Raw genomic sequence first — 265,623 nt, 5'->3', positions numbered from 1 at the left:
ATATTACCTTATCCTTTAATGTTTATAATTTTTATTTTTAATTGAATAATACAAAAATTTAGAGTTGTTGTTTTATTGATAAACACATTATCTATATTATAATCTAGTACGAACTAAAATTAAATATATAATATATTTATATATTATTGCATTGTATAATATGTCAATATATCTGCACATAAATTTTGATTGTTATATATATCTATGTATGTTCATTCATAACTTGCATACTTTTTTCGCCAATTTTGATAACAAAACATCAAGGTCACTTCAATATGTATACTGTGCCGTCGCCGTTGGATACCGATTATACCTTTTTTATAACCATTTATTTATCGTTACTTGTCATATGCGTAGGTACCAGGTAAATTAGAAACAAGGTTGATTTATTTCAAATGTTTTATGAGGGTCATAATAGATTCAATTAATATCTTCTAATACCCTACATCATAAAATTGAACGAATTCTCCTAAATCCTTTATAAAAATAAGACAAAACGGTACTATTTATTCATACGGCTATTATTTCAAGTAATAAGTCACATTCACACATCGTAATGTAAATATATTTTGCATTTATGCATATTAATAGAAAGAAATTGACGGATATACTTCATAGATAATGATTCATCAAGAAAATTCAACCCCATATTTCAAAGAAAATCTTTGATAATAAATTTGTTGACTTTCTGATTTTTATTATTTTTAAGTTAATTTATTGACTGTTTTTTTAAGTTTTGTTTATGATTTTAGTTACATATTATATATTTCATATCATTTAATGAATGTCTAGTTGTAAAAACTTCTATTTTTAAAATAAGAATTACATTTTCTATTTGTATATTATTGCTAAGCAGATGATTTGTTTTAATATTGATCTACGTATATACATCAAAGGAGTAGTTCCTAAATTCTAAATTATTAAACTTTATATGTTATAATGGGAATTAGTATTATAGTACGCGATAACACACTTAAAGATATATAGTTGCTAATTTATGGTATGAAAAATCATATTATTAACAATTTATATTAAAATTTTTAAATTTTAAAATAATATTGTTTAAGAATAACTAAGAAACAATACTCTCCTGAACACCGGATTTTGATTAAGATGCATCAACCTTTTAAATTAACTATTTAATTATAGGTTTTGTAAATCATTCATAATTAAACTAATAACGTATACAATTAATAAGTATTAATATATTATACAACCATTGAGTATCTATATTAGTATAATGTATAATTTCTACAAGCTATATTGTATGCCAAATAATTATGCTAAATGTTAAGAAATTACAAATGCAAATAATAATAAATATTGAGGTGTACCAGCTACGTTTAAGTACCTAAAGATTTCATGGTTTATTTATATATTTTTCCAGATTAAAATAATTAATTGAAAAAGCTAACATAAAACATTATACACTGTATACGAATAAAAAAAATATAGTTATTTCATTCGTGTCGTACTACATACAAAATAAAATTAATGAGCAACGAGTGCATAAAACATAATTTTGTTAAATTCGTTTTAATTATAAAAACAAATAGTAAGCTTGGATTGCATTATCGTGTAGAGCAAAATATATAATTTACAAGCACATATTATTTTAAATTATTGAATTGTCAAAATGTTTTATATTCAATGCATTATAAAGTCATAACATACAAATTAATATATCATATATATATATTTATAATTATGGTAATTGATTAAACCTTGTAGGTAAAAATCGATTAGTTAAATAAATTAAATTAATTAAACGAATCGTTTTATGTATTCCATTTTAAAGACTTACAATTTGCACTAGTTTACAGTTCTATATAACATTATAACTTTTAAAAATTCTATTGTTTACTTACATATTATATTATATATTTTTGAAAATACATTTTTATCAAATGTGTAACGTATCGAATAATTCGTATATGTTACCTAAAAAAAACAGTGATTCAGTAGTTATAAGATAATGACTATGTCAAACCTCAGATTAAAAATTCTTAGTATCTTAATTATTATGACGCATAACGGTTTGTGAATCATCCAATCGCATCACGATTTATATGGTTAGTTCCTGTAGGTAATAAAAAGTAAGTCTATCTAACATAAGATTAAACTTGAACCCATCCGGATGTCAAAGTAACTGTTCATTTAATATTCCAAACAAAGAGTTATAAAATGAAAGTAAATGTATGAATTGTGACGATAATGATTGTATTAGGTCATTTTGCAAGGTCGATATTTAGTTTTTATGTTACACTTTTTATATGAATCTATGTATTGCAAACAACATGCTAAGTTTGGTGTCAATATTTATTAATTATCGTCATTTTTCAATAACTGTTTTAAATATTATCGTAACTCGTAAGTTAAATATTGATTCTGAAATAGTACGATGACATAGATAGGTACCTAAATAAGATGATTTTACTTCATTAATATAATTTTATATTAGCTTAATTTACTTGGTAATTTATCAAGTATGATTATCATACATTTTTATCATTTAATTTTGTATATTATGTATATCATATTTTGATTTAAGGGATTTTAAAGTAGGTATACCCATATTTTTTAATATTAAGATTTTGTTTGTCATGTTAGAAATGTTTTTTTTGACGATATCAACTTTTTTAATAATAAAAACAGCCATTTTTATTGTAGATCCTTGAATGCATAATTTTTTTGAAAGTGTTGATGATTAATTGAACGTAATATGAGCAATTTGTATGGTATACAACTTTATATGCTGATTGCTAAAGATTGCTTTTAAGCTTTTTGAAAATATTTTTGAGAATTATTAGAATAAATTTTCAAAGATGATGATTGTATAGATACTTTAATGAGATAAATATGTATCAACTATATCTGAAAATTGCCTTTTAATTATTTTATTAAAAATATTAAAAATACCTTATTACCTACTTGAAATTATTTTATTAAATAGGTACCTTATATTATTATGTTGATTAATTTTTCGTATTGTTTATTTATGCCCCTTGAACCTAGACAATATAATAATATTTGATAGATAATAATTATATTATTAAAATATACTAAAGGAATATTATCATAATTATATTTTATAGCTATAGTTATTATATACAAATATATATAATTATTGATCACCATAAAATACCCTGCTCTAATTACATATTATTCTATAGGTACCTACTGGCTACTACTTAAAAATAAATTATCTTATCCTGTCGATAATGCGTATAAACAAACCATTACAATTAAACACCTATCTATATTGTAATAAAGCCTGTAGATAATATGAATAGACTAATAAATCCCCGTAATTTTATTTTTTTACATTTCTACTTAGCACAACTCACAAGTGATACCGCGGGTATTAGTGCTTTAATTCAATAACTAAATCACGTTTAAGAATATTAAAAGCTAATACCAATACCTATTTATAGAATTATTATTTACATAAATCTAAAAATTATGCGATATGAATTATCGAGTTCAATGTAATATATAACTTAACATTCTTATTATTTCCTTTATTTACAATGAAAACTGTATGAATAAATTAAATGATGAGGTATTAAATATAATATATATATATTTATATGTATACCTATTACTTATATATTAAACTTACAGTATACCTAATGATTTATTTTTTAATAAATCTATAAAGGTATTCACATGTTTTGTTTTTATAAAAAAAGTTTATTAACCTTCATTTTCGTTTAGACTTAAGATAATAGTATGTCTTGGCAAGGTCAAGGTATTACGAGTTTCTTAAAAATACACCTTCCTAGTTTTATATAAAACTTTTTTTTTTATGTAATAGTATTTTATAATTTCTTGCATATCTTGTATGTAATATCAATAAGAATTTATTTTCTATATCTAAATTTTATTTGTATACTACTTATATACAACACGATGATATAAATTTAAACATATTCAATTAATCACAGCTTAAATACTTATATACATATTATAAATATACGTATTATACTAATTATAAGTTAATAACATTATCAATGTAAGTAATACTACACGTCTAAACACAACTATTTATTATTATTATTAAATTATTATATATTATTTTAATATTTACATTTTATGAAAATATTATAATATACACATAACTTAAATTATTGTTATTCAAATCACATTTGGAGAATCATTTTTGAAATTAGTAATAATTAATATTTACCTATTGCAATTTATTATTTTGATTTGAATACACAAAATAAATATATTATATAATCAACTGGAATGTTTTGCTAAGGTACAAGAATGCAAATTTGATCTGTTAACGAATGTTTTTTTAAAGTTATCGAAGGCTAACGCCAATATATTAATATATGCCAGTTTAATCACGGAAATATTAGAATATGCATTCTGCATAGTGAATAAATACAATATGTATTTAATTGAAAAGACAATCTTTTACATTACTGAATACAACCAATTTCGATCGAAATAAAAATCTTCAGTACCTATTGTTCAGCGAAGACCTAACCTAACTTAAGATATTGTCATAACAATACTTACGTTTAAATATTATGGGGGTGCTAATTTTATGAACACTTATCTTTCAATGAACACAATACACAGCCAAGTTATGTATATAATTACATATTTTTCACAAATTCTTTTATTAATTCTGATTAAGATAGGTTCCACTCTGATTTATTAAAGAAGATAATAAAGTATCAATGGTGGTAAATAAAAAAAAATAACAGAGATCATTATAATACTAATGCATTGTGAAGTTCAGGAAAATTAATAAATTGTTAGGCTTTCTAAAAAATATTGATAAAATATTTATAAAATCAAAAAGAGAATAGATATCAAAATCTTTCAAGTAAAGAATCATCAAAAATACAACTTAAATTGCTTTTAACTGCCACCATAAAAAACTAAAGAGCAAAGTAATAATAAATTGATTTATAACACACACTTAACTTTTTTTTTTCATGGGCTATTAATAATTAATAAAGAAGGAAAAAAACTATCCTACTTAGTGGTATTACATTGTCAATTAAGTAAATAATATTCATAAAACGTAATTATTAACTTGTTATTTATTTATTTATAAATATAACTTTAGCATCAGATGCTAATTCTTATTTTTATAACACAATACTGCTAAACCTGAATTTAGCGATGTGAAACGAATGCCCACTCTGAGTCACTACAACCTGTTAGCGCATAATTTTTCGAGTTATGGTAACAGTTTTCTCGAAAAAACTCAAGTGTCATAATCAGAGAATACTTATCGTCCTGTCTTATTTATTTAGTTGATAATGCAATATATTTTACAATAATGTTCGATGTGTATTGTTATAAATATTTATCAAGAATATAAATACTCACCTTCTCTTTGATTCATAAAATATATATTAATGTTCAAAATTTTAATTCTAATATAGGTAACTATTTTATAAACATTAAATCATAAAAACATTTTAAACTATACTCAAAATACTTTAACATTTAAAATATTTAATTAAATAATTACTTTTTTATTAACATGCCAAAAACAAAGGTTATAAATTAAATTATATAGGTGGCTAGATATATTTAGTAATAATAGGGGATCCCATATTTCCGGATCAAATTAAAAGTGCCGGATTTTCGCTAAATATGACACATTTATATTGTGTTAGGATTACCTTGTACCTAATGCATGAAATCAAATTTAAATCACTATATTACATTACTACCTACTAATAATAAATTAGTCGTCCAAATAGTTAATGAACTTACTATAGACAGATAAAAGTATAGTTTATATTATAAAATTACACACAACATTATTTTAGAAAATAACAAAAAAATAATACATAATATTAAATCTAGAAATGTAAATCTGATCCTGCGTATAATATGGTGTAATACAGAGATTCCCAAGCGTACCACCCATGTACTCGTGTATTCGTGTATTACGCATTAGTTACGTATCACTTAAGACTAAAAAATGAACTATTCAATATTTTTAAACATTTATAGGTATCAAAAGGACAAGAAACATGATAATAAATAATACTTGCAGAAAATATAAAATTCAATAAAATATTATATTAGATTTCCTGTGTTCTTACAAACATTATTAACAAATAAAAATACAAATTCGAATTATTTTCCATGTATTCGTGTAGTTTCCCACGTTACTACCATGTGGACTTTTACGTACCATAATTGAGAATATCTGGTGTAGTATAATAATATTATAATATTTTTCACATACAATTTATTTTTATTTATAGTTAAGTATTTTTATATAAGCTTAAATATAGGTTATGGACAAATAATATCAAACGCAATGTGTATGTGTGGATTGTAGGCTGTAACTTACTGACATTAATGAATAATAAATCGATGAAATAAAAAAAAAACGCTTACGTAGGTATGTGATTAAAATACCTTGTACTAAAATATTTAGCATGATTTATAATTATAACTATATCAACAATTTTTGTTATTTAATACTATGATATATTTTAGAATAAGTTATAAATAAAAACAATCGATATCTTTTTATGTATTTATACATGTACACTACCCATATTTTTTAAAATAGTAAATTATGCAATTCACAAGGGATATAAGGTACTTGTATCTATTATTCTTTTAAAGGTCAACTGCTCACTTTTTTACTCTTCTGACGCTTTTATAGTAAATTTTATAGTAAATTCTTATATTTTTATAGTCTCTCTAACTTTTCAAAATTACATGAAACTTTTATATTTTCAAATGGCAACATTTATAATATATAAATGTTTATACACATTTTAAATCATCGAAAATATTATACATGTTATTACTCAATATTAATATACTATCTTAAATATTAAATTAATGTGTAGAAAATATGATTTATTAATTATGTTTATTTTTTGAAGTTTTAATTAAGATATGTTTTAAATGAGTAATTTAATTTAAAAATAGATAAAAATAATTACGCATCCTTCTTTATTTTTCTTCTACAAATAACAAATAAATATATGTGTTGTGTATACATTCATATGACGTATACCTACGTATCAGTTTACACGCATACTAATTATAACAAATTAACAATTAAAATTTGTGTAGTATTATATGACGTATGAGATCTCTTAATAACATGCATCTGTATTAAAATGTAAGCTTATATAATAATTTATTCTTAAGCGACGAACTTTTTTTTTTACTTTTTTACGTATTGTTATTGTTGTATTGTTGTATCTATAGGTGAGTACATCTTGTTTACGTAAAAACTGTTTGTAATTAGGTGTATCATCAAAATACTATACGTATATGGTACATGTAAATAAATTATATGTAGGTATAGTTGACGTTTACACAGTCAAGGTGCCGGTAAAACTATTAACCTTTATTAGAAGAAAACATCTGATAATAATATGAGAGATTAAGAAAATCCCACTTATAAACCATAAATTAAAACTTAATATCAGTAATAACCGTAGACGGGTTAGATAAAAACGTTCTGTACGAATGAAGAACCGATTTCATTTAAATCACATATGTGAATTGTTATGTTAAAGTTAAACGTAACTGTAGTCAATATATTATTTTTCGTTGTTTTTAAAGGCTGTTAAACGCTTAATACTTAATTGTGTCTTTACAATCGTGTTATTAGTAAAAAAAAAATTTTGTTAAAAGTCTCAAATAAATGTAAACTTTATTTTCTAAATAACTCAACTACACCAATAGTTTGACGTGAAACTTTCTACAGAGAAAACGGAATATTATTCCATACGTTTATTACAACGAAGTTTTAATCGAGTTTAAAATCTAGAAAAACTATGGTATTTCAAGTAGGTGTCAACTCGTTACACAAATTTAATATTTTAGCTTCTAATATATTTTTGTATTTTAATTATTTATTTATTATAGTGATATGTAATTTGTTTCTATTAACATTAAAAAAGCTTATTTACTTAAATTTCGCGCTTATTATCCATATGTTTGCATTTTTATATAAATCTTAATCAATTTTGGGATAACTGATATTGGCTAAGAATCGTTTTTTGAATATCATGATGGTCATATTATGTGGTGTAATAGTAAAATATTATTATATTAGAATTAGTAGACATTTACCATTATATTAATATGTCTTTACTATATATTATTGTTCGTTTGTATGTACATTACTGTACACTATTTACTTGCTCTGTGTAAAGAAGAATGTTTCATTTTATACGTATGTAGTTCATTATTTCCTTGTGGAGTATTAAATAATAGAGTTTCACGCAATAATCTGCAATAAAATATTAAGCATATAAATTGTTTAGCGAATCGCCTTGTACTTGTATTATGTAGGTAGATACTTATATGGAAAGCTTATATCAAAAACAATTAAAATATGGGTAATATAATACATAATATCTACTTTGTATGGGTACTCAATATTATAGGTATATCTATTTTATCACTACTTTATCGTTTATATACCTATGTAATATTATAAAACGTAAAATTTTAATTTATGAAATTAATTAGGTAGTAAATTATATAAATATTATGGACTGATTGCAATCGTTAGTTTTCGTTATACAAAAATATCGCTGAATATTTTAATGATACATTCGTGAAATGAGTTTTAAATAATAGTTACTATACATTCACGCTGGTTTTTGTTGTGTGTATATTGTTAGGAAGTGATACTAATAGTGCGTGAAGCGCTACGCGTTTAGTGAACCATGAAGGTGTCTGCAGGCTACAGCAAACGGCTGCTGCTGTATCAGTGACGATTGACAAAAGGAAAGCAAATCAAAAAAAGAAGAAATCGCTTTTTTTTGTAAAAAAAAAATAAAAATTTGGTTCATTCACCTTAGGTTTTCACGTAGGTACTTACTGTTTTCGTGAACCGTTCAACTTTTATATTGAAACAATTTTTTTTTTTTGCCAACATCATGTAGGTATCTAACACAATGCATCATTGTAATATTTACATGTATACTATATACACTATATATTATATTATACAGTTATTTTCACTGGTGATTAACGAGTAACTCAATAATATTATATTTGTGAAAAAACAAAGTACATATCTTTATAATAATATAAAAATTGTTTACCTATACCTACACTCATGAAATGTTCGTTTTTATTAAAACAATCAGTCGACCGGATAATATGATTTAAACACGACGAGTCTAAAGTTTAAACAAAGGCACTAAAGTTAAATATTGACTAAAGAGTGTTAATAATACTGTTTTTTGAGTCTGCATAACAATACATGTAAAATTCGTACAATTTTTTAATGCAATGTTATATTTATGCTTGAACGTACTTATATACATTAAAAAACTCGATCGCGAAATCTACGTCACGATTATCACACATGTGACACACCCACTACACACCAGGCATATAATATTTGTATAGAACGCGCGACGAGTAGGTACATAATAAATTGATATTTTTTGGGCAAAAAAAAAACGAACTAAACGGAAATTAACGCGATCTGTCGACCGAAAAACGAGTATTACAGCCTATATCGCCGGACTATAACAGTAATGTATGCGTAGGAATCAACGATTATCATAATTTATATATGTATACACTGCGTGTTTTTGAAAATGTTCGAAACGGCATGGCGTTTAGTTTGTGTGATTCGTGCTACATCCGTGTTTTCGTATTATTGTTTCAGCAGCAGCTGCCGCAGCAACAACTGCCGCCGGCTCGATAGCGGACGGACGGAATAATATTATTATCATCGAAAAATAACCAAATACGATTTACTGGAAACACGACTACTGCGGCAACAACGGACGGCGATTGCGGCGCGCGAGCGGCGGTGCCGGTTGACGGCGACGAGACAACGACACGATCGCCCGGACAGCACACCCGGAAATGGCGCTGATCGTCCCGGAAGAATCGCAACGGCCGTACCGGTTCGGCATGACGCTGGTGTGCATCGGCGCCCTGTTCAACTGGCTCGGCCTGGCCGATCATCACACGAAACCCGTGCCGGCCGTCCGGTACATCGGCGTCGGTCTGGTCGCTTCGGGCGCAGTGCTCATATGCATGGCCATGTGCTTTTGGATGAACAGCGTGCGCGACGACGAAGACGACGTGAGTATTACTTTATATTTTTCTTCATAATATATAGGTATATATTTATATTAGATAGATGTAATTTTAGTGCACACGAGGCCATAATAAGTATTGAGTAGATTTTTTTTCGATTTTTTTTTTTTCGAAAATCCGCTCTCTTAATAATATATCATATGAGTATTGAGTACGTTTAGTTTTGCAATGCTCACAGACAACCGTATGCGCTATATTGTTTAAAAAACTGTTCACAACTAAATTCTAAACCATACGATTTACAAAATCGTTATTTAATAGCGATCCCGTAAATAGCACATATTTTGGTCGTGGACTGAACTGTTAAGGCAAAACGGTTAGATGACAATCATAAAATAATAATATTATGATAGGTACATTTATATAGAAAAAATAACGAATTTTATAAATAATAATAGTACATTAGTATCTACCTATCTACTATAATATGATTTTAATCTCACATCACGTTTTTCATTTTGTGACACAAGAAAATCCAACCCCGTTATTTATTATTTTCGAGTTGCTAATACGTCATAATAAAAACTTAAATTTAGTTCAGAACAAAAAAGTTCTAACTAAGTAAAAATGTTACCTATATCTTTAAAATGTTTTGGTTCTTAGCTAAAATTGTCAACGTTAAGTTGCTTAGAGCAAAAAATGAATTTAAGACTTAACGTAGAATTACTTTATTAGTTTTTATACCTGACAATAACTTTGAAAGTAAAAAATGAAAGTTTGAAGTTTAATTTTTGGTTTTAGATTTTTAATTAACCTGAATAATTTAATATTTTGAGATAATAACTTTTGATCCGAGGTCTCGAAAGTTTAATAATACTATAATTAAATAGGTGAATAATTTAGTCATATAAAAGATCTTAAATTGGTTTCAAACAACGTGTATAACACCAAACGGTTTCTATCACTTTACAATGATTAGATCAAAATTTAAGTTACTATAAAAACTAAGCGTGAACGTGAGTATAAAGAAGAAAGTAAAGAGAATAAGAACGCTGAACGATATAGTGAGAACGCTCAAATGTTGCAGTTTTAGCTCTTAAGTAAAATTAAAAATAAAAAATTACTATTATTACAATTTGCAAACACTCTAAAGATTTTGGGTCATGCTGTAAAATCTACAATTTTCTTTTATATAAAAAGTTTAATCTTTTATACTTAAGTACGTTGGAGAATTGTTCTTAGAAAACAATATCTAAACTGTTTACTTTTATATTTTTAGTAATTCAATTATTTTCTATAGTTCCTATATGAAATTTATAATAATAGAACTGTTGTGTTAAAGTATATTTGAAAAATGCTCATTAAAATAATTTATTTTATGTCCGGATAGATAAAAAACTTGATTTTTGTATGAAGTACTCTATTCTTAGTACTTTTGGTGACCTCGTAATAACTAATAAGCAATTTCGCTTTGAGTTGTTCAAAACGGGTTTGTATTACTATCGACTATCGTTTTAAATTTAAAAGCGATGATTATGATGATTATTATTCAATACATTAGTAATAGGTGCGTAATACTGCGTATAGTCAAATATAATACATTGTCTACTTTATGATTAATTAATTTATGAATTGCATTCTTAGTGGTTTCATCGAACCACTCGTGTAACTGAACTGCTATTATAGCCTATAAATGATCATAGTATAGATTCCAATCAAATTGTACGTTATGTCTATATTTCCAATTGTTGCAACAATTTAAAAAAAAATTCTATGTCTGTATACAATATATATATCCTGACATTATTATATCTGTGAATTTAGCATTCGGTTTTTGACCTTTTATTTTAGTCACAATATTTTTAAAAGACAATCCCAATTTCGTTCACACAAATACAGAATCCTAACAAGTATACAATCTCTAATAATTCATATGCACATAATTTATGAGTGATTGAACTCACTATACGAAACATTTACCACCCTAAAAAGTACTGTTATATCTACCGTTGTGTAACTTCCGTCGTCATTATAAAAGCACCGTTTCGTTATGATCGAAAACTATAAAATCAACGTGAGATATTTCTCTGTTTAATAATTTTTTTTGCCTTAAGTGGGCAGGTGATGATCATAATTTATCACGTGGATAACTCCCTCGCTTATATTCTGGACTATGGTTCTGACAACAAAATCCGATTTTTAATGATTATAATAACATTGCGTAACGCGTTGCTGCTAGTGACATCCAACATTGTGTTATTGTTGGTCAAAGTCGTTTAATGATATTTATTTTGAAAAACTTTTAACAGCCGGTCATCAAGAGAAGGGAGGGCTTCAGGATATCATCGTAAATGATCGTTATTCCACTTCACAAATATAATGTCGTTATATATACTGCAGGCAGTGTGTGTAATGAGTAATGACCACTGACCGGTAATGAATATTATCACCCAAGTAACCTTCAAATTAAAAATAATCTTAATTCCCTGCGAGATAGTAAAGTTTCGTTAACCGGAGAACGATTATTGCATTTTATATCATTTCTCGTTGCGATACGCAAAAATACATTATATTATTGTGTATTTTACCCACGTCCCACGATATCTGATAAATATTATGACAATTATCATACAACCCTATAATTTACAATTCAACACAGCACTAATAATTAGTGACTACGCGTAAGCATTACTGCTGAACCCATAGATATTTTTAAGTTATACCTAAGTATAGGTGGACAGCTTATGATATAATGTGTAGGAAATTACTAACGCGTTTGAACGGTTTAAGCGATACAATTTTTTGATCGGGAACAATATTTTTTATACAATTACCATTAGATACCTAAACGTGAATACCTCGTATGATAATCATTATTGTTATAATGTTCAATGCTCCCGTAAATTCGTTCGATGACCTACGCTTGTAATATTATTAAGATTCGAATATTAGCATAGATGTGCCCTCATTGCACTGCCCACACAAGTTGACGTGTCTATTGTTCTGCACGAGCCATGTGTATTATAATAAACCTTCTAGATCAACTAGGTATAGTAGAGTTATTTTGCTCCTATAATTTCTTTGTCTTTTAAAAAATATTCAAAACATTTTTTAAATTAAAAAATTCGAATTTAATGCTCCTGTTGATCGTTGTTCAGCGATAAATATTATTATTCCATAAAGCATACTTTCTTAGTTGTATAAAATATATAATGTAATTTTGTTTCAAAGTTTAATCACATTTTTGAAATTTAATTATTCTCATTTTTTTTTTTAATAACTCAATTCAACCCACCGTTAATGAACCCATATTAATTAGTTTGAAGATAAATTAAAAACAGATTTTCGTTAGTTTAAACTTTAAAATAAAAGACGAAATCAGCGGTAATCATTTTTTAAATAAAGTCCAAGTTAAATAATAATACAGATACATTATAAGCATGACAGTTATAGGCACTATAACAAAATCAACAAAATTGTTTGTACAAGTCTATATAATATTATAGACAACGTACCTACCTAAATAAAAAAATAATTTATTGGGATATCAAAACTGGAAGCGTGATAAAAGTTATCGGACAGACGCAATAATTATTTAAGCGTTGTATGTTATGTGGTACATTAATTCTTAATAATTGAATATGAATATAATTGACTAAAAATATTGTTTATAATGTATTTGTGACAAATATTATTGTAGAACAATTTAGTTTTTATAATATGTAACTTTAATAATGTTGACTGTAGCCCGGAGGACAACGAGAGATAGTAGACACTTGGAAAAACATAATAAAATATCATTCGTAATGGTCATGCTATAAAAAGAATTAATAACAGTTGTTATTGTCGATATTGTATCAAATAAATTTAATAAAAATATCTTCAATCGTTCGTTGACCGTATGACGCAATCATATTTTATTAACACCTCTTGTCCTTAACACTGACTTTGAAATTTGAATACTATTCGTTAGTACGTATATTGTGAGTTATATTATAATTCGATATTATTTTTTTTTTTCAACGAAATGAAATAAATAATTTGATTTTCACATTTTATGACACACTATATAACTGACTAGTTTTCTTGGTCGACATTTACTAATAACAATAATATTTTAATAGGTAAAATCGAATAATCAAAGAAATTTCATACACCTATGAAGTTGGATTATTGGTTTATACCTACGCAAAACGCTTTCGGGGTAGTTGATATTGTATATTTGTATGTGCCATCTTATATTCAAATTTCAAATACTCCACTCAACACCAATAAATAATAATTATTGATGTTAGTAGTGAAATCAGATATTATTTTTAGCTATTTTCAGCTATATTATATACTTGAAAAATAATGATATTATATTTATAACACTTAACATTTTTTTATTAAGACATTTATTTTTGAATTAAGTTCGTATCACTTAATAAACAACAAGTTAGAATTATTACATGCTAGGACACAGTTTGTAACGTCGTCTTCCTATATTTTTTTTTATATTTTAAGAAGTATATTAGGTACCTTATAAGGTAATATTTCTAATTTTAATATGTAAAACCGATCAAGTTTCGTTATGCTATTTAATTTTTTATTACTTTTGCCGGTCAAATTATCCTAGAACGAGTCAATATAATTTGTTTTGAAACGTATTAAAAAAAAAAACGTATATATTGCTTCACTGCGTTTAGGTGTATACTGTTGTAGACAGTATACAAATATACTGAATAGTTGGGGCACAATGAGATATTGGAATAAATAATAACGATAACAATGTAATTCGTACACACTTTTACTGACCTAAAAACGTTTCTCTTCCTTGATTTATGACCCATTAATTATTATTAAATATATAACTACCAACTCACTAGTTATAATTATAGACACCCTATTATATTATATTATAATATGTTTCAGATGGGACATAATATAGTTTTTACTCTCAAGTTCAGATTAACATTTAAAAATTTAAAATAATATAACAAACAACTTACGAGTGTATCATAACGTATACAAAACAACACATCCCTATGATATAACATTATAATTAAAGTTGAACTGCTACTGCACTCGTTATGTGCAATAATAGAGAAAAATTATAACTACTATTATAATATTGTAGTAAAATAATAACAATTATAAAAACCGTCACGTGATCAGATGATATGTGCAACATCTGCACCTAATACGCATACATACATACCTATAGACTATGTAATTAATTTATTAAAGTGCAATAATTAATTACCAACAATTGCAGTAGTAGCGTAAGTATTATATTTTGCAGATCGTTGCAATATAATATAATTTTATCGACGCGTCCAGCCGTATAGTTTAACCAGCTACTACATAGATATACAGTGCAGTATAGCTGTACAGCTACTGCGCTATAATAATAATTAAAATCGTGTAGGTAGTCGAAGCGTGTTTCGCGTTGATTTCAAAATAGTGTTTTCGACATTTCCTGGTGCGCAAATAAAACGAATAGCCGTCAAACCTGCGAATATCCTGCAAATGAGCGAAACGAATAGTACATATACCATATTATACCCGCTATATATGATGGCACATTATTTCTGTATGTATAATATATACGAAACGATATTATATATTATACATTGTAATTCGCGATCCGTGGCTATAAGGATACTGTAGACGATAATATATATTTTATTATTGTTATACGATATGGTACGTTACATTATTCTTGGCACATTTTCAACGACGTCGTCGTGAATAACCACGAAACTAATTTTTATACGTGTGTCGCGAGGCGTGTGCGTTTGCGATGCCTCTCATATATACAGGACGACGATCGAGTGTCCCATACCTGTAATAACAATAATACATATATTATGCGGCTTGCCGTACGACGTTGTTCAATTTGTATATATTCTACGTTTTACAGCTTGCACCGATGTATTATTATAAGTCTTGACAATGTCATCGTTGTTGCACGCTTCGCGCGGGCAGGTGACGTCGTTTCGAAAATATAAATATAATTTACATTATCTCGGTCGAGTGATACGCACGTGTCAATGTAAGTACGGTAGTGCCGGGTATCGGTGACCGTGTGGCGTGGCTTGGCGTTTAATACGTGTACCTATTATATAGATTTATCAAGTGTATATTATGTTACACAAGTGCTTCTAGGTGGTTTTAATAAGAGAAGGATAAATCTAAATGACGAGGGCGCGGCGGCGTTGGTATACTGTAACACAATAATATTGTGTATTTTTTTTTTATTTCCGTTCGCTGGTATTAACGTACCTATAGCTAATCGATAGTATGCGGGAAATGATTCAATAATAATAAATTATAATACCAGCGAGCTGTATACAAGCACAATAGTGTGGCCTACAGGAAATCCTAATCAATATACAGATAATATATAGAGTATTCTAGCGAGCGACAAATAAGTATCATTTGGCTGGTAACATGCAATATTTACCTAAGATTATATGCGTCTTGTTGAAAACAATAAAATCCATTGTTTCGTTTGAACTCGGCTCAGCAAAAGTTGTAACTAGTAGCTCAACAATAGCACTAATTTTTATGATTTTTTTATTTTTTTGATGAGGGGGTGGTGAAGGTTACGATACTATCAATGAGTAAAACGCTAAAGCAATGCCGATGGTGGGATTTATAAATATGATTATTGGAGAGTAATTACCAATGTCTAGTATTATAATAATATATACCTACTGTTAGTATAGCACTATATATTATAAAATAATTACATTGTGGCTATAATATCATATTATAATTTATAGCACATCGATGATCGATCGATTCTGTATCTAGGTTGTAATTGGAAACTGATGATAAAAACGTTTTTTTTTTTTTTCGTTCTAAGTAAATTCAAACCATTTACCTATTTTTTATTCATTTTAAATCGATGTTATAGGTTCGAGTTCGAAGATTAAAAGCCGATAATAACGTACATTTATAACGTTTTATAGACATTAAGTAATTCACATGTTGTACAATTATGTAGATCGATCTGAAAAAGAAACGAACCGCATAATAGTCATACACCCTATTATAATATATTAATGTTTAACATAAAACTCAGTTTATGGAACAGGAAACAATATAAATTAGTTTTAGATCGTAGGTATACGTATTTTTCAACGAATAATTAGATACTCGGGTTATTCGTAAGTATATATATATATGGTTATAAAGAAAAAACAAAACGTTTTAAATCGTTAAGAATCGCCAGATTGACCGACACGAACAAGGCTAATGCACTCGCAGATCTGTACGCGGGTGGGTGTGTGTGTGCGTGTATTTGTGTGCATAATGTATAATATACACACGCACGCACACACTCATAACGTCAGGCTACGAAAAGTCTTTCTCCTGCAGAAAGACCTTCGTTCAAGGCAATTTGGCAACTGTTACCGGGCGAGACGAAAACGTGTTGTGTTACCGCATCGTCGAGCGTGACGTCAATATAAACTACCTAGGTATATAAAGTACCTATTTTTTTTTTTGCCTTTTCGAACAATAATATTTCGCTAATAAGGCCGAACCTCCCGAGAGGATACCTACCACCGACACGTCTTTTACTTAAAGCCTTTGTCGTCAGTCTAGTTTTTCTGTATCGATATTCCTGCAGAACCTATTATATTGGGCTTTATTACATTTTAATCTAATTATATACAAATCACGTTGTTTGAAAGTTTTTCTATTTCATATAATACGAATGGGAAGAAATCCTTAAACTTTTTTGCTTAAATTAAATATCAAAATCTTAGAATACAAGAACGCGGTACTATGAAACCGGATAAATGTGCTTATAGAAATTGTACGTACCTATACTTAATCTTATAACTTGTACGCTTTATAAAGTTTGAACGATTGTAAATAATAAGCTATTGGTTAAATATTTTACACTTAAATACAGACATATCTATATATATTTAATACATACAATTTACACGTTATACCAAATTGTTTTCAGTAAAATTATAATTGTAACATACTAGAGAATATAAATAAAACATGATATGTTAAGTTTAAAAACTAAAAAGTATTCTTTAAGCTTGGGACCTAACACAATTGTATTTAGAAGATATACAGTCTATACCTCTACAGTTACAATTTAAATATATTATACGATTTATAGAGAAAAACGTGATACATTTTGAACCTATTGATGTCACTTTCCAGTTTCTACATAAAATATTTAAATAAAAGTTTTTATAGTTTTTATTGTGTTAAATAAATTAAAAATTTATATAATCTATAAAATATATATTACAATAAATCAATTTGATAAAAGTGGATATAATATATTATATGGTAATTAAAATAACATGAACTAACATAATTAGAGACAATATCCATAAAAATGTAGGGTATATAACTTACAATTTTACAAACATTTTTTTTTCTAAAACACTAATAATAATTATAGGATTTATATTTAGGACGAGAATAATATGAACTATAGTGTCTAGTTTACAAAACTCTGTTTTTGTCTACACATTAACACAACCGTCGCTTATGAGCTAGTATTACATGCAACTATGCAAAGTATATTATAACGAGCGTATATAAGTTTACTATCATTTAAATATATGCATATTATGTATATATGTGGTTTATTTTCGAAGAAATATTATCCGGAAGTAACTATACATATCCATGAGATAGTTTTGACCACATTAATTACTATGATAACTTTACATTTTCCCCTGCGGGGTTTTTTAAATTAGCATATTTAATATAAACGTAAATGCGTGTATCATGACGTCGTTCCATATAAACTTGCATTGATACACATTGAAATCAGTGGCGTAGCCAGCGGGTAGGCCTGGTAGGCCCAGGCCTACCCACTTTTCTTCAAAAATAAATGTTTTTTATTTAATAAAAATATTCATCGATAATCTTTATTACATCAAAATATCGGGCCTACCCAAGAAAAAATGTCTAGCTACGCCACTGAATTTGAAATCAAATCTGTAAGAATGTACTTATATTATATGTACATTATTAAGAGTCAATAAATCGATAAAGTTGTCTATATATTTTATTTTTCACATATTATTTATTAAAGCTTAAAAATATACAAATACTTACATATTTTGTACTTCAATCGTGAATCTATATAACCTCGAGAGGATCGCCTATGGTACAAGTTAAAAATAAATTAATATCATCGTTATAGACTTGGATTATCAGTCCTTATTATTTGAAATCTCATGTTGATTATATTTTGCGTGGTTGGAAACATAATAATACGCACTGCAACTGCATATGCGTAGGAAGATACTATAGATAGTAGAAATATAGAATAATTATAGACCACGTTTCAAAAATCGATTTTGCTTTACTATAAGTCTAGATTATTTTTATTATTTATCGTCTCATTCCAAGTTCAGTGTAAATGTAGTACAGTTCAACCCACGGGTGTTTTTAGTTTTTGGCTCAGGGTTATTATTTGGTATAAATATACCATATTACATACTCTGCGCTACATTAATCTAAACTTTGAAATATACTAATAAGTTAAAATTAATTAACTAGTCGTTTAAAATTTGATTTTACATAATAGGTATCAACGTTTCAGGAAATTCGGTGTATGAAATTAAAACAGAGAGATAACTATAGTGCTTATAATATTATAATATTACTGTGTGTGTAATGCCTATTGTCAATCTTTTAGGTTTGTTAGTACCTATCTGAATTGTTATTTTTTTCAAGTATTATATATTATATAGTACGATCATAGAAGTATTCGTGAATTCAACCTTTACTGTTTTACTGAAATTATATCAACGTCATACGACAATTGTTAGACTTTTTGTGTGAAGATGTGAACGTAAAATATTTTTAAAACAGCCAGTGAAAATTGGGCAGACATAAATTTGACACACTTTCAAAATAATGTATTGATATTGTGTACTCCAGAGTATATAGCTTGATATACAATAATAAATAATAATGAACTACCGTACAATACACGCGTTACTGTTTTGGCAATAATATTAAAATATTTTATTGAAAAAATATTCGTCATTAAAATAACGAAAAAATAATGCACCTATATTTTTACTGACACGTTTATGACTAGTTTTTTTTTAGGTATCCAATGAATACGTTACCTACCTTTATAACATTAGGTTAAAAAAGTACTATTTATAGATTTTTAACGTGGGTATTATAATAAGTATATGGTACAATTGATATTATATTTGTACATGTGGCAAAAATAAGTAAATTTATTATTATCGATTATTTTCAATCTTGATTGTATAGGTATACCATTTTAAACATTAAACATTTATGAACAAAAACAAATTAAATATAAACCACATATTCGAGGGCATCTGACGCGCATATCTCTAAATAATTATTCGAGTAATTATTCTACAACTTTCAAATTTTTTTGAAAAAATGCAAATAATAATCGGTAAATTCAGCGTTATAATATAAAAATTAAATAAATTAAAACTAAACTATATAATATTACACATTGTATAATATATATATTGTAAATTATGATATATATGAATTTAATTTTATGTTTTAAGCACAAAATAGTCTTCATATATGTATATTTTATTGGTACAAGTCGAATATTGTACTTTACCTACATTGATATAGTAGCTGTCTTGATAGCATCAAAATCATTTCCCATTCGTATTTTATCGATCTGTCTGTGCATGAACATGTTTTTTCCGCCACGCGATTACACGCATAACCTTAAGATAACAAAACCTTGGTGCAACATCCTCTTAAGGACCTACACTCGAAAAAAATAACTGAAATTACACTAAATGTAGCAATACCTTCTCTCGACCGTATTATTGTGTAAATACATACAATTATATATAATAATACATACATAAGGCTATATTAATAATAGTATAATAATAATAATAATAATAATATAAAATATTAATTTAATATGACTTATTCACTTTTACGACATTTTTATTATTATAAATTCACCTGTCATAATAATTGTCTGTATGACATAATAACTCCATAATGTTCCAAAAATATACACAAGCCTATTAAGTATTAAATTCTCATTGATTTTGAATATAATAATATATATAGGTAATTAGTTATATTAGTTATATTAAACTTAAGCATAATGTCGTCAACTAATATATATTGTAGTCATTGACATCATAATTTGAATGTATTATTTATACTGCAGTCTGTAGGTTTGCTGTCATAATTCAAAAAAAAAATCATGCATCTATATATTTTTTTTTATTTCAACGAGAACGCTACATCATAACATCTAAATCTCCGTCTTATAAGCGCATAAAATGCAAATTGTACATTCTGTAGAATCCATTTAACTTTTCAACTCACTTAAATTTAACATAATTATAGTGAATTTACTTATAATCAAATTTAATAGTTGAAATCTAGTGTAGGATGACCATATTTCCAAAAAAAAAAAAAAAAAAAACAGAACACTTTTTTGCAATGAGTAAAATATAGGTACATTGATTGTCAAAACATGAAATAATATACAATATTTATGTAATATATGTATTATAAATACTACGAAAAACGGGACAATCCTGTTTAAAACAGGACGTATGGTCACCCTAATCTAGTGAACGTCACAGGTTTTTTTCATATTTTAATTTTAACGCGAGATATCAACATTTTAAAATGCACAAACAATTTAAAATTTTTTCACAATACAAAATTTCAAACCATGGGTTTTACGTAAAATCCTCGACTATGTATATTATTACTATACGATGGTTGCACCGACTGCTGCAGCAGTACGAGTGAACGGCATATTATTTAATTTTATACTCGCAGAATTCAACCAATTTTAACACGTATAGTTCAAGGCAAGGCTCGTCCGATTACTATTTTCGACTTCCGTAGAGATCAACGCATTAAAGTGTTCTACAACTTACAAATATAGGTGTGCCCCATCAACGGAGTAAGCGAACTGGCGTCAATTATTTATAATCGCAAACCGAAATAGGTATATTATCTATCTATTGTATCCATTCAATACACGTGCATATAGTCGTAGTATAGTTCAAAAAATTACGTACATTTTTTAGTAAACACAAACATACAGTACGTCAAACTATGATTTTCGTCGCGATAAATTTGTGTGGCGTAACATAATGTTTAATAATATTATTATTATTAAAAATTAATTGACCACTGTGTATTTTTAACACCATTTGCGTTTTGTAGAAGATATTAGATAAAAAAAATAAACAATTCTTAGCGCTTATATACGCAATAAATATATATTTTCATTATTATTGAATATATTTTTACACCTCTCAAGTTCATCGAAATGATCTTGAAAACAGCAGTTAATACTCGTCGAAGCAATGTTATGTCACAATTTTTTTACTAACGAGTATAAACATCATTATGTGCGTATAGTGACTGCAGAAGAAACAGCTTTTATTTTTTGTATGACGTATACTGTTATATTACGTATTAATAATAATAATAGTAATAATAAAACAATGAGACTATAGTTGTTTTATAATAATATGTTTAGATAAACCTTGGTGTTTGTATACGGAATTATTTCAGATTTGACAGTTTTTTTTTTGTTTTTTTTTTTATGACAAACATAGCTGGCATTAATAATAATTATAATTATTATAAATATAAGATGCTATAATTGCTAAATTAAATTTCTTAAAGATAGACAATATACAGTAACATACGTAAAACTTTATAATGATTTAGCTTTCAATTAAAAAAAAAAAAAAAAAAAAAAAACGATAAACGAAAAACGCTTATTGGATTAACATTTCGAAAATTATTATTTAAAAAAAATATTTTAAGTAAAAGTTGTATTATTATCTATTTATATAGTTAGGCAGTTTACATAACGAAAAAATCAACATGGCTAATTGGCTCAGTTTTGGATACGCACTACCAGCTAAAAGAATTATAGCCCACAGCTCAGTATTAAAAACGTTATATAATGAGTATGCTATGTATAGTCTTTTCATTTATCTATAAAAATACTCATAATATGAATACAGTATTGTACCAATTAATAGATATGAAATAATACAAAAATATTAATTCTAAATTAAATGTAATGTACCTATATAAATAATTTACTTTCATATTACCATTGCTGATTGTAAATATATCGAATTGACACCTGTTATTCTCAGTACCAATTTATTTACACTTTTAATCACGTAATCTTATATATCTATATTTTATATTTCAGTTTCTAATTTCTCTAAAGATAGTTAAAAAAAATAAAAAAAAACAAAAAATTATACCCATGCAACGACGGTTGTTTGCACTTAACACCTCCAAATAGTTAATTTTCTAGTCACGGTATTGATCAATAAGGTTCAATCTACTATAAATATAATATTTAATGACTATACTATACATAATATACATAAACTTATATTAATTTATTTATAAAGGTTGTTATAATTAAAATTAACATAACCCTACCATGTCGTGTAATATATACCAAAATAATTATATACCTATAGCTACATGATACGTTCTATTAAAATATTCTAAATCGTTGGCCTGATTTTTAATTGTAAAAAAATTAATATATTTTTTTTTATTAGCTTCAGTACAAAACTATTCAGCTCGATAATTTCATAATTTACTAAACTAAACATAATAACATTAAATTAAGCCAACAATAAGACAGAGAAAGCAAAATTGCTATGTATTAACAAAACCGGCTTCCAAAATAAAATTAATTATTTTGTTGATGACAATTTCAGAATTAGTGTTAAGAATGAAGGAAAAGTTGAGACTTAGAGAGGTATATTTAAGGCACTAAGGAAATTGAAATCAATTTTCCATTATTATATGATGAAAATAGAAAAAAACCTTACAAAAAATTATGTTCGGTCAAATGAATTCAACTTGCAATTACAGCTATAATAAGTCTAAGTGTACCTATCAATAATTTTGTCGTTTTTAACAGTACAAAACTACACCTATGATACATATATTATATCTATATTATTATATATTGATTCAGATGTTGTGGCAGTTTTATGTTTTTAAAACACTTAAGCGATTTGTGATTGCTAATGAATAATATGATATACAGAGTGATTTACTTAACATACTCGCTCCTATATTTCTTTAAATAATTTATTTATTTAAATTCAGTTTTCAGATTTTTTTTTTTTAAAGATGGATATCACCTAGAACGGTTTTTTTCAAAAAGGTACTAAACATTTTTATACAACTTTAGACAAACCCTATTTTTTTCAAATAAGAATCATCCTCTTTTACAGTAAATTATAAAGCAGTTGGCTTTTTTGAAAATTCTGAATTCTAATAGGTATACTATCTAAATGGAAATTTGTTCTAAAAGGTTTTGAACTTTTGAATTATTTAACTTTGTGTACTATAAGTCCACGATAATATAGGTTTGGAAGATATTAGAGCCTAATTAATATCAATAATTTATTAACATTTTATAATTCGTAACATTTTCTGAATCTTATATGTACTAGATTAAATATTGCATTTATTTTATATTTTTGTAAAACTATTTTCAAGATTTGTTATCTATAGTATAAGTATACATTTAATGAGTAATAACTTGGGAGTTATTGGGTTAATTTTTGAATGTGTAGGATCCATCAACATTTAATAAATAAATCTATATTCTGTATCAGTCACCTGTAATCAGGGCCGTATTTATGCTTAGGCCCTTGAGGCCCGGGCCTAGGGTGGCAAATTTTGTAATAAATGGAAAAAAAACATATAAATGTTTACTAAATTTTTTTTCTTGAAGTAGAGGCGGCATATTTAAAAGGGCGGTACCTGTTCTAAATCTGGAACTACCTGTAATCAGTGTTGGTAAAAAAAATACGATTAACCAACGGTTTAAATGTATATTATACTTCAATTAAAATTAACCAGATCTATGTGGTAAATCGCATAGTGTAATGAAAATAGAGTATATTTTATAATTTATCAAAATAAAGCTAAGCAAAACTATAATCCTACTAATTAGTTGTATTCGCCATAATCAAATATTATTCTAATTTATTTTAACAATAATAATATAATAATAGGTGCATTGTTTTAATCATATTTTATACAGTCAATAGACTGTTAACGAATGCAATGCAAGTAGGCATTTATCAATTTGTTATGGGCCGATTTCTCATAGGTTTTTACTTTTTTATCCGCATTTATAATAACACTGCTCGTGACAGATCCTCCGCGAGAAAGTCACTCCCGTAAAAAAATATATTCTTAATTCTATAAAATATATAAGTAAGGATAGCCATCACATTATCATATTATCTAAATTAACGGTTTTTCTTTTTTTCCACAGGAGTCGATCGACCACATTCACGTGATATCACTGGACCCGCCGGTGCGACTGGACGAGAAGCCGCCTGATTACGCTTCGGTGGTGGACTTGCCGCCGCCCAGTTACGACGACGCGATCAAGTTGGACCCTCAGCGACTGATGGACAGGGGCCACCGGACGGCTGCGACGGACACGTGCTCCGTGACGGTAGTGCCGCCGGACGAGTGCGACAAGACGTCGTCGGGCAACAACGAGTCGGCCGACAACGCCTCGTCGCAGCCGACCGCCAAGTTGGCGCAGGCCATCCGGAAGAGCATACGCGACATACGCAAGCAACTGACGAACACGGTGGGCGACGGTGCAGATGTCGAACAACAACAACAGCAACAGCAACAGAGCGGTTCCGCGGTCCATCGAAGCGACCCGGTCGTCCCGACCGCTCTCCGCAAGCCGACGGACGGTCGGATCGCGACCTCCAACGCGCCGCCGAGGGCCGACTAGCGCGCGATATCGTGTCTCGTCGGCTCCGTCGCGGACGCGTTTTCTCTCACAAGACTGAAATCACAAAACATTAATATTATAATAATAATATATTGTAATTTTTAAACTTTAGGTATAATATATTATTAATATTATTATTTTGTCGTCGCAGTCGGTTTGCGCGCGATTCGCGTTCTTCGCGATCGTCCGGCGCTGCTGCTGCCCCTTTACCTATACTATACACTCAACACAATAATATTTTATGATATACTATTTTATAAATACGACGCGTGCGATACGATATTAATATTATTATTGTCAAAAATGTTACGTAGAGTACCTTAGCTATCCATCACGATAATACCGTTGTATAAATTGTCGCTTTGCAAGCTGTACCGATAATAAATGTATTATATGTGTATATTATATTGGCAAGTCGTCGGCCGAAAACGATGAGTGGTAAAGCCTACGAAAAAGTCGATTGCCGTTTTATAAAAAAATTGTGCATTGTATAATAATATATTAAATATTACGTATATAGGCGCGTATTAATTGTTCCCGTCGACTAGTACAAAATACATTTATGTTAATATACACGTATGTATACATATATATAATATATATATATATATATTATAGAAATAATAAAAAAAAAAATGTTCGAGCGTTCACGCCACATACTGCAATTCGTGTTGAGACGGTGCGCCAACCATCTGTTTATTAATATTAATTCACCTCTCCTATATCCATTGTACCTATACACGTAGGTACCTGTTTTGTAATAACATAATAAACTGTAATATTATAAAATTATGATGTTTTGCATAACATACATGCCTCTATTCGTCAGAACCTCGGAGGTCGGACCGTGTCACTACAGAGTTTATATTTGTATAATATGTATACTCACGACCGCACGAGCACGATTTGCATACCGCACGTTTACCCCGTTTTTGACTATTTTACGGACCTATATCACACATGAATGCATTTTTAACGATTTTAAATTATAATAATATTGTATTGCTCATACCTTACTAAATTATACTTGCTAAATTAAAAAAAAAAAAAAATCAGAATCATTTTTCATTGTTAACGTACCGTTAGTAATTATTATTATATACTTTTTTCAACCGTTTTTGATTGTACCCGGCGGTATTTAGGTCACAGATTACCATGATAAATTTGAAATCGTTTTTTACACTCGGTTTTTAAACGTTATTAAATAATAATTATATGTAACTGTAATAAAATACAATTTTAAAATAGAGTTGTATCATTTATGTACGGTAAATATGTATTAAATAACTATAAATTACAATGAATACACGGTACCAATGTACAAGTAATACAAAAGATACATTTTTATTTACAAAAATATTTGTTCAACAATTTAAAATAATAATGACTAAATTTGTACATACAAGTAATAAAAATATAAAATTATGTTATTGGACAAAGTAAATAAATGGTTTTGTGAATTTTATACTCGTCAGATATTGCTGAGGGTAAATAACACATTAAACTAATAAATATTTGTTATAAATAATATTATGAATATTTAATAACATTTTTCAATTTTATTACATGTCTGAATAATAAATCATAAAAATAATTAGATCACGTTTAATACGTGATGACTTAGTATAACTTTTAAGTTTAAAGTTTAATTAATAAATATTATGCTCAACAACCATGTTGTGTATATTATCATCGAATAACAATATGATTAAAATAAAGTAGTTTTTTCTTTTAAAATATAGCTTTTAATGTAAGAGAAAAATCAGTACAAAACATAAATGTATTATTTATAATAATCTATACACTATAAAAATAAACATTCTCACCTAACCTTGGATATATCCTACCCATGATAAGTATAGTTTGATCTTGACATTTAAAATAATATTATACTGCAGCCAAAATTATCACAATTATCTATACACCCAACAATGCAGTAGTTACCATTGTTGTTTGTAACTAAAATTATGGACTTCTTAATAATTGCACATTATATTATGTTTATGAACATTTTAGTCTATGAGATTTTAATTCGTTGATAAGATTATGCTTCTAACTTAATAGTAAATACATATAAAAAGTTATTGTGGACTGAGATAAAAATAAAATATTTTACATTACCATGCAATTGCCAAAAGAAAAATAGAACAATGTTTTATATCTAGATTAAAGAATAGAAAATATATTTGACCAAGACGGTCTAAATATAATAGGTTAGTTACATTCAGACATATTATAACAATTATATAAAGTTTTTGGTATTACAAATAATTTAATCTGATCCCAACAAAATTAAACACAACCATCTGAGTGCAATTCTGAGTATTTTAAAAATAAATAAACAATTTCACAGGGATAATGAAAAAGATGTTGAACTAGGAGTTGCTCCTGAAGATTGACTGCTGTCTTCTCTGTCATCACTCGAGTTAATGTGCTAAATAATAAAACAACCGTAACTTAGTAAACTGATTATTTATATTAGTCCTTAAAAAAAAATATATTATTTGTTCAAAATGATAATCTAACAGGATAAATACAGGTAATTATTAAAAAGTATTTATTTAATATCTTACTTCATGGAGTGTCATTAAAGCATCCAATGTATCTGGGAATACTGGCCTCACAGAATTAATTTCCATAGGTGTTAAATGGTTTAAAGAAGCTTGAACACGACCTTCTTTAACGAAGAGATCAACAGAAGATCTTAATTTTGCTATCCTTAAATCCCATAAGTCCTTAAAAAAATTAATTAATGTAATTAATATTTTATATTAATAACTGTAATAATATTATATTGTTATAACATACAATTATTCTAAAAAAGGTATTTAATAGATTCAAATATGATATTAGTCAAGAAAATAATAATAAGGAACTACCTACATTATAATCCAAATATATAACTGAAATTATTATTTAGTATTTAATGTATAAAAATAAAATTTTAATTTTTCTTTTAAAATGTTATAAAATGGCGATGGTTACTTTTGTGGTTTGGCAATCACACAAAATCTAGATAAATTCATATTTCAAAAATTATATTGCCAGAAAATGTTAGCAAAAATCATTATTAAATGTTTCTAATTACTGTGTGATAAGTGATCACTCTCTGCTAGCTCCAGTTACAATTAATTGTAGGAAAGCTTGAATTTTAAATCACTGAGGGTGAAAATAATCCATAAAAAAAGAGAGATATCCTTAATACTTCCTAACATACATTTGATATAAATAGTAAACTAATTGGTAAACTTTAAATTACTAAAATTCTAGTTTTTATTCTATTATGACAATGTGGTTTTTAAAAATCAACATTATTAACTAGGTTTAAACCACAATTGTATGAATACAATTATGCCAAGAAACATAATAGTTGGTAAGTTAACTGGCTATAGCTATTATATCTAATCTGTTATATCTTTTGATATCTTAAATATCATTTTTCAATAAAAATATCATAAATCTGAATACAACACTACTTAAAATGTATACAATATGAAATAAAAAGAATTAAATTCTAAGTTTTCAAAGACATATAGATATAACCTATAGGCTATAACCTAATATGTTATTATTTAAGTACCATGGGTATATTAACTCACTTTAACTGCAGTTTTTATATCGTTCCCCTGTGGAATATCTTCACTGGCAACAGTCAACAACATTTGTGTGATTTCCAAGTAATAATTTGTGGGTAGTTGTGTAAAAAACCTGAAAATCGAAGATTATTAGAAGATACAATACAATTGATACGAATGGTGATCATTGTACTTTGATGCTTTCTCTTCTTCAAGTCTTTCTTGTAGCTTATCGACGGTCATCCAGTCAGGAGCTAGGATACGACACGTCTTTTTTTGTCGCAGATTTAGTGCCACCCAGATGGGAACGTTTAACGGCAAACCAGCTCGAAACGGGCCATAAGAGCCGCATATCAGATGTACGTGGCTGGCATGATTGAACGTCGGCACGATTTGAATAATCTCGTTTTCGGCCAGGAACTCGATTTCAGCGGGGTGCATCATATTGGCAAACGTCTATGAGTTTAAAATGTTACAAAATCGAAAATCAAACTGAAATTGTATTTTATTTTTTTTAAAACAAATCACCAAAAAAGTGTTTTTAACATTTAAACAATAAAAACAATATAAATTATTATTTTGTGATAGTGAAGTTTTGGTAATTGGCGGGAATATAAATGGACATAACCTCAGAATAACAACAGCTGTTTGCCGTCATTTGGAATCTGTCGTCAGAACTCGAACGTTAAAAACGCGTTTTCTTTGAATACATTTGTAATGAACGATATTTGTTGTTGGCCAACTACTCTTGTCTTGTTTTCAAGTTTTAATTTGGAAATAAAGTCATAAATATTATTGTTTTTAAAATTTAAAAAATGTATTTCCTATCAACACTATCAATGGATCTTCCAAAGCGCTTATCACGCTTATCACTTTCGGGAGATCTGACCCCATCACAAAACACCACCTAGGACAAACTGTTGTATTAATTGCTTCTACTAAACTAAAGCAAATACTTTATATCAATTTAAACTTTTAAAGTAATTAAGTAAAGTTTGAAAAAACTATAACTTCATTACTGATTCAAAACAAGAAAACTCTGGGCTATTGAATAACATATTTTTCTTGTCGCAGTTGTCAGATTGTATGAAGTGAGTATTTTATAACATTTATTTATCAAATTATTATGTTTTATTAAGATCTTATGAATTAAAAAAATCTTATTTTATATTATATATTATTAAATTTCTAATTTGTTGGGCCTACGTAGGTAAAGGTTTTTGAGCAATGTTTTTAAGTAGCTGATATTTACAGTCTGTAAGTAATAAAAATAAATTAAATTAAAAGATTCTCTTAGTAAAAATACATTTTATATTGGAAGTAAGTGCCTTAGTAAATACAATTATTTATTTATGTTATTTTATAATGGTCTAGGAATCCAAATTAACTTAAATTTAATGTTTATATTTAATGTGGTTAGATTTTCACTAGTCAACATTAAAACCAAGAGAATAGATTAATGAATTAAATACTTATGTTTTTAATTGCTGTTTACTAATACAGTTATAAAATTAGATTAATACTTTGAACTTAAATCTTTTATTTTTTCAGTGATAAGAAGAAAAACTAGATAACTGAGTGAAAATGCATCATCTATTGAAATATATATTTGTCTCAAGCCAATGTTGCTGTAAAATGTATTTACCTCAATGCAGAATGTGTTTTCCTACTGTACTTTCAAATAATAAATCATTTTTATCGGTACGAATGTATAAAAACCATAGGATTATGACCAATGTTTATTTTGCGGATGATCGATTTTCAAAACGCCACAATAAGTTGAAAAATGCCATTCGAGATAAGCAGATTATTTTACAACAAACTAAGCAAAAATTTCAAAATAAAGGTAAATTTATACTGGATGACATTAAGGAAACAAAATCAAAGGTACGGGATACTATAAAGGAGAATGTTTGGACAATACCTAATATGCTATGTATGACCAGAATAGTCTTAAGTCCTTACTTAGGTTATCTTATTGTCAATGGAAACTTTGAGTATGCCCTCAGTTTTGTGGCCATAGCAAGCATAACAGACTTAATTGATGGGTGGATTGCTAGAAATTTTAAAGGTCAGAAATCGAAATTGGGTAGTTTTTTGGATCCAATGGCTGACAAAGTGCTTGTGGGTACTATGTTTTTCACATTGACTTATATAGATTTAATCCCAATTTATCTTACTGGTATAATTATATTAAGGGATCTGGTTTTGATTGGTGCTGCTTTTCAAATTCATTATATGTCAATACCAAAACCCAGAACATTAAGTAAATTATTTGATGTTACTAATACCAATGTTCAATTAGCACCCATGTTCATAAGTAAGGTAAATACCACAGTTCAATTAGTCATGGTTTGTGCTACTATAGCAGCTCCGGTGTTTGATTATGTTGATCATCCTGCACTCCAAGCATTGTGGTGGTTAACAACTTCTACTACAGTTTCATCAGCAATAAGTTATATAGTGCATAGAAAAAAGACTTATAAAATATGTAATAACCTAAAAAGATAATTTTCATTTACCTATCCTTGATAAATACTTAACAATGTCTTTGACAAAAAATGTTTTAATTTTAATGAATTTAAGTTTTACAAATTGTTCTAAATGTATATATTTATCATGTATAAGTGTTGAATAGAATTTATAAAATATTATATGTACGATGAATTCCAAAAATATATATTTGTGTTCAAATTGATTAGTTAGAATATTAAGTTCAATACCATCCTTACAAAATACAATATGTAAAAGTTATGATAAGTTAAATTCTTTTACTGACAAATCATTCATATTATTTTAATTTTAGTTAAAAATATTATTTATTTAATAAATCAAACTTATTAAGTTTAAATAATCATTTTTGATGTACATTGTCTATATTTTGTCCTATAAATTATAAATACCTGTATTTTATATATATATTGTTATTTTGATGTTAGTATTGTATTATTAGTATATTTTTAAGACTGATTTAGTAATATTTTAATGAATGTTATTCTTATATGAGCTTAATATTATTAGAATAATATTCATTTTTATATCAGAAGAGTATTAGTTTTTAATTAGTAAATTGTATAAAGATACAAGTGAAATAAAAACTATAGTGCCCATTAATTTCAAAATAACAGTCTATATAAGTGACTTAATGCATGTGTCTGTACAGTAGTATTTGGTATGTATATAAAAATACAATTTGTTTTTAATTTTATTAAAAGTATAATATATATTATTAAATTAATAATGTTTATCAGAATTACTATTTAATCAAACCTGTTAAGATTAAAAATTACGATTCATATTTAAATTGATTCCTACATGAGCTCCATAAAGGAAATCTTTGACACTTGCCATAAATAATAATAATGTTATATGTTATATAAAGTATATAGGCATTTATAATTTCCAAATTATAATTTTTTTTTTTTTTTATGTTATATTATACATACTATATTGAAAGCAATGAACAATGTGATAAACAGCTAAACTAATTTAAAATATTGGAATAGTAAATATTACGAATTATGTATTTCAATTTTTAATGACCAAGGGTAGCACTAAATAGTTATAATTAGGAGTTGTGACCAAGTGCCCTATCTAAAAAACAAGAACGCTTTATCCTTACCTTTTCAAACTGAAAATTAAAAAAATCATTACATGTAATAGTTATAATTTTATTTTACAAAAAAAAACTTAAGTTTTTTATTCTGTTATAAGTTATAACTTAATGAATTAAGATTATAAATTAAAAGAAGCAGGTTCACTTTTAAGTCATTGAATTTGAACTTTTATTTTATAATTGTATTGTATTTATTCAGTTATTCAGCAAAACCTTACTTTACTTAGAATTTATTTGTATCTGAATCTGATTATAGAGAGTAAATTCTGTTATACCTGTATTGTATTTGTATTGTATACAAATAATTACCTACTTGAACTATTTTTGTAAAAAAACATTACCTTTGTAATATAATAATCAATATTATTATTAGATATTTTTTATTATAAGTCAATACGACAATACCAACATGTTTATGTAGGTACCGTAAAACAATGTGAATATACAAATTTATTATAGATTCTAACTATACATAAATAGCTTAAAATGAATTTAAATATTTTGAAAATTGCAATATGTAAGTATACTAAATAACAATATTATGTGATGGTAAAAAGTTTCAAGTCCTTAAAAATAATTTTATTTGATTTACAATTTACAACAAAATATTTAAAACAGTTGGGTTAGACTTAGAATTTATTAAAGGTATTGTCTTCACGGTATAATTGTTCTAGACCTAAGGCTTGAACTTTTCTGTGAGTAGACTGCGACAAATGATAGAAGCACCCAGGGATAATAACTACTCGGTTAAATATTTTATGAACAGCTTTAATTACAATCTTTTCAAAATCAAGATAGATATACTTTGGATCAAGATTAAGATTTTCCTCTGCACACTTTTCAACTAATGTTCTAAGTGCTAATTTATAGGTTTCTGATGTTTTCCTTTGTAATAGACTATTGCAGTTATAAATATACCATCTACCTACCTCTACACTTATAACATACAATTGCAAAAATAATTTTGATGCTAGTGAGAAATTACCATCTGAATACCAAGTACTGGATTTTGATACAGTGCCAAAAATCAAAATTTTTTGTTCAGAATCAATACCATTGTCAAAATTAAAAAATGGTCATACTCAAAATGACCTGTTGTGCACCACTCATCTGTTAAACGTACATATTAAATTTTAAATACAATATTAATATTAATAATTTATATATATTAATTTAGGTACCTACGCACCATTAATGACCAAATTATCCAGACTAGTTGGTTCAATTGGATTTAATTTAGAATGTTGATTTCACAATGTTCTTTTAACATTGTATAATGTCTTCCACCAGCATCTTTGCTCTAATGTCATCGTCCAACTTAGAAATTATTTCAGCATAAACTTCAAGCGATTTAGATAAACCAGCTTTTGTCTGCTCTTTAATAACACATAAATCTTTTTCCATATTTACCTTGCCATTATCTCCAAAATGGTTATGATTGGATTTTGATACAGGGTCTTCTCTTTGAAGATTGGTGTAAAATTCTCCTGTACATTTCATTGCGGACTTCTTCCAACACCTACAAGTTATCTTGGATTTACCAATATGCTTTACAACATAGGTATATAAAGCCTTAAGCCGTTGTAGCATAACTTATCACATCCTTTATTTGATTTTATAATATCCATAGTAAGTACAAACATGTATAAAAAAATATAAAACAAACCGTTAACTTTTAATTTATACTGTATTGAGGTAATTATTTATTTGAGTAAGACATGTAAGTACTACTACAACAGTTAACAACCAAGTGTTGTATTTTTAAGTGGAATTGATGTATCTATTAATAGCCTATAGGTACAAAATAGCTGTCTATAAATTTCAATTTTATTACCTAACTAACATTTTGATTGGTTTAAGAAAAGTATGGTTTACTATTAGCACAGAATAGAATAACCTTAGGTAGGTAGGTAATTTATAGTTTATACTGATTTAAAAGATATTAGCAATATGAATTAAATTAAATGTCACAATGCTTATCAAAGGTTGGGTAATAAAATTGAAATTTATTGACAGGGTATAATATTATTGTGTAAAATATAGATACCTACATTGTATTGTTAACTATTAGTTATTACACATAGAAATCTCGTGTTGAATTAACAATAAAATGTGTCAATAGGTATTAAACATATTTGAGTGTAGAAATCCAGCTGGAGTAAGCTTATTGGTGTTGAAATACTATTACCTACCTATCAAAAAGTTAAACACATTTCAGCAAAATCAACACTTATTAGGGGTTAATAATTAATAATCATTTACTTGGATTAATTTAACTCATTTATTAATTTAAGACAAAAATTAAAATATGGTGTCAAAACGATAACAATCAATAGTTAATACAACAGGATTTTAACATTATATAGATACCTATTTTAAGTTTTAACTAATTTCTAATACTAAAAAGTATGTATATAAGTATAATTTAATAAAATATGTAGGTAGGTACCTATGTATTTTATTACAATGCATATCGTTTAAAATATGTATCTATAAATAAATGTAAATATAATATGTGAACAAATTAATACATTTATTTATATTTATATTTAATTTTTTTGGAATTTTTTTTCGGGGTGTGTTTTTGTTTGGGGGGGAGGGGGTATCCGTATATTCCATATTACATAATGGAATAGATATAAGATAGATAGGTAAAAAAGAAAGGATTGCAATAAGTTTAAGCTTAAGTTGATAAAAAGATACAGAGAATAGATAATTATGAAATAAAAATAATACCTAAATGATTATTAGTATAGTATTGTTAGATCAGTAGAGTATAAAAATTAATTTTCAGAAATATTAACTTTATGTCTATGTCACTATGTTTGTATAATAGCTACAATAATTCCTCCTATCTGTGGAGTCATTGTATATGAAACGAAAAATTGACTCCCGTGTAGTTCCTTTGTTATACCGGAAATTGAAAAAAATTGCTTCTAATAATAGAAGAATAATCTTGTCACGATAATTCATAACATACATTATCGCCTATAATTATTATAGTTTATTTATGCACAATATTAATGCGTTGTGTTAATTTTATATTTAAAATAACAATTAATATAATATAATATGTATTATATACCTATGAGATATTAAGATGAATATTGTGTTCATCATATTATTATATTATATCAATAAAATAAAAATATACCGATAATATTACTAATTTTTTGTCGTCATTGAAAAATGTATGTGTTGAATATTCAACTGAACTTGTTTAGGTGACCCAAATAGAATAAAGTACAAATTATACATGACTTGAAACCTTAAATAATAATATAATGTTTAGCAGACGGCGGTGCACCTGTTGATAATAAACACGGGCACATTGTACATATAGGTACTAACTATTAATGCAAAAAGCCAAAAAGTAAGTGTAGTGTGTACCTAGTTTAAATGGTAATTACTAATGATTTTTTTTCGTATTAAATTACAATGAAAAGTTTATAGGTAATTCTACTTACTTTAATTTTTTAATATTTATACTCGATTAGATTTATAGGTACCAATAATATCCGAATAGCCAGATATTTTTATTTATAATTAATCATTTAGGAATACCAATTATAATTTTTTTTTCGTAAAGATAATATAATATATTTTATGTAAAACACAGTTTAAACATACACGAGTTGAGTTAATTTTTATTATTACTCATTACTCTTACATTCATAAAATCGCTCGTAGCGTACATAAAAAAAAAAAAAAATCACAAAATTATTGAGCGATATTATAATAAAACAATAATTATTTACAATTTTTTAGTACTTACATTTGTGTTTGACACAATTAACTAATCTTAAATAATATCTATTAAAAATAAATTAGTCTGGACAGTTTTATATTTTTTTTCATTAGTAAGTATAATAATAAAGTAAAACACAAAATGTATTAATGGCACCTGTTTGGTTGCCGATGCCTTAGTGTAATATTATATTATTACGATATTATTATTAACTATGCATAATAATAATAATAATAATACAATGATAGATATGTTAAAAACAATTAGATACAAAAAATAAAATATACGTTTAATTATATTAACGATTATGATCATAGACCTTACAACTGTGATCTTGATCTACGATTATGTCATAATATTATTATATTATTTATAGGTATACCTAGGTACTAGGTGTATTATAGAGCTAATAACAAAATATTATATTAGGTATCAACCAGTAGCAACAATAATATTGTATATTATATTTTATTATCGATTCGTTATTTTCTCGTATAAATTATAATATTTTTATTTTAGTTATTAATAGTAATAATATATAAGTATATTATTATATTGTATATATACGTCATAGTATTATATTATATTATAATATTATAATAACGATCGACTACGTGTCGACGACGATAGCAATAATAATAATAAACGGCTGACTTATCGTATTATCGTTATACAGTAAAACCTCCCAAATAACACAGACATCCCCGAATAGCGGACGTTTTTTTTTGGGGGGGGGATCAACACCTGGAAACCGCAAATCGTTCTGAAGTACGGACAAAACCTGCCGACAGTGTCCGGTATTAAGAGGTTTCACCGTATCGCTTTGAAATAAATCAGTTCCTGCCGTTCCTGACTTCGATCACCACGCCGCCACCGATGCCGTTATTGTACCCGTTGATGGCGTCGCCGCCGTTGTACCGACTCTTGGTCACCGTCTTGGTCTCGGTCGACTCGATGGTCTCCACCCGGCCGTCCCTGGGCACCTTTTTCTTGGTGAAGTTCTGCACCGTGTTGGTGACGCTCGGCCGGTACGGGTCGTCCGACTTGGACGTGATCCTCACCGTCTCGGTGTAATCGTCCTTGCTGCCGCGGCGCGTCACGCTCCGATTGGTCACCTCGCCGCCGCTGCCGTGCCTGATGGTCGGCGACGACGAGTGGCCGCTGCTCGAGTACGGCCTGTCCATCTTCACGGGCGAATACCGCCGGCCAGTGGTGGTGCTGGTGGTCGTGTCCTCCTGGTGGCTGAGCGTCTTGTACAGCTCGGGCGCGTGGTCCAGCAGGCCCTTCATGAAGATCTTCTTCTTCGGATCGTCCCGCCGGTACGCGGTGCTCGCGCCGCCGCCGCCCCCGTTGCTCAGCTCTCCCGGGCTGGCCCAGCTGCCCGACAGCGATCTGTACCCGTCGTCCGCGCCCACCGACAGGTCCTTGGTGCTCCTGCTCAACATGCTCACGATGTTCGGGCTCTTGAGCGGCGGCGGCGACTCTTCAAGCCGGTGCAGCGTGCTGATCGACCGGCGCGTCTGGTGTCCCGGGTCCGGTTGAACGTTGAAGCTTTGGCTCCGGAGCAGCGACGGTTTCGAGAACGTCCGCTGCGGCTTGGTCGGCCCGTTGGCGAACGATACGTTGATCATGCTCCCGGAGTTGGCTGCCGATCGGTTCGTAACTCCGCCGTAATCGTTCTCCCGGGACGCGTGCACCTGCGATAGTAACGAGACCGATATAATATTATAATATTAACCGTGTTTTATAGTGATACCGTAGGTAAGTATATGTGTTATGATAGTTAGATATTTTTAAACGGCTTATAGACATACTGATCGGTGGATAAACCAGCTATGTCCGGGTGTCCAAGAACATAACCTCATCGTTTTTAACTGTTTTTAATTGTCGTCTTTTTTTTTTTTTAGTTTTCACTAAAACGACGACATATAATTTTTAATTCATAATTCAAAAACAAAATATTTTTGACACATAAAAATCAAATTTTGGCCGAATATAGTTTGTTATTAGTATTTAAAGTTTAGATTTCATAAGAGTTGTACAGAAAAATGTTTGTCCACCATATACTCTTCACATATACAAATTTAAAATACTTATACTTATTACACCGACAGGTTAGTACATCGACAGTTTTAACTATCACATAATGTGATAAATATTAGCCGTAGGTAGGTAGATAATAGGTACAGTGTAAGTGTATACTAATATTATATTCAATATCAGCTCAAAATCGACTTCCTATACGTATGAATCAAAATCGCTTATATAAGTTATATAGGTAGAGAATAATAAAAATATCCGATCGCACAGTTCGGTTTGTTTAAATGATTTTAATAATTTTGTTTACCTGCTTTTTTATTTTGCTCTCCGTTCGGAGTTTTCTTGGCAGCGTTTGAGCTCTATCCGATACGCTACTGTTGTAATCGTCGGATAACAAACGTCCTGTAGACTTGCTAAACCGACCCAATGTAGTACTGGTCGTGTTCACTGGTATAGTCCTGTAACATTTATTATTTAGTCTATTTGAATCTATATGTATTATTGTATAAATATATAATATATATATTTATATATATCTGTATCGTATAACAATTAAATATTAATATGATCATGATATCATAATATAACACTACGCTATTGATATAATTTTGGATTGCGTCTTAAATGAATAATGATCATTTTAATATTATATTAACGATGCACAATATCATAATACTAATAACAATTAAAAAAAAAAATAAATAAAAATGCGGTGCTGTTAAGCAATGAAATATATAATATAAAAGTAGAATAGTACCTACCTACCTAATAATAATTTATGATAATCAGTTGAAAAGTATGTAAATAATTCACATTAATTTAATAATATTCATTTGGTTTTTATTTTATGTTATTAAACTATTTCTGTTTTCCAAAAATAAATGATTAAGTATTCAAATATAAGTAGTTTAAAAATAAATAACACAAAATACATTTTTTTTGAAAATAAATAATTATGTAAATTACCAGCTAAAATATTTTGATGAAATTTAATACTAATGTATAATATTATCCGTGTAAAAAACCATTTACTTGGTAATTTTTAAATACGAATAATATTACCTACAATTGTTTTTTGTTTATCTTATTCTAGTTAGGTAGTATATAAATAATTAGGTTTGAATATTTGGTAATAAATTGCACTATCTAGTCAAGTTATTGTGACATTATCGTAGGAAATAGGAGGTAGTAGAATATTTCCTGATTTGGATTTTTAACATGGGCGTTTTCTGCGTGATGTTGCCTATTCATTGCAATATATCGTGGAAAACAAACGTAAACAAGTCAAAACTAGACGATGTATGTCATCAGGTAGGTTTATGTTTAAAACAGGACGTAGGTGTGTTACAATGTGGTGTTTCAAATTAATTGCATTTTTTTCTCGTAAATAATTGGTCCCTACGTAAATAAAGTGCCGTGCCTCGACCTTGAAATCACCGAAAACGGAGTATCAACTAGCCATAGTGCGTAAAAGTGTCGTGTAATATATTTCGAAATTAATTAAACGACCAAACTGCGTATGACACTACTAATTATATGATCTAAGTAGTTACTGTACTGTGTCTTATATACCTATTTTAACAATTAAAACACTTGGCCTTTGCCAATTTTGATATATTATAATAAAGTATCCGAATTCAAGGTTGATTTTAACAATATAGCTTGAGGATAACCATCCTATTATTAAATTGTTTAATACACGTAATCCTATATCCTAAAATCATGACTAATATTTTATTATTTTATTATAATTCGGAAATTATTAGAACTATAATATAGTACCTGTGGACTCCGAGTAGTATATATTTATTGACCTAGACAATCTTGAATTCAAAACTAACAAGCTAGAGATTCAATTTTGTGAGTAAAATAATAATAATAATACTTTCAGTTTAAATGACTGTAAGTATTAGATTAGGTATGATATTAATTAATTATTAAAAAGTTCCAATTCCGAATGAAAACTTTTTTCAATTTTAAGAAATTTAAAAATTCTATTGAAAGTTATAAAAGGCATATGGTATTAAATATTAATTATTTGTACTGAAATACAATGTGTTATATAAATTTAAAATTTTTAGCCAATAATTTGTTTTCTCATTTAAAAACTACGAATGTCGAATAAATCTACTTATATTAGCGATAGTAGCGTATTTTGCATAATAATAAAACAAATATAGGCTAAAATAGCGTAAAGCAATTATAAATATATTAATTAAATATTCCTGATTGGCATTAGGTCTAGTTTTATAAAATAACTAACTGAAAAATGATAAGCACAAATATGTTATAGATACCTTTGTTTAGATTGTCGGACTACACCACGAATTTTCTGAGATGGAACATTAATCTCAAACGATTAGACGCAACATTAATAAAAAAAATATACTTGAAATCTAAATTTTATTTTTAATCGATTTGCTTTTTATATGCATAATATTATCTAGTAGGTTTAGCACGCAATTTAATTTGGTATGTGGTAAACTCGTTAGTGTAACCAATATTGAGTGTGTTTGTTTTAAAAACTTCCGTGTATTTGAGTGAAATCATCTGCTGCCTACGTAAAAATCTATAAGTATTCTGTGGCGTGTCTCCCTCACTAGGAAAAATTGCAGCTACAGTTCACTTTCATTCACACACGCAAATAATATAATAATAACATAACGACATCGGACATGAGACACGCCTCGTGCGAAATCAGTTTGTAGCAATTAATATATATACTTTATTTTTAAAAATAAAAACAGGTTTCGCCTTTTTAAGATATTAGCACACGGCACTGATGATGAAGTTCGTGTGCGTTTATCAATTTTCGCCAGCCTCTTTGTGGATACAAAAAAAAAACAGGCTAATAATCATGTTGGCGTTTTAATATTTATAGGAGTGTTCCATTATATGCTAATAATGTTATACACGGTTGATTGTTACGATACGACATGTATAGCCATCATTTTTTGCCATATTGTGATTCTGAATCGTATAAACAACAATGGAAACGATCGCGGATTATTATCATTATTAGAATTAATGTCATTATAGCGAAATAATATCGATCGAAAACTTTAAATTGACATACAAAAATAGTTAACTTGCATAGTAACAAGTTTGCCATATGAATAAATAAATGGTAACGAGAAACTTACTCGTAGGAAGACTCAAAGGTATAAAGATATTGTATTATAATACGTACTGCGTAGCGCACAACTATATTTAGGTAAACGAAGTAAAATAAGTATATTATATTATTTTATCTTTATTTTATTGTAAATTAGGATAAAAAAATTAATTTGAGCCACCTATTATTTTAATATAACACAAATAATTAATATTTACTATTAATATTAACTAGGTCCAATATACATTAAAATATTATATTAAAAATTATCATTATGACGCGGTTTGAGCAAAAATAAATTTTATTCTATAATAAAAATTGGAAATGTACATTTTACATTTATAAATAATTAGTAATACAACATAATATTATACTTGCTAAGTACCTATAGTTAAATAATTTAACTACTAAGTATAAAATATTTCTTGAAATGTAATACAAATTACACTTTTTTAGAAAGGTTACACATAAATAGGTACTAGGTATTAGATCTTTTAATTAATAACTTTTTTTTTTTTACAACAGTTAGATAAATTAGATAAATATTTTAGTAATTTGAGATCAAATAAACAGCTAGTATTTTACAAACTAAATAACTAAAACGAAAAGTAAAGAACATATTTAACGCGAAAAAATATGGTAATTTTGTTACGTTTAGTACATCCTCGTTAGGATTAACTTATTCGACTAGGTTATATTATTATATATTATAAAAATAGTTTTTAAAAGATCAGCGGCCGAATTAAATTTCTAATAACTATTGCTATAGAAAATTGTAATCGATGGCTTGAAAAATCGAAGACAGAAGTTAAAATTATTATAAGTTATTTAAAATTAAAAAAAAATCGACAAAAATCTCTGGAATTTCGTATCGTGCTAACCGGGTTAATTTAGAAGAAATAACAGGCTATTAGGAGGCACGCGGGTTAGAAACCTACACTGCGGGATCCTGTGACGCTCAGGTAAATAATTATAAGGATAATAATGTGGCAGGGATTTAATAATATTACCTCTGGACGTAATGAGTGCTGTGGTGATGATGTTGCGGGGAGTCGTAAGTGCCGCTGCTGCCGTTCTTCTTGTGTGGTCTGCGCTTGCCGCCGTCGTATTCCCTCTCGCGGCCGTAAATACTGCCGCCAAAAGGGTCCTCGCCCAAGTAGTACCTGTGCACTCCGTTGCTAGTCCTGCCGCCGCCGCCGTTCATCACAGGCGATGATCCTCTGATGTCCTGACTGCGGTGCTCGTTGTACCGGTGAACGTCGTCGTCGTCGTCGTAGTCGTCTTCGTCGTAATCGTCGTCGCGAACCTTGCTACTGCTGCGGTTGTGGTTGGCCGTCCGTCCGGCTCGGTGTCGGTCCAACGTCTGCGTGCTGCCGAACAATCGCTGGTGGCGGTCGGCGACTGGTCTGACGCCGCCGTCGTAACTCCTGTAGGTGTTCTCGCCGTCGTAACCGTAGTCGCCGTCGTCGCCGCTGTCGGCGTGCCGTCGCTCGGCCGATTCCGGTTTCTTACGGTTTTTATTCTTCCGATCGGCGTCCGACTTGCTGCCGTGCCCGCCGCCCGTGAACTTGCCCACCAGCCGCCGGAACGATTCGCCGAACGACTTCTTCCGCTCCTGTTTGCCGTTTCCGCCGTTTTCGGGCGCCGGTCGCGCGTCCGCCGCAAACCTCGTCTTCTGGTACACCTTTTTCGATCGTCCGCCCGCCGTCGACGACCCGTTGCTGGCCCGCCGTTCGGGTTCCGGCGAATAGTCTGGTTTCGGTTCTGGCGCCACTGCGGCCGTCGATTTGCTATTGCGGTGGCTGTCCGCCGATCGCCGCCGGCGTTGGTCCCACGACCGGTACGGGTCCGACGGCACCGGCGATTCGGTCGAGTCGTGACGTCTGTCGACAGTAGCCGAGGTCTGCAGAAATATACAAAATAATATGTTATGCGACCGTTTTGTTAATAGAATAACGAAAAAAAAAATTAACTTCGCCGTTCAACGCAATAATCATCATGGTGGTTGTTATATTACCATCACACGATTTTTATTATTTTTATTATTATAATTATACGACGTTTTAAGAGTGAAAAGATCTTTGATCTTGTCTGCAAAGTTTGAGCCCCATCATTCCCTATCATCCCGTCTCGCAGACGAATATCACGCTCGTCATAATATATTTAATAATCGTCGTGTGGTATAGCTGTTACAGGTGTACAATTAAATAACCGTAATCGTAGTTAGGCGTACTGTTTTGATGGACACGACGTTATTTCATATGGAATATTTTTTATATTTTTTAAGCGGAATTAATACGCTATATTATAATTTATAATTTAGATGAGCCGGTACAAAACAGTTTATTTTCGTTAAAGTATATTCAAAACATAATCTTTACGAGAGTTTGATACGAGTTTTGTATTAAATATAATATCGTTGACTATTAAAATATATCATTCACACTGAATTTAATACATATGATATACTAAAGTGCACGTTCAAAAAATGCTTGTTAAAAATATATCTACTGTAATTACCTAATTAGTTAATAGTTTTTTAGATTAGTTAAATTGCAATTACATTATAAGAAAATCATTTTTCACCTATTATCATAGATTTTTTTAATTGTTCAACTTATTTATAATATACATTATGATTTTGTTTTCTGCTATCACTAATATATTATTATAAAATATAAATGAACAATTTTAATTTTAATCTTCATCCTATAAAATCTCCGAAGAATATAATTACGGGATATTTTTATAAGCCTGTTTATTTTTTATTTTAAATTATTATAGTTGTTACTTATTGTATGTACCTACTATTATTCATATAATAGTACATAATTAATAAATATAACTTTTTTTATAAATTATATCTTATTTGATTGTCGGTTTTGGACATGAATATAATATTTTAATTAAATATGATATTCAATTTATTAAATTTACATTAAAAATAGGCAGTGTGACATGTACTAATAAATATAACTTTAAATAATTGTATTAATTTAATTACAGTACTATGTTTATTTTAAAATATATAAACTATTTTCTACTATAATAACATGAAATAATTTTAAAAATCATAAGAAACAAAAATATAATTTATCAATTTATGCACTTAATATCATACTATATTATACTATATTATATCATTTATATCCAATAATGACATTTTAAATTTAAAACTTATGGATTATTATAATTTAAAATGAAAATCTTATGAAATTAGTTTTCGGTCTATATATTTAAGAATGCACTTCTACAATAATAGTTACTTTACAATAATAATTAATATCCAATAATAAATATATTTTTTATAAACTATAAACTGTTAAATTTAAGTTGCGTCCCGGTAAAAGACCCTGATAACAACATACACAAGTTGCAGCCCGTTTTTCTGTCATTTATACATTAATTGAGTTCGGACGGAAAACCCGTTATTAATTTTTACTTTTATTTTACTATAGTCTACAACTATAGAGACGAACAATGAACAAGTGTTAGTTCATCTCTATTTGTAGACAGTATTTTCAAAAATTGCTCAAAATTATTTTATCAACTATTCACTATTCGTGGTGTAATAAATAAATAATGATTATACCTTACTTTTTTTATTTTTTACTGAAATCAACTAATTTTAATTTTAAATTAAAAATTCTGATACATTTCAACATTTAGTAGACAAATGTAAAAAAAATGACACGCGATTCAACACTTTTAGAATGTAAGTCGATTTTGAAAAGGCTATATCTACATGCTGCTTTAAATACCATCTAGCCTTCTATTCAAGCAAAGAGATGTAAATTTAACCAAGACAAAGTTGGCATGGAAAAACTCTTTTTTGGACTTCCTTTCTTAAATCCACAAAATGTTTAAAGGTGTTTTATAAAGCCATTATGTTTATACAACCACAAAAATTTGAGTATTAGAATACACAGATTATAATATAGTGTGTTAGAATCATATATAAAAAATGATTATGACTTTACATCAGAAATATGGATAGAATTATCAACATTAGACATGATAAGTAATTGAGAATCATTCTATAGAAAATTAAATAATTAATTTAATTCTCCTCATTCAACATTTTTTAATTTTATAGATATTTTAAAATATATAGGTACAACATGATACTTGTATATATCATTACGAAGTCAGGGATCACAAAATAGAATAACGATTAAAAAAGGACATACTAAAAAAATATAAATATGCAATTTAAATAATAATGAACAATTAATATAAAATTTAAAAACTAATATCTTTAATTGTGCCAATATGATAACAGTAATGTTGACAGTCTTAAATCTGATAATATGAGAAGGAAAATATTGGTTGTGAATTTGTAACATATTAAATTTTAATATAAAATAATAATTTTACTGGGACATAATTTATACCAAAAAGTTACATTGGCATATAACTTACAGTTACCCCTACAAACTAATCATTCATACGTTGTTTTAAACGAGATAATTAAATTTTGTGAAAACTGATTTATCTTACACATGTTATAATTTTAGCAAAGTAGCTAAATACAAAATAAATGTGACAAGTAACTATTTAATTATAAAACATGCATCATATTCGAGTACGTCACATTAAACGAATAAAAATATAATACATTTTTATAATTCAATTATATTAATTGTACTGGTTTTTTAAAAGTTTGTTAAATTAAAAAGTTAGTCACAAAACTAATCAGATTTTTTTACAAATAAAGAGTATTAACGATAATTAATAACACTTTCTTATACAATAATTATATGTATACACTATACCTAATATTTAATATTATATTTTAAAATTATTGATTATTAAAGTTATAATTAATATTATTCTTTAATAGGATTTAAATTTTAAATTTATAATTCAAATTATCAACATTAAATGAATTGATTTAGTGGTGAATCAATGATGGGCAGGTATCTAGGTATATTTTATACTTTAGGGTGTAGTTCATGTTGTAGTATTTTTTACTTTAGATAAATATCTTCACGGTTGTTATTGGCTTCCATATCGAATTTCAATCGATGAGTGCATTCTTGAAATATTTATAGGTACCTTAAATTTAGGGTTGACCATGATAAAGTGGCTAACAATACATTTTATTAAGTATTTGGTATTCTTACAATGTTTAAGATATATAAATAGCAATTGGAGTTCTAGACATTGTCTAAAAGTTATTTAATATTTTTAAAATTAGTAGGTAGGTTAATATAAATAATAAAATATTAATAATTTAACTTTTGTGTGTATTATCTACGTCCTATTGCACATGTCATTTTTTGTTTATTTAATTTATCATATTATAGTATACATAGGTAATATACGTATTAATATAAAATATAAATTATTATTTAGTTTAAGTCAATACTAAAAATGACGAATAAATAAATTGTGAATGATTTACGGATGTCTCACCTGAGCATATCCGTTGTGATGCGATTGTTTAAAACCATTTATCGCATTACGTCCAGACAACTTATCTTTTGTCATTTCATATCCCTGGACCCTTTGTTGGACTGAATTGAACAATGGAGATGACTCTAATTCGTTAACAGTGTTTTTAATAATTTCGGTTTTCTGTTCTCTTTTTCTCCTGATTGGTGGTCTTATAGGAGTAGATTCATTATTTTTCCACTCAGACACTCCTTTGAAGTATCCATTTGCTGGCGTTTCTGTTGATTTCATAGTTACATTTATGAAACTATTGGACGTGGTCTTTTGATGTCCTCGATCATCTTCTTCTTCTTCTGATAAGTTTCCTGTAGATGACCTGGTTGATTCGCTACCGAAATGATGCTCTAGCCATTTAGCTGTTTCCACCTATAGAAAACAAAATTAATTATTCAATAATTATAATTGTGTATAAAAGTAAATATATATTATCACTGTCTACAATACTAACTTTTCTAGTTCGTTCTTCTTCATCGAAGTCCGCAAGCGTTTTCCCGGCAACCGGATGCTGTTGTCTATCACGCATCTTGCGTATTCTTTCCGATAAGCTCTCCCAGCCTGCCAATTCACCCGCATTTGCCATCATCTGTAGTTGGTTGACGTCGCCAAGTCGATCTCCTTCTTCATTGATCGCTTCGTAACGCATTTGTTCTCCAATCTTTTCACCATCCGCTAAATACTCAACCAACTCCTGATCTTTAGTCTTGGCGTATCGATGTGAACTTTCACGCAACGACTCTTGTAGTGCTGAGGGCGGCAAAGGAACACTGTCTGGTTCATCAACACCGTTTACCTACAAGAAAATCATTCATTATTATATAACCTCAATTGCAGATTATAAAATTATTTAAAATATTAAACATTATTATTTATTATTAAAATGCAGACATTTGTGTCAAATGCAATTCTAATACACTTATTATTTGGAAGAAGTCCAAAATATAAAATCGTTTTCTAAAATATGTGTCCATGGAGAATATAGAAAGAGGTTCCAATAAACGAAATTATTTATAATATTAATTTGAAAAAGTAAAATCACATGATTGTACTGCGTACAAATTAGTGAAGTATTGATTAATTTAATAATAAAAATATATTAAAGTAAGTAAATGATAGAACTCATTTATCAACATAAGAATTATTTCAGTAGACAATTTTTTAATTTAATTTAAACTTTAAGTTTACTACGCTTTAGAATGGATGCAGTGTATTTAATAATTTAAACTTAAAATACCTCTTCGTGTTCGGTGGTTTTTGATGTTTCTGTAATGATTTTACCATCTTTTTGAACTTCTCTTGTATGTCTAGTATCTTCTGTATCTGTTACTTTCTTGTTTTTGGTACTCTGATGCACTACTCTGGGTCCAGTGCTGTTTACGTGAACCAATTTGTGATTGGCTTCTTCGAGAGCTTCACGGATGTCTCGTTTACTTTGTACTGCTTCTTGATAGGCCTATACAAACAAATAAAAAAAGTTGGTATAAGTATTTTTGAAATCATAATGATCTTTTTTCTAAATATTTAAAAATAACTTTTATTATTAAGGGTAGTTATGTTATCACATTATTATTGAAAATGTTTATAGTAAAATAATTAATGTTCTTTTGAAATATACTTGAAAACAATTTTTTAAACACAATACCACTAAAATATTTCTCATATAAAATAAATTACGATAAATTAACCTTTCAAGTATAATTTGTGTCTATATAATAATTATATATTATAAATACATAAATACATAATAATAAATAAATCTAGTAATATGTCAAAATATACTTGACAATCCTTAAATTAGGTTACTCAGTTCCACTATATACATAGTTTAATGATGTAGACACGAGTGGTAAGTTACACAATATAATATATAATTATTATATATATATATAATACACATATATATAGCTTGTAGGTAATAGGCATACACAGGTACCTACATCGTAGAAAACATCATGTACAACTATTCCCTTGTTAACTGTTCGTTTATAACTCTAGAATATTTATGACTACGAAGGTCACTGCCACGTCATATGAAGGACGTTAAAATGAACAATAATGTACATAATATATAATTCCAATAAGCCCCATTACAATAATAATAATAATAATAATATTGAGGTTGGATTGCGTTTTGAGTAAGCATGTGGTATGTGCGGTAGACGTTGGAAGCACTCTTTCTCGTATTAATCAATGCCAGACATTATGTTTCTCAGTTGTAGTGCACAATGGACTGTAGAAAAATTAATGATGTTAATAAAATCTATTGGCTCGGGGGTAGATTGACGGTATTGTAGATGGGTATACAAGCCACTCTGGCCAATGCATAATATATATTTATTTATATATTAATAAAGTATGTTTTTAAAAATGATAATACGATTCGGCACTTGTATGACTGTATAATAGTATACAATACATATGCGTACAATGCATATTTAATACGATCATAATTTTCCGTTTTATTGTTATTCAATTAACATTCTCGAATGAATTCACGTAAGGTTTATGTCAAAGAACGCGTGTGACTATATGGTTACGCACCATGCGTATATACCTACAACTAATTATCTACCATTTTCATAGTATATAGGTAACTTCTGCAGCAGTCGATTGATGTATGTATATATAATATTCTAGTTCGTTGATCTACTCGAGCAACATCAGATTCATCTGTTCACGGTAATACTGCGGTTGAAACCCCAACACTTTCACTATATACGGGCGGATTCCTTCGAATCAATCATGGCCACGTGATTGACCTTTACCGTTCTACACGGTTTGGTAAAATAGTAAAATAGTTTAATGCATCGTCGTTTACGACCAAAACGTGATCACAAAGTCCAGTACACAATATTATATTATATTATACGTCATACGAATGGAGTTTATCGGCTGCCCATAGGTATATTGCAGCAGACTCGGCTCTATAATATTATACGAATGTATTATTATGATATAGTAAAATGTGTCCGTGTCGAATTCCACGGCGACTGAAATGTATCGCGCACTAGCCTGTACACGAAAAACGGCGCAAAATATAATCTTTAACGGCGTATTTTTCCATTGTCACGACAGCCATAGGCGTCATATTATATACAGAGACGGAGACACACACAATACCATAATGACAGACGACTGGAACACATCACCGTTAAGGTGTCATCCTATTAGGACACGCGCTATTATAAAGTACCTATGTTTTTTTGAAAGGCACTTAACATAGAAATTTAGTTATTAAGGTTTCGTTTTATTTAAATTATAGTACAGTCAACTGTTGATTTACCATTAATAAATGATAATACGTATTTTTCTCGTCGAGTTTAACGCCCATGTTGGGTTTATATTAACATATTATATTTTTCAAATTACGCTTTTATTTTTTACCATAATACATTATATATTGTAAGGTATTCGCTTCTCCTCGTGTATTTATTATTTCTTTTTATGATATTATTATACTGCATGGGGTTCAAAACGATATCCTATACGGTTATGCGATTATGTACATTACGTAAATTAATAATTTTGAAAATATATTTGTTTTTTTTTTCTATGTAAGTATGTATTTTTTATATTTTTTCCCCGTATTATGATAAATACGATGATGTTGTGGAGTGAAATGCTGCGTTTTTATTGTTTTTAGATATTGCAAATGTAATGTTATCCCAAATTATACGATAATAGTCACTTTCAACTTAATTATGTATGTATGTATTGTATTGTAATATATGTATAGTTATACAGTTATATCTACTATTAAGAAATCAGTGAAAACTGTTTGGCAAAGGGACCTCTAAAAAACAACAATGATTTATGAATATACGACCAAACGCTAATCGTTTTTGGAATACGTGCTGTGGTCAGCACTCAGCGCCTACTTTCAGTCATCATGTAGTTGTAATAATAACTGGTACGTTTTTGTATAGGTTGTAACATCTTTTACGAAAACTTATACCAATATAATTATTATTATCAATAGAAATTTATTTAGTTTCGCCAAGTGTTTCTATACACTTTCAAAACCTTATGACTTCAATGTTTGCAGAAAAAACTCTGCATACAATTAAACGTTACTTATAAATTATAATATTTTATATTATCGAAAAACTGGCAACCTTGGTAACGTTTTCCATCTCGCGTGTATATTCGTATCCTCGGGGTCCAAATTCCTTCTTAAGTCCGGTCACGGAATATGGATATTCTGTTCGTGGTTTTATCTTTGGTCATAGTAACCGATATCAAAGGATATTTATCATTATGCAGTATAGACACATCGAAAAAAGATTATATTATATTTAATTATATTCATGAGGCGTTTACAATATTCTTCTCGGTACTTTCATAAAAACTTCGTACTATAGCATCCGTAACCTACCGAAACATCTGGAATTATCGTGTGATATAGTGTATATTATATTCTTACGGCAAAATACGAAATAGCTCTATAGACATAGATTAGATGATATTACCTACCTAAATATTCTGATATATATATATATATTATAAACATCTTATTTATACATAGTAGCACTTATATTTTATATACCATATCAATATATAAACATTATGATCCGACATTGGACTTATATAATATGCATAGTGATTATATAGATTGTGGTTCCGTTTCGGTTACATGCACCGGCAAGAAGAGATATAAAAAATGAAATTCGTAAAAAACAAAATCATTTATTGTACGCACATAATAATATAATATTATAATAATAAGAATTTATTATGGATATTGGTATACAATATGTATTTTTAGAAGATATATTTTGTCATATATATATTTATTTTTTTTATTGTGCCATCAGTCATCACTATTCAAAACATCATTGAATTAGATATTTAAACGATTTAAATACAATAATATAGTTTATAATATGCAGTAATATTATACATCAGAATAATAACAATATTATCAGTTCAATTTTGTCTATTTGAAATGTATATACAATTTAGAACTGAGACAAAATCCATTTTAATATCTAACTACATTTAAAATATCTAAAAATCTAAGACATCTTAAAATACCACAATATTACTTATTTTATACGTAATTCTATACCTCAGTCGTAGGCCGCAGCTATATGAACTATACTTCGAGGTAATAATAATAGTAATAAATGAATGTATTTACGATAACAGTGTGAAAACGAACTTATATCGACAGAGAGTTGACACCATGTTATATACACCGGTCAGATTCCATTATTTACAAATCCCAGACAACTAGAAGTCGTTGGACCCGTCGATGCTGCAGAGACTTGAACGCACGCCTACGCGGTGACGATATTATATGTGATAAATAATGACTATACCACGGTCTGCAAAAGGGTTAGCTAAATTTTTCACGTGAAATATTATCTCAAAACGTACACACGCATAAACAATTTATGCAGTACATTAAATTGTACAACGTGAGCAATATTTTTTCTTTCTATTACCTACTTATTTTTAAAAACTGACTAAGATTTATTTAAACGTTTTAATGTCCTAATTTTTGTTGTTTACAGCATGTCTCCGAAAAATTTTCTCTATATACGAGTATAAGTATAAACATAATTTGGTGGATTATAATTATTAGATTTATACGTTTGTTTGAAAGACAATCAATCATCAACCTAAGTACCTGCCTTCAAGTGGAAACAACATAATGTACGGAATATTATATTACCTTTATATTATAGCAAACAATTTGTATTGTGTAAGCACTAAGCAATGTTTAAAAAAGTATGTTAATTGAATCTATAATTAAAATGATTTCTTTTTGTACTCAAAAATGTCGGTCTTACAATGAATTTATTTACTACCGTGAATAATAATTTACATTTATATAATATTAACATATGACTCTATAGTCGCATGCTGTATTCAAATCATTAGTCAAATACAATGCTGTGTACAATACACGAACCGCAGGCGAGCGACTAATAGAATTTTGTCGTCAAAATTTCGAAATCTAACCCCTCTCCCCGCACAAAAATTGATTTCGTATCGATCGCGTTACTTCTGTACGAATGCATATACATATAATATTATATATTGTAGGTACTTATATTTATATCTGAGGATATATCAAGGCCGTGTCGTGAACTTTAGGTCGTTTTTATATGATGATTAAATGATTTTCGTTCTCGCCAATCATCGACAGATCGATATTTATTAAATAGAGGTACCTATATATTGCATATTAAGAACAAGTTCGAAAATTCCACACTTACCGTTATGCGTTGTTATAATATATTATACTATTATAGTATATATTGTGTACACAACGCGACGCGATGTACACGGCCCACGCGCCGATTGTCTTGAGCGGACAACGGTGTTGCTGCAACGACGACGACCCCGACGTATTGTGCCTTTACTATGGTATAATATTATGCCTGTTTGCAGAATCCGGCACGTCTCTCCGGGGCTCGGGCCGAACCGTGGTAGGTAATATTAAATTAATATAATATTATTATAATATTTTATGATAAATGATGGTGCACCACTAGGTTGTCGACGGACGTCCGATAGTAAGCGGATAAAATAACGCGATGTCTGACGAAAACGCGCACGACCGTATCTCACCGACGGACACCCATCCTGTTCACCGGAATTACACGGACTGGACTGGACGCGTTATAATGTATTTAATATAACATATACGCTCCGTCTGGCGCACGCACGCTCGCCCGTGTGGTAGTAGTACACCGGTTATTATTATTATACGAGCCGATCGATCGGCCGCCGACTCTCGGTTTTTTTTTTTTTTTACTCCTTCGTCGCGCGTACACACACTACACGTATAATATATATATAATATAAGTGTATTATTATTATTATATTCCTTCCCTCCGCCCGTCGTCGATGCACATAGTGGTGTGCTTGCCGCGGTCGCTGTCACCGCCGCCGCCGAGTCCGTCGGGTTTTCTAATATTTCAGTTTTCTCTGCCGTTCACTCCCTCCTCTTTGGGTCACCAAGAATTCCGTACAGTCCGGCAGACAATGCAGAGACGGAGACGTGATTACACGCGCCAATGTTATTATATTATATTATTATTTATGTATATATTGTATTATTTTATACCTATATATATATATATAGATACCGTACCGACGGCGTGCGTCCATAATGTATGTTACATAATATACGAATTTAGTATACTCATATTAGACATAGTGATCGATTTTTTTTTAATTTTTACTTTTTGTTCTGAAGTTTATATACCTATGTTTTTTTTTTTTTTTTAATTGTATTATTATTATTTTTTATTAAACCGACACCAAAATAATTTTTTTATATATACGTATCTAGGTATATGATAATGGGAATATCACCCAATCGTTTAGAAACCGAACTACGAGTTGCACAGGTCGATTCGCTTCAAAGGCCACATTTTATTAGGAATATTATGATATTATACATAATTATTTTGTGGAGACATCATAAATCATAATCATATAACTCAATTACTCGATGATTATCTTATGCTCGGCTACTTTTTTTTTATATATACTTGCATGTGTTTTTAAAATAACGTTTTTTTTTTATATTCATGAAAAATATCATCACCATATTTATGATGAAAAATAATATTTTTTATTAATTTTCATTTAAATCTTAGTTAACAGAATATTTGTATTCAAACATTTCTTTATATATAGTTTCAAACTTATTATAAAATAATATACATAAAGTATTACTTTGATATTTTAAATAGGTAGCTAATATACCTACCGATATTGAAATTATTTTTATTGAAACTCAATTAAAGTTGAAAGTAAAATTTAGTACGATATTATAAAATGAATAGTATAAATTGATATAAATACAAAGTGTTTGCAGAGTTATCGACACATATAAAATTGGGAATATGTTGTTAATAATGAATAATGATTATAAATTATAATAATTAAGTAGATAATTTATCATTTCTTAAAATTATATTTGTATATTTATACTTGTCATTATGTTTAATGAACCCATTTTATAATACATTTCTAAGAACTGAAAAATAACAATGTATCAACGGATTTTGTTTTAATGTGTTATTGTATTTCTTTTAAAACCAAAACATATTCTGACAGCGTTTAATGCTAATAATTAATTTTAACATTATTTTGAACATAATTACCTACTTTACGTATCTGTCTATAATATTGCTTAATCGTTATTAGTATAGTTAATCTTTATACTAGAGTAAATAATAATACAGTTTATGTAATATAAGAGTTTAGAATTTCTATAAATCACTTTAACAGCTGATGTTGAATTTTTAAAAACAAAGACGCATATGTACAATATATTGGAGGAAGATTGCATAGTTAATGTATATGTTATATAGCTTAACCTTTTTTAACATTTCCCGAAAGCACTCATTACGTATTTATGTACTAAATAAATACCTGGTGAAATGTTGTTGCAATATTATACACGATTTTGCACGAATACACATTTTTAAACTAACTAAAAATTATGTTATAAGTTATAACTAATATTTATTTTTATTTTTTTCAAGGCTATGCATGCACAATGTATAAAACCGATTTTCGGTGAAATTGCACGCATGCATTTGTTAAGTGATAAGACACGCGAGTAGAATCGTAACACAGCTATAATACCCGCAGTCATATATTATTTCCCTGTTTTGAGTGCTGTCCGACGAGTAATAAACCACAGACCAAGTGCAGTGGCTCACCTTGGGAAGCGCAGAAAATAAAAATTGTAAGAAAAATACATATTATACATAGGTACTGCCTGCAATGGGTGTGGTGTCTCCAGGTGACGGGAATTATACCACTGCTGTTATTTAGAAGTTTAGCTAAACACATATTTCGAGCGCGCATAGTTGTTTTTAACAACAATAAAAAAAATTATAAACAGGTTTTCCGTACTTTATATTATGTACGTAACTGTTCAAATATAAAAGCCCGAGAATCAGTTAATTCGCTGTGTAAACACGAAATTCCAATTTTACGTCGACTGTTTCAGGTCGTGAACGCCGCTGGTAGAAAGCAAATGGGTATAATACAAAAAAAACCCGGTTTTCACGACACCAATATATGAGATACAGGCTACATAAAAAAAAAAAATACAGTACGCACGAGTCAAAAGACAAACGGTAACGGTTTACATATTAGCAAAAGTCATAAATTGACTTGACTCTTGCGCGTAGTGAAATTCCTGCAGTAGGTGCAATTAAAGTATACATAGATAGGAGCAACGAGCAAATTATTAGGTTAGTCAATTATTTATGGCTGCATGTAATATGCATGCGCAGTTCCTACTGCATAATATTTCTTAAAGGAGAAATATACGCCGAATGCACGTTAAAATAATAATGAATTATGAAATTATAATTACGTGCATTTTGTCTGAACAAACGATATTAAAACGATTTTATCCAACCATACAAACTACACTGTATAATATACTCGATATCAATCAATTTGAAACATATAAAACATGGTTTAATTGCACGTTCCAAATATTTTTAATAATATACACTCAACCAGTAATAACTAATAACCATATTAAATTAAAGAATTAAATACGCGTTGTCTAGATCATTCAGACATTGATATATTAAATCCTATTAAAGAATTCGAATACCTGCTAGAAAAGCATTGTAAAACCCGAATTGGATTTTAATTCGAAACAAATGGTCCAGACCAAAAAAAAAAAACTGTGGGACGGCTTTTAATTTTATATTATATACTTGTGTCTTGTATAATAGCAGTATATACCTATAATTTCTTAATGAGTTTGACAAGTTGATGATAATGTGTATATCCATATACCTCCTGATTTATATTATGTGAACAATTATAATAGCAACGGTCACGAAAATCTGATACTTTGCGCGTAAACCCATTATAAAATAGTAAACACGTGTACTTACTGATATACATATATATATATATACCACGAGCTACAGATAATGTTATGCGCGCATGATCGTACACGTGTTAAGGAAGTCCGTGCGACATGTTTAAAGAAAAACCGCATTAAGTAGATCTCAAAGAAATGATAAAAAAAATAAAATAAAAATATATTTTTGCAATCGCGTAGGTAGCCTATCGTACACAACGAACACACAAGGGGTAGGGGTTAAAGAAATTGTTTCAAAAACCGGTTTCATTTTGAGCTCTTAACGAGCCGCACTTTATGCGTATGCGCTGGATGAAACTAAATTGCGCCGTACACTCCTCAGGGCGTATACACAATATAGGAGGTGCATATACTATACGGCTCCAGCGAACTTGTAAATCCGAAATGAAAAAAATGTGGGTACCGGCAGGCACTGTGGGTCCACCTATAGAACAGAGATACGATCGAAGCAGAAGTATCTCTTTAACCATAGCATATTATGTAGACACGCGCGTAGATAATAATATTATGGTTTTGTATAGATAGAGAAAAATCACAAATAATGGAAATGTTGCGTAACAACGAAGTGTACATTGTATGTACGCTCAATACAATGATAGTTATTATTATGATTGTTGTGGTCGAGTTGAGCATTCGTTGCTAACTGTAGATATCTATCGGTAGGTGTCGCATTTGACCGCTGGTTATTATTAATCGAACTATATTAATAATAATAATCGTCAATTATTTAACTACGTCACATATACACAGAACACACGCATAATGTATATTGTATACATATATATAGCATATACTGAAAGAGAAAAAAATTGTTTCAAGTAATATTGCATCATATTTGTGGAGTTAATACGATTCTGCAATATCGTATCACACCGACCTGGATAAGCTCGTTAAAATATGTGTAAAAATTTAAAAGGTTTCTAGACATTTTTTTTCTACGATTTAACTGACATATTATAGTATTTTTTTCATTACTAATTAACCTATATCGATAGATGCGATAATACTGTATTATAATATAGCTATGTATGTTGATCGTCGCTATAATATTGTACAGAATGATTTGCCAAACATGCTCTCCCCCATGATTTCCTTTGATAATGAATTATTTAAATTTTGAGTTTTGGAGTATTTTTAAATATAGGCAGTAGGTAGATGCTTAAAATCATATTTTCAATATTATAGATTTTTATACTATTTAGGAGTGTTGCATATGTATTTTTTTAAATAGAATCCAACTTTTTTCCAATACGAAATCAGATTATATTTTTTAATATTTTGATAAACTAAATTCAAAATGTGTACAATTTATTAATTTCCATAGTACTAGAATATTATTATACGCTAAGAATCTTCAAAAATACAGAACGGATGTACCTAATATTGAATATTATAAATTTTTAGAATATAGAACAATTTTTACAAATTATAAAATGTTAATAAATGTTAATACACATATTACTAAAATATTCAAATTATATTTTAATTTTTTTTCATCTAAATTCATAATCAAGGGCTTCTTATTATCCTAAGAACACAAAGTTAGATAACTCAAAAACTAATTTTAGAATTCCAATTTAGAATTTTAATTCACCAACATTTTCTAAAAAGATTAATTTTCTAAACTATTATTTACTAGAAAAAAGACAATTCGCATCCAAAAAAAATAGGGTACTTTTTTATTTTAAAATATCGTGGTTACCTATTCTTAAAATGTCCAAAATTTAAAAAAATTGAATAAATTCATTATTAAGGGAAAGGAGTTAGCATATTTGGTGAATCACCCTGTACATAGATTGGTAGTGCCTATCTCCTGTTTTGTATAATGACATTACTGTACGAATAATGTGTGGTTGATGATGAATATTATGCAACACTCAAACACATATTATATCCACAACACTATATTATATATATACGCGATATCACTGCGACATTAGAATAAATACGATCATCGAAGTATATAGAGCGTAACGTATATAATACATGCATATTATAGCGCCAGTCACGTATATGTTATAGATCAGAACTTATAACATCGCAAACCTTAAACAATATATTATGTAGGCAATCACTGCAGGACGTTCACAGGATATGCGTCGCGATGTCAATGCATGATACAGCGCTTAATGGACGGTTTTGAAAGAACTTATTGCGTTTGAACACCTATATAATAATAATATACTCGTATGTATACACCCTGCTCGTCATAATAATAAGTAATAATTTGTGTACACGCAATTCTTCATAATGGTTAAATTATTAAATATTATATAAATAACGATTATACATATATATAACTATATAAGTATTATAATGAAAATTTTAAACGATTTTCAAGTATAATAAATCTGATGGATTTAATAGTTTCCGGTAATCATCATACACTATGTTTTGTATTTCAATTAATTCACGACATTTCAATTTAAAAACATATTTGTAAGCACGTACTCATAAATACACCACACAGATTTAGTGTTAGATGTACAATAAATCTCAGTAGATTTTTAAGTTTTTAAGCTAGCATCATACTTTTATATACTTAAAAATTACATTGGTATGCATCTATGTTGTGGCTTAAAGTTACATAAATAGTGATATATTCGACTGTGGGCGAATGAATATGTTAATGATGAAATTGTATAGATATATTGTTTACAAACCTTATCGCTGATATTTCCTAGGTGAACCACATCCTCTGTTTCTACAAGTTCTTCTTTTTCTTCTCGACTCTTGATTTTTTTCTCTCGAACTTCTTTCAGCAATGATGGGTTACCTTCCAATGAAGATATTCTCACGACAACTTCTTTGGTATTTTCTCCGTCACCTTCGTCACCCAATTGACGATGCTGAATAAAATAGTTACATATTTTAATTAGATCAACATCGGTGTTTATAATAATAAAAATAATTTCATATGATTAAATTTAAGTTATTTTTCCAGAGATTATCGTTTAATTAACCGTTTAAAATGGTTCTCCGATTTGTTCATTTATATGATATTATTAAAGTAAAGACAACGGTCAGCAAATAATGTGATAAACTACTGTAAACGGCGTTAGTGTATAATAAATAACAATATTATATTATGATATCGTAATTTAAAGGCGTGCGTTAAAATCGAAATCGAAATGTGTTGTCAAAAATTATATTATTCCGATCACGTATCAATTGTGAATTCCGTAATAGTCACCATATGACATTCACCTTCAGACTAGCTCGATTTCTTGCAGGATCATCGCTCTTAAGGAATGCAATATTGGTATTACAGCGATTTCAAACGTGACAGAAAGAATGGATGAATTAATAATTATAATGTAATAATGAATAGGTAAAAGCCGGCTCGAGATAGCGGCCAAAAACAATAGGACCGTTCGCTGAACCCTACTATATGTTGTGTAGAAATTGATTTTTCTTTGACTCGATTTGAATGTTTGTATACCAACCCAGTACCTATATATATACCTACCAACCACTGTATACGGTTACTGTACTCTTACGTCAATTATTATTAATTTGGTACACGATAACTACACATGTGTATATAATAGTGTATGTGTGTGAATGAACGCGCACATAATATTATGTATTATATATTATTTTTGATAATATCTACCTTTCACTGTATATACCGAGAACGAATATAATTATTCTGATCTAATTTAACTTGTTTTGTGTGATGTTCCGATATGATATCCGCGTGAAAAAGACCAATCATAATTCTCATTATACTATTATACGCTAAGAAATCGTAATTATATTACCTCGTATAAGGAGACCATAGATATAATATACAGGTATATAGAATAATAAGCGAATACAAACGAATTTGTGTTTTACGAGACTGGTTTGAAATGTCTTTCAATTCCATACACATATATATATTGTACGCAATTTTTTTTTTAATAAGAATCGATGTATCGTTACCAGTCCACTCGTACAGAGTAAGTTGGTATCGTGTAAGTCGTGTGCAGAGATTACCGATATAGCCGACAAGCTTTATTAAATGAGAATGTTGAATAACGTGTATACATTGCGAGAAATTTAAATATTTTAAAATGGTTTTTATTTGTTCTGTGATTATCTGTAGTTAATTTTAATCTCGGAGAATGTAGGAAACAGTATTCTAAATCGGCGGTATTCAAATTTATCAATTTGTGCGTTAAGAACGCATGTTAATTAAAATTACTTCGGTTTGTTGATGTTCCTGTTTTTCTGTATCTTCAGTCGTATTAGTCGTAACTATTGGCCCAGAGTCTTCGACGATTTTACCGTCTTCCAACACAACTTGTCTTTTAACTCTGGTTTCGATTTGTTTTTTGGTAGTCAATTCAACTTTTTTCTTAGTCACCCATTCTTCTGAAATTGTGAAAAAAACACAAAATGAATAACACATATATAAAACAAACATAATGGTCAATGGACTGAAAACACAGAGCGCACGGAGCATATTATACTATGTAGGTATATATAATAATATTATATATAATTATATAGGTCGAGCAGTGCTGCAGCAGACGCGGAAACGGAGACATTTACAATTGCCCACACATTTGTATAAATAATATATATAAATATATTATATAGGTATAATATAATACATAAACGAATTGCACTTTCTTTGGCAAATTACATATCGTCGTGTATTTCTCGGTTTGGAAACATTGTATCCTACAGTCTACACATACACACATATTTATATATATATATATTATACGCAATAGTATATAGTGAGCATATACACACACACTCGAACTATAATATAAGCTAGACTAGGACCCTATTAATCTGTCAACCGGTATAGTTATGAAATTTTATTAATGAGCATATATACGCTGCTGTGGAACAAGCGAGAAATATATTAGGGACAAACGTTTTTTTTCTTCTTTTGTGTACACACCATTTTATACACTTCGAATGACTATCAATCAAAATTGAAAGACATATTATTAAAAGATTTGATCTACCACCTGATTTTGTGTACACGTAAAATTGTCACAATTTAAAATGGTGTCAAAATACTGCGGTCAAAAACATATGGCAAAAAATTACATTGAAATCTTAAATCTCTTTGCTCTTATATTTATGTACATGATTTCACATTCCCGACTCATAATAGTTATTATTATTTTAATTTATAAAATGTATTCAATTGAGTAATAAGTAATTGCGTATTTGTTAAATATGCAACAAATATAATAAAAGGGCAAAAAGTGCAATTATTTTTTGTATAGTACATTTGTTTAAGTTTGATTTTAATATTTTTATTATTTTCTATGATGACCTTCAGTAGACATTTTAAGTACGTTTTCTATTGTCTGAAAACTATTAATAACCATTGTTTTAAGTACGCAAATTGTTTATATCTCACGGAGGATGTCAAGTGTACCTATAATATATAATATAAAATAAAGTAAATATATATTATACGTTAAACTGAGAGTATGTATATATATATATACATACTCTATATATATACATATATATATATATATATATATAGTATCTAATTCGAAAGGGGAATGGTGGTTTTTTTCTCATCAATATAAATTTAAGGGTGTTGTATACATTTTCGCATTTGATAGGTATAATGAATAATATTTTATTATAATTTCTTGCAATGAATAAAACATTCACACGTAGCCACCAGTCACGTAAGTAATATATAATAATAATTATTATTATTATCGTTATTGTTTTTTTTGGTACTCATTGGATAACAAACGTTTTGCCTTCATATAGGTATAGAGGCCTTAAAAATATAAAAATTTAACAATACCCCGGAGAAAGTACATAATGCTGTTCAAAAAAATACTGCAGACGAACCGATGTTAGAGATGCTTCCGCATGGGATACATTGTGGTAATACGAGTATGCTAATTTTAAGCTATAATAGTGTATGTAATGTCAAAACAGTACATTTAAACGATAATAATAAACAACTGTTATATATATTTTCTATAAACAAACTTTGTGTTATCTATTTACTAGGTTGGTTAAATTTTTGTTGACTAAGCATACATAAAATAGCGTGTGATTTTTTTTTCTTTTTGTAAACTGGCAGAAGTAAAAACTATAAAAATTATAATAATACATAGTGTAACATAGAATTATTTCATAAGACCTATTAATTTTTCGAGTCAGTTATGTAATATTGTCTTGATCTAAACAATGTATTTTATTATTATTATTAATACTAAAGAATAAACCAGAAAAAAAATTTAAAAAACTAACTCTAGGTAAATTAGACTATATTTTGCTATGTCAAATTACTCTCTCTCGAAAAAAAAAAATTCGATAACTTTTGTTAGTTAATCACATGTAACCGGTTATAATCATTATAATCCTAATATGGTATGTGTTATATATTTATAGTTCATAGTTACGTCAATGAAATGCAATTTTCAGCGTGGACGGGTAATAAATAATTATCGATTTAAATATTAAATAATAATTATTATGTTTTATTAAAAAAAAAAAATCTGAATAGGTATTATACATTGAACTAAATAGTATTAATACTAATGTTGAAATAATTTCATACAAATTTCGAGTTTTTATTTAAGGTTTAGTCTAAACCAATTCATTAGTTTTCGTTAAATGTTCACCAATACAAATACTTATTTTAAATTAAAAATATGTCTTTTTTTATTTTTAAAAATGTAAGCTTTAGACTTTTTAGTTTATAATACTTAAATACTGTTAGGGTATTATATGCATTTACATCGTTTATTTTATGTTATTTGTAGTCGTTGCTAGTTAGTTGGTGGTTACTGTTTACAATAGTATAAGTGTATATAAGTCATATTTTACAAAAGAGTTAATTGCACACTATGTAATGATTGCAAAACACAAATAAAAACAGATTTTAATCCATCTATTGTGTTTTATGTACGTCACGAGTATTTAGCTAACGTGCGAGAAACAGCACCTTGACGATTTGTATTGTTATTCTCGTTACTCTCAATACGTTATTCCTAATAATTTTATTTTTCCTCTCATTTTTAAGCTATACTAATCAATGACTCATGAATGATGTTTATTCAAACTTTTTCTATTTTTAATTTAATTTATATTCCCATGTAAAACTCGCACATTATAATATAATCATGTAAAATATATTGTAGTAAGTAAATTAAAAAATTCAATAAAATATATCATAGATTTATGTAGGTTTATCTTTCGTTTTACAGTATAATAATAATTGTCACGGTACGCTGATCATCTTATTCCAAGCCACTGGCGTTTAATCTCCATGAAACCACCAACACCCAGTTTAGTAACTAGCGTTAGGTCAGTGAGATTTGACACCCATATCAATTATTGGCTAATCGTATTTTATTTTTTAATTGCATGTTTATTCGCCTGGGGAAAAAATTGAATTTGTTTGAGTTTCACTTAACTTCCTACAAATTTTTTGTTTTTTTTTTCGGATCGAACAAATTCAACAATTTAGTTAACTACGTATTATTGTCGAAGATTAGGTTACAGATAATATTATTATTTTAATAATAAAATTGGTGTTCTAAAGATAGGTATTTAGTAATATTTTTTTCAATGTGTAAAAATACTATACACTTAATTTTTAATATATTTATAAAATATAAGATGTAAATAGCTCTGAGTAATATCATTGATTTTTAATATTTTAATACATTACTTCTGTAATGAGCATGAAAATGATTTATATTTTTAAAACAATTTATTTTGTATGACGGAATTAATAGTTAAATCAAATTTACCAATTAAAATTATTTAATTTTAAAATTTAATTAGTATTTTTGGTGACTTATCAACTTGTATGAATGTATAGAATACCTATGCTTTTAGTTATAATTTCTACTAAATTGTAAGTATAAGTAAATTTTATTAACGATAGTTACTTCACCTAAGTATACTTGAATATATTAAGATAAAATATAAATAGATTTTACAGTTATATTTGTAAATTTTATTACTGTTTAATGTTTTGTAATAAATTAATAAATATTAATCTCTTATAATACATTTAAGCGTCAGAAAAGTTATTCTCGATGAACAGCGTAATTGTATTATATATAAATAAGTTAAATGTTTTATTTTACTTCGTCATACATACATTTAAAATTATCCATTTAAATACTACTATGGTTTGAATGGACTTTTATATTATTTTAGGGATAACATTTATGTCGAATTTAGGTTCATTATTTTATCGAATTCAGTAACAATTATACGTCATACTGGACGTTGTATAGTTTTATGAGTTCATTTTATTACAATATTTTTTGTGAGTTCAACGATACTTTTATGTGAAGGTATCGTAAATAACTATGGTTAAAAATTACCATATTCATGGTAGTATAAATGTATAATCGTATAGATTTTGGGATCGTATTTCGCGTTTTCTCTTGTTTTCAAAATGTTTATTATTCATCTCGTGTCACGGATGTGCAAAGAACATTATTATTATTTCGAAAATCGTTTATCGATGATGTACTGACGCCAACATAATGAATTCGTGTACGTGAAACGATTTCTAAAGTCCAATGAGTTTGCGTCAGACACGCAATATTGAACTGGTTGAAAATATTTTTATTTGATTTAAGGCATGTTAGTGGTGCATTTACTATTCACCTGTATATTGTGATCTGTATATATATGCTAACACAATCGATCAAAACGTGTGGTTGAAGCTGCTCATTTGACGGGTATGCAAATTTAAAAACAAACATTTTTGCACTAATGACACTAACATTCTTTACGGGGCAAAAACTTGAATAATTGACCACAGCATTTAGATTTATTGACGTTCTATTTATTGCTATTTGTAATGGTCAATTGTGGCCAGTTTTGTAAATTATTTATATGCACGTGTAGCCTTGTATAATATAAGAAACGCACTTATATTAACGAGTTCAACGTTAATTATGTTCACGGTTAAACGCTGCAGATGTTACTACTATCTAGTACCTACGTGTCTTAATTGAATTTTTTAAAAAAAATAAAAATAAGTAGAAAATGTGAACATCATTACTCTCATGTCTCGATAATTACTATGTGTTATATTTATGTTTTTAAGATTTGAAATACGCATCGAAATAAACTTTTTGTGACCAATATTAGTTTGATATAGCAGAGTGTAATAAAACTCGTAAGTGCACAAGTCTTATAGTATATAATACTATAATATATTATATTATACCGTATATACTTCATTTTGCATTGAATCTAGCGTGGGATTGATTTTTATTTTTTATGCATAAAGAATAAAGAAATTAAAAAATGTTTCTAAGCACTTCACGAATCACCATCTATTTCAACAAACAGAGTAGGCATATTTATTTTTAATGCAAAATAATATGATAATATTTAATTTTAATGATGCACGCGCTACGTATAGTTGTACTCGTCACTCGAGCTATATAAATAATTTTATAGGAAATATTTATTCGATCGTATTTTGCTGAAATGTATCATAATATAATCAAAATAATGCACTTGTCGTCTCATTAAGTAAAATTATAATGTGTAACTGTATTTCCGGAGTACGGTTAAGAGATTTAAATGCCAATACGGTAATAGTTCAGAGTTTTAGGGTGGTGTGGGCCAAGGGCTGACGGAGATTTTTAATAGAGACTGACTCACGTGAACGGTTTTCCGTAAGTTTATGATGACGCCAAAATTTATTTATAAATATTATTATATACTTAGTATGGGCATAAATATATATTATAACTGTGCTCTTAATATGCTATTGTGTACAGACAATATGATATGGGCATGGTGTACGTATATAAATATATTAAATAATATTATTACAAAATTAATTACAATGAATATAAAGAACAAAAAACTTAATAATAATATAATCATATCGGTCTTACCTTCTTTGGTGGTGGCAATCAGATTGTCCGGATCGACCTGCGAAAAACAATACGACGAGTTATCAGACGACACGAACGATATGGACGTGGTCGAGGTGGACCTATCACCGGGGCTCTTGGCCGGGTCGACAACTCCGCCGTACCTCCCAGCACCATTATCGGGGGGCGACGTCGGTGCAGGCACGATAAGTATGACTACCATTCGAAAGACGACGTACAGACAATATTATAGACAATACGACGACGTTATGATGGGCTGTATTTGTATCGGATTGGACCAACGCCGATTTACCCGCAATAATCCACGATGTCACAACGGTCGTAAGAGCACATCGCGTGGGAGGTATGCGCACAATAAACGATTATTATATTATTATCGCATTATTTATGTCATATAATAATAATTCTGTATAGGACGCTTATGGAGACATAAAAAATACAAATAAACAACGAGAAGACGATATATTTTGACCGCCGCGTGTGTGTCACGCCGCACGCACACCGACCGACGCGGACGACGACAGTGAGGGGTCGGACGCGATTATTTTGCCGCCAACGCGCGAGCGACGAGTAAGCCGACGGACGGACAGACTGCGCAGAGTACCGTGGCCGCATGCATCCTCCTCTACCGCGCGCGCTTACATCCGACGCGAGCGCTCGCGCACTTCCACTTTCTACCTATACACATGGCTACACGTGCGTGCGTACGCCACGGCGCTCATTCACTTTTTGCCGGCTGCGAATGGACTGTTACGATTTCGTAGGGTTTTTTTTTTTTAATTCTTATTAGGCCGAGTTTTTGTTTTCGTTTTACGGAAACGCGTGTCGATGAAAAAAAAAAATAGAAACAAAAACGAGTGTCGGCTCTCGACTACGCAATCAACACACTATTTTCACACCGCTCGCGATCGCTTCCTATAAGTAATATAACATTATAGTTACTTGATCTCAATTTACGTAATTTTGTTTTTCCGTGTTTCCTGAGAGCAACGGTTTCGAGGTCAAATCGGTTTTTTTTTTTTAATCGTTTTTAATCAAGATATTGTATATAGGCTATACAGGACGATTCGCTAATCTCGATCACCCCGTGTCTTTTTTAATAACAAATTAATTCAAATTCTAATGTTTAGAATCGTTAAGTATACAATAGGTATATACTTGAGGACTGTATATATATAATATAATATAATATATTCAATTATTAAGATTTGTATGTCATTTAAAGATTGTCCAGTAACGGTACAAATTTATTTTTTTCGAAAATTTTAATGTACTTAGGTATATCCAAATAAAAATTCGAATGACTAATTTCTGAGTTATTAAATACATATATTAACAATAATAACACTTAAAAATAGATTTACAAAGTTATAAAGTATAGATAAATTAATATCCATTAATTACTAAAAAATTTAAATCACCATTTCTCATATATTAAAAACCAATAAATGTAAATCTTTTATACATACAATTAAATAGCTGAAACAATTAAATCGAATTTCAGTTAAATACGTCACTATTTTCAAAATTTATCTGATTAAGAATTTAAAGTGAAATAATGATGATTCTTATTTGAAAAAAATAAATTACATTGATGATTACAAGATACTCATTAGATGGTGTTAACATCTAAGTATTTAAAAATATAGTCCTTACGTATATTTAAATATTCCAAAAATCAGAAATCGGATAAATAAATTATTTAAGAAATAAATGGGGGTGAGCATATTTAGTAAATCGTCCTATATACACGCCACAATATCGACACTATATATTATAATAAATAATCGTATATTGTAGGCATTATATTATACTGACTGCTACCACATATATGCATACTCAACCGGAAACTCGGGATTCTGGTATACTAAACACCGCGCGGTGTTCGCAGACTTATAAATTATAATATATTATAAGTCTTTGGCGGTATCTGACCTGTTGATCGAAAAACGAGTCACCGTGCGCGTAAAGGTCGACGCTGGTCCAACTGCGACACGTCTATGCTGTTTTAAATTCTATAATGTCTATCTATAATAATAATAATCATACTATAATATGTGTCACATATGCAAATAGGAAATTTTTCAAAAATCCAATATTACCTATATACGCATGGCATTACATTCACCCTAGTCTATAAACAGATTTAAAAAAAACCTACACAACATAATAAATATAAGTAATATACTTATATATACATATATTTAGAGAGTTTACATTTACGATCTTAATTTCGAATTATAAAATAAGCACTGGGCATCTTACTAAACGTTCGGAAAATTAATTGTAATTCCATCACATTCACAAAAAAAAATCATTATATTTAATTATCTCATAGTTAATTATTTATTTATTTATTTATTTATTATTAATGAACGGACTGGAGCCCAATAGTACAGTACAATATTTTAACAAAAATATAAAAAAATATTAACAAAAAATGAACAAAGGTAAAAATTTTAAATATATAATTATAATCTAAAAGTACCTATTGGGCATTTTAAAATTTTTTTATACTATTATAATATGTTCTGTTTTGTATTAGCTATGTCTTATTATAATAAGAATGTTAGTTTAAATATACCTGGTTTAATAATATTATACCAAAGAATAATTTCACAGTTGTTAAAATGACAAAAAATGAAAAGATTTAAAAATCATAATCTATTTAAATATTTTTTTGATTTTACGATAGTATTTTCTTTTAGTTTATAATTTTAAATACAATATAAAATTATATTATAGCAATGAAAATATAAGTTACTGAAATGTTTAGTTACGATTAACTTTATAATTTATATTAATTATTACCTATACTATGTTTTCACGTTGTAAACTTTAACAGCTCTTAGATTTTTTTAAAAAAAAAAAAAAAAAGTTTAATGAAATTAAAAAATTAAAAAAACTGCACCCAGAACGCTTTCGAGAGAAAAATTCATCATTTACGCCCGTCCCAATGGCTCGCCCGAAACAGCAGTGGTCTGTCAAACGCTTAGGTATGTATGTTCGTTTTTTGTTTAATTAACTTGTACAGTTGAACGACTATAATAATTATTGTCATTAAAATATGGATATAGAGGTACCCAGTTATTTTTGTAAGAATTTACGCGACGTGCTATATTATACGGGTTTTATTGCTATACGTATGATACGGTAAATTATGTTAATTAAGTACCTATACAATATAATATGCACAATGGTGTTTAATGCTGTTAATGTGTTAAATAAAATACATTAATGCGTGTGCAACAGTCATGAGACTTTGATGTTATGGGTACTGGGTACCTATACGTACTTTAAACAATATAAATATTGAGACATATGATAAACTAATATTAGAAAATACTCAGTATGTTAGGTACCTCTACATAATATTAGATACGCGTGGAATGTAATAAAAAAATAAAAATATGGGCTAAATAATAAAATATTTGCTGTGTTACAAACGTGAATAATATTTTGAACAACTAGAAAGTGTACAAACAATAAGCCAATGTACTTATACGGGTTAAGCATTTTGACATATTATCTTGGAGAATGTTATGACACTACACGTACAACATGTATTTATAATGTATATAAGGTGAAAATGACATATTATTCAAATTATGACCTAATAATACTTTATAGGGATTCTATATTTTGTCACAAGTCATAAATTTCATATCATCTGAAATTTGCTTATAGAAATCTTATGACATTAATTTTAGTTAAAATATTTTTGAAATTGTTCAGGGTATATATTTTATACATTCCGAATAGTCTCCATTATTTTTAAATTAATATTGAAATTAAGTTAAATTAAAAATACAATTAAAATATTTAATACGTTGATGGTGAATAATATAGAATAAACTAAAATACATCTATTATATTATGTTAAATACATTTAATGTACTATTACTTATATAAAGTTATAAAATACAAATTAAAGAAAGGCAGACGCGTGAATCATTGATTCATTTATTTATTCATTTATTATTGATTACCTACTCTATCATTATAATATTATATTAATGGTCCGCGTTTTCATTAATAAATGAAGATTGAGGATGTATAATTTATCAATCAAAAAATTAACTGTAATAAACATTTCAAACTAATTTATTTTAAATTCTAAGTATAGTACTTAATGGGAGTTTTAATCTTTCGAAAGGTATGGTCTCGCATATCGTGCCTGCGGTTAAAATACTGCTGTTTAGATCGAACAACATACTTCACCTTTTTTTATATGTATATGTTTAAAACACAGATTGGGTTAGGTTATGTAACTAGGCAGTTATAGGTATATAAAATATTATAAACTCTCGACATCTATTATTATCGTCATCGTCACCGTCGTACAGTATAGACTGATTATGCGTGTGACTTACCAGTTCCAAGTTTTCCGGAGGTTTGGCTTCGTATCTTCTCACGGACAAGGCTTTCCTGTCGCCGTCGGCAGATGTTCTAAAACCGACGGTCCTGCTCGTCACTTCAGTCATCTGAAACATTCGACGGTTTAATTTAGCCCTGTATCATCACTATATTTTTTACTATGTAATTGTCAAGCTATCATAGTTTATACTATAGTGGCTTTTAAAATAAAAAAAAAAAAAAATCATCACTATATAATATTTATATATACTTATACATATATACATATTATTATATTATTATATTATATACTACTCGTATATATAATACGAGTAGTGAACCATACGCGGCGGGAGGGGAGTGAATATATATATAAAAAAATGTTCCGGGCCGTTAATGCCGGAACGATGTTTGTCCTCATGTAAATACTAACAAAAATAATAACTCTTCTTGTCCTAGGCACGTGGGTCATACAACGTGCAAGTTAATCCGTTATTATATTCTGGGTGACAAAAGTGAAATAGTGTAATAGATATTAAGATATTAAGTAGGTATTTATAATAATTACCTACATGCCACACGCGAACAAATATAATAAACTAACTGCATAATATTTGTTAGTACAAGGTAACTACAGTGCCTACTATACTAATATTACTTTTAGGTATTTTAAGTAAATGTTGCTTATTTATATTTTATATACCTATTACCTATAGCATTCTAACAAAGGTCATTTCGGTTAACTGACCCGTGGTGACACGGTGATGTTTAGAATGATGAAGATTTTCGGCGAAAAGTGATAACACCTGTAGACATAATCTGACAGAAAATTAAAATTTTTAATTACAAATTATAATACGAGCAGATCACATCGATTAGATTGATAAATTGGTAAATAATAACGAACACCAAAATAAGTTCGTACCAATTTAGTGAAGTTCCTAATACTGCAAATATTTATTAAAATATTTCTACGAAGTACGATTGATCCCATATTATTGTTTTTATGATTTTGATTTTCGTGAAAATATTTTATATTTGAACGTGTAAGTCAGCTGTAACAACCAATGAGAGAATGCTGTCAATATCTTTAAAATATTATTTAGTAAGACTCAAAATATCTATGTTAAATCTCTAATAGTTATTGTACAAGTATAGGACGAATAATATAAATTTTCGTATTAGGTTATTTTTTTTTTTAATAATACTATTATTATATAATCAAGATTAAAACATAAATTAAAACCCGATAGGACGTTAATGAAGTAATCGCATCACGAGGTCCATGCAATGTATACTATACGAGCAACAATTTTTCTTAATAAAAAAAATAATTGCAAACGACGACATTAAGACCGTTTTAAAGTGCGGGTAGTTAGGTACAACATTGTAACGTTTAGCAAAATGATGTTCAACGTTTGGCAGCGAGCAACCGTAATACACTCGCTTAAAAGGTAATTATCAAATGGTAGTCGAAGGGTAATAATTACAGTTGATGCTCTGTTCACGTGCGAACGAGTAGTGTTTTTTTTCTTTACACAAGTTTTTTTCTTCGACACAATGAGATTAAACGTATAATTATTATTATTATTATTACGGTGCGTACAATAATTATATATACCCATGGCACGCAATTTCTTTTCATAAACGTATTTTTTCAATGCGTATTAAGGAAGTTTAGTTTCAACGTTATAATACATGATAACATTACACTATAACATTTTAAATTTATTTAATTTATTACGAAATAACTTTCGGCGGAGTTTTAAATAAGTACCTAACTCAGTTTTATGGAGACTCATTAATATATAAGTATCGGTATGCACAGAGTAGAAATTATAGTTTGAAGTGAAATAATGTCTATAAATCATTTAAAGTTAATAATTATTCAATTTTCAGTAGACTACTTAAACATTGTTTATCACTCGAAATTTCCGCAGTATCTCGGAAGAAATAATGTATCAAGTTACTTATGTTTTTTGGTTAATTTAAAATTTAAATTATTTTCGCGATCACTTACTATTAATAATACAATTAATTTTCAGTGTTTTTACCGGCATACAATTTATATTTTATTATTCAAAATGTGTATCAACTAACAACGGCGTAATGACTAGGCAATATATGTACATTGTACATTTTTATTTTAAAATAATATGTTAAAATAGTTGTACTATATTAATGCATTTATTAAGTATCTTTTAAAACAGTTATAACTTATAACAAATGAATGTATCACCAAATAATAAAATCTAAAATATATATATCTTAATTATTAATACTTTGACATTCGATAAGTAAGTATAAAAAGTACGTCTTTTACGTACACATTTATAAATATAATTATTAATTATATACTTATATACACTTTATAAAATTACAAATGGTTGTTTTTATTTTGTTATACACTTATATTATACTAATATAAATAGATTCACAATTATTTCATGTCTTTATAAAAAGCCAATAAAATTAAATTAGAATGAACCAAACATTCTTTTTATGAACTTATAATGCAAAGAAGAAAAAAAGTTTGTCTCGTTTTTCTGATTAATATATATATATACATTAATATTCCTAACATAAAGCTGTTGAAAAATAATAAATCGCTCAAAATATTAAACATATAATTCTACTTTAAGCTCAATATAATATCATAGCTCATTACTAGTAATTTAACTTTTGCAGTTCGATGTTTAAGGTGTTAGTTGAAGAATTTTTATTTTTGATGTCATTATTATTTGTAGGTAATTACAATTAAAATATAACACTGTTATTTTTTCAAACTAAAAAATAATGGTGTTTAACATTTACGGCTTAGTCTCATCGTATTGTTTGTATTTATGTATTTTATGATAACAAAATATATTTTCCAATATTGTAATAATGCAATTTTACAAATGTGTCGTGTGTGAAAACTGTTATAAAAAAATATTATTACAATAGTTTTGCTTATTGAATTTTTGAATTACGTTACCATAACACATAAATCATATACGAAGGACACACATTCGATGACAGATGTATTGTTATACGCTTGAGGTCAGCGGCACAAGACAAAGAATATATTTGTATTTTCTGCGAGACAAATGAGGTATTAATTTTGGGAAACGGGTGCAATTTCTTATTTGTGTTCCAATGACTATTTTCTGTCTTTTTAATAACGAATGTTATTAAAAACAAATCAAAGTGCACAGAAATATAAGCAACATGACCTCTTGGGGTCATCCTTCGACCACACACGTATAAAATCACGTCTTCGATTTCATTATAAAATAGTTGAATCCTTTTTTTCTATTCTGTAATTAAACTCTAATAGATACAAGTATTTGTAAGAATAACATTTTAACAATGATAATTGCCATTTTATTATCTATAGAAAAATAAAACACAGAAATTACTTAATTTCCAAGTATTATAACAGCTGTAGAAACAGTCAGTAATTGAGGTTTCTATGGGTACTATTTATATAATACCCAAAATGTTAAGATTATTAAAGAATGAAATGTTTGCTTTGTTCTTCACTAATCAATAGGCACTTAATGAACTATTTAAAAATAATGTTTAATTTTAATATAAGCCAAGTAGTATACAATAATAACTATGTAGGTGTCAATTTTCCTGGTAACGACGTGGGAATAAAAATAATTGGTTTGATAAAATTAACAAGTACCTAAATAATAAGTACATCATTCTATTATAATTTATTATATTATAAATCTCAAAAACAATATACTTTAATTTTGTTATTATCAAATATATATCACTTCAGTTCAAAACTATATACTATGTAATGCAATAAAAATAATACATTTTTTTAACAACTTGCACCTTTTGTAGTATAATATTAAAATACCATATAATATTATATAGTATGGTATGTTACAAAAAATGTACAAAAGTTTTCATAGATATAAATGCTAGTCTATACTTTAAATTTTTTAATTTTAATGTAAAATAACTAATATTGTGTACCATTAATACAATATTTTATTTTGTATTTTAGATTATTAATTAAATTACCAATTAGAAATGTATTTTTTGTGCTAGAAATATTACTACGTTCAACGGAATATTCACAATTTAATATTTAAATGAATAAAGCTTATTTTAATCAAAACACTTCAAAGTCGAAATTCGTAAACCCATAATGTACACACACATATTATTTAACATAAAATTTATTTTATTATGATATTTAATAGTAGATTTTAATCGATAAGTTATAACAATAATATGAATATTCAGTACGGAAGGTAAGTATATCACAATTTAAAAGTTAATTCTATAATTATTTTTATGTATGTGATTCTTACATAAAAACCAAAAAGTTCAATTGAAATATGAAATAAGAAGAAAAATAGTTAATGTCAAAAATAAATGAATACAAACATACGTAATAAATAATTAAACCATCAGATATAATAATATTTCATATATTATAACAAGTATAAAAAGTAAAAACGAATGACCATAAAGTAAAGATATTCAACCTATATTTTTGAAACAGCTATAATATATAATAAAATTTGTCTTATAAGCTATAACACGCGTAATTCTAATTTATTATCATGCCAACGTGATATAAGATATTTTTATTTTTTTTATTTGAGAGATTAAATAATCTCAAGTCGTAAATAATACTGTTATATAAGAAAAATAATAATTTAGTATTTACATAGATTTTTAATATGAGTAATATATACAAATATATAAATTATATAATTGTGCGCGCGTGTTTTTATCATTAATTTGTTTGTGTTTAATGCCTATAATACTAAAGCGAGGGATTTGACATACCGACAGACTTTTATTGTCGCAGAGGATTAACCCCATGCCGAGTTATCTGTAGTTTCCAACAATCATATTTCTTCCGGCTGTGATCGCGCAGACTATACATAATTATAGGTATGTATACGAGGGCAACACACAAAGCGATAATAATAGGTAATAGGTCTCATATTATATTATCTTCTTTGAGACGACGTTCTTTTAGTGAATAACGATTTCGACCGTTTTGAAATATTTTATAAGGTAATACATTTTTTTAAAAAATAAAAAAAAAATTACACATGCATTATAATATAATACAACTATAGTTTATAATGTATAATATTCATTTTAAAGCAATGAATACAAATTGTAAACAACATAATATTTATTGAAAAGTTGGTATCATTTTTTATATTAGTTATATTTTTTATATTTTTTAGTATATAATGTAGTGTTCACTAATCCTAAAGCAAATTGCTCACATAATATGCATCTTAAACAGATTTATAATAAAATAATATATTCACAGACATTTATTTATCCAACAGTGATCAAAATGGGTATGTTTCCTTCGAAATCCCTTAAAAATACAAAACGAGATCGAGAAGAAAATTAAGAGTTACATACATTTTTCACGTCATCAAATACATTGATCTTATACAGAGATATAAAAGAATGACGATGATAATATTATTATTGTGGTCTTTGTACAACGTGACCTAAAAAAACAGCCTCTTTGGTCGTATAATATGTAAAAAAAAAAATTCCTCGCATACTCATAAGATGACGGCAACACGCTAGGCCTATATACAGCTGGACGTTCCTCCATTGTGTATTAGGTGAAGTATAATAATAATTATAATACTGCTATCGTATAATAATATTATAATGAGTGCATCTAAATCTAACGGACCGGTTATCAATTATATAGTACCTAATACGAATTGACGGTTGTCCGCTGTAGCTACTGACGACAACGAAGCTGATCTCCGGTTGAAAAACTATACAGACGCATATAATAGGTGCGGCCTCTTGTTCGTCAACACCACCCTACAGCAATGAGACTTTCACGATTGGAAAAATACGATAGGTATGGATATGAACGCATGTAGATATTATTCATTAATAAAGACACAGCTGATGTACTATATATTATGTAGATAGAGAATGATAGATTAAAGATAAATTGTAAAACACGTCTCTCTGTGTGTGTATATTACATTGTACGTATTGGTCGAAACGTCTATAATAGCCGCCAATAGGAGAACCTAATACATTATACTGTATTTTTTATTATTTCTTTACCGATTCGAATTGGTTTTATTATATGTATTAAACATCACGATCGCTTCCGTAGAAATCATAACGTTCAAGCGTTGTGTAACGACAGCACTCGTTCCTATATTATTGTGCAACTATTATATTATTACACATAGACCTGTATGTATTATATAGAAGGTCCACAGCGAATTTTTTGCGATCGATTATTTTATATGTACCTATTAAACAGTCGTAAAGAATTACACTAGTGTGAGACCGCGAAATTATAAAGTAATTCAATAATATAGGATAAACAGCCTCTGACTGAATAATATAATAACATTAATAACACTGAATTTTCTATTTAAACAATTTAAATATAAAAATGACATTTATAAGTACACATAAGTAGAAACTATACATTATAATGGCCTAGAAATACATAGGTATGCAAACCGTCTAATTCTGAGAAGTGAGAATAATTCATCGTGATATTTAAACACATTTGACCGTAAAACGAAATAGGTATATCTGTGACTATATTATTAGTTTAAAACCTAATTTATAGTATTGTATTTTTATGCATGTGCCGTATAAAATAAACACATTTTTAATCGATTTTGACACTGTTTGTATAATATTTAAAACGTTACAGGTAAATTTAAATTCGACGATGGGTAAACTCCGATTTGAAGTGACCTTTAAAATGCGATTGAAAAATGATTGTCCGTGCGTGTAACACTGTAACATTACTTAATATTTCTGTAGGTATTGTGTAATATTTTTTCGTCACGATAGTTGCAGTAAAAAAGTTATATGGCGTTAAAGATAATACGTTAGTTTACTTGAATTACGGTTATTAAAGTAGCGCGAAATTCGGTGATAATTGTGTATAAACGAAAGTAATGTGTGAATTACCTATAGGTTTATCTAAATATATATATATGTTTATTTATATGATACTTGCAACTACTTTTACTGATGTTTAGCATAATATTAAATTAATCAAAATCGTTCATTAATAACGTTACGCGTTGACACATGTGACCTGAGGACCAAAAAAACTATCAGAGGTACAAATTTAATAATGTTTAAAGCGCAACTAAACAGGTTTTAGATAATTTTACTATTCTCAGCTATTACTTATATGTTTGGCTGCTTGCGTATACGATTTTGCGAAGGCGTTCGTTCATTGACAACCGGAAACTGGGCGATACAACATAAATTCTTTGGTTTTTTACGAAAATAATAAACTTTTTGTTATTTTTATTTCAAAAACAGCTTACCTACGATTATTTTATCTATTCTGAACACGTGCAATGCTCCTCTCGCTAAATTCGATCGCACGTGAATTAACTTATACTATAATTGTTTTATTTAATACTTAGTATTCCTCTTAATCTAGCATTAATATTGAAAATTATTATCAATATATATAGTACCAAGTAAGTATGGATATAATACTATTTAACTACAATTTAAGCTTTATATTAGCTAAAAATACTTTTTCTTTTATGTACATTGTACAACAACTATTGATTTAACCTGTATTATAGTACCTAATATAGCATATAATTGTTTTATTCATAATACCTTGTAATCTAGACAATTATCATAATCATATTAAGTATATGGAATTAATATTACTGTTCAACTAGAATTTAAGCTTAAATTATCTAAAATACGTTTTATTTTTATAAAAAAAAAACATGAATATCAATTACCTTCAAATAAACTAAAAATTAAAATTTTATAATACTCAATTAAACTAAATATTTAAATATATGTATGTGTAAAAAAGCATTAAAAATATATTTAACTAATATTTCTCACCAATATAATAATATCTTGAAATGTTAACAACTTCTTGATACGATTTTCATTGAATTAATTTTTTATAAATATATTATCATTTATCCTACTTAGAATTAATTTTAAAAACTCACACTAGAGTAAAATATGCCATGTAAACGTAGAAATCTAAAAATGAAAATATTATTTTATAAGACAGGGGTCAAGCTTTTTCTATATTGTACCGAATAAGAAAAATAGAAATATTCTTAATGAAATTATCATTTGTGTATCTTTTATAATTTTATAACTTTCATTCTTAACATAAATTTAATTTGTTGAATTTGAATTTAAATAAAAATGTATTTTAAAACAATTTTTAGTATATATTACATTTACTATTTTTATGAAATAATTAATAATATTGAAAAAAAAAAAAATTTTAAAATTTAATACTGCGAATTAAATTATAATATATTATTTTATTAGATGTGAGCAAGTATACCATTCAGTATTAAAAATATCAAATGCGCAGTAGTTTGTCCACCCATGATATAGATGATGATCAATCATAACAATAATAACACTAATATCTTGAAAAATTATTTTCAACGATAAACATCGATCAATGTTAAGAAATTACCGATAGGCCAATGTATATATAAACATTAAAATACGTATAACACGCATGTATTCTTCATCATTATCCTGTAACCGCAATAATATGTAGGTATATTATATACCTATATACTTATAAAAAGATACACTTTTTAAACTAGTTTGAGATTTGATATGATTTCATGTGATATGAATCTGAATACGTAATTTAAAAAACTTAAGTGAACTGTAAACTAAACGCATAATTTTAGTTAGGTATTATTATCCACATACCTTCTACTTTCTTGCTTGTTATAATTTATAGTAAAGAATAATAAAAAATAATTACCTACATTTTTTAATAAATATTATACACAGTGTACCGCAGTGCCGACGCTAGGTTTTTCGCTGTCTTGTGCCAATTGCCTATAATTTGCCGCCCTTATATAGGTAATTTATATATTATTATTTATAAACAACGCCGTCCCTAAAATTCCAAAAAAATGCCACCCTGTGCAGTGAGCAGTGTGTCGCACATGCCTTCCGCGGGTACTGGTGTACCAAATAACTTTGGTTACATTATGTATTTATTATAGTCATACTCATTCAATCGTGTGCCAAAATTCAGTTTAGGTTTAGATGCGTGAGTTAACTACTCCAAAATTCGGTCATTTGATTCTTAATAATATTATTCATTGTGTCAGTGCATGACGAGTGAAAAAATTTAGTACTGCTTGTTATTTCGATAACACAGTTAGATAAAATCATCCAAAATGGACGTGTTCCATGTTAAGCTTTATACGACATCTACAAAACGACCTTGGATATTTAATAATGATATCGCTATTATAATAAGTATATCAGATATTTCACCATTCTTATTTTATAAATATATATTTTTAAAAATTGTGTAATACGTTATGAATTTAAATAGTAAATTGTATGTTCTACAAGTCCATAGCCTTACTTAAACTTGTACATTTTATACAAATGTTTAAGTAAGTATAGTCACTTTTATTTAAGTACCCCATATTTATGTGAATGAGTTATTATAGTATTGTTTAATTCTTAAAATATTATTATACTTAACATTCCAACTTATAGCACAGCAGGTAGGTATATAATAAGTATATATATATATATATATATATATATATATATTATATACTTTTCCCATCGGGATGCATTAATCAATAATGCAATAACTATTCTTGAATATCTAACTGTATACAGATACATCTATTTTATATTTATATATTATATAATGTATACTAAACCATTTAATATAATGTAATAATAATGTAATAGGTAATGTAGAAGTCGCCATAATGGTTTAGTAGGTTATGACTTCCAACATGCCGTCAGACGTCAGAATAATCCAATATTCGAATCCATCAGTACAATACATTATTTTAACGTAATTATACAACGTACCTCAATCATACTACATCCATCACATGTACATAATATTCAAAAACATATGTCCATAACTTGTTTGATAAAAATCGTTTCACGTAAAAGAACACACAATAAAATCCAATTGGTAAAGAAATGTTCACCGTAAAAAGAAGAGAACTGTCTGCAAGTGTCACGCCTTTTTTATTATTATTTTTTTTTTTTACTTCAAAAATCGAATAACAAAAAATATTATTTCTGTTTTATTTTTATGTAAGTACACCTACTTATTATTTAGTAGGTACCCACATTATTGTATTATTTTTTTTATTTTATCAGACTTGAATAACTTTAGTATAAGTGATACAGAATAAGGTACCGAACTGTCAGTCTTCCCTTTTTTATCTTTAAGATTTGATAACATATTACATATTTGTAACTGCAGTTAGTATCCGTCTCGGTTATTCACTGCGAGAACTGATTTTCCATATAATATAATTTCGTAGTTTATACGCAAGGACCAACAATATTGATATTAATGCGGGAGCCTGCAATTGATTCATACTTTTAATTAGTATTAAAATATTTTACTCGTGGCATTCTGTATAGATGGTTCATCGGAGGGTGCCTTCGACAAAATGAATATCCGTCGATGATTAATCGGCACGCCGTGACTATATATTAAGATAATATGTATCTATATATCGGCGTGTGTACCCAAAACGGTATCGCTAATTGCTTTGAGGCCTCGAAGTCAGTGTCGGCGCACCGAATTGGGCGTCGTTTATTATAATATGCTGTATATATATATATTATATTACATTATATTATATTATACAGTCGACAAAAATCTGATAGCACCGATGGGCGTTTTGGCGGTCTCTTCCCACGTGGTGCGCATTCTTACGGTTTAAACGCATCGTGCTCAGCGCATGGCGTACTGCTTTCGTGTGCGTATAGTACATTTAATGAATCCGATTTAAGTCAATAATATAATAACGAAGCGTAAATACGTTTCACATATAGTTGAGCTAGAGCTGCTCAACAATATTTTTTTTAAACGATAAAGTATGACGTAGGTACAATACAGTAATAAATAACATCATTTAGATTTTGTTTCTCCTCCCAATTACATCTTTAAGAATTGTTCACACTTACAGTTTACACGTGCCTAATAATAATTATTATAGTATACAATACTTTAATCTCATTTATCAAAATAGATTCATTAGTGGCTATAACTAATTCTGTCAAAAATAAATGATGGTAGTTTCCAAGGCGATGAGCATAAATATTTCTGATTTAATTATTTTAGGTTAAGTTATCTAACAATAATTTATTAACTAAACTTTCTTGAATAGCGAGTTACTTTAACTGGATCCCAGTTCGATTAAATAAATGCCTAATACTTTTACTCATTTATGTTATCATTTAAAATAAATATTTTCACTCGGAAGTTAAAAAGTAAAATTAATTTGATATTTTTTTTTTCAATTTGACTAAATTATTTAAAAATATACAATTATTTTCAGTTTTTTATTTTAATTTAATTTGACTGATTTTAAATTATTTATTAACTTGTTCAACCTTGGCCTTTCCTATATAGTTACTTAAAGGTTATATTGTCATTATTAAAAAATTATCATCATTCTTATTTATAATACTTTAAAAATTAAATATATTGAATACACCATATAGCAGGGATGATCAACAGGTCTATAGCTACATAAGTTCGAGTTGATCGCAACTTTCTTTTATCATTTCTTGATTTTTTTTTTTCAGTAAACAAATAATATGTTACAAGTAATAATTTATTATCAAATACGTTTTGTGTAAAACTATAAAATTAAACATTATTATAACTTATTAATATTCTAAGTAAAAGAAATAAAAAAAAGTGAAACACGCATTATATAAAATATATTATTGTTTATTGAGACCCTTTTTTTAGTCAATCGCGACAATTTAGAAAAACTCAGAAGTCGATCACAAGTCTATTAAAGTTGGCCACCTCTTTTATATAGTATACCTATTTATTATACTTTTTGTTTATTTTTTTTTTTACATGAATTTCAAAACTACCACAATCGTTTTAGTATGTCAAAATATTATAAAATTGATAATTGTTTAACTTGGTTCTTTTGATATAATATGTAATTGTTTATATTTTACAGCTAATTTAAATATTAATGTTATTATACATAAGTAATTATACTATTGATGAATTTAAATTTAAAATAAAAATATTAAGCTATATTTTGTTCCTAATACCATTTGGAATAATATTTTATTATTTTACATATTTTATTATACATAATACATATATTAAAATAAAATAAAAAAATTCATATTAGTATTACTTAAAAATACAAACTACCTATAGGAGTAATTTTTAATACAAGGTTTTGAATTTTGAATTTTTATAGTTAAAAGCTATATTAATTTAAAAATGAAGTTAATAATATACCTGTTTTAAAACTCATTTATCTAATATAATTTATATTTTATTTTATAAATTATGTGGTTAATATGATTGTACACATTAATAGTAGATACTGTTTACTTAACTGTATTATAATTCTAAACTGATGCAGTTATAACTTATTCTATATTTAAAAACGGTACACAATTGAACTACAATAACAGCGTAAACATATTTTGTAGGAGTACATCATTGGGTGCGAACAAATTAAATCCTCTAATTATGTTTGATGCACAGTAATATAATCCGATTTTTAGCATATTCACGCCCAACATAAAGGTGTGGTCTGCAAAAGGTATGCAAATCACGGTTCGATTTCAATCCAACCGAACGAGTTAATGACACTTCAATCAAAATCGGTATGATAAAATAATGTACAACTATTATTAAAGAATTTTTAAAAATAATTCTGGTACCTATATATTGTTTAATAATGTCGAAACAAAAATTTGAAATCATATGATTATTTTTATACCATGAAGTGCAATATGTATAATTATGTAGATAATATTATAATATATACTATTCGCAAGCAGTAAAACATTAATTTTTCAAATTATATAATAGCTGCAGATTGCAGAGTACTTTAAGAATTACAAACATAATATTATAATATGCGAATATACGATAGAATTGTATAATAAGAGTGCAGTCTTTAAGAAAATTGATCGGTGTATTTAAACTGTAAAAGACATTTACCCTCTAATTTTATATAATGTATATTATTTATATGTGTGCGAATACGATTCACTGTATATAGTATAATATATAGTATACATCCGAAATATAACTGATAAAAAAATCATCTTCGTGTCTAAAAAATTAAGACTGATATTCGTGTCAAATGAATAACGATTTTTTTCCCAACTAATCAATATTGATATCATACTATGTATTTGATTTTTTCTAGTTTGTTATACGATACAATTATTTGGTCTTCCTAAATTATAACAATAGTGATATATTGGTCGATAGTCGATATTACATAACGAAATTATTATAGTGGACAGTTGATAACTTATACCTACATTATATTTACGTATTATACGTTTTCCTGAGCAGACGACACATATATATATATAACAATATATTATAGACACCATATTCGACCACTGTCGAATTGAAAAACGAACATTTTTTTTTTTATCGTGACGAGCAATCAGGGGATAAACGAATATAAGTAGGTATATCGTGCTGCAATAAAAACCGGTAGCTAAAATCATAGGTACGCGTATAATAATCATAATATTATATATTATATGTCCTGATTATATTATCAGCCATATACATATATATATACAATATAATGTATTTTAAGTCGTATATAATATGTAATAATTATTATGCACGTTTTTATTTCAAACGCTGCGCGGGCCACCGTTCGCGTAATAACAGTTACTATGATAAACGAATAGCTATTACGATCTGTGGCCACGGGGCGAACGATTGTGCGCGGGTTTTAAAATGTAGATACCGTTCGCTCGCCCTGTGTAATCCGAACGATATATTATACATCATAATAATATTATTATATACTCGTTCCCTACGCCTCTTGGATTCGTATACAATATTATACATATATATTAGAAGTGTACAAGAGACATATGCTGTGCGCAATATGCACATAATACAACATATTTTTGGTGTTGACCCAGATCGAGAACGGAATAATAATGATTTCTCCGCGCGCGTTAAAAGTGAAAACCAGTCGCGGATAACTACATTGGAAAAAAATTTTAATTTGTTTTTTTTTCTCCTAAGCTCGTCTGTCGACGATTTTTTTGCGGGACGCAAGCGAATTCCACACCGGGACCACTTTCACACAACCTCGACGACAGAGACGTAGTCATATTATCTCCGCGTCGGATACATAGCTATAAGACATATACACACATATTATTGTAGCGTTTTGGTGTTTAGCAAATTCTTCGACACCACTACCGCCGCCGCTGTACGAATGATATATAAAACAAGTAACGTACCTACACGACTGTCAAGGTCAACTATCGCCAACTTTCCCCCTAAGGTCCGAGTATATATGTAAGTTCAACGGGGTTAATCCGTGATTGCGATTTATATCTTCGGACTCCGAACGATAATAACAATATTGTTATTGTGTTTGGTCTCAACGAGAAATCTCCACAATACGTGCGATGGTTATTATTATAGCCTATAGGGTTTTTTGTTTTTTAGAGTTATAGGTTAGGAAATAAATATAATAATTATTACAACGAGTGAATTTAATTGCATAAAAATATTACACGCTTAAATGGTGTTAAACAAAAATTTTGCTGACGAAGATGATAGCGAGCTAAGTAATGGAATCCATTTATGATATATAATATGTAAACAATATAAAGCGTGTTATAGAAACGATTAAAGAAAGGATTTGAGCGATCTTCGGAGTCCTCTCGCGGACGCGTTGTATCTAGTATATAATATACATGATTAAATATTATGCATGGCTATTATTAATTACTAATTATAAGTTTAGATCACGAGAAAACAGTTTCGTTTGAGACGTAAAACAAAACTTGAAAATAGTAGGTATACTATTTAAATTATGGCCTATTATAATAACTGATGCTAGGAAATTTGTTTTAAACGTTTAGAGGCACTTTTTACTGATGATAAAATTTTTCAGAAAAAAAGCACATTCTTACCATCTCAGTATAAAATAAATATGAATAGGTACAAATATAAATCCCTGGACCCATACGGGATTTGACAAGTAATGTACGACGATTGCCAAGGTCAACGCCATAACAGCCACCGCCGTCGCTGACTTTCCCTCTTCGCGATCCGTCCCCGCGTATAAGTTCAAAGAGGTTAATCCGTGATTGCGATTATATTATATTTTATGTATGTGCACCGACTATAATAGTTTTAATAATAATAATATTGTTATTGCTCGTTTGCAACGAGAAATCGCAGCAATATAGGGTTTTATAAACATCGTTATTTATCGTATTTATCAAAGACGATGGTAAAAAAAACAAGAATATAAATAAAAAAAACATTACTTGTTTGCTTTTATACAGGTAACACGATCATACTTTCACCCAAAATTATGACTTGTAGATTTTGTCCGACCACCTCACCCCACGGAAAATTAATTAATGATAGAACTTTTGTCGTAGAGAACCATGTATATATATAAAAACGCGCATAAACTCAACTCACGCACTTAAAAATTACATGGGTTATTTTTATTCATCTCGACCGTTGGACATCAAAGCCGCGTTTTCGTTTTATTATCGAGTCACGACCCAGTAGCGGAATATAGGATAAATAGGTGGCTGCGTGGGCTGAAGCTCCACCCTTGGATGATATTTAAAAGATACTTTTTCGTTCATTATATAAAAAAAATGTGTTATTTTAATGTATAGAGATATATACGCACAATACTATACACATTTGTAGTGGAATATCACTTCTAAAACTGCTATTATTTAATATACATTTGTATGAGTATCATAAATTATTACAGGTTCATATTTTTTGTCTAGCCACCTCTTTTTTCTATTCTTATAAACACCCCTTAATGGTAGATCCATACAATATTTAATATTGTAACTATCACAAATAATATTAAATATTATAAGTATCCTTATTAATTAAAACTAAATATTAGGTATTATTACAGTCGGATTCACCGGGATAAATTTCCACGTGCAATATTGTGCAAAACTTTCATCTTCGAAGTATATTTATAGCACATGCACCGTATATGTAGATCTGTGTACAAATAATTAACTAGATTATTCTCGGTAAACGAGAAGGATTGGCCGTATTACGTTGCTGCAAGATATTACGCGATCGCTACAGATCAAAAAGGTTTTTCTACGTTGCATTATATTGGTATTTTTTTTATTAAGTAATGTAGTATACGAGTACCTATAGGTTATTTAATGAATATAACTATTTATATTGTTATCATGCAAATATTTTTTTACAATTTGGTCAATAATTGTTAGCTTCGGAGTAATGTTTATAACACATAATTTAATTTTAAAATGTTGAAACACTAAAACATATAAATAGGTACGTATTAATAAGTGTACGATTAAAATTAATTTTTTTTTCTTTTGTTAGCTTACAACTTGCATCTCAATTATCGAATTCCTATACATTTTAACTATAATATAATAACAAATACAATAAATTGTACAGTAACCACGTATTTTAATGAACACGCGCATGGCGTTATAGCAATTCAATATGCTTCTATAGCTATTCCAAATCATTAAATGTATATGCATGGACGCGTGGTTTTTCAACATGTATCTACAATAAAATATGCATACCATTAATTTTAAATAGTTATAGACTACTGCATATAACTGTATTTAAGTATATTGATAAATTCCGATCTTGCTTAGATATTTAGAGTGATACGAGACTTTTAAGGCAGACTATAGATTATTTAAATTTTAGTTTTACGTTACGCTAATATTATATAATTCTCACCCCTATTCATTTAATATACACGAAACCCAGTGAGTCACAACGTCAATGTCATGACCAAAAACTAGTGTAGATTTCAAGGGCACACGATCGTGTGTATAATAACAATATAATAGTAGTCGTCTGCATTGGACCGCGACACTTCCCCGTCGGTGCACCGCGTATATTACACCATCGAATGCACTTGGCTATTGTATGTATTATTTTGTAATTCATATCCGTTCGTGTACAATACTGCGTCGTTCGGATTAATTGTATACGTTTTCGGCAACACCGATATAGTTTCTATATGAGCCAGACATCCAAAATATTAATACATATCACGTATAATATTATATTGTTAGAGTTTTTGAATTTCGGGGGTGAATCCTTCATTTTCCATCTATGTAATATCTAGGTAATACTCACGTATTATTAACGTTAGCGGTTTTTAAGGTTACGGCCATGTATAGAAGTGTCCCCCGGCACGAGAGTCGTTCGTCCATATACGGACAAACAAGGTAAAATCTGCTGGTGGACAGTATCGAATGACTCATTCGCTCATCGCAGTAGTTTTCGCTGAATACATGCGTCTTTTCGTATAATATAGGTATATTTCTTTTTCATCGTGTGCATAATGTACTTAGCCACTTAGGTACTTATCTGATTACATAACACTCTTTCGGTATCATGTGTATTGTGTATACACTAGGCGCATTTACGAGTGATGTTTTTCATTTAAAAAATGTATTTGTAAGTACTATTGACGATATTATGAATTACAAGTATGATCAGTGAAAATTAAAATTACTTATTATACAACATTGTTCTATGAATAATATAAAAAAATCATTGACTTGTGCCGAACACGATATTATTTTGTAATTATAATTGAATTATAGACACGAATACAATTTCCAAATTTTATGGGTTTATTGTTCTCATTAATTAAATTCTTATAAATTCATAATCCATACGTGGCTCTTAATGAATATTGCCTTAGGAAACACTCGTAATTTTTTAAAAAAAATATTTTATATTGTTCGCTAGAATTATTTCATAACCTCCTCGTTTCAAGGATTCTTAAATAAAAGCAATACCCACGTCCCATGTCTTATAGACACATATATCAAACGCTGCTTCTATATCAAAAACAATACAACTGAGGTCAACAGTTGAAAAACGTACGCTCTATTTTCCATAATAGAATATCGTGAATTCTCGCTTTATAGCTGCAATATTATAAGTAGTAATAATAATTTACTCCGCTTAACTATTATTTGCTTTTCATTTTTCAATAATATTAAAAAGACATATATGTACTGCCACTTTACCATTCACTAAAAGTGTATTTGTATATAATTTTGAATTCGAAATTGATAGAATTTTTGTATAACCACTGTGATTTTAAAAAATTTTAATCATTTGTATTCAAATTATTTGTACTATTTAGTAATAGAATACATTATAAATAATATTAAAGTCACCATTTTCATATTGATATTATTATGCTATAATATGTTCTACGTAACGATTTTGGTCTTGTACGATTGAAGTCATATGCAAAATTCTTACTATCTATATAATAATCGACCAGTTAACATAGGTAGACCTATTATGCTACATAGTAAATTACTCTATTCAGCCCTCTTAACTTTTTTTCGGACTTTCAAGGTTAACACCAAAATCAGATCGACTCTGCCAGCCTCGGAACAGCATGGTAATAACCCAGTTAAAATATAAATATAGGTATATAATAAATATAACTTGTTTGTTGAAAGCAGGTAGGAAGCTTCGAGAATACAGCCGGAAATAACGTCACACATTATATAGGCAGAAGTCGCGCTGTCGACAAGGACGTGCGGCCAGAGACTTCAATATTAAAAAAATAATAATCAAATAATGTAATGAACAGAGCCTACGCTCTGCGCCCTCAGCAGATAACCTTTCCAACTGTTGACTACCGCGTCTCGCCCAGATTTGCAACTAATATTATAATTGTGATCGTTTCGTAAAATACGCGAACGGCGCATTGTCACCGCCGCATAATAATAATATAGTTATAATATAATTTAATGGACTCGTCTGAAAAAGGCTTCCGAGTCAAACGAAATTCCGCGGGCGTTGCCGAGCCTCCGGGGATGGGCACTTTATGTTTGTGGTTTTGTAACATAATCACTTGAAATCAATGTGTCAAGGGCACACGATATAAGCACCTATAATATATGCGCGGTGTATCAGGTGTCCATGCACGTGTTATTGTTTACATTATTGTTATTATCACGAATATTATTATCATACCTTTGTTAAAGGACAATTGAATTTATTATGATCTCGATATTTAATTAAATCAACTCGATTGTGTCCAGCAGCACATTACACTATTGGGTCAAATATGACATTGAATAAGTGTCACCACTCAACCAATTGCTGCTATTAAGCTGATACACAGAGGTATGCCTACTAAATATACAAAAAACTATCGCTTAACGGATCCAGTAACAATGCATTTTTTAGGATTATTTATAATACGGACAACAATATATGTATAGATATTAAGTTATATTAAATAATATAAATATATATAAGTAAACGAAGATTATAGTACTAGACTAATAATATAAAAGTATATAACTATAAAGTTAATATTTTTTCTGTCACGAATATTGTGCGATATACATCTACTGCACGCGTATGTCTAAGATTTCAGATCCAGTAGTACACGAACCCACACGTGAGTTTTTTATAATATTTTTAAATTGATTATAAAATCAGATACAAGCTGTTTGGACTACAGTCAATCATTATTATTTTTTCATGTTCAATCACTTCTCTCTTATAATACATCAGAGTATTCGAAAATCAAGTAGATCCATAATATTGTATAATATTATACTGTGTGTAGTTTGCTTTTATAATTTAGCAATGTTTTTTACCCGTTATTCTTATAATAACTAATAGGTACCAACAACAAAGTATTATTTTTATGTAATACCGATGTCCATCTATTTGAGCCGTATAAATTATAGAGCTGTACATAATCGTATTATCTCGACACCGTATAAGTCAATAATAAAAATATATAATATATTTAGAAGTTTTGTTGTAGTATCTGTACCATCGTGATAATCATATATACAGCAGGCTGTTTACATTCAATAGAATTCGACTTGTTGTCAAATACACATTCATACGAATCAGAATCTCGCGAACAAACGAGATGACGATCCGTACAACGGCCTCTCAACGCGTTGTCGGTTTATTGAATATTATAATAGTATGCATATGTATATATATAATATTATCATATACGATAATGTGCACTCTTGCAGGTCGACGTCGCTGTCGTATGTGTACACGTTTTTGTGTATTATTATTATTATCAAACATTAGTATATACACAATGAATTATATAGGTATATAAACTTCAAGGATCTCGTCGTGCTGAGATATTTTTTTTATATTAATTGTTGTTTGAAAAAAGTTACAGCGCGGGTTGACGACGTTCAGTCGAGATTAGTGTTTTTAGCATTCACACACACACACACACACATACAATTATACATAACTTTACTCGTATTATATTATCTTATACGTTTCGTTTACGTATAGATGTAAACAGTTTTGTCTCCGTCCTCACGTTTAACGTCCGTGAAAATGACGACAGCTGCATGGAATTAGTATATTATTTAACAATAATATGCGAGTTCGTTTTGCTCTTCTGCTACTCCGCCTGCAGTAAATATCTCATACATATTCTGCGTGACTATACCTACTGGGATTTGATTAAAAATCTGCGCGCGTAAACCATTCGGCAGTGACGTTCGCTGTCTCGTATGCGATCAATTAAACAATACAATATGTAATATATTATTATTATTATTATATAGGCGCGTACTCGCAAACGACGTTGTTTTTTATGTGTATATAAACATTTTTTTCGGTAGCGAGTGAACGATGTAAACATTTGAAAACACTCTGACGCGTTTGACGTACAATAAAATTGCTCAAACAATATATATTCATTATTCACGAACGATAACTGCCGTCTATTATATTAGTTATAACAGACTATATATATATATGTGTGTATAGTGTTAGTGATCGTAGCAAAACTTTTCTTAAAACCTCTCAAAGACCAAAACTACATTACGCATTTTGAACGATTTTTCGCTGTTGAGATTATGATGTTTAATGTCGACCGCAACGCAGACAATGATGATGCATTTCGACACATTGAAAAAACAGCCACTATAGTCACTGTTAATGTTAAACCATTATTTTTACACCGCCGCAAACAGCCAAAACACTGCACCTGTTCATAATAATATCGTATTGGTTCTGTCCGCACCGCGTCTCCATCACATTATAGTATGATGTCACACCGTAATCAGATGACGAACATCCGAGTTAGTCATAGTCACATCCGTCATACTTCGAATTCTCCAGTTCCAGGAACTCGCGGTTTTGTACTTAAATATACGGAGGCATAGTTTAGGTATAACTATATTATGAAGACTAATATTCTGACATATTCTGGATCCATGACGTGGGCATACATGCGATTTAACGTAAAACTAAATTTACACGAACGTAAAGTCGACAATTATTACAACATAATATTATGGTATGGTAATATGTTTATGCGTATAAGTACACACCTAGCCCACAATGTGTATATTTATTATGCTTGTCGGTATATAAAACCGGAGAATATGAATTCGCTTATTTTTTTGCAACAGACGTAGACATCGCAGATTTCTATTTCGAAAGTATTATATTTTTTTTTGCGCGCGCGGCTATATAGTCCCGTGTGCAACATTAATTCGGTACCTACTACCTACATGCAAAAAAAATCATCCGACTCTCGGTTCTTGTATTTGCGCACTGTGTTTATATATTTTCATAGCCCCCACGTACGTCTGCCGACACCTTACGCCCAAATACAACCGCTGCGACGACGTAGCGTGTGTTATTGTAAACTAGAAAACTACTATTTATCTTTGACCGGAGGGAAAAGTGCTTCGTCAAACCTTGTGTGTATATGAGTGTATATGATATACCTATACCTAATAGTAGCTACGACAGGCAAATTAAAGAAAAAACTCTGAGTAGGTACAACTATTTTTATAGGTACTGTTTCGTTTAGTAGTAGACTATAGTAGATACTATACCTACCTTTAACAACCCGCGAACTATATTTTCGAAATTAACATAATACATCGAACTATGGTTATAGGACCGAAACATGTTAATCGAACAATTCGATATTTCTCAAGTTAATGAGTGGTGAAACTTAAAATCACGCTTAAAACGCCTCTGAGAATTTCTATATAGATACTGACCTGTTTCTATAATACGCGCACATGTATTCCAATATTGACTTTAATGGACTCATATTATTACTATTCTGAGTTAATTTCAAAAATGTAAATGAGATAGTATTATATACCAGTTATCTGCTTGTTTTTATATTTTTATTATTATTATTATTTATGAAAATACTCGAAAGAATTATAGATATTAATATTTTCAAAATACATAATAAAATATAATAATATTTTAACAAAGAGAAATTAACATAACAATATTAGGTATGTAATTGTATGAATTTGCAAAATCATTCAATTACAAAAGTACCTAACTTAAAATTTATCTCAGGGGTAAAAATAAAAATCAGCAATAAAAATGAGTAGTATCAGTTATCAGTTTATCACAATGAAATTTAAAATAATCTTTAAGCCCTAAATATATTGTAGGTATATAAATCTCAAATACCTATCAAATATAAATAAAACACTATATTTGACTTTGCTGGACTTAGAGTATCTAAGTATAATCTAATATACTAATTTAGATTTTACTGTATTATAAATAAAATACAACTTAGGTATAGAGTGAGAAAGAACATAAAATATTAAATGTCAACAACGATTTAAATAAAAAATATTAAAATAAAATAAAATAAAAAATATTAAATAATTTATAATAAACTCGGCAAGTAATATACTAGGCTATAGCAGCATGTTTCAACGCATATGATAAATAGCATATCCGAGTATTTTTTAACCATCAAAATTAATTAATTTCGTTAAAAATATAAAATGAATATACTTATTTGTATTATTATTGTTAATAAATAATAATTGTAAATGTATTTATTTTCTTAATACTAGACTGTTGATAATTTTATTAAGATTTAATTTTAATAAATTATAATTTAAATGAATTAAACAGACAAAATTAATACGACAGAATATAATAACATGTTTACCTTAAAATATGTAAAGAATACCTACGACAAGCAGAATAATATATTGTCAGAAATACTATGTTATAACATCCGCATAGACAATATATTGTTTTAAAAGTATTAACTAATACGTTTTTGTAGACATCGAATACACCCAATGAACTGTTTCATTGGCTAATTAAAACAATTTAAAGTCGTACTATTATAATTTAATTTAATGAAAAATTAATTCAATATTTTTACTATTCAAATATTAAGAAATATAAACCGAAATATAATTGATTTTTTTACTTTCATTAAAATCTTAGCTGCATTTATAATTTGAATCAAAAAAGTAAAAAAATTTTTTTATGTTTCAAGTTTTAATATAAGTTATAGTAAAACTTATTAATATTTATTCAATTTCGTTATTATCGGTCGCGTTTTAAACCATCAACTATGATAACAGCTATTACTTATGAGTCTACTGAAACACACGAAGCTCAATTTTGTGGATTCATACCAAAACAATAGGTGTCCGCAGACATAAATAAACATAAATTATGAATAGTGAATTCCAATGTCTACGCGGTGTGATTCAATGTTATAAATTTATAATTAATTATTAAATTATTTAACCATAGAATTTATTTTCATTAATAGTTTATAGATACCTATTGCGCGACACGTCTTATTTTTATTATATGACAAGCGTTTGTTAATTATTATTATCACCACGCCCCCATAATATTACTTATATAATATATTGAATATAAATTACAACATATTTTGCTTATTCGACTCATTTATATGTGCACGTACGGTTGATTAATATTACGTTTTAAAATGTGTAATTTTCCTATTTCTTACCTTGTTATTTTTCGGTCGTTTCTGTCTTCAGGACGTGCAGTACGCTATCGAGACCTGCAGAGCCGCTGCTGCTGCAGTTGAGAATAACGCGACCAGGCACGGAACCGTTTACGGCATTAAGTTAACCCCGTGCGTCTTTTTTTCACGACGACGAAAACGTATTAGCACAGTACAATATCGCGTAAAATCTTTTCGATGGCGGAATAATGAAATTTGTAAAATCGGAGTAAACTACACGTGCGCCAGTTTTTGGAGGGAACGCGTGACTGACACTCTGACTAACTTGGTATTGGTGACCGGTCGCAGTGGTCGTGAGTCCGCGGCAAAATAGCGACGGGCCGACGAGGCGGAGACATCTAGCGGTGTTCGTAGGCAAACCGGTCCGTCTGCGGCCTACGCGCTATCGTCGCGTTGACGCACCGTACAGTATATGCACCACTTGCAACTTGAATTCGAGTGGGGAATGAAAAAAATAATAACAACATTAATGAATATACAAGAATAATATTGTACGTTTATCAAAATTAAATAATAAAACGTAGCGTGTGGTTTAGAATCCAAATAAAAACAATATTAACGGGCAAAAGCATTTAGGCGAATAGTAAGGTATAATATTATTATCATTATTATTATAGAACATAAAGTTTAAATATCATAAAATATTATTCACGATTATTACTTAATAGTTAATACTTACAAATAAATATTAAAATATGTATAATATATATAAATATAAAATTTTAAATTACTAATATTTAAAAAATTAACAAAATAGTCAACTATAAACTGTGGAGTATGGACCCACTATATATGAATAAGATAATGATAATCCGAAGAAAAACAAAATAAATTTCATACACAAGAGCTAGGTATGTAGATTGGAACGGATGGAACATTTCAAACAAAATCAATTTAAACAACAAACAACTAAACGACAAAGAATGAACATTAAAAAAGTGAGATTTTGATAGGTTCAATGACTGAAACAGTGAAACATATTATTTTGTGCTTATGCTACGATACTTCTCTAAAATAGTAGTGTAGACGTGTAGTACAAAATATAACTTGTATTTTAGTCGTATTCATTATTTATGATCGGAGAGATTTTTTCCGTAAGACAAATAAATTAAACAGCAAATGAAACCCTTGCAAAACTCTATCACTACTGCTTGTGATCTCGTGTTCATCTCCCAAAAATATCGTTTTACATAATGATGCAAATACTAAATATACCTACCTAATAGTCGTTTTACGCGGTCGATTGGTGACGAGATAATAATATTGTCGTTTCGGCAAAATTCTTGTTATTGCTCGCAATGAACTTAAAATACTAATACCATAACTGGCGTAACTTGTAATTTTTGTAAATGATTGTAATAAGGTCGGAACTCGTTATTTAGACATAATGTTGTAGCCTGTAGGTAAGGTATGCCTATGAGATTTTTGCGATAAGAGTATATTATACCAACCATAGAATGTGCCACTACCATACTATTACAGTAAATAATTCTTCTAACCTCTAACGATTTCCAACAGTTTAGAACTTTAAAAGACTTTAAGCATTCGTTACGCCGTGTATCTAAAATACGTATTTAATTTTAATGGCATTCTACTACATCGATTATTATTGATGTATTCTCTTCTATATTATCGATGATATTACCAATCGCGGCCTCAACATAACTTGAATTGAATTACGTTTTGATAACATATAACTAAATTCTTATTTGGTTTTATTACCTGTCTCAAATTCTTGTGAAAATCATTATGCATAGAATACTGTATAATTAAAACACTTTAAATTGCTATTTATATACCTTTAATAAGAATTAATAGGTTATACGCACGATTGGTACACGTAGAATGACTATAATAGTCTATAATGTATAAATAAATAGAATAATACCTATAATTAATATGTATACGTTAAATATTCTAAATAAACATTTTATACATTTTTAAAATCTAGTCAGTTAGTAAAATCATAACTGTGTTAAAAATTAAAATGCAAACTATCAATACCTAAAAAAAAAATTCAAATGAAATGAATATAATACATTATTTATCATATAGGTGTTAAAAAATAATATACACAATTATTTTGATATTATATGTCGACTAAACAATAAAATACGAGTAGTAAAATACAAATTTAAATTTATTTTCATTTCCAATTCACAAATCTATAAATTGTAATCAATATACATACTATGATACCACTAGAAAATTTTACATTACCTATTTGAAAATGACACACCTGCAGTCGTAACCCATCGATAACATACAATTTGAACCAAAGATACCTATAATATTAACAATATTATCTGCAATTATAAAACCTGCAGCTTGTGAATTGTAATAATATTTCACTCCACACAGAATCTCAATAATAATTATTAATTATTATTAAATATTATAAGCAAAGATATTATGTAGGTATATTTATTATTTGCACAGTTTAATAGCTAGGTATTTATTTTTCCTCTTTTTAGAGTTGATCGTAAACATGTATTTAATTATCAAACGCAGAAAACGCACATAATATATTATTAAATATTACAAAAATATAAATAAATCATTTCGATCATGAAATATTGATTATGATAGAGTGATTAATTGATAATAATAATAATATCTTTATTTACGAAAATAAATTCCAAATATTATGTTTCTATAAATATAATTTATTAAATTTACTTAAACTGATTTTAAAATGAAGTATTTTGTGAAGTAGGAATATGTGCATTATTTACATCTTATTTATTTTTCTACTCATTACCCGTAATAGGTACATGGTAGTATGGTACATCGTAATAAAGTGATCGGTTTTGGTATTGATTATACAGGCGTATAACATTATTAATACTTTCTTATTTATTGTTTATTTATTGCTACTATTATTTACCTCCCACATATTAACATAAAATTACGCCACTGACTTAATACATCTACTAAAAAGACTCAATGAAGAATAATTATGATCGATTGATATTACGATGATCTCTAAAATTCTATAAGTCATAAGTGATATTAAATTTTTAAAACTGTATATTACGTGTAATTATTAATGCTTTAGGATCTAGGTAATGATAAAGCAAACAGTAGTGCAAAAAATTCATATTATAGATTGTTATTAGGCGTCGAGAAAGTTAGCATAAAGGTATTTACTATATTATAGTAGCTATTAAATGCATGTATTTTTAGATATTATTAAATAGATATAGATATAGAATTAAAAATTAATTATAATAATATGTTATAACTAGTTCGATTATGAACTATCGATAGACAAAAAGTTAATATATAATTTACTTATATCAGTGACATCTAGCCTACAGTTATGATTTATAGATTTATTGTGTATGGCGTATGCATTATCTAATGAATTATAATTATAAATAATAAGAAACAACTTTGGTAGATATATTAGCTGAAATGTGTTTTTTGATTTAATACGATAAATAAAACAAGTAAGAAAAACACAACTTGCAAGTATGCCAACTTCCTGGTTTTCATAAGTAAAGCTGTATAATTTATGAGTCTAAAATTAAATACAATCAGTACTTAACTGATTATATGTATTATATTTTATGTCTTAATAAATTGTATACAGACATACAGTATCAGAATACCTATAACGTCAAAAATAGTTAAACAGTACAATTTTCATATAGAATTATTGAGGCGTGACAATATTAATTTGCATAAAAGATTTAAAAAAATGCATACTTATTAAAAGAATATTTTTAATTAATATGATGTCATTGATTATAAACTCAAATATTTGTTATAACTTATAACTTATCACCATTAGTCAATAATAATAGGTACATTTATATCATACCAATACTCTAGGAAATCAATATTTTCCAATATAGGTACTTAATAAAAATAATAATATTAATAAAATGTTTGCTTTATGACACTCATGCAGTCACACTATTATACTTATTACCTACATGATATATTATGTATTATAAGAAGGTATATACCTTAATCGGATAAACTATATAACCTTCTTAGTCTATAATGGTTATGTTGGACGTTTTTTTTAGAGAGGAAATTATTAAGATTTAGTTATCCTTCACGCTGCTTATAATGTCATTGATTTGAATATTGATGGATGGTGGATTATTTATCTATATATTAGCTATACTGCATAATAATATGTATATTCCATGCTCTACATGAATTTTATTAAGTTATCAAATATATTTTTTGTAAATCACTATGTAGGTATTGCCATTGTTTCAACGTCTACAATTTTTTCTTTCTATTTTTTACTATCATACGATATCGGTATACGCGGTATTATAATACACGTGTGCATGCATAGCATAATTATTTATAATATACCTACAATTTGCTATTAAACTATATATTGTGAAATTAACTTTTTAGGTTAAAATTCTGAATTATAAAAAAAAAAAATACTTAAATGTAGATATTACAATATGATTGACTTAAATTTATTATTTCATTGTCTTAAAATCTGAGTCTATGTTTATAAATTATAAACTTTTAAAGTTGTATACTTGTATTAATACATATTAAATAGGTGGGTACATTTATAATCATTAATCAAACATAATGTATAATTATTTGTTACTTGATCGATTGTATTTTTTAACAGGGAGAGTAGGTAGGAAATGTTAAAAACAAAATCTATTTAGATCAATTTAGATAAAGATTTATTGATTTATACTTAACATCATTAGTCATGACTCATGAATCACGATAAAATTCCAAAATATTGGTGAAGGTTTTTAAATAATGAGATAATATGTGAGAGAACGGAGGATTAGTCTACTCAATTATAACATTTCCCTCATTATAATTAAACTTGGTACTCGTAAATTCAACAATTGTAATTAAAGTGCAGATACTTATGCAATTGCATATTTTTCCCTTTTTACTTTTTGGGATTTTTGACAGTTATCTTCATGAATCATAACAATTTGAATCTAATGGTGAATTTTTTTTTTGCATATTTCTGCATATTTAATGGTTATAGCATATTTTTGCATTTTTTACAAAACTCGAAATGTATTGCATAGTAAACATTAAGCAAACATTGAAAAAATATATGTAAAATAACATTTTGTCAAGAAGAAATATTAAAAATAATTTTGTTGGCATTAAATTATAAAAAGAGCAAGAATTTATATAGGTACAATCGCTTATTATTTTAATTTCACTTTTTTAGATTTTTTTCAACTGAAAAAATAACTATCTTCACGAATCATAGTATTTTGAATCTATCTAATGGTGAAATTTCATTTGTATAAAAGCGTATACAAATATATATATTTCTGTATATATTAACGAAATTCGAAATATATTGCATATTAAAACAAAATTTATATATATATTTAGTTTATTTAAATAATTGATTATTGAAAAATGTTTAATTTGTGAATTTTATAAAAAAAAAAAAGTTTCTTGTATATTTTTATGATTTTTACTACATATTATATGTCATAATTCAATACATTTTAGTACATAATAAACATACTAAAATCATCTTACAAACACACTATACGTTTTAAAGAAACGTCGTAGTAACTTTTAGAACAATATCAATATCGAATATCTCTGAATTTAATGTGAAAAGCCACAAAATATGGTTTTTTTAAAAAAATCACAATTTGTAAAATACTTGGTGAAGGAATAAGTTTTCACACTCAAAATTTCACACATGTGATGTAATGCGATGACTCAGGAATAGAACGCGGCTTTCTATGCAATTGCTTATTTTTTCTTTTTACTTTTTTGGATTTTTGTCGGTATCTTCATGAATCATAACAAATTTGAATCCAATGGTGAAATTTTATTTTTATAAAATTCGAAATATATCGCATATTAATACGAAAGTTTTTTAAACGCTTAGTTTATTTAAGTAATTAATTATTGTAACTTGTAAGTTGTTTAATTTGTGAATTTTATATAAATAAAAAAAAATTTTCTTTCATATTTTTATGATTTTTACCGCATTTCATACGGCATATTTCGATACATTTTAGTGCGTAAATATCCGTGCTCTAATTATAATATTTTAAACTATTAATAGATAACATATTCTATTGCTTGATATATCTACCATCCAATATCCATTTATATTCGTCAAAATTCCGATGAAATTCTATAAATTCATGGTGTTTTTCCAAAAGCATTTACAACGACAATTATTATGAAGGCACATACGATTATAAACTGTAGGAATCAAATACAATTTTTCATATTTTTTCTCTATAATTAATTAGTGTGTAGCTTAACAGCCTTTATAGTTTTATCACTAATAGAGCACAGTTTCACTATAAACTATAAATAAGTATCTGAAGGTATATAAGTTGCAATGGACAAACCCAGGATGATGGTCAGGCAACTGAACATACACAATTTTTTTTTTTTAATAAATTTATTCTTAACTTTAGAACTATTGGTTATTTTACTTAACATGAAATTTAAAAAACTTAATTACCTATCTGCTAAGGATAATTTAAACTATGTCCACGTATAGTAATTTAATAAAGCTATGCTACAAGTCAAAAATAAAATACTGATAATAAAATAAATAAGTAGATAAAAGTAGGTTAATAGTACAATGTAATAAATAAATAAAATATAGTAAATAATAACTAAAACAATACCTATATAATACAATAAATAATATATAATATATTTAATCAAGGCTATAAATTTTATGCACTTAATAACTATTAAATATGTATGCATATTTGCACTAAAAACTAACAAAATATGTTTGCATAAAAATATGCTCTCAATATTCAAAATTATGTCGAATAACCACTAAAATTTATTTTATGCAAAATAAGATGTGGTATTTATAAATGAGTCAAAACAAATTTTAGTCGGATCTATTTTATTAGATGGTGTAACGAAAAAAAACATGCAAATGCTATAAGTTAACAGCCTTGATTATAATCATAAAATAAGAATTATTATATAATAAAATAATCTCTAAAATAGGATAGAAAATGTTCAGACATATTTTGAGAGTTTTTTTTGCAGACCAAATCAGTTAAAATTTTGGTCCACGTTACTCAATTGCAATACGTTCAAATATTTTAATACTTGTATTATAGTATTATATTATGTAAAATATATGCTTAAGATGTACCTACATTATGCAATTTTATTTTTATAGACCATTATATAATGTCAATATTCTACTTTTTCGTATTTATTTCATTTTTCTTCATAATATTACAATTTACAAATATAGGTAACATACATTTACCGTATGACATATTATATTATTAGTATACCTACATAAACATATTAAATAGTGTTTATATTTTACAGTGTTTACATGGCAATTGTATGGTGCACCTATATAGGTACTCGTTTATATAGTGACAATCTGAAATTTAATTTAATAATAATAATATTTCTTTTTAGCCGCGGAAAATGAATAATTAATAAAAATTTACATAGGGCAGCGCGTTTCATAGAATTCAATCGCGAGTGGGTTTGTTTACATCGAAATCTACCATTAAGAATTTATTTTCACGAACAAAACATAAATAATACAATATAATAATATATATTATACATAAAATATGCGATTCATTTATTAAGCTAAAATAAGAAAAATGTTACGTTTTTGTCGTTTTAGTTCCTATTATAAATAATTAATGGACCGCATTACACGCAATTTATATTTAAATCGTATACAGTTATGAAACAATCTAGTATAATTTTCAAATTAACGTCGCGACGCCCGCCTCTTAATTTTTTTCCATACAAATGGTTTTTATTGTTTTTCCATAACAGTATTTATTATACGTTTGGCCGAATGGGTGTTTTTAACTTTTAAATGAAATATATTTTTTTTTTTTAGGATTTATTATTTACGCCAAAAGTATAGGCTCGTTTACGACGTACAAATGTCGTTAGTGAAAAGTGGTTATATTATAATACTTATTTACTATTAAAATCTATGAATCTATATTATAATACCTAATTACAAGGGTATGAAATTTAAAAATTGTATAATATATACGATTTAAACATATAATATATATATTTATATATTTAAATAATTAAGTGGTTATAATATTTAGCAAGTATTCATCAAGTTATTAATGCAATTTAATACTTTTTTCATTGCTCACTCAGTCTGGCACTAAGATATTGTCTCCTTTGAAGTTGTTTATAACATTTTAACTATATATTACACACGTGTAAAATCTATGGAAAAAATATTTTGATATGCCTTCGTACTCGCAAAACGATAACTTTTTTATTTACTAATTTATTATTGTAGTATATACTTATAAGTAAGTACTTACCTATAACTTTAATGACTCACAAATCAAAACGTGCAGTCGTATTCTGATATAGTTGATGAATTTCACGACAAATTAGTTATTCTGAAAATATATCTACATATATTATAATGCGCCTACTTTATACAAGGCAAATGCTGAATTTGATCAGTATAATATTGTTGATGCAATATAAATTATACTAATTTCTATTCTAAAGTTACAGAATAACATTGTAAAATGTGTATTTTAAATAAATATATACCTATCCAATGATTTATTTAAGGAAAAAGTAATGAATAATATTATTATACTTGTAATTATTTACATCAGCTTTGGTCGCATAGTCATCGACTATCGAGTGTATATAGTATATACCATATGTACATCATCCACAGTATTATACACATTAGTACTTTACAGGTATATTTATATTTTTTAATTATTATTACGTACATAATGGATTCATTCCTGATTTAGGACAAAATAATTTTATCTAAAGACCAACCGATACGCAGTGTACCCATTATATTATAATAGACGTCCATGGAACATCGTGAGCCGAAGCCAATGTAACTGGTACTCGACAGATTTAAATAATTAATTTATAAATAAATGTATAAGTTGTAAATTATGTCAATATGTCATATACGTGGTTATGCAGCCAGCTAGCAAAATCATAGTATTGAGCTGTTATAATATATTTCAAATATAGCCGGCGGTTGAATATTAATTTCGTATTGTTCATAATAACAATATAAATATATAATATTCGTGTAAAATTTCATGACGGTGATCTTATATAATTAATGATCATTATTTATTATTAGTGTAATAATAATGATAACACGCACATGAGCAGGCGTCCTATACATTTTCATACAATTACAGTAATTATGCACACGAGACACAATATTATAATCTTACTGACGTGTATATTTTTCACTGTAAATTTGTACATATTATAATAATAATAAATAACAATATAATAGAGTGATATCAATGATTATTACTATAGGTACGTCGTAATAAGTAATGAGAAAGGCGCGACACGAGTACACAACCAATTAGATGCATCCGCTGCAGCCGATGCAGTTGCCTAACATAATATAATAGAATAATGCGTGTTGGAACTCAAAAAAAATTTTTTTTTTCCATCTGTCTCGATAATAATTTTTCAAACCTATTATTGTTCAAATATAATGATATTATGAATGATTATAATTTCAAAATAATAAGTAAAATGTTGATAAAAAAAAACCCCGAATTAAATATTACTCTATCCAAATGGCTTCAACATTACATTATGTCGTACAACGAAATTACAATATAATTAAAATACATCATGCTTTAAGCTTATAAAGAATGGTGAATCTGAAATTGGAAAATTTTTAGTTCTAACATTTGGTTTACCATTATTGCAAGATGCTAATGATATATTGAAGATTGCTCTGTATTTGCTTTATTAGAAAATATGCAATCTGATTTTAAGGGCCAACAATATTGCGACTATTTATCTGATATCTAAAAATTATATTTTTTCGTTTTCATTATTTCCTCCAAAATTGTGGTCTTCTAATAATACTACTAATGCATATAGCATGTAAATCATTTTATTCGAGATTTAATAGAAGTTTTTATAGACTGAAACATATTATATTAAAATTAGAAGCAGTCATATAACACAGCGTAGATAAACCAAAACAATTTAAACTTGTCTTACTCAAAAAAATAATTATACATTAGGAAAAATTTGACGTTTAGAGTTTATCTTCAAAGTACGCCACAAAAATAAACGTAAATAATTATAACTATTGTTTTATTATTATTTTTTAAACAATTTTTGTTTTAAGCTTAAATGTAATAATTAATAACTATTGATTTATTAAATTTTTAATTATTTTTGTTTTAAGTATTAATATATTACAAGACTGATATTTTTTTACAGCAATACGAGTGGTATTATTTTTTATTTTGGTCCTTTTTTATCATATTTTGTAGGATTTTACCATTCCCTAAATTACAATCATTATCGTTTAAATAAATCGGGTTTGACTGCTGAGAGGGAGTTCATCGTTTAGAAGTGGCCATAATAATAAAACATAAAAAATAATTATTATTGTTGTCATCAGTTATCATCTATTTATCAATTTGACAATCATTATACCAAAAACTTATTTGTTTCCGATATTTTTGAATATTTCCCTATTCTATTAAAATATAAAAATCGAAGATATTTTTCACTTTTACTAAGACATATGACATCTCATGGTTTGAAAATTTAAAAAATAGTATATAGACAAAATGTGATTTACTGTGCCTACTGCCTTGTGTTATTTTATTTTTAAATAATTAAAATATATTTAGATACCTTTGTACAGATTGTTCAAGTTGAAATAAATGATAAAAAAAAAAAAATTATAATCTATACAGTGCCCCGACTCTCTGGATAGCAGTAAATTAATATTTAGAAGTCAATGAGTTCAGAGTTGTACATATAGAGTACTTCTTAGACATTTAGCGTTCGTTTGTTTATACAATGGTATTTAAATTATTTTGTAATCGTTATTTTGTGATAATACCGTATAAATCTGCACACTATGCAGGAATAATGCGGTTTTTGCGCGCTGCAGTTGCGTACCTATTTTTCGCACCGAAAAAACCGTCAGTGTTTTTATTTTCGGGTCAAACACCCCGATGCAACGCCGAATCGATCCTCAAACGGCGTCAACAGTACCCTATGTTTTTATAACAGCGTGCAGTCTGCATAGTAAAACTAAACAACAAAACATTTTACGATTATGGCAATAAAATCCCGCGCAGCACAAGGTCGACCGACAACGGTCGACCTCCGCCGCCGTCGGAACAACAACAACAACGCGTACGTCACACACAATAACCATAAAACGTAATGTATATATACCGTTTTACTACTATCGTCACTACGTAGAAGCGCAAACGGAAAGAAAGGGTTGCGCGCCGACAAGATTGTGTAATCCAAGTATTGTACATCCTCCGAGATCACCAGGGTCCCAGCAACCGCGCAGCCGCCGCCGCCGCAGTCGTTCGGGCGGCGGCGTTGACGGCGATAGTTGCCGGCGGCGCGGGCTGCGATTCGACTCTCATAGTATCCTAGTGCTCGCGGCCCAGACATCGGTGGCTGGCCGCGACCCGACCTAAATTCCGAAGGCTCCCCAGTCCCGTTTTGAATCCACCCACCCAGCCACTTCACCCACCGTTCCGACCGCTCCGGTCCCGTTTTTGACCGCCGACGACCGTTTTGCCGCCCACGCGTTTCACCGTCCGAAGTTTTCGAATTCGATCCCGTTCGGCACGCACTCGGTTCGGTCACACACTCACACCGCGGTCGCTTATTGAAATGTTATATTATTATATTATAGTATTCGCAAATTGTTTTGAAATTTTATTTTTTCGATATCGCATATATAATTATTATTCGTTTAATATTCATTGTCACGGTATTTCAAAATTTATGAATCGGTACAAATTTTAAAATCGAAATGATTAAGCAAACAGTCGCGGTACTGTGTAAATAAAATTATCGGCGATTGTTCAAAATTGAGCAGATTATCGCGACAAGAATATAATGTACGTTAATGGGTCCCAATAAATTGTTGGGAAAAAATAAAATATACAACGTAACATATTATCAGTTATCATGTACACACTCATGCCTTTAAATCAATGGGTAGGACTAAAATTTTTTGGCCGATGATTACATATTTACATTTATTACCTATTGTTCTAATCCATTTTAAAGGATCTTACATATTATATTGAATTATCCGACTCTGCCTTTACGGACTTGCTATGCGAGATACTAACTGATAACGTACGAGAAAACAAGTAATAAATTATAATAACAAAAGTGCTACTGTGCTAGTATCTATTCTATGGTAGTATATAATAATATATTAGGTTCACAGCATTTTTTGAAGGAAGGTTATTTACAGCCTTTAACTTTTAATTTTTGCCTCAAACAAAAATATTTACCGTGTACACATTATTACACATATTATCAATAATTATTATCATCAGTACAAAAAATATTAATTACTTTGTGTACATTTTTGATTTTTCAAAGCTTTTCATAAAATTAATTATTTCACGTCACAAAAACACACAAATTACTAAATTGCTAAAATAACTTATATTGATACAATCTATTTCGTAGTTTGCTTATAATTTATTAACACTATACAATATATTAATTTTATTCCCTAAAATAATTATTTCAATTTCTATTAAAAGGTTCGAAAACTCAATAGTCAATAAGAATTGCTTTTACTCATATTCACAGTTCACACTATTATAGGTGATATAGCTCTTAAATCTGTAACACATTCGCCCACGAATCGAGTGTCATAGCGGACGAAATAAACAGCCATGGTCAGCAATATTATTATTTTATACACACACACACACACCCGTACCCGTACATACTATGTATATATATATTGTTATTGTAATAATTTGACAATGTGTAAACGACTGGTGTGAATCGCGGTAAAATTTTTTTACAAAAAAACGACTGTAGACTAAGTTTTCGTGCATGATTAAAAATAAAATGCATTGTTCGGAGTATTTATCGGAGTATTAGCTATAAATTACCTTTAAATAATAATATTATTAAATTTTAATATATTAATTGAATATTATGAAGTCGAATATTATATTTTTCAAAAAGATCGACAAGACAAATTTCAAAATTAAAAAAAAACCAAAAAATGGCAACCTGCGAACAGCAGGGCCGTTTTTGGGATGTGTGGGACTCGCGCGGTTCGGATTGCATACGGGTACAACAAGTGCCTCTCTGTGCGGAAGAAACCCATTGCGCGTCGTAGGATTGTGTCGGGACACTGCGACCGGGCGGCACGGGCGGCGGCATCGGGAGTGTCCTCCAACCGCGACACCGGAACATGTGATGGAACACGCATGAGCAGATCGGCCTAAACTTCACTCAGGGATCGATGTTCAGCATGCCATCACTGGACACACCACTCCCATTGCTGAACCGGCACATCGCCAGTATATATACATGCCGTTCCACGAGTGTCATTACGAGTGAGAGAATATTGGCCCGGCGTCCGTCCTATGACCTGTGGACGATTAAAGTCGACAGGCCTGGTGTCAAAAGACAGACCGACTATCGACACGTCCGATAAAGTGACGTACGAGTCGGTCCGACCGTTTTTCGGTCGCATGCGACCGATTTTTTGACGGGCCGCAATCGGTCCGGTCGACTGTGGCGTTCGCTGACGACGCCGGCCGCAGCATACGACGGACTAAACGCTCGCGACCACCGGCAGATGGCGAGTCGGTCGGCCCGAAGTGGCCGATACAAACGGCGGCATAGTGTAATGAAACACTGTTTTTTCGATCTCCGAGATTTAAAATATTATCATTTTTTTTTCTATAACAAATTTTTTATTATTAAGCATGTCTAGTACAAAATTAATAACACTATTTAAAACCTAAAAACTTAAAATACAAAACTAGTTAAAACTAATACACTATGTTTAATATTATTATTAATTTATAACAATGTATTTATCTGTTATCATAATATTCATAATAAATCATAACGAATTACGATTACAATTAGTTTTTGATTATCTATGATGATTTGTTGCGGTTTTCGCTCTAAATTCATTCCAATAAAACAATGACACGAATTATTATCCAATTATTGTAGTCCACCTGATGTTTAAATAACTGTTCAAAAACACATATAATGATTATATGCACATATTTTAATACGTGTATTAAAAATACATGTAAAATAATAAATTCGTATTTAATACATTTTTTAGTAAAAGTGTTGCGTCTTTTACGTTATGAATTATAACTTATAGATAATCCAAAGTGTTTTTTTTGTGATACATTTTTCTTCGCCTAATATATACGTTATATAACATACCAAAGTATCCGTACACTTATTCCATAATCACAGGATTTTTAACACTTGCAAGTGAGGAAAATGAGGAAACAAAAGATAAATCTACGATACCATTTACGTCTCTTGCTCTTTTTCGTTGTTTTATTTGCATCTAAACTGTTATCAGACTCGTGTTGCCTTATTACATCGGTATCATCCACTGCCGTCACTGTACCGACACTTGGAACACTTCTAATTTCATCTACTGTCACTACTTCATCCGTGGCACTGGGTAAGTTCGTTGTATAGTCCACTGACTTCACTGCAGTACTGGTACTTAACGAATCTGTATCACCCTTCACAGACGTCACTGCAGCACTAGTAATAACCGCATTCGTGTCGTTATTGTTCACTCTTGTCACTATAATGGTACCAGGAACGCTTGTATTATCCACTTCCAAGACAACCTCATCGGTACTCAGAGGACTTGTGGTATCGTTTACCGATACAATTGCTGTCCCGGTAGTATTTTTGTCATCCTCCACCGCTGTCTCAAAAGTACTCGTACTCGTAATGTCTATGTTTTATAGAAATTAAAAAATGGAGATATGACAGTATATTGTATTATTATTATTATTAGATTTGTATTCAAAATGGTAATGTTATATTGTTTTGTTCTTACAAATGATAATTAAGTTGTTATTAAATTAATATGATTACGTGTTCCTTTTAATAAATCATATATTATGAAATTATGGGCGTCACCGTTTTCGGTCAAAATGTACCCTTCCCTTTTTGGCCAGCACAGTTTTTTTTAAATATTATTACATATTTTGTTAAATTAAAATTTTGTTTGACGAGTTTTACTATTTTTGTAGTCCTCTCTCTTCAATGTAAGTTAAATTACGTTCATAATTGGTTTTTTGTAAGTAAAGATAAACCAGCGTTGTTTCTTGTTTGATACAATCAAATGTAAAACTACTAATGTTTGTGAGTCGTTCTACTCTTTTTTTTTTAATCACTGCTTTTATAAACATACTCTATCCATAATGAGGTGGTTAGCTGTATTTATTAATGAAGTTCAAACAGATAGGTATATACTGACATACTGTATACATAAAAACTAATAGTATTAATATTTTAAAAACACCTAGTGATACAAAAAATGTGAAACAGCTACAACGAAATGAAGCTTACATTAAAGACTATAAAAAGACAAATTTTTCAAACAAATATGATACAATTTTAAAAAATAAAACTTAATCTTAATTTTTGACCTATAATACTCATGAATACATTTTATTATTATAATTATTTTTATATAAGTATTATAAGACTAGGTATATTAATTTGTACTCGACAAATGTATTATATTATAACATTTTATTGTACTACCATTTACCAATTATTTTATTTTATTATTTTTTCAGAAAGTATAAGGTAATATTTTGTTAAAAAATCACATTTTTGGATACAATCATATTAAGTTCAGTAAAGTTGATATAATTGTAAATTTTAAAGAAAACTGAGCTGGCCGAAAAGGAACAGTGTCCGAAAAATAAACTGTAAGTGTTGTCCGAAAAGTGACTCTAGCCGAAAAGGAAAGGGTATATTTTGATCGAATAAGAGGCCGCTCAAAATTATAATATATCACAGGTAGTACTTGAAAGGTTTGTGCTATCCTTTACTGGCGCAGCTTTACTGGTACTCGGACGGTTTCTATTATTATTCATTGTCGCCGCTGAACTGGTACTGGGGCGACTTCTATTCACCCACGCTGAACTGGTACTGGGGCGATTTCTATTCACCCATGCTGAACTGGTACTGCTGATGCTTCCAGAATTCCTAGTATTCCGGGGTTTTGTAGTAGTTAAAATAGGGTCGAAATTGAAAGGGATTACATTCACAAATGACGCTTCCAGTGTCTCATATTCGACACATCTCTTATGTCCTTTGAACGAACATACTTCGAGAAATGACAGAATATGAATGCATATTATAGATTATTTTAAAAGATCTTTAATTCAAGATGTCATGTATATATACTTTCACATTTCCTAATGGATAATGGCCAATATCGTTTTTCTTCGCATACTTCACATATCTGTACTGGATGAAATATGTCACGGAACCGTTTAAATTGGCTTAATTTACAGGAGAGTTTTCCGTCCACGAATCCAGCGCATTGTACTCTATAATATGACATACGAAAAAAAATTTATAGTGATAAACAATAATTGTACGACTTGTGTAAAATCGCATACACTGGCGTTTTCAACAATAACGCCATTTCGACGTCAAATTAAAATTAAAGTTGAGCGCAATATATAATATAGAAAAAAAAATATTTACAAATGTAAAAATCAAATAGAATATATTATATTATATTATACTAGGTAGTATAATAAGTCTTAATAATTAATACTGTTTGAATAATGGAAATATTTCGATATTAATAACAAAACTGTCCATAAAAACCTGATATTTTTAGCCAGAAAAATAAAATAATCATGCTAAATTACTAGTGATCGTTGTTTAATTTTTTTTATAGATTTAAACATAGACCTTAATGCCTTATACTTAATAAGGTCAATGAGTGTAAAGGACTAGCACCGAGTTATAAGTTAGTTAATGATGTTAAAAAAAAAATACATATTAATATATCCAATATAGTATAATCAACCGGAGGAGATTTTTTTGAAAACTCAAATTCATAAATTATACAAACCTGTTACCCCGCGTAACTATAAAAACACGCGGTTATTCGTAGTCAATTTCATAATTAGACATTTATAAATTATTATGCTATATAATACATCGATGGATGTTATAATAATCGGTAATTATACTTTTACGTGTTTTTCGTTTTATAAGTGTTCAATAGGTCAACGAGGTGAAAACATTACACTGGTTGTGATTTTACACTGTTTAACGTATATTTATAGATATACAAATTGCAATCTATTGCAGTATTTTATATTTATTTAAATTAGGCGCTCAAATCATCCAAACGCCTTGTCAGTCGCCACCTCGGCCAATTCAATACATAATTATGCATGACATATCATACTAAACAGATAAAACATACTATTAAGTATATTTATCACTTATTTATTAGGTATATAATATATATTCAAGTGACCCACGGAATTTTATGATCGTGTACATGTGCATTGTGCAATAATATAAATGTCAAATATAATTATTGTTGATTTGTACGTAATAATGATCACTTACATTACGATAGTTGTTCGACAAAAAACCATATATACACGAAATAACCTAACGAAGCAGATAATACACGAGCTTATACTTTTATATGATGTGTACAAGTATGACATGATTATTATATTAATAGGTATATAATGTATTATATAATAACACATTCGTAGTTTGTGCTTACCTATATAATTTAGTGCTATAGCTGTATACATATTAATATATATGATAAGCTTATACCTATAAGGCTGTAAGTACGAGAATTATTACGTGTGCTAAGTACATCCATATAAAGGTACATCACCACGGGTATTATAATATATTATCTGTAAACTGAAAAGTAGCAAATAATCACACATGTACACTTTGCAAATACATAAATATGGAATACACTGCAACGTGATGAATAATAAATGTATAATACTAAAAAAAAAAAAGACTAGTAAAATCGTTTTTTACATTATTATATGAGTTTATATAGCCATATCGGTATAGACTAAATTATATAGATAGGTATATCGTATATTATATAGTTAATCCGATATCGTGTTTATAGAAAATATGGCATGTTCGATGTTCATAATAATATGTATAAAATCATAATGGCAATTTAGGTCACCCTCAATTATAACATTGATAAATGGTAATATAAAATAATGATTGATCGATTAATAAGACGTATGGGGTACTAATTAGTATGAATGATGAAAAATGTTTTTCTTGTCCATAATAAGCACGTTCAATATATTTAAAAAAATTCAAATTCTTAATAATAATTCTTTGATAATTTAATGTATATTATAATATGATGATAGGCCTGCAGTAATCAATAGATAAAACTCGTTATTTAAATGTAAACGAAAATATTTTACAATTATTGGTCTATCGACCCTAAAATGTTTAGAGCGCAATATTGGTATTATATGAAAAGGTAATTTTAAGCGCAATTGGTAAATTCCCTATTATTATTGTCGAAGCACCTTCACGTAGTAATAGCAGATTTATATTTTATACAAAATTATTATATTATAATTTATATTACCACATAATAGTATAATATGTGTAATAACTTATTTTATAGGATGGTTTAATATACATTAATTTTATCGCAGTTTTTTTACTTATGGATAAATTTATTAATATACAATTTCTTACCAACTGTGTACAGCGAACAAGTGTAAGCAATTTCTCTTGAAATTAGCTCAGAAGATGAAAGTCAACAAGTAGCTATACTTCTTTGATAGATAATAACTTTAATATATTTTTTTAAAGTTGTATGTAGAACAGCAATACAGCATTCATTATAATATATTTAACAAAAAATTGGAGCGAACAATTTAGTGAAGTTGAAGGCTTATGCATTAAAACTAGCAATAAACGTGTAGAGCTGTCCGACATCGTGGATGAGTTGGATGTGATATCAAAATTGGATCCTACTTGTATTATTGACCTTTCGTAGTTGTTGTTTAATTTCAAATGTTTGTTATTAATATACTAGTCCTAGGATATAGTGTAAAATGATTTATTAGGATTAAGAATGACATATTAAATAGCAGTGTGCCAGTGTTATAATGATATTTATTTAGTCTTGTGGCATAATAATGTGAATAGGTATCATTACATATATTATATACTAATACATAATTATCTACATATTATTGTATACAGCTGAGGTTTTGTGAATGACGACAAGTATTATAGTATTGGAAGAGAAAAGCTACTGCAGGGAATACACCGCATTTAAAACTATATACACTTATATTTATATTTTATAAAAAAATCGTTTTTGTTAATAATAAATGCATTATTGTCTAATTTTAATGCACCATCGCTGAGAATAAAGATAAATAAAGAAAATGGTGAGTATACGAGCAAAGCCAAATCCGGAATACTTTTTCGGGGGAGGGATGTATGAGCTACCTATATTATAATTATTTACCTTAATCGTAAAAAACTGTATTGCATTAATATGTATACAATTTTCAATGCATTACATAATATAAAATTAAAAAAAAAATAAAATAAATAATGATTGATAATTTTACAACATTTTAAATTAAATATTTTTATACCACTAATCACTATAGACTACTAAGTCTAGTAGTTTGTTTTATTTTGTTTTGTTTTACGAAACGATATAGTATAATAACTTTATGGTATGTGTATACCTAAAATATGCGTGTTAAATAAAACGCCAACAGAATTCGTATTCAAACGATATAATGATGGATGCGTCGACGATAGGGACGCCAATTAAAATTCTAACACAACTGACGAAAAACGGAATTACAGGACAATATATTATTATAGACACACGCGATAGATACGCCCGCGCTAATTCTACGGCAAAGGTGCGAATATATTATATTATATTATACGCACGCGGCTTTGTAATTAATTCTGATGGCGCGTGCATATAATTAGCATATTATACGTATTTTTTTTTTATCGATATCGCAATTATACGGCCTATAAATATATATTATGTTGTTCGAAGATTAACTCAACGTGATGTCCACTGTGGCGAGTTTGACCGGTGTTTGAGTATTGTGAATAATTATAATATAACAGCATAGCTCTCATCACACGTGAAAGTCGTTAATAATAATAATATTGATAACGAGTCGTCGTTCTTGCGACCACCGACGTCTCTGCTAAAACGACCTGTGAATAATTTCTATGTTTTATATACGAATTACGAGTATTATTATAATAAACTAGCTATATACGGTATATACATTATTACATACCGAGTGCCGAAGATGTGCGGCAATTATAACGATATCGTGAAAGTCGATATTAGAAAATGTGGGTACGAACACGGCCAATTGAAAACGTGAATCCTATTATAAAAATGTATATTTTAATAATACGCATGATATTATGACGTAAATCGTGAAACTATTTGTGGGGTGCGCAATCGAATGGCAGTGGCGGGTACTTGAAAAATTTAAATTATCGAAAATGTAACATCCTTATACGTAAGTAGGTACTTACCTAATTTTATTGTTTTGGTTTTTATAATATTATGTTCTAAGAAGTAATTTAATATAATAGCACAATTATTGGAGTGATGGATTACTTACTTAGTTTGTTATCTTTATACGAATTATACGTACTTTTTCTTCGACGTAATAATTTTTTACTATAATGTATTAATGTCATATTTTATTATTACTTATTTACTTCCAAGTATCCAATATATGTTTTAGTGTATTATTGACCTTCGTAGTTTCGAGGAGACTGCTTTTTATTTTCTGATATCTCGAGAAGTCAAGTCCCACTGCACGTATACGTCTATACAATATTGTATATTTTAATTAAGTGCATATGTTGTATGTTACTGTACAATAACATTCTTATACTCTAAGTATAGGTATATTTCACTGGATTTTTTTTTGAACATAGAAATTGCCAACATTTCTTGTGTCAAGGGCCACAAAAAAATGTATATTTTTCTAAAGGGAGTTAGATAAGGGCACCATGGTTATTAATATTTAAAAAATTAAATTGTATAAAATAATGTTCAACAAACCATAATTAAAACTTTACAATATCTAAAATGTTACATAAACAAACAAAATTATTTATGATATATGTGTTGCTGACACTTGGTGTTATAGATATGGGTCGTAAGTACCTTTATGATGGCTATTTTAGCTATGTATTAGAATATTAAATGCATTTTATGATTTTGAAAGCCGTTTGACGGGGAGCATAAAGACTGATTATTCATTTTAGTCCTGCGATGTAATGGCAAACAAACGTTACTCTATAATTAAGTACCTATATATGTATAGCAAACTGCAAAAATGATAAAAATAATAACAATAAATTGTAGTTAAACCATGATGTCAAATTATTATTTGTAGTTTCCAAGGGACGGCCTGAATGACCTGACCCATCTAGACACAGGAAGATTTCGAATATCTTAGCTTTTTGCAAGCACTATACTGAATGGCGAATGCCTACTTACCAAGATGACTGGATGGCAGTCAGCTATAATACATTTATCTATTAATTTGTATAAAATATTCTTTATTGATTTTAGAAATTTTAATTTTACAATGTATTTAAACATTATAAACTATAAACTAGATACGCCCAACTAAGGTGAAATGTTGAGAGTTTTAAAGCTTTCATAGCAATTTACTACTATCTATTAAAAAAATAGTATTTATATAGGTATTGTAATAAAACGTTCAGATATTTAGTTGGTATGTTCTATTTGTTTATACTAAAGTAATGATGTGAACTTTTTTTATTTGCAATCTAAAACAAGAGGACGAGGTAGGTATGGCATTCGCCTCGCCCCTTAGTCGAGGTGTGTTTCGTGTCAAGTGCAAGTTTATACACAAAGCCGATTATATGTATAAACATAATAATATAATATATTATATTTAGCTTTTCAATGTCGTGCGCGCACGCGTGGTTTTCGTTGTGACGACCTCCAATAATATTATAAATTATAAAAAATATGTTACAAACGAATATGGAGAGCTATATACATTGTGATGTTTTTGGATCTGTTGCGGCTGATTGCGGGGCACTCCCGAAAAATAAACCTATTCCGCGTTTGACCCACTCGATCGGATGTTTGAGCCGCCGCCGCAGGAGATACGATTGAGATATTATTGTACAATATATAGTATACACGCAATCTACATAAACATAATATATATATTATATATACATAATACATATCTATATGTTAATGTTATATATTATTATGTAGTATATATTATATGCTTAGAATAATATATGTATAATGTATATAATATTAAAATATATACTGTATAGTTGTCGCAGATGATGTAGCTCCGCAGCTATTTATTATTATATGAGGCGAGCGCCCACGAGTCCCACGCGGAATATTCGTATTAAAATACGACTTAGATTATTGTAAATTATCATTCGTCGCCGAACACGGTTATGACTTACAGACTTCAATGTAAGGAGTCTCACACTTTTAATCGCTGATTGTGTGCTTTTGAAAAATCTATTAAACTGTAAAAAGAGTGCCTCAGAAATTAAATTATATATAATAATATATAATATTATATATATTTATATATAGAGAGAGATTTGATTCGAATGTATAGTAATTTTCAATTTTGATTTACCTATACTCAAATTAAAGTAGTTTTCATTAGTCATTTTAGTCACTAATTATTTTCAATTTTCATTAAGTAAAGTATTAAACCATCAAATATGGTATAACACGCAATTCGCAACACGTTTAAACAGATAATAGCCAATATAGGCAGATTTGAACGACGACTAAGACCGTATAAGATATACATACTTTAAACGTATAGTCGGTATCTGCAGCTGTTAAAATATTATGTATAATAAATAATATAAAATTAACGTATTTTAGATACTTATTACTTTTATAATATATTATAATATAATATACTCTACGACATTCTATTTTACAACGAGAGTGGCGCTGTTTTATACATATATAGGTATACAATATATATATAGGTATGTTATATTTTAATCGGCTTTGCAAGGTTTATGGTGTTTAGATAGCGACAAAAGTTGACGCCGTTTGGACGACACACACAGTAAACTGATGGCATTTATGAAGTACGTGGTTAAGCAAACCAAGCACAATTCCCGAACGATGAACACCAACACGGAAGCCAAGTAAAATGTGGAAATGTTGGAAGCGATCGCTAGGTAGTAGTGGACGTTTACGATTTTTTGCTTGTCCGAACAACCTGAAATTCAAAAATGAACGAAGATACAAAGATTACCCGATAGGTGTTTGTCAACAACTAATTATTAATATATAATATGGTAAATCGCATATAGGCGTGTGCAAGTGGGCAGCGGAGTCAGCATATTATTGTTGCCCTTGAACTTTTTTTCGGGTTACCGAAGGACGTAAAAATATTTAATTAGATATGGGCCTAGGTAAATTTTATCTTCATAAAGTTATATTTACACTGATTAAATACATTATATTGCGTAAGAAACAATTATTGATTATAGGATTACAGCTATGAAATACAAATTCAATAATATATTTATCGGGAACTGTACTTAACTGTATTATCACAGTTAATATAAAAATGATTATCGTAATATTAATAATTATCGTCAACAAGACAACTAACTTAAAAATTAATTTGGGTTTCTGAAAAATGTATCTTATTCAAAAAACTTAATGAAAACAACAACTAATCTAAACAATCATAATTTTTATACCTAAAATATAAAGGTAAAATTATTGGTCATTTTTCATGACAGAACAGGTTACAGGTCGGATTATTCTCATTCTGCCTCTGAAACTGGAGTCAGAGCACGTCTATAGTAAATCGTAAGTATATGGTTAAAAGTAGTAACCAAAACGCCTAATCATGTGTTTAAAAAAAAAAAAATCGATGCGAGCGACTAAGAAGCAATATAAAAGTAGCATAATATTTAACCCGCGGATTCGAGACAACAATGTAATTGTTGATAAATATATGCCCACCGCACCGTGGAAGTCCAATGTATTATAATAATGATTTTTATTTATTATGTATTGCATATTTGCATTAAATATAAGTAAACGCACTCAACATGAACGATAGGATGTAGAATAACATTCCAGTGAGTCCGTTTGGCACGTTGAAAGCAGAATCTTCGCCGAATATGTATCTGACGATCCCAAAACCTTTGGCGTATCTGTAAACATAATTTAATTATGATAAATGATAATAAAATATAATTGTAAACACTGCTTTGAGCAGTGATACTTATTATTATTGTTTTTATTGAGTGAAAATGAGACAATTTTTTTATGCATCGTCTAATGATGCTATTATATTCTATAACTTACAAGTACGGTAGTAGGTACGCATTATTGTAATAATGTAATATGACTATTAGAAGATAACCGTTTCGATTTCGACCAATAATATTAATGAGTTACTGGTTAATGTCACCGCTAAATATGAAAATAAATGTTAACCTACATCAATAGACAGTTGTAAAGTTAATTTTGATATTATATATTAGGAATGTACAATTGTATATTTCGCGTAGATACCTACCTATTATACTAAAAATACAATTATCGTTTTGAGGTTTATAAAAAATATTTTGAAATGTAAACGAATAAAATGCAAAAGTTTGTAATTATTCAGCATAAGAAAAGAACTTTAAAATGCAATATTATAAATAAATGCAAAAAAATGCTGGCCCATGGGGGGATCGAACCCACGACCTTCGCGTTATTAGCACGACGCTCTAACCAACTGAGCTAATGGGCCGATGTATTTCAAAGGCCGATTTTTGATGATTTCAATGAGATCTGCGTAGTATCTAAATAGATCTGTAAAACTGTCGTAATGAAAACAACGAAATAACACTTTTATAATCAAACATTTATGAATATTAGATCAAAATTTATTAGGAAGTTAGATGCATATAAACGCATTTTTAATTATTAACCAATCTTTAAGACATTCTACTCTTACTACTCTTTGACTGCATGTCGCGTTGTCACTATACTACCTGTACCGCATAACTGCATAAATGCATAATATAATACAGTTTACGTCAAAAAGAATCCATTTTACTCTATAATATATATAATATTAAAGTTAATTGATTTATTATTTATTGATGCCCCACATGGCTTTTTTTGATATTTCAATTTTGATTCAAGTTTTTGTTAATTTTACAATTCTCAAATAGCATACAATTTTGTTTGTAAAATATATTCTTCTGAACTTAAAATTTGCTATCTTGTGTATTAGTAAGACGGAATCGACCCGTGCAGGTACAACATTTTCTTGATAATATCGAATTAATTCTAATACGCATTATCTAATAAATACAAATAAACATGGTAGGTAAGCTTTGCAAATGTCATTACTCAACTTTGAAAATAAAATTATTAAACCATGATTTTAAATCAAGTCTTCCACTGATAAATCATTTATTTTATTTTATTTTTTTAAACATTTATTCCCGTATTCCACATTACGTTATAAATTACAATAGGTATCCAATATCCAAATAATATTTTGATGATTATTATAGTTACTTCAACAAACACCTAAAGCAAGTCTGCATAGTCAACTTAGCTAACACACATGTACTGCGTTTGCTTGTTACAAGGCGCATATCGTACATTTGTATTTTTTGTGTAAATAATATTAAATTAATTCTAATAATTCTAATTTTATATTGTTGCTGTGTGTTGTATTATGTAATATTATAGTATGATTAAATAATAATAATTGCTAATTTTTTTTTGAAAGTAGTAATAAATAATAATGTTAAAGATTGATGAATTTTTAAAGAATAATTTTATTAACGTGTTCCCTTCCCTATGGGCTATGAAAATTTACAAAATTATAGCAGTTAAAATAATCTTATATAGACCTTTTTACTGTTTCCACTAATCTACTGAACCATATTTCTCTAATGTAGAGCTCGTTTAAAAAATTGTGGTTTACAGTTGACCAATAATTTACTTTTAAACAAGCACAATATGTTACTGAACCTATAAATTCCATCTTAATATCCGATTTTAAAATCTCCTCGATTAACACTCGATCGTGGGCTTATCTGAAATTTTCAGCTACGTGAGCTTATTAAAACAGTATGTACTGTACTCATTAATAATAAACACAAAAATTCAGCTTTCAGTGAATTTCAGCCCAATATTAAAATTTATAATATAATAATTACAAAATACAGCCCAAGGACTAAGGAGACCGCGATCGCCCCATCGCTCCCCCCCTCGTATCCACCACTGTATTATATAACGTGTATTGTATTTGCCAGCGGCTGAATACGAAAATAATAAGTTATTACTTATTATTAGTTATTATTAAATAATATTAATCAATTTTATTAATAATTTTGTTAAAAATTCCATGAACCACGGGTGTAGATTATATACGAACTATGATAAAGAAAATATAATAAACAGGGAAAAATTCTGTCTAGCTTAAACATAATTGTTATAGAAAAATCTGAAACAAAATCATTAAATATTGACGATATAATCAATAATTTTGCTGAATGTCATTACAATAGAAGGATTTTATTAAAATACCTGAATTATTTATATTATTATGTATTTTATTGCTGTTTTTCTTAGCTTACATGTTACCTACATGGCTACATGTATTTTATTGGTACTTATAAAATATCTATATTGTTAGCTATTTTATCGTTCTTATTATTTCCAATTCATTTTTATTAATAGTAAACAAATAATTAATATTAAAAGTTTTAATTTAAACTTGAAACATAGTTGTTTTTGATTTTATCTTAAAATATAATAATATTGTTGTAGTTTTTTTATAGTAAAATAGGTTCATTGAATTGTTTATTTGAACTGGTATTACAATACCTATATAATGTTTATTGTCATACAATTGATGCGTGATGGTGTGCTTAGTATTGAGTGTAATTTTGAGTATACAAGTTAAAAATTGTTTAGATGAATAGATATTTTGTTAGGAAATAAATACTGTTTAATTCTAATTCTAATTTAATTGTTTACAAATCATTGTTTTAGTTAGTTTACACGATGAAGTGTAAAAAATTTTGAAGTGATGTGGATTGACCCTTCCCCTACACAAATGCCTGTCATCACTATTGTTTATATATTATATATCTCAAGTCAAAAATTTAGCCCTCCCTAATAAATTTTGGCCTCAGCCTGGCCCACCTGGTATTAAAATTCTGGCACCGCCACTGAATGTCATAATACGTTTTTATACATAGTTTATCACTTCAACAGTTATAATGAAATAGTACTTAAGTTTTAAATTTATTTTAGTAACCAATAAGTACTCTCACATCGTAAATTAATTTATTGTAATTTGTTATTAATGGCGATTGGTGCGATCTTATATTTTATAGGGATGAGAAATTTAAGAACACTGAACGAGAATTTCAGGGAATGTTTAATTTAACGGAAATTGTACAGGATTTATAAAACGAATTGTTTACTCATTATAAAGTTATACAGTGGTGTATATAATTTAAATATTTAAGTTTAGGAAAATTTAATTTAAAAAATCACTTGAATTGCTAAAAAATATATACAGTGGATGTCGCTTAATGTGGGTACGTATTGGCACCAGTCCTGTTTACCCACACTAAGCGGTTGTATATAAAAACCGAAGTACCTAGTCTAAGACACAAACAATTATCATATTATCAAAAAAAGTTTATGATTAAGTATAACTATGTGTAAACTATGATTGTAATGTATAAATTCAGATATTTTAAATATTTTGTATAAGTTATAATTTATATGCAAATTCTATACAAATCTGATAATCGTATATTATTCATTATATCATAAAATTAAAATTAAAATTTTATTTTGAATATTAACTATTTTTATTAAAATTTTAAATTAATCTTAGTTCTATTAGTATCTAGCTAGTAATCATACAACCTTTGTTAACGTATGTTAATATTTTAAACAATATTAAGTATTAACACTTAAAATATCATTGCTTTAGATAAAGGTATCGGTATGACAATAATGGGGAATATCCCAGAAATGTAGTATAAATTATCAATGATTCAATACGAATATTTTATAATAAGGAATTATATTACTTGGATTAAAATCCTGTTAAAGATTCACCAAAGCGTCTATACGTGTTAGAGTTTTAGACCCTTGTTTATATTATAGTTATAAGTGTTATAACTTTGAAATAAAGCAAATAAATGGAGAGCTATGTACTATATGTCCTATAAATATTTTGTTAACATTCATTACATAACAAAGAACAATCAATAAAACAAATTTGTTTATGTTTTCCTTATAGGAATTGAGTTATATTCTTCTCCCATGCAATTAGATAGTTTTTGGTTTCCGGTGAATTCATAATTTGGGAATTTCGAAAAGTGTGAATTTTAGTCTTATTTAACATTTTTATTATTAAATAAACATCAAAATAAATAAATAAAATGTAAAAATGTTAAGTAATAGACCTAATTAGTGATCACCAACAATTTATAAATTTTATATGGCTCATATAAACGCTCAGCGATATTAACTTTAAAAAAAATCATTACACTTTAAACAAATCGATTAACAGTACCGACAATCGCTGTGTGTTTTGTGTCCTTGTACGCTTATAAAATAAGCTGTGTACAACGTAGTGGGGGGTAAGTACGCGTTTGATAATAATAGGTACATGTCCAGTAGGTATTCTACCTACTTTTTTCTAAATTAATTTACTACTATTTACATTTAGTTATAAACTTATGAATTTTTATAACTTAAACAATTAGGTTAAACAAGTGAAATAAGTAAATAAGTTATATAGTTTTTGAAAAAACTAAAATGTATTTGTCACATTTAATGAGTTTATTATTTTATCAGAGTAGGTATTTATTTAATGACAGCAATAAATGCCTTTTTAGATTTCAAAGTAATAATTAACTTGAGTGACATAAACGCGAATAGCTTCAATAGTGGTTTATTGTATTCTATAACCAAATAATAACAATAATACCTTCATAATGTCTTTAATATTTTATTTAAAAATATCCAGAGCTAAAAACTAGATGCAGTATACCAGTTAAAATATATATAATTTATTTCCTATTTACATAAATATTATAAATTACTTTTATCAGATTTGCCATTATTTATACTTATTGAGTAAGTGTGATGTGTGTCCTTAAATTTAAACTACTATTATTAGGTCAGATGGTTTCTAAAATTATTTGCATATTTAATTTGCACAACAGTAAAAAAAAGCCAACTAGGTACAAATTTGGCCACAACACTCACAAGTCCAAATCTGTAAGTTTTTGTTTTTTGAGACGTTACTTCTCAGACGTACCTGTTTACTATTTAATTTTTACCTTTTGAGTTATACATCATTATTTTGGACTTGTTGTGACTATTGTACATACTAGATTCTGAGTGATTAGTGATAAATGTATTTTTGGATAGTTGATGATGTGAATTTTTGTGTCCATTATCACATTTTATAGCAATAAAAATGCTTTGATTTTCAACTTTAAGGGTGGTTCTGCAGTAACTACCTATACTATAATATTCTAGATAGTGATGGTAGTCCTATGGTGCAGGGTGTAAATTCACACTATTTTTTTTAAACACCTTCAGTGGCCTCCCAAAAATAAATATAAGTGCCGATTACCAAAGTTTTTTTTATAATATATATATTTTATATTTTGTCAGTGTTTTACTAATGTGTTTTATTTTGATAAATAAAATAAATAAGTACCCAAATCCCACGACTGCGAATTCAAATGAAAGATTTTTTTTTTATACTTAAGAAAGTCAAGTCTTATATTAGGTAAACTATATGGAAGATAAGCGTTTAAGTGACTTATTAGTGGAGTTAGTGAAGAAAAATAAGAGGCCAATACAATTAATCTAACGATGTGTAGATACATTGATGTAAGTTTGTGTATGTGTGTGTGTGTGTGTGTGTGTGTGTGTGTGTGTTTGTCATTAACTTTTAAATAATAAAAATGATTCGATTTTAGGTACTTAGAGGGTCGAATGTAAACATTTGCCAATATTTTTCTTGATTGGGAAAAATAGGAAAAAATTAAGGAAAACTTTAACTTTCACAATAAACCAGTTTTCAACAAAATTGATTTCTTTATTTTGTTATTATTTAAAAACGAATAATTGTAATAATTTTAAAATTTCATCAAAATATGCTTTTTTATATTATATTATATGTAATGACTTTTTTTTTAATAAAATTTATTATTAAAACGAAATTCCTTTGTTATATGATTTAAAAACATCAGAGCACTACCATATGTATTATGCACACCTGTACACAGGCATCAGTTGATTTTGTTAAAAAACTTAATTCTCGTTTTTGACAAGTATCGTTTATGCCCATACTAAAAAGGTTTGATTTTCGTTACCGCCAAATCTATTCCTACCTAATTGTCTAAATTATAGTTTGAGAACCATTTTTATGTATACATACATCATATGCATATATAATCAAATAAAAAAAAATAAAAAGATATGAAATAATAAAAATAAAATGTTTAAAATAATATTTTGATGTTCAATTTTTTTTAGTTCATTTGACATTGTTGAAATAATTATAGATTATGAGAAAATCACAAATTTACTTTTCAGCCTATTTACAGATAAACGTAATAACATTTTTTCAATATGTAAAGTAAGGTATTATTGTACCTATATCATTTAAAAATTAAAAACTATTATAAATAGGTACTTATTTAAGCATAATATAATATATAGGTATATGTATATATATTACAGTTCTATAGCAATCGTATATTTTTTTTAATGTCAAACACAAATTTATTGTGATTCTGTAGACGTTTCATTCGCACTATTATACTTATGATTATGCATTAGTACATTACCAATAGCTCGTATATATATATATATATATGGGTATTGAGTATAATAGATAGATTTTGTATATTCGCTTCAACAATATATGTTGTATAATTTTGTTGTTTAATAATAAATAACTTACGGTGAAATAAATGCTGGAGAACATTTGACGTATTTCCTGAGGTCACACAGCGGCTCGAAATCCGGATCATTTTCCAGCGAGATTTCCACGTACAGCGCGTATGTGGCCACGCAAAAGCCGATCAACGCGTACGCCTTGATGATCCTGTTGATCGTACAAAGCTGGACCATGTTTCGGCAAGCGTGTTACTGCAATTGTGCGCATTAATCACTCAGCCCTCTTACCATTACCTATTATTGTGTTCGGTCATACGTGAAATTGATTTTATGCAAATACATATATGGCACGTTACTTACACTGTATTGCACCAATTATTAGATTTTACCAGCGTCTGGGTCGTCCTATTATTTGGATCGTGCCGAGATAACGAAAAATTTCAGCTTGTTTTTTTTTTTTAATTTCTTGGGTTGTGAAAAATTAAACTATACAAAAATTCAACACCGAATTCCTATTTTTTTTTTTCATTTTCTTATTATAATAACACTATAAACTTTTAAATTTTCTTAAATATAGGTATTCTAATTTAAATTTTAAATGAATCTAATGAAATTAAATATACAAAATGTGTGACGTATTTCGATCGAGAGATGTTTGGTTTATTGCATTAACCGTCTAAAAGAAAAAAATGGGATAGAATTAATGTTTCGTGAATTGCCCTGTATAGTGAACGGCCACCTGGCGAATATTGTCTAATGTGATGCATTTTGGTTTTGTGTACCTACCTACCGTTATAAATTTATAATTGTTATTCGGTTTAAGGCGTCCACAAAGATATTCCTATATACGATATGAGTTTACGCGACTGACCCAAGAAAATAAATTAAATTTTTTATCAAATTTGATCATGTACAATATGCTCATATTATTAATAATATTGAAATAAAATGTTGTATTGTATCTATTGTGTATACCTAGCTACATATATACAATGGTCAATGACTGGTGGGGCAGTATTGGCAAGTATATCACGAGAACGCGTTCGAATTCTAAATTGTACGTCCGAGTGGTATATGTATAGTCAACAACTGAACATACCTAAAGACTGATACTTATGCTTGCTGTGATGACTACAAATTGGTGGTTCGTCCTACATTATAATTTAAGATACATCGCGCAAGTTTGGCCGAGATGTACACCAAAGACTGTTATACGAGTAGGCTAGTCACGATGAATTTTTAATGGAATTATATTATTTATATTTGTACCTATAAAATAATATAAAAACTGTCACACATTTTCTGTAAATCGACACAAGTAGTAGGTATCTAAGTATTATAATAATACTTATATAAAAATATATTTGACCTACTATTTATGAAAAACGTCTCACTTTTTACATAATAAACAGATGTACTCCACAAACCATTTTCATTTTACGTCTTGCAATCACAGTTTTCGTTAACATAGGCACCTATGAATATATAATCACAAAAATTTTATTTTCAGTATAGTATATTGTTATTCAACACTGTTCATATAGTTATTTATTTACCAAAATAATATACAAATAAACCTCAATTCGAAAAAGTCAGATACTATTTTTTATAAATAGTTAATGTAGAATGTAGATATATAGAAAAAAACTATTCAGAGTGGAACTTTGCACTTAAAAGTGTAATGTTTTATGAAAGAATTTCAGGTTAGAGATTTAAATATTTCAAATTATTCAAAATACTAGTGTGGTGTCAAAAAGGCTTAATTTTTTTGTAAACCATTCTATCCGTCGATGTGCATATTATATACGATTTTTGAGAGTTTTAAGTCTAGCATTGATAATTTTTAAATTATACTTCATAACAAAAATAATAAAACACAAAAACAAGAATTCTAAAATTGATCACTATTAATATTGTGAAATAAAAAAGAATACAAACCATAGTAAATCTAAGTAATCTTAGTAATATTATATTTCTTGCTTCAGTCTGCATAGTCGACGGTACTAACATACGTCACATGAACAAAAATAGTTATTTATATACTATTTTATATTGACATATTTCGGATAATGATATGATTTCATGAGCACGATGTCGGAAACTTCATGTATCAGTGGCCAGTGCATAGTCGTTCTGACCAGATGAGTCAAGTAATCAGTGTGCTAGATTTTTCAACGATAATCAAACGCTTTAAATCTGAAATATTATTATAATTAGTTATACTTGTTAGATATATACTCACACTACGTATTGTATACAACTTAAACTCCCGTAATAAAATCCAACCGTTTTTCATTTCAATTTTCTAATACATTATAATTTATAAACTACCCAATAATCGGATATCTATATCCAAGAAAGTTGTTTGTTGAAAAAAATTAAAGATTGTTTATATGTGACTGAGGGAAGAAATGACTGACATCTGTAACAATTAAACGTAACAAATATATATATAGATAAATATAATAAAATAAAACTATTTTATGTATTGTTATAACAGTCATACATCTATGTTTATGAATATATAAAATTAAAACATATAACCATATTTTAATTTTTACCAGTAATACATTTATATTATTCCATAACTCTGCTTGTTAAATAATGTTTTCATTTTATAATCATTTATCATTTTAGGCTAATATAATAATATATATCATGGTCTGGCTTATCAATACCTCAGAAATCAGAATGTAATAATTTCAATCTTGATTATGGTTAAAACGTAACTGATAGTAACCGAAGTGTAAATAGTAAGTAGTACATTACAATATCCTTCAAAAAGGAACCGATAGTTCCAATAGTCAATAGTGGTACAATATACTGTTATAGGTTATCAGTATTATACTATACATGTGCAACAGTATATTATAATATGAAAATAAAAATCGTAGGTATTATCAAAGATTATTATTATGTATGATCAAATATATAATCCATATTTTATGAATCATACTAAAATATATAAATAATAAAACTACATGTGATCTACTATATTGCCCATGTCAGAAAAAAGGTTAAATATTCAGGTGTATTTAAATTATTAACAATTAATTATTAAAAGTATCATTAATTTATAGTTTAAACAAATTGGTAAATTGTTCAAAAGAATCTAGAAAGTATTTTAAAATAATTTATTTGAATAATGTTTAGGTAGGTAGGTAGGTATTAAAATTTGTCTTTTTTCAAACTCTATGTAGGCACGAGTAATATAGTTTTAAAATAACTTGTAATTTTTAAATGACTTAACGCTTAAGTTTGAATATATCATAATGGATTATGTAAACAATATAACAAAAATATTAGAACATTTTTTCCTTAATGAACTTATTTAATTATATAGGGCTAGGGCTATATGTTCGGGCTAAATCCAGCCCTGCAAACCTGTACATACCTCGTTTGATCGTAATAATGCTTTTGTGTACTACAAATTCTTATCATTGTATGTTTCATGATGCATCGCAGTCCACAACATTAAATATAATTCGTTCTGTCCGAGAATTTGCAGAAAAATACTGTCATTGCGTATACTTACATTGATGTCTATGAGTATATAAAAAAAAAACTTGATATGTTTACTAGTTTACTTAGTACCTACCAAACAAAAAATATATGTGTATGGGTATAATTAGTGATCGTTATTCGCGTTCCATCTTTATGACCGTCGTTGCCCTCTCCTATACGTATGTTTAAGTCCTATTCGCAATAACCGGTATAATCGCACATTGGTTTGGCGCGTATTACTGATTTTTACTTGTCAGTTGGTTTCTGCTCAATCTGGAACTACACTAGATTAGTTTTCAAAAATTTTCTTCTGGTATTAGCATTATTTTTTTGTAGCACATTTTAATATAATGTTCTTCTAACTACTATTTCCTGCCTTCACAGTTTTTATACCATCTGACAACAAATACAATATAATAATTAAATCAATTATTTTTAAGTTTTAAACGATTTTCCCTTCAACTTTTGATTTATTTTAAAATTGTACATTTTGTTTAAATTTTCATTGTAAAATGGCTATAAATATTAGTGCGCCAGCTATAATAAACAATATAATGACCACTCAATTGGACTTGGAAGAATTAAAACTCAACATAGATGATTTGTTTTTAGTTATCAATGGAATAATTGTATCCTGTGAGTACATACATAAACTTATTAAATTATATAATTATAACTACATTATTCTCATAATTATAATATTCATAAAAAAAAAAATTCTTTGAACTGTTTATCGAGTTATCTATATTATTTGTATTTTTTTTTTTATTAATTTTAAGTATAATAAATATTAAAAACATAACGATTACAATTAATTTATACACATTAATATTTCTCTGATCTATTAATTTTAATCGTTTAATCGTCGTTAGAAAAACTTACAGTGTGAATAGATTTTACGAATATCTTTTCTTTTTTTTTTTAAATATTTCAAGATACTCTGTTGATAACAGTTTATGGAATATTTATAAGCTATCTTTAATGTATTAAAGTGTAATGTAATATGCTAAGGGTGTTTTAAATTTTAAAATCCAAAATTAGTATTTATTCAATAAAAATTATAGTTAGTAAAAAATTTGATCGAGTGTATAGTATAGATGAGTCTCAAATGCATAAAAAATATAGTTCTTAAAACATTATAATAACTAAAAATACATTCATATGAACTGAACATAATATAAAATTAGCACTACTACTAACTAGGATGTGTATCGGTTTTAGTGAGACCCAATTGGCAATTAACAGGTAAATTGGCATCAGTATAATTCGACCTATAAATGGGTAAACTGCTGGTGGTGGATTTTATATATCACTTGGCACTTAGTATATTTTTGAACGTGGTTCAAACTACTTTTTATACTGTTTTAATACAAAATCAGTTAAATAGTTTTTGCGTACCATAGGTACATTAATTTTTGTATAGGTATAATGTACAATAATAGTCTTTTTATTCTAACCAATGGCAATCCTATATTTATACAAGCGAGAATACATTCGATTTTCGTGAGCAAAAACGAAATTCATGTTTGATAAATTCTGTTGTAACATATAGGACTTGAAAAACGAAGTTACGAACACTCCCAATGTTTTTCAAGGAGTATTTGAGTACAATTTGATGCCAATTAGTTCAGTGTATAGTTTTCAAGTTTATAAGTCCCATGTACAAACGTACGTTCAATTGTATAATATAGGTATATATATTTATAAAAATAGTATGTATACCTACACATTATGGAGGGACATTAAAATATTACATTACACGAAAATAGTGGTCATATAATAAATTATAAGTAGTTATCATGGACCATGGCACATGAATATATAAAATAAGTAATACAAACGACCCTGTGTAATTTTAAAGCGATTTTGTACTTGGAACGGTTTTTGTAGCATTTTGCATAACGAACATAATATTAATAAAATTTTCAAGGATGGATTCTTCTTTTTAAATATTTTATCGTTATTCCTGTAAGACGATACATATTATGTTTAAAATATACTACGGTAAAATTTAACTCGGTAAGTAATAGGATTATGCACAAAATTAAAATACTACGAAAAACGATTCAAAATTGCAAGTGAGTTGACGCATTATATTGCAGATATACATAATATAGCTACCTATTATTTATTAATAATTACAATATTCTGTATGGTACCTATTAGTTTATGTTTTACGTTTTTAATTTATGATATAAACGCTTAGCCTTTGTAATGAAATAAGAATCCTATGCAAAATCTAAGCTGTAATTCGATCTATAAAATATAATAAATAGTATGTATAACGAGCAATTGAAATGCTAGCCTAAACTGGTGAAAGTGTGCAAAAATTAAATTGTTTTGTAATTTATTCTGTTATTTGCATTGATACGTGATTGCACCTACACTGATCCACACTTTTTACAAAAATATTAGAAAAAACTTGAACTTATAGTATATACATTATAATGCACTTATCGCAATTGCTGTAGCGGTGCATGCCTATTTTATTAAGTATAAACAATACTCAATTTATGTATACACTATACATATATTTTGTTACACATACATTATCTTATTATCTAGCTCAATCTAATTTTTTAGCAATTTCATCATGATAACAAATTTTACACATCATTAATATATGCAAATCTGTAGGTTGTCCACAACGCGTGTGGACTCCGACAAAACATAATATTAAATACAGTAGGTAACTTTAATTAAATGTTTTAGGTACGTATATAGCATACATATGCAATAAAAAATATTTTATTCTAGTTCAACATCGCTAACAAAAACTATCAGATAATACAAGTTTACAAGTAACAATACATCAACTAATTATTTATTCAATACAATTTATTGGAACAGTAAATTCCGTTTTAAATCAATACAATCGACGCGTGATCACGTGATCATGATATAAACATAGTAAAAGCAATTTTATTTTGTGATGCCCAACACAGTTGTATACTGAACATGATTCGTATGTTTAAGCGAATTATATTAGGTACCTACTTTAAGTTGTTTAGGATATTATACTGTATAAAACTTATTAATCCATTTGCGAACTAATGGTCAGGCTTAGAGATTAAACCGTCCCAAATATTATACAATTAGCCCCAGCCTCTCTCCAGTTAGGTACTTCTAATTTTTTTTAATAAGTCTTATACCTATTATTTATTTTATTTATGAACAATAATAAAATTTTTGAAAAATTATAGAGCAGGGCTTTGGTCCCTTCAAATAAATTAATATATTATAATATACTCATTACTCATTAGTAATTTCAAGCATTGCATATAATAATCCAAATATAATAAGGATTAAGTGAATTTGATAATTTATTATTGTCTTTTGTCAGATTTTCTTAGATGCGAAGTTTCTACAATTTCGATCATCAAAGATTTTTAAGTATTTTATTTTGAAATATATTTACTAAAAATGCTTCTTTTTACCTAGTTTTTTTATAATAACATGAGATATTCTGATATTCATTAACCATTCCATTAATTACAAAGACTTATAACTGTACTGTAGAAATAGATAATAATATTAATGTCTAAGTATACCAGAACATTTTAACAAGAACAATAGTGACTAAATAAGGCATCGGTCACGACTTACCCAAAAGCATTAATAATCTTATTTTCTATAAAAATTAATAATTATATAAATATTAAATGTTAAGAATCCAATCGTTCACTATACGAAAAATCGTCACGATTGTCATTATTATATTATAATATTCTATACATACGTCATAGGTACAATATAATATATTTTTTTTTACGTATTATGTAAAACTACTTATAATAGTGACAGTGTTTCTATACCGACTATACCTGCCTACTTAGTACTTAGCCACTTAAATAGGTACTGTTATATCGCTACGTACGTACATAGTAAACATATATTATCATAAACATAACAGGTAAAACGCACTAAAAACTAACGATTGTTAATTTAAGTCAATTGTTTTATGACAGCAACGATGAAGTAAAAATATGTGTAACAATAACATAGGTAGGTACTAGGTACTCAGAAATTATTTCCGCGGTATTTCATATCTAAAGATAAAACATAAAAGAGCATGTAGCTGCATGAGTAAATTTTGATATAAAATTCGAACAAGATAGGTAATATAATATGCAATATATATTGCTTATTTTTTAAAAGATAAATTTAAAAAATACAATCACTTTATGTGATTCATTTATAGGTAATTTAATTATATGTATTCAAATAAATACGACTGGGTATTTACGTCGTTGATCGCCAGCGTCATTTTATACGATTGACTCATCTGAGTAGTATACTTTTATCTCCGATATCACGAAATAACATAATATTTTAATATTACAAAGTAATAAAGCCAATGTAAATGAGAAAACATTATTCAAAATGAGAATATATGTTAATAATAAAAAATATTATTTTTGTGCTCTTTGTTGTTGTTGTATACTACACTATTTTTACGAAACTTACGAGTTAGAACTTTGAACATTTCTGTAGGGATGTAAAAATAAAAATAAAATTTTAATCCAAATTAAAGCGTTATTCGCTCTTTTTGGGTTATTGTTGTATTTAAGAAGTAAAAATAGGTATTTTATGATGGCTATCCGGGCTATCCGATGAATTGGTCGCTAAGATAATTGATCGTAGAATGAAGATTTTTGGGTTTTTTAGGTATTTTATTATACTGATTATATAATTAATACATACATTTCCGAATTTTATGTACCTTTATTAATTTAAGAATATTAAAATATTCTTATGTATTTATTTTTAAATAAGGGATAGTTAATTCAATTTACAATATCCTAATATTAATATTAAAATTTTTGTAGGTAGTTAAATAAAAATTTAAAATAAAATAAAAATTTCACACCACATTGTTAATTTTTAATAATTACACATAAAATATGATAATAATATCAGTTAATTAAATTGAAAAATATAATTTGAATTTAAAGTGGAAATTTAAAATTTAAAACCCATATAGTATTTAACCGTATAAGGATTTTCTTCTTTTTAAACGAATCTATACATTTCCATATAATTGGATGACATACGTTCAGACTAGATTCAAAGCGCTATTCAAAACCTTTCAACAGAATTTTTCGTCCACAGGATATTTCCAACGGATAAATTTATATTTTAACCTATAATAAAATACAATATTATATCTATTAAGTGTTAATCACATTGTGAATTGGATTAACTGTCCATTATTATAAAATAAATAAATAAGAGTATTTGAATATTCTAAAAATATAAACATAAACCTCGGAAATAATATGTGTATTATCTAATTATATAATTAATATAATAAAATAACTAAAAAAACTAAAAATGTACGTTCGACAATCAAATATCCTGGCGACCAATTCACTGCGATCTTTAATGTTGCATTGAACGTGTAAAATATACATATTATGTACAAGCTTAGTATTGATGTGAATTTTTTAATACACGCATGTTCAATTGTTTTGTAGTTGATTCTAAATTTCCTTATTCATAAAGGGGTTTTCTACGTGCAATAGATATTTAAAACTCTATAATTTATTCAACAAGGAAAAAATGTAAAACATTTTATTAATGTATCACCACATTTGTCTATCGATTATCATAGTACAATAGACGATGTTTCGAAGTATAGCCTGCAGTAAGCATGAGTAGCTAGATATATAATATTATACACCTATATAATATAATATACATAATTTTCAATAATAATTATATTCATTTTTCGTACCTAGTTGTATTTTAAAAACCATAATTAATCACCAACACCAAAATAATAACGATAATTAATGAATTCTAATAAAATTGTTTGTATTTTTATAAAAATTAAAATATTGATTAGACGACTAGTCTGATTAGAGTATTACGCTATACACACATCCATTTCTATCATAGCTATTATTTATATTATTTTCATCGTGTACAATCTTAGATATATTAACAATTCAAATTTTTATTTTGTAATATACAATCTTTCCATACTAAAAAATAGTAAGTCCATTTTAAAAATGTATTAATTGAGAGAAGCTGTTCGTTAAATATTATTTAACAACGAATTATCACGTTAAACAATATCCTAATTAAGTAATTTAGTTTCAATGAAACCATATTGAAGTATTTGTTTTTCTGAAATAAATTAGTAAGCATTCAGGTATTATTGTGTGGTCTTCTCATTTTGTTAAAAAAAAAAAAAAAATCAGTTGTACATCTAATGTACAATTTAATTACTATATGCAAGGAAGCATAAAATTAAAATCATTAAAAAAAAACCCAATTCCTAGGATTTGCAAAATTATGAAATAAAGATGCTTTCTTATCGACATCTTTTAAATTTAATTTATAAATATTTACTGATTATTAAGTTTTTATTATCTTATTTTTGATAGAGGTAATGTTATACATTCGAAAAAATGTATGATATATGTTTATTGTATTTACTGATATTAAATTTTTTTTACGATCAATTATTATTTGCGTACACACCTTAAAGCTATATTATCTCTGGCCATGGGTCCCGTGGGCAGTTGGTGATTGGAACATTTTGCAGCTAGGCGACCCCGACCGAATATATTGACCCATTTTGAAACACATAATGTGATTCCACGTGTCAGTCGAATTTTACCATATTTACTGAACAATTAATATAATTTCTTTAAAATAATTAATAATAAATTAGTTCCTTAATAATCACAGAAAACATATTAGTCACAGACGAGCTGTGTGAATTACCTACTGAATAATATCTCATAGTAAATTCATATGATAAAACATTTATAATATCAACAATATATGGTAATATTTGGAATACCTATATTTTACAATATTTCGCTATTTTTCAGACAAATTATGTATATTATTTATATTATATTTTAAAATAAACTCAAAACCTGCAAAATAAAAAAAAATAATATAATAATTTATAGTTTAATCATTCTATGTAAACCTAAGATTAGTTAAACATTAAAAATATATTCGGAAATATACCTACATTGAATTAAATTTTTCAATAACGAATAATTAATATTCTGTGTATTTATTGAAATATTGAGTTAAAAATAAATTCGTGTATTTAAATTCATTTAATTTCATCAATTATATTTTTACTGTTAAAATTACGATTTTTGTGACAATAATTACGTAAAAACAAATATCCGTATATAATTATCTATGCGAGATTATGATATCTTTTGGCTTTATAAAGTTTATAGTATTGCAATTGAATAACATAATAATATGTGCTTATATGTATATAATATTATATACAACAAAAAAGTGTTGTGTTAGACTACTAACATACTAAATCATTGTAAAAAAATTATAAATTAATGTTAAATAATTTAAAACTTAAAGATATCTAGATAAGGCATATTAGATAATTGAGTTACAATTGAAAACAAAATGATTAAGATTGCATAATCATACAGGGAATTCGACTTCTCGATAAACTTTAAACTTCAATTATAGTTCATTGGTACTGGTGTTGTGAGTATTGAAATAAAAACACAAGTTTCTGGTTATATTCAAATCCCATCATATACAATTAATATATTTATAGATAGATGATAAAAATATAATATTACTATTTTTCAGTACATTATTTATAGGTATGTATAAACATCATAGTAAATATCTCACCTAACACCTTACGTTGCATACTAATTTCTGATTTGTGTATTAGCAATTACGAGTAAATGATTAATTTATTATTGCTTGCACATGCTGATCTTGTATTTATTTTAGTTAAAATTCGATAACTGAATACATTTTACAACATTGTACAAGTACATAATATCAATAAATAATATTTATAATAGATACACAAGTATAAGTAAAACGTGTAATAATATCGGTTAAATTTGATAAAAAAAATAATTAGGGTCAACGTATCTGAAACGTTATCACTTGTAATGTGCATCGTTTGCAGCACTTACTTATATACTATGATTATATTATGTATTTTATGTGTATATTCCGGCACTTCGGTGGTCGGTATAGTACAAAATACATTTTATTTGAAGTAAGCCGTTATTGAAATCGGCAAATTCAATAAAGAAGAACGTATATAGAATATTATGTTATCGTGTTATCATATTATTACTAATATGTTTATATCATGGTATGAAATGATTGAACATGTTTTTAATAAATGATCTGTTCTTCTCGAGTACAACGATTCTCGTATAAATTATATTATGTATACAAACGAATTGATAAGAAGATTACTATTATTTCAGCAAGTGAAAGTTGGCACGTAAACAAGATTATTGTAATTATTTGAAATGATTGCAAGATAATATTATATATTATGTTTATACTACGATTTTTATGTATTTAATACTTATATCAATATTATGATCAATAAAAAATTTTGGAGAAATAATTAATTAATTATGTCAATATTAAATGTACATGCCTATCTAAGAGATAAAATTGTACAGAAATATGTATGAAACTTATTTTACTTGATTACTATTAATATGTATCTATAATATTATTGTAAGCAAATTAGTTTCTACTAAATGAGACTAATGTTTTCCTTTTTCAAAAATGTTCAAATCCAGATTATGCGAATTACGAGTACCTACGTCTAGGTATTTTATGAAAGCAAAATTATAGCCTTCAACTCCTATACATTTGTTATTGGTTTGTGATTTTATTTTAATTATACAATAAAGTAATAATATACAAATAATAGGGTTCAACAAATATTTTAGTATGTTTATTAGGCAAATGGGCAATTATTTTAAATCATTATTTTTTTTCTAATTTATGTAAATTGTATTCAAATATTTTTTGTCTTGTTCGTCATTATTAATATTATTATTATTTCAATTGAAAACCATGTTTTTCTAACATATTCAAATGATCACTAAGACATTTTAATTAAAACAATAATTTCGAATAATTCAAATGTAATTAATTATATAAGTTTTTTTACTAACATCTAAAAATCTATTATAATAGAAACCATTCTAATTAACTCATAAACCATAGTATTACATTCATAAAAATAATATTATATTTATATTTTATAGTGATGCAAGTCGGATTTGCATGTTTAGAAGCTGGATGTGTGCAGCCCAAAAACGTGACAAACATTTTGATGAAAAATATATTGGATTTATGTGAGTATTGAGTATACCTATTATAGAATGTATTTTATATTTTAGTAATACTTAAAATATACACATTTTGTTAATAACTACAATTAACGACCACATATGACATAGTATATTATAATAATCATTGAACATTTATGCGTACTTATACAGGATGACGAATTTCTTTAAATGGGTAGTTAAACCATAATAGGAACGGTGTTGCAGCAGCCGGTAGCTGCGGGCCCCATACTACGCATTTTGCGAATTTCAAATATTTAGTATGCCTTTAGCACACATTTTTACGAATGTTAGAATAAATGATGATATTAATTAATTGTATAAAAAATGTATGATACAGTTTTATTGTAGGTATTATTACCACTACTAACAGATTTTAAGATTTTGATTTTTAAGAAATATAATCGATTAACGAATTTACGTATGTATGCCATTTGAAGGGGTACAAGTTGTGCATTTACATCATTTTTTTTTTTTGTATAAAACGCTTTCTTTGGCTTGTCAAAAATAAAATGAAAGAAACGATAATGTTTTAAAATTTTAAAGCTATCTGATAATAAATTTTTCTTATTTTGAATTTTGTATTTTTTTTTTTTACTTTTTAAATACATTTTTCCTAGTTTGACAATTATTATCAACTATCGAGTAAAAATTGAAAGCAGTAATGTACCTATTATAAAAGTGCCAATAATTAAAATATATATATAATTTTTAAATTACGCCATTAATGTGATTGTTAGTACAAATTACAGCCATCAATTACGGTATACACGAATTAATAAAAGTCGAAATAATTAAATCGTATTTTTTTGAAATTATAAAAATTAATAATTTTCCATTTAGGTATAAAAAAAAATTTAATCTAATAATTGCAAACCTATATGCTTATATTTTAATTCCTATCACATATCACCTATTCACCTATTTTTTACATATATGAATATAGTATAAAGGTACATACTGCCACTGTTATAAACTAAAATATAAGCCTCATATTTCGAAAATAACCTCCAAACATTTTGACTAAAACAACCAAAAAACTGCAAAAACCACACGCCTAGACTTTTACATGAACTGAACAATTAAAATATCAATAAATTTAGATTATTTGAATAATAGAAAAGTCGAAACAGTTACTCTCATATATGTTGACATTTAGAAAAGGCTTCAAAAATCATAATAATATTGTAATATTTTAATATTTTATAATATATTATAGTCCTCTGTGCCATATCGTATTGGCTGGTCGGATATGGGTTGGCGTATGGTGGTGGTGGTTGCGGATATTACGGTAAGGAGTACTTTGCGGGAGTCGATATGCCATCGAGCCAAACAGGTGTGTGGTTCTTCCAATACGTGTTCGCTGCGACCGCAGCAACCATCATATCGGGGGCTGTGGCCGAAAGATGCAATTTCATTGCCTACATATTCTACAGCGTTATCATATCGGGTAAGTATATATACGAGAATATACACAAATAATGGGTGCAGCGTGCACCCAAGTCTAGATTGAGTCCTCCGGAATCTCAGACACATAGACAGTAATCCGAGGGAGTTGAGCTTGTAGACACTGTTCTCCCCCACTCGAAAAAAAGTTTTAAATAAGAAAGAAAAAATTTTAGTGGACTTATCTTCCCATATACATTGATCCGATTTTATAATTATATTTATTCTGCCACATAAATAATAAACATGATAATATAATTTACTACCTATTATTTAATTTATATTTTTAAAAATCTTCCAAATAAATTAAAACTATAAAATATAAAAAATAAAATGTTGCATGATATGAATACCATAAATACTTTAATACGTCTTTATATACCATTTATATCTATATGCTTCCTACCATTTTTACCTGGGTGGTTAGGTGTATGCTATTATATATTATGTATACCACGTACATGTTGTCTATAGTATATCTGTATAAGTCACTATTGATATTATCGTATTACAATAATATGTAATATACTAATATGTAATTATTTTATGCCACCCTCAACGACATCTACCCTTTTAGTTCAACTTATCTCGTGTACCGCCATGACATATTACAATTTCTGTAGGTAGTTACCAAACAAGAAATTATATAAATAAATATTGCTATGTAAATACCATGATAATACATAATAAATATTAAATTTATCACTTACCTGTCTTCCGTTTTTAGGTGTGACGTATCCCATAGTCTCACATTGGACTTGGTCACCCGACGGTTGGTTAATGAAAATCGGGTATTCCGATTTTTCCGGCGCCGGGACTGTGCACTTGCTAGCTGGCACCTGTTCGTTCATCGCAGCCTTGTTCATCGGCCCCCGGAACGGACGTTTTAGTACCATAGCTCCGAACGAATACAACGGACACTCAATGCCGGTGAGCCACAAGATTATGTCAGTTGTATATTAAATATCTATTATTACCTGAAAACTACCACGCATCATACGTTATATCTAGGGCCCGGGAGTTGATGACCTTAAAAACAATAAAAAATGACCTAAAAAAAATGCAAATATGACATAAAAATGGCAAAAAGTGTCCTTAAAAAATGACCGAAAAAATTACAAATATTAGTTTTAAATTAATAAAAATATATTTTTTTTAAATATTTTACTCTATTTTACTAAAAAATTCTATATAAATTTATCAAAGCTTCGAATTACTCAAAATATGACATAAAAATAACAAAAATGTCCTTAAAATAAGGAAATAAAAAAATTACAAATATTTGTTTGTGATAATTTTCATGTTATAAGTTATCGGCATAATGGTCGACAAGAAACGATGAGAAGTGAACTAGTGTGAAATCAGTAAACATGACTAAAATGTGGGAAAATGACCTAAAAATGTCAAAAAATGACTTGAAAAGTAATAAACACCCAAAAATGCAAAATAAAAATTAGTTACTCAGATTCACATGCTAATGAAACAGATTTGTGGTCTAAAAATTTCCAAAAAAAATGCAAAATGCATCAACTTCCGAGCCCTAGTTATATCATTCTAGTGAGAAAAATTAGATACATTTAGGTTTATAGATTTTCCTAATCATAATAGCTATACGAATATTATCTACCAAAAATATCCTGGTTATACCTACTTAAAAAAAAATGCACAAGTTGACCAAGAAAATTATTGTTTCATAATAAAAAATGTACCTTGTAAAATAAATAAATGTTAAAATTATTTCGGTCAGCATTGTTGGCAATACAATACACATAAGTTCCGTTCATCTCTGCGTACGGCTACATTATGCAGTGTTTTTATACCAGTTACGAGTTTATACTATGAAATATAAATATATAATAATAATATGCTTTAATTACAGCACTTATACAAATTCTTAGATTATTTTTGTTATTATTTATAATATTTTATCAAACTATTGTTATTTAAATATAATTATTGATTTGTATATAATAATATATAGGTACTATATTATAATATTTGACCATTTATAAATACTTATTTGTATATAGCTAGTGGCCACGGGGACCCTATTGCTTATAACAGGATTCCTGTCATTCAACGGTGCGTCTCTGGGCCACATTACTAGACCTGGTGATGGAGTCATAGTGGCAAATAGCGTAGCCAACACTATTTTTGGTGGCAGCGGCGCAGCAGTAGTGATACTGATTTTGGCTAAAGCTGGTCTGGTCGGCGAGTCTAGGTGGCCATTCGCAATGACCATCAACGCTGTTTTAAATGGAATAGTATGCATACTATTAAAATAATATTATAGATTTACATCTTTACTTCAATACCTTATAGTTGTGCTTAAGGATATATTATGTTTACCTACATCATTTTTCATAATTTATGCATTATATTTTTTACTCAGGTTTCGGTGTGTGGGGGTGTTAACGAGTACACACATTTGTCTGCAATAATGGTCGGCATGATTGGTTGTATTATTTACTTAGTGTTGCAATGGATTATTCCCCGTTTAAAAGGTATAAAATATTTGTTGCAATGTTGTAACATTATATACTGCATGTATACTACCTGTAAATACATTTAATTCGACATTGTTTTCGTTCAACAAACATTTTATTCAAAGAATTAAGCTTTAATTATTTTTCGTAATTTTTATATAAATAATACATTAGTTATCATTAGTTGTAATATATTTTAATTATTTTATTATGTTTTATTCAGTGGATGATCCACTAGAAACAACTGCCGTCCATTTTGGAGGTGGATTATGGGGAGTAATAGCTACACCGCTTTTTGTGAAAGGAGGATTTTGGAACAATCCAGATTCTATGCCAGTAAGCTTAAATTTTTATAATTATATATATTAAGTTATAGTTATGATGTGATGGATTTTGGAAAATATCATTTTATTTACATTTTATAGCTATTGAAGTCGAATCTTATTGGCGCCGGATCAATTATTGTGTGGTCAGTAGTAAACAGTGCAATATTATTCGGGTTTCTTAAAGTGTTTGATCTACTCCGAGTATCTACAGACACAGAGATTATAGGTAAATGAATATTTTATAATAGGTATCATAATTTTATTATATTTTGTCTGTATTAATATAAGTAATAAATGAGTGGCAGTGGCGTAATTAGGAACTTTCCTTGATTGGGAGATAATTTTTTTTAGTAGAAAACTGTAAATTTATGATCTCAAACTATAAATACTGCGTACCTAGCGTATAAGTAAAATACTGCTTTAGTCTAGGAATATTTATCTCCTTCGTCTTCTCTAATTAAGCCTTAAATAAATGGGTAGGTAGAGACGTGAATACTATTATATCTATAGATATGTACATTTTTTCGAACGGATCATATATTATATTATTATATATTATTATTTCTTGTTGTATAGAAGTGTATTTGATTAAGTAATGTTCTTTTAGGTTTGGACATGAGTCTCCATAAAGAACAAGCATACCCAGTGACTAACATTTCTATTGAAAACGGACATAAAAGTAAGTGATCAAATATCAATTTATACATAACTGCAGTCTGCAACTGTAAATTTAAAAATATATATTGTATAAAGTTTCGTTTACCCGGTTAAAGAAAAAAAAACCTTATTTAAATTGATTTAATATATCTACCTAGATAAATAATACAAGATTGCGCGTGGGAATTACTAATGAAAATAAGTATGATATCATAACATAATTGTAAAAAAATGTTCAAATTAATTTTTTTATTTTTCAGTTACTTTTTTTAAATGTTGATATGTACATGTTTTTAATTGTATGCATTAAAATAGAATATTTTTCTAAAAATTTAAAATTTTTTCAATTTAATTTTTAATTTAGACAATCAGTTTTGTGTAGTTGATTAAAATAAGCTATTAATTAAATAAATGGTATACAATAATAATAATAAGAAGAAAACAATCAAGTGAAGAAATCTTCTCAATGTTTTTCAATCTTATTCCCAGCCTCTCAGGAATAACTCAATTATAATGGCAAAATTTATTTTTACATCATATATCTTTATAATTTTACTTAATTAATTTTCAGGTAACAAAACCACAGTCATCAGACACGCTTATGACAATGTGGCGATGCAACACACCCTCCAAAAGTGAGCAGATTTCCACCATTTACATACATGACAACTATATATAATATTTCGTAGGGTCGTAGGACAATAATATGTATAATATAATAATATGATAGGTGTATAATTATACAATATACATGTATATATATATATATATTGTTTTGAATGTTCTACCATTCGATATATTACCATAGTATAGGTAACTGAGGTTATATAATATTATGATTACCTATGTTGTATGTATTTATAAAATATGCGTAATGCTCAGGTCATCAACTGATCATAATGGTGGCCCTTTGGAAGGGAAGTTGGCACTTTATACTTAGCCGCATAATATCCAGTTAAGTATGGACTAAGACTAAGATAAACTTAAAATTTTATCTTAATCAGTGGTTATAAAGGTATTAATACATTTTTTGCAAGGAGAGGGATAAAAGAATGAGTGTTTGAAGTATAGCAGTAAAACCCGTAACTAATTATTTGTTTGGTTTGACCTACACAATTTACTAAAATATATGATTACTTACAATATCTTTCCTTTTGAAAGCTTCAATAAAAGACAATAGACACCATTTACATAATTACATCACAGTGCAGTATCTCAAGTTGTCGTCAAGAACGGCCATATAAGTATAATATATTTTATTGTGAATGATTCAAAATGTATTTGTGTACCTACTTATCTAAATGTTATAATATTAAGTATAAATGTATAATTTATTATGACACCTAGGTTATAGTATATTAATATTATATGTACCTATATGAAAACGTGTAAAATGTTAATACTTAATTTAATTGTACCTAAATTACATTTTTATTCTATAATATTGTACTTGTACTTATAATTTTTATAATATAATATTAAAATATTATAGTTATTAAACATTTAAACCTGTAAACAATCACTCTATTACTCTATAGTCAACTGTCAATCATCTTATGACTTTTATTATCACAGGTGCAGCTTTTTGGAAGTTTGAAAATAATTAATTCAGCTTTTGATAATAACCTAAAATTAATAACAGTTAACAAGCATGTAAAAATTACTAAAAAAAAAAATTAAATTGTGGTAAAATATTAAAATCTATGATCATTCAAAATGTATCAACATTTGAGTTTGTACAGTATTCTGTAAAATTATAGAATAATCATTTATTATTTTGCATACCTTAATGATCTAAATTTTCTATTTTCAATAAGGAACCAAGTGATTTTATGAATATTTTTTTTTCTAAATATTCAATGGTATGGCAAACAATTATCCAATAATTCAGTTTTCTACAAACACAATGTTTAAATATTATTAAAACATTAAGTGAACATAGTCAAACATTAAAACGTATAGACAAATAACAAAATATGTTGAAATCCACACAATAGATAAAAGACGACATTTAATAAGTAATGGTAGTACAGTTTATTATGGAAAGCATCATGAAAATGCAAAAACTGTTTTAAGGTATTATAATATTGTAATATTGTATGGATACAAAATATTCATATTATAAATACCTCATTTAGTTTAGTACCTTTAGAGCAAGTTATTGAGTATCTATTGATTATAGGTCAGGAGTCGGCAATTAAATTCTATAACTAGATAATTTGCAAAAAAATGTTCAAGGGCTAGAAAATATTTAAATATTATACTTAATAATTGTTATGTTATTATGACTATTATTATAAACAGCAATAAAAGATAAACACTATCCATCTCCAAATAATAAATTAAATATTAATTATGTAAAAACTACCTAGCATTAGAAAAAATATTTTTTGGTCTATTAATTTCCTCTTTACAAACCAGATTTGGTCTGTGGATTGCTTACTCCTGACCCCTGTTATAGGTAGTCTATATATTAAAATTAGGATTGAAATGTTAAAATATAAAAAATTAATGTCAGGTTCAAAATTTAAAATCAATTAATGTTCTGTGAATCAAAAGCTAGATGTGTTACATGATTTAGTGACCCATGATTGATCCATTACATTTTATACAACACGGTGTGAGAAGTTAAATATTTTTAAAATGTTTTAACTTCGATAGTTTTAAACAACACAATTGTTTTGTTAATTTTGATTTTGTTCCAAGCCAATTTTATTTTCTCAATAAATGTTGAAGACACAGGAAATTAAATTTTATTGTATCCAAATTCCAAAGTATTAATTGAAAATGAACTTTGTGATGAGCCTAAAAAAATTCCAATAAATACCGTTATTTAAAAGTTTTAAATTTTTAATATCTTTAATTTTTACCTATAATTTGATTTAAACATAATATAACAATTGTTTTCTTATAGATCATAGTAACATATTTATTTTCTTCTTTTCAAACATTCAAATTCATAAAATAAGTTTTAAAAATTGAATTCATTGTAGTGATGAATTTAGGTTAGAGTTCCCAAGATACATTCAAATTGTTAATTAATCGAGAATAATTTTTTTTTTTTTTTAATATTAATTAGCTTTCAGCATTACTCTCTTTTTAGTACCACAATTTAATAATTTAATTAATATATTTAAAGAGGCCTAAAGTTTCCCAATACTGTATACTAGTACTTATATCTATAGTTTACAAACAAATTTCTTAATAAAACATAACATTTTAATTTAGTGAATGAATGTTTCAACCATTCTATGAATTTAAATACTTGAAAAAAATATTTCTATAGCCCACAAGAGGATGATTAGTTTTTTCATGAGTATAGAAACAGATTTTTATCAAATAATTACATGAAAAAATATATTAATTTTTGTATCTAACTAAAAATGAATAGTTAATACATTTAATAATAATATTTATACACATTTTAAATATCATATGGACCTTAATCACAAGACAATAGATAGGTAGCACCTTCTAAATATAGTATTGACATATAATTTTGCGTTTGTAAAGAATCTATTTTTGACTGATTAAAATGGTCATGTATATCCGTAGGCAAGTTTGTAAATTTTCTCAATCAAATATTTAATGACAATTTACAATATTTCCCACATTCAAGCCTAAAACATTAAAATCAATACAATAAATTAAAATAAACAATTAGGTACCTACTTTGAACATTTTAAATACTCCCAGGAAGGTATGGATAAAACATCAATTTCATCATAAATTGAATATTGACAATTTTACTTAAAATGCTAAAATTTATAACTTAAGCAACAAAAACAGATGGTAGTAAATTAACTAAAAAAAAAATAATTATGAATTAATAATATATCAATAAATAATATTAAATATTAGAATTATACCTACAAACAATAAATATTTTATTCATGAACATTTGAGAAAAGATAATGATCCTGGAGGCATACATGATTTATTGAAATATTAAACACATGAAGAATTAAATCTATTTCGAAATGATTGAACAATTAAAAAGAAAAACAAATTGGATAATATTATTATTTTGCAGTTTTATGATTTGAACTTGAAGGCATTTCAGTAATTCTCCATAACATTATAATTATTTATTAATCTACCTGTGTTTGAAGTATGAAGTTTGAATATTATTGAATTTTACCGATGATAGTGTTATCTGAGTTCTGATATCATGGAGTACTTAGACTTAATCGTCGTTTTCACCATGACTCAATGTGAAATTGTAAATAACGAATTTGTTCGTTTTCAGAAATTCCGTTTTTTTTTTCAATTCTTGAAGTTAAGCCGTTATGGATTTAAGATAATAAACTACTTACTTTAATTTTTTATCTTTTATTTATAACAGTGTATTGCTTATACTTGATAATTACTTGTATAATATCTATCTTAATTCGTGTTTCAATCCAAGAGACAAGTTACCGAACTGCCAAAAGGAAGCCTGGAAGCAAACAAAGTAATGAATAAATCAACATTTTCAAATTGACAAATGATAACGGTTTTTGCGGTTTTTATTTGACTACTGATATTTTTTACTAAGTTTTATTAATTTGAAAACACCTGTTTTGTTTTGATTTATTACTCGACATCCATCCTTGTGAAATTATTTAAATAAGTACGTCATAAGTACCTAATTAATAACGTAACTATTTTGTTATTGTTATTATTATTTTTTTTATTATAATCTGTTATTATTTTTAGCTTTTGTATAAAAATAAAACAAGATGGACGATAATTGTACTCCTAAAATACTACGCTCCACAGCAAAATTACCTGAAACACCGGCTTTGGAACGCATTGGATATGGAACAGGTTTTTTTTTCAATCTATGTAAATTTCCTATAATGTTAATTCTTTTAATGACTTAGGTGTTGGTGTGTTCAATTTACAAAGAGAAGATCTGTCACCGTGGGCAGCAAAAATTATCAGTCGCAATGCTGGTAGAGATCGCAAACAGTATAGTAATCGTTTGCAGTTGGAAGCTAAAGTGTTATCATCACTCAATCATCCTAATATAATTGGCTACAGGGCATTTGTCAAAAGACCTGATGGCCGAGAAGTATGTACCTACAAGTTACAACACTTGTTATTGTTCAATCATTTTCTATAAGACATTTTTTGAATTTTAGGTACTGTTAATGGAACAATGCGAACAAAGTTTAATCGATTTGATTGAAATGCGCAAGGAAGAAAACCTTGGACCATACCCTGTAGAATATATCACAAAAGTTGCTGTGGACATTGCAAAAGCCTTAGAATATTTACATTCTTCCTTAGTATTACATGGAGACATAAAATCTGGAAACATTTTAGTGAAAAGTAAATCTGTTGTACCTATTTGTAACTAGATATTTATACTAAAACGGAACTGAAACTAAATCAATTACCTTCAAATGCAATTGCTCTAGGATTGTGACTTTATTGACTTGTATTTCATCATAAATATTTTCTATTCTAGTTTCAATAGTGGAACTTAGTATTATACTATACTCTGATAAAATGCCAAGAACAATAATACTAGGAAATAATAAAAGTACATTTTAATTTAATTAAATTTAGATTATAGTTAAACGGACAATTTTCTCCTGGACATATTTCCCCTAGGTACCTACTGTTTTTGGCTTAGTAAGACATTTTTAAAAATGTTTCATTACGGACATTTTCCCCTCATCTTTTAAAAATTATTTTTCTTCATAAATTTAATAAATTATAATTGTAAATGTTATTTTATATATTAACATAAAATTATAAATATAATTAATTACTAATAAAAATGGTACCTATAACAGGTAACTAAAAGATAAAATATGGCTAAATAAATATTAAACTAAAATATTACTATTAGTTTATTATTTCAATTTCAAGTAGTTGAATTGATCATAAATATACATCTATAATTTATTATATTTATGAAAAAAAAAAATGGGAGCAAAATTATAACCCTCATAGTCATTAGTCAAAGGGATTTATGTTGTTGTTTAAGCATAATAATAACAACAGATTGGCCATAGACACAATTATTATTTTCTGTTGTAATAACAAAACTAAAGGAGACAAATGAACCAAGCCATAGCCTACAGAGTACAGACTGATAATGAACCTCTCACTATTATCCCTCTCTAACTTTTAACCTATTTGAAATATTGACTAGAAAACTTATATTATATTATTAGTATTGCTGGTTTTGGAAGATTATGACCTACTACAATTTTAACATTATGTTAGTCCATTTATAATAAAATTAAAATTATAAATGATGTAAATTTTAACAGATTTTCAAATCAATATTCTAAAAATTAAAACTAAACATATTATAGTAATGAATGAAACTTATTTAGTCACTTACCTATACTATTTATATTCTAATAATAAAACTTACAAATTTATTATGGGGGTAAAAAAAAACAGCTTTGATTATTTTTGAAAGTGATATCATTGATTATAGAATGTAATTCTATAATCAATGGTGATATCCTGACTTATTGAATGTTAGATTCTTATATATTTATGTAATGATTCACAAAACAGTTTAAATAACTTATTTTGTTTTTAGTAGTCATAATAAATAATAAAATAAAAAATCAAGATCTATTATCTGATATTATATTTTGATATTTTTTTAAATAGAAAATAATTATTTTATATAAGATATTAAGTTAATTAAAATACTAATATATAGTTTTTTTTTTTTTTATATTGCAAAAGAATATTAATTATTATTCTTGTTTTAAGGCATTATAAACAAAAAATAAAAAATAACACATGTGAAAAGAAACGCCATCCAGTAATAGAACCTAATATTTCTTCTTATTATAAATTTATAATTTAAAAATATGAAAAATTGTAAATATCTATACTGTGTTTAGATTTGTGGTTAAACAGAAATGCATTTAGTTATTAACTTTGTATTTCTAAGATTAATTGGATTTATAATTTTCGCAGATAATTTTGAGATCATAAAGCTTTGTGATTTTGGTGTCAGTTTACCTTTAAAATCTGATGGAACATTGCATAAAATCAAAGGTTGTAAAGCATTTTACATCGGGACTCCTTGTTGGTCCGCTCCAGAAGTATTAAAAGGTGAAGAATGTTTAGGAGCCATCATCACAAGTAAAGCTGATATTTTCAGCTATGGTTTGGTACTTTGGGAAATGATGACATTATCGTTTCCAAACTCAAGTACTGCAATGGATGAATCATATTACACTGGCATTAGTGACGACTTGGATGCTCATTTAGGTGATTTTTTTTCTTTTAATAACAATTATCTTAGATATGCTTTTTAGTATATTAATGACTGTAATTAAAATATGTTTTTATTCAGGTGAGCGACCACCATTACCTGACAGTTTAGCAAACGATCCAAGGTATAGACAAATTGTTGAGCTGTTCAATATGTGTACAATGCAAGATTATAAAAAGCGACCTTCAGCTAAACAGATATTGAAGTTTATGGGTACTTACTAGCCTTTAAACAGTTATTTTGGTCTAACTATAATTTTAGCACATTTATTATAATTATCTTTTATATGCGTAATGTGTTTTATAGTTAATATTGTTTATAAGTGTACATAAAACAGTATTTCAATTATTTTTAATATGTTACCAATAAAAATATCTTCAGGCTTATGAAAGTTATCATTCTCTTACAAAATCTTTAACTATTGATGCTAAAATATATTTAATTTCTAAACTTTATATAAATACATAGTATTTTAAATTTAAATTTAAACTTAACTTCTTGATTTTTTTAGAGTTTAATCCACACTATCTCATTTTCATTTTTGTACTATTTTTTTTTTTACTTTAAATGTCTTTACAATAATGTTGAAAATGATGTTTTATTTTATTATTAAATAATTTGTCAAAACTATCTCAGTTATTAGTTAAAATTGTTTTTAATTGTTAAAAAAATGATGTTACATTTTAAATACTTTTTTTTATCGTCATGATTTGAAGCAATGAAAATACTTCAGCCTACTATTAAGATTACTAATAGCAAATTAGTTCTAGATGGTACTTTGGCCAATAGGATCAATAGTAAAAGAAATATGACTTAAAAAATAAATCTATTTTAAATTTTTGGTTTGATTTATTGCAAGGCTTTGATCAAAAAGTTATTAAATCTATCAAGAATAGTTATAACTAAAAAATACTATAACAGTTCCTTTTGGCCGCAAATATGCCATTATTGTCTTAATTAGACAGTCTGATTAATTGGATTAATGGTTTTTATTTTGTTATGAAGTATCAATTTAGTATATAGGTAGTTAAATGTTAATGGAAGTTAAATAATTCCAAGATTAAAAAATGATGACGAAAAAAATGACATAACTATTTTCAATAATACCAACTACAACTTTAACTATTTGTTTACAGTACTGGTTTTCTGTTATCTTATTTTCATATGTGACGCGGCTGCACTTGGTATAATATTTGGGTTTTAGAATACCTACTGAAGTCTGAAAATCAATGTTAGTATTCTGTGTTTCAAAAAAACTGCAATGAATAACAAATTATAATAATTAAACAAACCGCAAAAATGATTTATTTGTTAGATTGAGCTTCACATAACAACAAAAAAAAACTTAAACTAAAAAAAAAAATAATAATAATAAGAGGGGAGATTTAACGGTACAATAGAACGGTAAAAAATTAACTCATAAAGTCATAAGTGTCAAACGAAAAAAAATTTGTACATAATATATTATGATTTGTTTTGCTAAACAATTTCACGACTTGAACGGGCTTACAGGTGGGGAGTGGGGTAAGTGTGTTACGCACACAACATATTTGGTTAGTTTTGTAACACTATTCAACAAAAAAAAAAAACACTATCTAATATCAAAAAAAAAAAAAAAATACATATAATGCAATAATAAAAATAAGATAAAACACGCGACGACGAACATTTTTTAATTTCGTATTATCATACATAATAAACTTGTGAAAAAAAAAACAAATACTGTATAATAATTATATATTCAAAATGTTTAACGCCTTCGGTTTCATCGTTGCCACACACAATATAATATAATACACACAATACGTTTGACTCGTTTGAGTAAAAGTACGATACGCACAACGCACGACTAAAAATATTTTAATAATTAATAATACGATTACCTACCTACGGTGTACTTCAATAATAATAAAATATCGTATTGTTATGCACAACTGTATTATGATTATTGGTATACAAAACTAATAAGGGCTGAACACATGCGTTTTTCCAAACGTATAAAAGGGGGAAGAAAAAAAAAACCTTTTAATTAAAATATAAACATAATAATATATAATAGGTTTATATATTATATAAATATACATATGAAATAACATTATATAACGATAAAGAACAAAAACGATTCAATATGAATCACACACATACACACGCATAATACTAGCGTACATGTCAAAATATACATACATTATAAAAGGTACTGGTATTGCGCGTGCGCGTGCAGGTACATATAATATAATATTATTATTATTATTACGGTATCAATCGTATAATATATTATATATCGTAACAAACAATAACTATATATACGCGTGATACGTCGTGGACGACCGTGCACGGGATACGGATATGGATGCACGACGACTTCCGGCGGACGGGCGCCTAGTTTTACCGCCGTTCGAACATCTTCCGGTCGGCCACCACGCCGCACATGGCCGGCGACCTCAGCAAAATGCTGTTAGCCCTGCACAGTTTCTTCGGAGACCTCTTCGGCTCTGCGAACATATAACACGTTACACATTAGTTATATTATAATATATAGGAGATAGGACCGCGACCGAATGGGATTGGAACAGACTGATAAGTGATTATTGACATTTATTCAGAAATTTTGAATTAAATATGGGTACCTAACTAGTGAGTAGTAACTATTAAACGATAAGTTGTAATAACAAAAAATTGTACAAATAAAATACAAGTTGAGTTTACTTAGTATTTTAATTTCAGAATCAAAACATATTTCTAAAGAATTATTAATTATAGGTAGTTTTAACAAAATTAAAACGCATAATAAAAATATATCATTTTATAGCCGACAGTTTAATTTAAATATTGAAAACCGAGAAAAGTACATGTACAAGTGTATAATTTACCTGCTGGTGGGTTTAGAGCCGAGGGTTCCGCGTGACAAGGAGTCACGTTACTCGCTTCTGGTGTAACGAGTGACCCGTTGACAGTGGACTCTAGAAAATCAAAACAAACAATTCAACACACATTTAATGCATATATTCATTATATTTATACGCAATATTGTGTTGCATAAACTGGTAAAACAGTATTACTACGGTTTCACTACTTAGTAAGTGTTATAAGTTATTACTTATTAGAGTCCGGACTTTAATGTCCTTTATAAGCTTTAAACATGCGATCGATAACAAGTGCTATAATACAAACAGTAAATATATTTTTGTCAAAATATTCTAACACATTCACGTGTTTGCAATAACAGTGTTCACATAATGCATTTTATTTTAGATTATAGGACGAATCACAAATGAAGCACATCCACGTTGTTTAATCCTTCTATAAAAATCATTTTTACTAAAAAAAATAGTCTTAAATAGTAGACTAGTAAAAAAGTCTATATTTCCTCAATAATTTGCGTTAATTTGTACGTCAAAAAAAAAAAATATATATATAAATTAAAATACCTACTAAATAAAACCCTATAAAAATGGGTTTGACATTTGGCTTAACGCACAGATTTATTTTTTGGTAAAAGTATAAAATACAAATATAAGATAAAAGTAATCAAAAGCCAAAATATAAAGTAATTAAATAAAAAATAGAAATTTATGGGTTTGGTATATATATTTCTACACTTCTATTATACTTTAAGTTCTGAAATTGATTTATAATTCTTATTTCATAATCTCAAGGAGTAATCACAAAAAAATATTATAATACGCTAAAAACAAAAAAATCCAGACTCTAATACTATTGTTTAACTACGATAAAAAAATGTTTAAATGTATAATTGTTGATCGACTTTTCGTTCCAGTCGGGCGGACGGGCGTGCTGGATTGATTTCGATGTATTATTTACCGCGAGGTAATAACAATAATTAATCACTTTAACGACTTATGCATACAAATACACACACACACACACACACACACACACACACACACACACACACACTAAACACATACACACACATAGGTACACTAATAAGTAATAACTAATAATATAATAATACGTTTAGTTATACGTCTAACTAATAATAGTTTTATAATACGTTGAATAATGGATATTATACCATTATAACTCTACGTCATCGAATAGTGTATACTAAATACCATGTGATAGAGACACTGCAGACCGGAACCGAACCAAAACCAAATACGATTACCAGAGACACTATAATATATATATACACAAGGAAAGAATACACCGAAACCAGAGCGCAGAGAGCGTTGAAAGTGAGCACCGGTTCTCGCATCAGTCTTGGTCTGAGAATCGTATAACTTAAAGGAACGACCCCTCGGGAACCCGACCAACCCCCTCAAAACAGCCGCCCGCCGCCACCGGTCACACGCCTGTCTGTACAGGTACGCGTCCTCGGTTACTTTGGTTGTGCGTGTGCTGTATAGTGTATACCTCGAGTGCGGCTCCTGCAGGCCGTGACGGTCCGCAACTTATTTACCAGCGCCACTACGACGGGCCGGTCGACCCGCCTCACAGTCGCGTCGTACTGTTCAAAACTGTTCAAAATGCTGTCAAGCGATTCGCCATGCTGTTGTGTGCGGTCAAGCAATAAAAGGTATATATAAAAAAAAATATTGATTATACAAACAGGGATTTTAATATTATTAGGTAGGTACTAAGGTATGTACAATAAACAATTGTTATATTATTATTGTATAGGTACTACGAGTAAAATAAATATAAATATTATATTATATAAGTACAAGACACGCGTATGGTATAAGATTTTATATTGTATTAGGTATATTACCTATGCTCGACTGTTTTGGAATAAATAGATCATTATGATAGGACTCGTAAGATGTCAAGTGTTTTTAAAATTATTATCATTTTGAAATTAAATCTAGGTGAAAACGAACGAAGACCTACGATTGTACAACTGCAATATGTTCACTGTAATGTCGCTTATAACTGTAGCGTTCAAAAAATCATAAGTAGTTATTATATTACCCAAGTTCAAACTTTTATGTCCAAAAAAAGGTTAAAATATGGTAAATTTATATGAATTAAAAAATATTGCAATATTTCATCTAATTATTTAATTTATCTGAATATGTCCGAAAAAAATATTGCACGTAGATACATGCAATAAATGGTACTTACAACATTTGTAATACACGCATATTGTATAGGCAATTTGTATTCAATTTTCAGTGTTTCATACGTTAAATAAGTAAGAAAAAAGTCACCTTTATTATACTACTTCAACTACCATTACCTTACAACGCGTACTATAATTATTATTACTACTACTACTTCTACTATTATACAAGAGTTTTGTCTACAGTGTGAAAATAGCGAATAACAAGTGTCATGCAATACCGCATTATTAAATAAACAATATGATCATGCTTAATGTCTACTTACGAGTATGTCTTGTTTTAATCGACCTAATTCGGCGTCCGTCGTGATTTCAAAGTCTGACGATACGTTATCGTTGGCTTCGGACACCAAGTGAGCACGGAGTTGCTTATTCCTAAAATATTTGCGTTCAACGTGAAAAATAAGATGTTAGACAAAAATATGGTGTATAATATTATGATAAATTTGGGTGTTAAGTTATTTAGTATTTTGTTTGGTGCAGTTAGCTGAAGGAAGTATATAACAATTCGTTTTCGAATGACATAACATTTTAGTCGGTATGTCCTAAACTACTGTGGTTCTTAACCAGTAGGATTTCCTTCTAAGGGGAATTTATATATTGCACGAGGGATATAGTGATGATGAAATAACCTAATAAAATTAAAGAACATTTATGTCATTGTAAATTTGTAACTATTTCTATAATACGAGTATATAGTTATTTTGTAACATTAAAACAAAAATAAAGTCTTTTTTTAAGGAGAGGAGCGTGAAATTTTTGAAAATTTACAAGAAGGGTATAGAGTAAAAAAAAGGTTGGCAACTACTGTTTTAAAGGATTTGGGGAGAGCAACATACCTGGAATCCAATTGTATGATCTGCTGCTGAGCTTGCGCCAGTTGAGAATTTGCCGTTTTCAGTTCTTCTTCTAAGTTAGCTGATTCGACGCACTTGATTGAGTATTTTTCGGACAACGAGAGAATTTCTTTTTTGATCTCTTCCATTTCGGCTCTGAAATTCAAAACGAGTGGTTATTAGTACAAGAACTTTCATTACAACCAGTAATTGAAAATTTTTGACGACGCACTCGTGTTCTTTGTGGAGAGCACCGATGTCGTGATTGGATTGGATCTTTTTCAAAAATTCAGTCTTGAATTTGGTTACTTCTTTTTGCACTTCAGCCTCGTGTGCTTTTCTCATTGCATCCAATGCTATAACCAAATAATACAATTATAGTACACAGTGTATATAATAATTTAACTACTAACCAGCTTTATTTGTCTATATTATTAATATACAATAAACGCTACTCACCGGCCAAAGTCGCATGTGTTTCTTCAGCAAGCGCCTGTTCTTTTTCTAGTTTTAACGATTCGGTTTCTTGGCGGTGTTTTTCCTCTAGTTCAACGATAATACGTCTATGTGAGTTCTCCATTGCTAGCAGACCTTTTTCACATAATGCCTAAAAATGGTCATGCGATTAAAAAAACATTTTTAATTTTGTTACTAGAGGTTTCATTTAAAATTTTATTACTATCCTAACCCTTTAGTTTTACACCTATCATCGTTTACTCTTCCTGACAATTTGATACATTGTCTTAAAAGACATTAGTGCCATGACTTAGGTACTAAATTAAATAATAAATAAATCTATTTTTATAGAGAGTTTTATTATTGAATGACTTCTCTCATCATGTGATCATGTGTTATATTTTATATGTATATTTTTTATTTAATTAAAATTAAATTTACTCATAAAGAAAAAAAAATACTGATTATAAATTTTTCTTAAATAAAAAAGAAAAGTTTTTAAGTTACAATTTAAAATTATATGTGTCGTGACAAAATAAGAATTTTTAATTTCTCGAGTTACATTATATTTTGTTATTATTTATTTCTTACCCTTAAATGTTCGATTTCCGTTTGATACCTCAACTTGGTTGATTCTTCTGTCATAACACTGTTAGACGAATCATTTGAAGCCAACGAAATTTGATAGGATAACCTTAAATTATCCATTTGTTGACTGTATTCTGAGTCCAATGCACTCAAGCGTTTTTCTAATTTTTTCACTCGGTCCTTAAGTACATTTTGTTCCTGGTCGTTTACGGCCGACAATTTTTGTTTTTCTTCCTCCAAGCGACTCTTTAATTCAGCCACATCTAACTGGTGTCGCTTATTAACAGCTTCCAATTCGACATCGCGTTCCTGTTCGTATCCCTTGATTTTTTCTTGTAGATAAACACATCTCTGGCATTCCTGGCACTGAGCTAGATACATTTGCAGTGAGGCTATTTGCATGCGTAAGTCGTGACACTTGTTACACACGTCCTCTATCCAAGATGTAGTCTTATTTTCATTGCGTAAAGGCTGTGGATCAGACACAGGTCCATTCAAATGCCGCTTATCAATTATCTCTTCCATGCATGACCGTAAAGCCATCACTTCGGTTTCAACTCCTCCCAGACTATCGTGCAACATACGTTTATCGTCTAGTGGAGGCAAACACTGGCACATTTTAGCTGCTAGGTATTGGCACTCAGATAAAGCCTCGCTTTCATCCATGTCTGTCTTACATTTTGGAGTCTTCTCAACTAGATTCAAACCGGATTCGAGCATACAATGGAGTACTGCCACTTCGAAATACTCCTCTAAACAACTTTTATCCTCAGTACGTTTTGACTTCATTGGTAAAGTCTGCAAGAGTTCGTCAATTTTTATTTCAATCGAATTTCGAACTTCATTCAACCAAGTTTCTAATTTCCCTCTATTCATTACACATTGGATCAGCATGACGCTACTCTTGTCAGATAGATCTTGAGTTTTGAAATAGTAGTCTAATGCCATGTGCATTTCAGTGTCCGTAACGATGTTCTCAAACAGTCATAAGCAATAGTTTTCACTTCGTCAGCATCCCATTTGTATTTTTGTATAACACTCATACGGTTGTCCATAAATTCTTTTACTCTTTTTTCTGTGTTATTTTTTATTCCAACTATTTTATCTACCTCCGCAAATAAATCGATATTAGAGTCGAGTCGGTTTTTAATTCGGTTTGTTGTTTCTACTGCAATGTCATTTTTAATTAACTGTCTTAATTTATTTAAAAAAACTGATTCAGTGGCAACTTTTTCAGCTAATAATGTTGTTTTAGCTTCATCGTCTAAACAACCTTCGTCTTGAAGTTTTCTTCTTTTGGATGCAATTTCGCTCATTTTAGTACGCCAGGCGGACTCGATTTTGCAGATTTCAACTTCTTTGGTATCAACACCATCTTCTACGATGATATTCATAGTATCTGAATTAGCTTTTTGCATATCGGTGACTCTATTTTCTAAAGAAGTCATTCTAATAAGCACTTTCATCGGTTCACTACTCGTAGCGCTATCCAACGATTTTCGACGGAGCCTAGACGCAACTGTACTAGCTCGACATCCCGTATCCTTGGAATCAGATTTTTCTATTACATTACCATTAGTTGCGTCGAGTTTACCGATTTTCTTTTCTAAATCCACTAATTTCTCTTCTAACTCTTTACATATAGTAAACGATTCACGTCCTTTGAGCGACAATGAACGACGTTTATCTCGCCCTTCCGACTTGGTAAGTTTTTGTTTTAACAAACGAATCTAAAAAATTAAGATAGAAATAATTGAAGTTTATCATAAATATTTATTGATAATTTTTCTTTTACCTGTTTATCAGCTGCAGTAAGTTTGGTAGTTAGATCTTGAATTCTAGCTGCCATCATAGAAGCTTGAGCCTCGTACGTTTGTTGTCTAATTTGTAAATCTTGTCTGGCATTAATCAACTCTAATTCCAAACAATCAGTTTGAATGTTTGATTCTCTAAGTTCACGCTTCATTGCTCTTATTTCTTGAACAGCTTTTTCGAATCTACAGCGTAGATCTTCATATTCGTCAATAATCCTGGCAAACAAAAATATAGTTCTCAGTATAATATGAGTAAAAAATTAATTTTTTTATAAAAATACTAACCTCTCTTTATCCATGTTCTCAGTATCCAAGTCTAAATCTATATTGGTTAAATCACTAAGTGAATCTAAACTCCTAGCTCTACTATCCCGGATAGATACATTTATTGGCACTGATCGACCTTCTAATTCACGAACTCTCCTGTAAAGGGATTCATTTTCTTCGATTCCTCTAGCTAATCGATCGGATACATCTGTAAGGGTGCCTCTAAGCCTAGAGACCTGTTCTCTAGTTCTTTCCAATTCCTCAAGGTGTTTTTCCGACTCATTTTGCACTGAACACAGGGCAGTTTCCCAGTTTTTCTTTTCATCTCTGTAACTGTTAATACATAAAACTATTAGTATTATAGATTTGGAAATATTACATTTTTAAAAACTTGCATTTTTTTTATTGATTCAAATTCTATCAATTGTTCTGATTTTTGTTTTATCATTTCTTCGGCCATTTTTAATGACGTTCCCATTGCTTCTACTTGCTTTTGTAACGCTAACACATCATGCTTGCGTTGTCGCAGTCTTATTAATTCTTGCTCAGCATTACTCAACTGACACAGCACACTAGTTAATTGTTTTTTAACATCATCCAGTTCATCTGTTTGTTTCCCTACTCGGCCCACTAATGAACTTCGATCACTCTAAAAATATGAACAAAAATAGCTTTTTTTTAGTACAATATATTATTTTATTTGAAATATATTCATATTTACTTTAGTATCATCAGATTCTGCGCACGACGATAGTAAAAGTTCATCAGACTTTGAACTTTCAGAAATGCTTCTTGGAGACACAGGAGGAGAAGATTTTGAACGTTTAGCTGCTAGGGATCCTCCTGTAAATATTCTACTCCTAGGTCCACCTCTCGCTCTTTCTTTAACTTTTGATATAGGAGTCCGGTTAAGAGGAGGTGAAGGTGGTAATGTATCACCCCAATCACTACTTTCACGTCTTCCACATTCAGATGCTGTTCTATATTCATCATCTGAAGAAAAAATAATCGACCTCGAAGAAGACAATGTACCATCCAAACTAAAAGAGACAAATACATATAATTTATATCTACATACATTATAAAACGAATAAAAATAAAAATATATTTACGAAGGTTTGGTCATGATATTTTCGTCAGTAAGACCAGCGGATCTTCGTATGGCCGATACCCAATTAGTTCGTATTCCAGAAGTTATTGCTGATAATATAACTTTTTTATCATCCCAAGACTGCAAACAGAGTTTTTATTAGTCAACTGAATAATTTATTGGTGCTAACTTACTACTTACGATTGTTTGAAACCCGTAATTCCTGTTGACTTGTACTTCACTAACGGTAGTTACGCAACTTAAATCGACTACACCATCTAATATACCTTGATCTTCAGCCGTCGGGTCACGATAAAATAATAACGCAGAACCCCTCAATACAAACCAATGTTTGTTCCATTCCTAGTATAAACATTTAAATTATCACTTATTCACGTTTTGGTTTTTTTTCCATCATGAATAATATTCACAACTTACATCTGATGTGCTTCCTTGTTTCATAAGCCAGCCTTTCTTGATATTCAATAAATCCTCAGTCGGTAAATCAACTCTCAGTTCTGAACTAGGTGAATACCGTAAAGACAAATCCAACCCACAGCCATCCGGATCTCCACGTACCTATAAACAACATTTAGTTTTTACTTATTTCATAAATATATATATTATATACGTATTGATGATCGAACAAGCGCATTGCAAAATATACCTGTTTTTGATTGGTAATATCTGAATCCCTAGTGGGCTCCATGTTTCTAGGTTTGGATAATATCCCATTACTTATATTACGAGGATGTAACCTAGTGATCGAATCAGCGATTTCTTTTAGCTTACATTCACTTTGGTAATCCTCGATCAACAATCTTCTGGTAACGCAATCTGAAATAACAATTCAATTAAAAAAGTTTTTCTTTTTTAATAATCTATTTATTTTTCGATTTCACTTGCCTGTTGAATCTGTTTGATCCCACCCAGAAGAAGATGTTTGGGACAAACTAGAATTTGACCGATGTTGCTCAGAGGACCTAAGTCGTACATTATCATCGGTGCGAATTTTTTCCCGAGTAGGCGGTGAATTTGAATAAACTGTAAATAAAAATTTAGTGTAAGTGAATGTACAAAAATTATAGTTGTACATTAGTTCTTGTAATTTATTTTTTTACTTTTTCGGTCAGTTTTGTTTGTAGGGACCGTGGCCACAATAACGGGAGCTGTAGATGAACGCGGTCTTTGGTCTCGATCGGGTAAACTTGTTGTTGAAGTCACCCATCCCGTCGTTTGCTGCTGATGACTAGCCAAATTTGTACTCGTAGAAATGGTAGTGGCTAATAAAAAAAAAAAAAAAAGAAAAAATCAATATGTTTAATGATTGAGTATTAAATAATAATATAAGTGCATCAACGAAAGAAATACGTATTATAGATCAATGACCGATTATATAAACAACAATATTTAACATTATGATGTATTAAGATGGCCCGGCGCATAAACATAAATTATAATCCTACGAACACTATAGCTCTTTGCTTAGTTACATTTCTAAACATATTTCATTTTATTATTCCCACTTATAACAGAATTGCACAAATATTATCGTGTTTATGTGTAATACATTTTTTTATAATAATAACGAACGTTTAACGGATCCACTTACAAATTATTAATTCATTTTGTACTTTCAAGTACGCCGTTCGTCGAAGAACGTTCTTTTTTTCTTTATATTAACTTTTAAGTAATCGACAATAACTGTTGACTAATACAATCGACAACAGAATATAATAACGCGCGTACGCATTATAGGTACCACCTATTATAATACCTATGTATATTACTATAATGCGTATTAAAAATTACCATATTATAATAATACGTACCGAAGCTGTTCCGAACGCTATTTGTATGCTAAGAACTATATACAGAGCGACCACCGGCCCGTTTGTTATGAATAAATTCGTATTCATATTTAAATATATTATAAATACATATATATATACACAGTATCGACAGTATATACTCGTATATTTATGTATAATGTAATGCCCGCGCGAGTTTTCTGGTATCTATCTAACATTATGACCTAAAGGTTCAAAACACATATAATATACCTCCTTTACAATATTATAATCTACACACGCATACACGCGCACTTTACGATAGGAATTCACTATTCAGTACACCTATTGCGTTTTTGAAAATGGGTAACCCATACCCGTGTCGAACAGTTAACGATTTGGTACGCGTGCACCTAAGGCGCTAAGTTTTTACACCGAACGCGCAATCGTTGCGCGTGCCGAGCATTATTATGGGTAGGTGTACCTAAATATACGCGAGTTGTGAAACTCTTATATGGTTTTTACGACAAACGACGACGACGACGTTCCAAAATAAAACGACGATATATGTGATAATAGTGAACAACATAGACGAGAAAAACTGGTTTCAAGACACAATGGAAAGTTTGACAATAAACCACGCGCCGGGGAACACGGCAACAGCGATTATCCTAGGGTAATAAAAAATAAAAAATAAAAAACAAAAAAAAACCAACCGTCTCTTACGCGCTTTGGACGTAAGCGAGCACGATTTACTTGCCCCGGTAGATAATATTATAATAATATATTATGCACGCCGTCGACGGAATTACAGTCGAGGCGAGTCGCGAAACGATAATAATATTATTTTGACGAGGAGAGTTTTTTGGCTCTCGCCGTACATGTACAATGATATATTTATTATAATATGTTTGAATTGCCAGGACACTTATTGAGCTTAGTGGTTTAGGGTACGCATAATAAAAAATATAATATTATAATATTGTTTTGGGTGTACAACAGTGCGCGTGTGAATTCGCGAAGTTACTATGTAATAATATGTTCTTCGATGTCCACCATCGACTTTCTATACGTACCTGTGACCTGTCGTGATTTATCGTCTTGCCTATGTGCGCGCGAGATGATTTTATTATTATTATTATTATTTATTATCTTAGTGACTATAAACCTATTCGCCTATAGTATTATCCACACAGTAGTTTTCATGCATATATATACGACTGATTGTTATTACTATTATCCGTTTACGTATGGACGTCCGATCGATATCGTTATTGTCGTTATTATACGTCGTAACGCAATATATTACGTACATACATAATATTAAAGGTACATAATGATTAATGTTAATTTTATCATTGTATCGTGCGCAACGCGAAACCTCGACCTTTGAAACAGCGTGGACGGCACCTTCGTGCTAGAGCGGACTATCGTATAGCTTTTCGAATCACCGACATCACATTATAAATATTATGTTTTATGTTGGGCCCCGGGCCGCACGAAAGCTCTTGTAACGCCGTGGAATCCGGAACACTGATAACATGACAGCGATAGTAACAATTTGAAAAGTGAAGTTTTTACACTGTTTTAATAAACTATAATATTACTGTTAAATAGTAAACTAGTATTTGCTTAACTTGCTTAACTACAACTGATGTTCTCGAGTACGTCTGAGGGTTCGTACGCCCGTTTAGGATGTATTTAACAACTATATCCTATTTATAATTTATTAATAAACTAATTATTATTTTATGATGATTAAGTTATAAATTATACCTAATAATAAAACTATTTGCAATACTTTTGTAATATTATCAATATTTCGTTAGACTGAAAATGTTTTAGAGACGCTTTCATGTGTTGAATAAAATAAATATATTGTATTATACCATACTATACTACAATATACTATGCTATAATACTATAATATTATAATATTTTATTAGCTATCTTAAGTTTATCATTTACAACTTGGAAAATCAGATCCGTGCTGTTGCGTATACGAAAACACATACTGTATAGTAATACAATCCTTATTATCTGTTCGTCTAATCTAATAGGAGAACACAACACATATACATAATATAAAGTATCTATGTGCATGTATACTATATTATATGCAGTAACCTGTAATAAAAGACAAATAGAGCTGCCTCCAGCCTCGGGCCTTGCTTCTTTATCTGCCATGTTATGTGATTTTTTCGTAATTTTTTATTTTTATACATACTTAACGCGTGCACGGTTTATTAAGGGACACGAAAATAATAATAATAATGAACCGTTGGTTTTCATCTTTCGTAATCACACTCGTCGTCGTCATCGTCGTCGTATAATATGTATATTGTATATATAAATACATGGTCGACGGTTTGTTAGAGTAGCCACTGGGCGAAACGTGTTTTTTTTACCTGCTTTTTGTTTTATTTTTTTAATCAGATCGCATTCCGATTTTCCGTTTGGCAATCGCATCGTACGTGTATATATTATGATCGTATAGGTATATAATATTAGGTACGCGGACTCGAGGCGACCGTTGAAGTTATCATGTATAGACGGCGCGTGCGGTGGCGTCGGTCAGGCGAAGAGCAACTATTTTCTCTCTCTCTCTCTCTCTCTATCTATACATACAGATACGTATATTTTGCGAACGAGGCCCCCTGTATACGTGCATATATATATGCACGGTAGCCCGTTAATTTATTTCACGTTAAATGTACCGTATTACGCGCGTCGAATAAAATATTGTTCGTTACCGCTGTCATGTGTCCAAAAATATATATTATAGACTATAGTTACGACCGAACGGACCTATTTTGTAGCCAATTATAATAGTGATTATACGCATTGCGCGCATATAAACTGTGTCGACCGCTGCCGCACGGAAACGAATTCCATTATAATCGATAGAAATAAAAACCAAATCGGATATATATAATAAACACACATATATGTATATTATATACCTACGTACACACGAATATATTATATTATAATCATTAATACGTATCAATATACCCAATTGATGGAATATCATGTAGAAATGTAAAATAAACAAGTATATATAATATTATGTAGTTACAATATACACCGCGGAGGATTAATTGCAATCGGTGGTTTTCAAATTGTGGTTTCATCTACAGCAGATAAAATCTGACAATGAAAACGATACGTGTAAATATCAGATTTCAAAGCGCTATACATATATATTGATCTGGACGACGGTCAGACTTCGACCTACGTTTTCTGTCAAAAATATATATGTATAGGTATATAGGCGTATGACATTATTATAATATCTATTATATATTTATATTATGATTACGACCAGCTATAGGCGTCATATCCACAAAACAGATATTATAACGTAGGAATAATAATATATACTATTAATTTTTCCTGGACACCCATCGTATCTTTATAACATAGATTACAAATATTATACTATTGATTATACGTACAGCAGGTTTATACCTCGAAACAACGAATATATACCTACACCTATGTTTCCCGCACAAGATCTCAAATACTTGACTATTACTACCTACTGTAGTATCATATATCGTACCTTCTCATCGTGTGGAGTCTGAACCAAACGTATAACGCATTCACAATGCCTACATATAATATGGCATAATATAGTATAATAATGATAACGGGATGCGCCTAATTGTTATGTTTTGAAGCAAACGTTCAAAATTACAACGAAATACATTTTGATGACTGCTAGAGTAGTGTATATAGGATATAGATAGGTACTTACATACAAGCAACTGTACTTATACCTTAATGAGACATTCACATAATAATATAAAATAATAAATATATAGACCTATGCCCCACGTATTTCAACAAGAAAACCCAAACTGTTAATAATTCTTCAAGCGTGTCTTTATATATATATATATGCGCACTGCAACACGTGGCATATATATAAACAATACGTGTATATTTCGTGGACGTGTGAACAGTATAATATATAGAAACCGGACGTTTCCGATAACAATACACTCATATATCTACACCGCGGTGACGAAAAGTATTATATAGTATTTAGACGTTTGTAGAATAAAATAGGTAGGTAGGTATATAATTTTATACTATATTATAGTATTGTCAAAAGAGACTTAAACGCACGCCGCGTATAATATCGTCGAGCCAAAATAATAATATCTGTCGGCATGCGCGTATTTCACAGTGTGCATGCGGGACACACGTCATGCTTCTTGTGCCAACAAAAATCTCGACAGCTTTATATGATATTTATCTATTTATCTATCTACACACATATACATGCTTAAATATATATTGGAATTTGGAGGTATCATCCTCGCGTTTCTTCAAATATATATAGGTACGTACTACGTAATATACCAGGATAGCCGTTGGTAATAACAATAATAAAAAAAAAAAAAAAATCAATACAGAAAACGATACGACGCTATATAATATTGTGTATAGTGCGTATTATATACACGTTTCAATTTTACCGTTAGCATAACCTATACACGATAGAATAGGCCGCCACCCAGCCGCGATTAGAAGCTCATCGTTGTTCGCCATATACAAGCGTGCGAGTATCTAATAATATAATATATAATATGATATTGGTATATATACTTTTAACAACACGTGTATGTGCGTGTGTGCGGCTGTATAGTGTTTGCAAATATTATTCACTTTCTCTGGCGTTCAATCATGCCGCGCGTCTAACTATTGGTCTGTTGCGGCAGGAAAAAGAAGAAGCGGTATATACCTATATAGACGGAGGAGACGACGAAGATCGGAAGGGGATATTATTGTAAAGTGGCGGCGGAACAGAAGAAAACAATATTTGTAAAACAACTTTCTAAGCACATGTATAATAAGACTCAGGCGATATATACATATACGTATATATAGGTACCCGTGGCATATAATATATAATATACACACGTGCATGTGTGCAGATACGCCGACAGCGGATGTAAGCACACGGCCGGTCTATGAAGGGGCGGCGCGTAAATCGACGTACCTATACGATATAGAAGTATATTATCATCGCGCGCGCGCGAGAGTGTGTGTGTCAACGGGTCAGACTCAACAGCAGTGGTCCTTATCTCCATCGGGTTATGTCTAGGCGTATGTTATATAGGTAGGTACATAATATATTATATATACTTTCTCTCTCATACGGTCCCGTTTTGGTAGATAGTGTGTCGCGCCGGTGCCAGCGAAACGCGAAGCGACAATTGCGGGAAAAATGCACCCCTGCACACTATATACACATGTGTGTAGCCGTGTTAGGTAAGTATATATAATATTAAATCACGGCAACGATATCATCGTACTGTTATAATAAATGCGAGTTCTATATTTCATCCGTATACTTAGTTTATATAAATATACACTTATATATAAAAATATACCTTTATATGGTTATGTATATACTGGCTGGTTATTATAATATATGCGGAATTTATTTTTTTATAAATTTATTTATTACATTTTTACTATATATATATATATTTCTATTGATGTAATTATTTAAAATTTTTTACGTTTTTAAATGCGCGACACTACACATTCTATCAAGACGTGTCCGGTCATTTAAACGTTATTTGAATACCAGTTATAATTATAACTATTATTTCAGGTTCGAATAAAGTCTCTGAAATAAGTTAGAAAATACCTATAATGTAAATGATTGATATTATATAAATATTATTTTTCTAAAAACTATCAATTACATCATGTAATTTACATGAACAACTAAATCAAATATTATGGACAACGGCCATACAATAAAAATATAAAATTTCGATTTACTAAGAAAATATTTTTAATTTAATTAATTTGGTTTACACTTTTTATTCTGCAGTTATAATTATTAAATTATTAATGGATTTTGATTAATAAATTGCACGTTAATTTTATTATTTATAGTCAAAATCGTAATGTTAATTAAAAATTGCTACACTTATAACCTTCATGATGGGGTTGATATATTATAATAAACAAAAAATAAAAATACATGAATTTATACTAAGGAAATGGCTGTAATAATGTATAGTGATTGTTATATAATCGCTATATGTTTGCATGTTTTCCCACGAGATTATAACTATAGAACTAATATATAATATCTGATAAATAAAACGAGAAGATCTACGATGGTCTACTCTATACTCGAATATTAAAATATTTACTCTCAGCTCGATAGTTTGTAGTGGCCCAAAAAGTATTATTTATTATAACAGCCCCGTTTGAGTTGTTTGTAGAATTAGACCACGTGAGAATTGTTCCATAAACTAACGTCACAGACAATCATACATTGCGTAGCAGTTAAGTAGTAGTTTAGTATACGAAGTAGAAGTAATCTTGTTCAAATGACGATCGTCATCGTACGTCCTTCAAAACTAAACTGCAGTAGTAGGTATATTCCGGGTCATTTATAGCGGTTTGTTTTAATTATTTTTCCATAGGATCGACGGTTCATCATATATAGATACTGCTGATTCAATTCAAATCGTTTTTTCGTGTCGAGCATTATTGTAGTACTTATATACACTGTGTATCGTGTTTTAGCGCTTTCGACAGCCAAGTCAATATTATATTATTCACGATCTGTTCTGGTATTTTATACAAACTTATAATATAACATTTTACAGTATAGATGAAAAATTGACATAGGTAAAGTAAACACGCTGATACTTAATAGTATTACGTCATAAAATCAAAAATGTTGCGTCCCCCGTATAATTATATTTGTGAAATATAATAAAGTGATTTCAAAACAACAGCTATTTAAAGCTGAATCGAATAATTATGCCTGTTACTCAAGATATAATGATAGGTATATAAAAATAAAGCACTTAATGTGTCTATTTCAATTATTTGTCTAGTAATCATTTTTGAATTAACGTAAAAATATAAGTTTCGACAAAACGTGGAAAGCGCCAGTCCGCAACGACTACTATACTTATTATTATACTATATTATGTCGTAAAAAAATAACTCCACGGCAAGTAAATACCCACTGCGGTGTTAAACTGCAGCGGTTATAATAATAAATAATACATTTCGGTGTTTATATAGTATAGGTACTTAAGTATAGTAAAATAGGAATTTATATATATTAAGAGTATATTATATAATATAATCAACTAACTAAATTAACTTTCGGGCAGTATAATATAATAAGCCACGATGTGGTCATAATATTACCGGAAAACCGGAACAGACGCATTCGAAGCTTAGCTTTTGATTTCGATTGTATCTATATATAATTACGTATATCTAATATATGTTCAACTACAACATCGTAAATATTATGATCGAGGTTATAGATTGATCTTTGTTTCGCGATTCAATTTTTTCACCGGTGTGCGGTTGTACACAATAATATGTGCTTCAATACAATGATACACGATGTTACTGTCCTATTACACATGATTTAACGAGGGTTTCGCGATCTATAACGTTAGTGATCTTTTCAGATTCAGGAATTACATCAGAACGCAATTAAATAATGATATATATATTATTAAGATGACAATAACTTTTTTTTTAAAAATATTTTATCATAATATGTATACATAAATTATGACTAGGCATATTAAAAAGTTACTGCTCAATACTCATAATTTGTTCAAGATTTTTTAGAAATCTTACGATGCATAAGTAGTTAGTATACATCAATACATCATCGAGCAGGGGTCGAAGATTTCCAAATTTTGCCTTGCTATGGCCACGCAGTCTGAGCAAAAATATGACATATTGTAATGTATTAGATATTGTCGATTTTATAATAATATAAATATATCGTATTATATAACACGATGGGATTTATCATTATATCGTTTATTAACATTATACAGTTGTACGATTGCCGGTGTATATGCTAGCTGCGTTTAACTGTTTTGTCGTGTTGAAGGGCGTTTCGCTCCGGTGCAGGTCATCATTCGCTAAATCGCGCGAGGACTCAATAAATCATATTGCCTATATAATACACTGTCGGCGGAAAAAACGAATAGGTACGTAGAACAAATTGAAAAATCATCCATGCCACTCATACTGCACAGTACACATGTCACATATATATATATATATATCATTTACGAGTACACACGCATGTCGTCAGGCTGAATGAATCAGACGGAAATATAACAAAACAAAAACATTCCCATATTCCAGCGTTTCCGGTTGATTTTTAGATTAGGTAGCTATAGTATAAATAAGTAATTATATACGTAATTATGCAAGTAAAACGAACGCATGAGACTTAAAATATTATTTATACTAGTAATTCTTTTAAAAATTTATGTTTTTTTTTTTAAGAATTTGGCGTAATAATATTTCAGCGGTGGAACACAAGAAGCGAATAAAATGAGTTCTCAATGTATATTGTGTCTATATGTATTTTGCAAGTAGGTATATATACAGTTTTAAGCTTCATTTAACTGCAGTTTATTATAGTACATAATTTAGTACCTATACTTGGTGGTGACAAACAAAATTCATAATTTATACACACAATTTACGCGGTGATTATTACTCGTGGACGACGACATACGAACACAAAATTTGTACGAGTAATAGTTTTTCAAACATCTTTTGACATGATATTATTGTAAATAGATAACGGAGAAACTTGACAATATAATATAATAGCACGATTTATGAAGGCAACTGGAAGATGTGAACAGCAAGAATGTTCCAGTGAGGGTTATTACTTATTGCGATGTATTGAAAAATATCGAAAAACTGTCTTCTGTTGTATATATGTATGTATTACAAAATTACATCTTTCTTATCGGATTGCAAACAAGTCGATTATCGCGGTCATGTGACTAATCGATCATCGTAACATGAATTAAATACGCATATACCGCATGAAATATTAAAAAAATATAGTAATATTACGTATGTATATAAGTCCATCAGAGAGCCGGTAATTTTCGCTGTACAGTTACACGCGCTCGGCGATGATAATACACTCGTCGTAAAATGACAATGCCGCCGCAGGACAGTATTTTCGGAAGTCGGCCGTGATGTCCAAAACTCTTCGCTCCAGCATGTATATAATTGGTATAATAGAGGTACTTGTAACATGTTAAACATACCTATAATATACCACGTTCTAACTACCAAAATCGAGACATTGGTATATGCAATATAATATTACTATATGGTCTAAATGTATGAGTAAATATATATATTTTTTAATGGTGGTAACAAAAGTATGACCGACAGCGAAACACGCATAACAGGCGTTTTTTGGTAAATGGAAATAAATAACCGACCGAGAAACGTGTAATACAATACTATATACTTATATATATATAATATTATGTTGTAAACGTTTTTTTCAAACGATTTTTCTTTCTTTCCGAGAAATAGACCGAGATACGTCTTGCACGACACTGATTAAATAATCGGTGTAACGACACATATAAGTAGATAACTATGCACAATATATGCAATATGCATGTACGTTTAGTTCATAATATTATATAACAAAAAATAATAAATATTCGACAGAACTTCAAAATCGGCAAAAGTCCATTTTCATTTCAAAAGGCAACGGCAATAACCACAATAATACATTAAGATTTTCAATTTTTAACAGTATAGTGTTAGCAATTCGTATATAACGATAGTTTCGAAATAAACCATACATTGGTGTTTGATGGTTACTTTAATATAACATTCTAGAGATGTCGTAAGATATTGTAGAAGATCTGATAATAGGTATACAGTGTATATTATATAGGTACGATTATATTATTATAGTAGCCACTGGTTGATGCTCAGGAATGTATATAAGGTACGGCGCCACTGATGAGCTAAATTATATTGAATTATACGCATTAACGCTATAATGACATCATTGAGTTTAAAATATTGTATAGAATAGATAATAATGATGTATTATGGTTAATGTAATTTGTATAAACCAAATGCTAAAAATCTAATAAAATATTTTCCACCAGACATTGTAATAAATGTTGTTTTCTCGCATGTGTAAAATAAATCTATCCTCCAAATATTAATCCACGTATAGGTCGAGCTAAAAAAATAATCAGTCGAAAAATATAGAGTATATTATTAATTATTGTAGGACCTAGAGTACATTGTTACATTGCAGTTGCAGGTATTAAATAGATTATAGACAGTTGTTTTCCGGTCATCATTAGTTAACTTAAATCGTATACAAATAGCGCACTGCGGACCGTGGAAAATATTAAAGTATGTGCGGCCAAATCTAAGGCAGTCAGGAGGTTTTATTACTCGCGGTAGCAAAAAATATTGTCGTTTGTGCATAGTAATCATTTTCAAAGTACATTTCTCTTTTCATTGTCCGACGAGACGATAACGTTATTTTATTTTATTTTTTTCAACCGTGCGAATTTTCAACTCTAAACACAATTTTAAATAATATTATATATTATACACACAGTTTTCAGCACGTCGTCGTGACCACACAAAATCCAAATCACGTGTCGTCCCGAAAACTAATTTTGAATCGACACAGATCACACGGTACAAGCAGCTGCTGTATAGGTTACAAGTACCTACCTCCTAATAATATTGTTCCGTTGATCGATACTATTGCATAAAAGTATAAAACAAAAATCGTTTTCGTTGAGAGAGGTAATTACATAAAACAGCACAACAATATCTAGGTCAAACAATAAAAATAAGAAAATTGACTCATGCTTTTCAAAAGTTTCGTTCGGAAGAAATTGTATAAAAAAAAACGATTATACTTAATATTTTAGAATTTAGATCGACGAGCAAAAATATCACAGCATTTAGATGATATACGAGTGTCAATTAACAAACAATAATACGAGGAATTTTTTTTTATAATCAACGTAGGTTATTCTTTCGATATTTTGTCCGATACAATTAAGAATATAAGACTAAAGACCGTCAAATAAATTAATATATAATATACATCATACATTATATTAAATATTAATATATAGCATTTAAAATTCATTAAAATCCATTAATGTTCGCATCGTGTGAATTGTTATGAATACTTATGTATATAATTCAACAACAATAGAATGAAAGAAAATGTATAAAAATATAACCAATACAGGTTAAAACTATTATTTCGTCAGAAATGCGTAATGTTATTTGTAGATTGAGAAAAAATTTAATTTTAGTAAAAACTTAATCTATACACTTTTGATAAACCTATAATAAATACTTCATATTATATTTTATGTGAGTTTGTAACCGGGCGATAAAAAATACAAATTGAACAACTATATTTACCTATATGTAAATATAAGTTTAATTATAAAGAGCAGGTGATAAAATGTAATAATAACTATGATTTATTATAATATCACAATAATGTAAGTGTAACGTTTTAACAGTTACATAGTTTTTATTAGTATAGTTAGTTATTATGTCATTATAATGCAATATATATTTTTTTTAATATCTTCGATTAATAAAATAAAAAATGGTATACTTTTGTATTGAAGTTATTCTAGTCAACAAAAAAAGAAGTTGTCAAATCAAGAAATGGTGTTTTTTATTATACTATTATTATTCATATTTGTATGAAAAACAACGATTAATTGCACAATAAAGACAGTGAAAGCAATAATCAATTTAGAACTCTAAAAAAGAATATTTGCGTTTCGTTCGCCACGTAATATTTAAACATTAATTCTGTTAATGTTTTAAATGACCGCGTATTTTTTCTTTTCAATACGATATTAATAATACATTGCGGTCGTATTCTTATGCGTGAAATGAGCAATTATGATGTTTAATTATATAATTGCGGCATATTATTACAGGTCTATACGTAAGTCAATCTCACGACAAATTTTTACCTATAAGGAGTGATCTATATTTAATTATTTAAATGGCTACATTAATTTTTAAAGTCAATTATTATTTAGTGAATATTATTAGAAGTATTTAAGTATAACAATTAACAATAGGTATAGGTAATTATAAAAAAAAAATCCAATATTTTTTATTGTGGTGTTTTCTTTTTCTTAGATTTTAAATTACTGACAACCCATATCTTAATTTCATAATCAGAAACAAGTTATACATTATATATACCTAGCTATACTTTTTCAAAAAATACGCTGAAGTAATAATATCATATATTGAATAATTAGTTCTTTTTAAATGTATTTAAAGTTTAAATCATCTGAGTGGAATAGCAATGGGTATCCCCGATCCCGTAAAAGTATATTGTGTATATTGATTTATTATATGTATTTTCTATAACTAAAAATCTACTTTGTCTGTTTGTAGTATAAATCACCCATTCAGCTGCAAGTACAAAAAATAAAGTATTGACTACTTTAAATTAAATTTTCGTTCGGTTTGCAAAAAAATGGATTGTGTACTATTTGTTATATTGAATATTATTGTATATTATATTAAACTATACGCGTTAACACTTCCTCATATTGATGATGTCGTAACTCGTATAGTCGTATGCTATGTATTTATCGTATACGTTCATTATAGTAACTAGTAAATAAAGTCGTGTATTATAATAGTTAGAAACGAGAGAAGTATCTAGTGGAAAGAGAGAGAAATGAAACTTAATTCTACAGCAATATTGTGTGTAAACCTAATACCAGTAATACCTACATATATTTTATAAAAATCAAACATAATTTATAGATTTAACGCTGCACACCGAAGGCCTATCGATAATGCGCACTCTAAACGCAAACGCGGAACTCTTTTAGAGCCCGACAATATTATTACTATCATTATTAGTATTACACTATATATTATACGTATGCCCGTCCCGCGTATTTTATATAATGATGATATACGTGCGCAAGTATTACTCGTTAGTTATGTACATTTTTCTAGTGAGCGGATTTATCGCAGAGCGTCGAGGGTTTGACCCGGAAGGATGTGAGTGTGCTCGTGTATGTATGCATGTACTGTACATAGTATGTAATATTTAATGATCTGATTGCTTTTTTATTTATTTATTTTCCAGATTACAATTTTTTTCGACCTTGGTATCTAATAATCTGTAAGACCGTGTAGTAATTAGTAAATTTTCTTTAAATCAGATAAAAATGAATTAAAATCCATTCACTGCAAATGTATGCTAAAACGAAAACATATTTTTTCCTATTATACCATCACACTTCTACCTCTCCCAACGACCCTATTACACAAACCGTATACGTTATTTGTCTTATAGAATTAAATCTATACAGACTATAATATTAATACGGGTATAACCTACATAATATTATATACTAAACGTTTTCTTTGAAAAATATATCTCGATAATCACGACCTCTTCTTACACCTAAACATGAAAAATAAAACACTTCTATACAAACTTCTATTAGCCAATATGGAAAATATAACTTAGAGCCTCCGTCAAACCTTCGACATTAACGAAATCTAAAGCTTCCTATCAAAATGTCTCAGTCAAATTATTAAAGCATATTTTTATATCTATCAAATCACATTCTATACTAAAATCTCCCAATGCTTGCAACTGTACAAAATATAATTAACTACTCCACTTCAATCTCAACCATCATAATCCTCTGAATTCTCATCTTCGAACTGTTCTTACAGACATTGGTGAGTAGTGACCCCAAAAGATGGCCTCAGATATAGTGCCACCACCGCCTATTTAAATAAATTACGCCCGCGTGCCAATAAAGTTCCACCAACTGATGGATTCTTCACGTAATACTAAATAACCACCTACCTATATAATTCAACGCATCACTTTCGCTTATTGTAAAAAATTTAATTTACTGATTGTAAAATATTATTATAGTAATAACGAACAAAAATTGATTTGAAGTGATAGAAAAAGCGATCGTCGCATGAATATATTAAGATCGTTTTAAAATTCGGTTTTGTTTAAAATTATTGTTATTGTTGCTTGTTCGTGTTGTTAAAACAATGTAGAAGTCGACGTCCTATATATTAATTTAATGAGTTATGCGTCTGAACGCGTATCACGATAATAACATAATATATATATTATATTCGTAACGCGACACCACAAAGTGAAATAGTGAATTCCAACGATGAAATATTTAGAACGAGCGTTACATACTGACATGCATTATATACATTACACTATTATCCTTATATTATTATTATTCCGTCACCGCCGACACGTATAATTATAATAAGTTCGATCGACACGCGCTAAATGTATTATAATATATAGGTTCACTATTTCATCGTAAACCAACGAGCAATATATAATATATTTTTCAGGACTGCAATACTTTAATTTAAATGAACATATAAAAATATAGTAACTTTCATTGATTAAGTTTAAAAAAAAATACATTAAATACAAAATACAGTGTATAAAATCATACGGCAAAAGTTAAAAGAAAAAAAATACACAGTCAGAGTCCTGCAGAGTAGACATTTTTGGTGAAGAAATTAACGTTGGTGCTGATCAAATTCTGCACTAACTGCATTTATATAATTTCTCTAACTTCACACTACTTCAGGATCTGGTAGTCAGGTGACTGCAGATAGTCTTTGTATCGTAGCAGCAGCTATAATTTTATTACGAGAAAATAAAACCGTCACAATGCGTTTCCAAATCGACATTTATTTTTAATATAATTCACGTACTCCGGCATTACAGCTATTTGTAGGTCGTTCACGGGCGTCGCGCCAGGATCGAAATATGTACGTTGATTCCACACATATTTTTGAAAAATGTTTACACTTTTCAAGTTTAAACCAGACAAATGGCAATGGATTTGTTTCGTATTTATATATAGTACATATAGAATAAACAGCGCTAGAGATACCAGCCCGTCGGGAGGTAAAAATAATCGAAAAGACGTATGCATTTTATAGGTGCTTAATATTATTATGTACTCATCACAGCGGGTTTATTTTCGATGATTTATAATAAAATATAATATAAGAATGTTGTTCAATAGCATGGGATAAAAATCACTCGACAGGATAAAACGAAGTTGTTTTTTTATACTCCAACGAATCCCTTTCGTTCGCAAGGGATTTAATTGTATATTTATGGACTGCACCACCCGGCCGACCCCTATAAACAGTATGTTATACACTCGTATAGTCATAAATATACACGAACATACGTAATATGTTGAAGAATTCTCTTCAGACGTAATAATAATAATCGTCGTTAGAAAAAAATAATACCCAAACGATATTCTCCACCGGCATGGATTTCTTTTTATTATTCTCTCCTTTAAATATATCTATCAGTGAGCGAGTGTGCACCTGTTTGGTAGTGCTGTGGTATCCAAAAACCATTTTCATATAGTTATAAGGTTTGAAAAAACCTATAATATAAGTAAATACTAAGTACGTATTATAATATACGTACCTATTGAATATAATTTCTTCAGTGCAGTTCTTTTCGTTTTGTCTCATGTCAACTGCCAACATGGCCATGTCAATATTCTTCTCGGAGATATATACGTATAATATAAGGTGTGTATTATAATAAGGTATTTATTTTTATATTTTTACACACACTTGTATATATTACGTATAATGATAGCCATTAACGGATACAATATGGGATATTTAATGAGCAATGCTACACAGTAAAAGAAAAAAAATAATTACAAGCCGTCTCCGTGTTTATTTATTAGTTTCGGTCCACGTTTCGTGTGATAATAATATACGTCCTAAACCAATATTTTCAAAAAAGAAATTCAAATGGCCCTGACTAGCATCAGATTCCTTTGCAGTCAGTATTTACCTAGGTAGGGCTAGGTACTTTTAACTTATTTTTTGCTTGGCCACATTCAATATTTAATATACTTTCAACGGATACAATAAGAAGTTTATTCCCTACGCGCGAAGGACACTTTTATAATAATATAATGACGAAATATTACAGACATAATAATATTATGATATGGAAATAATTATTGTAGCACGATAATGAAATTGTACATATAATATACAACAATAACGATCCGACTTCTATGAAATAGTAAATACGAATGTCGTGATAAAGGTTTACTTTAACGACACTCACCTCGATGCGACGTAAATACAACCTTAAAATGATATCGATATATATATATATATAATGAACATTGAAATAATAATAATAACAATAATAAATAGACAATATTAAATATTAAACAACCTCGCTGTATCATATTCGTATACTAACTGTATTAGCATTCGTTTACAAAATTCGAATATCCTAATCTCATTCCGCGCCGAAATGGCAAAATATATTTAAATGCAAGCCGCGGATTGATGATTAACGGCTATAATATATTAAAGTGACTACGGAGCAGCTGTCAACGGTATATTAATAAGGTGAAAATTATTAGGAATAAAAAATAAAGTCGAATTAATACGCGTCGTGCGTATAGCTCAATCGCTATAATGTATATACCTGTATACTGTATAGTATATATATATATACTATTGACGACGATTGTGTATAAGGTATATTATATTAATTCGACGCGGTGTCTGAACTCGGCCAAATCAAACTGTTTATTATTTCTGTGTCAATTTACACTACGTGCATACATAATATCATAATACTCGCGGCCTTATATGCACGTGGAGAATTCGGTCACGTTCGATAAGAAATTTAGATGGTCGCATTATTAGGTATAGCCGTATACATATAGGTACACATTAGGGAGGATTATATAAAGGTCGAGGACCGTAAAAAAAAGTCGACTAGAACCCATGGCGGCTGTGGTTTGACTATACGGTACAAGCGATTATTACAATATGCAATTGTCACACATACAACGGCGATACATATAGCTTTTTTGTCCTTATAATAACTCTTTCACCGGGGGTTCTGAGGCTAGGACGTCCCGTGGGCTCCGAGCATACTCCGGCTTGCGGCCAACGGTTGCAACGATCTATTTGCGCCTTGATGCGATTTGACATAATTTTTTACATGACTACTTAAAGTTACTCAATTAGATAAATATTAGGCTAAAAATCATGAATAATTTTGCGAGAAGGTCATAAATGGTGTTGATGGATGTCATAATCTGCTTATCAGCTAATAAGTATTGAAAAATAACAAAGAAGAGGCCCGTCAGTTACACATATAAGCTATAGGTAAAAATTTAATATAGCTATCTACTTCAGTAGGTAGATTGCGTAAGTTTTTAATTTAATTATTAGTTAAATAACTGCAATTTTAGCATAGTGTATCAACTTTGGTCCTTGCAGTAGCTCGGTTCCTCATATATGGGAAAATAAAAGATTAGATTATCTCGTTAAAGGAATATCTACCATAGTGTTCTGTGCGATGTACAAGAATCACCCTGATAAACAAACACACTCATCACACCCAATCCTTGGGAGGGTCTCCTATATCATAAACATATATATAATATATAATAAATGCAATTATTATTATTGCATATGTGTGTGTATTGCACGCCGCATAATATCATTATAAACATTACACGCGCGAGGGTCGTACACGGCGTTTTTTTCATTTAGGTACCTACGTCGTCGCTTTTTTCATTAAGAAACTAGGCCACCGCGAGGGAATACGAGAACGTACCTATCATTGTATATACATGTATAATGTATATGATATATACTAATTAATACGGGGCCGTGCGCGTTCATATATACGAACTATTATTATATGTATTATAAACGGCAGAAAAAGATTTGTAATACTGGCTGCGATCGCGCACGCGCGTGTGTATGCATCCGGAGAGCGGTTTCATCAAACGCTGCACACCGTTACAAGCGGACACACACACACACGTTTTTTTTTTTTTTTATATTCTATTTCTATACACGCGGAGACAGCGACATTCATTAAACGCTTATAAAGCACGACACCATCCGCCCGATTCGCGGTGTGCCAACGGAGTGTAGCTCGAGTAACTACTTTTCGCAGCCATTATTTGAGGAAAGTATACGAAAAACCGTTTAAAACGCGAAATATTTTTTTTTTAACCGCCGAGAAGTGTCGTCGAAAAAAGAGGTACGCATATATTATCGTATCTTGTGACACTGCAGGACTTGGCGCTGCAGCAATAACAGGCCGGATAGGCAAAAATATGTACGATTTCTCTGACCTTTTGTTGAGGGTATGCAGTTATACGACGATACGAGTTTCGTATTATATTTGTTGATTTTTATTTTAGTTAGACCCTCTATAATAATACGTACAGTCTATAGTCTCAGAAGTTGTCTATATTCGCTGCTGCAGATGTCAACGGCATTCAAACATAAAACAGTAATAGAGACAATGTTGATGCGTTATAATATTATTTAATTATACAGACGTCAGATTAAAACGAGCAAATAAAAAGATTATTTCCAATTAGCTAGGTACTTCAAGGTATGCTTAAAAATACGTAAGTAAAAGTTAACTTGCAGAGATAAATTAACATAGTAAAGATAAAAGTTAGTTATATTTTCTTAAACTTTTATCTGCCACTCCCCTAATGACTAATTATAATAACTTATGGTCATAAAAATATTAATATAAGTCAGTTTTGGTATGTGGTTCAATAATGACGAAACCCGGCAATGGCAAATCATGTACCGCACCTGCATGAGCATTACCAGCGAACCTACCAATTAAATGAACGTATAGATCTAAATATAGTTGACTATACAAATTATAATGTAGATACATTTTATAAATCAAAGTAATATACGTTGAAAGAATAGTTTCAAAATTATTAACATTTAGTATTAGTTTCCAACTACATTCAGGTTAAAATTTGACTAACCATTTTACCTAACAAATCTATAATCTATTTACCTTCTATAACCTGCAATATTCTATAATAATATGTTGAGAAAATTATGTTTTAATCAGCAAAGAATTCTTTCATATTTTATTCAAAAGCTTAAAATAAAATAAATGTGTACTATTTTGAACTGAATAATTAGTTAGGTAGAAAAAAAAGTTTTAAAATGAAGATAAAAATATAATATATTTTTGTTTGTAACATATTATTTACAACGTTCTAGATAACTATGTATTTATAGGAGAATACCTCAAGATGTTTTTTTTTTGAACTAAGACGTCTTCAATTTGAAATAATAAAAATATGCTTTATGTTTATAATTTAATAGCGACTCGTCATAATAACCGTTAAATTCATTAATTTGATAATGCGGATATCAATAAATAATTTATTCAATAGCGGTGAATTGAATTAGCTGTTTAAAAATGTATACATTTAAACATACACAAACGCCACGCGAGAGTAACTATAGTTAATTCAACCACTAGAAATTTTAATGATTGAGTTAAATTAGGACAGATCAGATTTGAAGTAAAATACTTTAATGACTTTCGTACTGTAGGTTAAACGGGATTTATTTGTTTTTTATACCTCCCATTTTTAAAACTATTAACGGATAAAATGTATAATAAAATAAAAGAACAAACATTTTTGTTATTCAAGTAACACGATTTTTAGAAGTTTAATAACAGTTAAGAAAAATATAAAACGTTAATAAATTAAAAAACAAAATATTTAATCTAACTTTTCTTTTTTTAAACGTCATTATATTATACCTATTGCATTATAGTAATATACTCGTAGTATACTTAACAGTATAAGCAACTATATAATATTATGTTATGAAATGACCAAAAAATCTATTAAATTTCGTTTAATATTTCGGGTTGGTTAAATCGTAATGAAAACGTATCGAATTGTTTATGTATACTATACCTAGTATTATATTATATTGCATGGTTTAGATTTTCAATTTCTAGATTATTTGACCGGAAGTTAGTTCAACGGTATACACACGCCGCTTTATTAATCGTTACACGTCGTACATAATACAAGGAGCATTGTCTATTTACATTTTTAGTAATGTTTTTTTCATTTGTTGACGAAAATCTATACGTAAAAAACGTGCACCACATTTGTAATTGGCCTAGACGTACGCGTATAACATTATAAACGAATAATAATAATACATCACAGGAAGTCCATTACTCATTAGAACAATTTTTGAATCCCGTTCCGATTACAATATCAAACACACACTAAAATATACAAACTCTTTAATTTTGAATTATTGTATCGAATTTTAAATTAAATTAATTGACATCCAGTCATTAAACAGATAAATCGGTTTCGACCAAGAAGGCAAGAAATAATAATAATCTGTGTCCTGCATAATACATTATTACGTAATAACAGATTAATATATAGATTAGAAGTATTACCTATTTAATAATATAATGTATACTAGGACCTAGGACCGTATACGCGTTTATTATATGCAAATATAGATCGGTATCAATGTATTTTAAATAAATTTGTTTCTCTATACCGGTAATACTAATATTATTTAAACACGTCACGAATCACGATTTATGTTTAATTTTTAATATAAACATGAAAACACTATTATAATTTCTAAGCATAATGTGTATTTTGAGCCTTTGATGTTGTTTGAAAAATAATTAAAATTAAGATTTTTAGAAAAATCATAAATAGGAGAATTTTGGGAAGTCGACAAGAGAGTAATCGTTTGACATTTGTCTGTGAAAAAAAAATCTACATAGAGCTATATATCTTTAAACCTCACGTAAACCAGTTTAAAGCTGCTATTTTTAGCATATCCTAAATAAAAAAAAAACAGATAATATACGCTCCATATAAGCATTTAATTTAATTTAAACACAAACCCAAAATATAAATGGTGTCCAACACTCCTATCTGAAAGTGCAGGTTTTGTAATAATATGAATAATTGGTTTCGTGAAATAATTACCCATTCATTTTCAACTAATTTTTTTTTTTTTGTAAAATAAATACATTATCGTGTTTATAAATCATATTATACTACATTTGAACAATATAATTGAACTGTAGTTGTACTATATTTTATAGGTATATTATTAAGAAATTATAATAATAACTAATATAAGTAATGACCAAATTGAGAGTTATTGAAGCAACGTTACCAATATAATATACGGATATATACGAGACGAGAATAGTAAACACATTTTCGTATTGGAAATTACTCTCTACGGGCGATAACTAATCAAATATGGTTTTAACTTTTAATACACACTCCAACGCAAAGTAGTATATTGGGGATAAAGAAAAAAAATTGCAAACTGGCTTTAGTGCAGATTTAACCTTTATACCGCCATCGACGTTAAAATATTTATATTTATCATATTACATACCTATATATGCAAAATTTCGCGGGTAATTGTGACCGAACCCGACTGTTCTTGTGTAAAATGACAAAACTGGTTTTTTTTTTTTACCAAACCTGAAATTCCATTACTGAGGGCGAGATTTATCGAAACGTTGCTAGTTATTGAGCTTCTAATTAAACTAAAGAACGCCGCCACAATTTTCAGCTATACGTATACCGCTGATGCTGTTTTTTCGACACCAATTAATATTCGTACGCATAATCAGATAACCATATTATATATTATACGAGAATTTGGGTTAATATTTTGTATTAAATGTGTCTCTTGTCTATAGATGTACTATTTTTTTCATCATCATTATTATTAATCAGATCGTGAAACCGTCACAAAAGAGGACGATGACCGGCGGCCGTATACGATACATGATAGTCTTACAGCGGGATATGTATAATGTATATGTATATAATATGTGCATACAATATATATAGGTAAAACGCGTCGTTTTGAATATTGAACACGGCCGAGGGGCTATCTTCTTTTCAACACGCTCGTCATGTGCGTTGCGCACATAGAATTTAAGATAATAATGCGATACGCCAGCGATCGGACTCTGACAAAAAATAGCGAAAAACAGTGATGACAGAGTCAGGGTTCCTACTACCTACTATAATATACACACTGCATAAAAAAAAACACGTGGACTCCTCAACAGTGTCTCCTATTATTATCGTCGAACACAACGGTACCTAAACGTATAATAATATAAAAACGAGCAAGATTAATGGAAATAGAACAGAGTGCTATGAGGTCATACTAATATATTGATAAACATTTTGCATAATATAAACTTTCCTCAATATATTCGACCTGTGAATGAGAACAATCCTGTTATTTCAGTTTTCATAAAACTATAAATTATCGGGAAAATTATTTCCCGGCTTGAATAAATTTGTAACATAAATAAAATATATCACATGATTATCTATATCAGCTACATTTTATAATATATACTATGAGTGATTTTTATGAATTGTTGAATTATATATATATATAGTTTGTAGTAGTATTGTAGTAATACAAATAATAATGAACAGGACACGCCGAGCATCGACTATATAGGATATTTCTGTGTAAGTATTCAAATATTGTAGTATTTACTTTTAAAACTTCCTCTATGTCCTTAGCTAAATTAATATAAAAAAGTCCAGACGGTTATCTTGATGTTGTAACTACTATAACAACTATAAAAGTTTACAACCATTTAGTTGTTTTTCAAAATTGTAGGCTTTAGATCGAGCTAAAACTATAGACTCTATAGTATAGTTACTAAACTAGGAAAATGTACAAATAACCCCCTTCCTCGACTAAATAACTCCATTGGTCGTTAATGAATTCTGCAGAAATATCGTTTAACTTATATATATACATACAAAATACATACACGTATATAATAGTGTGCAGTTGTTAAAACGAAAAGCTAGTAGAACACGAACATATTCACAAAATCAATATTAAAACGAGACGAATATTAACATAATCAAATAAACGTATACAACCATTACTGTCTTTTAAGAGATACGTTAGATATTTTTGTGTGTAAATAGCTTTTATGTTTAAATCGCTAAACGATCGACTTCAAACATTTTTACTAGTGTGTAAACATACTAAAATATATACTTTGAATTTCTTTATGATATTAGGTTGCACGCAAGAATTAATAAAAATGAATACTCACGAGAGGTGATTTTATTTTTCACACACTATAGTATATAGTATACATACTATACATAATATATTGTAATAAGAATATTATCCACAAGTATATATTTACCGAAGCCGTGTGTGGTTGCCTGAAAACACGTCTAAAACAGTCTAAACAGTCATGGTATCCCGTTTTTGCGGTTTTCGACAATGTATAGATTATAGATGGAGTATAATGTATATAAGTGCAAGAAACTGCGCTGTATAATAATGTGATGAGATTCCAAAATATTCGTATTACAATATAACGCCACGCGCGATATTCTAAAAAAATATATTTTTCACACATAATACGCGGCATATGCAAATAAAATGGAAATATCGCCACATAATACCGGAGAGAAAATTAAATCAGTAAATAGGTACTACGCACTCGAGAAAAGAATCGAGGTGGAATATTATACCTATTTGTACAAATGCGTATAATGTATGTATGCATATGTATGTTTACATACAAAACTATACAGTTAATTTGAATACCAAGACAAGACCGTAATATTATGGTAAAAAGTCGAGGCTCGACAACGCGTTAATTTATACTATTATAATAATATATAAGGACATTTGTCGAGCGCACAGACAGTTGTGTTGGGACGTGTGCATATTATAATATAGGTAATATTATAGGTACCTACAACATAATAATATACGTATCACCCGACGACTTTTTTCACGTTCGGAATATTATATCGACACAAACCGAAAAGAATGTTCGAATTGGTTTAATTACGTATTTACATTATATTATACATAGGTATACATAGGTCTCCGAGATCGCGTACCTATATATTATTATTATTATTATTATTAAATATAGCAACCAGTTTAACCAGCGTCCGACGCAAACCCGTTACACAATTGCCTGCACACGCGCGTATTATATATCAGATCCAAGGATAACACGCGCAGGCACAACTGCAGCAGCAGTAGCACTCTAGTGCTCGAGCGCAAACGCTTGCAAGCACCATCCGCCGGAAGTAAAATTGTATTTTATTTTTTATTATAATTATTTTATTTTTTCGTTATTTTCCTTTTGCATAATAAACACGCACGCACGTTGTTGAGTACACAATAAAGTCATTGTTAATATTCAATAATTTACCTCTGACTACTACTGGTCCATTCAGAGCACCGGATGTAGTGTTCGGACCTGGGAATGTCGAGTTCCGCTTGTGCTTTGGTATGCTGCCATTGGTCGTTGGAGTTATCTAAAACAACAAAATAGACATGTATAAACGTAAAAATAAAATATATTAGGAAATAGAAAAGTATTTATGCCAACAGTTAGTTAGGGCACATAGCGTATAGGCACAAAATCATCCAATCTGCAGATTACGTATTATACATATACATAGATACTCGTATTTAATACATTATATTATAGAACCTATCTAAATAATTTAATCATATTATATATAGATAAAATACACCCGTCCCTAACTGTTGCCGAGTCTAGTATTAAAATGTATAGGTAACACTTAATTGTATATGTACAAAGATATCCCACAAACTTTTCGAATAGTAAGCAATACTGACATAATATTCTTAACATTGTTATTGCATATAATATCATTTACACGAATGAAGTTTATGTAAATTGAAATTATTACATAATTATAATTATATATATTTATAAATAATATTAATATGAATTAGTAATAGTGAAAAAAAACATGAATTAACTATATATTATTGTTTTGTTTAATCTATTTTATTGACCTATAAATTATAATGATTTTATTAAAATTACCAGAGATAAAATACACATTGACTATCGGTCGAATTTACATAAAACTTATCAACACAAATATTGTTTTAAGCTCGATTATCTATATCGTCGTTTGAGAGTAAACCATAACAAACATTGAAATGCCGATTTTAGTTATGCTTTATATGTGTGCTCATTACTCAAGGTACAATAATATCGACTATCAAGTGACTAGTGTCATTCGAATTTGAATAGGGATAGCCACTGCGAACATATTATGTTTAATCAATACAATAGTAATACATATAATGCTATAACAGCGTATTATAAAGGTACAACTTTTATATTCTTGAGATCGAAATCTAAACACTTTTAACTCTACGTCGCCAGGACGAAAAGAACAAAAAATAAATTAACCAAAGTCTCTCATAAAACGTCAATTTTGAGGGGTGTGTGTAAGTGTGTGAGTACGACAATACAATAATAATATAATATAAATTGCGTGGGCACAGGATAACGCGAGGCGAAACCCTTACGGTCCGCCTACACCAGCACTTAAACACTGCAGGACTATCCAATAGTCTAAGTCGAGACATATATTTTTATTATAATATAGTATACACATCACTCTATATAGCAAAACAAACGACATGCGCATAATGATATATATAATCGTCGTTGTAGGAGATTAAAAAAAAAAAAAAGGTGTGCGCCATTAAACGAGCATGATCGGTTGCGGTAGTTCATGACAGACTGTCACTGCTGCTGCTAGCTGTGCACAAAATTTATGTAAATCAAAACAGGCAATAATTCCGTACCAACCCTGCCGTCTGTGACGGTGATAATAAATCACATACGACATACATACACTGCAGGTATAAGGTATACCGGGCACAATTGCGCGTCAGCTAGACATTCGATTATACAATTAACATGTGAATTGTGATTGAGCCACTGCAGTGTTATACAGGGTGATTCATCTGGCGACTAGGTTTAACTATATATTTAAATTATTCAATAATTAAAATTTGGATACTTAGATAAAAATATGAATTATAATTATTATAAATAAAACATAAAATATATCAAATAATATTATTTAATCAAGCAATTCAACAAATTTTAAAACCATTATATTTAGTCACCAATGCCTTATGTTTTTATCGTTGACTATCATTTATTCTTGGGTACATAACATTAACCCCATTTGTATTTCGATTTATATACATTGAAAAGTTCAAAAAAACTATCTTCCTAATAAGCCATAAAGTGAAAAAATGGAGTTATTATTAGGAAAAAATAACTTTGTACCGTTACACGAACGATAGTGGACACTATATTATAAATGCTTCATAACATTTATTTGAAAATAACTAAAATAAAGTTTATAGAATTAAGTAAAAAAAATGTCAGAAATTTGAATAAATGGTTATTTGATAGATTACGTGGGGGTGATAATACTTGATGAATCACCCTGTACATACTTAGACGACCTTGAAGGTATTATATATTTATATTATATATATTATGTATAGGTACATGTATACCGCGGCGTGGTAGAGAACATTAGTCATTTTTTTCCTTTCCTCGCTGTCAGGATGGCCACTGCCGCGCACCTTCTAAAACGCGCTTATTATTATTATACGAGAAGCCCAAGGCGAATTCCTTAACCGTAATTGGCCAATCGTGATCGAGTTTGCGAGTAAATATCACCCGTGGCAGTTATTCCCTCTCGAGGCGTAGACGTTATATCGTCATTTGCCGATTCAGCGTTTATTGTACATAATATAAAATTATACTAATGTATATATTTATATTATACACATATTATCAGCATTCCTTTAAAAAAGAAAAAAATATATGTTACTCGTCTCACTGATAAATGTCAGCCCCAGTGTCATGACAAATTTTTTTGGCGTTTGAAAGTTGGACTGTGTATGCGTGTACAGCTCTCTGCTGCCGGTATTTAAATGACGTTTAGCTAGAACCGATACGATCGATTTGGTCATTGGTCACGGCTCGTTAAGACGTCCGACTATAACGCGGTCTTAATTAATATATAAAACAATCTATGAAGAGACAAAAAAAAAAAGGGAAAACGATCTGGTGTATAACCCACGTGCCAGTGTTCCATGACAATGAGCATTGATAAACTATAATAGAAATATACACACCGTACACAAACACACACACACAATATTATATAATTATATATAAACAGACTAATATTCGTAAAAGGTTTAAAACATTAAAATAATATGATGGGTATACCAGTCTGGATTTATATGTTTTATATATTATAGTCTCAGCAACTGAGTGCGTTAACCTTGTTTATGATGCGTTTATAGGAACTATATCATGATAATATTAAGATTTAGCTTCATAAAAATATTTAAAACATTAATTATAATAATTGGGAAGTGTTTGTTTGTGCGAATTTGTTGTACTTTTGTAAATGAAAGCTTTATGAAAAAAAAAATAAGATTAAATTACACTTAATCTCCACCTACCTACTTTTTTTTAAATATATATTGCAGGTATTATATAATATATATATATATATATGTGTGTTATAAATGCGATAATATTGCAACTCCACGTGACCCGACGAGTGAGAAGTTTATTTTTAAACTGACTTAAGTAGCTAAAGTAGGTGCATATTTTTATGTAGTTGTGAGAAAAGAAAAATACGAGCGAGTCAGATGGATCAGATGAAAAGTTTTGCTATTAAAAATTTTCCTTTTCCCTCCACGAGATCTTCGTTCGGTTTGACAGCGCATAGACTGTTTCGGGTTTCCATAACATGTATATGTTGTAGACACAATAGACGCGTTGTGTATTATATTATGTCGAGTAGTATTTCTAACGATGAACTAGATCACACAGTCTGCGGTGTACGTATCTAAAGCGGACCGAAACGAATGGGAGGAGAGGGAGGCTGATGAATCGTTGGATTTTGCTGACACGAGGCTGACATATGTGAACACAACAGACCGATACTATAATATAGCAGCTATATAGTGTACATCACGATCATCGGGAGGATAGGCTCGCAATAACAGTAATAATATAGATCGGGATATCGGCTCTGGTTGGATTGGAAGTCTCGAAACCGGTTTATCTGGGTACCAGTGCCCGTGTGTATATTTTTTTTTCATAGAAAACAAAACAAAATTAATAATTATATATATTTTATAGACCCTCCGAAAATACAAAAAAAAACGTATCACGATCGGCACTCCCAACAAAATAACAGATGAGTACTTTTTGGGCGATATAATAGTTACGTTAGAAAAAATGACATAATGACAGACACGGGCCAATGAAAGTAATTTTATTTTCAACGTAACCCCGAAGACACGACTTAATCGTTCAAAATAATGATAAAAAAAATGTATAAAACATACATGGTAGTCAATTTTAGTGCATTGTTTACAGCAATGAAGAGTAGTTTTTTCGACAAAGTTTAAATCTTTACAGAAGTCTGATACATCGATCTATGTAATAAATTATAAAAATAAAAATACATTTTACTCGAATCATCAATCAATTCAAATGAGTAATTATTTTTGTAATTTTCTATTATTTGTTGACGTTTTTTAATAATGAAATTAAATCATTTGAATACCTAAAATGCAGTGTAACTTAACATCTATTATTTATTTATATAATTCACTTATATAATCACGTTTCATTTGCAATTAATTTATTTTTTATAGTTCTTTAATACATTTAAGATTACGAGGCCAAGATAATCAAATACAAGATAAAAAAGTACAAAATTTATTAAGTATTAAAATAATAATATGATACCTGTTATCTATACATAATATAATATAATATAGATATTGATATTTTTAATAAATTTTCAACACAGTACAACTTAAATAATGATATTATAATCATGTAATAAAATAAATCAGAACATAATGCTACTATTATTTATACATTCTTAGCAATAATATTCTTGATTTGTTGATTTTATTTTTACCAGAAATGTACAATCTGGCTAAAACTAACCAATATAACATTATGATAAACATTTTTGAAGAAAAGATCCACCAATTAAAGACACGTTCTAATGTACTACTTTATTTTTTCATAATTATTAAATCTCGTATTAGATCAACTTGCGCTCTAAGCAACTAGGAGGATTAATCGGTACTGTAACAGAGGCCAATTTTTTAATTAGGGGTTTAGTATGAGTATACCTTAGTGATGATTTATTGAATTAAAATTAAATACAATTATTTATTGTAATTGGATGAAATTTTTAAAATTTGATTTGATAGGATTATATTTTGATTACATCTGTGTAAATAACTAAGCCATAAATACAAAGTAATTTAACAACAATAATTATACGTTATATTTTTTGTGCATTTTATATAATTATAACCTAACCTATTATATTACAGTATAGTTTGGTATACCTGAGTAGTATGACGCATGTATGAGGTAAGTACGTCCTTCCAACCCTTGGCTTCTTCTCTGCATGCTCCTCTGACAAAGTGAATACTCCGGTCGGAGGATGTAATGGCTAAACTGTGTGGATTTCCAGTCGCTTCGTCAGCTTCTTCTACAGCGATGGCTGTAAACATGTCCAGTCTGGCTTGTGGTACGGTGTCCGGCTGAAAAGAAAAAATGCATACATATAAATAAGACAATTTGTAAATATTCATCATTGACGCCCGTGTATATTGTTATTACATAGTAAGAAACCAAGGCACTGCACTGTCCGGAAGCCATTCAATTCTAACAAACGCCTACGTGGTACATTCGAGGACATAAAATACGTATAGCATGGATTATCGATGGACGCTGAGTCTTTGAAACAAGGTTGCGTAGCTATATTTTGACATAGACGATGATGAAGAATCAATTTATCTAATCACAATAGGTTTGTGCGTCTTAAATTTGAATATCCTTACCTACATATATATATATTAGAGTATTATACTAAGAACCTAGCTATATATAATATAATGACTTCAAACAAAACTGTTAAGAGTTTGAGAAGACAGAAGCAAAACCTATGGAATGAGTTATAAAAAACCTTATTTTAAATGCTGATAGGTATACGATCATACACGTGATATTTACATACAAGTAATTAAATATTGAAATAACACTATTTATTGTCTAGAAAAAATGTAATGTTTACGATCGCATGAATCATCGTTTAACTTTTGTAAATGAGGTGAGGTGATCAACAAAATATTATATTATTTAGGTACACCAAATAATAGTCGTAGTCATTGTCTACCAGTTTATTTTTAGAATTTTAGAGCTGTGTAATATTGTATACTTAGTATATTGTATTTATTAACATTCACGTAGAAAATATGTTAAAGTAAAAATGTCAAACAATATAATATACCTATACATATTGATATATAATATAACATTTTTAAAAATATTGACGATATTACAAAAATCGAGTGATTTATTGAAACTCAATATTTGGTTTTTTTTTTTTCTGAGAACTATTATTTAAAGACATATTATAATACGTACAGCGGTATTTTGTTCTATTCATGTTTGGTTGATCTGCAGCTATACTAAAGGTATTATAAGAGGCATATTTTGGAAATAAAATTATCATAAAATTATAAGATACGACGAAATTTTTATTCTGTCTTAACACCGGGCGTTGTAAAAAAAAAAGGTATAAATCGTTTAGTCATAAACATAAACGTCAAGTGTAATAAAAACCGTTAAAAACGCCGAGAAATTCGTAAATATATATACATATTACATATAATATATATAAATATATGTACTTATTAATATTTAATACATATAGACACTCATGTTTATTTGTATTTGTCATTTGTCAATACATTTTATTGTTAATTTTTTTCCCACAAACAAGAATCTACATTTAGATGTACCTAAGTTTTTAATAGTATACCTAAGTTATACAACATATGCGCGTTTAATGCTTATACATATATTATATAAATGTGTATAATATACACATACGCGCACAATAAAAGCTACCTAATGCGTCCAAAACTGTGCGTAATATAACTATTATATTTTTGTAAAACACGTTAATAACAATAGATTGAAATCCACTTTTTAAAATGTTTTCTAAACACCATATTGGATCGAATTAATACGTTTACTTAACAGTCATAAATAATAGGGATAATGATGCAGGTTTACAGCGTCACTACATCGGAAATTCATGTAAAATATTATGTACCTTAATAGCAGCATATTTAGCTTACACTTATATTCAAACATATAGTTATACATGTACGTAGCTATAACACCTCCTCCATGTGCCCAGAAAAATTACTGAAAAATAAAATACTTAGGTATAGAAAGTTGATGACAACTGCAGTAATAGCGTAATAGTTAAATACGCTATAAAAAAAAATTAATACTATCGTCGTGAGTTTATAACATATTTGACAGACAAATATTAATAACTACACATTAAATATGTGCATAATGCACAATACAGAACACTACGCGATAACAAACGTACATGGATACACTCCCCCACGGTAGCAGTAGCATGCCAGTTTAATTATATTTACAATAGATTAAACGGTAAATCATATCTCATAAATGATTTGATAAATTTGAAAAGTAAAAGCTCGGTTAACATGCTTAAAAAATAATCATCAACCTCAAAGGGACTAATTATTTTCTTGAAAACTAAAAATAAAATATTAATCGCAAGTAAAGTTTTCAAGGATTCATAGATAAGCGATAATTCTAGTTGTAGTACATATTCTATTGCCAAAGCAGCATATTTTAATGTTTAGCAATTCCGTGAAATTTATATTTTTGTTTAAAATTATATTTTGTACAATATAAAATTAAAATAAATTCTTGATAAAAAAAATCAAAAATTAAAATAAAATATCTTTAAAAAATAAATTAATATCATATAAACTATAAAAATTGTTAATTTAAAAATTAAATTTTATCGTTATTTCACTTAACCCATCTTTTATCATTTTTTATCATAAATCAAAACCCATGAACAATAAATTTACCATTAATCATTATTGTGCGATATAATGGTCGCAACATAGAATTGTAATGAAAACTAATTTGATGAAATGTAATGGTTATCGATAGGTTTTTTTTGCAATTTATTTTGTTGGCGCATATTATTTACGATACCTACAGTTGCCTTTATGGTAATAATAATTAGCCATCGCCGCGCCGTGCCTCGCTGCTGGTGTCCTATTATTGACCAGTGTGTGTGCGGGAGGTACAGACTTATACAATAAAATATATCCGTTAAAATATACAATTTTTCGTTCATTTTACCATTATTTGTTCAACAATATATATGATAAAGTGAACACCGCTATGACTGTTTGAGTCCGCAGTCTTTATCATACTAACAGAGCTCTGAGCTAGTTCAATATTAATATGTTATTTATTATGATATTGATGGTATTGTGTATTTCATAAAATATCAGAAAACTGCACATACGTGTTTTCAAGGAGAATATAATTACGTGCACCGAATCGGTGGACGGCAAAATATTTTCAACGTATACAAGTATAATGTAACGATATATAAAATATGATATTTTCATAAAGTGTTTTGATATATTATATACTGTAGTAGAGAAGAGGTGAAAACGGGTAAAAAAAATACTAGCATCATTTTCCACGGTAGCCTATAAGAGGTGAACGGACCCCGTTGGGTTTCCGTGTTCTGTCGCTCGCCATCATCGTCGCGTGTACATGCAGATTTAATATTAGCCTTGATCATCATCAATACATAATCACGATAATAATAAAATAGTGATAATAACAACGACGCGTTGAAGATTAGACGATGGTTATAATATGTATACTTGTATTATTATTATTATTATATAGCTAACCGCACAGGCAAGGAGGTGTGTTTTTACAGAGAAGCAAATATAATAATATATGAGCACGTTTTCAAAGGGAATTTATTGAATACTAATAAGTAATAACAAAATGAAAATTAAATAATGCATAACTAATTATGCGTGATATTAATTTACGCGTTTATACTTTACACTCTTGGTGTATTTTTTAATTTTGATTTAGGCACATATAAAATAGAGCTTTCTTGAAATCTTGAAACATTTTATTTATCAAATATTATCAACCTAATCTTCCAATTTTAACTTAATTAAAAAATATCAATGACTACGAATTATAGTTCTTATTAAATATATTTTAACATAGGGATACAAGGAAAGTGTATAAACTACTGCCAATGAAAAGATAATTATAACGTAAAATTAATAATTACATAAGGTAGGTACCTACATTCTTATGAATGTTTTATTTTTTCATTTTACGAAGTATTGACAAAAAATACCCATGTACAATTATTACAATACGTATGATTGCTTAAATATCTACATTAATCAATAAGCTGCAACCAATATAATAATATATTCTACTTTTTTTAATAATAGGTTATAAAGACTTAATGATTATAAAATGATTCACAAAGATATCATACATAAAACACAATCAACTTACAAAAAAAAAAAAAAACAATGACAAGCCGTATATTATTATTATATTCAATCATAGTGTAATATTGATTTAAGATAATAATTATCGAATTATAAAATAATAAATACTTGAACATTACAGTACAATAAATTCTAAGAATTTAAAAAAACGTCAAATTCTTAATTCAGTCATGATGTTCTCATTAAATTATAGTTATTTAATTTGTTTTATGATAATGTATATGTTGACTTAGCCTGTGAGCATAATATACTATAGTTGACCTATCACGTATCTTTATAATAAAATATAGTCTATAGATACATACCTACTATCGATATACAATGGTCATATTTAATATTAATTTTTGTATTATAAAAACCATAGATCATTCACTTATTGGAAATTCAAACTTGAAAAATTGTATTTTTTACATAACTAATTGTCTATTATAAAAATAGCAAATTCAATTTGTAAAATCAATGATTGTATACAATGGTAAATTACTATGTACAACTTGGGGAAAAGTTCCTTATTTTAGATCAAATATAATTTTAAGTTGAGTATACCGAACGTGTAAAGTATTTGTATATAAGTATTTAATATTTATACAATATAATTTATTTATTTTTTGTGTGTGTTTGAATATTATTATTTAATTCTGAATTTGTTTTTTTAATATTTTTTTTAGATTTTAATACTCTTTTCGAAAAGAAATGTTTTAAATTTATAATTTACAAACCTGGCTAGTGGTCATTAAAAACATGAAATTTAGCATGAACGCGAAAAACTTGATATTATAGATTTTTGTTATTACCATATAATGTAAATGTATAATATAGCATCAATAAAGTATATTTGTATGTATACAAAATATTATAATAAAGAGTATTAATAACTAATGTATGACTGTAGTAAATATTTTATTTAAACTTAAAAATATGTGTACTCGTATTAGGTAAAAAATAAAATAAAATAAAAATAATATTATCTGAGTATTTGAATCATTTTTCGATAATTCGAAAATTTATTTTGTGTAACTGTTCAACCATTTATCTTAATACAAAATAAAAGTATTATTTATACATTGCTAGCCAACACATATTTTCAAATGAAAGAAATATATATTACGTAATAGTTGAAAGACTTATACCAATTCTCTGTAAGATAACTTACGTTGCTCAAATACATTGCAATTAACCTGTTTTAGTAAAAACTAAAATTATTACTACCAATAATAATTAAGCAAAATATATATTAGGTACTCTCTCTTTAAATACATATATAAGTTGTGCTTTAAATTTCGAGAAAGTGAAAACGTCAAGTTGACAATTTTAACTCTGCTACTACTATGACGTACTTGTATCACTTGTTTTTTATATTCACATTTCACATAATTGAACATCGTTATAATATTGGTATTATAAATTTATAACTAACAAGAAAATGTGGTAAAATATATATGAGCGAAACGAAGGAAATTAGTCGACGAACCGAAATGTTGAGGTTTTAATCAGATAAAGAGGATAACGCAAGACACCACGCTATTTCACTATTTCACATATATATAGACCGTGTCGAAAACGCTCTTACTTCGGAAAAAGTTATGAGTTTCGATTTCAACTATGTATACCACAGCTGCAGGTATGTTGAAATTCTAAATATTGTTTTTTTAATACATATCACTTCTTAATGACTTCTTGGTAAAATACTTAAAGAATATAATAAATAGATTAGACTAATAGTATAATGTACTTTTTAAATTAAATATAATTATTACAGTTTTATTAATATCACACTAGTCAGGTGTGTACTAATTATATTTCTAAACAACCTTATGTTAAATGGTACAAATGATTAGTGAAGAAGTATGTTTCATTTTTAAGTAATAAATATCATAACTTTACAAGTTTACAGTTATGTTTCACATAATTTGTTATTAAAATAAAATAATAATAAGATTTTCAATAGATATTTTTATTTACATATTTGTTTTAAAAAACTTTTCATGTTTGAGAACGAAAGACTTATAAGAGTAGTTTAGTTAGGTAACAATATTTTAATTATTTATTTTTTATATGAAAGACACTATTATATTAATCAAACATAATATATAATAGCCTATCGAAATTTGAAGAACATAATAATACATATTTGTTTAGATGAGTTCTTATTGATGTTAAACGTTTATTAAGACACAGCAATTTCAAGCAAACGGTAAATTCTAAACCGACAATTAGCTAGTCTGGTCAATTTCAACAATTTTGTGTATAGCCTTAAAAAATATATTTATTAGACCGTAAATTAAATGTTAAAAGCACAATTTCTTCGAATATCGTTATTAAATATCATAATTGAGGTTGAATTTAATATTTTAAACATTTTAGTGTTTAAAAATAATTAATGACAAATATTTTTTTGTTGTCTTGCTAATTCTATAACTATCTTTGATATTGTTGTTATACTCAACTACACCCAGTTTAATTTTAATAGCTATGTGTATATAAATGTATTTAATTAATTCAAATGTTCATATATTTTAATTAAATATGAGCTTATTTTTGATAATTTATAATATCTTTTCGCCATTGTATATTAATGTAAAATAATTAATAATTAACCGTTTATTAGGTTAATTAGGTACTTAGATATTTTTCATATTGTCCATATATTGTTTTAAAAATGTATTGTATATTATAATCAAGTTTTTTATGTAATTTTTACAGTTTTTGTTTACCAGTCCCAACTATAATTATATTTAAATGAACATATTTTTTGACAACTTACAAACACATATCATAATAATGTTGTAAGTATATATATATAAGCATGATAGTAGTATGCATATCTAAGTATACTATCAAGGTATCAACAAAATTCTGACTAACTGCTAATTTGCGTCGTTAGTTTAAAAATCGTTGTATATTGATATATTTTTAATGTTATTTGTTAAATTGATACAGAAATATGCAATAATAAGATTAAATAAAATTTCAAAACAGCAGATTTAAAATATCATAAACGAAAAACGTTGTGAAATATATATGATTACCACTATAAAAAAAAAATCATTTTATATTATATGATATTGTAGTTATAATGATTATCTTATAACATAATATAAGTCAAAAAGTATTATTGTTTACTCGAATAATAATATCTAGTACCTAGATAATAGCTATAAAAAGTGACGTTTTCAGTGATTTGTAATAAGTCATATATTATCTACTTCTGCGTGTCAGTGTTATATTATAAATATAAAACACAAAAAGTAGAAGGTTAAATAATTACTTATGTAAATATTCGTGATCATACGACTTAAAATATAGCCTAAATAAAAAAACAACGTTTAGCGGTGAACAAATACAGTGAAATACACACCCCAAGATCCTATAGTCATATTATATACTATAATATTGTTTACAGGGCGGGTGGTTTACACATTTTTTTTACGATTTATCGCGTGTTAAAAAGATAAAGATAAATTCACGTTTTTTTAGTATAAAAACGAATAATATAGTTTGGTAGTACGAAGCACCCTACATAATTATAAACCGTAATACAGCAATGAATGTGGTTATAATAAAGACATACCGGTGTATTTTTTTTATTTTTTGATTAACGCTATGTTATTTTACATTTGGTCACACAATAAGGTGGTGATGGCGCCTTACTATATCAGATACAGACTAAGGGTCGCCTATATATAATACATAGTGTTATAATAAAATACTTCAAATCGATATAATATAATAGGGAGCGATAAACATAAGTAACGACACGGCTTATAATAATATAATTAATACTCGATATAATATTGAGGTTGCATTAAAGTAATGAAATATAATATACCGTAGTTTGAGATTTAAAAATTTAGGACAAATTGAAATTTTCATAATAAGTAATATTAATATATTTTAGTTTATCGAACAAATAAAGTTATTCAAGGTATTTTATTATAGTATACCATATGTACCTACTTATAAACATGTGTATATTTGACGTATTAGCCAACGAAATACTGAACGATAATTCATTAAAAAGATATAAAGGATATAAGGTATATAATACAGACTAAATAGCATTAAACAATATTGTTATGATCTTAAAAACGCGAAAATATTCTATAAATTATTACACACAACACGATTTAATATTTGAATTGACCTGTTATCAAACTTAGGCAAGTACGATATATACAAGTAAATAAGTATTTTTATATTTTACATTTTCTTGGCTTAAAAAATTATAACAACCAAAAATTAAAAGTACAAATAGTGTCTTTACCTTATAATTTCATAATAGGCCAATATTCACTTTAATATTAAAGTTAATAACACAGGATTGGATCTGCTGAATTCAAACTATATGTGTATTATATGTATGTAGGTATGTTGTACGTTTGTAACAGAATCAATACTAAATATTATATACCTATTATTATAGTGAGACATCTTCTAAAGAAAAAAAAAATTGCAATAAATCGATTATTGTTTCTTTTGCCTACAAATTCTATATTATTATCCAGATTCGTCTGCTGTTAAACGTCCGGACAACGCACAACGCGGCGGCGGGCGCGATCGAAAGACGTAAATATGCGTGTGTGTGTGAGTGTGGCGGGCGGCGGCACATCTCGTCACACACACTCGCATACACAACACATACACACGTGAACGCGGACACGCATATGTGTGAGGGAATGCGGTCGGGGCCCGGGCCGACGACGAGGAGTTAGTGCGCATACATATACGACGACGCTCGGCACACAAGGTAGATGACCTTGGGATACGACCTCCATCGGGCCAGGTGAATGTTTGTATAATAATATTATTATATTATCCGATGTGTGTACGGATAATAATAATAACAATATATATTATGTATCCCACCACGACGATGATGATTTTCGGGTAAACGATGTCGGCGACGACCGAATAGCCGACGGGGTAGATATGGTACGAGATGTAGATGTATAGAGATTGAGATTAATCGTGAAATAGTGAAAAGACGACGATCGCGCTGCACCGTTGATCGGCCCTGTAGTTTACGATTATATTATTGGCGAACTATATAGACGGATATACGCATTCCTCAACAATCACGCGCAGTGTTCACCCTTAAATCGTTATAACACGCATGTATATAGATCACGACAGTTATGGCATACATTTTATAGTTAATAGGGGTATTTTTTATTATTTGATATTATAGTGAACATCGAGCCATTCAGTGTGCACGGACACTGCAGGGGGATCTACAAAATTAGTAATATATATGGTTTTCTGTGCTGCGCGCACAATACAGGGATCTGGATCATACATTCATACACATATAATATATCAACGATTTAAGACGTAATAATACATTATACGCGTTTCAAATCGATTAGCCTCCCTGTTACCGTCGCCAAAACCACAATAATACCTACATAATAGATTGCTGCACGGATGTCCGGGATACAATACTAATTTGTTATACATATACTCTACTTGGAATATAGGCACCTTACACCTTTATACAGGACATACTTCGTTAATATTTTATTATTAATAATTAGGAATATTATCCTAAATTCTAATCGACGCGCGTCTGATTGCGTCGGCCGTAGTTACAGAATAATGCACTTATTTTATAGAATAGGCACCGGCTATATTGTATGAAATTTTAATTACACCATTTTTATTTTTAATTTCCTGTATGGGTGGTTGTATATTCATATATTATGCATTATATATATTTGAGATCGGATGTCATATTGACGTATCGACGTTATTCAGACTGCAACAAGGTCAACTGCATTAACCAGTGACCACGATTGATTAATTTTTAACATAGTATACGCATTTTAAACCACAACGTTTCAACTATCTACAACTGTAACTACGATTTATGTAGGTATATACCTATATTTTTCGTCAATATTATAACATTTCTTTTTTATTCAATATAACTTTGTTTCAACCGGAATGTTTTTAATTAATGTTAAGATATAATACAAATGCAAAATAGCTTCTAGAATTTAATTATTTTTTGTTACAATAAAATTAAAATTAAATTACTTTTGAATAAGTAAACAGTATAAGCGCAAGCGATGTATAATGAGTATCTTACAAACAAGTTATTAAAAATATTTCATGAAAACAATTTAAAATAAAGTTAATATTATAGACTAATAATTAAAGAATGACTAATCATTATAACATAATATATTTAAATCTAATACTGCAAATAGTATTAAATACATGAGAACTCTGTTAAATATCATAACACTATACAATCTTATATAAACCATGTGAAATAAATTTATTTTATCGTATACCTACAAATATTTATTTTCATACTGTTAATGCTGCTATTAAGATTCTTAGAACTAAAAACAATTCCTATACGTTTTTTAAAATTAATTTACTATAAATATTAATTTTTTAGCTGTGTTTGTTTTCAGACAACTATATTCTTAACAGTAAAAAGCAACACCGTAATCTATATGGCATACTATTACCATGTTAAAAATTATTCATACTCAAAAAATCTAATACATGTTTAATGATTTTATAAGTTTGAGTAAGTGAATTGGAAATATGAGCACATAAAAATATTTTTTTATTTCGGGGTTTCTGCTTGATTAGGTAATTATATGAACATTTTTTTTTTTTTTACATCTAAGAAGTGAAGAAAACCTCGTAATGTTAGATCATATAAATGAGTGAATCATGGGTACTTATTGCTGCAGGGTTTATAACACGAACGACAGCATGTCTATAAATACGCTACATATTACATACATATACATGTGTGTATATAAAGCCCCGGACAATGCCAACAATTTCTCCAGCTGTCGCAGACCATATGGAAACCATTATAAATAAAAACTCGCAATGAGCTCACACGTTTTGTGGCCTATATGAGATACGTTTAAGTATAGAAACACTCACGTGTTCGTCCAGCGAATAAATCAGTTCTCCGTCGTCGAATAGCACGAACCACCTTCTCTGCCATCTCTAAAAAAAAAACAAGATATAATTATGTGATTACTATATTCTTGAGTTTAACTCAAATTTATTTGCTTATGTTTTTAAGTAAAAAAAAAAAAAAAAAGTATTAATAGTTTGAGTTTAAGTTTTTAATATTTAATCTTTCAGATCGAACTTTATTTTTTTAATCAGGGGTTCATTGTTAAATGATTATTATAATATTTAAGGTAATCTATTGGATCTCGATCAATGTTGCAATGGGTACAAATGTACAACACTACAATGTTTGAATCAATATCACGTGCAGTTATTCACACGCAAAATTAATAGATTGGAGATAATGGTGTCAAATTCGGTCCTTAGGGAACGTACCTACGTAGGTGCCTAACCAAATACCGTTAGGCTAGGTAAACGCTGAAAAGAAACACCAAATCATTCGATACTCTTATAACAATACACTGCAGTGATAGACGAGTCTCATGCAAAGCGAAGGCGAGTGAAGACTGTATAGTATACGTACTATATACAATATACATACTGTGTATTATACTCATGCAGGAGTCTGCAAAGGAACGACGGGTCAAATATCGCTGAATCTCAATCAAGTGCATTCAATATGATTATATTTTTTTTCCTAAGACACGTCAGAATCGGTAATAATAATATTATAATATTAATCTAACCTCGTCGGTTTGAATGTGATGGATATCTACTTATACTTGTAGGAATATTAGGTAGGTATTATGGCTAGATTAGTGATCACCGCGTTCATCCATATAATATGTACATTATCAAAAATATGACACAGCAGCCGGTAGGATTCAATGGTATAAGTATAATCGATATATTATAATATAAATTAAAATACAATATTAAAAAAAATGGTATTTATAAAATAATTTCATTTATATAGTACATTAATATATGTATGTTAGATTTATGAAAAATAAAAATAATAATATTAATATTTACTACACTATACTCTTAATCTCAAAGTTCATACGTTTTTATTTTTATGGATAACCGAAAACACCGGAGGTAATTATTCACATTTTCCGAATGCACAAACGACGCCGCAAATGTACAAATAACTAACTCAGTGTAGTTTTTCATACATAATATAAAACATAACATATTAACTACGTATTTTTCGTGTTTATTACAGCTCGGGTAAAATTCTATGGGAAAACACTTGCTTAATAATGAGATTTTATAGTTCTTATACTTCGCACTGTTCTATAATTATGATTTGGCAACACGTGAGTAAAGCTGAGTGGTCGATTTCTCTGTATTATAAAATGAGGATAATTGCGTGTACTTAAGGAGCGGAACGCCAGTGTACTAATTACCTTTACCACGTTATATATGTTATCGTGGCACAGTAAAAGGACTAGTTATCTTATTGTGGTCAAATAAAATGATAGTGTTTAAGAAACGAAGGTGAATGATGTATATAATATACTATTATTATTATTCGTATATGCTCTTATGTGCAACAACACCACACTATTAACGTTGAAAATATTGTCAAGTGTTCAGAAGACCGTAAGACGTGACTGAAGTTCCGGAAATGAAACAACGAGTTATTGAAAATAAAAATATAACTAATTGTTCACTATCATATATGTAGTTGTTTAATATAACTACAAATGAGTAATTTTTTTTTAAAAAAAGAACGTTAAAACTTTGCATCTAAATATATTTTATATGTATAATAAATGTATAAATTAATAATAAGCAATTCCAGGTGCTTCACATTTTAATGAAATGTTTTAACTTAAAATTATAAATTTAATTATATTTTACAGTAGATTACCTATAAATATATATATTATATTATATTTGGTTAAAAGAATATTATAATTATTATTTAATCTTTTATTAGCGATAGGTGTTTGATTTTACATACATTTTATAATCTTAAAATCAATAATAAACAGCATTATAGCATGCTATAATAATAGTTTATTGTTTATATAATACATATATTTTATCAAATACTAACATATTATATAATGTATTTAAATATTAAAAAAATAACTCTTACACAAATATATAATAGGTAAGTTTGAAACGAGTCATTGAAATAATAAAATATAATCAAATAGTTAGTATAACTCAATGGTGTTTTTAAAATATGACTAAATTACTTATTATTGTAAAAAAATATAAAATACGTAAAATATATTCAAGTGGGGAGTTTATTTAAAGTACTTATTCATTGTATACAACTATTATTGTTACTTGCAGCAGCTATATTATATAGCTATTGGTTAATATGACATATTATGTACTATAATAAAAATGTAATACGAGTACAAAGTAATAGTGTATACATTAATATCGTTGCCGTTAAACTTTAAACTGTATATTTTAAAATAACTAAGTTTAATAAGCACTATAAAAATGCTTTGGCTGTGTAGTATAGAAGTATAGAATTATAGTACTAATAAAAATAAACGACCAATATTAACGAGTTAACATTTTGTACTTGTACATTAGATTCGATTTTCAATTACATTTCACCGATACAGTGGTGCAGCAATGTCGGACAATATATTAAATAAGTAACCAACAACAACCAAAGACATTATTTTTACTTTTTTAAAAAAAACATAGTACACACACAAACACAAAGGAAAAACTCGAAGTCATATGTATTATATAATTTACTTTATACATTTATTGTATTACATATACCTATATATTAGTATGAAAGCACTAAGCAGCCCTAATATGTAACCCCAGTCACATATTTATATATTATTGTACCTACATTGCATTTGGACCATACGGACGGATGTTCGAGACTAATACAGCTTAGTAATATTATGGATATCTTGGAACGGAAGGGGAGCATCATTTTGTGTTTAGTCGTAATGACTATAATAAAAATCTGAGCTATCAAGAAAAACCTACTCGCATACTTATAGGCTACAGCTTGCGTATCTATAATAACCACAAATGTTAAATCAAATTTTATCTATAAAACGCAAGAAAGAACTGCAAGTGTATTATTGTTGTAACAAAATAAATGCTAGGCTAGCTGATTTAGAGACCAGTTGAGGAAACTTTCGGTAATTTAAGGTTATTCTTACCTTACCTAAAACCAGGCCCGTAGCCAGACCAAATTTTCAGGTGGGGCAAATTAAACTTTTTTGGGGGGGCATTATATATAAAAACAATGTCTTTCTTATATTTTTAGAGGGGGCAACGACTGGGTTTAGGGGGGGCAACACACCCTCTCGCCAACCCCCCCCCCCCCCCCCGTGGCTACGGGCCTGCCTAAAACAGTTATAATTAATATCAAATCATAACATAATGATTTTGTTAAAAATATACATAATATATTAACACATATTAAATAAATGATGTATTAAATATAATGTCTTCAATAATTTATTTTATACACAAGTATTAAATACTCGCTAAAACTGACGGTGAACGCCATTTTATATGCAGGTAAAGCAAAACCGGAATATCATATAGAAGCGTCAAAGTTAACACAATTACAACATTGTTAACATCTCAATTCTTAATTTGATACACGATGTTTCTTAATAGTACCTATATCGATTTTGTAATCAAAGTTAAGTTAACTGATGTTTCTTGGCAATTTGCCAATTTCGTGTTTTTTGCAACCTCTGTAGAATGTGATAAAAAAAGTTTTGCAATGGATTTTTTTCTTTGATATTAAACACATATTTATTATATATTATATATATATATATAATACCTACATATTATGTATAGAACATCGTACATTTTACTTGTAACAACAAGTTATGAATAAGATATTTTCTAACCGAAACCCTTAAAGGTAACGCACGTCATAAGAACCCTCGAAAATCCTAAAATTAAATACCTATAAATTTGAATGATCTCAAATAACGTGACAACTGAATTAACGATAACCCTATAATATATTAGTTTAACTTGAAATATTAATATAGCATACATATTATTTTCAATATAATAATATTATGATGTCTAAGAATGATACATTTGTTCTGAAACGCGTTTATTAAGAACAAATTAAATATAATATTAACATGTCTAACATGAACTTACTTAATTAAACAATAATAATGTTTTAAATTAAAACTTTTAAAATACTTTAAAAAATGCAACTACAGCTGAATAAAGAGCATTTTTATATGCATTAACTTGAATAATAATATTATATTTAATATGGTTGATTGTTTTTTAATAATATCGAATCAGTATAATAAATAAATTATGTAGGTAGATATGAAATATTATTATTTAATTAGGTATTTATAATTTATTTACTTTACTATACATATGATTTTGACAAAATGTACATAAACAAATTCATAAATTTGGGTAATTTAGTAATTTAACTTTATTACACAACAGAAAACATTGGATATTGGAGAATATAAAATAATAAGTTTGTATACGAGGAAAAATTCCCAAATCTACTAAAAGTATTCAAATTGTTAGTTGGAGACGATAACATCATTAAAATCTCCAACAAGCTGATCTCATTTTATGTAAACATATTATACTCTATGTGATAATATTTGCATGTGGATTGAATTTTTAAAACAACTGTGTCATATACAGACACACAGCTGCATAATGCACAAAAGTATATAATTTGTTCGGAACTAAAATAACGTCACTACACAATTTATATATTTTATTCATTAATTACGTATGGTTACATTTGTTTTAGGTGAACTAAAAAAACAAATTTTAAAACTATACTATGAGTAATTTATTTTAACATATATTATATAATATAATTTCCAACAGACAAGTACAAATTTAATATTAAAAATATACATGGGTTTAAATTTGAACTGTTAGATTTTTATTTTAATTAAATATGCATACCATATTGGTATTAAAAAAATAAATATTCAAATTGTAAAAAATGCTGGGGAAGGTACTCTGTTGTAATAGATGCGTTAAATTTGATTTCAGCGATAAATCATTATATACGGTTCTCAGTGGAGGCGGTGTGTCAGTCAGCCTCTATTTCTGAAGATGTTTTTATAATTTACTTTAGAGTTTAAAAACTGCGTTATTTATTTTTCTTTATTAGTAATATACCAATATAATATCATATATTATTGTATTTAACTTAAAAGTTAATACTTCATAACAAAAAATCAGTTTAATATATTAAAAATAATAATATACACAATACTCCTAATAGTAAAAAAAGTCTTTACAAATTATATTTTTGAGTTGTAGTATAATAATTAACATTTTTAAGAAAAAAGTAGTTAATTTTCGTATATAATGTAACCAATTTTGAAAAAAATTAGAACTTAAAATGTACTTAAGTAAAAAAAAAAAAAATTTTTTTAAACAAACATTATATCATTATTACACTATACCACTATATACTCAAAATCTAAAAATGTATTAGTGTACCTATATTACTTTTAAGTTGCAGTTACATCAACGTGCATAAGTTTATAACAGGAGCAAAAAATAAATCGATCAATCGAAAAAAGAAGAGTACCTCAAATAACCGGCTGACGAAAATTATGACATGCTATGATATGTGAACTAGCTGACTCGAGGACAATGAACCCATTTGGCAGTGAGATGATTGTTTATTCACACACACATACACACTTGAGTGTACGGGTCAAGTCAATCCAACATATAAGTAAAGAATAGAGAAATAATAAAAATAATAAAAAACAAATCGACCATCATAATATATTCCCTCTTTTGTGAACTTGCATTATTATGCACACATGCGGTTTTCGATAATGATATTGGTTTGATAACGCCAGAGAAATTGTACAGAGGTCCCCGGGAGGTCGCAGTTGTATCTACATTATATATATACATATATAGGTACCTACGGTATTGGTAATCAAATTCGAACAGTGCTACAGATATTATAATGATATGTAGAATAGTAGCGGTTCTTTTAATCCAACAAAATAAATATGACTTGATTTTTTTGAAATTTTAATTACGCTTACATTGATTGGTTTTACTATTCATATAATAAAACTGCAGTTATACCCTGGAGATTCGTAGTGAGCATAATATAGCATGTCTTAATAAAAAAAGTTTTACAATAGAAAAAAATTACGAAAATTGAAACATAGAAATTAACTATTGAAAATACTATAGAAAGATAAGATATTATACATACGTACATATTGATAATAATAAATCGAAATTATATTACAAAAATGTAATCTATAGCTTTAGGAATTTCTTTAGATAAGTTATACTAAAAATCCCTAAAACTAAATAAATAAAACTCGTCAATAAAAATAAAGATTTTCCTTATTTTAAATTATTTCTATTAAATTAGTATAATATACTAAATGTTTGTGTAAATCTGTATTTTAACACAACTCACGTGATATTATATTTATATGTATATATGTGTAATGTATATATATTATATATGACCTAATTATTATCATTCACACCGATTAATCTCGCTTTTCCCAGCTATATGACTTCCGTTTTCAAGCACTCCTTAAGGTATATGAAAATCAAATTTAACGCAATCTGCCTCCGACCTACTTATTATTATAAATTGTAACTATTATTTCCCACTCTCATCTTGAACTCGTCACGCCTACATACTAATATTATTATAAATGCAAATTTAAACACATGGAATTAAAACATAATAAAACAATTTTATGACAATATTATGTACACGTATATATAATTCTAACATCTTCCATAGAATAAGAAAGATAACTTTGGGTTATTTTCATAATATTGATAACAAGCAATAACTTATATTAATAACGTGAACGAATAAAGTAATATCGAATGAATAAATATAAATTTAAAAAGAATCGATTTGATCATAAATTTGAAGGTCACTTATACAATATACATAGTGTAATATATAGCATAGATACTTAGTATTAATTACAAATATAGCTGACATTATTTTATTGAAATTAACAGTTGTCTGCACAATAATTTATTGTAACAGTATGGAATTAAAATAATTATCTATACTAATGAACAGCTATATTGGCAAATTTAATATGTAAATTACATAATTATTTTATTGAACTTTATAATATGTTCTATTAACTTGTATCTATTTGTTTGGTTTATCAATTTATTATTGTCACAAATAATCTCAAAAGTATTTCTTCATTTTAATCTTACCCATAAAATATAAGTTTATTCGATTGCAGCATAAGATGATCTGTTTTAGAGTCTACGCTAAATATTTTGAAATTACAATTTTACATAATTTGATCTAATTGTAAAACAATAAGATTTAAAAAATGAAAAATTTTTATCGTAATTATTTTTAATTTTTAAATAATAATATTTTAAATTTTGAATTCCACACCAAAATATTTTTCTGACTATTTCGATGCATAAAAACTAAATTTCTAAAGCTCAGTTCATTAGTTATCATCAGTAAACTTTAAATACTTATAAACTATAACTGATTAACTTATCATTAGAAATATAAATATAACTTAAATGTATCAAAATATTCTGATTAGGCAGCAATATAAAATCAAAAATAAATCATTTAAAAAAGTAAAACAACTTAAAATTTGATAGTGATAATGATAAATAACATTTTTTTCGAAAATTTTGTTTATAATAATAATATTTTGTAAAAAAATATAAAATATATAAATCGTGCTAATAATAAAAAGGTATATTCCTAGATCAAAAAAATGTCTTTTCAAGTTTAATTTCGAACTTATGAAGTTATATATACCGATCTATACAATAGAATAAAATACTTTTTAAATTATTTAAATTATATATACATGAAACGTGAGAACTAGAATTCATTTAAATATTTATACCTTGTTGTTGATTAGATCTAACTTATAATAGCATACATAAAATACTAATATATTAATGTAATTAAAAGCATCGGTTAAAAATAAAGTGAATAATAATAATTTTTATACTTATACTTATTATTTTTTCTCATAATATAGGTATAATAATAAATATAATACTCTTACATTACCTATTCATTTTTAGTATCTTTTAAAATTCGCGCATATGTAATATATTTTAAATAATAAAAATTTAGATTATTTTAATTATAATAACTAAAAATGTATCAGTTTATCAAATAATCAATTGACAATTATGAAATATATAGTGTATACAATATGAGTTATAATTTCTTAGTATTGATTGTCATATATCATAATATGAAAAACATTAAACAACTAGATATTTCTTTTTATCCATTTTATTCATAACATTATTATTTTGAATAAAACAATAAAGTAATAAAGTTTTTTTCAAATACAGTATATATATATATATATATAGTTTAAATAGGTTACAAGAAAATTAGAGCCCAATACGAAAGTGTAGTTAACCCAATAGTTTTAATGTAAAATAAATATTTAAAAAACCCTGTAACAATTCTGGTATTACAGAAAAAAAGATATACGTGTGTATCATCAAAGTTTATCTGAATTTTCAAGGACATATTAAATACATGTTACCTTTACTACTATAATGTTATGGACACCACTGCCTGTTGGCTCAGGGCAAATTACACTTTAATTACCGGTTTGAAAAAAAAATTATAACAACAATAAAACGTGAACGAATCGTGCGTTACAAAATCGTTAACAAATTGTTAGTATAATAACACAACACCAAACTAGTATCAAGGTCGATGAAATACAATATAAAATACTTTGGCTATAAGGCGTGATGACTCGGAAAAACGTTTAAGTTTGAAATACCAAGTGCGAAAAAAATCCCAAGCAAATTTAATGAATGTATGATTTTATGGGTACGATCTGATGACAGGTTACTTGACGGATAAATCCACTTCAGGCGGCTGTCCTTAACGTCGGTAATATAGTGTAAACGTATGATATACGAGCAAAGTACAGAAAAAAACACCTAAAGAACATCGACACCTGGCTAGTTAAGTCCAATTATAAGAATATTCATTTTACGTGTTACAATAGCAAATTGGAATTACTAAATTTCAAAATACATTTAAAAGAAATCATCAATACCATACGCCACGTCATGTTATATACAGCGTATAACTTATTTTTACAACGCTGATTCAAAAACAATGCTGGCCTGATTGCTTGAAGTATTACACAACATAAAATCTAGCGGTTAAAATGATGAATCAGTTCGACGAGACTTGCAACCGTACTGCAATACGCATTAATATTTAATACATACCTAGATATACGCGAGTGTACTACCACGACTGCAGTCTACTCGTTAATATTTCGAACGATAATATTATGTTCTATTCACGATGTTATTGCAGTATTTATCCTTCATACGTGTAAATAAATGTATACGTCACGGGATAAGTTTTATGTGTGTGAAAAATCGTCGTTTCACTTATAAATACCTGCAGTATTATTAAACATCTAAGTAAATTGCGATACTGCGATAAAAACATTAATATATATAGTCAAATTCCAAATTGGTACTGGTTTAACATCATAACCATAACGTATAAATTATTAACTATATATACAACATATAATAATGAACTCATCTCAATACAAATGCTTCATTTGGCATTTATACTACTATTCTGACCAAGATTAAAAGATGTATGATTCAAATTTATCAGTTCGCTGAACGGTTCTGATAGTATTCAAGACGTGCTCAGCATGCTGGCCGCAGTAAAATGAAAATACCACAATTCCATGGGTTTATACTTGTATGTATGCACACACTATGCATATTTCAACGCATTTTTTTCATAGCATTTTGACTATTACACGCATTTTCCGCGTTTTATGCAGAAATCGCGATTAAATCAAGCGGCCGCCGAAGGTCTCTTATCCTGAGCGCGTACAGTGAAAGTATAGCTATACTATACCTACATGTTTCCTTTCCACCAGCTCTGCTCTGCCGCTGCACACGGTCAAATCGATAAGTCATTATATTCGTGTCATACATAAAATGCACATACGCAGGTGTAACGATATAGTATGATTAAAAAAATAAATAAATAAAAATACGTATATAGGTAGGTACGCGCCAATATACATGATAATAATGCAGCTATTGCACCGATCGAACCTTGATTCTACATGACTATTGTATTATATATTATTATCTGCATCACACTATTATAAGTTTATACAGGCATATAAACAACTATAAACTTCGATTAAACACGATGTCACTCTGTTTTTCGGGTATAAAGGAGAAAATTAACGAATAATATGATATGAGTCACCTTATAGTTGTATAGAATATAGATAATATTATATATAGAAAATAGTAGATAGTATAATTAATATATTAGTTAAGTATTTTTGTGTACTTTAATTCGCGTTACAAAAAAAAATCTATTTTATTACAACGTACTAACCTTTACAAACATCTACCTATAATTAATATATTATAACTATAGGTTCTTCATTTTTCTACGAATACCAATATGTAAAATACTAAATTATCGGTGTAAGCTGCGTGATGTGGCATGTATTTTTACGTTTCACAGAACATACGTAATATTATATTAGTATGTATGTACTTTTTACTGAATTCAGTAAACCTGTTGACGACTGCAGGGTACTTATATATTGAATATAATTATTCATTATAATTTTAATAGATAGTGTATGTAGATATGTAAGCTAAAAGTAGAGTTTAACATATTATTAAAGTAATATCTACCTTTCAAACTATGAGTATATTAGGTCTTACAATTCGGTCAATCTTTAGATTAGCCAATGAATTCCATCCATTTCAGCCAACTTTTCTAATAAAAATTGTTGAAACAGTAGGGTTCTCATGATACAATATGGTATATAATGTCGGCAGTAACAACAATTGTTGTATAGAAGCTTAACGTTTCTATGGCGCGCATACGTATTTAAATCTTTAATATAATAGTCAACGTCATTTGATTTCAACATCATTGTATTATTTATATTGATCTATAAATATTTATCCGGTGTGGATCTGGCCTTCGTCACACGCCGAATGCCAAAAAAGGGGGGCTCGGCACGTGGCCTAGTCTAGCCCACACGGCGCAACAATGCGAAATGCACATAACGACGATGATGACGTTTCCCACCCGTCCATAGCATATATGCCCTATGTGCACGCGAACCATCCTCATTTGGTAACATCGATGTACCTATATAATATATTATATTAGGTATATACAATTATTTGACGACGACGACTGTTCGACCGGCGGCGTATGATAATATGTGTACGCGTTTTGTCGAGAAGGCACGCACCGCACACTGTCCTTCCAGCAACGCCTACTCGAAAAGACAATGCGTCGTTCCCGCGTATACCGATCATTATTATTGTATTGCATGTTACTATTATTATTATATATGTCCAATGATGAAGAAGAAAAATCCTACGTACACACATACACACTCACTAAATAAAGGGCGTTGTTGTATATTACGTCATATTAAAAGAGGAAAAACAAACGGGATGCAACTCGATTCCAACTCGAAGATGTGATATTTGTCAAAAGATGCTCTAGTCAGAAAACTTACCAGAAAGAAACACCAATAACATCTATTCCAACGGAAAATCCTCGTTTTTGTATGCGAACAAATTCAAATAATAGAAAATATTAAAAAAATTATTTTAACTAGTTTTTACTCTTATCAACCGATTTTAGAAATCATAAAGAAAAATAATACAATAAATTCTTATATAAATAAAAAAAAACATATTTGATTAAAAATAGTGCATAAAGATATACAATTTTAAACATAAAAATCTTACTAAAATTAATAAAATAAATAATATATCATGTACGGGATATATTTGGCTATAATAAGATATGTATTATTTCTATTGCTGCAAATGGTATGCGAAAATGAGATAGAAATATGAATACTCAGTAAATTTATATCATTTTTAAAATATAAATTCATCAACAACGAAATATATATAAAGGAACGATATAATATGATATATTGTGTGATTATAAATATGAAAAAAAGATCATCTGTTACGTGCTTGTTCGGGTTGACTGACGACCGAAGTCACGTCGTCTTCGTCGTCGCTGTCGTTGTCTTTGACTCCAGCCACTATCCGTGTTTGGTGTTTTTTTTTTCATCACATGTATTATTTTCCTTATTTTTTGACCGTTAATTTTTTCAACTACGGTCGTCTTCCGTTAATAACAATACTACGTGACGAACACGTATACCCATCCTGTTTCTATCTTACTCCGGGTATAGGAATACAACAACGAACAAGAAGTGTATACGTATTACGTCGTATAAATATATATACGCCATACCGAGTAATGTATATTATATTATTATATTTACTATACAGGGTGTGCGTGTTGTCTTAAGTGGTGTAGGGGGCGCGCATCTTCTGCGTGAGTACCTATATATAATATCAAAGATGATGACAGGGTAGTGTACCGTATTTTGGTATCACCAGAGGAGTTGCGTGAATACATGGTTTATTGTTTACGCCAGTACAACAATGAAAACTCAGGGAATATATACTGATCACAATGGATATAGAACTGCGAGACTAAAAAAATGTATTTCTTGTATACAAAGGATAACAGTATGAACTGTGTGTGTTTTCCAAATACTGAAATACATTTACTTTAAAACAGACAAGAAAACGGGAAAATACCTGCGTTTGATAGATACGATTCTGTAAAGCACGCCATGAAAATGAAAAATAAATGACGAAGATTGTTCGGTAAAACGTATTAAATTATCTCCTATTGAAACAACGACAACTCCCTGTAGACAACCGCCAACTATCGGACTGGTTTCGTTAAAATAGTATATATATTTTTTACTCTTCGTGTTTCTCCTGTATTACAGTCCATTTAGTATATTATGTAGTATGTACTCATCCACTACTCGTCACATAAATTATTAATATAATCTTTAATTGAGGTTTGTCTTATATTAAAATACGATTCACACAAAAATATGTCTATACTTAACGAATTGAACGGTGTAATCAACAATAAAACGTTATTATTTTAATTTTAACAAAAACTAAATGAATAAATCAAAAAACAATACAATAATAATTTATTGAAATGTAAATTATACGTATAAGTAATATATAATATGATCAATATTGATTTCGACTATATTCAATGACAAATAAGGGAACAGTAGTATAACGTATACATGTAACACGCTTAACTATAAATAATTATAATTTATAAACCTTATTTAGGAATATAAATAAATTATTAAATTGTAAAAAATTAAAAAGTTATAAGTTCTGAAACTAGATTCTTTTTAACTTTTTTATTTTTCAATTATTATACTACATACATCAATAATCTATCAAACATTTAAGAAATTATAAACAATTACAACCGTTTGATTGATTATGTCTGGTGAATTTTTAGGAATCCATAAACAAAGATGTTACAGCATTCGTGTCATTTTTATGGGAAACTACAACCTGTTAAAGTATGACTTGCCATAATAATTTATTTCAAAAGGTTTTAAACAAAATATTACGATTATAAAGTTAAAAATGATCGATTTTATTTAAAAAAACTACTTGAAAAACTACTTATTCACATTGAAATAAAACTATGAGCATTAATAGTATTTTAATTTAGACAAACCGATTTTAAAAACAACATAATTTTTTAATAAACCTATTTTAAATAATAAATGATAACAATATTAACACGTATCTACCACTATATTAATAATTTAATTTACTTAACACAATACAACAGTTTATATCAGAATTTTACACAATCATTTTTATGATTTATTAACTATTTTTCATGTCACTTATTAAACCAACTTATTGCACAAAAAAATGTATGGATTGTAGATTTATTTCAATAAAATACAAATAAAAATAAACTATTTTCATATTACGTCATGAAGATAGCTCCAGATCAAAACTAGTAGTTTTCTTATTAAAAATAAAATACTTTTGATGATTATAAAATCTTATTTTTAAACTTTATTCACATGTTATAATTCAATTTTTTAAATATTTAATCAGTATACCGTCATTGCAATGTGCGAGTATACAGTTCAACTGTTGTGATAAATGTGAATCACTTAACATTTTCAACAGAGCAAAGTGTGGACTGAATTTTAATCATCAAAATGTAATTCTCGAATAAAATATATTATTCAATATAATTTTTTTTTTACATACTTATTTTTGTTATTTTATAAAAATTCAATGAGTTTATTGACTTTTTAAGAATAAAATGCTTAGTTTAATATTGTATACTTGAAGTATACTATTTAAGATGTATAAAATGTAGGTACGTTGTGTTCTTAAATAGTAACATAACCTTAAAGGGCTATGACAGAATCACATGAATATACCTATAAGTATAGACAGGTATGCATGACACGTTACGAAAACAATAGGCAATTTTCGTTAATCACAGTAACACGAAAAAAACACATCAAAGTAGACCTCAGATAAAAGTTTTCTGGTTTTAGATTCTTACTACGTTTATAATGTTGTGTACCACAGTCATTAATTTTTACTAGCTCACACACGACATTCGTGAACAATGTATGCACACTACAGTGTATAGAGGAAAAATGATAATAAACAAAATTATCTCAGAGTAAAAAAAAAACAAGTTGTGATCATTACTGCATTATTATGGTAGACCATTATATTTATATACACACACTGACCACGACCAACTGTTGTAATAGTTCTCTTCTTATTCCATTCAAAATGTAATTATGGTCAAAAACTTTCTGATAAAAAAAAAGAGAAACCAAAATAATATCATCTATCCCTTAGGTGAAAACATCATTGATAACTTTCACTATTTCCGATCGACTGGTTTTTGCGATTCGAAAAAATGTCTACCAGGTAAAAAAACCTGATTCGCGAGGGTTTAATGGAGCAAAACAGTATTCTTTAAGACAAACAAATTCGTTAATTTTATAATTCTCTTAATGATTCATTTAAGCTTAGATATTTTTAATTTTAAAGTGGCTGCGAAATATTTTTCATCCATAAAACTAAACAAATAAAACCTAACCGTGAAATCTAAAAATGTTAATTTATAAAAAATTACAATCATATTAATTATTGTAGTTTTAATAAATTTTAAAACATTCATTTTCTAAACATAATCATTTTTACAAAATGATTTATTGAAGTATTGAAAAACTTAAAACTTCGTATGTAGAATTGTAGCACGTACAAAAATTTCTAATACACATTTTATATCTCTCAATTATTTTTAAATTCTATTTACGATATAACATAAACTAGTATACAATAGATAAATTAAACATAAATATATGTTAAAATATTTACTTTTGTTCGATTGATAGGGTTGGTGAAGTCTCGCCCAGGCGCAACGAATAAATATCCGCATTTCACAGCCTTCCTGGTAGCCTGAAAAAAATACAATATCATATATTATTATCGAAACATAAACGTATTACATTTGATATACATTTTGTAATGTTTAAATACAGTTAATATAATAGAGTAAAATAAATATTGATTCATGAATTGTCTTAAAAAATCTAACCGTAATAAATATATTATCTTATAATGAGAATTGTTTCTACTCTGGTTATTATTATCATTTATAATCATTATTATTCGTTAGTTTTTGAAAACAGTTTTAACAAATACAGTCCATTAACAAATACAAATCAACATAACTTCCGTATCTAGATTCATTATATATAGTCAGGTCAAAAGGTTATAATTTGCCTACAAGCCAACGACACAATTCATATAAGTACACATGAATATAAGTACTTGTAGGTCTTCTAATTCTTTACCTGTCATATCTGATGGATTAGTCAGAATTTTTAACGACTTCTTAGATTTATCACAGGATTAGTGAAAGAAAAGGCTTAACAAGGAAGACTTTCGACATACGTTTTGCTCTGATTTTAATGGTATTTAACAGATATAAAAGTTTGAAAATTCAAAAAAATATAATTTGATATAGGTATATAATGATAAATATCAAATATGTACTTACTTAATGTATTAAGAAAAATAAGAAAAATAACCAACATAATCATCATATAATATCAATTTATAACTATATCTATAAATTAAATGTAATTTTCAATCCTGCAATATAGCTACTACTGTTTTGTTCGTCCTAAGCTAACGAGTGTTGTAAACAGCAGAGTAATTAAAAAAACAGTTGTTTTATTATTCGCCCAGACGCGCGACGTAATAAGCATGTTTCAATGTGGTCACGAAAAAAAAAAATTAAATTACACCTATTGAGTTGCACCGTTGTGCGTAAAAGTATTGTTGGCATGAACCGTGAAACCGTCACAGCGAGTTTTCAAATTCTCGTTTTACAAGTGTATATTTTACATATAACATACATCTGAATAATATACGATTCATATTATTGTCATACCGGTCAAATTTAGAATTTAAAAAAATGTTAAATGGTTTGTAGATTTAAGTCTTCGATATATTATTTATAAAGATACCCACTGTAGATATCTATTGATTATAATACAAAAGTAAAAAATGCTTAAGTTCGTCTTCATAGTCGTTAAAATAGGTGTTTTTTATTATTTTTAAATTTATGTAGTATAAAAGAATACGACCATTTGTTAATTACTAGAAAATATAAATTATACTACTTAAAATATTATTATTAAGAAATAGTTATACACTTATACCTAATACCATTATTAGATTATGATGGATTTATTGTACGTAATTTCATAATTTACTTATTTGGGTAGGTACCTACTTATATTATACCTGGTATTGTTTGTTAATTGATTGATATTATATAAGAGTTAAATCAAAAAAATAAATCCATAACTGATTATTTTATACACACAAGAATTCAAATCAGTAATGGTACTCTGTACACTACGTTTTCATATACAATGGCCACTATCAATAAGACGCATGTTTGTATATTACGATATGTTATGTTATATTAATTAATGTAATCAACGAAATTATAATAAAAAAAATCTGAAAGTGAAACCACAGCAGTTATAGCAGTTATCTCAAATATAACTGTCGAAAATGTCCTGAGGTGCTCTATTTAGTTGCTATAACAAACACTTATATCCCAAATACGAATACACGATATTAACGTTATATAATAATAACACGCATGTGTGTGTGTATGATGTTTATTTTTGACCAAAAAAGTTTAGTATTGTATTGCGTTCTACTATAAAAAGTATAGAGAAATTGCGATTACTCGTACATTATAAATTATAATATAATAATATTCATACGCGCGCATGTGTTGACATTTATTTCTCCTTCGTTTTGTACAAGCCCGTTGCTGTCCGAACATTATTTATGTACGAACAATATAGAAAAAAAAAATAATGACACTATGTATTATATATTATTATATACACCACGTCCAGAACTACTCGTATTGCAACACATTTGACTCTCCTTGTATAAATATAAATATATAATACTATTATGTATTATATAATATTGTATTATTATACATAGTATATGCATAATTTTTTGATATTTAACCGATGTTGCTACTGGTGCTATGAATCGGCTTGTATATCATACAGTCGATCAACATATTGATTGATAATGAAATAAAAGGGTTCGGCTTCAAAGGTCTATATACAAGTAGACCTCAGCGAACAAAGCGAACAATGGGAAAAGTTTCGACTATATAATATAGTATATATATATATATTATATAGACCTATATATATTACATACTATACTTAATATTATAAACGTATACCTACATAGTACCTAAGCCAATATTGACAATATGGATTTCAATGACACTATGTATAATGTAATATACTATGTTTAACAATATGTTTTTAACATTGAGCACTGCAAGTTCATCGACCTATACATAGTCCTTGAAGTGATATACTAACTTTTATCAGGCTTAAAGTATTAATAGTAAATCATATCTTAATAGGACATACCATTTATAATTAGACCTATTCACTTCGACTCTCTCATCAGTTTCAAAACTTTTTGATTTAAAAAAAAAAAAAGAGTTATAAGTATATAACTCATTTTTATTAATATGATAAAAGTTCACTAAAACACTCATTACATTTACTAGTACAAGTACTTCTAGGTATAGATAATAAATAAATTACTAATAATTTTTTTATTAAATAACAATTTAAATAAGTCGCACTCCAACTTCTCGTTTTAATATTATCGATTCAAGTTTAATTATTATTTTTGATGTACAGAAAAGCAGTTTATGGTCCAAGTGAAGATATTGTAAAGGATCGTAACTCGTGGAAATCAAATACGTTCTACAAATACATACAAATCATGAAAAAATTATAATTTATATACCTAGTAGTAATAATAATAATACAATATAAGGTAAAGTAGGTGCCGAGAGTAAGCGTGTATCTACGTAAAAAATATTTCAAAATATACATTTTACGGACTACAAGACCGGCCGCGGTGAGTCTCTTTTTGGGAAAGACTGTTAATCATGGCAGTTATATATTGCAGCGTGTGTGACGCATGAACTGCGCTCTTATATAGTTACCTATATATACTATAATGTATAGTAGCTGCGGTCTATGAGATTTTTTTAAACGCAATATTATTACAAGCACTTTCCTAGGTCCCCCGAGCCTACTAGCTAGTTATACACATTTAAAAAATACATACCTCGTTAACAGCCGTCGAGGGGAAGGGGTATTATATAGTCGGTTTATGTTATTATTTTTATTATTATTATTCATTTTCCAATCTTATTCTCCACGCGCTTGCCCAATCTAAATCGAATTTATGTGTCCTATTATTTATGGTAATAATTCATCCAATAACCAAGAGTTGGATTTAATAAACATTTATAAAAGTGTTATATTATAGGTACATAATTATTATATGTGCGTAAACTTTACGTATCATATTATAATATTAATTATTATTTTAGTTCTATATAGTTATACGATGTGCGTACTATGTCTATTTTCAAATTTTAACGTGTATAAACGACATTGGTTGCCGAGACTGGTATGATTATATGAACCGTACAGTAAAAAAAAATTAAAGTCACATTACACCCGCCTAGTGTGACAACGATGGTTCTCACACATAGTGTTAATAATGTTTGACGACCTTGACCTACAGTAACGCGCGTCCGTCAAACGATGTGTGATAAGTATGTTTTGGTCTCGTCACTCGGAGTTCCTTCGCAGCGGCGGCGAAAGTACGTAGACTGAAAATTACGCGTGCAACTACATAGGCAATTAGTATCTACGTATTAATAATATTATTATTATGGTGGACTATTGGTAGCTTTGTGGATTTTCAACATAACATATAAGATAGATACGACTTATTAAGAACATACCATAGTGCGACAGATGAAGGTATGCAATAAATTCAGATTACAATTTTATTGGACAAACGAATTGGTCGTCAAAAACGACGAAGCTCCACTTAACTTGTGTTTGGAAAAGTATAAAAATAGAGGAAACTCTATTCCTCATAAAAATTCCTAAATATGTTATTATATTGGTCGTTGTCGAACGTAATGATAGTACAGTCAATAGTGAACACCTATACAGTCAAATAATACCTGTGATATTATACATCATAAAATAACTATATTTTGAAAGTACCTACCAAAGGTTAGGTTACCTACCTACTTAGTACAGATAACTTTAATCTTTAATTATTTATACGACTTAAACTTTGAAAATCATAATAGGTACATGATAAATGATAAGAAATTGAATCAACTCACGTCTATTATTATAAGTTATTTTTCCAAACAATATACTTATGAGGTGTTTAATTTAAGGTATATATTGAATTTAATAGTTGTACAGTTATATCGAAAGTAGGTAAGTACTAGGTAGTGAAACATTGAAAATAGTTCCAAACTTGTCAGTGAAATATTTGGTAAAATATCAAATAAAATACGAAGAAAATTTAAAAATAACATGAATTATTTTTTGTGGTTTATAATATAGATTATTTGATGGTTAGAGAAATAACAAAATAACGATTGTCACAGTGGTGATTTTCATTTCCATAAAATAAAATTATGTTATTATACAATTGAGGACAAAAATCAATTTTATAAAAACCATCTATGCATATTAGGTCACTTAAATTGAATCTAGATCACTAAAATTAAATATCAACAAGGAAATATATTATATAACATCAAATTTTGAAATTTTAAAAAGCCCAAATTCAATTAAACATAAATATTTATGATTCGAATATATAAAATAACGGGTATATAGAAATTGATTAAAGAATTTTATTAATTTTTAATTATCATATACTATAGTAAATATAGGTACAAATAATATATTATAATAATAATTATTGTATATTTATATGTATAGACATTAGACATGATATACAGCATTTACAAATATTTAAGTAAGCATCTATATATTTTTAAAATGTTGATTATTTAGGACATTGTGACTTACGTAAAATTATTATTTTATGTGATAGCACTTTTTTCACTCAATGGTCATTAAATCTGATAAAAACGATAATATTACTACTATACTTGTAGTCGTGGTTGTTTGTGCCTATATATATTACAATATATTATTCTAACTGGGGTTGAGAGACTCGTTCTAAAATCTACATTTTACGAGTTTCACCTCGCGTGATTTTCTGGTATTATAATAATACATAGAGTCGTCATCAACCCAACTACCTCCGATTGTAAAACGATTATTATTATTTTATTTTACATCAAGAAACTCACACACACTAACACTTCCCAAACGTGTTCTCAATATAATCTCACCGCTCACGCCTATCATTAACACGCTCGTATATGTGTGCGTTGAACACGGATAGCATAAGCCACAAGTCCGAATACTACTTGTCCACTATTATTATTATTCAAATAAAACATCAATATATACGACGCTACGTCGAGAAAAACGCAGTGTAATCTCTGATGATGCCGTTCTGCTGTGTACATGTATACTTATATTAGTTATATTATACACGTTGCGTCGATCAACCGACGGGGAACCCGTTATGTTTTACACAACTAAAAGCGCGCCGAGCTATGATGGTGATTGAAAAAATAAACATACATGAAAAGGAAGAGTGTTCGGGGTGGGACGAAACATTAAAAAAAAAAGTTACCGTATGCTGCAGTATATAATAAATATGGTGATATCCCCGTGAACACTGCACTGCCGAACGCTTAAATACTATACTATATAGGTATAATACACTGATTATTACCGGCTTTATACCGTTTTATACTCAGATATAATAATATTATAGGTATTAATTTTATAAATATAAAAAATTGAATATCTTCAGAATTTATTATGCATACCACCGAAGTGATAATAGTACGTTGACAACACCAACTGTTATACATGTATATTTTATGAATATTATTATTATTTTGCCTATATAGGTGAATAGTCAATGGTGGCATTAATTGTTCCCTTTTATTTTATACAGCAATTCTCTGCCGACAATCTATTTAAACGATATACATTTATGTGCGTTTACTAAACACTCAACAATATACGCGCGAGCGCGTGTGTATGTGTAATGGCATTCTAAGCATTTCGATGATGATAATTACACGGTTTGCATATAATAATATTTCCAACTCGTCGTCGTTTGCGGCGGCAGTGTGGCGTGGTGCACTGTGCATGCTTACCAAGTCAGTTCGGCGGCGACGGGTTTAATTGGAATTTTATTTTTTTTCCTACCTTTGGCTCCTCCGGGAACCGCTCTACTGGCGTCAAAAACAATAATTATATATATACCTAGGCGTGTATGTGTGTCGTGTGTGAATACATATTATATACATTATACAGTATTGAGTATACAGTATACTGTATACACGTGCGGGGTGAAGACGCCAAGGAAATAATAAGAATAATGCATCGTTCGCGTACTCACATAATATGTAAAGTATCTACAAAGTATTTAATACTGATAACTGATTAATGATTTTCATACCTATAGGGACTGTATTACTGAATCTTAAAAAAGGTTTTCTTTTAAGAATGTAAGCATTATAATTTATAACTTATTATAAGCATAGATACAAATCGTCTCGTATCTATAATAACTATACCTATAATAATTACTCATACCTAAATAATCATCTTATAATTTTTCGAAAAAAAAACTAACAATATGTACTTACTCGTATTTAAAGCAATAATCAAAAAATAACTAATTATTATAGATTATTGGATAATAATTTGCCAGAAAAATAAACAGCAAACGTGCGTTGTTTAAAATTATATGTACCTATTTGCAATTTTAAATTTACATACAATTGTTTTTGCAGTCACAAAATGTGAAATGCACTAATTAGTGAAAACCATTAAATAAATTATGACGGACTTAAATAGCTGGCAATGGTAAGTACGTTGAATGATATTTATTAGTACCTCGTGTTATAAATTTAACATCGTCTAAAAAAATTAATTTTTACACGCTCGATTCAATCAAAAAATAATTGTTGAACATCAATAACACATACTATAATATGTATAATGTATACTTATACATATAAAATGGTTGTGCCGGCAATAGGCCCAATATATTATAGGTAGTCCATAACCAATAGACATTATATAAGTATTAATAATCTATTATCTTACAAAATAATATTTTATATTATATACTTGAAAAAAAATGTTATTGATTGAATTAACAAAAAAAGTAAGAAAAATATAGACGTAATATTTCTTTTATCGTTGTTTTTAAACATACGCAGGCTATAATAAAATACTCTGATATGACGCAAGCAGTATTTTATTTTTTTTATAATTATATTATTTAAAATGTTTGTTGAGGTTTCTTTTTGCATATAAATGTGTATTATTCACAGCTGTATATAGAATGTTTATATTTTATCTGTTTTATTTTATACCAACTGATTAAAAAAGAAAAAGTATGCAAAGAAAATTAAAACAAGTTAAAATCGGAGTACAAATTATATTTTGTAAAAGTAAACGTTTTTCGTAGATTTTCAACGTTGGATTATTGAGTATAATATTATATGTAATCGTGTTTCTTGTACTAATATGCGTTCGTTATAATATGTGACAATAATACTATAATATGTATAATATGACGTTATATATACTCGCGTGACATTCTAGTCATTCTACGGTCTTCAGCGAACGCGATCAAGGGCTGCAATCGTAAATACAAATATAATATACCATATAGATATTATACCGTATAATTCGCAGGCCAACTTAAACCAGACTTGCAATCCACATGCAAAAGAACAATGCAAATCGATTGAAAAAAAAAAAGGAAAAGAATGGTAAAGAAAAAATAATAGAATAACGACAACACAACAGACCCAATAATTACGACGGGCACATGTAAAGTACAGTTAAACGGGTGTGACTCGTTTGTGGTCACATGTGGGTCGGTGTTTGTGTATATAATGTACACAGGTATATATTATATATATATATATATATGACGAGCGGCGCAACGGTATACGCGATCCCGCGCGATTTTCTTGTTTTTCCCATTCAGTCTCTATATTATACTCCTCCACGCGTCCGTCCGCCGCACAATAGCCACCGCCTCTTATCGCGAACGCAAGTTCTGAATACCTGCAACAGTGCAGCAGCGGATATTGCGTGTGTTTTCCACATGATGTCCGTCTGACAACAACGATCGTGCGCCAAGGTGGTCCTATTACAGAGGTTAAATAGTCGAGGAGTATCGTCGACTCAAGGAAGGAACTGTAATGATGTATAATATAATATGGTGTAAACGAATATTATATTATTACCTTAGTCTACAGGTATTAGATCGCGATATTCCACTATATTAAACTCAACTATACAGTCTTTTATATCGTATTAAATGCCTAAAACAATACATTACATAATAATGATTTTCTTCGAATAACGTGCGCAGTTTAAATCATACGTCGGTATAGGTGTAAACCACCAATGTGTAGTACTACAGTAGTGCGCAGTGTACCTATATTTAAATATATAATTGTACGCCTTTAAGAAACCAGAAAAGTTAAATACTGGAATTTGGAAAACAAAATTGAAAATAAAATATCACGTATAAATTGCAACGTTCAATAAATTTTACGACCATGTAAGAGTGAGACCTCAGCTAAAATTGTCAATATTTTAGTTGACACAAGATGGTAATGGTATATGACGAACAAAAAAAGATGGCCGGGCTGGTTTTGCATGTGACTCACAATCAACCCCTGAACACTGAAGGAAAGGGGTGCAAACGAACGATGTCCCTTCGACGTTACGTAATCTTGTCTATTAAACAGCATAATAAGTTATTGATTTTTGTGTTTTGACATTATAAAAATTCTCTATCAGCATCTCTAACAATAAATACAAGCAGAATATGTATAATTTATTGTTAGACCTTCAGACAACGCACATTCCAGAACTCACCTATTAAGGAATTTGATTATTACACAAAAATTACTAAACAAATCTATGATCTAAAATATCAACGACAAAAATACAGCAGATTGTGCATAATAATTAACAATATTTATCATTTGCGTAGATCTTTAAAATATTTTGCATAGTTAGTTACTTAAACAATTATTTAGATCCTGAATTTTAGACCACTTGTAAAATATCAAAGTATAGGTATAGAATATAGTTCCTATGTACTGTAAATGCATAATGCATATATATAAATATATATATAAGATATAGAACATAGGTGCATGAATTCTCTTTGAGTAGTGCCGTGCATGCTTTTTTAGTATACTTCCGTATTTTAAGTTTGATGGTTTCATGTTAATCAAAACATAATTATTTTTGTTATATACAAGTATTTTGAATACCACGCAGGTCTGATTAAAAATACACACTGCATTACAATACGTATGTGGCAAGTGTTGTATAAAAACAAACAACACCAATATAAACAATATAAATATAATATTAATTCATGTTGCAATTTTTGGATTTTTATTAAAGCGGTTTATTCCTATAACAACTAGAGCACTCAAAACACATACACACACATATTATAATATATATATAATTACACAAGAAGAGAAATATATAAATACATTTATAGCTATAAACGAATAAATGGAAGTACAGTTTTCAATAAAACATATACCTACACTCAACTAGTCAGCTATAGCATTATGCTCTCTAAGCTCAACCGTAATACATATTATTTTAATTTTTAAATATTAAATTATAATTTTTATAAAATAGTGTTATTGTAGCAGAGTATACATTTCTTTAAGTTTATAATACTTTATATGAATACAATAACGTCAGAGTAACTAACCTAATTATATTATTATTATTATTATTATTAAGAAGGTTAAAATAAATATTTGTCATTACAATTATTGTTTAAAACATAACTGAACAATTTCTTTTTTTTTTTAATTTAACGTAGCTATAAAAAAACTAAGTACTTATACAAGTCATTAATATATCATAATTAATAGTGTTCTTTAATTAGGTATAAACAATTATGCATAACAATACCTACATAGATATATTGAGTAATATTTTAAACAATAATTAACACTAATTATTACAACAAAAAGTAAATTTTTTAAATTATTCATTAGAATTCATTATAAAATAACACTTGAAAAATAAATTAAACTTATTATTTGTTTTTAATTTTTTAATGACAACTTACATTTTTTTTATACATTTTTCTAAAAATTTTAATACCTATATAAAAATCAAATTTTAAATAAGTTAAATTAATTAGTTTTAACCAATAAGTATTTGAAAAATTATAAAATATTTATGAACAAAGTGAAATAGTATAGAGGTACTCCGCAATATGTTGATTCACTACTTATATCATTTAAACTTTATAACCCTATTACGTTTATTCAGTATATATAAATATAATTAGGTATAAGTACTTGAATAGTTTCACTAGAGCTATATTAATTAGTTCGATTAAAGTGAAAGTAAAATACGTGTATTTAAGATGTGCCATCAATGTAGCTTGAAAGTCGTAAGTAAATACAACTGCTTGCTTTTGAATGTTAAATGTACAAACCTATATTCTTATATTATTAGGTATTTAAAGTTTTTGAGCATTTGAAATTATTAATTCTCTTTAAAATATTTTTCCAGTATCGATAATCTATACTGCTGCAATAATATAATTGAATCTAAGTATGACAGGAATGATGTAATGTTGTAATCTAATGTTGTTAGATTGAAATTGTAAGAACACGATTTAAATGAACTATAGTCTATTATAATATACTAAAAAAGGGGAAACACCATCAAATTATTTATTATTTAGCATTACAAATTAACGACACATGCATGGCGAACCAGGTCACGTATATGACCCTCTAAGACCTAGTGACCGCAGTATATAGTTTAAGTTGATTTCATAAACGAAATTCTACATTTTAAAAACAAAACAAAATAATGAAAATCTATCAAGCATTTTTTAAGATATTAAAATATATTCTTAACTATGTCACGAGTTTAATTAATAAACAGCCAACATGTTTCGTAATTCTAAACACATCTGAATAATAGGCCTCTCCCTCGGCATGTACATAAGACCATATTTTATCCTCCCACTTCTTCACACGTCGCCCGTGAAAAATTAACTTGAAAAAAAACCTACAAACAGAACTCTAATAAAATAACAGAGTAAGTTTTAATGTCTTATACATCTTATACATAGTCTTGTACATCTAATACCTACATTGTTACAAAGTACTGAATATCAGTTACAAAATGCAGTGTATACGTTGAAAATACATAATAATATAGATACACAATATACATCTATATAAGATATAAGAGTGGTGTCAAAATGTATTACCTATATATTTATATGATAGGACATTTTGTATTTTAAATACATAGGTATAGGTACATAATATAACATAACATTTAATGCAAAATATTAAAACAAAAACATAGGAAGGTATGTATTAACTATAACTATTAATATTATAATTAGCGATATATTATACCTTCGCCGAGTAAAGTTATTTTTTTTTTAATTCCAAATAGAAATAATAAGTTCTAGTAAAAATTTAATTTATCCTTAAATCATCATATAAATTCACTGTCTTAAATACCAACAACTGGGTAATATTAATAGCGTTTAAAAGTATTTTTTAACTGGAAATATAGATCATAAAATAAAGTATTTATCATTATACAGTATTATACTTTATACTGTATAGTGCGTATATTATAGGTATATAATATATAGGTATTATACATGCATTTATAAATTGAACCATATATAAGGATATTATTACATTTTAAATTTAATTTGTATCATAATGAACTTTTAAAATTTTTTATAAATAGAGACAAATTGTTATAACAGTATAAACAGCAATTATTTATTCTAGTCATAGCTGTTTAATATTTGTTAATAATTTATAGGTAAGTACATCGTGTTATAAAAATATGTCCAAAACATATATATATATTTTTTTTTAATCTGATTATCAAAATCGAAAATTCGTATATTTTGGCAGTATTATGATCAATTCAACAATTTAGATTAAATTTTTTTTTAATCTTGATATAATAATATGATAAAAAAGTGTTGTAATTATTTATATAGTAACTATTTATTTTCTGTTATTATCTTTTTTATTATGTATTCTCACAGTATATCGTATGGATGTTATAAACGTAATCACCTCTTCAGGGAAAAATAAAATAAGATACTGCTGAAGTTTGCGTTACTAGATTGTGCGCATTTTCCGGGGATGATCTGTATACATCACAAAACCGATTTTAGATACCGGTACGCTCACTGCAAATACGATGACAACATACAACTGCTGCAGTGTCGCAGCGGTGTGTTCTGCTGAATGACGACAACGCAACAGACAGACGGATCGACAGATCTACTAGTCCTGACCCGTTATGGGTTTCCTATTCAACGTCTGGTTTGATTTCTCTTTACTAAATTTGTACCTTGTTCTTTCCTCGTTGTTGTTGGGCATTTTTTCAACGACATTTTCTAAATAAGAGTGACCTAACCTACTTTTTTTTAGAGGACTATCAGTGAATATTTTTGCACTTGTCAAGAGTTTTATATGCGCGTAAATTATCACCTTAATTGACTAGAATAAAAATAGACTAATAATGGTGATACCGATGTATAAACATAGAAGATCAAATTGGCTATATTAGTAAATATAAGGGCAAAAATTAAATATTGTTGACAACGGAAACAAATAATGATTTATTGCACATTATGTAACACTAATAAAAGGTAAAAGTTTCAGCATAATACTATCCCTCTCTAACATTGAAACGCCGAAAGATTTAATACGAAATTTTAAACCTAACATGTAAAAATTTAATATATTAATATGTACTAATTAAACTACTTACAAAAAAAAATGGAATATCATTAGATATTATTATTATTTATTATTGCAAAATAATAACGATGATGTTATTCTCGAATAATACGGAGAAATACACAAACGAAAAATCCTGTTATAATAATTCATCTTTTAAATTTTTTATGGATTAATTTCATTAAGTTTTAATTGAATTTAATATTAAAATCTAAATGTCTCTAACAAATTTATATATTGGTATTTTGTTTATTTATAATAATTTATATTGTAATTTAATATTAATATAGATCCAATATAAGAATACATACACAATAAATTTCTTAAATTATATATCTATAGATAAATTTAAAAATATTTTCCACCTCACATTATAGCATTAAACCTAAAAAAATAAAACATTTTTTTCCCTATGTCTAGGCACACTTTTATTTTCTTAAGTTTAAAGTATTCTAATTTTATGTTTTGACAGTTTGACTAACAAATCACCAATGTTTCTAGTTGAGTTATTCAAATGTATTTAATCATCGGAGTTCTTTTTTTCTACCACCCGCAGTAAGAAATACAATAATTATGCAGGTCTAAAGACATATATCGTATTAATATTCAAAAAAATATAAAAATCATATAACGAAAAATAGGTTTATTTATAATACACAAATAATTAGAAAATTTAAGTAATTTAAAATGAAATAATATGTAGTATAAACACAAAACTAAATTAGTAAATAGTAAATAGATATTAAGATTATTTTCAAAGTTGCATGTGCGTACTACAATAAGATAATTTTTAATGTGAATTCAGATTATTTTTCACCTATCTCAAGATATAAGTACTATTTATTTTTATTTTTTAACAATAGGATCCTATTAGGTACATTTATTTTACCAATAAATGATTAAAAAAAAAATAGTAGTTAATTATTCCAGTATCTTTGTATGGTAAGATACGCAAGCCTCGATAATATATTCGTGAAAGATTTAACCATCAGTATATTATCATATAATAAACATGTAATGCACCAAGGCCATTGTGCGTGAGTGTAAAAATACTTCTATATTCAATTAATCATTTATTTATTTAATCTATCAAATTATATCTTAACATGGATATTATAAAAACAATCTAGGTAGGTATACAATTATAAATGATTAATAATATAATCAACAAAGATAAATCAATATTAATTATTAAATTAAGTTATATTTTTATAACGGTAAATATTTTTTTTAACGTGATTGTATTACCACTAATATTCTAAAAGATATCATCGAAAGAAAACAGTATTTTACATTTTAAACAATAATATGCTATTCATAACTTTAATATTTTGCACGTAAATATACATTAATACAAGAGTGGAAAGTAAAATCTCATTGTTTCCGGAGAATCTGGGTTGCATAAAACCGAAATCGCCTTCATCAGTTTAGTAATAACTAATAACAGTTATTATTGTTTTAACAATTTCGTTTTTTTCTTCTACCTTGTCATTTAGTTTGATTTAAATTACATAAATCCGTGCATTTCAATTTTCACGTAGAGTAAGGAATAAAAAATAGTTGGCTAATACAACCACCAACAACGAAAAAGAAAAAAATTATTCAGACCCGTTCAACGTGAATGCTTTCTCAATTTTCTAATTATTGACATACTACAATCTTAATTAAAACATTAGTTTCGGACTAAATAAGCCGAGCACGAATGTATTTGAATACATATTAAATAGTTACCATCTGTGTTACGATAAAATAATACATACGATAATATTTTCAAATGTTGAAAATGTTTGTAAGTGTTTAAACTATATAAATTATAAATTATATGATATAGTTTAAAAAAAGTCTTAGAAAATAACCAAGCTCTAATAACTTCTCTAGACATAAGGGAAAAAGTATAATGGCATAGAATTATTGTTGAATTATATTTTAAACACGTACACACTCTAACACTGTTGGTACTAATAATACAGCACATATAGGTACCAGAAATTATTTATTTTTCATGCCAATTTTGAATTAAACTGAAAATTTAGACTATACTGCCAGACTTTCTAGTTGTAATCCGACGCGATTAATTATTGTTTAATGTTCAAGCGAAACCGAAAAAATGACATCGTAGTTATATGTTACGAATGAGGAAAACAATAGACTTTCTCTTTCATTTCAATATTAATTAATGAAATCATAATCGCGAAGTCGTTATTGAATTTCAAATTGGTGAAATCGATAAAGAAACCCTTCACAGAGATTTTTTTTTTTAATAAATGTGACGTTTCAGATTACGTCAGTTGTATCATTTTATAAACTTAACGGGATTCACCAATTGGTTCTCATATAAAATTCATTTATAATCGAGAAAACAGTCGACTAATACGAGTTACAAGTTTACTACATAAGATTATATACTACTAACAGTACTAGCTGTCGAAAACACACTATCATTATAGGTAGTGTTGACGATGGTCGGTTTAGGCTAATGATATCTGAACAATTTTGATTGGCCCAACATAATAGCGCCAGTGGTATGTATACAAGGTTTTGTCGATCTAAAAACAGTTTTGAAGTACACATGGAGGAAACCAACGTTGAAAAAAACCGGTTTCTTCATATTCTGCAGAAACATGAATACAGTATATTCTCTTATCTCGAAGTCAGTATTTATAATCGTATATTCGTATGAATTGAGAAGATATTAGTCAGGCGTAAAAAAATTGCCGTGTTTTTTCACCAAGAAATATGTGAACACGTCTAGCCAGTGGCCTAATAACTTGTGAATCTACCCGTTGTACCAAACTCCAACGAGAAACTGTAAACAATTTGTCCCATTCGAACTATTTCAGTAATCTAAATTACCGAAAATTGTTATATGCAAAATAACATAAATATTTTCAGCTCAACGAATACCTGTCGTTCGACTTTATTCTTTTAAACTACAAAATTACATTTATATATTTAATGATCGCAGACACAATCAACACGTCTTGGCGGATTATGAAAATATACAACGAAAACAACTTATAACACGTCCTATTACGCAATAGTTTATTTATGTTGGGTTGTTAAATTAATATTTAACAAATAAATAACGACAAAACGAGACAAGTGTATGTTTGACTATTGTAACCCTGTATATTTACATAGACATTTGTACACTTATAGATATTATTGAAATTTTGCTTAAACCAATTTAACAGCTTAAATTATCGAACTAATTTTTGTCACACTGCAAAACGTTGCAAATGGTTGTATATATAAAAATATACGTAGGTACTTATAAACAAAACAAAAATAATCGTCTAAGGTAAAAAAAACAAAATAATAGCATTAAAAACGAATAGAAAATATTATACTACGTGTTGTTCCACAAATATTTTTTAAAGAAGCCTTGCAACGACGTCCGATCGAACTTGTGCGAGTAATCAGTATACCAGGTTCTATTATCTACCTATATACAACCACGATACCACGTACAGTTTTATAAGTTTTAATACATATTTAAACCTATAGATATCTAGTATTTACTAAAACTCATATAAAAGTACTTAAGTTTATATTATTACTTATTAGAAGAAATAGTTTCAAAATAAGAATTATACATTATTTTTGCAATAAACCTAGCTATGTAAAATAAAATTTAAATACTAACACATACGCGACGATTCATATTACACATATAGGTAAGCTTAATAGCTTAATACTTATTAAGCTAGGTATTCGCCACGGAAAATTATGAAATATTTTTATATCGTTTTATAAATCATAATATCACTCACTCGATTGCTCTCCAAAGCTTCGGCACTGTGTTCCTCCTTCTGCCTGAAGCAATTGGTACATTTTGACTTGTTGAATATGTTGGGCGAGAACTTCTTACATTCACCGTTCCGTGTCATGGGCCCTACAGTCATCGTTTATTACGCGCACTGTGACCCAACAATAACGACGAAAACCGACGAAAATCCCGCGAACTCGGACACCACTTGACTTTGCGAAGCCATTCGAAACGAATTACGAATCTCAAGTTAGGAAATGTCTTTCCTGAAAATAACAAACTCTCGCACACTGTATAAGAATATTACGTTTGAACGACGACACAAGCTAATCCGTTTCGATTTAATCACTCGCGTAAAATTAACACTATACACCGAACGAGTAAGCGCAACGAGTACCGACTACGAATGTTATTTTGGAAAAAAAACGTACGCACAACCGCCACAACAACCGCGCACGCCGAAGGTTGGTCGATAGCTGCTGCTGCCACCGCTGTTGCTGATATCGGGAGGAACGTGCGTGTCCTAATACCGTGGTAGTGAAAGAGAGGGGATTAAGTCGGTAACCGTTGCTTACAATCGCATACGTAGAGCCATCTGTTAGTGCCATTACAACTCCAGAAACGCTGTTCACAGGAATACTGAAGTTTTGAAATTGTTTATACTATTTTTATTATTATTATTACTGTTAAGAAAAGTATACAACCAATACAAAATAGCATGATAATTGATAAGCATAATATGTGAAAATAGTAAAATATTACATGAGATTACATTACTTGATTAAGACGTCACTTGTCAACCTAATAGTAACACTTCACTTAGAGGTAAAAAAAAAAGGAAGAGAGGAAAAGTGAGAAATAAGAAGAAAAAATCATTTTAGCTTAAATCAAAAACATATCATCTCTACGCCTGTTTACGTACCTTTCAGTCGATTGCAAGAATTTCTTAGAAGCGTCAAGGTAATTATGAGAAGAATTTATTGAAAAATACAACATCAAATATTCTTCTTAAATTTTATAATATGTAAGTAATTGAAAATGGTTTGATTTAAATACCTGTATGAAACCGCGTTTGTAATTTAGCGTAATGTGATAATCTGAAAAATGTTGATAAAATCGATTTTTTTAGCTGCGCCCTACAATTAATGGTGTCTTATATAGTTATATATATATTAATAGTTTAAATTTTAAAATTATATATTTATTGTTGTTAAAATAGTTTTAAACATGCATAGACGAGAGTTTAGAATTAATATTTTTGACTATGTGTCGATTCTAAGTTAATCTCTTACCTAGTAGAGCAAGTCTAGAATACTAAAGTATATCGATTTATTGTGAATTAATTTTATTTTCTATTTAGTGTATCATAATGAAATTAGATTTAGATGGCAGGTACTACAAATTCACCATAACTATTGAAAGATTTTCACGGGACGAGTTTATAGATTAATCATCTATCAGCAGCAAGTATCGTGTACGTATCTTTTTATATGAGTTGATCTGAGATGAGAATATTAAATATCTACTAATTAATTAAAAATAATAAAGTAATGACTCCTAAACTCATAAAAATTTAATAATGTAAAAACAATAAAAAACATATTATAAAGCCACTCATATGTAGTTATGTACCAAATATGTTGTAGTAAAGTCCCTTAAAACTCAACTTAAATTTGTAATAAAGGGTTTCGTACTTCCGAAGGCCTATACTAAACCATAAAAAGATTTATACTTTAGATCTGTGGCAGTATTCGCTCCTAATTTTGTCATCTCAATAATTATTTTATAAAACAATAACTGTATAATAACATATTTAATTGCATTTTTTAATAAAAAATTGCATACGTTTTCTAACAACGTTTGAATAAATCTACAATATAAATTTAATTTTAATGAAAGATATTTGTACAAAAAATTAATAGAATGTATCACCCGCATGTGTTATCTCGGTCTTATTGCAAGTGCGTAACATAGCAAATTTACGCTCAGTAGATTACGTTTAGCTCTGTTAGTTTGAAAATTAGAGTAAATAGACCTATTACAAAGCTTGACGGTAAGAATATTATCTGTGTTTGAATGTTGGTATTTTAGTATTTTACGATAGTTCAATTTGTCAGCAAGTTATATGAGTATAATATGATATAACGTAAATTAAAAATGCTCATAACTCGCTTAAAAACTGAATAATCTTAAAACACCAACATAGTAACACCAATAATATTCTTACCATTAGGTTTCATTATAGGCCGATTCACTATAATTTTTAAACTAACGGAGCTAAAAGTAATTTGTTGAGCGTAAATTTGCTATGTTACGCACTTGTACAACGGAGACAAAACACGTTTACGCAGTCTAAGTAAAACTCTCTCAATTTTGGTAGAGTAAATATACATATTATAAAATTGAACTGTAACGATATTTTGGAAGGCAAGACGATGAGTTTTTTTTTTTAAATTACATTTTTAAAAGTTTAAGGTTATTTAAAAATGTTAACAATTTTTCTATTTCTAAGCGTTATATTGAGATTAATAGAAACTCTAGATTTTGTTATCAGAAATATTACAATATTTACTTTAAAGTTTGTGTTCAAATATTTCCTTTAACACAAAAAAAACTTTAAGGTACCTAATATTTCTAAGTTATTGAAAATTATAGGTTCAATTATAAATTCATACACATTATCTATTTAGAACTTAGACTACGGAGAGTGTTCTACTAAAAAGTTAAAAATGTGCTATAGTAATGTTATATTAAATAAAATGCAATTATTTATCTGAGTAATCACTTTACTTTTAAAAAAAAATCCTAGTCCATGTAGGTACAAAAATATTATCTGTTCTACTTCACTTCCCTTGGAAAAAATTCTAGCGCCCTGCCTGCAACCTCAAATTTAATTAAAAAAACATAACATATTTATAATAAAAAGAATAATATCTTATTTTCTAAAGAAAGCTACCTAGTTAAGAGTTAGCAACACAGTCTGTAAATTGCTTATAAAATATTATACGAACAAAATAATAATAAAACATTATGTTCATCATCATCTGTAGAGGAGATATTGTTTTCTGTTACAATAATGATTCAATATCTAGCTTAAGGTGTACAGTATGTTTGAAAAATGATGGCCCTTATTTTACACTGCGAAAAATACGTAAAACTAGTTTTTTTTAGAAAAAACTGACAACAAGTGCCTGTGGGCCCTAAAAGAAATATAAATTTTACATTTTTTACATTTTTATGCATATACATTCACTGGTCATCGTATTAGATCATGTATGTGACATTTTTTGCTTAGAGAAACTTACCTCTTCACCAAGTATTGTACATAATGTGATTTTTTCAAAAAAAAAAAAACGGCATTTCTTAGGCTTCCACATTAAATTCGGAGATACCCCATATTATTATTGTTCTAAATGAAACTGCTACGTTCACTTAAGTCTTAAGGTTGAATATTATATCGAAATCGAGCTACAATGAGTGATACTATATTAGAAAAAGTATTATATTTGGTCTTAAATATAACCTCACAAAATTAATATTTAAAATAATTATTTAAATCTAACAGAATCCGAATATATGCCTATACCTAAGTAGTTTTTTAAATATATTATAATGTAACAATAATATACAATAAAATATTTTGATTTCGGTACCTAATTCATTTCACAAAAGAGTTATTTTATGGCTTTAATTTTTATAGACTTTATATAACGAAATTTTTAATTATTCAGTTTAGGTTAACTATAAAAATCTTTAAATCGCTAATAAGCAAATAATAATTTATACCTATACGTATTCAATCAAATCATTTGGCACGCCACTTAAAGTCTATTGGTATTTTACTGCATTTTTATATTTTAATTCAAGTGGTTATATAATACTTTAATAGATACTTAATTAAATATGAACAGCTTGATGACATATTAAATGATATTATTATTTCTTTTTTTTAACATCAGTTATTGGCGATAAATATTTTTTTTCAATCAATTAATAAGTTATTAATTATTATTTTTTTAAATAACATTAAAAATATACGATCATCATACTTTTTTAAATTTTAATTAAAAAATAAAAATGATTACATAACATTATAAAATATTAATAATAAGTAAGTCATAGGTGCTTTTTATATAATTTTTAATATTTAAATACGTATAAGTTTGTATACCTAATAAAAATTATAACGAAATAAGAACAACAAGTGAAGTTATTAACAAACAACAATACTTTAGAATCTTAACTCAAAGTTATCTTAAGTTTAGAAAGAAATATTTCATATATTAATTATTTATTATTTACTGTTGAGTAATCAAATTAAAATAATTAAATACTTTCAAATTTACGTTATTAATAAGTAATAAGTAATAAGTAGAATTTTATAGCATAGTAATCAACTAAAAAATTAAAAAGTACATTACGATTGCTTTAAATAAGCAAAAACGAAGCATATAAGTAATTTTTTAAAAAACAAAACAAAAATACATTCATCACTCCGTTTAGAATCTAAAACATTACCAAAAATTTACCAAAAATTTACTAAACTAGTTATGAAAATGAATTAAAAATGTAAAATGTTAATTTAAATTAAAAAAAATACTTAACTACCGTGTATTTCCTAGAAAACGAACTCTCTACATCCACTGAAATGATCGGTGCATACTTCATATTAGAGGTTTCAAATTACAACATTAAATCTTAAATTTTGAATTGGTCGATATCAATGTTATATAGGCATACTGACCGTATAGGTACTGCAGGCTATATGTTGATGAATAATTTATACGTTTAATTCATTTAATTAACAAGCCGATAACGAAAACAATAATAATCCAATATTCGCATTCTGGATTTTTACATTTTTTATTAATTATTTTTTTTATTACAATATCATTATAAACATATAAAAAATGGACAGCTGGAATAATTGAAAAAAAGCATTTACATAAAAAAAGACAAAATAAATTGATTTATTTGGAATCAGAATGACGTGAAACGAATTTATGTATAAAAATTAGATTTCTCTCTCATATATAAAAAAGAGGCATAACTTTAAAATCCGAACCCTAATAATAAGCAAATAGTAGGGTAGCAAATAAACTAACAAATAGTTACCTATAACATAGAAATGTAAAAAAATATATTAGAATAATTCATTAATTTATAGTCAATAAGACAATGTAGGTACCTACTACAAAACAAAATGGCTATTATGACTATTAGACATTAGGTAACTGTGAAAACGAAAGTTACCAGAACAGATCAGATAATCACAGCTTCATTATAAAAATATGGGAAAGATACACGATAAAATGTTGACCGTAAATATACTATAAAGTATAAACTACCTAACTATTCCAAATAGGTATAACTGTATAAGTGTGCAAATGTTGTTTATGTTTTGAGCTATTAATTGAATTGTTCAATAACAGGATGCGATCAATCTAAACGAAGTTTATAATACAAATCCAAAAATATTAAATAGTAAAATTCTCATATTTTCATCTATCTTACTAATATACTTCATACATTACATATTTATATGTCTGAATTTATGAGTAAAATACATTTTAAAATTAATTTGCATTAAAATATTATAAAAACAAATTTAAATGATTATAAATTATTAAAAATAATAATACAATTTAGTATTTTTAGTTTTTTACTCTAGTTTATATATTTTATAATACATTGATATTTTATAGATGTATAAAATATTAAAACCATTATTGAAATTAAAAATCTTTTTTCAGATACCCTTATATGAAATAAAACCTTCAATAATAACAACCTTCGAATCATCTAACCAACCCCATAAAATATAATTTATCTAAATTCTAAATGTTCCCTATCACTTACATTATGTTTGTTCGTTAGGCCAAGCATCCCAATATAACTAAAACCAATAATTATTTTCATCCATCACAGTGCACCTATCTGGTTTATTATACGAAAGTATATAACACATATGATTAAAAAGATTAAAAAAAAGGAGGAAAATATATTGAGGATAACAGGTCTGACCAGTTTTATTCAAATGATTGAATACGAAAAATAACATTGAAGAACATAAATATTAAAATAAATTTAATAAAACAAATTAAATTTATAGTTTTCTATAAAAAGTAAATTATAAAATTAAGTGCTAAAATTTAGTTATTTAAAGTACTTAAGTCATATTACCAATACTTTATTTATTAATACTAAAAATAAAATTCACAACACATATAATATGTATTATTTAGTGAAATTAAAATTTAATTTATATTTTCAATAATATCATACTTCTAAATATTATGTTAAATAATATGTCATTCAATAATTATGGAACTATTTGTTGTTGTATTTTAAATATTATAATAATATTAATATAACAATAACTAATGTGTAACATAAATTACTTTCGCCGTTCAAATATTATAAAATACTAATGGATACTAGATAGCATTAATGTTTATTATTTTGACTATGTAATGAAATTCAAGGATTTAATAAATATAGTATTACATTAATTCAAATATCTTACCTGACCTGTACTTATAATTTTGTAAGTTATATCAAACATAATACAATATTATAAATTTAAATAGCTTATATTAAAAAATTATCAAGTAATTTATAATATATTTAATTGACAAACCATTAATTAAATAATAATTTTCTTAATTATTAAGACATTCAAAGTATCCATAATTTGCTAATGGATCAATAGCTATTACACACCTATTAAATTTTAAAACTATCGATAATTTGCATAATTTTAAACCACTATTCATTAATGTATAATAATTAATAACAATGTATTATAATGTATTATACATTTTATACATACTTTATTTTTCATCAAATACAAATTAGTTATAATAGTTTTTTTTAATTGTTCGTGTGTAATGTGTACGTATAAGAAATAGAAATAAACAAATAAATATATTGTTAACTATAAATTGTAGTATTCAGTCATTATTTTACCAACGAAACTTATGTAAAACAAGGTTTTTCTCTACAAAAACATAATCAATAAATTCTGAACGCGTCAACAGGTACACGATAATATTTTGTGAACCCAACACACATCCGTTTCAATTAGGCGATCACTCGGTGTAGGTCGACGAGTAGGCGAACGTATATATGCGATGTTCCCCCGAATTTAAATAACTATTATATTTTATATACTTTATAAATTCGTGTGCAGTAAAACAGAGGGACCCAAAGCTTAATCGCATCAATCAACCGTATTGACTTGACCGAAACAGTCGTATCCTTAACGTTTAATCATGGGCAGATTTTGGTGTACTACTTACAGGGCAGAGTGGAATAATACAGAACCAAAACCATGGCTAGTCTACGATCCATGTGATATGGAGCTTTTCAATGTGATTACCTTTGGATTCGCACTTTATGCAAATATGTTAATATTTATATATATAAAATGCATTTCGACGAGGTAAGTCGTTCAATTAATTTTACAAAAAGAAATAGTATTAAATAAACAAAGATAAGTAATAATACATTTTAATATATTTAATTGATAAATGATAATATTATACTGATAAATATTTATAAAACACTTACCCTTATTTTCCATTTTGGGTGCATTTTTGGTGTTTGTTTATTTATGTATAACATACATGATATTTTATTTTTAATTAAATTGTGCAAATAACTGAAATTTAACAATGATTTACAACACGATATTCATTTTTCTAAGCAAAACACAATTTAAATTAAACATTTACTGATTTAACGAGTTGCTGTGCTAAGTTAAAACCTGGTACTTAATACCAAATACCAATATATTATATACTATACAGTATACATAATAAATTTTAATTTTAACTGAAATACATATTTTTATGTACTCAAATAAAGTATTAATTTCTTAAACAATATAAATAATAGTTAATAAATATTACATATTATTATAATATTATTGTAGGTACCCATAATTTGAAACACATCCTATAACTAATAATCAAAAAATCTATATTATACCTATTGGTATTTTAAAGATCCGATATTTTGAATTGCCTTTATGTTTTTTTCGGTTCTTACAAATTAGTTTTGATCTGATTTTATAAAATATTTTTAATAACTAGCTAATCAATTGCATAATGTGTACTGAACAATAATTTTCATGAAATATATATAACAACAGTTAATAAAATAAAAAAATATACAGGTACTTAACTTTTATAATTAACAACAACAGAAATAGATAATATAATATATTATAATAATATACGATTATTGACTATTGTGTTGTATATATAATATGCATATATTTATTAATTATTGTGTTTGTATCGTGTTTAAATACATGGAAAGTATACATATATTTACTTTTAGTTTTAGAAAGGGACTTATAATATGGCAATAGCAAAAATGTTTTATTGGTAGCGATTTACAATACCACGATTTATATTAACCGGACCTTTAATAATAATAATTAATATTTAAAAAAAAAAAAAAAACCCTCTAGCGGAGACCGAACCTCTACTCCATTTTATTACGTACTACTAACCGACCATTTCATCGTCAAAGTTATATTATATATGCCTAATAATAATAAATTATAACAACGCTAAAACGACTTTTTTTTGGCGTTGACCCGAAGGTGCAGCGTTTGACAAAATACACGATTATATATAATAAATTCAAAATTGTTTTTATCATACCGTTACAGAAACCCGTCACCGAGACGACTGCTGTTCAGGGGCCACTCGGCCCGGTGCACCGTCAACACGATCGCGTGCCTGATCGAGTTCGCGCTGACCGTCGACTACACACTGAGCACGTGCGGCTCGCTGGTGCTGGCCACCGTCGGCCTGCTGGCTCAGCTCAGCTCTGGGCTGGTGTGCTACATGCTCGAGGTGGCCGGCCAGCCCGGTCCGATGGGGTGCGGCGTGCTGGCGTGGCTGGTGTGCGGCCTGAGCCGGGCCTTGCTGTTCGTGTCGCTCGCCGACGCCGGTTTCGCTGTGCACACGCACGTCCGACCACCGGCGCTGGCCCTGTCCGCGGCCTGCTGTTACGCCACAGCGGCGCTCCACCTGTACGCCATGACCGGACGGGTGAGTGTTTATATGTACAATAATATCATTATTACGCACATACGTCCGTCCGTATTAAAATAGCGTGGCGAACTTGAAATTTTTTAATAAACCCTAGAAAACAATATTTAGTAAAATATATAATATTCCACCCATCCGAAACCCAAAATAAAATCATCTACTCTCGTCTTTTAAACTACTTTTCGTGTGTAGTCAACGCTAAATTATTACCCACGTTGGCCATTCACCGCCCCCTTAAAAAACTCACATGCGGCCGCCTCTCGATTATCCCTTTCGTCACGTCACTACCTACTGCAGGCTGCATGTCATCAATAAAATTATAAATAAGTATGTTGACGCGACGACGGTATTTATATTTATGATCGTGAACGATGATTGCATAAAAAAAGTCTTATGAACAGTATAAACACGGCGGTTTTGACCATCATTTTGAGAACTGTTATATGGAATATCTACGCATAATAACATAGATATTGACAAGATTTTAGAAGACCCTAAAAATAAAATTTCATATTTTAGTTCAAATAAGTCAATAAATTAATAATTTTTTTGATATATTATACGTATTACCACAACTTGTATATTATTTAATATTATAGTGGATTACCTGTGAATTAAAAAAATATATCTCCATCCATGATTTATTTGAACAAAATACATTGATTGATTTTTTTAATTCGGCTTGAGCGTTCTTCTCCCCTAAACTAGAAATATTCGAGTGAAATTTCTATATTTGACTTGAAGATTTGTGAGATATTCCGACTGAAGATTGCATAATATATATGTATAAGGGGTGACCAATAAGTCGATCTCAATCAACCGGTCAATTGTGACATGAGTTTGAGTCGATTTTATAATTTTTTTTTTATATATTTTTGATTTATATTTTTGACCTTATTTTGTGGTCGATTGGAAAAATTTAAAAAAATTATAGGTCGATCAAAAATCCATAACAGTTGGCCACTCTTGATAATTGATTACTTCAGCGCAAATTCAAATGAATAAAACATTCTCTAGAACTCCTAATAAGACAATAGGTATATTGTTTATATAAACAGTTAGATATACCGATACCGCACGAAGTATAACCAGCATGACGGTTAACAATTCCGAAAAAAATCTTATCCGTTTAGTATTTACTGGGAATGTTAAACGAAATATGTGGCGTATAGAATTATAATTTATTCCGTGTAATACAACATACGCTTTTTTAAAGCCCGGAGACAATATTTTTTCATCTTTTACAAATAATTACTTACTAAAATATATACGATGAAATACAAATTGGTAAAATCAGCAGACAATCGTTGTCAGGATGTCGATGAAAGTAGGTATTACAAAAAAATGAACATTGCCGCATGACTGAAGTTAATTAATTAGCTGTTGTATACATGTACACGTGGACCAAGTGATCCGTAGGTGTTAAATTATATAGGTATTGGAAAAATTCACGATTGCGTTTTTAATTAATATTACACCTACGTATATACGTGACAAGTCTTATAGACATATAGGCACAACTGTTCAATCTATAAACGCGTTTGAAAAAAATAATATATTTTATTATTTTTATTTCATGTTCCTAATAAAATGTAAAAACTGCAGTCGAGGATAAACAAAACAGATTTAGATTTACAGTTTTTTACATACAAACATGATCTATGCAGCTGGTATTCAAGAATAACATTTTATTGGTTAACCGGATTTCTTCGAAACTGTTACAAACATTTAATTCAATTAGAAGACTTAGGACAATTACCCAACCGTGAAAAGTCTACAACACAATATGGAAGACTTTACGATATTTATCTACAACAAAAGGTTTGTTTGTATCTAACTTTATATTGAAAATTAATTAATATATATAGATACTATAGTCTATATTTAGTGATATCAGTGGCGTATTCCTTTATTTTGTGATTTGTAGAGCACGGATTTTTATGTACTAAAATGTATCGAAATATGCCATAGTATAATATGCGTTAAAAATCATAAAAATAGGCAATAAATAAGAAAGAAAATTTTTTTTATTTATATAAAAATCACAAAAAAAACAACTTCCATTAATTAATTACTAAAATAAAAAAAATTCATTTTAATATGCATTATATTTCGAATTTTGTAAAAATATAGAGAATTATAAAAATAACATTGCACCATTAGATTCAAATTGTTATGATTCGTGAAGATAACTGACAAAAATCCAAAAAAGTAAAAGGAAAAGAATACGCAATTGCATATTCCTAAGTCAACGTATTAGATTATATGGGTATGTGATACCTACGTCTTATAATCAGAAATATAAATTTGACATTTTTATGCATACACATTCATTGGTCATCGTATTAGATCGTATACGTGAAATTTGGAATTTGAAAATTTACTCCTTCACCAAGTATTTTACAAAATGCGATTTTTTCAAAAAAAAAAAACGGTATTTCGTGGCCGTTTACATTAAATTCGGAGATATTCCATATCATTAATATTCTAAAAGGTACTTCGACGTTCCTGTAAGATGTATAGTGCGTTTGTAAGACGATGGCAGTTTTTTTACACTGTGAAAAGTACGTAAAACTAGTTTTTTTAGAAAGAACTGACAACAAGTGTCTACCGCCCAATATGAATTAATATAAATTTTACATTTTTTATGTTTTTATAAATATAAATTCATTGGTAATCGTATTAAATCGTATATGCAAAATTTTGAAGTTGAAAACTTACTACTTCACCAAGTATTTTACAAATTGTGATTATTTCTAAAAAACGATATTTCGTGGCCTTTCACATTAAATTCGGAGATATTTCATATTAATTTTGTTCTAAAAGTTACTTCGACGTTTCTTTAAAATGTATTGTGCGTTTGTAAGACAATGGCAGTTTGTTAACACTGTGAAATATACGTAAAACTAGTTTTTTACAAAAAACTGACAACAAGTGGCTGTGGGCCCAATAAGAAATATAAATTTGACATTTTTTACGTTTTTATGCATGTACATTGTACATTCAAAACTGATGTAGTTGAAGGGTTTATAATTACAAAGAATATTATTTAAGCCTCTGTTAAATGCTAGAAAAAAAATATTAGCAATTTTAATAATAAATACCAATTATACCATATTTGTACAATTTGTTTTATTATTGTTTATTCTCAAGAAAAACTGATAAATATATTACTAGTTTAGTTTTGTGTAGGAACTTGTACAATAAATACATGTATTATATTTTAATCTTTGTGTAAGAACTTATAATTAGACGACTGTCAGTTTATCACACTCAACGCTTTATTTTAGTAAAATAATATCAGTAATATCAATGTATTATATTATACTAACAACATATAAAAATATTGAAAATAACAGATTTTAAAATCAAAATTATTTTTATCATATACTTATTATTATTTTTTGTCATTATATGTATAAATTCAAGAAAAAAACAAATAATTTAATAAAATCCTTAATTTTAGTAGTTGTTGGGGTCTCTTATTCATAGCATAAAATATAAATACGCTACAGTATTCATTTGATATCCACTCATTTACATAGTATAATTGGAATGCGTTATATGTATGAAATATAATTTGTTATATTGTTATGTTTATTTAAATTTATAGGAAAAATATGGCACGTCTACAAAAGTGTCCATGTGGAAATGCTATTGTAAAGTGTACTGGAAAGAATTTCTAGTAGGTGGAATTCTAAAAATGATGGGTGACTTTGTAGGTTATATTGGACCTTTAGGAGTTTCAGTAATAGTTAATTTTGTTGCAAAAGAACAGAGTGTTAATAATTTGACAAATTATGATCCGGTAAGTTGGTATGAATTAATAAATGTGAAAATTAATTAAAAATTGTATTGGCTTAACTATTCATTTATTGATGTGATTCAAATTAACATATAATTTTTTTTTCATAATATTATATTCTTAGGAAAATTCGTGTTGTATTACGTTTTGGGAATTTTTGAACAATGGATACGTAATGGCTTTTATTATGTTAATTAGCTGTATTGCCCAAGGAAGTTTTTCACAAGCTAGTACTCATATTTTAAACGCTGAAGGCATACGTCTTAAATCTGGACTTCAAGTTTAGTTTAAAAATAACATTTTTTAATTTGAGGAGATAAAAACTATTAAATACGTTTTTTAGGCTATGCTATACTGTAAAATGTTAAAGTTACAACAAACTCAAGTAGACTCTACTTCAGAAAATGGACACATTATAAATTTATTGTCCGAAGATACGACAAATATTATGTCAAGCTTTTGGATTGGACACTATATATGGGCAATTCCTTTAAAGGTGTGTACCGTTTACTTAACAATTATACCAATGTAATAGCAGTATACTTGGTACTTATTATTATAATACTAAATAACTCATAATAGGTAGTAGGTACTTATATCCGTTATTATGTAAAACTAATTTTAGAAAAGCCAAATATAAATTATTTTAAAACGCTATAGTTAACTATAAACTAATTACATTTGTAAAACTTAATTTATAGCCAACTATTTTAATGATAGTATAAAACTATTGACTATTGTCAATATAATAATACAAATAATTGTATTTGTGATTCCATAATTTTAACTGATTATTGCAATACTAAACAATTTGAATAAATGTACTTTCTGAATAATAAACATTTATTACTATTTATGAATTTATTTTTTTTTAGATAATCATTTTAATTTATCTATTGTATCTGAAACTTGGATGGAGTGCTATAATTGGATCTGCTTGTTGTATAGCGATTATGATACCTTTACAATTTTTCATCGGTAAAAAGATGTCTAGTAACTCAAAAGAAATATCGGTAACTAAATGTCCCAATGAACGATGCGTGTTATCAATTGTTTTTCAAATACTTTATAATTTAATTACAGAACTTGTCAGATAAACGTTTACAATTAACAAATGAAGTATTACAAGGTATTCGACTTGTAAAATTATGTGGATGGGAAAATGAGTTTGTTGATCGCATTACTGATGCTCGTAATAATGAGTTAGATCTCTTAGATAAGGACTCAATTTACTGGGGATCAATGAGTACATAAAAATATATATATTTTTTTTTTGCTTCTTAATGTAATCGTTTAAATATTTTTTATAATATTTTCAGCTTTTTTAACACACGCGTCATCAGTTTTAGTATCATTATTTTGTTTAGGTCTATATTGCTTACAAAACGGAACGCAATTAGACTCTGGTGCGATATTTTCAAGTCTTGCTTTGTCAAATCAGTTAACAGTTCCTTTGTTTATTTTCCCTATAACAGTACCGATTATAATTGCAGCCATTGTAAGTTTCAATACACTTGTAAAATAACTATTAAATTCTTTTTAAATCATCAAACTTTTATTTTGATATAGGTGAGCACAAAAAGAATCGAAGAATTTATGTCACTTCCAGAAATAACACCTAATATAAAGCATTTAAAAACACAACCAAATAAAAACAATAAGCACAAACAATCGGTAGGTATATCTGTATTATATACTTATAAATTCTAATTAAAATGTGATTTAATTTAAAGTAAATGTGTTATCTCAGGCGAATAATGTGTCATGGACTAAATCTGATATGAGTATTTCAAACACTTTAATAGAAAATAATATTTTGGAAGAAAACGAAAATACTAAACAAGACATGGAAACAGAAGTGTGTGTTTCTATTAAAGATGCAACATTTGCATGGCCCAACTCAAAAACTCCAGTTCTGGCAGTTAATAATTTAAAAATTGAAGAAGGTAATTTTTTTCATTTAAATAGGTAGGTACTATAATATATTATATATAAGCTTGTAGATACGAGTATATTGTCATTTATATCCAATATACGCGAGTATATATTATAAAATAATATTGTACTGTTGTGTTCAGGTAAACTTACGATAATCACAGGAAAAGTTGGAAGTGGAAAGACGTCGATGTTACTCGCTTTGCTCGGAGAAATGAATTGTTTATTTGGAGAAATAGATTTTAAACGAGGAACTACAGTAGCATACGTATCACAACGAACATGGCTGTTAAATGCATCAGTTTTAGAAAATATTGTCTTTGGAGATAAGTATAATAAATCGAGATTCAAAAGAGTTATAGATGCTTGTGCTCTGGGCCCAGATATTGACATATTACCGGATAAAGAGAGGACAATAATTGGTGATCGAGGAATAGCTTTAAGTGGTGGTCAACAACAACGAGTTGCCATCGCTAGAGCTTTATATTCAAAGGCCAATATTATTTTGATGGTAATAATAAAGACGTATAATAATTGTTTTCAACATTAATATTGGATTTTTGTTATTAATTTAAATAGGATAATCCTTTGTCTGCATTAGATAGCGATGTTAGTCAACATGTACTCTTTAATGGAATAAAAAAATCAACTTTAAATCAAATTAAAACAGTTATCATGACTACGAGTTTCGCTAGTGACCTTTCGTTCGCTGATTCGGTACTAATTTAAGTAATTTAACTAATAAAAGTAACACATTTTTAAAAAATATTATGCGTACAATTATTTGTCAAGCATGATAAAAATGTTTGACAATAAATTAAAATATTATTTTAATTTATGTAGCTTTAAGACTCAAAATATCTATAATATATTTATATAATATAAAAAATATTTAACTATTAACGATGGATAACAGCAATTTTATTTTAGATAGTACTTGTGGAAGCAGGTAAAATCGAGTTTTTTGGAAGTTTAGCTGATCTTGAAACAAGAGGTGTTCAAAATATGATTGTAAAAATGGAGAATCAAGACCATGGTCGACGAACAGCCTCTGAACGCTGGAAGTTATTCAAATTAGTTAGTAAAATAGGCCATCAACTTCATCGAAATTGGCCAACGATTGAAAGCCAAAAAAAGGTAAATTTAAAATTTCAACGTATTATAATATTAAAATGTATACTTTTAGAAAAATATTATACGCAATAATATTTTTCTAATATTTTTTTTCTAACCGATTTCACGTTACAGTTACCACGATATCCAATATTAATTACCTATTAATTTTATTAATATTAGTATTTACTATTTTTTAAACCACTTATTTTTCTGACCATTATAATATAGTTGCCAATATATATTAACATTTTGTATAAAATGTTAAAAAGTTTTGATTTTTTTTTACAGTTAAAAAAAAATTTTGGAGCATTATATGGTTCTAGATACCTTACTCATGATCTTCTACTTCCAACTGATGAATGTGGGGATGGAGATTCTATAATTGAAAGAAATCATTGGCAAACTTCAAATAAAAAAAGAGAAAGATCAGCTACTATTGCAGATATACAATTACCAAGACGCAAACCATTTGTTGATGAAATTTTAGTGAATCAACCAGCCATAAGTTTTCATTCGAGTATTAAATATCGAAATTATCCACAAGAAAAACAAGTACAAAAAAGTTTGAGACGTCAAGTCTTGTCATCAGTAAGGTAAGATAGACAACTATTGAAGTGTATGTATAAATCTATGTGATTATGTACAGGCAATGGTGTATAATATCATTTTATTTTGTTTCTATATAATATATCAAACTTTATTAAAGGATACCTTATTCTTCCAATCGATCAAACAAAATTACACAACATAGCATCAAACGAAAATTAAAGTATGTTCAAAATTGAGTATATTTTTATAAATTTAAAATTCATAAATATATATACGTTCTAGACAAGATGATGATATAACTGAGGAAGCAGTTATGCTGAAAAAAGTTCCTTCTAATGTATCTGATATTAGCGACGATAATATATCAGGTATAGAGTATAAACTATAAAATATTATATACTTATAGATTACATGGTACCTATGTAATATAATTCATAAATTTTATTTTAAGATTTAAAAAGTGAAAGAAGTCGATTTGAAGATGAATTTGTTTATAAATCAGTTTCATTGAGAACGTATTTCAAATATATATCATGGAGTGGATGGACTACTTATATTTTTTATATAATACTAACAATTTCTTGGCAAACATCAAGAGTTATCATTGATTTTTGGCTAAGTTATTGGTCTAACATAGATTTTAGTTCAGAAACACAAGTAGACACATTTTATTAAAACACTGCAAGCTATCGTAATATTCAACTTAATTATTGAAATATATTTTAGGCATTTTGGGACTTGGTTGTCTACAGTCTTTTATGCATGATTTCTATAGTCTTATCCGCCCTATCAAATACATTAGGCCAGTATGGAGCATTAAAAGCTAGAAAACTAGTTCATCAGCGCATGCTTAATAATATTATTCTATGTCCGCTGTCGTTTTTTGATTCGACGCCGATTGGAAGAATAGATAACTGTTTTTCCAATGACTTGGTTATTATTGACAAAGTTTGTATTTCATACATTATAAATTATTATGCATAAGCGTCAATTGTTAGTAGGTAATCTTTTTTTGTTCAGAAAATTGGTACATCTATGCAGCGCTTGGTACATTTTGTATTTTTGTGTTTATGTGGAATTATCGTCAATGCTATCATAACACCTTGGTTTCTAATAATTGTTGTACCCATATGTCTTGTTTATTATACAGTTCAAAAATTTTACCGCTGTTCTTCCAGGTAGGCACCTACTTAAATATATTCTGATATACATATTATACCTATGTTAATTATATATTATATTGTAATATAATACATAATTTAAATTAAATATTAATTATTTAGAGATTTACAAAAATTGGAAGGTAACTTAAGATCACCAATGATAACTCACTGCAACGAAACAATATCTGGACTAGATACAATAAGAGCTTTTGGAAAAGAAACTTGGTTTATGTCCGAGATGATAAATAGAATTGACAATCACACGAAAGTATTTTTGATAATTAGTTCATCAAATCGTTGGTTAGGAATAGCATTAGTGAGTACCTTTATTCAGAGCTTAAAACTTTATGTAGGACTTATTTACATACTTATAATCTACTCTATGATATCCGGGTTTAAATAAATCACGAAGAAAATATTTTTTTCTTTATTAAGCAATTGTAAAATATGTATCTACGCCTATACATTAATAGAATATATAAGTGGGTGCAACGTATTTAGACGCACGACACAGTTAAATGATATATTAGTAAATTTGCTATTATTAAAATTACATAACCACTTAGAAAATACATTTTACGGTTATATCCGCGTTTGATATGCAAATAGTAAATTATTAAATTACGCAGTAACATATGTTTTTTTATGCTAAAAATAAAAATTTTATGACTTTTTGGATGTCTCTTATTATTTTAAAATTTATAAAATATTCATACAATAAAAAGTGTTTTGTTTAGTTTTTTCATGTTAAGTATAAATTTAACTTATACTTTAACTAAGTGTATATTTTAAATTTTTATTTTTATTTTAACGTTTTTAACATTATCCATGTTGTATAATTTAGCATTTTTTATTTTATTATTTTTTTTTTTTTAGCGAATTCTAAAGTCCAAGTTCTATTTATTATATATTTAAAAGTATATTATACCTAAATAGTAAATATATAATGTAAAATTATTTTAAAATGAAATAAAATCATACGCTTTTATAGTATTCATTATTCAAGCATATCTAAATAAATAATATATAATAAACTGATTTTTTTAAATTTTTATATTCAGGATTACTTAGGTGGAGCAATTGTTTTTGTAGCAACTATGGTGGCTTTAATAACAACTACATTTTTTTCCTCTGCTATCTCATCAGCAATGGTTGGACTAGCTATTAATTATACACTGCTGGTTCCTGTGTACTTAAATTGGGTAGTCAAGTTTTTTGCGGACCTTGAAACGTATATGAGCGCTGTAGAGAGAACCGAGGAATTTGCAACTATCCCAATCGAAAATTATAGAAGCGAAAGTAAACTTATTATTTATATTTGATACCTATCTATGTGTAAGCTATATTTTGTAGGTAACCTACCTTTGTATGATAATTAATTTTTACAGCTGTAATTACAAGAGCTTGGCCGTCTAAAGGGTATATAGTTTTAGATAAGGTATCGGTAAAATATAATGAAAGTCTAGAACCAGTTATTAGTAACGTGAGCTTAAATATTCCACCTGGACAAAAAGTAAAACTTTATCGAAAACAATTTTTAGTATTTTAACGATTTTAAAATTCAAGGTTGGAATTTGTGGTCGAACCGGCAGTGGTAAATCATCTTTAGTGATGAGCATTTTGAATATGGTCCCAATTAGAGATGGAACAATAATGATTGATGGCATTGATATCAATAATGTTCCTTTGCAAAGTCTGAGATCCCGGATATCTGTAATACCTCAGGATGTTAAAATGTTTGGTGGAACAATAAGGCAAAATTTAGATTTAAAAAACGAATACTCAGATAACGAGATTTGGAGTAGTTTAAGAATGGCTCAAATGGAAGATACAGTCAAATTACAATTAGGAGGACTTGGTAAGCCGTACAGCTAAATATTTAACAACAAATCAATATGTTATATAGATATAATAACTTTAATTATGGACATGTGATAAATGGTGTTAATATATTTTATTTGATATATTTTTTACACATTTTGTAAATAATCTATTATAACGTTCAAGTCATTGTAACAACATACTTAAAAAAATAATTAAAATATACATTTAGATTTTATTAAGTTACAGGTAATTAAGTTACCTGTAATTTTTATTTATAAAATGCCATGAATATATATCGCCATAGGTCGCATAGCCCAGTCAATGCCTGCATAATACCTACCATTGATTATAAAAAATATAAATAGGTACCTACTAATATTTATAAATTATGATCAATCGTAATGCACATTATGCACTTGTATCGGTGTTAAATTTATTCATTTATGCTGCTGTTAAAAAAAATAATACTATTACCATATTTTGAAATGTTACGCTATTGCGTAGTTTTGTGGCTGCTTTATAGTTAAGGTATTAATCATTAGATATAAAAAATGCCCCGTCTTAACATAATAATTCTCAACTGGATGACACCTGTGAAAAAAAACTACTTGATATTATTTATGTTTTTGATAGACTTTTTGGAGTTTCTGAAATCAAAATCTTAATTACAAAATAAATGTATACTAAGCTTAAATTAAAAACATATGATTAAAAGAAAAATGTATAAACAAAGGTGTTATGACTTATGATTACATAATTAGGTATATATTATGATTATTATTATTCACTGTTAAGAGAAATCTAGGAATTGTTACACGAAATCATTCAGAAAAAAATGTAGTACTCAGCCTAAAAAATATCTATATATATTTAAAATTATGAAAACATATAGATAGTATATCCAAAGTCTTGATAAATAATACATGGTTAATCTAGAATTAAATTAAATTCATAAACGGAAAAAATATAAAAGTGAATCACACTTACTTACGCATGTACCTATATATTAATTATTTACTTATTATTATTTTTTTTTTAAATAGAAGGTGTAGTGAATAATTCAGGTGATAATTTGAGCAATGGACAAAAACAATTGTTATGTTTAGCAAGAGCTATTTTGCAAGACAATGTTTGTCTTATAATGGACGAACCAACCAGTTCTGTGGACGATGAAACTGAAAACAAATTATTAGAAGCAATAAAAAAATCATTCAATGGTCGAACAGTCATTACAATTGCTGTAATTACAATTTATATTTTAAGTGTTATTTTATTAAACTATAGTAACGATGTATTAACATATCATTATTTTTTCTTATAATTTAGCATAGATTATCTACAATTGTAGACTATGATCGAGTACTTATTTTAGAGGGAGGCAAGATTATCGAAGATACCACACCATCGTGTATCAAATCTTTTCCAGAATGTCTTTGAATCAATAAATATTGTTTTGCGAAAATGTAAACTTGAAAATATGATCATATTAATTTCGCATATACCTTAAAATAAAATACCAATTCAATAAAATAATATGTTTTAATTCAATTTATCCGATTTAATAAGTTACCCACATTATTATTATACATGGGTACCAAATAAATATAAAATGAAATTGGGCTAAGAATTAAATCTTATTTAATAAATAAAGTAACATGAACAACATATCTCCTTATCTTATCTGCATTTAAGTATGTATTTTGAAAATGGAATCTCTGTCTCTCTGATCATTATTTTATTTTGTTTAAATTGGTGTTCTTTTCGCTCAAAAATTATTTATCTTAATTTTCCTGTTTTCAAATCTACATCAAGATAAATTGAAATTAGTATAGTTCGCTATAATTCATATGCATTAATAATGAAAAATAACCATATGTATATATAAGTTCCATATACTTAATCTTTGTTTAAAAGAACATCTGGTAGTATATTTCAATGATATCTTTAAAACATGTGTATTTATAAGTATAGTGTGCGTGTTGTGATATACTGATACGTACAGTTCGGAGTATACTGACAGATTTTTTTTTTTGTAAAATGTTAAGTATTAAAATATGTAAAAGTGTGTAAGATATAAACGGTATGTGGTATATAAACATAAATCATAATATACTTACAACTTATACAACCATCTTTATTAAGCAAAGATTATTTTCGGAGAATAATACTCTGTATGGACACGTCACAAATGAACATGGTAATGATGTGTATGTGTCAAGCATAGATGAAACACTTAACCCAGTAACATAGCAAGTTTCAGGAACAAGCATTGCAGAATACTATACATTAAATTACAACCAATAATAAAACATTGGGTTCCATAAGCCATGCAGATTTCAGGTTAAATTCATTTTTTGATATTAAATGTTGTATCTACGTGACTACGTGAGTAGGTACCTATGTGACACCCTCTGCAAAGGTTTTTTCATGTGACTCGTACATTGCTCGTACTTTCAACATGATATTGAGATGCATATTATTTATTATTTTTCAGGCTCATTGCATACAGGCTAACAGCACTTAGGCCTTTTAAGAACTATAATCATTTTATGGTAATAATTAAAAAATTATTTTATTTTATTTTATCAAAAGTAGATCATGGATAATAAGACACTCAAAATATAATATTGACAAAGTTGTAGACAAAAAAAAATAATAATGTAGGTACCCCTATAGGTAATAATAATACTATAATATAATAGTTCAGTTTACATGTTACATTTAAAAAAAATATCGTGCAAAACAAATAGATGCGCTTGCCTGAAAATTATATACTGTGCTATTACAAAATAAATAATCTTTAAAATAGGCCCAACTGTTATTAGTCTATAAGCAATGAGCCTGAAAAACATCAGGCTGTTTGGAAAAATAATAAATAGTTCGCAAACGGACTGCCTACACAATTGCAAAAAGAGCCTATAGTCTTTTCACGAAAAAAACTAATTTTCCATATGGGCATATTATGGCCTATAAAATATATAATTTATAATTATTTTATATATACAAAGCAGTGTTGCGAACAAATTGACGTAATGAAATACAAGTACAAGGAAATGTTGAAAGGAGTTGTTACTATATTAATAATTTTAAAATGTAAAAAAAGTAGATACCATGTGTTTTGAAATACAAAATCCAATTAATATTAACATAAAGTAAGATAACATTATAAATTTATAATGTAAGACATCAATATCCTGTGCACGCTCTACAGATGATAAATAAATAATATTAACCATATTCCTATAATTTATTATCAAAAATTACATTTAGATTACACTTAATATTATCCTTACACGTATTTTTAAAATTAAAAGTGATTCGATTTCAAAAATAATGACTAATGTGTATACAACCAGGAAGTTTGAAGTGTCAAATATCAATAGATATGTAAAATATGCAATGATAATATTAATTATTATCTATATTATTTTAGGTTGTAATACTATGATTACTCAATAGGCTATATCGCTGTGGTCAGAAGTATCGAGAATTCGAGAACCGTAGAACGTGTGGTGTACGATGATTATCGCGAATTGGCGACAGGACGTGCGCTGGACTCGAACGGCGAACCCGATATCGCGATAAAACATTTTTATTCGCTATTATTAACTCTCTTGTTGACGGTTAATTTTTTATCGATATCAAAATCTCTTCGAACCGCGATCGCTAGACAGGTCTGTTTGTTAAGCCGTCTCGATCGTTCGGGCGTTTTGCGATTGCTGAGCGCACAGAGTAGGTAGGTGCAACCGCATAAAGACATTACGTCCATGGCCATTTTATATTATGCGCCTACGTGCGACCGTACCTATTAAATACTATAATAATAATATTAAAAACAGTCGACAATACGGCAATTGGCATCGAATGTACCGCGTATGAATATTTTGTATATTGCACGTTAGCGCGGACGACTATATTATTAAAGAGTTCAACAAGTTACAACTGCGCGCGGGTATCCCGTGTGAAGTACGACGCTTTGTCCGTTTCGACAGTGCGGCCACCACCACAACGATCGCGTTGTTGGGCACCGAAGAATATTGTTTTACCTTTGTATTTTTTACGGATGACCGTGTCTATAGGCACAGATTTTATACGTACCAGCCCCATAACATCTGTGGTTATAGGTTAGATATTCTGATAGTAGTCCCCCCCCCCACCAACCAGTCGACGATGCTCGTGATTAGATAATCGTGAGTGTTGCATATTATTGTGTGTACCGTGTTTGCGCGAGTGTACGCGTTTGGGTGTGTTTGTGTGCGTGTGTGCGGTTTGCGCGTGCGTTTGTAGTACCCCTCATACTAACAAGTAACAATAATAATAATATTATGTGCAAATGTGCAATTATTGTCATTAACTACTGAATAACAACGTTAATCGTTATGCAGTATTGCAGTCGGCACTGAGCGTCACGGGTCTTAGCGGTCGAGTCGCTGTAGTTAGTACTGTTTTTTTTGGTTATCGTAATTTCGAGTTTACTTCTGTTTGCCTGGCGGTGTGGCGTTTCGTAAATGTCCGTAATAATAATAATAATAACAATATTATAATATTAAAGTATACGACAGCAGTGTTGTAGTGCCGAAAATCGATAATATTATTCGGTAGTCGGAAAACGATTATGGTCCCGCTACGCGATTGATCTTTTGCAGTTCGTAACTTCTATCTGTCGCGCTTTCGGCTCTAAGCCTCCTCCTCTTCTCGGGAATACCGAAGCTTAAACGATATTATGTCGTCGTTGACACACGCATTACTGGTCGTATTGTGCTTAGGCCGAACCATGGCGTACATCGAAAGTAAGTTAAAATCGTCCAAGAACGCACCACTTGTAACATATTTTGTTAGGGTTTAGCTAGGCCAGCTGGAGGGCATTCTGTAGAGGTCACTATACTCACAGTATTATAATGTCGCTGGTCTGATTATGATTGACTCCCGTCTTGGTCTCCTCGAGCATTCATTTTTATCGTCTGATGAACAAATTGATCTATCGTTGCTCATCATTTTTTGTATGATGTACCTAAATATATATAATTGAAACGTTAACAATACTTCAAAGGTTGTTGGCGCATAATGTGGTTAATCATAGGAATATATTACTATCATTATAAAAACAATTTTTTAAATGTTTATACTTATATGAATAAGTATACTTAATATTTTCTGTGTTGCTGATGACTCAACCAAGAATTTATAGTTTTATTACTGATAAGCATGAGAGTTTGGTATTATTTTTACATTTTAAGTTATAGATCTATCAAAGAATAATGTTTCATAAGCAATAACCAATAACTCTTAGTCATAATAAATCATTATTTGCCCGATTATTTGTTTAAATAATAAGTCTATCCTTATTATATGTATAAAAGTTCCTCGCTTCATACAACGAGTACCTACCTATATAAAAGTTTTATTTTTGAAATTTTTGAAAATCTTAAAGTAGATATTTTACTGCATGTTATGGCGATTCATGATGCACTGTTTAACAAAAATATCTTAAGATTTTCAATGTTTAAAAAACGAAAATGTTATATTGAAAATCTAATGCGTTAATCATCTAAAACACATAAAATCACACATAATATGTACCTAAAATAAATTTCAAAAATAAAACAAACATAGGTAAATGGTTATGTGAAGCAAGAAAATTTTACACATATAGGAAATTAGGATGAGCCCGGACAACCCAATGACGTCACTCATCTTTTTTCAATTCCTCATAATTCATTGAATAATATGAGAAAAAATGTTCAATCTATATCATTTGTTTTAGAATTGAATGCCTTTTCAAATAAAAAATGCTTATTTCTTGTATTTTGTGTTCCTTTAATGTCTCAATAAAATATAAATGCTAAATAAGCATTAAGAATAGACTTATTATTTAAACAAATTATGATTTATTATGACTTAAGAGTTATTGATTATTGCTTTAAACATAATTCTTTGATAAATCTAAAAGTATTACCCTACTCTAATGCCTATCAGTAATGAAACTATAAATCCTTGGTTGACTCATCAACAACACTGAAAATATTAAGTATACAATGATTAAAATAAGTAGATACTATCAGATACTATCAGACTATTTAACCTATACCAGACAGTAAAGTACAAGAAAAATGAATTATATAGGTAAGATAGGGAAATTTGAGCATTAGAATGTGACGTGTATACATTGTTAAGATTGTTATAGTTGCAATGTCAGGAGTAGCCTCATATAATAAGAAAGTACTTTAAGTTTATTTGTTCTTTTTATCAATGTCTATAATCTGTATGTGAGAAAATTAATAATATTTTTATTTTTATGCAGGTATTTGAATTCATTACCTAGTTTAAACCTATTATTAACTTAAAAAATATAACTATTTCAGTATAGACATTTTGTATAATACATTTTAAAACTAATCAGTTCAATTGTAATGATTGTTAATTAAATTTAAAATGTATGTTAGGTACGATGTTAGGTAGGTGTAAATTAATTGATTGTCTTGAGAGAAAATTCTGCCGGACTTAAAGTAATAGAACAGCAGTTCCCAAACTTTTTTTCACGGTGCCCTTTTTAGGATCAAATTCAGCTGTGGTGCCCTGCTGTGAATACCACGAAAGACAAAACAATAAAGAAATCCTGTATATTTTAAATTATTTATTATGAGTCATAGACCACAGTGTACACAGTTTGGGAATCACTGTAATAGAATATAAGTTTTTGTCATGAGTATTCACATTTTAAAAAAATGCTTACATTGAGACTTTTCTGAAGACCATAATTTATTTTGTTTGATAATACAAAATAATTAAACTGTTTTTTTCTTTTTTTTTTTTTGTAGAAATCTTGGAAAATGATAGTGTGTGTTCGATGAATTTCTTCTCAACTAATTTAAACCTGTCTGGTCGTGAAGATCAATCAGCTATGGTGGTCAAAGATAACCAATATTTTCAAAAGTGGTCTGGCAAACACGAATTTAACTGTAAATTTACTGTCACTTCTTCACTTGGGTTGGGTGTTTTTGCGGTCATACAGCATCTGTCTTTTAGACGTAATGCTCAAGGACAATGTATAGACTATATTCAAGTATGTATTTTCTTTTATTATTTATAATTATGTTTAATTGATTTTTATGGTTTGATTTTATAGTTTCGCCATGCAGATAAAACCATAAGTGTTTTAGACTTAAATATTAAATTTAAGCCAGCATCAGACTCCTGGAGTGAGAAAATTTGTGGAAAATTGAATGCATTTGAAGCCAATGTCGATAATGAATCTTACCAAGGCAGTGATGGTAATGATGACAAAGAAATAAAAAATTCATTTATTGATCATAAGGGTATGATTGAAGTTAAAATATTTCTTGGAAATAAAACTTTAGAGTCCAGTGAGGAATTAAAGTTTGAGATTGTATTCACAGCATTCCAAGGTATGATATTTTTAATTTAATAACTTGCTAAGTATATTTATAATATTTTTAAAAATTCCTATATTTTTATTTTATTTTTGGAATTATAATATTATATTAACTTATTTTGTTGTAGAATGCAAATATGATAATGGCCATTGGAAAAGTTGTGGTAGAAAAACATGTATTTTTAAAGATTTTTTTAATGATGGAAAACTTAACTGTCCATACAAAAGCTGTAAAGATGAGAATGGTTGTCGCCAAGACATCTCAGTACTAAACAGTAACTATATGAGCACTACAACTTTAGGGACCAAAGTTGTGGCTGCAACAGTTGCCTGTCTGGTTACCATGATTTTAGTATTTATTGCGTTCCTATGGATATTCAGACACTGTGGACCTGCATTTTGTTGCATGGGAAACCCTAATAGCCATCCACATTCTTCTGAAATGCAGCCAGTACCACGCTTGGATACAATGGGTGTTGTAGCTACAGCTCCACCTGATTTTATGGTGGCTAGCGGTACTGAAGTAAGAACAGCTGACAAAGATCTACCACCATCATACGAGTCATTGTTCCCAAGTAAATAGTAACCGATCAATATTACATGGAATTGTATAATTTCTTCATTTATCTCATGTAGTTTATAAGGTGGATTTTATACTTTTATTTAACATTTTTATCTGAACAAATTTATTATTATTATTTTTTTTTAATTTTATTTGGAGAGAAATAAGTAAGACATTTTAAGCTAAGTAACCATATTCGATTGTACCAGTGATTTTAATTTTCAAACAAAACAATTGTTTTAATTAACTCTTAATTTGACTATTCAACTAATTTTTTTTAAAAAAATCACTTAAAAAGTACTAACATAGGTGCCCGCAGAAATTTTTTTAGGTAATTTATCTGTAAACATTCAATTTAAAACATATTTTTGAAAATTCATGGGGGGGGGCAAATGCCCCAGCTTGCCCCCCCTTGCAGGTGCCTATGAGTACTAACTTATTTAGATTATTTTTTTTATGATTTAGTGGGATAAAGTGTCTTATCATTTTTTTTAAATGTTGATAAAGAAAAACACTGGTCCACACTTGGATTTGATCAATTAATAGTAAAAACTATCATCTATATCAGTAGTTCCCAAATTTTTTTTCCGTGGTGCCCTTTTTAGGATTAAATTCAGCCGCAGTACCCTGCTGTAAATACCATGAAAGACAGAACAAAAAAAAAAAGCTATAAATTTTAAATTATTTATTATAAGCTATAGAACGCAGTACCCCTAGAAAGTGCCCGCGGTGCACAGTTTGGGAACCACTGACCTATATTATATTAGTATTTTTTTTATTACATAAATTTATTATAATATATAAAGTATCTTTTTTTATGGTTTTGTATTAAAAATAAATAACTATTAATTATCAATTGAAGTATCACCTATACTAAGTATACTCCTCGGTATACTCATTTTAACTGAAAGAAAACTAAATATTGTAGACACACAAGACTGAATATCGCATAAATTTAAAATTGATTATTATTTTCTATGTACCTATTTTGGATATCACATAATAACTTCACAAATTTAACTGAATTATAAAAAAAAAAGCTGAGGGTTCTGAAGCCTCTATTTTTTCTATGATGTTATTTTATAGTTATGGATACATGGATACTTGTTACTATTAAAACCTAAATTAACATAAAAAAATGTAGAGGTGCTAATTTTAAAATTGGGGGTGCTAAGTATACTCAAGACCCTCCCCTAAATTTCACCTATGAAGTACCGTTTTTAAAATTTATTTCATCATTTACCACACATTTTCTTTTTAATGTTATGAGTCAATTTATATAAAATTTAAATTTGTGTAGTTTTCTAATGTATACTATGTCGGTGTATTTATTTTTATCAATTAAAACAGTATTTAAAATAACTTTAGTTTTTAAACTTTGCGTACAGCACTGTAATTTTTGAAAATCTTTTATAGCTTGTACAATTGACTGAACATTTTAATTGGAAACTTTATTTTGATTGAATAAATTGATTCTAAATCAGAGTCAAACATTTTTAAGCACCAATATTCAATGTTTAATGAACAAAAATATCTTATTACATTTTTCCAGTAATGTCAGTCTTTTAATTTAATTTTTGGTTCATGAGTATGAACCAATTAGCTTTCTACACCAATTTTTTTTACTGTTGTACGATTATTTTATTTTTTCCTTTTAAAAAAATTATTTTAATTGAATGTTATGAGGTCTTACGTTATATTGTAATATAAAATATAATATATGTATACTATGTGATTTATATTTTACTTGACACTAATAGTAAGTGCAATACCACATCACTATACTATACATGTATACTAATACTTAAAACGTTTTTGAATGATAAGTCAAATATACATAATGTTTAATATGTTGAAACATCATTACTATTACATTATTTATCATATATTATTTTTACACGTTAAGACATTAGTCATTAAGTGTAACTTAATTAATCTGACAAAGTATTCTCAAAGAACAACTTTTTTGTATTTGTTCAATTATTTTATTATTTGCTAACATTAAGTTAAATCAATTTAATATTCTTGTATTCCTTATGTTTATTTTTAAATTGATTTAAGTACCAAAGACAAATATATTGCTTGTACCTTATTAATATTAAATACTTTGGTATTTGTAAAAAATAATTACATCTTTATGTATATGCATTATATATCGATAAACTATATATCAATATTGTTTAAAATATATTCATGTTTGTAAGACATTGTATATAGAATTAATACTATACATTTATATTTGAAGTATTATTTACTACACTTCAATATTGTAAATTGATACTGTGATAAAAAAAAAGTATATTTATATCTAATATATAAAATTTGTTATTGAACATAAATATGTATTTTTTATTTTTTTCTGAATTAATTTGAATACTATATAAATATTAAAATATATGATGCATGTTATATACAAGCAATGTACATATATAAATATATATAATATATGTACGGTAACTGTTATTATGATTGCTATAACGCCTCCATAGTTGGTATTCAGCTGGTTAAAATTGGCAACATTATCGCCAATATCAATGTACCACACTATAACTATATTTTTGTTATATTTCATTAAAATTTATACATTTCCCTAAACCTTAGATGCAAATCGGACTGATTAAATGCCATACTCGCAAGAACCATTCCGGCGCAAACATCATTTTTAAATGGGTATTTTGTTATTGTATTATTTTTTTCTAATATTATGAAAAATACACATCTTACAGAGTTAAATGTATTCTATGTAATGAGTTGAAAAAATATACATGAATAGTAGAAATTTTATATTTTATATTTTTTTAAATTTAAATTATGCATCTCTCCAGTTCATTACTTCTTGTGTTTTTCTGTTTTTCTAAATATTAAATAAAACAAAATAATTGAAGTAGTGATATTAATTTATAAACTATAATTTTTTTTTTTTTTTTAATTGTGACAGTTAGTAATTATAAAATAAAATGATTCAATGTTTGAATGATATTAATTTTTCACAGCACCTAAAATACACATTAAAAGAATGAAGAAAAATGAAAATAATAATAATAGCAATCTTAATAATCAATTAATAATTATAATTGTAAACACTAAACAGTGATTTCAATAGTCATTGACAACTGTCAGTTACTATTCCAGTGGAAGTTTCCAAAGAATGCTGTGAAGGAATTCAGCTTTCCATCAATACAATTCTACTGAATTTTCACTTTTTCAAAATCTTTTACCAATAACACACACTAAAAAATTATAATTTAAAGTTTAGTTTATACTTAA

The 265,623-nt window shown here is 28.2% G+C and overlaps 11 protein-coding genes, 1 long non-coding RNA gene and 1 other non-coding gene across 23 annotated transcripts in view; 6 read left to right on the top strand and 7 right to left on the bottom strand.

Annotated features, from left to right (window-relative positions):
- LOC114121326 (uncharacterized) overlaps window positions 1-26,843 on the top strand; it is a 33,862-nt gene extending 7,019 nt beyond the window's left edge. The window contains exons 1-3 of one of the 4 annotated variants that reach the window (XM_027983600.2): window positions 7,446-7,802; window positions 9,650-10,071; window positions 25,340-26,843. In XM_027983600.2, the coding sequence (XP_027839401.2) occupies window positions 9,850-10,071; window positions 25,340-25,819 (702 nt within the window). In that variant the 5' untranslated portion in view covers window positions 7,446-7,802; window positions 9,650-9,849 and the 3' untranslated portion in view covers window positions 25,820-26,843. Of the gene's footprint in view, window positions 1-7,445; window positions 7,803-9,646; window positions 10,072-25,339 lie in introns of those variants that run through there. The other 3 variants (XM_027983599.2, XM_027983598.2, XM_027983597.2) reach the window with 3 other exon arrangements.
- Window positions 26,844-27,541: 698 nt separating this feature from the next.
- Window positions 27,542-29,974, bottom strand: LOC114121327 (DNA replication complex GINS protein PSF2). The gene is made up of 4 exons (XM_027983601.2): window positions 29,588-29,974; window positions 29,419-29,527; window positions 28,393-28,554; window positions 27,542-28,253 (listed from the first exon to the last, which is right to left on the bottom strand). The coding sequence occupies exons 1-4, from the start codon at window positions 29,836-29,838 to the stop codon at window positions 28,167-28,169; spliced, it is 609 nt and encodes a 202-aa protein (XP_027839402.1). The 5' UTR covers window positions 29,839-29,974; the 3' UTR covers window positions 27,542-28,166.
- Window positions 29,975-30,063: 89 nt separating this feature from the next.
- Window positions 30,064-33,161, top strand: LOC114121325 (probable cardiolipin synthase (CMP-forming)). 2 transcript variants are annotated; one of them, XM_050201224.1, is made up of 3 exons: window positions 30,064-30,485; window positions 30,605-30,651; window positions 30,946-33,161. In XM_050201224.1, the coding sequence occupies exon 3, from the start codon at window positions 30,979-30,981 to the stop codon at window positions 31,903-31,905; it is 927 nt and encodes a 308-aa protein (XP_050057181.1). In that variant the 5' UTR covers window positions 30,064-30,485; window positions 30,605-30,651; window positions 30,946-30,978; the 3' UTR covers window positions 31,906-33,161. The 2 variants fall into 2 exon arrangements, with proteins under 2 accessions (XP_050057181.1, XP_027839397.2); XM_027983596.2 differs by lacking the exon at window positions 30,605-30,651 and having other exon boundaries at window positions 30,067-30,485.
- Window positions 33,162-33,574: 413 nt separating this feature from the next.
- LOC126548989 (uncharacterized) lies at window positions 33,575-34,744 on the bottom strand. Its single transcript, XR_007603125.1, has 2 exons — window positions 34,200-34,744; window positions 33,575-34,120 (listed from the first exon to the last, which is right to left on the bottom strand). It is a non-coding gene; the product is annotated as an uncharacterized LOC126548989 (long non-coding RNA).
- A 1,893-nt stretch (window positions 34,745-36,637) lies between these two features.
- LOC114121323 (uncharacterized) lies at window positions 36,638-95,612 on the bottom strand. Of its 2 annotated transcripts, XM_050198798.1 has the most exons (11): window positions 95,319-95,612; window positions 71,490-71,600; window positions 67,117-67,153; window positions 61,440-61,609; window positions 59,914-60,099; window positions 48,602-48,820; window positions 47,819-48,160; window positions 47,332-47,736; window positions 42,924-43,816; window positions 39,106-39,256; window positions 36,638-38,455 (listed from the first exon to the last, which is right to left on the bottom strand). In XM_050198798.1, exons 2-11 carry the CDS (start codon window positions 71,598-71,600, stop codon window positions 37,592-37,594), a joined length of 3,378 nt encoding a protein of 1,125 aa, XP_050054755.1. In that variant the 5' UTR covers window positions 95,319-95,612; the 3' UTR covers window positions 36,638-37,591. The 2 variants fall into 2 exon arrangements, with proteins under 2 accessions (XP_050054755.1, XP_050054753.1); XM_050198796.1 differs by lacking the exons at window positions 71,490-71,600; window positions 95,319-95,612 and having other exon boundaries at window positions 67,117-67,717.
- Window positions 95,613-109,386: 13,774 nt separating this feature from the next.
- Window positions 109,387-112,441, bottom strand: LOC114121317 (uncharacterized). 2 transcript variants are annotated; one of them, XM_050209837.1, is made up of 4 exons: window positions 111,773-111,932; window positions 111,555-111,700; window positions 111,172-111,474; window positions 109,387-110,085 (listed from the first exon to the last, which is right to left on the bottom strand). In XM_050209837.1, exons 1-4 carry the CDS (start codon window positions 111,796-111,798, stop codon window positions 109,589-109,591), a joined length of 972 nt encoding a protein of 323 aa, XP_050065794.1. In that variant the 5' UTR covers window positions 111,799-111,932; the 3' UTR covers window positions 109,387-109,588. The 2 variants fall into 2 exon arrangements, 1 of the variants encoding a protein (XP_050065794.1); XR_007606735.1 differs by lacking the exon at window positions 111,773-111,932 and adding an exon at window positions 112,237-112,441 and having other exon boundaries at window positions 109,641-110,085.
- Window positions 112,442-118,097: 5,656 nt separating this feature from the next.
- Window positions 118,098-129,874, bottom strand: LOC114121307 (vitamin K epoxide reductase complex subunit 1-like protein 1). Of its 2 annotated transcripts, XM_050197974.1 has the most exons (9): window positions 129,755-129,874; window positions 129,551-129,646; window positions 128,415-128,578; window positions 128,095-128,352; window positions 127,530-127,631; window positions 127,256-127,425; window positions 126,221-126,642; window positions 119,299-119,408; window positions 118,098-118,456 (listed from the first exon to the last, which is right to left on the bottom strand). In XM_050197974.1, the coding sequence occupies exons 7-9, from the start codon at window positions 126,388-126,390 to the stop codon at window positions 118,230-118,232; spliced, it is 507 nt and encodes a 168-aa protein (XP_050053931.1). In that variant the 5' UTR covers window positions 126,391-126,642; window positions 127,256-127,425; window positions 127,530-127,631; window positions 128,095-128,352; window positions 128,415-128,578; window positions 129,551-129,646; window positions 129,755-129,874; the 3' UTR covers window positions 118,098-118,229. The 2 variants fall into 2 exon arrangements, with proteins under 2 accessions (XP_050053931.1, XP_050053932.1); XM_050197975.1 differs by lacking the exon at window positions 127,256-127,425 and having other exon boundaries at window positions 127,551-127,631; window positions 129,551-129,766.
- On the bottom strand, window positions 119,922-119,995 carry Trnai-aau (transfer RNA isoleucine (anticodon AAU)). Its single transcript has one exon. It is a non-coding gene; the product is annotated as a tRNA-Ile (tRNA).
- A 152-nt stretch (window positions 129,875-130,026) lies between the features above and the next one.
- Window positions 130,027-145,208, top strand: LOC114121306 (putative ammonium transporter 1). Its single transcript, XM_027983571.2, has 10 exons — window positions 130,027-130,296; window positions 138,702-138,791; window positions 140,005-140,235; window positions 140,959-141,161; window positions 142,262-142,495; window positions 142,624-142,735; window positions 142,941-143,053; window positions 143,143-143,269; window positions 143,651-143,722; window positions 144,272-145,208. The coding sequence occupies exons 1-10, from the start codon at window positions 130,173-130,175 to the stop codon at window positions 144,337-144,339; spliced, it is 1,374 nt and encodes a 457-aa protein (XP_027839372.2). The 5' UTR covers window positions 130,027-130,172; the 3' UTR covers window positions 144,340-145,208.
- Window positions 145,209-147,984: 2,776 nt separating this feature from the next.
- LOC114121308 (lymphokine-activated killer T-cell-originated protein kinase) lies at window positions 147,985-151,780 on the top strand. 2 transcript variants are annotated; one of them, XM_027983574.2, is made up of 6 exons: window positions 147,985-148,153; window positions 148,399-148,509; window positions 148,566-148,756; window positions 148,827-149,016; window positions 150,640-150,936; window positions 151,022-151,780. In XM_027983574.2, exons 2-6 carry the CDS (start codon window positions 148,422-148,424, stop codon window positions 151,162-151,164), a joined length of 909 nt encoding a protein of 302 aa, XP_027839375.1. In that variant the 5' UTR covers window positions 147,985-148,153; window positions 148,399-148,421; the 3' UTR covers window positions 151,165-151,780. The 2 variants fall into 2 exon arrangements, with proteins under 2 accessions (XP_027839375.1, XP_027839377.1); XM_027983576.2 differs by having other exon boundaries at window positions 147,985-148,312.
- Window positions 151,781-152,222: 442 nt separating this feature from the next.
- On the bottom strand, window positions 152,223-235,432 carry LOC114121321 (protein outspread). Its single transcript, XM_027983590.2, is given in 24 exon segments — window positions 152,223-153,432; window positions 153,811-153,900; window positions 155,318-155,453; window positions 156,293-156,401; window positions 156,866-157,018; window positions 157,095-157,218; window positions 157,322-157,469; window positions 157,910-158,886; window positions 158,889-159,636; window positions 159,702-159,936; window positions 160,006-160,320; window positions 160,383-160,636; window positions 160,709-161,027; window positions 161,100-161,218; window positions 161,279-161,440; window positions 161,516-161,656; window positions 161,745-161,914; window positions 161,984-162,121; window positions 162,199-162,360; window positions 186,872-186,977; window positions 191,911-192,108; window positions 202,888-202,953; window positions 218,182-218,262; window positions 234,946-235,432. Coding segments are annotated over 24 exon segments (5,190 nt in total). The 5' UTR covers window positions 235,078-235,432; the 3' UTR covers window positions 152,223-153,325.
- Window positions 235,433-242,118: 6,686 nt separating this feature from the next.
- On the top strand, window positions 242,119-256,015 carry LOC114121313 (ATP-binding cassette sub-family C member Sur). Of its 3 annotated transcripts, none has more exons than XM_050197300.1 (26): window positions 242,119-242,385; window positions 243,625-244,009; window positions 245,615-245,830; window positions 247,623-247,817; window positions 247,939-248,094; window positions 248,158-248,310; window positions 248,690-248,827; window positions 248,898-249,060; window positions 249,134-249,312; window positions 249,384-249,488; window positions 249,565-249,760; window positions 249,893-250,260; window positions 250,329-250,466; window positions 250,680-250,886; window positions 251,154-251,458; window positions 251,572-251,634; window positions 251,697-251,782; window positions 251,866-252,071; window positions 252,141-252,362; window positions 252,435-252,592; window positions 252,698-252,893; window positions 253,639-253,876; window positions 253,966-254,090; window positions 254,144-254,435; window positions 255,445-255,641; window positions 255,733-256,015. In XM_050197300.1, exons 1-26 carry the CDS (start codon window positions 242,216-242,218, stop codon window positions 255,754-255,756), a joined length of 4,881 nt encoding a protein of 1,626 aa, XP_050053257.1. In that variant the 5' UTR covers window positions 242,119-242,215; the 3' UTR covers window positions 255,757-256,015. The 3 variants fall into 3 exon arrangements, with proteins under 3 accessions (XP_050053257.1, XP_027839381.2, XP_050053256.1); XM_027983580.2 differs by having other exon boundaries at window positions 242,123-242,385; window positions 249,182-249,312; window positions 255,728-256,012; XM_050197299.1 differs by having other exon boundaries at window positions 242,124-242,385; window positions 255,728-256,012.
- A 2,578-nt stretch (window positions 256,016-258,593) lies between these two features.
- On the top strand, window positions 258,594-265,138 carry LOC114121320 (uncharacterized). Its single transcript, XM_027983589.2, has 4 exons — window positions 258,594-259,191; window positions 261,220-261,464; window positions 261,528-261,807; window positions 261,923-265,138. Exons 1-4 carry the CDS (start codon window positions 259,125-259,127, stop codon window positions 262,375-262,377), a joined length of 1,047 nt encoding a protein of 348 aa, XP_027839390.1. The 5' UTR covers window positions 258,594-259,124; the 3' UTR covers window positions 262,378-265,138.
- The last annotated feature ends 485 nt before the right edge of the window (window positions 265,139-265,623 follow it).

The sequence above is a fragment of the Aphis gossypii genome, chromosome 1 (assembly GCF_020184175.1).
Source record: "Aphis gossypii isolate Hap1 chromosome 1, ASM2018417v2, whole genome shotgun sequence".
NCBI classification, from domain to species: Eukaryota; Metazoa; Arthropoda; class Insecta; order Hemiptera; family Aphididae; genus Aphis; species Aphis gossypii.
The sequence above is the reverse complement of the archived record's forward strand: the minus strand, read 5'-3'. Positions and strand labels throughout refer to the sequence as shown.

Excerpts from the sequence above, each read along its gene's own strand:
- LOC114121327 (XM_027983601.2), bottom strand. The coding sequence starts at position 29,838 with ATGATGCACCCCGCTGAAATCGAGTTCCTGGCCGAAAACGAGATTATT. Across the intron at positions 28,555-29,418 it reads ATATAAAAACTGCAGTTAAA|GACTTATGGGATTTAAGGAT; the intron begins GTGAGTTAATAT and ends AATTTTTTTAAG. Across the intron at positions 28,254-28,392 it reads CTTTAATGACACTCCATGAA|CACATTAACTCGAGTGATGA; the intron begins GTAAGATATTAA and ends TTTATTATTTAG.
- LOC114121325 (XM_050201224.1), top strand. The coding sequence starts at position 30,979 with ATGCATCATCTATTGAAATATATATTTGTCTCAAGCCAATGTTGCTGT.
- LOC114121323 (XM_050198796.1), bottom strand. The coding sequence starts at position 67,318 with ATGGTAGTCATACTTATCGTGCCTGCACCGACGTCGCCCCCCGATAAT. Across the intron at positions 48,161-48,601 it reads AAACCACCGAACACGAAGAG|GTAAACGGTGTTGATGAACC; the intron begins GTATTTTAAGTT and ends ATTTTCTTGTAG. Across the intron at positions 43,817-47,331 it reads ATCACAACGGATATGCTCAG|ACCTCGGCTACTGTCGACAG; the intron begins GTGAGACATCCG and ends ATATTTCTGCAG.
- LOC114121317 (XM_050209837.1), bottom strand. The coding sequence starts at position 111,798 with ATGGCGTTATTGTTGAAAACGCCAGT. Across the intron at positions 111,475-111,554 it reads ATCCATTAGGAAATGTGAAA|TATGTTCGTTCAAAGGACAT; the intron begins GTATATATACAT and ends CATTTCTCGAAG. Across the intron at positions 110,086-111,171 it reads GGATAGCACAAACCTTTCAA|ACATTACGAGTACGAGTACT; the intron begins GTACTACCTGTG and ends TATAAAACATAG.
- LOC114121307 (XM_050197974.1), bottom strand. The coding sequence starts at position 126,390 with ATGGTCCAGCTTTGTACGATCAACAGGATCATCAAGGCGTACGCGTTG. Across the intron at positions 119,409-126,220 it reads TCTCCAGCATTTATTTCACC|ATACGCCAAAGGTTTTGGGA; the intron begins GTAAGTTATTTA and ends TTATGTTTACAG. Across the intron at positions 118,457-119,298 it reads CATCCTATCGTTCATGTTGA|GTTGTTCGGACAAGCAAAAA; the intron begins GTGCGTTTACTT and ends TTTGAATTTCAG.
- LOC114121306 (XM_027983571.2), top strand. The coding sequence starts at position 130,173 with ATGGCTATAAATATTAGTGCGCCAGCTATAATAAACAATATAATGACC. Across the intron at positions 130,297-138,701 it reads CAATGGAATAATTGTATCCT|TGATGCAAGTCGGATTTGCA; the intron begins GTGAGTACATAC and ends TATATTTTATAG. Across the intron at positions 142,496-142,623 it reads ACGCTGTTTTAAATGGAATA|GTTTCGGTGTGTGGGGGTGT; the intron begins GTATGCATACTA and ends TTTTTTACTCAG.
- LOC114121308 (XM_027983574.2), top strand. The coding sequence starts at position 148,422 with ATGGACGATAATTGTACTCCTAAAATACTACGCTCCACAGCAAAATTA. Across the intron at positions 148,757-148,826 it reads AAAGACCTGATGGCCGAGAA|GTACTGTTAATGGAACAATG; the intron begins GTATGTACCTAC and ends TTTGAATTTTAG. Across the intron at positions 149,017-150,639 it reads TGGAAACATTTTAGTGAAAA|ATAATTTTGAGATCATAAAG; the intron begins GTAAATCTGTTG and ends TAATTTTCGCAG.
- LOC114121313 (XM_050197299.1), top strand. The coding sequence starts at position 242,216 with ATGGGCAGATTTTGGTGTACTACTTACAGGGCAGAGTGGAATAATACA. Across the intron at positions 249,061-249,133 it reads AATTTACTGGGGATCAATGA|CTTTTTTAACACACGCGTCA; the intron begins GTACATAAAAAT and ends TAATATTTTCAG. Across the intron at positions 252,363-252,434 it reads ACTTGGTTATTATTGACAAA|AAAATTGGTACATCTATGCA; the intron begins GTTTGTATTTCA and ends TTTTTTGTTCAG.
- LOC114121320 (XM_027983589.2), top strand. The coding sequence starts at position 259,125 with ATGTCGTCGTTGACACACGCATTACTGGTCGTATTGTGCTTAGGCCGA. Across the intron at positions 261,465-261,527 it reads AATGTATAGACTATATTCAA|TTTCGCCATGCAGATAAAAC; the intron begins GTATGTATTTTC and ends TTGATTTTATAG. Across the intron at positions 261,808-261,922 it reads TGTATTCACAGCATTCCAAG|AATGCAAATATGATAATGGC; the intron begins GTATGATATTTT and ends ATTTTGTTGTAG.